Source organism: Hippoglossus hippoglossus, chromosome 12 (genome assembly GCF_009819705.1).
Source record: "Hippoglossus hippoglossus isolate fHipHip1 chromosome 12, fHipHip1.pri, whole genome shotgun sequence".
Taxonomy (NCBI): domain Eukaryota; kingdom Metazoa; phylum Chordata; class Actinopteri; order Pleuronectiformes; family Pleuronectidae; genus Hippoglossus; species Hippoglossus hippoglossus.
In genome coordinates this window covers 11,872,652-12,130,738 of record NC_047162.1, presented here as the reverse complement: position 1 = coordinate 12,130,738, position 258,087 = coordinate 11,872,652, and the positions used below count along the sequence as shown (strand labels likewise).

The window sequence follows — 258,087 nt, the reverse complement described above, 5'->3', positions numbered from 1 at the left end:
TTTCTTCTTGTTTCAATATAAGTGGTCTGATTGGTCCCCCCCCACCCACTCCATCCCCTCAAGCCACAATCAACTGCTTGTGAGCTTTTTCAGGTCTGTGTGCCACGATTGTGTGAATCTGATGAAGTGAAACCTGAGTCAAAGCATTCGTCCTTAACCCATGACCAGACTAACAAGTTGGGGGGGCCCTGAAGGTTTTGTTGACACTGTTGCTAACCCCTCCCCACACAAACCAACAAACACTGCCACACTGGACTTGACCCCGTGAGATGGCTTTACTTTAAATTACCAATATACAATGTATGAGCACAATAGAAATTCCAAAACCAACATTTTGATACAAGATTAAAACAATACAGGGCACTCTGTGGATAATGTACTTGAGTGGTGCAAATTTCTACCTAAATTTTAAATAAATCAATTTACAAATAACCAGTTTAACTGAGTCTCGAGGGGAATCTGGTCCCCAGGGTGAGAAATCCAGTCATCTACAGCCCGAAGTTACTATTCTTCATAAGCCCTGAGAATGTTAGATTATAAGACTATATCCTCTGTCAATGACAAGTAATGAAACAAAGAATATTTAAAATATAAAGTATGTACACACAGGAGATCCATCACTGTCTGTTAGGGGCCCACAGGGTCTCAGTCAGTGTCTGACAACAGCACCAGTTTATTTCCAGGATCTAACCTGGGAACAGTGTTGTGAGTCTGACTAACTTTGCGTCTCATGGTTTGACCACTTCTAATAACATGCTACTGGACCTGGTGAGGTGTGGATGACGGAGGGATGTAGAACCACAGGAATAGTTTCTGATGAACACGCTGTCACCTTGTAAGAACGTTTTCTGTTTGCGTCACGGGTGTTTTTCTGTTAGATTTGATTTCCCTTCTGTCACGAGCTTGTCAAGTCGGAGCCGAGTCTCTGTGACATCCTCAGCTCTGCAGTCGACAGGATGCTCGTCACATGGGGTTTGATGTGATAACCGAGCGAGTATCTTGACAACCTGGTTTGCACTTTATCACCTTTCATTATTGTCATTCCCTCCATGAAGGTCTGAGCCTCCCTCTCTGTCAGTAGTTAGACGATTGGGTGCAACGGTGCTGACCTCACATTTCACAAAACATTCTGACTCGTCAACAACTATAATTTGGCATTTGGGAAATAGGCTCAGTTGTCTGATACCAACAGTTTGGTTGGACAGTTTGTAGCCTGTGATGTGGTCGTCTTTGCTCCAGCTGAATCCTGGACGACTCCACTCATGGGTGTGATGGTGCAGGAGGTTATGACTTGTGATGTTTTTGTCTTTTTCCACATCCTGATTGATTCCTAATCACCACACATGAGATCCAGCAGGTCGCTCTTGACGTGTTGTGTGGATTTGTAGTAACTTGAATATTCTATCGGTGTGAGTGTAGCATCTCTTGAGTGCATTTCTAATTCTCGCTTGTCTCCCAACAGCTTTTCTACCTGTTGCAGAACATACATTCAAGCTTTGCACAGTGTAGTATCGCCCCCTAGTGGAACTCTTTATTAGTGCCTTTATTCTATGCAAGGCACACAAATGCAGTATTTACTCAAAGTTGACACTATTCAATTCCCATTATAATTTTCATTAATGCAATTGTTACTATTACCAACCATTATCATTGCTACTATTATTAGTTGGTTCTATCAATATCAATATCTTTAAAGTTCCATTGTGTAAGCTCTAGATAAATGGGATCTATTGGCAGAAATTGAATATAAAATAATCCTAGTGACGTTTTCACTAGTGTGTTTCAACTAAACTGTACGAATTGTTTTCTTCAACGTAGAATTGGCCCTTTTATATTTAAATACTTTATATTTACATCAGGAGCAGGACCTCTCTACGGAGGCCGCCATGTTTTTTTTACAGTAGCCCAAACTAAACACCTTTTTGAGTTTTTATGACAACTCAAGGCTGCAACAGGTTCTCTTTCATGTTTGGGAGGGTGAGGGGTATTCAGCTGCAACATGCAACTTCACCACTAGATGTCACTCAATTCTACACACTGAACCTTTAAGTATCATTTTTGTTTTCATCACAAGATCCTGTTCATGCTTAAATACGATTGGAGACTCTGGTCCTTTTCTCTCTCCTCTCTCCCCTTTCCACATACTTCTCTCTCGCCCCACATTTTTTTTCCTCTCACACAAAGGGTCAAGGCAGATGTTTGCCCACACGCAGTCGGAGGATTCTCCCAGTTAAGTGCGTTGTTTTTCTTTCTCTCTCTCCACCATCTCAATGTGTTTGCTCGCTGTGGGTTTCTCTGTTATTAGGTCTCAACCTTAAAGCACCTTGAGATGTTTGTTTTGATTTGGCGCTATACAAATGAAATCCCAGATACGATACAGATGTAGGCTACTCCATACAATGATACAGCACTTCTTGCCTTCTTGTGGCCCGGACAAAATGGATGTGAGCCTAAAGTGATCCACTTGTAAAATAGCAAATGTGGCCCAAACATCCTTAAACAAATGTGAGCCTTTTTGTTGGCAAACATGTGGTGCTCTAGACGAGGTGTAATTTGGACGGAACCTAAAGTGGCCCATGGTGAATATGGCCCAAATTGCATAAAACAAATTCGGGCCCCCCCCTTTGGTTGACATGAAGTATTGCTATGGCTTAGTTATGGCCCAGATGAAAAAGGAGCAGGCCGCCCAAGTGCCATCATTTCGTGTGGTGTGGGGGCCGGGTGTGGGATGTACGCCAAATCTGGGCAGAAACAATTTTGTTATGTGGGATGACGTTGAATTAAATCACAAGCATTATTGATAGAGGCATGTATAACAGCATCAGCAGGTCAGAGTTTTTATAAGTTAACAGGTTTTAATGGCGTGGTTACAACACCGTTACTGGCCCCTGGCGTTTCAGAATAAAAGGATTTTTCAGTGGTTGAAAGAGCTCGACCAAATGAGACCATGCTCATTTATTTTCTCTGTGCAGAGGAATTGATGCGTCTGCTCCTACAGAATCAATCTGGTCTGAAAAAACAATACATTTTCTTTTCTTTATCACTCTCTGCCCTTGAGATGCTCTTTCTCATAAAATTGGCTCACTTGCTGCGTGTGTGTGTAAACCATTACCGAGCGCACTACGTCTGATGGCTGGGAATTGATTTGAATAAAGACTCGGCTTCGGAGAGAGAGAAGGGGGGCCAGAGTAAATATAAGGAGGTGCCGGTTATTTACAGACACAAAAAAATAGGGGGCGGAATAAGCGTGGCCAAGGAGAGAGGGCAGCCTGAGCCTGCTTTGCATGCATGGGGGCTTGTGTGGGAGAGGGGAGTTGACAGGGCGACGCAGTGCTGCCTCCAGCTCTCAGACAACAGCTGCTCAGAAAGAGGAGACGTCCTGAGGGTGCTGCGACATGTCTCGCTCTCTCTCTCTCCATCTCACTTCACCTGTCTGCCTCTTCCTTTCACCACACACACACACACACACACACACACACACCTTTCTCAATGATGCACACACACACTGGGGCAAGTGTGTTGTGAGATTCATAAGAAATTGGCAGGCTGCCTGCGCTCAAACAAAACACTCCACAATAAACCATGAGGCTGAATTTCTGATGGAATCTCTTGTTTGTTCTTGTTATTCAGAAAGATGCTTATAAAGAGTAATTACCTGCAGTTTAATGGAAATGAAATCTTCTCCCTCCGCTGCTGTCCAAGCTGCTGATGAGACGTTTGTCTTGACTTCGAAAACAAGACTTTTCAAAATTTGGTTAATTTTCTGTGTTTTGATCTATTTTATTCTGCAAAGAATAGAAAACCAATTTATGCTGAGTAATTTTATTCAGGACCACACACACACACACCACACTAACACTGAAGATTGTTTGATGTGACAGCTCCTGTTTTTATGAAAGTTTTCTTCCCCATTAAAGAGAGAATCGCTTCAAAGTTCTTCGTCTCACATGAAAACTTGAGAGATCATTTAATCACCACCTAATCCAAATGAGTGCATGACAAATTAATGAATAGTCGCCCTGCATCGATAAAGCAGACTGTACATTAATATAAATGGAGCTGAAATGAGACCGAAAAGCCACTTTTTGTTTTGAGTATAGTTTTAATTACTTTCATCAATTTGGAGGTGAAAAACATCCAGAAAGGACGATCGGGGGGGCTGATGATTGAGTGAGAAATAATCCTGTCATGAGGGACACTCGCTGAAAATACCTTCTGTCGATGAGGCTAAAAGACCAAATGTATAGAAAATGTATTTTTGTGTAAATTTAGCATCGAACGGTGAGGAGGAATTTCAACGCTTATTTAAACTTATTAGTCTGTCTCATGCAGTACATCAGGAAAGTCGTTTCATTTCTTTTTTTCCCCAGTTTGCTCATGTATTGATGGCATAAAAAGGGACAAAGAACTGTACCTTTTGCTTGTTGCCCTTGGTTTGTCAATAGAGAAAAGCAGAAGGGATTGCAGAGGCATGGACGGGGCAGGATTTGATCTCCAGACAGAGAGCAATCAATTTTCAGAGTACAAGCGGTTCAGACGCGGACAAAGACGAAGCTAGGTTGCACTACGAGACGGTATGCTTGTCGGAAAAAGGTTTTAAGTGAAGTTGGGAATCATTAGTTATTAAAATCAAGATCAGGAAGACTTATTCAACCTGTTATTTTCAAGTGATGTAGAAATAGTAATATTCTTTCCTGTGTCAACTTCCTCCAGCGTCTCTGTGGGATCCCTCATCTTTCCCAGGGGCCAGATGGACGATGTAATCCCTCCAGTGTGTCCTTGGTCTGTTCTGGGTTGTCGTCCCAGTTGGTCATGCCTCAGGACGTCTCCGAACCGAGGAGTGTGGCCTTTTCAACCACGCCTGTTGGCTCCTCGCACAGCGAAAGGAGCGGTGATTCAGCGTCGAGGTTTTTCAGAATCACTGAAGCTCAGTTTAACAGGCAGACACCAGCCAGCCGGCGGAGAAACCTCATTACAGCCGCTCCTACCTGCGATCTCATTCTCTCTGTCACTATTCAACGAGGACGTGAACCAGGGCCGACGGTTCAATTGAGAGTTTTACTCTTTGGGCTCGGCTCCTGACTTTCCCCACCGCATTGTGATGCAAAGCCTCGCCGGCCAGTGGCCCTAACCGACCATCAATCTCACAGCCCCCTCCGTTGCTCCACAGTACGCCGCCGCTCTGTGTGGCAGCTGCTCCCTCCTCGAGGAGAATGAGAAATCTACGCCCCAAACCTCCCAAATCCCCAACACTCCACTTCACATTTCAGTGAAGCCAACAGGAGAAAATCCTCCTCCAAAAGTAGAAATGCCTCCACAGATGTCAAATGCCCCCCCCCCACCCCCGAGGTACATTTACATGTAATTTGCTCAGTGTATTAAGTTAACTATTAAGACAGATAGAGTTGAACTGACTGTTCAGTGTTCCCCACTTTCCTTTAGTTGAGTTAATTAATCTTGATAACTGATAAACGGTAGCACTGTAAGAAGGGTCAGAGTTTGAATTCCGATTTGCCCGGGGTCTTTCTGTGTGGTCGTTGCAAAGCTCTCGTGACCCTTGACCTCCAATATTGAATCTGTTCATGAGTCCAAATTTCCTCGAGGCATTACTGAATGTCACGGGACCAAAAACGTGTTTTGTGAAGCCACCTTGACCTTTAACCTTCCTCCAGCCCAATCATTTCATTGAAACCATAAGCCTGAGTAAACATTTGGGCTGAATTTGAAGAAATTACCTCAAGGCATTCTTGCAATTTCATGTTCACAAAAATAGGACAGATGATGGACAGACGACCATAAAACGTCGTCAGCTCGACATCCTAAAACTCATGTGATTAACCAAGGTATAATTATCTCTATAGTGACATTGAGCCAGAGTGAGTGTTTTAATTTGACCTAATTAAAACTTTCTATTGCAGTATTCCTACTTGTTCAGACTAAACAAATCAGACGCATCACCTTATGGGACGCTATGTCGTCTGAAACATTGTCTGTCTGAAGGTCGGTGTCGCTGTTAAGCAGACTTCTCGTAACCAGTGTCCTCCAGTCACGCTCGGGGCTTTTTAGTGAAGTCTTATTTATCTAAATACCAAATGCAGAAAATGTTTAATGTAGCTTAAGTGGCTGAAAATGGAGTTTCCAGAGATTTATTGGCCAGGGAATAATGATATTGAAAAGGTCTTATGTGGGGAAACTGATGGTCCATTAGGAACCTTGCCGTTGTAGATGTTATGGATTCAGGGCCACGACTGTGACCTTACATGTAATCAAAGTCTATCACCGAAGAGTTTACGACCTCTAGGCTGTGAATGCCAACACATTAACTTTGCCTCGACGTTAATTTAGGACTTGGATGCTTTAACCTATTTATCCTCATAGACCAACCGGCGATCTCATTAGAAATCCAAATGATCAGCCCAGACTTTGTGCAAGTCTACTGAACTTAAATGTCAAAGCAAGTCATCAACCCAGTGATTGATGCAAAATAAGCCCCACAAAATAACAAGGAAATAAACATAAAATAATGACAACGCATCAAATTTTCCACCCGAAGTGATGGTACAGCTAAAATAAAATGGCATATTGGATTTCACTGAGCAGATACAGTACGTGATATGCATGGATTTTTTTTTTTTAATGAAAAAGGAAGGACAGCCGTCCAAGCCTGAAGATGGAATGTTGAGTAGATGTGGGGCGTCACAGAGGTGGTCGACTGTACACTGCAGATGAATATGTGATTATGTCTCCCTGACTTATTTTAAAAGAGACCACAGCTTTTTGTCCGTCAGGTTGTTTTTAAAAATGCATCAGTCTTCCTCTGGAAAATTGCAAAAACAAAACAGGAAAATATGGTATTTTTAATTTCCCCAAAAAGTGATTAGGAAGAACTGAGGAGAAAATTCCTACAATCTCGGAAAAATCCCCCCCAAATTTCAGAAAATGCTGCCACTTTTATTGTTGGTAAAATCTGAAGGACAATTTAATCATGAGAACATGCATCTATTTATCCTCCGGGACACGAGACCTTGACTTGACAAGACTGGATCATGCAAACGGCTCTGGATCATGGTTCCATGTTTAATAAACATCACCACCACCACTCAGGCCAAACACAGAACTGTTTACTGCAGCGTAAACAAACAGGGACTCTGGGATCCGTGGATCAGGAGTCAGAATTTCTGTTAACTGTGGCACCAAGGTCAGAATCCTGACAGGTGATTGTTGTTGATGAGCTTTAACTTAAACCGTTGTTTCCTCCACCACTTTCTCACACAGATGTAATCAAAGTGTTTTTCATGACGTTTGCTGTCAGTCAGTCCTCAGGAGATGAATCTTAATGATGCTGGTTGAACCCCTGAAGTTTGTTTTCTTTTTACCCAGAGCTGCGTCATGGTCCAAGTGGCAGATTTAATAGTTCAGCAATAAATATTTTTGTTGCAGATTTTTAAAGCCATTTTTATTCGACCGTTACTGTGAAAATACGTTGTCGTACACGTTTGCAAAAGGTGATTCATTTCCCTTAATCCATTTCATTACAATTTGATTTACAAACATAAAAGGCCATCGTAAAAAATAAACATAATTAATTGTATTATCAGTGTAACATCCCATTGCTCTTCTTAAACACACACACCGTGTTGTCTCGGTTTGAGCACCACTGCTCTTTGTATCTGACCACACAAAGTAAACAACACACTCGTGTACGCCGACTTAAAAATGCACCGGCATGAGCCAAGGTCGGCGCCGTGTTAGTAATCACTCCCCAGACATATCTGTCTGTAAATTGTGGTTCTACAGGAATATAGAAGCAAAAAGGATGCTGCGTTTCAGACATGAGGCAAAATATGCCAAGTTGGGGTTATTTTTAAAAACTCTCAAACAAAAGCTACAGCAAAAACATTACTGTACATTATTATTATTATTATTAAGAACAAAGTACTACAAATATCCTAAATCATCGCTGTAATTTATTCAGCGCTGGTTTAAGCGGATGTGACCTGAAGTTAACGTCGTCTTTCTTCATCCTGATCGATTCCAACGCGTGCGTCTCCCCGAGGCCTCGAGAGGAAGCTTCAAACGAGGTTCTACCGTTGAGGGAGTTTTACCCCGACTCGTTCTCGCCTTCCTGTTCCTCCCGGGTTTTTTTTGTTGCACGTCGACGAGGGATCGTTCCGCAGGGATGGCAGCTTTGTAGTTTGAAAGGGTCTGTGAATGATATTCAAATCAAATGAGAAATAATAAGTATATTTTTATCCTTACTTTTCTCAACCTTTCCTGGCTTTAGACGCTGTAAAAGTAAAACCTGTCGAGAAACTCTGTGAAAGAGCTTTGGTTTTTGGTTTAAATAAAAGGATGATAAACAGGTCTTTACTCTGGTTATTTCTTGGGGCCTTGAAAATAGATGTGTGCCCGGTTAATACGCGGTCTGTGGAGAACAGATGCTGCTTTGTATTCTCACCTGGAAGAAATTCTTGGACCGGCTACAGACGGTGAAATTGGTTCAGCTAAAAGATGCTGACTCGCTGAGAAGAGTTGAGAAGAATCTCCTTTTCTCTCCCGGCACAGCGGCGTGGTCCTGCTGCGTCCCAGCATCTTTCTTTGTGACCCAGAGTCTCCTCCATTTTCCTTCCATTTGCTCTCCTGTCCTTTGAAGACGGCTTGACGGTCAGTTCTAAGAAGGACGGGCTCCTCAAGCAGTTATATTATGTGACCTGCAGCTCAGTCTCTTCCCAGGTCTCCGCTTCACACTCTAGCACCTGTTGTGTTGAGATGAGGGCCTGAGTCACGCTGTGCCGGGGCGTGGCACCGATCAGCCGATGCTCACCTGCTGCGTTACAGTCAAGGTCAGAGGATGCGAAGCCTGTGGCCCAATTTGCTGGGATCAGGGTGAGGCTGTGAATTGTTATCGCACCGACACCAGCTTGTATTGGTTATTTCACCCTCCGCTGCGGACTACAGGGATTTAGTGTTGTTTCTCAGTGATTCTCCTGCAGGGTGACCATCAATCAAACTTGACAGAAAGTGTCATATCCGTGGAAACAATTTTACTCCCCAGCAGCAGCAACGAGACGCTCCCTTCATAAATTCTCCTTCGGAATATGGTTTCAGCGTCCTGGCCGTCAGTTGGCTCACATTCCTGCACAGCACGTTCTTGTGAAAGCAGCTCGCCGGGCTCCCAATATTTGCCGAAACTTAATCAGACTTAACTTGATCAAAGTGTATTTGTCCTTGAAACTCAAAGCATGTTTCCAGCTGCAATGATGCTTGAGATTTACCTTTTTCATTACTGTGAACCCATCCCCGTCTTGGAAAGCTTGATACTTTGCATCTACTTTTAATTTCTTGATAGTTGCCATGATGGGCGGTTGTTATACCCAAAGGTCAATCATGGAGTCATCATTTTGAAATGGCAATGAATTATAAAACATGCCATTCCTAATATAATCGATCATCAATTTCCTTTATGGAGGATCAATAAAGGTAAAACTCTTTATGTAGCTTGTTTAAAACCCAGTTGATGGGGCACGTGATCTTTATGGCAGGAGTAATGCTCGGCAATTACACATGACAGCTATGTGTGTTTTTTTTGTTCACCCTGACCGTTAACAGGCTCGAGTGTGACTCAGGCAGCATATTCCAAATGTCAAAGCCCGAGAGAAAACTAACAAGCCCGACCTGAACCCGACAGTGTGATGTTTTCCCAGAAAAAAAAATCAAGTAGATAGCCAAGCAGACATCATTTCAAAGTCTGGCTTGTGTCGGGTATCCAAACTCTGTTTAAGGCATACGACTAGAGCGCACCACCCTGAAGGTCGTTGGTCTGCTATCTTATTTTATTATATTTCCTATTTTATCCACACACCTGAGGTCTCCCACCCAGAGAGCTATTTAAGTCTATTATCTATGTCTGAGATGTGTATAATGTTACACACTTTCAACTTAACAACACTCCTAAAACCATCATCTCTGGTCACCTCAGTGTACATGCAAACTATGGGATGCAGAAAACACGAGGAATCGGGTCGGTGACCTTCGCTGTCATTGCTGTCTGACATCTGTCGGGTTCTTGCCGCAAATACAGATTTTAATTGTTTATCAGGGTCATTATCATTGAGTCACAGACTGTGACGCTGGCAGTAGATCCATAATAAAGTAGCAGTTGGGTAATCAATCACACTGAGTCGGGCAGCAACACTTGACTCGTGACATCTAAACTCCAAAAGCGCGACAGCCCCATAAACACATCTCTGCCGCTTTGAAGCTTTTCCAAATTAGTTTCAAGAAGAAGCTTCAAGGAGAAAATTTGCAGTGATCTTCAAATCACAGCTCTCTTTCATATGGCATCGCATCTGGCTGATCTGATTCAGGCTCCAGGTTTATAGATGCAAATACAAACTTTGGAAAACTGTCACACTCCTCACATCCCCACTCCTCCCAGAAAAGAAAGTTTACAGAATAGTTTTATTCCCAGAAAGTTTTATGCATATAAATATTACCACATTAATCATTCACACAAGAAAACAGAATTATAAAACTTGAATCATTTTTTTTAATTTACATTTATTTATCAAGAAATGCACTAAGTACCTGTTTACAATTCAGGCCACATTTTCACCTGCATGTATCAGAGTCCTGCTCTATAATAAGCAGAATAAGAAATAGAATATTTACTTTTAGATGTTTTATCTGATTATTTACTCCACCACTCTGTTGTCCCAACCATCATTTAATGTGATTCATATTGTGGTGCAACATTGCGCCGATTAAATATATTGATTTTAATTCACAGTTGCACTGAATGTAACAATTCATTAGTTGAGTGCCATTGCACATGTGATGCTCTGTCAGATCACATTGTAGAATGTTACGTCCGAACAGATGGAACATTATCAACATGGGAAGAAGAGTGTCTGTTTGTGTCCGTATAAGCACATCCACAAACTCTGCAATCATTCATTATTCATTCGGCAGTTCACTCCTGCAGGGTGTTGGACAAAGATTGGACAAACTATCCCATAATGCAACGTGTGGTGAGCAGTTGTTTGTCACGTAAAAGATGTTTGTTTCTATCTAAAGAGTCCAAATGGTCTGAGACTTGTGGATTCATCAGAGGTCGTTTGTGCGTCTGTCAACCAATCAAGTTGCTGTTTACAAAAGGTGGTCAGTGTATTATTTTCATAAATAGTGTGTTAATTCTTGAGCTGGGCCAAAAACAAATGGTGTGGTCACTGTGACCTTTGACCTTTTTACCACAAAAATCAAATCGTATCACTCGACTCTTAGTGAACATTTATTTCGAGCTGTTCCTGAGTTTGACCTTTGACCTTTGACCAAGAAAACCGAATAGCACACATGTCTGGAGTCAAGGATGAAGGCAAAGTTTTAAGAAATTCCCCTAAGATATTGCATTTAGGAGAATGGGACAGACGGACAACTCAAAAACATTATACATCCGGCCACAGCTGCCCATCTCTGGCACGGATGAATAACTCGATGGCTGCCAGATATGAAGAATCACCTGAGTAGTGTGACATTGCTTTGATCTTACCAAATGACATAGTATAGTCCTCTATATATAGATTACCCCATACTGTGCAGTGTATGGGCCAAAGCAGGACACAGAACTGTCTGTGATGATAAAGCAAGACCAAGAGTTGTTGTGCGTTAGTCTGCTTACTGTTGTCTGTCATTAGAGAATCTTGTAGCCTACCCATAAAGCCAAGTTGTAATATTTTTTGACAATATGTTTAAGCAACAGCTAGAAAGTTTGACGCCTGTGACGCTGCGTCACATCAAAATGATTTAAAAGGGAAAATCAGCTGGTGGATTATTGAATACGAGTGTTGTGCTGCTGTGCGTTTGCCGCCCAGTCAAACAGGTGGCGGAGGAGGATTTCCTCCACAGTCTGTTATCTCCACACGGTGTCATTTTGCGTCTGTTTTTAGTTTTCCAAGAAAAGCAGAGAGATCGGGCCGTTCCACCGTGCAGCTGCAGCAGATTGTAGGTTGAGACACAGCAGGTCGTTTTATATACGTCAGGTTTCAGTCTGGATTAACACCTGCTGCTGAGTGAGACAGGTCTCTTTGTGGCGTATTTAATGGGACTCATGAATAATTTGTCATTCCTTTCCTCAAGGTGAGGAATTCTTTCAGATAAAAGCAGTCGTGCAGGAGCGTGACTGAAAGAAGAAAATAAGAAAAGTTTCTCTGTCATCAGAATTAGAAATGCTTTGTTGGTCAAACTAATTTGTTTAATGCAAGATGGGATTTCCCTCAAGTATCATGAAATCAGTGAGGAGGATATAATATCTCTTGATAACTCGCACATGGGCTGCACCGCATCAACAGAGGAGCGGCCGTCTAACTGCTCACCTAATGCATTTAAATGTACGCCGTGGTTAGTGTGGAAATATCAGCGCAGGAATTATACATTCACATCCAGCGAGAGAGGCTGGAAGTTTAATTCAACTAATGCAGGTAATTTCTCCCTGTTAACCTTCCTGTGGTTGGTTAATAAGCTACGTGATCAGCAGCAGACGCCAGGATCAAGGTCGAGTCCTGTTTCCCAATTTTGTAAAAAGGACACAATGTCGCCGACAGGATGTGTCAACATGTTTGTCTGAGGCTCGAGTCTGCGTCTGGAAAAATGTAACATTGTTGAAAATACTGATGACATTTGACGTCATAGCTGTGTAAACACCTGAAGCTGAAGGGCAAATGTTAAATCCAGAAAACAGAATACGACACAAATGCAGACGAGGAGAGTTTCTCAACACTTAAATGAGACGCACGGGTTCGAAAAGGCATGGTGATAAAAAACAAAGGGAATAGAAGACTGAGCAAAAGAGAACAGACTAAATACACAAAGTAAACTAGACACGGGATGGGACAAGTAATCAGCATTGAGGGAAAGCCAACAATGACGGGAAGCAAAGACAAAGAGGCAAACGAGGGAAGAAGCTACAAAGTCAACGTGAAATTCAGAACTCAAAGAGCAAACGGATATAAATCCAAAACGCAAACAGACATACATTTGTTTGACGGAGGTCCAACACTGGGGCTGAATCGTGACAGTAGCAAGGTTCAGTATTAAGGTTGTTGGTTTGAATCTTTCATTCAACCTGGGCCTTTCTGTGTGGAGTTTGCATGTTCTGTTCGTGTCTGCGTGGGTTTTCTTCAGGTACTCCGGTTTCTTTACACAGTCCAAAGACATGCAAATTGTCCGTCAGTGTGAGCGTGAATTGTTTGGCGCTGGCGTGTGTCACCCCCCCCCCCCCCCCCCCCCCCCATCCAATGTCCGCTTGGATTGGCTCACCCCCCTTGCAACACTTAAAAGTAAAGAATAGATAAAGGATGGATAAAGGGAATCAATGTGTGCATAATATTATTTAAGAGTACAATCTTAATTTAAGAGTTTATATCTGCACACTTTTGAATTACCATACTGCAAAAATAGGCAATTCTTCTCCATGTCTGTTGTTTGATACTGAAACATGCACACACATTTGAGTCTAAAAGGAACTGCAGCTTGTGCATCCAATCATATCTTTCCAGATCATTGTTTGCACTAACTTTAGCTGATGCTCTACGGTCTCACCTTTACATTTTAAGCCCAGTTAAAGTAGCAGTATCCCGACTGTGAAGAGAACTTGATGGGACGCCATGCAGACGATGCTACATGGTCAAAATCTTGATTTTTGCCATAATGTAATGATTGAAAAGTGTTTTTTTTTTTTATGACAACTGTTGAGATAAATGTGCAAACTTCATAATCGGTTCCATTCTGCAATAAGGCACAAGCGCAGGGACAAAACACAGGGAGGCTCAATACAATGTGCAGGTTGACACATAATCTGCACTGAGTAGAATTTGAATTTCTCTGAATATGTCATTGGAGTTTTAAGTATATTTGACGTAGGTGACTAATGCCCAGTTTGGAACCGTCATCCCCACATGATGAATATAAACCAGCCAGAGGTATTTAATAATATTCAAGCGTGTAAATAGGCTGCGGTGGCAGCGAAGCAACCCGCACCTGTAAACATGACAGATGGACTGAGAGGGGGAGCAGTGACCCCCGCGCTTGTTTGGAGGGGAACCACACTAATGTGGCAGGAAACAGATATTTTGAGAGACAGTTTATGATTAAATTAGTGGGCAGAGCAGAGGCAGGAAGCAGAAAACACAGACTGGATGTTATCGATGCTGGAAGCAAAACCAAACACTGCATCAGACTCTCTGCATTTCATCCCTCTGTGTTTGTAAAGCTCTGTTGTCGCCTCAGAGTTTGTCATTATTGTTTTTCCTATAGAGGATTTTAATTAGTAATTTAATGCTGATGAATGCATCCATTTAGGATGATGAGGTGGTTCTGTCCGAAGGAATAAGTGTTATGTGCTTTATGAGGACAAATGAAACAGCCCCTTCACAGAAAGTGGAAATTAAATAGAGGATTTTTGCATTGTGATTTTCTTTTCATGATTTTTATCTTAGATTGCTTCTGCATCGGTGGTGTCATCTTGCATGAGCCTAAAGCTTCTGATTTCAGGGGAGGAAAATGGAGAATCTGAATTAGCTGCATCACTCTGACTCAGGTTTTTCATCACTTCAAAATAAACAATGCTTTCTTTTTTTTTTTTATCGGTCGACTCTTGAAACTTTAATGTCCTCGTTTCAAGTCACTTTCAGAAATGGCCAAAAAAACATTGACCTCAGGTAACAGTGTTTAAACACAATACAAGATGTGAAATCCAGCTACGCACATGCCATCTACATGACAGCAACACACACATCTGCGAGGATTACATGAGCGGCCGCTCTCGGAAAACTAATCTCCCTATGTGATGTCTGGGATAATGTGCGTCGAGGAGATTAACATGGCAATTGTGTTGAAATACCAGGCTATTCATGAGAAGTGTTTCAATAGCCCTGATGTATCTAAATCGCACGGCCGCTGTCTGCACATAAATCTTGCGATGCCACGCCGTAATTGGCAGCGGTAGTACGAGGGGAATATAATCACCTGCAGGATGCGTGGTTGAAAACTATGGGATGTTCGGACAAGCGAACGTGAGTGTGAGAGCAGTTTAAGGATTTACATCTTAAAGTTGGTGAGATATGATAAAGGTAGAAATAAGGGATGCAGCAGATGGACGGCGACGTTGCAGTAAAGCAAAAAGAAAGGGGGAAATAAAGAGGAAATTATTGACGGAGAGATGTAATGGATTATTCAGGATGGAGTTTCACCATTGTTATTCATAGAATTGCATGCTCGGATTAGGAGAGGTTTCTCACCCACATAACATTCTCAAGGCCTGAAATTACCACAATGATGGTTCAAAGAGATCGGGAATGATTAGAAGAGACGGCACTCACAATGAGCTGGATGGAGCTAAGGAAGAAGATAAGCATATTTTAATTCAATTAAATCTTTCTGTCACATTTAACTTTAGTTTCTGAAATGCAATTTGTATTTCTTTAATATTTGTCTGCTTTTTTTGTAAGTAGAAGTGGGCACAGCCTGGAAACACTAGGGGAGAAGAGATTACCGCAAAGTACCTGGACCACATTCAAACCCATGTCACAGCTTCATGGTTTGTATTTCAGCCCAGTGAGCAGCCAGGACACAATAATCTCTTCCCTCACACACTTCCCCTCGAAATAAAAAAAAAACACTGCCATCATCAGCTGCCGGAGCAAACACACTTCTCCAAATCCACTGACAGTTAAATCGTATTTAATGCATCTTTAATGATTTCTTAATTCTTTAATGATCCTTTTCCTGATGCACGATTGACGTCTCAATATTTGACCCTGTGAAGCGAGCACATTCCAGAGGGAGGATGTGTTATTGTGGACATTTTAAATCCAGTATTTGCATTGAAAAGGTTTTAGTTTGGGTAAGTCTGTCTCTGTTGGCTGCAAAGTATATCAGAGGAAGGGTAACGGCAGCTCTGTTCATTTGAAAAAGGACATTTGAGCTTTTTATCCTCACGTTTCTGCACATCCACCTCAGCCCAGCTCTCAGAAATAAATCTCTGTATCAATCAAACACGGTCTTGCTACTTTTGATGCCACTGATCGGTGTTCGAGTCGATCCAGGGACTTATGAGAGCGAAATCTCAAACGCAGCCAGATAATCTTCACTGACCACGACCACTGGCAAAGCATCGGATCCCCCCCCCCCCCCCTCCCCTCCCGCCACCACCACCACCTCCCCCTTGTGGGTACCGATGGCCGGCGTCCTATCAGGAGCAGTCCTTGTCCGGAGGCATGTTCCAGAGATAAGGGAGCAGGGGACAAAGGCCGATGAAAAGGTCTGGGAGGAGCTGAATATACACTGAACTCAATAATATTGAATTTGCTGAACAAACTCTGCATCTGTGAGAAACCTTATAACACATGCAAGAACTGTGCATGAACAGAAATCATGATTCAAGAGCTGAACAAACTATTTTTTTATTATTGACCAGTATCGTCTGCGTTCAAAATGATCATAACATGTTGGTGACTCTGCAGAAATCTATTATCCTTCCTGGCAAATGCATAAAATTTAATGAACAAAAGGGGGAACTTCCTGTAGCAAAAGGCAAATGGAAAAAAAATACTCTATTTACATAGTTAAACTTAAATCCAGAGAAATGTGTTTTTACTCTACAAAAATACAAAGGACCCAAAAATGTCCTGGGGCAGAATTTAAATCCACAGTTTTTCTCCGAGTCTGCGGCAAATATAAATTTATATGCAAAAACAGCAACTTAAGACTTGGCTCTAAATCGAACACATAAAAAACATTCATGCATAAATGCATAAACGCATGAATAAATGAAACTATAAATTGACTCCAGTCTTCCTCTAAAGTAATCTTCATACAAATAAGTGTTCAACCTGACACCCCAGCTCAATCCCGGCTGATGTATCACCCTCCAGTTCATGGAGTAACTACGTCTCGTCTGCGACGCGCATGCGTCTGCTTCGTCCGTGAGCCTGCTGGCTGCACCGGCGCTGTCGGGATTTCCCATCCTGCCTCGCTGTGGTAATTGAAACTGTGCAGGTGTGAGGCTCGGTGCACTGGGACTTCATTAGTAAAGAGAGAGGTTTTACTTGACCCATTTTCCCGAGACCCGGAGAGCTGCACGGAGCTTTTCTGACATCCCAACTGCCGCTTTGACGGAAAAAGAGGAAAGGCAATTAATGTAGTGCTTTGGCATGTTTGATCCGCAAGAGAAAGTCTCCGGGGTAATTTCTAGATCTGGAGTCCTAGAGGTGTGAAAGGCCAAGGTCTGTCGGACTGGTGATCAATCATGTTAAATTCACGTTACTGCTTCTTATATCGATGACATTTGGTGTTTGTTCTAAAAAAAAAAACCCAGAGACAGATGCAGATCGTTCCGAGATCTCCCTGCTGATGGATTAATGCAGATGAGCGATGGAATCGTCTAGTTTGGAAATCACTTTGCTGCGAGCTGACTGTCCGCTCGCTGGAAGGCATGAGCGGAATATCAAGTGTTGCACAGAGAGACGGGAATCACTGCTTCTCTTGTGCAAATAGCATCTTATGAAATTGAAATCAAGGAAATTATACAGGTATTTTCGGGAATACATAAGAACTCCACTGACGGGATGAAATGAGTTGCTGTTTATCGTCAGAGAGGAATAAATTGACAACTCGAATAACTCCCCCTTCTGCCTTATCTTGCGATGTCAAAGAAAATTGATTAAAAAAATATATATATGACGGATACGTCCCTTTGTCCTTTTATATACGGCCTATGGTCCGGATCTGGGCCAAAATATATGACTGTAAAGCAGCTGAAAAAAACCCAATCAAACCACATTTAAATCTGTGAGATCCAAACTTTTTCAGGCCCCTAAATATGCCGGATTTTTCTCATCATGGTTCCTGCAAAATTGGTGAAAATATGCACATGAGCCCTGATATAACCCTCTGTTGTCCGGATGTGAGTCAACATCTAGTGGCTTCTTTTATTGTCCCATGTCTCATCCTTCCTCCGAGTTTCATGGAAATCCTTTGTGTTTTTTGCGTAAAACCTGCTGACAAAACAACAAACAAACCAAAGCACAGTGGTGACAACATAACCTCCTTGGCAGAGGTTTTCCACCCGGGTGGAGGTAACCTGATAAGATTTCCACTAACTGAATAACTGGAGTTATCATTTAGCTGCAGAGGGGAATAAATCAATTGACAATGACCTTGGGGCTCGATCTTACTCCAGTGCGAAGCGACTGGGGACTCATAAGAGCTCAAGTGCATTCGCTATCTAAATAACATGCACGCTGGGAAGGAACATTACAGAATGCAAAAATAGCAAAGACACCTGTGTGGTGCTCGGCGGTGGCGTGACAAGAAGCCATAACTCATCCCGGAGAGAAGAGACACATCAAAGAAGTCGATTTCATTTGTTTCTTTGGTTAATGTGAAGGAGGACGACGCTCTATGACAGCATGTCGCGGAGATAGAGCTGTGCATATTACAGGTGTGTTTGCAAGCTCCAAAAAAAATATGATTAACTGAAAATCATCCAGTTTCAGACAGTAACTGTCAACGGTGACTAACATCTGAGGCTTGTGACTTGTTTTGTGAGGCGGCGAACACGATGCTGCCTCCTCCTCCTCCTCCTCTCTGTCCTGCAGTGGTGTGTCCAAACCTTAATGAGCCTGGAGTTGACAACACGGCTCTGCAGACATAACGGGTCACGAGGAGATTATTTCACTCTGTGTCGACCAGGGAGGCAGATTTTAATTCATCCCAAATCTCCATACTCCATTTGCATTTCAAAAGGCAGCAATCCTTTAATTTCCATGAAATTGGGTGTCTATTAGAGGATGACTTGGATACATGGAATACAGGAGTCACTCCAATAGGATTGTGACTTGAAGAATATCACGCGTGGGAAATTACCATGGTGATTATTGATGCGCATGAGTTTTTTTTTTTTTTTTAAACCATCAAGCAACTTTATCCTCCAAGTATTCATAACCAATAGATTTTCAGACAAATGAATATTTAAACATACTGATATTGTCTTTTTCGCAACCATCTAATCAAAGCCAGGTGCTCTGTGCTGCAGAGCTGGAAACTATTAGATACAGAGAGAGAAAAAATAATCATCTTATCTGTTGTTTTCGTTACATTCTGGTTTTTGCAGGAGCCTTCAGTGGCTGGATTACGGTTTTAATAGTCGCTGAAATATTTAACACAGCATAATGTTATATTGCCTTTTACTTCTGTTGCCCTGGGATTTGAGTCCATTATGTAACTCCTCATTCTGCTCAGACGGATCATGCTCTCAATTTCCCTGGGCAAGGCGGAAATATTTTGTGACCTAATTCAGAGCTGGTGGATCCGCGTGTGTAGGTAAACTTTCATGTGTCAGTTCTTGGCTGCAGAAAATAGGAGAAAAATATAAATTTTGCATTAATAGGAAACTGACGGCCCCGATCGAGTTTTCAGAAAACAAAAGTATGATAATCAGGATCAATCAACCACATGAACTGTCTGTAATATCACTGACCCAGGAGCTTGTAACCAGATGTCATGTTTTTTGATTTCTTTGTTTCTCACATGACATGACCTCCCACACAAGTTCCTCTTTCTTTCCCTCCGAGACACTGTCACCACAAAACTGCTCTGAGAGGTCACAGATTTAGTTCACCCCTGTGTCCTGTCACATTGCATTTCATTTAGCGCGTGATCTTGTTGAGTCTAAAAGTATTTTGGATCCATCTCTTAACTCCTGTCAGGGACGGTTGTGTCCAATCATCTGTTTTGCTATTTTAAAGACAAATGTCCCTTGTTGAGATTGTTGAGAAGTTGAGAGTTTCCCAACATCAACCGTACGCAGTGCGAGCAAAAGACACACAATGAAGTTGGGCAGCACAAGCAAATCAAGGATATTAAAATGATACTGTCAGAGAATCAAAGACGGACTTTGTCACGTTTCCATAAGGTGCATATTGCACATGCTGGGTTAAGACACGTGGTTTTCAATTTATTGTCAATGTCCAGACCCTCTCAACTCCTATTTCCAAAAACATATCACAAAAGACCTGATTTGGATTCAAAAGAGCGACTTTGCCTAAAAAGGTGACCAGCACCCCTTTTAAAAGCTCAGACAGGTTTTCTAAGATTTGTGAGTGGACTTATGGGCGTTTATTTATGCTGGAGACCATGACGTCACAGTGAAATTAAGAATATGTCCCTTTCACCTCCCACTGTGACTTTGCCTTGTGTCTCCCTCTGTGTCTCCCCTTCAACTAACCCTCACAGTATGTGCTGACCGTCTCCTCCACGTTCCTTCATATTTAGCATACTAACGGGACTGAGGGTGTCATGAATCTGATCTGTCTCCCAAGAGGAAGGTGAATATTTGCCATTTCCTGAAACGTGGAGCCATAAAGAATCTGGGCCACATTTTCGTCTATTGTCTCAACTGGTTGAGCTGAAGAAAAGTTAAGAGAAACAATCGCGTTTGTTGTAGAAGTTTTTCAGGGCCTGATTGGCGGAAAAACACTGATGACGAAAGATAAGAGAGCAGCGCAAACTGGAAACAATCGCTCGAAGGGCAGAGGATGGCGGAGAGAGATTGAAAACAGTGACAGTTCCAGGAGAGGGAGTTTCTGCTTAATAGACAGAAGAGGTTAATTAAACAGAGGAGGTTAATCAAAACACACAATAACATCTTCGTGGAGATTCCCCGTGTGTGAATCTAAACAATGTTTCATTTTTCCAATTAAATCCCTTTGACGAAGACGAGGGACGCTGAGACGGAAACAAAGACTGCTTCGGAGAAGAAGGATAAAAGAAAGCAAAAGTACGCAATTCTACAAGTTTGTTTTAAAAAAAAAAAAGGAAAATTAAAACCCTTAGTTTGAAAGGTCATCCGTAGCTGCAAACCTTTCACTCATGACAGAGCTTTCCATCTATTGCTGTTAGACGTCTTCCTCCTCCTAACGTATTTTGAGACAAACCATCAAAACCGCGCCTGCGGGCAGAGGAGTCGCAGGTGTTTCTGTTCACATCAGTCAGAGATCTGGAGAAAAATATCAGGGGGGAAGAAGTCATCACAGTCCAAAGGCCACATTCGCTATAAAGAATGGGCCTTATAATGGTTTTGGTTGTTTTCCTGTCATTGGGACAAAAATACGAGGGTTTGTTGTTCATGTTGTTGTACAAGAAAATAATATTATCCGCATCCTTGTTGTACAGACACGTCAAATTTTTTAAAACCTGTTTTCCTTGATGGTATCTGATGAGTAAAACTTTTAAGTCAGTGTCCTTCAGAGAGAGTTCTTGTCTCTTGATGAGATCTGCATGAAGAGGACGTGATTACTGATTATGATAAGAGGTCAAATTAAATATGGGGAGCGTCCTTGTCTGGCCAAACAGCCGAGCCAACCTCAGCACTGAGAGACGGCGGGATCCTCTTAACCTCAGAGGGCAGATTCATGTTTTATGACTCATTTACGGACAATCGTTAAAGTGAAATAATTCAAAGTACATTTTTAATCATCATTTAAAAGCGTTTTAATTGAAACGTATCCTTCAGCTTCCTTTGGTTCTTTTAGTTGCTCAAAAACAGGAAATTGAATTATGCTGAGTCAGAAATGATTTCACTCAATGCCCACAAAAGACAACATTTGATGCTGGAAAAAAAAGTTTTTCTATCAGAAGTTGCACTGATGCTTCATAACAGTTTTTTTTTAGGTTGAAGGATTTTTTGCTGCCTATTTGCTTCACTGCTCAAAAATAGATTTATCTGAAGAATCATCCTGCAGGTGAAAATACACTCTTTCAAACACAAGAAGAGTCCACATTTCATATGGCTTCTGCTACTAGTTTTTGCAGTCAGTAAATTCAAACGCTAATGCACATCAAACTTTATTATTCTAATACGACAAAGACTTTTCATTCTGAGGCAGTTTGAAGTTGCAGTTTGATTTGAATAGGAAATACTAGTAAACTTGTGAATTATAAAGATTATACACTGAAAGAAATTACTAAGAGTGATATCTGTACAACTCTCTACAAATCTTCACAGCTCCTCTTACAATAATCTTTGCACCCTCAGCTCTGTCCCCGTGCAGCAGCTTGGTTCCACCTCAGCACACCGTGAGGGTAGAGACGAGCTCGACCATGTCCAGGTAGCTCTGGATGTCCTGCACGTCTCCCCAGTGACGTAAGACCAAAGCCCAGTTTCAGGAACCCTGGGTGCATTGGACCAAACACTGCTGTTCCTCTCCCTGCAGGTCACGAGGCTGCAGCCAGTCAGAGGTGGGTCACCACTCTGGAGACCTGGCGATGAGCTTGAGTGAGCCAGACAACACAGTTCATTATGTCACTGAGGCACACGGCTGTAAGGTGTCCAGTCTGAGAGGACTCCTTGACCCACCTTGAACTGAGATAAACACACAAGCGGAAAGATATAGCTCAGCTACTTTTTGACCTTTTAAATACTCTAAAATTGACGACATCTACACAAGTCTGTGGCGATCCCTTTCCACTGCTATTGTCATATCGACTGTCATATGCTATCGTTATATTGACCTTTTTTATGTCTGTCAGCGGCTACCCTGCCAGTCACCTGATTACCACAACTCCCTGCACACCGGCTCTTCATTCTTAAATGATAAATCCCTTCCCTCTATGGTCCCATCAGTGTGTCAGGTTGTTTATTGCACCTCCAACGCTGTCTTGTCTCTTGCCTGCTTTAGCTTTGACTGCTGCCTCTCTGTTCGCCCCGTTGGACCTGTGTGTTTTATCCCCCCTTGTTTCTGCTTGTTCACTTAGTCATAACATCGACTCAGTACATTTTACTACAAGTGTTCTCCCTATGAGTTGTGCTTTTGGGTCCACACCTTGCCAAGATAGTTACACAGATACTGTCACACACTAAGAAAAGGCTGCTGATACCCAAAGTAACTTTTAAAGTTTTGCTCTGCTGGAAATTGAGGCCAACGCACAACACTCTTTTCCTGTTATCTACCTACAGGGCCAATGTTGTAGCAATATTGTGTGTGTGTGTGTGTGTGTGTGTGTGTGTGTGTGTGTGTGTGTGTGTGTGTGTGTGTGTGTGTGTGTGTGTGTGTGTGTGTGTGTGTGTGTGTGTGTGTGTGTGTGTGTGTGTGTACAGATATATTTGTGAGGACCATTTTGAGCCTACAACCTACAGAGTGAGGACATTTGGGGAAAGTGAGGACATCCCGGCCAGCTCTCACTTTCCGACCTGCTTTAAATTGGTTGATTCAGGGTTAATACTTGGTTTTGTGGCTAGGATTAGAACTAGGTTTAGATTAGGGTGACAAGTCCCTTGATCCGCTCCTGACCTGCGAGAAAAGTTTCTTCATACATTATATTGGAATTCACATTGTTTCGTGTTCACTTTCAGGAAGAAGAACTGCAACTGAGACTCTGAAACCAAATCGCACAGAGGTGACTTCACTCTCAGTTCCAGTTTGGCCATGAGTTGGCATTTCTCGAGAAACAAAACATTAGATCATAAGTCTTGCTCCTTTTAGATGGAAATTTAAAAAAAAGAGGAACAAGGAAAAAGTTGCAAAACTGACAAAAAAAATTACATCACATCATCCTTTTGATGGGAATAAGCAACCGGGAGGAAGTTTCCCAAAGTGCTTAGTTCTCTAAAAATTTCAATTACAGCCTTCAATTTTCTATTTATTGAAAAGTGCAGTCGTGCTCATTTGTATGCAACATTATCAAATACTATTCAAAGTAAGGGAATTGCATTTTACTCCATGGAGTGCGGCTGAAAGAAGGGGATCAAAAGTGTGTGATTAAATGGGAGGTGAGGGAGTTTATAAGAAAACAGCCTTTTGTGTCCTGTCCACATAACATTACCAACTTTAAATCAGCCTCCATCCTTCCTGTGCTCGTCAGGCAGCGTCTCGTCTGAAACGCGCCACACACTTAATTCTGCATTTCACCCCCAGGACCAATCTGTAAGTGCATGAGGGTGGTATTTGGGCAATGGGTTGTTTGTTCTAATAAAAGTCATCAGCCTGGAAAGGCATCGCGATGAAATCCCGTATCCGAACGTCGTCCCTGCAGTTTGCTGTTGTCACTTTGGACATCTTGACGGGAGGAAAGCAGTTTATCGCAGCTTCCTGGGTCGTAGCAACCGATTCAAATTGGATGGGAGCATCTGCTGCTTCATTAAGAAATTCTGCCAGAGGATGTTCATTCTGTGAAATGAAGAAGCACCAGGGCTTATCTTGCAGAAAATTCTTTCTAAACAAAGACTGGTTTGTTTCAGTTCAGTGGTTCCTCAGCAAATATGTTGTGTCCTCGAGGCCATATTCACATATTCATTTCATTTCCAATCTGATAAAACATTTGTTAAGCCTTTGTTTCCCGCAGTGTTTACATCTGCTTGTGTTTTTTTTTTTTTTTTTTCATTTCCTATTGGACGGCTTCAGAGAGATGATAGTAAATCTGCCCCGTGCTTGTGATGTGCATGTACATCTTCGTGCATGCAAACAATACAAAGAACCACCAGTGATCTTTTAACCTCCCACTGCCAAAATCCAATTTGACGCAGCTCGGGGTCACCTTCTTCGTTTTCCAAGGACAACCTCCGGCGTGTCATCTGCGCCCCGTGTTTATGATTGGCCGTCTGCTGACTCCACAAACGAGCTGCGTGACATGAGGGCAAAGAGGACGAACAGGCCGGCGACCGACCCGCTGCAAAAGAAACCATCTGCTCAAACGAAACCTCGCTTTAATAGACACTGCTTACTCGGCAAAATTAAATCAAGAGCTGGTACCTCATCACAAACACACTCCTCAGATTATCTTCTGGAAAAGGGAAAGGGGAAAATAAAGGGAAAATCAGAAACTTGGCAATTACAATTGGATTTAAATTGACATTTCCGCACATACGGTACATTTCCTGAAAGCCGCTGAGATCTGCTTGATCAAGTGCAGACCAGAACGTGTTGACATGCCCACAGGATGATCAAACACGTCGCCTTAATATTTCCACCAGTGGCTGCACAGCGACAACTGGGGGGGGTGTGGAGAAAACAGCTTCATTACACCAGAGGCAACCAAGCCTAAGAACTGTAAAATTGGTCACAGAAATGGTATTGATCTGGTATTTCAAAGCGCTGCTGTGACCAGACTCATAATGCTCCTCTTGTTAATGCTCCCGCTCTGCTCTGTCTTTAAGTGAATCCACGAGATATCATGTTGCAGTGTGTGAGAAAGAAGGATTTTGATTGACACGCAGGGTATTAATTAATTTGCAAAAGTTTAATTCAACCTCAAAAAAAGAGAAGGACAAGTCTTTGGGTTTACACATAGAAACCTTGATAACATCAGCCAATTTAAGAGCTTGTCAGTGAAGGAGAACACGTTTGCCAAGATTAAAAGTTTTCATCATTGATCCTGAGTCATGCATCGGTAAATGTTCCGTACATGGGACTGCCCATTCAGAGCAGGGTGACCTTGTCAGAAGCAGCAATGGTCCTTACCCACAACCACCTGGGTTGCAGGGTAATGAAATGGGAGATGGGGAGGATGAGCCAGTGCGACCAGCCTGTGCAAGACAATGACTGATTGTCTGGGGAATGCTACCCAACATAATGCATTACCCCCACGTAATAGACTTTAGTGCAGGACAAGATCCCCTCAGGACTAACAAGGTCACGGGTTTTTGGGAAGAAAGCGATGCGAGTGTACGAAGGTTTGTGTCATGACCAGGTGGACAAAAGAAGTGGAAAACACATGGGTCCATTATCCTTAACCTTGCTTACAGCAGCTTGAATAGAAAAAAGCACGTTTACCTGCATCTCACGACAACAAGCCTGACCTTCTATTCAAGAGCTTCTCCGAGGCCGTGATATTTAATTTCCAGGGGAATATCAATCTTTACAGGATTGCCAAGAGATTGTTCCGAACATAAAGTAATGCAGAAAGACATAAATAAATTCCTGCCATATGATTAGTCCATCAGGAAATATGGCGGCGGAAGCTGCTCCTGACATTTAATGAGGCCCGCTGACTGAGTCTGGCTTCAGTCTCTGGCCAAACGACAGCATATTTAGTGCCATCACCCATCAAGCATCTGTCAGTCCGCTGTGCCTCTTACCCTGATGGATGGTCACCCCCTGGTGTATAGCCATCCGACCACGGTGTCACCATCGGTGGTTAATGACCCGCTCGGAGGCTTCCATGACGGAAGTGAGAGCGGAAGTTTTGACCAGTAACACGCGTGTCCAGAAGGAACATGTGAAGAAATGGTACAACAACTAAATATGATTATATAAGGTCAGGGGGTATTCACTTGAAATTCAGGTCCAGATAGAGAAGTATCACAATCCCAACACCATAATCTTAGATGTTACATATTAGCATTATCAACACCTGACAGTCTAATCAAAGAAAGTATAACGCAATAATATGTTACAGTTTTCACATTGAACTGCATGGAGGGATTATAATCAAGTATTCTAATAAAAAATTAAAAACCAAATACATAAAGTTTTTTTTACAGTGCTTGATTTTTTGAGAAAATTACATACAAAGTGTAATTTAAGTTAAACTTTTTCTTTGTTCTTGTCTATTCTCTCTCATCCCGTTTAGGGCTCAGCCACACAAACGTTGATTCAACCTTCGCCTGCCGTTTACTTCCAATCTGTGTGAGTGAGGAGACAAACAAAACCCTCACTTCCTGTCAGCAAATCAGCAAGTGTGGCTTCGCCTGTAGTTCAACTTCGGTAAACTTTGACGTTTGCCTGCAGGCGTGATGCGTGACCATTGCACTTATGCGGGTCTGCCCACCGACTCACTGGTCTGATTGGCTGAGCGGCGTCATGTGAGATGATTTTAAAAGCCGTGCAGTTGGTCCTGTTGGCTGTAAAGGCAAGAAAAAGGTGCGCCTGTTATAAAATAGGTCGTCTGTGTGAAACTATCTTCTCCAGCACTGAGGCGTATCCTGGCATTTAATCCTGGGATTAGTCAGTGGCACAATAAATCGAGCAGGAGGTGGATTCCTGTATTTATTTCTGTGAAGTAAAAGCCAGACAGCTCCGTGTGTGGGCTCGTGATGGATGTGCACTTAATGCTCATTCTTGGTGAAGGTTATTAGCTCCTATCAATGTTTCAATGCTTGATGCGGTGGGTTATGAAGATAGACAGCCGCTCACTCGTGTCCAATAACTTGTCTCGCTGGTAAAATGTTTATCAACGGAATAATCTGTGCCGTCCTTTGCTTGTTGGGAGGGACGCAGACATTACGCTTCAGCAGCGACCCATGAGGAAAGAACAGTGGTGATGTTTTAGTCTGATTGTCACACTATAAACGTGGAGGAGGAGGATTAAAGTTTTACTAGAATGTGACGAGAGGAATCGGTCTTAAATCATCTGTAAAACGAGCTCAGATCCTTAATCCCTGTTTGGTGAAACCTGTGACTGTCCCAGGAATGAAGAGCAGGAGCTCTCATTGGATATTGGAGTTAAGTAGGAAAATGATTTTCACTCACATGGAAAGTCAGATATAAGTCATATTGTTTCCATTTAAATGAGATCAATGTCAGAGAAGTGGAGGCGTACCAGCTTAAAGATTATGTTTTATACTGATGAGTTATTCATAAGAGTGAAATACAAGTACGAGATTTAATAACCGAGCTGAGAGGCGGCTCTTCCTTACCCAGGTGTTCTCTCCTTATGTTTCCCCAGACGTGTGTCTCGCGTCAGGGCCTTGCTATTGAACATGAAGGTCCCCTTAGAGCTGTTTTCCACCTGTCAGGCTGTGTTTAGGTCTGCTGGCGGGGCAGCTGCCATGTTCTCCTGATTGCCGGATTAAAGGGACGAGAGTAAGGATGCCAGCCGAGAGAGATAGCATCGACACTCAGCAACAACATGGTGGCAGCTGACGGGTGAGGCGCGGGGACTTCTTCATTTCTTTCCCGCCAGACTGCTCCGATGTATAAACCGTTGATTGGACAGAGGAGACGGGAGGGAGTACACTCAACCCTGTCGGAATCCAATTCAGCAGGGAGGCTAGACGTCTCACACAGTAGAACAACGAATACATCGCTCCCTTGAATGTGTGTGTGATTGTTTAAACTGCTGGTAAAGGATCTTTGACATTATTTACTGAATTGACTCTTAAGGCATTTTATTAATACATACATCAGGTGCAGGAATAAGCATTTAAAGAAGCATAGATCCAGTCTAGTCATTGTATTGAACCATAGACTGTTTATAGACGAGAGAAGATGTGTCTCCACTTTCCTCTTGTGGTGTCATTTTGAGCCGGAGTCTGCTCAGTCGTGGTTGTGATGTGGAGCCACAATATATTCTTATATATTTTTATACAATCAGAAAAAAATCTTATGAATTAAACTTTATAAATAGTAATTGCAGGAAAAATACTTTATTCATCTGTAATAGATACTTATACTGTAGATTATGTTTGGACCAATAATGTAGATTTTCTTACAAATCTCAATGAATAAATTGTATATTTTGATATTTAAGTAAGACCTCAGTGTGTTTCTAGACTGAGGTGAAATTTTGTCGTCGTCATGGCCATCAACCAATCACAACTCTGGATTTTAAAGGTTGCATCAGTGGCCAATCAGGTTTCCCACGCCGCACCTTCGTCAGTCCTCAGACAGGCCTCAGGCGGTCAGAGATATTCAGAAGGGTACAGCATGATGTCCTCGTTATATTTTAATACATCACTTGAATACGTGATGATTTAAAAATTCAATTAGAACTCCTTGGCGCTCTTCTCGCCCCCGTTCGGCTCTCGCAGGGGCGCGAGAAGAAATGAATTACGTCACTAATGGTCACGAAGATTCGCGATTAATATTTCATCGGGATGCCAGGGAGTTGTCGCGACTGCTGGTAATGACAAAGCGGGCCATCTGCCGCAGCAACAGGTAATTCCGGGAATCCATCATAATCTCAGAATGATACAGTAACACGGCAGACCGGCTGCAGACGACGCCCAAATGTCTGGTTTGTCTGTTCTCTGACAACGAGCCAGAAGTTTAATTCCTGCACTTCAGATGTTGTTGCAGTCGGGTCTGAGGTCTTCCAGCAGTGGCGAGTGGAAAAAAAAAAAACGCATGAATAAAACATTCAAGAGCTGAATTTTTTACATCTCATTTTCATTGAACCCTATGTTCTAAAGCATGATGACATCATAACCTTCCTCATTGAATTGGACCCCCGGTTCACGTATGAGTGGGAGCGTGGCACAGCCTGACCCCCGCCAAGGACAAATTAGTATTAGTTAGTTGTCCGAGCCGGAGCAGGGTACTCGTGGTGCATGTGAATTGCGATAAAGGGTTTATTCCATCAAATATTCATGAATCGCCGTGCATTAGAGCCCGTGACGTACGCCGCCGATGTCTAATTGCCAATTACACCTGCAGCTCTCGGAGCACGATGGTGAAAAGTGATAGTGAGCTCGACAACACAAAAGAAACTACTGTCGGGTCGGTTCTTAATGCGTTTCTCATTAAAAAAACGTGAACAATAAAAAATAATAAATATCCTAATAATCGTGTTTTGAAGGACAGTGAAGGATCTGTGTTGTGAGAAGATAAGTGCGGGAAGGTGACCTCAGGAGAAATTAAATAGAGAGTGCCACGTCCAGGACAAACACCAGCCATGGAGATTAGGAGATATAACATCTATACTGACGTTTTAACAGACGACTTTATACTGGTGAAACAAGTAATCACATAACCCTTCTTCGTGTGTGTGTATCCAGGACAATTTTACACCCTATACTTCATGAGTACTCCTCGGCCAGAGGGTACTTAAATCGTGCCCTTAAATTAAGAGGACCTTACATTTATCCTGAACAAATGGTCAGGAAGAGATTTAAAGCACAGGTGACGTCAGAAAACATGCAGGTCATTTAACTGATTGACTGAGCTATGAGAACCATTCATCATCTGGTGTCAGGTTTTCAACATTTACTTATTTACTACTGGTTGTCTTTACATGACCACAATATAATAAAGTATACAACTCATGGACAAACTTGATAGAAAATTGTGTTTTAAGTCAAAAGTCAAGGTCTCACAAATCACATTTTTGCCTTGTGAGCACAATATCTGAAGAACGCTTCAGGGAAAATCTTCAAATATCCTTCAAATGTTCACTTGGACCCACAGATGAACCGATTAGTATTAACTGGTTGAAGGTCAAAGGTCAAGGTCACGATAACGTCACATATTACCAACAGCCACAGAGAGTTTCATTACATCTTGTACAGGACTCAAGGATGATTTGAATTTGGAGGTCAAAGGTCAAAGTCACTGTGATATAACAAAACCCGTCTTGCTTCATGAATGTGTTCTTTTAAGAACGCCGTGTGAATTCTTTCAAATTTGGCAAAAACGTTGGTCATAGATCAAGGTCACGTTGACCTTGCAAAACATTTGTTTAGCCTCTTGGACATGATATCTCAAATCTGACTTTGGGTACTTTCTTCAATTTGATCAGTTGTCACAGAGATGAATTAGAATCAGATTGCAGGGGTTAAAGGTCACTGTGACCAGATATGAATCTAAATAAAATCTTAGGTAGACTGAAACTGAACTGGTTGTCAGAGACACATAATTCCAGTTATTCTGGTTTTCTGTCTGTGTGACATATGTATATGTAGAGGGATTCCTCCTGTGTTCCTCTCCCTGATGTTTCTTCCCTTTTCAAGTTAATGTGCAGCTTTTTTCATCCTGTTTGATTTCAGATTTTGACGGATCGCTCAGTCACAAGTGTATCACAGTGATTACTCAAACCTCTCTTTGAGCCAAGCCTCTTTACGCCCAGATGAAGTAAAAGGGTGCAAGGAAATAAAACAATAAATATCTGAGACATTTCCTTTGTGCACATCGGGGGAGCTGTTTCAATTCTGAGCACATAAAAGCTCTCCGTGGTGTAACCTTGTATCGTCAATTTCAAAATCCCAAATGAATCTTTGACGGTAAGCTGTTTGGATGTGGGGCCATTGATGAGATGTTTGGAACTTCTTTATGTGCCGTTAGTTTAATAGATTGCATTTTCCATGCAGGGAAAACCCTGTAGGTTTAAAAAAAACAACTGACCTGTGTTTCCTTAAGATAAACATGAATCTCATCACAGGAGTGTTTGATAGACTTCACCTCAACACTTACAAAGAAGTGGACTAAATAACATGCAACAGCATCTGAATAGCAAGTAGAGGTGCCTGTGGGGTTTGGTGCAGGTTTTGTAACTAAATGCATGAACCTCGTGAGATAAGACACCAAGTGATATAAATCCAATGAGATGTGTAATCACCTCCAACATATTTCACAGCAGGAGATGCAAAGACTTGGACTGTCGCTTAGATCGAACCAGTTTTCAGACTAAAGGGAAGCGTCTAAATTAATTAACTGCACAAAGCTGTCCTCTTCTTTTACCAAGTGAAACTTGAAGTAACTGGAATTTCAGCTCAGTTCTGAACAGTAGCAGAACCACAGACTGTATATATACTATTATCATTATTCATTCATAAGCCTGTATTTGACCAGTTTAGTCCCATTGAGATCAAACAAACACACAGATAAATAACATTAAAACTTGATCATAGTAAACACTTGCACACGACCTGGGCTCAAGAGATTTTACCAAAGTTTTAAAATGATTCAATGTTACAAGGCGCTAAAGCTGAAAAGCGTTCTGTAAATAATTCCGTGCTTTAGGTGCTAAAAACCTAAAAGTTTTCCTTCAACGAATGAACATCATGTCTTCAATGATTCTAGTTTTAGAGAGAAGATAAATAGGTAAGAATTTGACATATTTTTTTGTATGCGTCACCACGACCTTTGATGTCGTCTGAAGCCAGAGTCAGCGCAGTAGTGGTGCTGGGGTATTGACGTCTTGCTGACTCATACCCTTGACAAACATCACAGTGATAAGAACAACCTAGAGTGAGAGAAATCATCTTTGAGAAATATGTATTTAAAGTGTACTTTGATATTTCTAGATTGGCCCATGTCCCCATCTGCCAACATGGATGTATAACTTATACTGCAGCCAGCCACCAGGAGGCAATCAAGATGATTTGGCTTCACGTTTGGGGATCTGTCGCGTTGTCCGTCTTTATGTACAGTCTGTGGGTGAGACTGACTTCAAACAGAGACAGTGTCCTCACTGCTGTACGTTTCCAACAGATTAATTTGGTCTCTATAAACTCATTTCTCGCTCCACAACTCCACAATACAACAGAAATTATGAGCCATGTTATGCTCTTTTTTTTGTCTCTTTGCTCAACAGGTCGGCTCGTGTCACAAATGTTACCATGGAAACAAGGCTCTCTTTGGCCTGGGGGTAAGGCTGCTAACTCTGAAAGCTTAGAACTAAGTTTCTTTAGTCTTTTTTCTGAGACTTGTAAAAGACGTGTAGGAGCAAATACAAGTATCCTCGTGAAATCAGCTGCAGCCAACAGACACTCTTTATTTTATATCATAGTCTTAAAGTGCAGCTTTACTGATCCTGTGGTAAATGATCCTAACCCAGTCGACCTTGTTTTTCTGAGACTGCGGTCATGACTGGACGTCGGGAGGAATTTACAACAGTTTTCCTCAAGCTCGACCTCCTGGACGTCAGCAGCCGTGGGTTCGATGTCTCTTTCCTCCCTATACTTTCAGGTCTGTTGCCTCTGTAGACGACCCTCCGCCCCCCCTCGATGTTTAATTTGATGATGAGAGGATGGATGTCAGGACCAAGGTCCTCTCCACCGGTAGAAGCCCCCAAGCTGGGACGATCCCCCCCATGAATGACCGTCATGTCTTCTTTTGAACCCTGCGAGGCTTATATAGTGTTAGCTCTATACTTATAGTTGCAACTGCACAGGCTTCCATAGCAATACAGAGGTGACTCACACTTCTCCTATCTCATGAAATAGTCTGGTTTGAGTTTGACAAGTCTGAAAGTGACTCAGACATTTTTTCTGCACAGCATGAAGAGTAAAAGTTTTTTCTGATTCAATTTCAACAATTTTTACAGTTTGTTTTTTTCGTAGATTATTGTGTAATAAAATACTTTAAATTGAGGAAGCTGTGTTGGTTTTAATAATCTTTTAAGTGATGAAATGTTTAATAAAAGCTCTGAGTTGTGTAGTCATTTAAAAAGCAGTGCAAGTGTATTCATAGGCCTGGAGCAACATCCAGACAAAAAGCAATTCAAACAACATCGCCTGGCTACACAATTACTGGATATCTATGCTTCTCCTCGCCGTGTGGTTCCAGAGTTTTGTAGTCTGCGTTAAAATGATTAAAGTCTTAGAATCTGAGTCATCACAATGCCATCATATTGCCGAGGAGAAAGAACAAAGCCTGCTATTCAGGTTTTAAGTAGTGTGTCTGTGTGAGCACGGAGCCAGCGGGAGGCTCAGGTGCAGCAGAAAGAGACAATTCCTTCACATTCCGAGGGGAATAGACCTGTCATTCCCGTAAACCCCTCGAAGAACCAACCAGTGGAACCACATGCAGCGCTCTCAGCACACGTCACACTTATCTGACGTGTACCAGGGTGGAGAGATACCAAAGCGGGGGGGGGAATCATTATGCAAGATGCAAGAATTGTGGGATGTTTGTGTTTTCAGAGGGTTGACTGTGTTAGTGAACACACATCACATTTCAGCCTCAGAGTCGTAGAAACACAAAGCTGAGGGGGTGTGCTGCTGCTTTGTTTTGGGGTTTAAATAAAGTCTGCAGTCTGTAACACTCTCTCTTGGCTCACTCACTTTCCACGATATATGTCATGAGCTAATTCAGATTTCGCCCCTAAACCACAATCATTTTTAAAAGACATTTGTGTGTCATATCTACAATAAATCTGTGGCCTTCACGAGATTCCTAGAAAATAAAAAAACTGCATTGTTCCCATGGGAAATTCTGCCTGCAGGGATGAGTGAGCAACAAGGTAGTTTGCTTTGGGTGGTATGCTGCCTTCCACTTCCTCTGAGTAGTTCAGGTTATTTTTTCATATTAATAAGTCCCGGCATCAATACTGTATAAAAGGAATTGATTGACATTTTTGCGAAATATGCTTATTGACTTTCTCGTAGAGAAATAGATGAAAAGATTGACACTTGTGTCCGCAGGGTAAATATGAAGCTACAGCTGCACCTGTAATATAAAGTAATTATAAAAGACCAAGATGCTGACGCCCAAATGGCTTTAAAAGCACCATATACAATAAATACAGCCCCCAAAAAATGATCAGCTTAGCTTTGATCTTCTCTTTGTTGGTGTGTTGAGTAAACATCTCAAATCCACGGATTCAATTTTATATTTGATTGAATTCTTGTTTGCCCGTGAACCGTTAATTAAATGCCCGAAATACGCTTCACATGCACTAGCCCTAGGCTTAAGTTAATTTTGTTTCAGTCATCCAAATGTGGTAGTCTAGTGTCAATATTGCAGCCAAACTAAAAGCTAAAAACCCGAAATGGTCTGTATCTATTACACTTTTCTAGTCTTGATGACCACTCAAAGTGCTTTACACTACCGTTTTTGCCATCCACCCATTCACACCCATTCACACAGTGCATCTATGTGCAGCACTTTCTCTACCACACATCATTCATGCACTGGCGGCGCTGTCAGGGGCAATTTGGGGTTCAGTATCTTGCCCAAGGACACTTGGGATCAAACTGCCAACCTTTGGTTAGAGGACAACCCGCTCTACCCCCTGAGCCACAGTCGCCAAAACCAATAACTGGCCTCAAGAGCATCACTTGTTGCTGCATTCACACATTTCTGCACCATTAAACGCTGCCAGCCGACTCTCTGTATTATGATCCAACAGGCTTTTGACTTGGAGAAAATCTCATTACAGGTTTTGAGTGTGTGTGTGTGTGTGTGTGTGTGTGTGTGTGTGTGTGTGTGTGTGTGTGTGTGTGTGTGTGTGTGAGTGAGAGAGAGAGAGAGAGAGAGAGAGAGAGAGGGGGTGAGTGAGTGAGAGAGAGAGGTGTGTGTTAGAGCGAGAGAGGGAGAGAGAGAACATCAGTGTCTCCTGCAGCGTGTTGTCTGTATCAGATGAGAAGGGGGGGTCATCTAGGAATCCCTTGAATCTGCTCTCAAGGAAAAATCTCCAGATTTTATTTCCCTCTCTCTCTCTCTTTCTCTCTCTGGATAGAATCAGCTCGTGCGCGCTGCTGCTTTATTTTCTATATCATCGATTCGTTCTTTTCCATTTTTTTTTTTAAGAAGATGCCGAAACGGGAAAGAAAAGTGATGCAGAAAATATCGGGAATCGACCGTTTGACAGCACAAGACTCGCAGTAGGAATCAATCATCGATTTGTTGCAAATATTTTTACTTCATCTACATTTTTTAGATTCTTTTTTATCGTTATTTTCTTTTTACCTCGTGGGATTAAGATTTTTGAATACGAGCTAATCGAGCCGTAACTGGTCAGTGAAGGCATCATCACCGACAGTGTGGAGCTTTGCGCATCGGGCTGCACGAGAGTAAAAAGTTTTTAAGATGTCATTTTTATAAGATCGCCTGTTCGCTTCACGTCCTGCTCCCAGTCGGCTGCTGCAGGCTATGCATTGAAAACCAGAGGCGATTGACAAGCTGCACTACTGATCAAACACGAAGGAGATTTTCTTTTCTTTTTTTGGACGATATCCTAAAACGCGACGAGGGGTTTGAAGTTTGCTGAGGGTTTTGCTGTGTTTTTGCTCGAACTCTTCTTTTAAATTGAGGACAATAGCAAAGGGTCTCTGTTGCAAACTCTGGAGAGCCGGGCTATATGAAGATCGCCACACAGTTGTTGGTTTCCCCTCGCAGAAATGCCAGTGCGTGCTGTGACCACCAGGTTCATGTACAAGGGACTTTGCACTATTCCAGATATCCTCACCTACCGGACTCCTGTAATCCTGCCTGAGGATGAGGTGGAAGGTGAGTCTTTGTTGGTTGGTTGGATGGATGAATGGATGGATGGATGTTAGGTCGGTTGGTTGGTTGGATTCTTGGTCTGTTGGATGGATGGTCGGTCAGTAGGTCGGTTGGTTGGATGGTTGAATTGATGGTCGATCAGTTAGTCGGCTGGTTGGTTGGTTGGATGGATGGATGATTTGTTGGTTGGTTGGATGGTTGGATTATTGGTCTGTTGGACGGATGGTCGGTCAGTAGGTCGGCTGGTTGGATGGTTGGATGGATGGATAATTTGTTGGTTGGTTGGATGGTTGGATGGTCGGTCTATCGCTTGGCCGGTTGGTCGTTTTCTTGGTTGGATAGTTGCAGTGTGATTTCAAGTTGTGAGTGACTTGCTGCATCAGAATCCAAGGTCCGGCTTGTGAACCAGTTCAGGACCCTGGAGAGATCCTGCCAGTGTGCGCTTCTTTTCCTCATCTACACATCTGGGTGCACAGTGGGCTGTAGGTCTGCATGTAATAAAGCTTCAGTACTAACTTACATATGTTCCACATCATGGTGACAGTTCACATATTCCATAATATTCAGCACATTCTGCTTTATATGCTTTATGGTCACTGATTTATCTCTTCACCTGTCTATTTTTTTGATAATTTCTATTTCAGTTCAAAATTTCACATCATTCCCAAAGAATGCAGTAACTAATAACTAACAACACACATTTTATTGGTTCCCCATACATGACACGTTGTCTTAAACTTGTGCTTTCAGACAGTACAAACATAAAGCTATATTATGGCACCTGTGAGACCTGATTTCACCTGGTATCCCAACCTGTAGGTCATTTGTTTTATAAAAGACAAGGCTTCAAATTGGTCCTAAAAAAAGCGCAGCCTCAAATGGAGAAAAATGACTGTGATGAACGTCAGTTTAATAAGAAGCAGATGAACAATACCTCTTCAGGAAAATCTATGCCAAGATAAAAAGCAGTTATTAAGATGGAAGATTGATTCATTTCCAGACTTGAATTGTATCTTGATATTAATTAATAAAAAAGAAAGGACCCATCTAACACACAGCGCCGCACTTAAACCACATAAAAGATTCATGAGAGCATTAAAATCAATCTTGCCGTTATAAATGTGGTGCATAGCTGTTAAGATTGGACATCTCGTTTTGGCAAATGGGCTCCACAGCGAGAGCGCAGCTGGCTGTGATTTGGAACAAAGCCAGGCAGACTAGAATAAAGAGATAACTCCATCAGATTTGATATCAAGAAAATCTTTTATGAGAAGGGAATTCCATTTCCCCTTTATCTGTCCGTAGGTTTACCCGGGCCCACAAGTGGCTGCGTGCCCTTGCTTTGAGCCACTTATTTGACATTGAAAATGCTATGACGGCATAAATTTAATTAAAAAAGGTTGGCAGTGGAAAAGCAGGAATTAGAGCAAGAGCGAAATGACAAGGGTGCTGTTGTGTTGCAGGAGAAGTTGCGTAGTCAATGATGACAGAGCTTTTCGGGTAATGAAGGAGTCAAAGAATGTAGCTGGCTAATTGAGTTGCATTAGATATTCAGGACATAGTGTGACAGAGCATCCAAGCGTGAATGTATTTATCCAGGGACGACTCGCCGAGCGCATAATTCACTGCTTCAATTACACGGCCTCGCACCTCAGCAGGGTAAACACCGCTCTACCTTGTTTTCCACCCAGCAGCTCCACCCACGCAGGTTTACTAAACAAGTTTCATTTACAGATCCGCAACCAGGCTGAGGGTTTGGATCAGCAACCTCCCACGTACTGGTCGTCTCCCCCTTTACAGCACTGCTGCTCCACCTCAACACGCAGTGTGGGAGCTGCAGGGCTGTTTAAACGCACATTGTTTGTCTGTGAAGTCTGCTGCAGTCCACTGTGTCTCCAGAGAGGTCTGAAAATCAACCTATACAAATTGTTTCATCTACAAAATACTTACAGTAATTACCTTGGGGCAGAAGCTCCTTTATATATATTTATTTATATATATATATACACACATATATATATATATATATACCCCTCTGAGAAATAGATTATAAACACATTACTGAACTGCAACACATTAAGCTTTGGAAAATGGCTGTAAAAATGACATTAGGAAAAAAGCACGGTAATGGCGGATGTTGTTTTTGAGAATCCATCACGAAGCGAAGACAAGTGTAGAGAAAGGGGAAAAGACAATAAAACCCCAAACACCAAATTTTGTGTCGGATGAGTTTCATCCCTGCACCATAAGGAAAATAACTGATTCAAAGAGCCAAACATCGTTATCCTCAACAAGCTCATTGATATTACACAAACACAATAATAGGAAATGAATGTTGCTTTTATTAGTAAAGAAAAAGGAAACACAAATTTTGTCAGTGACATTGTTGCAGGGACATGTCGACTTTTATTGTGAAGTCCACACTGACAAACACAGAACATATCTTTTCTCTCTTTGGAATGTATAACAATCACTTGGATTCATTACTTAAATTATTATAACTACACATCTTTGTAAGAATATTCGTAACCCGGTCATCTGACGCCCTTCACTATCTTTAATCTGACGTTTAATAAAGATTATAATTTGATCTATTGACAGTGTCATGAAAACTGGACATCAGCTGCTGCTCTGTCTCGTACAACAAAGTGTGAGATTCAATTTAAATCAAAGAAACTCGGTTCACGATGCTAAAGTCTCCTTTGACAGGAATTGTTTTATTTGCAGTGATAACGGGACGACAGAAGCTTGCAGTGAATGGGAAGACATTGTTTATAGAGGGTGAGGTGTAGGCCGAGTTATTAAGTACCTCAGCTCCTAATGGATCTGCTTCCAGGGGGTGTTTTTTGAACAGATGGTTGCTTATAGCAGGCAGGTCAGTGGCGAGGCTTCTTTGCCCTTGCATCATGCAGTTGTCATAAACCCTCATATGTATTCAAACCAGTACTGCTGTAAAACCAACTCTTCTCCTGCTTCATCTAAAGCTTGTGGATTTAATATACTTCTCATTCAAAGCCTGATTTGTTGTGATTCAGTCTTTCACACTTTTAACTTTGGCTCTATCTCTTATTTCTCCGTGTTTCTGTGGCAGGGACAATCCATCACAAATTACCTCCACACCGACGCTACTTTAGCCATTCAGACTGTTTATGTCAATGACAGCAGTCGCCACATTATTCATGCCAGCACATCCATTAAACGTTTATGTGCGTAGTCAACCTGTGTGAAAGAGTTCGACCCACTGAGTTTGGTGAACGTCTATGTGGACGTTACGCTGTGCCAAGTGTCTCCCTGTGTCATGAGCGCCGTATTAAAACCAAGGTCCACAGCCAAGTTCAGCCCATTTACGCATGAACGACTGGGATTACCGAATACGGCCATGATACCTTGACTTACGAGCACTGACATTTGTCCATCACCTTTATAGAGTCCACTCTGAAATGTAATGCATGATCATGTGATGATATATATCTACGCTTTATATGAAATGAAAGACATCAATCTGTATTTAACACGATGCACTCGTCTCAGCTGTCAATCACGACTTTTCACACCATTCTTAGAACACTTTAAATAATTGATTTAAACCAAACTTACCAGAAAAACCCTTGACGTGTACTTTTACTTTTTGTTTCGGTCAAACATCCCATCTGCTAACATGGAGAAGGCAGGGTTTATGACCTATACTGCAGAATCGATCCCATATGGGGAGCTGTCATGTCGTCCATCTTTATAAACAGTCCATGATGTTAAATTTGAAATAAGTCATTGATCATAATCACTAATCATTCAAATCATAATCATTCAAAATGTCCATAATTAGATCTTTAATGTAATTTAAATTCATTTATCTAATTTTTATGCTGACATCGACCCACGAGTCCGAAATAAAGCCTAACTTATATTTCTAATTACTTCCAGCCATTTCATTTCATTTTCATTCATGTCATCAAAAGTCAATCTCACCTTGTTAACATTACAAATGTACTTACAATAAACTGGCAGTCTCTTTCACCGCACACATGCTGAAACTGATAAGACCCGTGTTTTATGGCTCAACAGTCGCGTCTTCCTGGCAGTTACACTCTTGGCGGTCGCTGCGAGCTCGTATCATATCCTCGGTGCATCCCTGACAGAGGATGTGAGCAGTGTTTGTGGATCATAGCCAGCAGGAGAATCCCCCAGAAACCAGGCATTATAGTGGAGTGTGCACTGGCTTCCACTTTGTAGCTGTCGTCTTTATGGCTTAAAAATGTAGCAGGATTCTGCAGCAGTATTGTAGCAGGTGGGTGTGTGGGGGGGTGTGTGCGTGTGTGTGTCAGGGATCTATAACTGCAAATATATTCTGCACACAAACAGAGGAATATTTGTCAGGCCAGATTTGCAATGGTTGGATGCACTGTTTTATTGAAAGGGCCACACTAGTCCAGTTGAGTTCAGTGAATATAAATGCGGAATATTCGCGTGTTCATCTTTGATTTTGAGCAAACCAACAACAGAAAGAAAAAGAAACTCTTCTCCAGACCCCTCGACACTCTATTATCTTTGTTTGATGCGTCTTCCTCTGTGGCCAAAGACAAATCACTGCTCATCACCGTTGTAGCCGCCGGGAGAGATTCACACTTTCAGATAACATTGTTTAACGTTATGAGAAGACGTTAATTATGAGACTGTGTCTTTTACTGTCCCCTCGTCCGTCCTTCTACATCCGCCATATTTTATTTACATCATCGCGCTGAGTCGGGACACAAAGCAAATGTTAACTGATGAAACTGGTGCAGATGAATATTTATGAATATACAAAATTCATGCAACTTCTACCCTTGAGTCTCCCTTAGAAGTGAGAACCCCTTCAGGTAATGTTCAACAAAGACTCGACTTAATGCGCTTTACTGTCTGAGGGGTCTGAAGTGCATTACTGAAGTCTGAGGGATCTAACTTGTCCTGTTTCATTGGAGAATTGATCGTATTCTCAACAGAACACATCGGTTATGTCATTGCCACATGTTTGTTTTCAAAGTAACCATTAATATATCTTGTAAAACGAAGAAAAAACAGCGTATGAGGGATGAAGTGGATACATTTCATTATAATCAAACAACAAAAGCCAGACAAACTAATTTATCTGATCTGTTTATATGAGCATGAGGTCATATGAATTATTATTCCTGCAAAATAGCAGCAGCAATATAAAGTCCTGCTCTAATTCATAATAGTAATAATTCTTAATAGTTCTTTCCCAAAATAATGGAGTCACGTAATTTAAGGTGTGTGTGTGTGTGTGTGTGTGTGTGTGTGTGTGTGTGTGTGTGTGTGTGTGTGTGTTAGAATATAATAACTGTAAATCTCCTGCAGCAAAGAAAGGTAGAGATGAAGTGTAAATGTGTCGACTGGTTATGGATTGCTTTGTGTGTGTGTGTGTGTGTGTGTGTGTGTGTGTGTGTGTGTGTGTGTGTGTGTGTGTGTGTGTGTGTGTGTGTGTGTGTGTGTGTGTGTGTGTGTGTGATAATAGGATTCTCCACATGGAAAATAAAGTATCATGTTCTGGTTCATCATATTTTAAGTTGGACTAATTCAGTTACATATTGGGGACAGACATTGAAACTATGAACTACTCTGAATACACGTTTGTGGTTATTGTGTGTTTGCAGATCCCAACTGTGTAATTTAAATGGCACATTCAACATGTCGGAGACTTAAGCAACTTATGGAGCATCTGAGCTAAAGTTAAACCAGAAGTAATTAAAACAAAAACAATGTAACTTAAAGATAGCAGGTGACAAACCTACAAATCTCTATTACGCAAGTTCCTGTGTCAGATGTTGTCCTTATGACCTGAATGTTCCCTTCCACCCATGACCACTAGGGTAGGAAAAGACCCCTGTGTGGGCGTCGACTGGAACATGTACACAACTCTCACCGGACACAGAATGTGCAAAGTACCTTTTACGTTCCTGCCAGTGGGTTCTCTTAAGAGACGAGTGCGTGTGAATGTGACTGAGCTGTCTGCTGGATGATGCACTGATCTGAATTCTGTCAGAGCTGTGAAACAAACCCGGTTGTGAAAAGCATCTCAAGTTCTGTTGACTTAGAGAAACTTTGGAGACGGAGGACTGCAGCTTGTTATTATTCGATTCTCTTCACTTCACTTCCCGCAGAGCGAAGCGACCTCTTCATCTGCCTCCCGCTGTGTTGACTCTGTTACAGTTTCCTGTGCAAAGTCATGATCATGACTGGAGGGGGAGAGGGGTTTGGCAGTAAAGCTGGACAGTCACGGTGGGGAGCTCCCAGTGGTGGTAAACATGGTGGATGCCTTTTCTTCAAGGATACGGTTGTTTGGTTCCTGGTTCAGAAGAACAACAGGAGTTTATCCTCTATCTTTTCACAAAGTTTCCTGGAATTGTGGCGGGGATTTTTGCTGAAAAAAGAGCAAAGTCAACTGGTCGTTCTTAAGTTTAATTATTGGATCGAGGAATTTACAGGAAAGTATCTAATCTCCAGTGCATAGAAATCATAGGAACATGGGTTTTCTCAACATGTGATAGTCAGATGGAAATAAACACTGCGGCAACAATGGCGTTGATGTGACTTGTTGGTGATATTACAGTCAGTGGGATTTTACCAGTTGTGGGATGTAATGAGGTACTTTTACTTTTATTATATATTTTTCCTGTATCTGCACTTTTCTTAGGTAGATGTATTTACAGGTACTTGTTACTCAATAACACATATCAGCAAATATCTGTACTTTCTACTCCACTGCATTTTTATAATAGATTGCATTTTCTATTTATTTGTACTTTTACTGAAGTAAAATGTTTGAGTACTTTCTCCTTCACTTTATTTTACAAACAAGTGGTAAATCAATGCAATACCCACTCTGCATTCTTGAAACAAATCCTCTCAGCTGCACTTGGAAAGGAACCAAATGTTGTTTATTACAGGGTTTGTCACAATAATTTAGCAAAAGGTATTTTTCAAAAATACATTTTAACACATGATAAATAAGATTTACTATACTCACACTAAAAAGTACACAGGTAAATGGGAAATTAACAGTTTTAATATAGCGCTTCTCTAGTATTATCGACCACTCAAAAAAAAAACACCTTGACCATTTCACACACACATCCCTACAGTGTTTCTATACACAGCATATACTGCAAGCAGGGGGGTTTGTTCAGTGTATTGCTCAAGGACACTTTGACATGCAGACTGAGGGAGCCAGAGATCGAACTACCAACCTCCTGGGTAGTGGATTATTTATTATATCACAGATGTTGCAGCTTCTTTGAAAATAAATCTTGGTTCCATAGAAAAAGAATAATAACTCCCACATATGTTATAATTAATACCTCCTCTGTTTAGCCAAATCATGAATGTCTGGTTGTATGATTTTTAATCAAAAATGTAATATCATCCTCCTCTTTCACACAATCTTCTCTATCTCTCAGCCTTTATTTGGGATTTCCCTTGTTATTGAGAGGGGAAGGTGGCCTTTCTGCCAGAGGCACTGACACTTTGCCAGGGTGCAGCAGCTTCTTGGCATCAGACTTTCCGTTCATGGCAGTTTTCAGCTCCACCGACGACCAGCGTGATCCATCAGTGGGTCAGAAAAGTCGGGAGGATCTGCTGCACCTCATCCTCTGATCCGGGTCACTTGGAAGGTCAGCGGACTTTTAAGTGCTGGGTTCAGATCTGGAGGTTGGCAAAAAAAAAAAGACAAATCCGTATTACAAAGTGTACACAGGCTCCTGAAAGTACATCTCCTCACAGGGGAGGGATGAGGATGAGGTAATACGTGATTTACTGAGATGTTGACTGAAGGACAAAGGTGATAATCCAACTGTAGGTCAAATAACAAACAGCTCCACATTGAAGAATAAATAAACATCAACTGTCTTCTCAAGGAAACAATCAGCGGCATAATTCTTTTGGCAGCTGTTGGTCTAACCGTGAAATTGTCAGTCAATATTTCATTTTGTTCTTGCGTGGCAAAATCTGATGAAGTGGTGATATCACTTTTGTTTCCGTAAAATGCAACCGCTGCTCCATTTAAGGAAATTTGCTATTCTCCTTCTTGCCTCAAGTGACCCAGTCCTCTGACGTAGAGCGCACCACTTGCATGACAAGCATGGCTGGTAGGAAGAGAGCGACCCAAATAAGAAAAACAACACTAAAAACTAAATATTCTTGTGCCACAAAAAGCAATAAAATGCAAATGTTCTTTCTGTGGTCCCCAGAATCCTGTTTGAGATGCTGCAGCTCCTGTTTTGAGGAAGTGAAGTCTGCACACTGTCAGAAATAGAAAAGATTATTCATTGGCTTGAACACAGGCAGCCACACTCACGACTCAATGCGTTTGGACCATCCATAAACCAGCATTCAATAAACGGCGCTGTCAGCATTAGATTTGTATCTGACAGGGACTGTAGCTGGAGTGAATCACATTTGTTTCGCTATGGGAGTATTCTTTGTGTCCTTATAAGTGAGGACGTATCATCGGTTACACCATGGGTCTGTTTCTTTGAATTTCCCGGAGAGCATTTTTTCACATGAGTAAAAATAAGCGAATCATATTGTAAAATAACAAAAGGGAGAATGGACATTTGTTTGTGTTTGTGTTTTCTTCAATCCAAGCAGATTCTGTACTTTGGAATTGAAAAAAAGTTGGGTTATTTTTTTCTTCTTAAACCAGACGATAAATATAAGATCATAATGAACTCTTTCTTCACGGAGAAGTCGTAGTTGTGTGCTGTGGATGCGTCTGTACACGTTTCTAATATTCACTCTTGTGTGAAATAATCAGTAGTCCGGCCACTTCTCGGCTGGCTCGGTGAAATTCATTATTTGTCACGGGCACCGGAGGTCGCGACACTGACACCGGTGCTTGAGGAAGATTGCGGAGCCGGAGCCTGTTGCACGCCGGCTGTAATTTAGACAAACACGCTGTGTCTGATGTGTCAAGGTACAGTTCAGACAATGTCACATGTCGAGGAGGAGCTCAATTTATGCACCTCAGCGGTTTCTTATTGTCTGTGCATAGACGGCCACTGTTGACAAATCACTTGGAAACTTCGTGCACGCAAGATGGATGACCGGTGCCCGTCAACTTGCAAGGCTGCATGCAAATTTCAGGGGGGGCTCGCCCAATCGTGTTCTCGCATGCAAGGCACTTTTCTCCATTGTAGAAGCACTTAGTATAATGTCATGCTTTCAATGCATGAGGTTCAAATAAGGTTCTTACAAGCTGTTGAGTTTAATGTTAAAATAAAACATAGCTGAAGAAAGAGATGTTGAGAATGAATGACTGAATGTCTGAGCCTGCATAGACTTCAGTACAAGGAGGAGTGAGCGGTTTTGTTAATGTTTATTCTGTTGATTGCCGTTTAATTTAATTTGTTTTTTTTGATTTAATCACTGCTTCAAGTATAACAGGCAAATATTGCTCATGTAATGATTTACATTGTGTGATGAGATGATACCTGCTCGGCGGCTTGTCTCGATTTATCAAACATACATATCAGGCAACACTTGACTACTGAGACAGCATCTTCTTCTTCTTTGTTCGGTTTATTGGCGGGTGGCAACCAAGGTCAAACTGCATTACCGCCAGCCTCCAGATCTGCCTCTTCATCCTGGCTCTTCTTCGATACATATCGTTCCAACTCCCTGAGAAATCATGGAGGGGTTGTGTATATTTGAGGCTCTTCATCAAAAAGAGCCACCAACATTCAGCCTTTGATGTGCAACTGCTCTTTTTCCCCACTTCAAACAGAATCCAGTGATGCATGATGAGGACGGGAGCCAAATGGTGATGTTTATGGATTATTTACCAAAAGTCGGAGTTAATTATAAACACATGAACCTGTGCACCGCTACCAATTGGGTTGTGGTCATGGCTATTAGTTCTGAAGGTGCCTGCTAGTATACAACTATACTGATCAAGGAATTTTCTCTTTTATAATCTTAGCAGAAAAAAACATTTATACGATATTGATATAATAAGTCGGGCCAAGGAAAGATTTGTGGCCAAGCATCCAATTACTTTTGATGCCGAGCATCTTGGGAACTACGGGTTTTTTAGGACTGTCTCTCACACAGTTCTGTAATTATTGATGTAAACCCACTCAAATGATAGTATTAATGTACTATCAATTATTTTATTTGAAACTAAATGTACAACTGATGCGTCTATATTCAACCACCGTATCCCTGTCTCTATCCGTGGTGCTGAAACACTCAACTACAGTATTTCATCTCTCTTTCCATGGAATTCATCATATTCACTATGTCATGCACTATTTTCTTTACACCATTTTATTTGAGTTCAAATTCTGTATCAATATATGCACTGTAATATGTCCTGAAAGTTTTTCTGTGTAAATTGAAAAGAAAATTGTGTCCATGGAAGGAAGGCCGGATTAGAGCAGATTTAAAAACAACTATGGGAAACTTAAGTCTCAGTTTTGTGTATATAAAAGAGAAAACTACAAACTTACTTCAATAAGTACCCATCCTTAAATCCCAACTTTAAAACTGCAAATTTAGATTAACTATTTTGACCTTTAACAAAGTGCTAAAACTGTTATTAGGGAAGAAGAGCAGGAGACCAAAACAAGTGCAATGACGTGGATCACTCTCTGGAGAGATACGGTACATTAATAAACTGGAGTAAATCCTGATTTGGCTGCTCAGATAATGTCAGGATCAAATTATTATCGGTCTGTGTCTTTTTTTAAGGAATTATTGAAAATAGGAAAATGCAAAATATCCCCACACTTTTTAATAGGACCCTCTGTGCCTCTGCGGTATTTTGAAACTTCTCGTAGTCTATCAATTTTCCCTCTTCAAACACAAAAATATATTAAAATATGCTTCTCCTTTCTCAAAAGGAAGAATATCCCGATAATATCTAAGAAACAGCAATAACTATGAGTCAGACTAACTTTCTGAACACATTTATAAACTTTAAACTACTTTTCAGTTTTGCTATAAACACTTCAAACACACATTATAAATCAACACGTTCAACTGAGCCAGCTGTTGCTCTCAGTGGGAAAGTGATAAATCTGTATTCGCCTGTTTGCTGTTCCGTGCATCTCTCCTTTTTCCAAACTTTTCACTCAATCATCGCCCTCCTTCTTCCAACAGAGATTCGCGAGGCTTTCAAGGTATTTGACCGAGATGGGAACGGCTTTATCTCGAAGCAGGAGCTGGGGACGGCCATGCGCTCACTGGGCTACATGCCCAATGAGGTGGAGCTGGAGGTCATCATCCAAAGACTTGACATGGATGGTATGTTTCTTTCTCCTTCGCTCTCTGGTTCAGATCATGAGTGTTCAGGCTGCTGCATAAAATCCTGCAGTGACATGTCCGCGTGCTCTTCTGTCTCATCAGGTGACGGCCAGGTCGGCTTTGAAGAATTTGTCACTTTACTCGGACCTAAACTCTCCTCTGCTGGAATGCCCGATAAGTTCCACGGAGCAGACTTTGATTCAGTGTTTTGGAAGGTAAATCATCAGCAGCAGCATCAGTCAGGTCTAATCAAAGTCTTCACCTTCTCCCTTATCAGCGTAATGCAACTTCTTTCTTCTCTTTAGGACGTTTTACAGAAGGCTTCTCTGGGTTTTTTCAATAAAGAGCCATGTGATTTGATTTCGTGGGGCATGGTGGTGCAGTGGTTAGCTGCTCTCACCTCAAAGCAACTCTCTGCATGTCGGCCCTGTGATGAGCTGGTGATCTGTCCTCTCGCCTAATGTCCAATGGGATTGACTCCTGCCCCCCCACCCCCCACCCCCCAGAACCCTAAAGGATAAGTGATAGGAAAATTGCTGAAGTAGGATCTAATCATTTCAACATCAATAATGTTTTGCAGTATCATATTGACAGACAACACCTTGCTGAGTACTACACCACCTGCTGTATCTCCGTGCCTTGCATCCAGTTGCGTTATGAAATAATTTATTGCGGTGTCTGGTTTCAATGGAAATTATTGTCTGTTTTGATGGAACAGCCCAGTGAATACTTGCACTCTCTAACAAGCACTCATGACCGGGAGCCAACAATATTTATAGCTGATCTGCAGCTTGCGTGCGTCACTTTGGGAAATGGAGACGGAAGTTGTTGTTTTTTTCTCCTGTGTTAATTAACCCTTTTTTTCTCCTCCCAGTGTGACATGCAGAAACTGACTGTGGACGAGCTGAAGAGACTTCTTTACGACACCTTTCGTGACCACCTCACTATGAAGGACATCGAGAACATCATCATCACTGAGGAGAGCCACCTGAACAGCCCAGAGTCCCACGTGGACATTGACAGTACGCTGCATTTGAAAGATTTTATTTCACACATTGTTGATCAGACATTAGGACATTGGCTAATATTTCTTTTTTCTACAATTTTTTTCCACAGCAAGCCCAACGCAACAGGAAAAACACACGTGTGTGCGCAAAAGCCTGATTTGTGCCTTCGCCATTGCTTTCATCATCAGCGTTATGCTCATCGCAGCCAATCAAATGCTCCGCAGAGGGATGAAGTGAACGTGCCGCTGATTTCAATAAGGTCGGACTGAAAAAGCTAATGTTAACCCAAATACGTTTCTGTTATTGGTTTTGTTTCAGTGTTTTCAACGGCCGCAACGATGCTACAACAGCTTCTCTCCATAACGGATTACTTGATGTCATGCAGTGATTCTCTGTGACCACAGCGTAACATGGTAAAACAAAAAAAGAAACTCATTTCAAGGGCTGGTTAGTACCCTAAAGCAGTCAGACTCAAATCTCTGATGTTTGTAATGAATTAGATAGTGAAGCAGACTGTAGAACACGTCCATGTAGAGTATGTGCTGTAGTGATAGCTGTGCTGTGTCTAATATCTCAAAAACAATCAATGTTATGGATTAGAGCTCAATGCAATTTGGAATGCGCCTAATAACGATTATAGTGCTAAAGCAATACAAAGGTAGTGATGGGATCAATATTGATGTTTTAAATCACCTGCTTAAAACACAATGCAGTGTGTCTCTTTTATTTTAGTGTTGCTATATTGTGTGTGTGTGTGTGTGTGTGTGTGTGTGTGTGTGTGTGTGTGTGTGTGTGTGTGTGTGTGTGTGTGTGTGTACTTGTACAGATATCTTTGTGAGGACGAGTTATAACCTACAACCCTACAAATTTTGGCCACCTCCCACACACAAGCATTTAGTTGGGTAGGTGGTTAGGGAATGCATTATGCCAATGAGGGTCCTCACTAAGATAAAAGTACAAACGTGTGTGTGTGTGTGTGTATCTTTTTATATTTTAATTTGTCCAATACTGTGACTAAATACCGGTGCAACCAAAAAAACATTCCCATATCTGTACTTTGTCTTTTGTGCTTGTACAATGCTTATACCTGCTAAACATCAGCATGTTAGCATTGTCAGTGTAAACTGTTATAGCTGAGTACTCACAGAGCCACTAGCTTGTCCAGGACAAAGTGCATGTAGTGTAGTTATATACAGCTTTAGGACTACACATGTGACATCACACAAATCTGTCAGATTGCACTGATTTGTCACTTTAGTAAAAGAACATTTTGTAAAGCATATATTGATGTAAAAAAGCAAAAGCATCAAAAGAAGAAAAGTGCATTGCCCAAGTTACTAAGTACAAAGAACCCAAGAATTTGAAAACTGCTGAAAAGAGACTACGACCCTCAACCACATGCTGTGTTCTCCAGTCAGCCGTTCTGCAGAAAAACGCTGTCACGTAGCTCTAAGGATGTGACAGTCTTCTAAAAAAAGAAAAACCTAATTGGCTTGTTTTTTATGCTCAGAGTGAGACCTCTCAGCGGAGCAGCTGGGGATTCCTCTGTAAGTCACACAGCTGTTTACCGAGCTGAAAGGTGGAGAGCCGTCAGTTTAAGATGGCGGTAAACAATGAACTACAAATTAAAGGAATGACACCGAAGGCAAACATCAGATCCCTGAAATGTCAGACATGAGTGTGTATGTGGGTATTTATGCAAAGATTCCCAAGATTAACGGTAATCCCCTGCAACTGGTGAAACATGTTTCCATCTGCCTGTGATACTTCAAATGTTACATATTTCAAATATCTTTGCATCCAAGGCACCAAAATGAGAAGCTGTGTAACCAGGACAAGCAGCCGTGAGTAAAAACAAATCATAACACGCGTAGAGTCAAATTAAACTGTAATATTTATAGCAGACGAGTTAGTTCACACAACACACCTGCATGAACATTAAACCTGAACTAAATGTGTGTTCTATGTGTGTGAGGTCAAATCTTGAATTCCGATGTACGTATTCAAATAATTATGCAATTTGTATAGTGGTCATTGAAGGAAATAAACTCAGTATATGACATTTTCCAGTAAATGTCGAATTATGTGGACGTGCAAACAAATACTCAACACTCTGCAGTATGCTGTGAACGATAATTTAACATATCATGAGAATGTTGTTTTCCGGCTTTTACATGGAACACCAAAACAACATATTGTTTAAAGTATAACATGGTTATATTTTCTTACTTGGAAAAGTGAAACGTTGAATCTAAGTGATTTTATTATGAATGTAAGCATAATGTTTTGTAAAAAAACAAACTATATCCATATATAATATACAAAAAAATCAGGTTTCTGATGTATCATTTCCAGTTTAACTGGACATTCAAATACAAGTTGATGTGTGTATTAAGCCCATGCTCTTACATTCATTTTTCTGATTTGTTAAGATTCATTTTTCTGAATGTTTTCTTTTACAAATATTTGTCAAATTAGACGAGTTTTACAAAATGCTATATATTTTTCTCACTCTTTTTATCTTAAAGTTTATCGAAGCTCGACCGCAAGATGAGACAGTGGCAATAAAAGTGATATTTGATCTCATAGTAGCTGTTTATGTATGACATATTACATATTCAATCACATTACCTCTCCATGTGGACATATCACATAATGGGTTTGTGCAAATATAAAATATATTTAATGTGTCAAATCTTGTCTAAAGACATATAAGCAGATATTGTGTCCTATTCTGTGTTAGTGTTTTAATGAGTGGATTTCTGTAAACTCTGTTGATGGTTGTCTTAGTTCATTTGATTTAAACCGTTCGATATCTTCGGTTCTGTGCCTTTGTCATCTGGAGAATCAAAACCTGCATTCTCACGCCCTGTCTGATATTAACTTTAGAAGATTTTAGAAAGATGCAAAACACATTTAATAAAAATCCTGAATTCTAATCTAATGTTAAATGTATTTTTGAACTGTAAAATATTATGCAGTGGGATTACTAAACTGAATCGTTGGCTATGTGTATGAAGTATTTGGAGGAAGAGTTGCAAATGTCAAAGAAAAGGATGAAGAATGTGAATTCCAATAAGCTAAATAAGAGTCAGACATATTTTGAGCTTCTGAAATAATGTTCAAAAAAATATTTGTTGTATATCACCTTTTGTGTGCATGTAAAAAAAAAAAAAAGAACTACACTCACGCATCTGAATGTGTGAACAAGAAAAGTTCTCACGAATTCAAGTTTGTGGATGTGTAATAAAGTTTTGCAGCTGTAGAAATATTTTGTGTGTGTGTTGTATATAAATGTACGCAGGAATATTTTCAACAGTGAGGTTTTACAAAGCCCTTATTTGGTTCCATGGACACTCGGCTATTGAGCATAAATGGCCATATAGCTGTTTGACATGACTGCAGACTACATCTAATACTAAAGACTCCTGTGCTTAAGCATTTAATAGATTCTGACTGAGTAAACTAGTGCATGTTTTTTGTTAACTAATGTAAAAACTCATGTAATATTTTCCCACTTCCATTTATAGAGATTATACAAGTAAAAATACTGCTTCATAGTGCAACACGTAGTTAAAAAAACATCACATGGTACCTTTAAGTAGCAGCAGAATGAGACACAGTATTGACAAAATTGTACCTCACACACAAAAACACATTTTAATGAGGATTTTGGTGTCAACACTGTATTGGGTAATGAATGTAGAAACAGTGTTAACATCTCAGCACAACCTCAGATAAGAGGAATACATAAAACTGATGTTTTTGAAAGGCAAATGCCATTTAGAAAAGCATAAATCCAACATATCTGCATGAGGCTTGTTGCAAAAAACGTATTAACAAGAAACTTTACGGGGCTGAATCTTATAATTTCCTGTTGCTGGTTTAAAGAATGAGGTCATGAAATCTGTTATTCCCCCAGTGACACAACACAGGATTAAGTAGAGTTAAAATAAAACAAAAAATAAATTTCCATCTGCTTAGCGATCCTGCATTCCTCTCAGGGCATCAATTGTTACCCCCGGAGAGGAGCCTTGTTTTAAAGATAGCTCTATAGAAACAGCTAGTCTCAGATTCTGTAGAAAGAAAAAAATTAAGTTTTATGCAAATACAAACTTTTAAGCATCAACCCCATTCAGTGTTCACTTTGACTTTCCATCCGCCCAGAGGAGGAGGAATAAGTGATGGTGGAAGGTCAGGAATGGAGAAGAGCTGCGGAGGTACGTCACTTTCTGATTGTTCTTCTTCACTGTCTTCCTTATGTTTCAGATCTCTGCAAAATATAAATAATTGAGCAGATGAATACTTCATCAACAGAAATAACCATTAATCATGTAAAACGGGTATGACCAAGTTCTGAAACCGAAAAGAGGATGATTACCCTTTGCTACCGAGGGCACTTCGCCTCTTCTCCCTCCTAGAGAGCCATTCTTCTACACTTCGCCCCTTCTTCCTTCTGTCCAGAGAATCCTCTCTGTGCTGTCTCTCATCTGAAAGACAGGAAAAATGTCACTCCCCTCAACATGGAGTTATTCACACACTCATTTAGATCAAGTGGACTGATGATGAGGCTTGAATTTAACAGTTTAGCTGTAAACTTTATTATAAATAACTATATATATATAAAGATATTAAAACTTAGCATAATTTCCGTTAATCATAATCTATTTCCAACACTTCTCAAACACGTGGTAGACTTCACTACACTTCGGTCACAGCTTACCTTCCACATGTCTTTTTAGGTTATACAGATCGTCTTCGGACATGTGAGAAAACCTGCAGTTTGGCCCAAAATCACAAATTCCTAGAAAGAAAAGAAACCCAGGAAGTAATGAGGTTTATAAACATGCATTTCATAAAATGTGTTGGTTATAGCATAAATGTTTGGTTCGACTGTTCTTTTACCTTTTTGGAGAAACTTCCTGCACGGTTTCTTTGCTTGCTCATCATTCAGAATGGCTGCTGAATCTGTAAAAACAACAAAAATAGTGTGTCAATGCTTGTTTATCTAACCCTACACTGTGAAGGGAACAGGTGGGAAGCTGAGATGGCATATTAAAATGTAAGCACGCTTCATTCTCCAATCACGGTGTCATTAATTGGTTTAGATAGGAATCCTTTAACAGGGATTCTGTACACAAAACAAACAGAAGAGAACATCGTGTGTAATTTCATCAAAACACAACAAACACAGGTCTCACCTCTGAAATGATCATACCAGGCCTTCTTAGCTCTGTGATGCTGGACTCCATTCAGGTGTTTCTTCCTGTTGTGCATGTTGTCCTGAAAGGACCTGTCGCAGTAGTCACAGTAGTACCTCCTCCCCATGGTGCAGGTTCTGTGTTCCAACCACAATGTCACCTTTTAAACCTCTGAAACACCAAAAGCAGAAACAAAACAGCTTTAGACACAGTAGCTGCTCTGCCAACACATGGTGAGAGAGTAACCTTGCTCGTGTGAATACTTCTCATTATATCCAGTATTACATTTAAATGCTAATGTTGCCATACAAATAAGCTCTCTGATTGGAATCTATGCTTCAATGTTTCAAGAAACGCCTGCAACAAACATATTTGTATCATAATCACTTGATTTATCAATTCTTTTCTCTGAAAGCTTTATTAACTGTTAATAAAATGTCAAAAATCCTCACCACAATTCCCTAAAGCTAAATAATTTGAATGCAGATCTGCCGTAAAAGTAGAAAATACAAAGTGGGAAGCACAAACCTCAACCAATACAGTCTGCACTAACTAGAAGACATCACCAATATAATGTATACATATAAAACCATATATAAAGCTATGTTTATATTGAGTGTATTGGTTTGACTTTCGTTTGCTGCCATCTCCTGGTTTGTACTTGCCTTTTATTTTGAAAACCCCTGTATATGAGACTTCCTGTTTTCAGTGCGTTTCAGCCTTTAATCTGCCAATATGGAGTTTTAATATAAACACACTGATGGTGTAAACAAGGGATCTGATACAATTCACAGATTAACAAAACACTAACATCGCTGAATATCTGTGCGTAGCGATGATAAACAGCTGGACAGTTCAGCTCACGTGGCTACAACCAGTCAAATAAACCCCTACATTTAAACAGCGAAGATCTCGTACCATTAATGAAGCTGTGATGTCCTCCTCTGGGGTTTCATCTTTCTTCTTTAAAGCAAAGAAGACGGAAATCCGCGCTGTGTCCCTGCAGGATCTTTATTTACGTCTCCCGGCCACTTCCTGTGCCCGGAGCGGAAGTAGAGAGCCCGGACTTCCGGTCCTGCGCACTCTCTCGTCCGTCATGGCGCTGGCTAAGAACGTTTACAACCTGCTCTTCAGGAGAACGTCCACTTTCGCTGTAACCATCATGGTTGGAGCGGTTTTCTTCGAGCGACTATTCGACCAAGGCGGCGACGCGATCTTTGAGCAGATGAATAGCGGGGTGAGTGACTCCGGTGTTATCTTAGAGCCTGTTTAATTCTGACCTTGTAAACAGAGGGCGAAGCGGCCGGGGTGTTAGCTAAGTTAGCTCGTTTGTTAGCTTAGCCCTGCGTCCTTCCAGTGTCTGTTAACCAAACCTCGTACGTTGCTAAAACGTGTTGTCTAACCTCATGAGCTAACCTCATCAAATCTGTGTTTTTACTGTAGAAACTATGGAAACACATCAAGCACAACTACGAGGTGAAGGAGGAGGAATAAGGACGTGACTCCGGTGTCATCTGAGGCTGACGTGCAGCTGTTGTCACACTTCCCATCATCCATTCTTCCTGGACTTCACACCTCGCACGCATCAGCAGTCAACATGGACAGTGAGCTCAGGGCTGGCGACCAGGGGAGCTGATCCACTGTCCAGACCATCACGAAGCTGGAGCAATGGTTCCTGACACCTTCGCCCCCTCCATCCCAGTTGTTGTTTGTCATGTCTTTTCATCTTTCATCTTTCAAATTGTAAATGATTAAATTAAACATGTATTACAGTACACAATGTTTTTATTTGTTTTATCAAACATGGCCTGCATGTCTAAGTGCAATCGTTGGTGAAGTATAGTGATAAGATTTAGTCTTTTTCAAATGTAATATGACTAGTATTTTCATAGGTATAGTCACATTAATTCTTTGTGTAACCATCAAAAGATCCATATACACACGTAAAATCAGTTGAGCGCTTACCGCCGCAATTTTACACGTGATGGTCTAGGAAAAAATTGAAGTGGACTGAAAAACTAAACTCGTCAGACATTAAGGTCAAAGAAGTCTGCACCCACATTTCACTGACTTTTCTTTGACCCTCCACCAAGTTTGGTGTAGATCAGTTCACTTGTTTCTGTGTAGGAGGAAATATTTTCAAATATTTTGTTGAAGGGCATTGATATACAATGGATAGATAGTTGTGTCCTTGTCATAGAGCTGATTTGATTTTTTTGACATATGCCTGATATCTGATGCTGAAACAGAGTAGCATTTCAAAGAGGGCAGACAGAAGTTGGTGTTCCGGGGCAAAACTGCTGTGTGGGATCTTTATTAAATAAATAACAGTTTAGTAGACGTCATTGGGCTTTTCAGACAGAAATGAATGCTTCATTTGACACCTTTATTGAGGTGAGGTTTTTTGGAAAGCGGCCAAACTGAATATCTCATACCTGAATTTCAGTTTTTTGCTTTTTGTGTAACCAATAATACTGTAAACAATGATGATATATTAACCACAGCAACAGGGTCAAGCTAGACCACAACTATTCAAATGCAACACAAACGACTCCTAGAAAGTTTCAGGCCTTTACATGGCACACTAACGCTACTACACAGCAAACAGCCAGTGGCTAGGTGGTAGCCGTCACACCCTATTCTCAATGTTGGCTCAACATAAAATTTGCTCCATTAATGCAAAAAAACAAGTATGTTATATGCTATGAAATATATATACTTCAGTCAGAAACATTTACACTTGTAGTGAACAACAAAGGTTAATTTTAAAATAATTCACAATTTCGAAATAGACAAACGAAAGGTGAGAAGCAGTTTAGGGTCAATAGATGATGAGTGGGGGTATCGGAGGTGATAATTAACATTATGGAGGTATCGTTCAGAAGAAAACTTGCAAACTGTACTAGAATAACAGGAAAACATTTGTTACAATAAGAATCATATGTACATGTTGCAGGATTACTGTAGTTTAGTTATAAATGTGTCAGTTCCAGTCAAATGTAAAAACAGCATCTTTTACCCAACCCCATAGTCGAGTGAGCCACAGACTCACACCCAGGTCTGACAGGTACTGGATCTCAGGTGTGAGCATTTTCTCACACAGTGTCCTGAATTTGAGATCGATATCTTTCTTCATGTTGTACCCCAGGATGGAAGACTCTCCGACCGGCTGCCAGGGCAGGAAGCGACTGTCCTGAATCTTCTGGGCTTCGACTGGGTTCCCTCCCTCGATACAAATAGCCTCCATCTCTGCATTTCTTCTCCTCAGCTCATCTACCTCCTGTTTCATTCTCTCCCTCCCAAAGGACTCCACTCGGGTCCAGAAGGTGGCGTTGAAGTGCTGATAGAGTCTCCAGTCAGCCCCGTTCCACTCCAACGCTTTGGCTCTGAACTCAGGGCTCAGTTTAGATACAGATGAACTCCTGCGAGAGTTGAGCTTAAAATATATAATGTCATCTGTGCTCCAACACAGTTTGTGCTTCAACAGGATAAGAGACTCCTCAAAGTATTCTGCTATGAGGACCAAATGTAAATATTTGGATAAGTAATGAATACCCCTCATCACACTAGGATCATTAGCTTCAACGTTGTTATCAAGACCAAAGTCAAAGAAGAGCAGGTTTTTAAGGTAGAATGAGTTGTAGGCCTCCGGGCTGTAGAATGCCTCAGGATTCTTCAGAAACTCCACCAGCTTGTTCTCTCCGGTGATTCTCCATGTGAGAGGAACCGCCCTGTGATAATAGTGGAAGGACGACTTGAAGAGATCCACCGGGTCTCGTAAGATGGTGATGTACGCAGCATCTGGAGGCAGCAGCTTGGATACTTCTCGGGGCTCAAAGCGCATGTGGTTGCAAACAATGTTGAAACAATCTCCAGGCCTGTAGTCCTTCACCTGGGAGCACTGGAAAGGCGATGGGTAGAGGAAGTCATTGCGCCCATTGGGGAAGGCAAACTTGAGCTCGTGCTTTTCTCCAAATCTGAAGAGGATGTTGAGTAAGGTGCTACTGGCAGTTTTATGGGTCTTCATGAACATGATGTTGACTGCAGGGTGGCACTCGTCTGACTTGGGTTTGCTGCGTTGAGAAGGCCTGGTCACATTTTCCTTTAATATTTTGACCATGCTGTTTGGACACGTGTCTTCTTGGGAGCCCCTGTAAATTAAGCACAGGCATAAGTAAAGGGAATAGAGCACGTACCTCCACCAAGGCCAAACAGTCCCCTTATGAAACCACATTTAGTTTTTATACAAGTATAATAATGTACATATTTATAAATATCAGTCCCCTAAACATGTTGTTTTTTTTCATCAAGATCCATGAATTTTCCCCTGAGAAATCAACAAAAATGTTTAAAAAATGTCCTATCTCGCAATGTTAATGAAAAAATGTAAACAATTCCTGGATCCACCCCCCTACTCCAGATCCTAACCTAAATTGAATGGTTATTTTTGGACCCATATCGCATCCTTCCATCAAGTTTTGTGGAAATCTGTTCCGTAGCCGACAAACAGAAAAGCACACAAACAAATTCATACAAAAGCATAACCTCTTTGTCAAAATCTTTGCTTTTGAAATATTTACCTCATCTTCACTTGGGTTGGCTTTGTCAAGCAGTAGAGCAGCAGCATGATGTTGGTCAATAAAACCCACAGAATCACCCTTCGTACTCCATGTGTGCACTTGTGTCCGATGATGCCAAACATGATTAAAACCTGGAAATGAAATCAATATTATGGAGGAAACCTTTACAGGGAAAACACCAGTGTGGCTGTGAAGGTTTGAAATACACCTGTCTACATTTTGTTGTGTTACCGTGGTGCTCTCATATAACCAATGAGCAGCTGAAATGCCCTCCAGCCATTCTCACACACAGGGCCACAAATGACTCCATATAGCCTCCCTCCATAGTAAATATTATGCATTGGCTTTAGATTGAATGTAACCTACAGCACCGCTTAACAGGAGAGGTCAAAATCTATATAATAAACTGTATAAGGGATATATTCAAGCAAACTGCTGACTTTCGATCAAATAAAACACACAACCCCCATGTTTACACTGTAAACATGCTTACGGTTGTAGAACTGCTCCAAACACAGTTAAGGTACAAGCCGAAGTTAAAACAGCACAGTGTTCACACTGGGAAACAACAGAAGACTAAAAGAAAATGGCTCAGTTGTTCTTGAACGTTCTCAGAGAGGCATTGTATAGAGATAATATCATGTTGAAAGATATGCCCCTGAGAATACAAGCTGGGACTTCTTATCGCTGACAGTCATCTCCATTTGTCTCGTACAGTCGTTGCAGTGGATGACTAAGGAAATTCAATTAGTTTAAAGCCGACAACAAATACATTTAGCTTGGAATAACAATTCTGTATAACTCAATATCAAAACATCAAAACAAAACAAAATATAAATGACTTGGTGAGACAATGGCAGAATGAAAGAGCAATACACCTGTGGAAGAAATAGGAGAGGAGCGTTCCTCACCTGCAGAGGACAGCATGAGCAGTCCTGTGGTGTAGGAGAGCCCTTTGTTGTCCAGCAGTCTACAGAGTGTCTGAAGGTCCTGTCTCATTGGCTGTGAAGACTGAGGAAGGATCTGAACTCTCCTCCCACAGGGCCAGGAAACTAGATGGTTGAGTCTGATGGGAGACTGCTGGAAGGCTCAACTCCACAAAACTGTTTTAATAGATTTGAAATTTAATTAATCAGCTATACAAACATCAAAGAGACCTCTAAATCGAAATATAGCCTGCTTAAGTATGTCGTGTCAGGATATAGATTGGGGTTCTGGTTTTGTCAGTTTTGGAGAAAGATAAATATGACTGTATGGTGATATTGGCCAGCACACATGTATTGCATATTGGATGATGTTCCTTGGATTCAATTCAGAGAGATAGATAGATAGATAGATAGATAGATAGATAGATAGATAGATAGATAGAGAGATAGATAGAAACATACATACATACATACATACATACATACATACATACATACATACATACATACATACATACATACATACATACATACATACATACATACATACACATATACATACAGTATATACACACACACATACATAAACATATATACACATATACATATATACATACACGTGTTTATATACTTCATATGCTGTGAAGGATCAGTGGTCTATTGTAAGATCTAACATGCACTGTTCCTCCAAATGAAAACACTTTCGATGTTCTGGCCATCATATCATACACATTACATATATATAGATATATGGATAGATGTTAACATACACACCCAGAGGGGTCTGCCTGCCTCCTCCCAGTTGTGTGCTGTGTTGTGTGGACTGGCGGGATGTCTCTCTTCAGTCTCCAGACACTTGGACGCAGGTGCTGTTGACTTTGCGCAGCTGCTGTTGACTTTGGCTGCGGCTGAATCATTCGTGTATGATTCAGTCGGTCCCATCGATTTGGCATTGGCAGCCCACCAGCTTCCTGTGTGACTGTGTGATTTTGTTTTGTTTTCCACACAGGAAACTGGAACCAGGGAGGATTGTATATCCACTTTGGAGTTTCTATAATCAGGAGGGAAGGTGAAGTTTTGTTAACTCTAAGGCAGCAACAGACTTGTCTTGTAATATCATGTCAGTCATGTTGTGTAACTTGTCATGTGTAACTTGTCATGTGTAACTTGTGTGTGTAAATGCTCCACAAACAAACATAACCTATGTTTAAATGTCAGTTTTGTTTGGGACTTGCAATATTCTCAACAAGAGTTAAATAAAACACATTTTTGTTTACAATAACTGCATTTTATTGTCAAATATTTTACAATCGTACAAAAACAGAATATATTGATAAACTAATCAAGAGGAAACCAAACCAACACAAAAGTAAATTCATCAAACTAAACAACAAATATACTGCTTTTTTTTGTTTATTTGTTTCTCTATTGAAAGAGAGCAAACATTTGTTTCTGTTAAAACTGGAGCTCAAACCACTCAGAGTGGTTATTGTAACTATCAACACTCCAGACCAAATACATGCAGCTTGTCTGTAGTCAGGTTTGTAGACAGGTTCTCAATTACCTGTAGTCAGGTAATTGAGAATTACCTGACTACAGGCTTAATATGTGTGTATCTGTGTTTATGTAGCCTAACAAAATTGATGAAAAACAAAAATACCCACAACTTTGCCGGTGTTCATTATACAGATGAGGGATAGAAAAAACAATTTACCTTAAAATAGCAGCTTCAAAATCATTCTAATGGTAACGACTTGTAACAGGGAGAATGGCGTCTCTTTCACCCCCATGCCGCACCCTATTCGTGCACCATTCCAACCATATGATTCTTATCGTCTGTCACTGCTGGTATCAGGCCCCAAGAGTAACGTCGACCTGTAGATCAGATATAAAGAGCCTGAAGTCTAAGTAAAAATGTCTCTCTGCATTAAAACAGGTTCCCAAACCATTCAGACTGCTTATTTACCCATCAACCCTCCAGGCCCGTAAAGGCAGCTCGTTTATGGACCGTTGTCAGTGACAACATGGCAATGAGGCAGTTGACATACATTTGAATGAGTGACAGTGTCACATGAGGAGTTCATAAACACTGCTGTAAATACAAGCAACAACATTTTTTAATTATCCTCCAGCTGCAGTGAGAACCAACTCCATTCAAGGAGATGAACTTTTTTTAATTTACCCTGTGTATACTATAGTTTTACATGTTATAACTTGTTCGTTCAATTCCCTGGGCGACACCACTCACAGATGACTGAAAGGTCACGGACAGCATCGAAACCCGAGATACTGACACAACCAAATCGAATTCTCTACAATAATAAACTGAAGCGAGGGGCACTTTCTGCTCACATGCATCTTATGCAACAGGGCAGGTGAAATCACAGCATGACTCACGGCTTTGTTTTTGGAACATGTCAGAGCAAAGAAAATAAGTTTCCTGATTTCTGCTTTGGAGATTTGTCGTCAGCGTTCGATGAGGAGAAGATGTTCTTGATTTCAGGGAAAACTGAACAGACAGATTTCTGCTCAGTAGAGAGTAAAAGGAATTTAATCAGAAACAGACTGAATCAAACAAACCCTCCGAAGACACGTCAGGAGAAGGGATGGATGACTTTTATGCAAAAATCCACAGTTTACACATCATCTACTCTTTGCATCAATATACGTCATTAGAGAAGAACTGATTTTCTTGTTATTGCTGCAGTTGTTGTTGATATGCTGTTATGTTTTAAAACAAGACATATGAAGATACATTCAAACCATTCTGGTGGTTTAAAGTAATCGTCAAATGTTAACACATTTACATATAATTCCAGCAATAAACATGCTAAAATAATTTACAACCCTGCTGGAGGAGTGTACAGTGACGACAAGTTGTACAGTAGCTGATTGCTTTCAGTAAATCTCATGACAACCATCATAAGGCACTTTGAGTGACAACTATGACACAAATGAACACAACATCTTTCATCATCAAAGCACTTGAGTTATAAATATATACAAATAAGCCACATCTGGTAAACATACAATATCATTTTCTTAACCTCTACTTAATAATTCCTTGTTATGAGGACCACTTCTTAAAGGATCAGCAGTGTTTTTAACACTTTTGTAATTAGATATCCTAAAATAAATCCCATCACAGACGAAAAACATTCTTCAATACCTCGAACCCTAACAGGCACACGAGGGACACTAATCTTCCTCTACTCAGAGCAGCTATCAGGTGGTGGTTCAGCTCAGCTCAGTTCAGATGCTGGAATGTTTACAGAGATGTACCCCTGTTAGCATGTTGCGGTGCTGTAACTCAGTAGACAGGCGTGTAGAAAATCTGGCCACACAGCAGCCTGCGTTTCAGCTCCTTCCACAGCAGGGTGCGCTCTCGCTGCGATCCCTTCATGAAGCCGCGGTTCTCCTGAGCGCGGCGGGACAGATAGGGAATGACCTCGTTGACTGGGCCATATGGAACATACTTGTAGACTGGGAAACCTGCCTGACCTGTTTTTATCAATGCAGAAAGAAGAGACCATTATTAAAAACAGGGGCCATTATCTCCACCATGAGTGTGTTTGCATGTCATGACTTTGTATGTAAAGTCTGATCACAGCTTTTAAATACGGATGTAGCAGAAATACAGTCAGGAAAAATTACCTGACTGCTTTTAGAGTTATAGTAGATTTATAACTGCAAGTTGGTGGGAAGAAGTGAATAAATATCGCGTTAAGATAACTGATATGTAAAATTTGCCTTTTGAGATTAGATATCAAGTGATATGACAAGGTCAAACTGGCCCTTCTGTTACGCTAGTGGAAATAAGATTAGGTCTGAGTGTCTCACTTTTATCCGTGTGCCATGAATAATCTGGTTTCACCTCAGAGACAAACTATTGTTGTCTGACTATTGTTTCATGCTGTTACATAAAGAAAGTACAGAGCGATCCCAATTATCTCTCAGACAATATTGGTTGGTGATGTGTTTATCTTGATAGCGTGCATCCCGGCTGCAGCAAACACAAGAAAACGCTTAGTAACAGACAGGTAAGAACATTGAGAAACTGGAGTTGTTTGTTGCTAAGATATGTTAAATCATCTCTAAGGTCAGTGGCCACCTGAGTATTGAAAAGCTGACGTCTGAGTGCATACGTCGGGGGCCACGACTTTTGGAACCCGCCGTATGTTTTACTGGAACCTCACCATGTCGTGCGCACAACATACCTAGTGGGAAGCTGATCTGGTCACACATCCCCAGCAGCTGTCCAAAGTATACTTTATTCTCAGCGGGTGAAAGGCCCATCTCATTCATCCTGAAAACAAAAACAGAAAGGCAAGCAGGTTACATAAGGGGAGCTGCCGTGTGGTGTTTGTCCACTCGTGTGGCAAATCCTCGAATTGCTCTGGCAAGTTGACAAAGACGACCTTTTGCTCAGAGAAATATCCAGAGCTTTGGTTTAAACCATTGGGAGTAATCCTTGCTGAATGAGGTGGTTTACAGCTTCCGTGTATGCTTAAACCAAATCTGGACTTAGTACATGTTGAGTGAAATCTTCATGCAGGCCTGAGACTGGACGTACTTTTCGAGGGTGAATTTCACCGTGTCCTCGTTGTGCGTTGCGACCATGACGTTTGCCTTCCTGTTGTGCTCGATCTCCTCCAGCATGTATTCCAAACACCTGCACAAACAGCGAGGCAGATGTTTAGGATTCAGTCATTATCTAACCGATCCACATGTGGCCTTAACAATACAACTCAGCGCTCACTTGTGATACATCCTGTTGGTGGCCTCATAGTCCGGGTTGATTGGGTCCTCGTAGCCAATCTCCTCGGCCCTGGCTCTCTCTTGGTACATGTAGGCTCCACGCACCAGCTTGGCACCGAAGTACCAGCCCTCCCGCCGTGACAGCTCGACATCCACAGTGAAATTGTCATAGGCATCCTAAAAGCATTGAGTTGTTCAAATACACCCACACACACAAGATAATATGAGAGATCATCACACAGTTCCGGATACGTTTTGGTTGAGATAAAATTGCGGCTTTGAATAATCAGTGTTGAAAATTGTCACAATGCGCCGTCATGAGGAAATTGTAGTCTCACCTTGAGGTAACACTGGTAGGTGTTGAAAATGATTGGCTTTTCTTTGTTGAATATCCTCTGCATCTCCAGGGTCAGTCGACTAATGGCCGGCTGGAAGTACGTCTGCTCGGCGTCCACCATCAGCCTCACCCCGTTCTCCACAGCATGCTGGAGCACACAAGGTGTATTTACAGCTTTAACGATGTGACACTCATCACTATGCAGAAGGGAAATCAGCAAATCCTACACGAAACAGGCATTTGATAATAATATGGCTGTTTCTTTCGTCTTGTTTTGGTTTCCTCACCTTGGCCAGAACGTCCACCCTCTGCAGCATTCTCTTCATCTGTCGCTCTTCCTCGTCTGTGAACATCTTCAACAACGGCTCCAGGTGGCCTGTCTGCACAACCACCACACAAAATATTCAATCATTTGGCTTATGCTTTCCTCGAGATCAGAATAAATATATTTATCTATAAGGTGCAAAGGTCTGACATGTAATTCTCATCACTCCTGGAGAAATGTCTCTTTAAAATACAATTTTTTTTGGAGAGCTCTGACTGTAAAAAACATTTCCAGCTACTACAAGTCTGAATTCTTGGAACCAGAAAGTCTCACCTCAATATTTGGCACCATGAGCAGATTGGAGATCTTAGTTGTGTCATTTATTAAACTGTTCCAGTCAAGCAGATCAATCGTTCTGAAAATAACATGTTGGAAAAGAAAATGCTTTAAATCAAATGCCCTCAGAATATTTTTATTGCGGATTAATTGGAGCTAGTTTCTGTGTAAAGACTAAACCACAGGCCTGTGGATACTTGTCTCTGTGTGACTAGAAGTTCAAACACGTTCTGTTTTCCTACTGATTTAACTGTGCGTCAAGAACTTAGGAACTCAGACTCTAGCGTATTTAACGTACATAATAAAAAAGTATGAATGTGTGTTGTTGTTATCATTGTTGCAATAAGCGACTATCTTACCCTGACAAACCCAGCTTCTCTCCAGTAAACCAGTTCTCTATGTCATCCTTGGCTCCAACACCCATCTGAGTCAAATTTTCCTTCAAGAGAAATATTTCACATGAATTGGGTGATAGGGCTCTAAACGTTGTAGAGATTAAAACAGGTAAAGTGCATTCAGGAAACCAGCCTGGCAGCAGTAAGTCATGGGCATGCATGGACCCTCTTTAGACTTTGGCGAAGGTGAAACACACCTTTAGTTGGTCCAGCTCCAGCTTTTGTTCCAAAAGAATCATTTCAGATTTTCCCTGTTGAGTGGCGAGGAAGTTGAAGAAGTGTCTCCATTGAACCAGGACTTCAGAGAACTGGAGCTGCTCAAACACAGAACAAGACATTAACATTTAGCTCCTGCACCTGAACCTGAACCCTATTGTGATGAACACTGAGGCGGGAATCTGACACAATGAATATTGTTTTCCATAAACCAGTTTCCTTCTTTTAATATTAGTCATGTCCCCTAAGGTTTGTACACAGTAAAGTGAATCTATGACCGTGCTTATCTTTTGGCATTGGCTTAAAACCATAAAGGTAAATAGATCATGTTTTATATCCTCATTATGATGACCTGGAGCCAATACGCGGGATTTATTAGTGTAACATCCGGAATCACTGTTGATGCCAAATAAAGGGAGTCGTGACTTTATCTAACATCTGTGGTTAACATGGTAGACACATGAAGATATGACTTACAAGGAACTGTGGACGTCCCAGAGCGGTTAATTTGATGGCAGAAAATCCATCAACAGAGGCTCCACCTTAAATTGATAACAAACTTTATTATGTCAGTCATAATTCTACACACATTTGATGTTGTTTAACTCAACGACAGATCATTTACTTATTTCGTTCGCGATGCTGTTTGTAAAGTGACTATACAACAACAAGCTTCATCTAACTAGTAAAATTTTGTTTCTTAATCGCTTGTACAGGAACCTTCCTACTCACCGGAGGCTTTAATGCATTTGATGAATGTCTCCATCTGGTTGTCACATTTTGCTTCATCTGCGTAGAAATAGGTACGAGCACTGATGACGCCCCCGCGCCTGTCACCGAACTGTTGATGAGCTTTGTATTTCTTCTCACGGTGATCGGCCTCTGGAGTCAGAAGAAAAACAAAACATTAGACATGGAAAAAAGACAAAAAAGATTTTGTTGTTTTGATTTATTAATTGGGAGCTCACTGGAAGTTTCCCTTTTTTTAAAAGAATCATATTCCATCATATTCAGAAATTACCCTTAAAACTGAATTATTTAAATCCCACAAGCTTTTTGTTTTGAGTGCAGTAAATGTATTTAATTCTGCTACTATAAATGTATCACTAGCAAATGAGGTTAATGGGAACTTTCACATTTTCTTGATTATTCATTCAGCTGGCAGCCGTCCTGAAAATAACCTGAGGTAGTTGTCTAAACATGTGACTCCTCATAAATAATATAGTAGCACTGCTGTAATCCCTGTAAGGCACTGATGCAACTGCCAGTAACATTATAAGGTATTAAGGAAATATGTTTATTGTGATATAAGATTTATAAATAAGGCCAGAGACATCCCCTGTGAGTGATAAACCGGAGCGTCACATTTCTACCCTGTCACGCAAAACAAAGTTTCCTCTTACTGTGCCAGCAGGGCAGAACATTTCAGACCCCACGGGATCCAGTTATAACCAGCACTATCCAGGCCTGACCACATGACTGAGACATACCAGTGCTGACACTTGAATAACACGCCCAGGCCACAGAGCAGCGAGTGTACCCCGGTCTTCTTCTTAACACGGCCTTTACTTGCATGTTAGTAATGTGGTGTATTACGTGGGATACAAATACAAGTTCAACACACCTGGACTTTCTTTCTCTGCTTCAGAAACACATGAACTGTAAAAGAAGGAAAGAGTAGAGCAATTATTATGATTTCCTCCACCTTAAGTAACTTTGCTTTTTCAGACAAGACAAATGGAAAATTGATTTTAGTGTCTGTACTTAAGACAAAAATACGCTTTCTATAAACAGGAAAACCGAAAGGTTCTTCTATCATGATCTAAAGAGAATTGAAAAATATTGAAAAAGAAAATTTAAAAGTTTGTTATAAACTTCAAATAATAATACATTTGTCATTTAAACCAGTCTAGCCGAGCCCATTTTAATGCAAATGCGATGACCTAATTCTGGACGTGTTGTGACACGAGTAAAGTATCTGTGAACAAACATGTTTGGTGAGTTGTCTTCTCCATGAAGATAAGAACCTTTAACGTCTGCAGATTCCAGAAAAGTCCTTTGATTTGTTTCAGCAAGCGTATGTTCATGCTTCGTAACATAATCCCCAAAATAAGCTCATTTCCTCTGCAGGACGTTACATAACATGTCCATATGTGTGTGTGTGTGTGTGTGTGTGTGTGTGTGTGAGCGAGAGAGGGATCCACACATTGCTCTAAAAGGCTGGCAGCCTCCCTAAGAAATAACCGGCTCAACCAATCAGAGGAGATGGGTTTGTCCCAGCCGACCAATAGAGGACGAACACTGTTTTGCAATCGCACATTAAATAAACACATTGGATTCTGATATCTGTGTTTGTGTACTACTATGGATCACCTGACTCATGAATTAGATAAGAACCACAACAGAAGTCAGACTTACAGTGATAAGATAAGAATAAGTTGCTATGGATTCACAATATAACTCGATGGAATGTTTTCATTAAACTAAAGGGGTTTGACCTGAGACCAGAGATGTATGTTGTGAAAAGTGAATTACACGTTTACAGCACATTCCATACACCTGTAATGTGGTTGTACTAAGAGGGCCAAGGGCAAAATAATTACAGAGGCCCTATAATATCTATTTATCACAGGCCTGTACTGGCCTTTTGGTTCAGTACAAATCTGCTCACTGCAACGTTTTTTTAAATTCCGGCAATTGTCACTCTCAATTTGCAGGAAATTCTACAAGCAGACACGGGGGGAAGGGGGCTCTATTTTAATGGCCTCTTCCTGGAGATCAGGGGCTGGGTCGGGACCTTGCAGTCTGGTTACGCCTGTTGAAACACGACACTCTTACGCAATGCATTACAGCCCCTCCTGTGCTGCACATTTGGCATACATTAGAGCTGCTCTTGGTGCAGAGCCACACAGAAACATTTTGCAATGTTCCCTGAGCCGCAAAGTGGGGGAGGACAAAGGCCCTGTTGTTGTCACGGTCGGATGTAAACAGTAGACTCACTCCATTTCCTTCTTGACCGCCTCCTCCTGGGTCAGGTCCTCCTCGACACTGTAGTCCAGAACAGCCCCCACCCCGAAGGCCTGGTTCTTCTTGATTAAAGGTTTGATGGACTCGTGGTCCTCCCCTGCCACAAACTGGCCGTAGAAGGTCATCTTCATCATCTTCTCAAACAGCCACTGACCCAGCACCTTCCTACTCAGATCGATCAACTGACAACACAAACAACAACAAGGTCATTAGATGAGAGGCAAGGCGAGAAATTCAAAGTGCTTTACATAAAATATAAAGGGCACCATGACCAATTGTACAAGCAACATAAGACAATACATGGAAGCATTTAAAGAGAAATTAAGTTACATAGAGAAAAAAAAAAGTTGTATATAAAGTGATAATTTGATTTAATAACAGGACCTAACGAACAGGAAAGTCATTGATTTAAAAGAACTAAGATCTTGAGGGCTCTGGATGGTTCCTGACTTGGCCGTGGATCAGAATCTGGGGTGAAAACCTCTTCACCTCTTTGTTCTTCTCCACCAGCAGGTCCACGGTGCAGAGCTTGAACACCAGCAGACTCCGGATCAGTTCGGTGTTGCCTTTACTCTCGTACGCTTCTTTGGTGTTGTCGAAGTCGATGTGGATTTTGCTGAGCGGCGTGTCTGCGGCGCTCCTGGTCTGGGAGATGAGCTCCACGGGCTGCGCCTCCACCACAGCGCAGCCGCTCGGCTCCTTCTCCTCCCGGCTCTTCGTGGACGCCGCCGTCGATCGACATCTTCCGCACGAGATGCGCAGTTTGCCCGAGTTCCCCCTGACGAGCGCAGACATCAACTTAGCGTACGACATGTTCTTTTTAAGACAGTCCACAGACCTCGCTGACCCGCCTCTTGGTCTGTGTTACCTTTGAATGGCTCCGATCACTGAGCCGCTGCTGGGATGATGCACGTGCTGGAAAGTCACCCTACTTAAAACACACCTCGCGCAGGGGGCGTGGCCTCACCCGTTATATCACGCGGGAATATCTTTCTGATTATATATCAAACATTAGGTTAGATAGATCGATAGATCGATAGATAGATAGATATTATTATTATAGTAGGAGTATAGTAAATGTTGGTGGTGAACAAGGAGGGGACATGCGGAAATCATACTCAACATTTTAACATTTCGTCTTTGGATCACAGTCCAGAATGGTACATGGCTGTGATCATTATCTGGCTTTGATCGTAAGAATTTGGATTGTGGACTAATAAGCTCAACATCCTTGTGGGGAAGTCATGGTCATTTACTTCACAGGCCCATTCATGATTTATATGCATTTAGATGTCTGCACACCACCTGGAAATTAACCTTGACAAGACTGAACTACTTTTCCTTCCAGGGAAAGACTCTCCCACCCATGACCTGACTATTAACTTTGACAACTCCGTGTTAACCTCAGACTGCTAGGAACCTGGGTGTGACACTCGACAGCCAACTCTCCCTTACTGCCAACATTACTGTAACAACACGTTCCTGTAGATTCATGCTGTACAACATCAGGAGAATACGTCACCTTCTCACTGAGAAGGCGGTGCAGGTTCTGGTCCAGGCCCTGGTCATCTCATGCCTAGACTATTGTAACTCCCTCCTGGCAGGTCTACCTGCTAGTGCCATCCGACCTCTGCAGCTCATTCAGAATGCAGCAGCTTGACCTTTTTAACCTACCTAAATTCACTCACACTACTCCGCTCCCTTCACTTGTTACCGGTGGCTGCCCGCATCCGTTTCAAAACATTAGTACTTGCGTACTGTGCTGCGAACGGATCGGGTCCAGTCTACATCCAGGACATGGTCAAACGTTACACCCCAGCCCGTTCATTCCGCTCTGCTTCGGCCAATCGGCTTGTTGCTCCCTCACTGCGAGCTAAACACTCATCAAAACCACGACTGTTTGCTGTCCTGGCTCCTAAATGGTGGAATGATCTCCCCATTGACATCCGGACGTCAGAAAGTTTACACATCTTCCGCCGCAAACTAAAAACACACCTCTTCCGACTATACCTTGAATAACATTTTCAAACTAACAATTTAGTAGCACTTAAATGGCACTTACTTACAGCACTTTGTAGTTTTGCTTTTTTTTGAAGAAATTGTACTTTCTCAATTCTTGTTGTTCTGGGTTTGTACCCTCATGGTTGAATGCACTTATTGTAAGTCGCTTTGGATAAAAGCGTCAGCTAAATGAAATGTAATATACTGCTATACCTGATCAAGCTCTGAATGTTAAAGTTGTATAAATATATAAAGGTTATAAACTAGCCCTGATGGTTACATAAATAGATCATTTGTATACAGTCATATATACAGTATTTATGTACAGCACAAATACTTTTTATATACAGTCTATGGTTACTACTGGGTAATACTCCTCTTTAACCCACAGGGGGCAGCAGAGATCTCACCAGCCGGATGATTTCCCTGAAATCGGAAGTAGAAGAAGACACCGGGTCGCTCGTTGCTAAATGACGCTAGCATAGCGCGCTAGTCGGCAGCATTAAATCTACACAAAAAAGCGAATTCACTTGCTCCTGAAAGGTAATAGCACAATTTTTTATTCAAGTGTTAATTTCTGCATGTATTTCACGTCCCTTTCCCAACCCCGCATATCTTCGAGCGCGAGGAATATTCGTGCGTTTCAGCCCGAAACAGACGCTCGACAGCGCGACTGGCCGAACAGACGTTATTAACAAAGACACTGAAGTGAAACCGTCATGGCTGGTGGGCACAGCGGCTTGTTGTCGGTTACATCTCCAGCAGCAGGCGTCGACCTCAATCTCACATTTAACACATTTACTGTTGCGTGGTTTTGAAAGTTGTACAATACATTGTTTAAAAAAAAAAAAAAAAAAAGCGATTCGTTAATTCGAAATAGCCGATGGTGGCTAATGTTAGCCTAGAAATGAATGTTTTGAAATGCTACGATCGTGTGCCGCCGTAAAACAAGTGTTAAAACGAATGTGTTGACCAGGATTTAACTTTAATATGGAAGTGAATCAGTAAACCTGTGGATATGAATGTTTAACTGGCAGAGAGTGATCAGGTTTGGCCGGTTTACACTCTCTCTCTCTTTCTCTCTCTCTCTCATACATGTCAATGATAAGCCACTGAGCGATCACAACGGTTATTTATAAAACTGGTTTCTCCAGCCATCATAGTTTATATGACGGTTACTTCTAATGTAACTGTTACTAATGTTGTGTTTGTGTGGGAAAGATTTAATTGTCAGATATGTATCATTCATCTTTTATTTTTTATTTTTATTACATTGAACACAGTGTAAATCAGGTACATAACATAATTCTTGCCCTTTCTCTTCATATGACTTAACAATATTGTGCTTGGTGCTGCGCTTTACTTTTGTAAATGCTGGTAAATGCATGTTTTTAGTTGACACACACTGGTGACAAATTAAATGATATATCCAAACAAATGAGCAGATTATGCCTATCAGTTGTAAATTAAAGATAGACTGAAACCCAACCAGGTCACATGAAATCGGTGTCAAATGTAGATGCCTCCAAAAAACAAGATAGACTTAAAATGAGAATAGTGTGAATCCATTAAATATGTTGGTTTTCCCCTTAATTTGTCACCCATCTATACATACAACACACACGCATGCAGATGGAAGCAATATGTGTTTCTCCACACGGTAATTTTAAGCAGAATGATACTGTGACTATTTCTTGGTGGATGCTGGACATTCATTACCCTGTGTTTTTAAAGTTTTCAGATTTGGATCCAAGGTCCTGTGCCATTTGTCTTGAGTTCATCATTTACTACTATGATGCAAGCATCTCTGCTTTAGAGTTGTACTTTAATCTAAATTAAGACATTTGATGTGGATGGACTAAGTTTTGGATTGGGACTAGGATTAGGATCAGGACCACCTCCACAGCCCTTTGTGAAAACAAGAAGTGATCTTAAAGTCCGCAGGTGCCTCCATTCTGTGTCAGCAGTGCCACTCAAATCAACCACCATGTCAGATGGCCGGATCTATGTGGGGAACCTTCCCGTGGATGTCCAGGAGAGAGACATCGAGGATCTCTTCTACAAATATGGAAAAATCCGCGACATTGAATTGAAGAACAATAGAGGCACTATCCCTTTTGCCTTTGTTCGATTTGAAGACCCACGGTGAGTTTTTGGGATGGTCTTTGCCAAGTCGAATCACATTCCCCTTGCATCATACCTTAATTTTTGTGATATGATATCATCTCCACTGACTGCCAGCAGGGAATGGATGGAGATGGCAATTCCAGGTCAATGTCCACTAGTGCATACGCCTGTTTCAGTGTAAGGGGTTCTTTGCTCTCTTCTCATAGGGATGCGGATGATGCCGTCTATGGAAGGAATGGATATGGGTATGGAGACTCCAAACTGCGTGTTGAGTATCCTCGCTCTACTGGTGCTAAATTTGGTCCCATGGGAGGAGGAGGAGGTGGTGGTGGTGGAGGAGGTGGTGGAGCAGGAGGAGGAGGTGGTGGAGCAGGAGGAGGAGGAGGAGGTGGAGCAGGAGGAGCAGGAGGAGCACCTAGGGGAAGGTTTGGACCCCCAACTCGAAGATCCGAATTCCGCGTCATAGTGACTGGTAGGTGGACGTCATGAGTCATAGCCAGATATTATTTATCTCTTTCACTGCAACCCGGAAGTCAAAGAGACTGGTAGGAAGGTGGACTTAAGTCATAGGCAGACATGTTTTTCTCTCTCTCTCTCTCTCATGGCGGATTTGAGGACAAAGGGGACTATTAGAGGACATCATGAGTCATAGGCAGATGTTTCTCTCTTTCTGTCTTCTGGCGGATTGGAGGACAAAGGGACTAGTAAAAGGACGTCATGAGTCGTAGGCATAAACATTTCTCTCTCTATGGCGGATTGGAGGACAAGGAAACTAGTAGATGACATCATGAGTCATAGGCAGATATGTTTCTCTCGCTCTATCTCATGGCGGATTGGAGGACAAAGGGACTAGTAGAGGACATCATGAATCATAAGCAGATATGTTTCTCTATCTCATGGCGGATTGGAGGACAAGGGGACTAGTAGAGGACGTCATGAGGCATAGGCAGATATGTTTCTTTCTATCTCTTGTGGCGGATTGGAGGACAAGAGGACTAGTAGAGGACATCAGGAGTCATAGGCAGATATGTTTCTCTATCTCATGGCGGATTGGAGGACAAGGGGACTAGTAGAGGACGTCATGAGGCATAGGCAGATATGTTTCTATCTCTTGTGGCGGATTGGAGGACAAGAGGACTAGTAGAGGACCTCCGGAGTCCTCCTAGGCAGATATAGTTCTCTCTCATGGCGGACTGGAAATCAAAAAGGACTAAGTGGATGAGGTCAAGTCAGCTCCTTAAGTCATGAAAAACAAAACAGTAACTCGAAACCAATCATGTTGGCTGCATAATCCCAAACACCAACTTTAGTGACTGGTAGGTGACATTTTGTCATTCTTTATGATTAATGATTTGTTAATGTACTACATTAATATTATATGTATACAAGCATGTTTATACCAGCTAGAAAAATGGGACTCTTTTGTATAAGACGAACCACACAAATAAAACGATTTTATAGTTAAGAAGTACAACACAGTGAGGGCCTGGTCTAAACACTTTGGGGTTTTCTGAAAATTTAACAGAAAACTTTAATCTGCACTAGTATATCTGCATATATAGTTAAAGTGACTGTCCACTAAGCATTTCCAACTTTTGGTTTGACATTAACTTTGGGTTTAACATTGGATTGGGGAAAAAAATTAACATGTATTTTCCGTAAGCAAAAGAGTTAAGTTAAGAGTTAAGAAAACTACAATTCCCAGAGAATTCACATCTAGCTTTTAAATATCCGTGCCTATGACTTAATAAAAGGTGTAGTTTAGCTCAAAGGGTTTATGCTTTATGCAAAAGATTAAACTTGTCCCTGCAATGATTTTGGTTTTAAAAGGGCAGGTAAATTATAACAAGTTCTTGTCCCCAACTCCCTATCACATGTATCTTTTTCTTATGTCAGGGTTACCACCAAGTGGGAGTTGGCAGGATCTGAAGGATCACATGCGCGAGGCAGGAGATGTTTGTTTTGCTGATGTGCAGCGAGACGGAGAGGGTGTTGTGGAGTTTCTCCGCAGGGAGGACATGGAGTATGCTTTACGCAGACTGGATCGGACCGAGTTCCGTTCACATCAAGTAAGTGCCGGTGATGATGAGATTTATTTGTCCTTTTTACTTATAGAAGGTTAAAGAAACCAATGTATTTAAAAAAATTCCTTTTATAGGGTGAAACTACTTACATCCGTGTCTATGAGGAGAGGGGGGAGAGAGGAGAGAGGGCGGAGAGAGGAGAGAGGGGGGAGAGGGGCACTCCCAACTGGAGTCGCTCCCGTTCCCGCTCCCGCTCCAGATCCAGAGGCCGCTATTCATCCCCCTACAACAACAGAGGATCTCCTCCTCCACGCTACCAGTCGCCTCCACGCCACGCCATGGCACGCCATAGTCCACCCCCCAGGAGGCACCCTCCACAGCACCATAGCCCACCACCACGTCATTATCGGTAGAAAGACCCGTCATTTACCGAGGAATTGGGGAAAGTGTTTTGTAATTCTACTTTTAATTTTAATTTTTTTTTACCCCAGTCCTCCTCATAGGATTCCCCAATGTTACTTCTTGCTACATACATTCCACAGTCAGGATCCCCTGAACACCATGCTCCTTCCCACAGCCTTAAAATACATTTTCCCATTTATTTGAAAAACAATCATATGTTTTGTGGAAGCAGGATTTATTTTTTCCCTCGACTTGGTGAGATAAGAGGTAATTGTATAACATTGGAAGTTTCTGATGGTGAGACTGTCAGGAACCGAAGAAGAAATGTTGTATCATCCAAAACAAATTGCACAGTTCTGCAGCTATCATTCTAAAGTTCGTATTGTTTTCTTAAAACTCTTTGTGTGTGTGACAATTCTGCAGCTTGAATTTTAAAGTTTTTTTTTTTTTTGCCAAACTACAAACCTGTGAAGCTGATCAACATCCTCCTTAGTTCGCCTGTTGGACCAGTGACACATTGACTGTGAGCCTCACTTGTCAGTTTCTTTTTTTAAATGAAGTGTGAAAAGCTGACTGAGGTGGCCTGTAGGTGGACTTAAATTTGTATCCATCTCAGATGGGGTTTTTTTCTTTACCAATAAAATGCAAACTTTTACTGTGATTTTTTTTCGTTCTTTCATTTCTTCCTGATGCAACTTTAATTCACCTGTGGTATTTTAATTTTGTCCACTAAGAAATATTTGTAATGATTATTGCTCCAATAATGGCCAACCCTGGGCAGGTTACCGGTCTATCATAGGGCCAACAGAGATCATTCATACCCACATTCAGAGTCCCCAATTAAGCTGTGCAGCATGTCTGGACTGTGGGAGGAAGCTGCAGAAAAACCAACGCTGACGTAGAGAGAACAATTCTCCCTTTGTGTTTCCCCCGACAATCTTTCAGGGCCGTGGTGAAGAGATAAAATGGGAATTTTCTACACAAAAGATTTGAACCCATTGATTTCCATGTCTTCCATTGCAATCACATCAGAAAGAAAAGGGTCCTGCGTGCTGAAGGGGGGGTAATTAAACCACCACATCTTTCACAGTGTGCAAGTGTGAATGAAAGTGTTTGTAGATAGATTAGAGAAACAGAAATGCTTTTCTAAGTCCGAGATATTTTGTAGGAACAGAGAACTTAAATGTAGTCGACCCTATGCCTAGAGTAACTTGTATTCTTACCTATCCCTTGAAATGAGATAGGAGATAGAAATACACACAAGGCACATGAGATGCAAAATATAATATTTTTAATTCACAATAAATCAATTATACCAGGTGACCATTTGAGAACACAGAAAAAAATAAATAAAAATTTTACTTTTATCTTTTTCATTCTCATCAGATAAAGCCCATATACTGTACAGACATGGTATTGCATTTAATAAATATGTACTAGCTTATTTTTTTTTGTACAATAAATCCATTTCTTTTTAACACACAGTAAATCCTCTGACAACAAACACAGCAATACACAAACAGCAATACTCAGGCATGTTTCTGGAGATCATATGGAGACACGTTAGCGGTGATATCGAAGCACTGGACTCGAAGCCACATGAACCACGGTGTGTTTTGGCTACTTTGCAACTGTGAGCGGCAGCGTTAAAACAAATGTTGTGACTCGTGTCCGTTGGTGTAAACACATGGAGATAGTTGTTTTTCATCTGCTGACACTTTAACAAATCCTTCCATCAGATTCACTTCACGTGGATCTCACAGGGATTGCTCTACCAAAAAAAATCCTGTCACAATATAAAGGCTCGTTGCCATTATATGTAAAAAAAAAACTGTCAACATTTAGAATAAAGTATTAGTTGGGGTGCTGCAGATTTTTATCTTAAATTTACACACACAAAACAAAGATTATATCCATAGCTACATACCACTGATTAGCTTTCACTGAACTGACCCTTGAAATGTAAACACTTCAGGTACTTTACAAGGCTGTGGAGAGCTGAAGAACAAGCAGTTGCGGGCCGCCTGAGTAGAAACTCCTGAGTGCGGCGTTGTTTCGTCCACTCAAGCTAAGAGGGGGGGGGGCAGTAGTCAACCTGGTGACTCCTCCACAGGAATGCACTGCTTCAGATCCAATAGAGCAGCGACAACTTGACTGCCTTCTCAAATGAATAATCGAAAGGCGTCCTCTGCAGGACAAGAAATGTAACTGAGGGAGTGTGAGAAATGGCGCAGCGGCTGTCAGCCTCAGAGGAAGGAGTTTATTTTTTAATCGGTTTGAAGAAGGAGATCTTGAGGTAATAGTGAAGAGAAAATGCACAATTACTCCAGAACAGCTATCCTAAAACTTTTTGCCAGTTCGAGCAAGAAACTAGATAGAGGAGGCAAAGTAGATCTGCAGGGCAAGACAGAGGCTATGAAACTCTTTAGGGGAAGTGAAAAGGAAGCACGCTGCCTTCACTGCACGCCACCAGCTCTAAAATGAACCACTCTCATGAAGCTGCAAGGAAGCACAACCTGTCTGCACTGATCCGTCTTGGCGTTAAAGCTGAATTCTCCAGCCCGAGTGAAATGCTGTTAGTCCAGCAGAAGAAAGGTACTGAACATCTGCATTAACCACTTGTGTTGATTCTGGAGAAACATTGGTCTGCACGGAAATAAAAGCTAGGATAGGTATCAAAGGATGAAGGATCATTATAGAAGCAGCACACAGTATAAGGAACAGAGGAAATGGTGCAACTCCATATGCAAAATATGTGAAATCAGTGTGCACAGAGTTTTCAGTTTCAATCTTGATATCCTGCCAGCTTGTGTGCGTCGAAGGCAAATCAGAGAAAAAGCCTCAGAAAGGCCAGCGAGTGGTGCTCAGAGACAAACCAGTGACCACACATTGCACTTGAACACAACCTAGTAGCTTCGTCTGTAGCACCTCTACTGTCCACACAACCAAACCATCGTACAATGTCAGATAATATCACTGGAAACATATTCAAGTGTATCACAAATTGTAAACGTATATGGCAGGTAGAACTTAACGGGAGAAGGGCAATGCAGTGGAGAATTTGGTCGCTGTATCCCTGCAAAAATAGTTTAAGGCAAAATAAAGAACATCCTGAAGCAGTTTCAACAAGGGTCAATCCACTAGGTGAACAACAACACTTCCAAAATAAATGTACAGGCAACACTTGCATTTCCTGAATGTGGAGAGGAGCAAGTGCAGATGAGTTGTTTTACAACTATCTTGCAACAAAGAGCAGTTTTAACGACCGATTCAAATTTTTTCAGCACTTGCAAATCATTTACACTGATTCCTTTCCTCTTGATTACAGAACTATGTGGTTGTGTCAGTATCTTGAATCGATTTAGCACAAAGAATTGTGGGAGTCGCGCATCACTTGTTTTCTATGAGAGTCTGCACCTTCTGGACCAGGTCTCGAGCCATCGTCAGGACCTGGGAGACGTCGTGTCGCTCGGCCATTTCTGAGGAGAGAGTTTGAAAATCATTTTGTCTCATAAGAGGTTAAAAACCAAAAAATATTTGTGGACCAAACCTTATTGAAAACACACACACTGTCTTACTTGCAGTGATACTTTTATTTGCAACGTTTCGGTTCCCTACCTGTTGCCGGATGAAGGTCTAGCACCAAATCGTCTCAAATAAATATATCACTGCAAGTACGATGGTGAAAGGCCACTTACTTAAAGAGGTAAGTAATGGAACTCCTCTCTTTATACTTAATAATGAGATAATTTAAGCATGCAATGAGAAAATGTCATGCAAAATTCACATTTGTAAAAATCTTAGTCTATTTGGAAATACTTCTACATTGCATATTCGACATTTCATACATTCTACATTAAGCTGAAATAAAACCTTAACCAATTGATTTTGTTAGCTTAAACAGATTTTTGGAATTGTATATTAATCTTGTAGGATTCCATCTAAACTCTGGTAATTGTTTTTCAGCACTAATTCTACTATATTATAGCCCTTGTATTTCTTACCATTGAAGAACTTGATGATGTCCGTGAAGTCCATGTTATTCTCCAGGATGATGTCTCGATACATCTCCACAAGCGCCAGAGCGATGAAGAGCACAAAGTGCTCGGAGGACGTGTGTTTGGCCACCCAGATGGTTTCCCACACAGAGAACACATCATCGTACACCATTTCTATTTGCAAAAAAAACAGAAATAAATCAGATTTCATTCAGCATCATGTTGTGGCAAATGAGTAACGATTCATTCAGGCAGATATCATGATGCCTGCGTTTCCCATCACCTCTTTTAAAGTCCAGTAGAAACCAGCGATAGCAGAAGTAGAAGTGGGTGTAGTCTCCATTCTGCTGCATCAGTTCAAACAGCTCAGAGTCCAGGATCTGGACGTATAAAAAACAAAATGCCATCACTTTCACCCTACAGCTTGTTTGACAATGCATCTGTGCACATACATGTAAATTATACCTGGATGAGAGAACGCATGTTGGCGAAGTGAGAGTCCATGGCACCTCCGTGAGGAAAATTATGGTTCATCCTCTTCATCAGTTCAGTGAAGCAGCTGAATGCCATGACCTCTGGGAAAGGCACACACACACACACACACCGTTAACAAGTCGTTCATTTGGCCTTTAATGTGCACTTGCAAAGCTGATATTGACTGAATAAAGATTCACTGACCATTGTCCAGAATCACCAGCAGGGGCGCCAGCAGATCACACATGCCCTGGACGTAACCTATGTCCAGATGCTGCCACACGTAACTATGAAGACAGTCACAGTGTTTATTTCAGTTGGGACAAACCTTAGACGTATTTAGTCTGGCTCAGCATTTACCTGCACATGATGTTACGCAGCTTCTCCAGGTTCTCAGGGGTGAAGTAACAATATGTTCTGTCACAACGTCTGACATCTTTGTCAATGCGATGTAAGTTGATCAAGTACATATCCAGAATTTCTTGCTGCAAAAATAAAAGTTAATTCATTTATTGTTAATCTTCTAATAGAAGACGTACAGGTATGTCTAGTTGTCATATTTAATACTTACAGAATAGGTTTGTTCTTCTGAGGATTCATCGTGTTTGGCGTCTTCTACCACCTCCGCAGCCTCCGCCTCAGTGAGCACATTGTCCATCTCAGGCTCCTCCTCCGAAAGGCCCGGGTCGGTGCCCTCAGGACTGGTGTTACAAGCCGTGTCCAGATGGTGATCTAGGACGAGCCCCATCCTTTCTCGTTGTGCCGGAGACATCGGCGGTGCGGAGAGGCCTGCGAAAGGCCTGCACTTAATATGTTCAGAGGTCACATATGTTATCCCTGCAGGGATGTCCTCCATTTCCAGCGCAGAGGGAGAGTCGTCTGAATCTGCCGTGTCTGGGGACCTCCGGGAGTGGGACGTTAACGTAAGGCTCCCCCTCGACGCCGTCTGAAGAGCATTCAGCACTTGCCTGACAGGTGAATTTGAATCGGGTTTCTCAAATGGAATTTCTGCTGGTTTGTCCTTTTTGGTTTCAGCCAGGTCACAAAGTGTTGCTTCTGCTTCCTTTCTCTCCGACTCCGTGGTCTTGATTGTTTGTGATGATATTTCAGGAGGAGTTTCAGAGGACTCTGGCTTTATTTCTGCTGCAGGTGGACATAAAGGCACCACTTCCACGTCTTTGCTCTTGTGTGCTTGAAAAGTCAAGGTCTGCCCAAGTGGAGGAGCTTGGAAATATTCGTTGTGAATCTCCGTTTCTAACTTTAGAACATTGGTGTTCTCTGGTGCAGATCTTATATTCATATTTGTGTCTACTGCTTTGAAATCTTTAGATGGCTCATTTGTTGCTAAATCTTTTTCTTCTACTTCAGGTTTTTTCTCAGCCTCAGACGTCTCTTTAGACTCACTGACCTCTTTGTCTTCAACAACCTCCTTTTGTGAAACTGTCTCCATCTTTTCCATCTCTGACACCTTGTCCTTGGCAACTGGCTCCACAACATCTGTCCCTCCTGGCTGGGATCCAGCTTTGATATTCTCATTTAAGACATCAGATGCTGCAGCTGTGGAATGTGCTGTTTTAGATCCATCAGCTGACTCTGTGACAAGAGGCCTGTTTTCCAAACCTGGATTTGACAAACCTGGGGAGGAGGCGTTGAAGGAGGGAATTTGTGGAGAGGCGGCAGTGGTGCTCGTGTCGTCCTTCACTGGACTGCAGTGCTGCACGGCTCCTTCCTCAGGCCTGGGCTCAGACGCAATCTGATCCACTGCCTCAACCGATTCGAAGACCTGGCAACCCAAGAACAGCAAAGCACATGCAATGCATTTAGGATCAAACAGCACTGAGAAAGTTAAATGGATTACGCCAGCCATTTTGAATGTGTTAGTCCATTAGTAACAAATCACATACTTTTCATTAGTACATTTCAAAAGTACAGTACGTTCCAACCCTCCAGGCAGCCTATGGTCTCATTTGTTTCATTACCTCATACAAATAAATTTGAGGTTTGAAACATGCATAAGCTGTAATGTGTATTTTATCACAATGAACATTTGGTCAAAGTTCCATTAATACAATTGCAAAATATTGCTTTTAATCCCTGCCTCCTTTAACTGAGTCCACTGAAAACAATTTAGCACAATCACTGGATTGATTCTCATAATATTTGGCTTGTTTCCCAAGGATGGCAACTAGAGACTTCCCTGACCTTTCCTCTAGCACCACCTGCAGGCCAAAGGTATTTATTTTCCTGTGATATGATATTCATGGTTAAAGAAAAACACATTCATTTGATGGATCCCTGACTTCATATATTATTTGATGGATTACCATTGGATTATATTCACACATTCCTGTCACCCTATGGTTGATTCAATTTGGTGGCTCTGACTTTTCATCTAGTTTAAAACTGACTATATGTCTGTTGCAAGGAAGTTAACTCGATTTTAATCATGCTTTTGGAAATAACGGGAGGCCCATGTCTACCATCCTAAATGTCATAGATGCTCTGGAACCTGTTATCTCCAAATAAGATTTAATAATTGGACTAAAACACACAAAACACTGGGTTGCTCTATTATTAGAGCTACAGTAACTGTTATGATGTTGATGTCTACCTGTGCACTACTGCTGGAATCATTCTGTGAGCTGGCATTCTGTTGATCTGAGCTGCTGCTTAGAGACGACTGCAGTGACACACAGGAGACAAACAGCAGAAGCGTAAGACATTTAGAAATGTAATCAGAACACTATAAAATGTTTACTATCGTGTTGGGACTGTTCTGATTTTGGTTTTCCACAACGATGCACATTTATATAAGAAATCGTCCAACTTGCATCCGTGCTTATGGTGGAGTCTCGCTGCACTGGTGCCCTTTCCACACTGGCCCCGGACGAACACCTGGCGATGGCCTCGGCGTGTTTCTCGCTCTCCCTCTGAAGGACGATGGCCTCGCAGCCCTGCCACTCCTTCATAGTCTGCTCGTACATGACCCGCATCTGTTCATCGATCTGGAAGAGAAAACTTAGAATAAATATTGAATCATACACACTACAAAACTTTGACGGACCAACAGGAATAGAAATACCTCCAGCCTGGATTTCTCAGTCATGGTGAACTGGTAGTGTCCCAACAGGAAGGGCCAGACCTCTTTGCGTAGTGAAGGGGCCACGCCACCAAAATACACAAGCCTGTGTATCTCCTTCTCCTCGTAGGCCTGACCAGGATGAGATGGTTATTTATTAACTCACACTAGAATAGGACAATTTAATATAACAATGAGTACTTTTTATGGCCTGTTGCTCAATTCTTATTCTTACAGAGCTTTCTTTGAGGAACCTGTTCCAGACCTCCACAGAGAGGCCTGCCCGGGCCCCACAGGGCTCATCATGGTCAACTATGGTGGTGTTCACCAGAGCAGAAAGGTGGGTGCGGACTGTTGACAGGTGACGGCAGTATGCAAGCCCTGTAGAGGAAAGATAAACATTTCATATTGAATATTAAGAGCGATTGTTTCACTGAGAACAATCATTTTGAATGAAACCCTGAGTGGTTGGTACTCACATCCATAGAAAGCGCGGGAGATTATCTGGTACTTCATGGTGTCACAGAGGAGCCTTAAGGGAGCCCTGGAAGAAACGTGGAAAATGGCAAAGTTAGTCGAGTGGAATAATCTGAATCTGGATTTGAGGCCGTCCCTGTGGAAACAATTACCTTTCTTGATTGCAGCCATTAGGCAGAGAGCCATCAGAGGAGCCATTTTGTGAGCAAGAGGAGCACGAGGACTTTCTGGGGGTTGGCTGCCACATGTTCACGCCCTGGTCCATCAGCTCTAGAGCCACTAAACAGCATAATACCCCCAATCATTACAGTTATTGCGACAATCAGCATAATAAGCAAATAAAAAACAATAAATGGGCAAAAAAAATACAAATAACTGAATCTATACCTATAGCTAATCGTATTGATCTAAACTGAAGTTGTTAAGAGTGTAAAGTATAGATGTAATCAGATGTAATCTCTCATGATAATTCAATGGCTTATCTGAGGGAGGCAGAACAGGAAGATTGAAGACACTTACTGAACTCCATCTGAATCCCAGGAAAGAGGATTCGAAACACATAATCGGTTGCTTCATCATCCTCCTTATCCGAGACAGAATCACATGAGCTGTGCGGACTCCTGTTTCGCAACTTGGGGAAAACCTTTCCCTGTGAGTGGAGAGACCACTGCATCTTAGCAAAGCACGGACTCATACAATACCACTAAAACACAGTATCACTGCATTGATTATTGAGAATGTAAGGCGCAGAAAGTATTTCACCGCGCCCACCTTTCCCCTCTGATTCCAGAGCGGCGGGTCCAGCTGTCCGTGAGGTAGCAGGCCGGTCTCCAGGCAAGTGAGAAACTGGAGGAGGTGGCCACCTTTGGGGAAATGTAGAGGGGGTCTCTGGATCCCATCCTGGCTCACCAAAACTACTGTCCCACCACTGTTCACTGGAGAGATAAACACAGACGAGCAGGATAAATAACTCTTCAAGCTCCTCCGTTGGGTGAGGTAATAAAATGGGGTGTTAGTGTACCTTGCTGGTGACAGTGGAGATACACGATCTCTTCCAAACGAATTGTCATGGCATAGTCCCAATAAACACTGAAGGAAAGATATGAAACCATTGAGTAAACTGTGTAAAAGCGAGACCTTCCTCTTATGAGACTGGGTTCTAATAGTCTTACAGACCTTTTCTCTGAGTCTAACTCCCCCACGTTTCCATTCATCAGCTGATTGGGCGTCCATTTCAGTGTCATGACATCTGCAGTTTGATGCAGAGACAGATAGCCTGGGATGGCCTCCATGTCATCTCTCTGCAGACACATATAACAGCTTGTCTGATTGCAACGCTCTTTATATAACCAGAGTTTAAATCAGCTAACAGAGGCAGCAAGTTCCCTATTATGTGAATAATGCTTTATTAATAGTCACTCTCTTAGAGCAGACACTAGATTTGTATGATTTTTCTTTTTAAATAGGAAATAAAATACACGCACCGGCTGCACCAGCACATTGTTCTTCCCAAACAGCAGCGTGGCTCTGGAGTTTTGGTGGAGCGACTCAACGTACTCCCTCACCCACATGAGAGGGCGGTCGTCCATGCTGCCGCTGGACTGTCTCTTCTGGATCTGATACAGATGAACATGTGGTCACAAGCGTTACACGTCTGATATCACACACACACAGTGGTTTATAGCTTATTGTTTTCGGGGAAATCAATGAAGTTCTCCACTGTCTAACCAGGGCAGGTCGTCTGGAGGGAGAATCCTGCCGACAGTGGCCGCTGTGGATGCGGTGTCGCTGCACCAGCTCGTCAGCGGAGGGGTCCGTCCAGAAGTGGTCGGCGGTCTTGACTTTGGTGTACTCCAGCGCACAGGGGCCAACTGTAAGACAAGTTGAACTGGTTTAAAGTAATACAGATGTTGTCAAATAGGGCAGAGTAAAGGGTTGTAGTCACACCGTGTGCAGATTAGTGAGGTTTATAAATACCCAATAGAGATGCAAGAATTGGTCCGTCCACTGGGTCCATCAGCATGGCTTCTCTCTCATAGAAGGCACTGCAGAATTCAAATTGAGAGACTTTAGAGCATTTTAGGATTTCAAAAGGATAACTGATTTTGTGTTTGCATATCAATACTGTCCAGGAGATCTGTAAAATAACTGCATATTATGGGATGAAAATTTTTATGTTAGAACAATTTAAATCATCTGCGATATCCGTAAAAGGAATTGTTTCTTTCAGAGAACTGTTCAAGGTAGAATGACGGTACCGAAATAGGATTATCTGAGGAGTTAATGTACTGAGGCCACAGATTTAATGATGTGTACAAATACCTGCTGTTCTCTACCAAGTACAAGATAATCTTGTCCAGCAGCTTCTCCATCAGTGCAGTTCGGATCCACAGGTGTTTCAGCGCCTGAGGAGGGAGGCTGCCAAACTTCGACTGCCGATTGCGGTCGTTACTCAGTGAGGAATTGTTCTGTTTGCTGGAAAACAGAAAATAAGCCTGACAGATGAGATGTCTGTGTAGAAGCTCATTAGTATGCAATGTGGCACACACAGTAGAAAGCAAAGGGAAAAGATAAACAAGACTAAAAGAGAAAGAATGCGTAGTCACTGGCCTCTTATTTGCAAAATGTAGATTTCACCTGTTTTCTATGATCTGTTCCAGCTCCTGGACCTTGTGACAGAGATCTTCAGCAGGTGAAAAGCTTTTTGCCACCTTCATAAAAAGTGCTGCAACCTTGTTACTGCACAGCAGGCCTGCAATACGGCGTTTCAGCCCATGAAGCATGCAGGACTCCACCACAGCTGCACACAAACACACAGAGTATTAGTATATTCATTTGGCACCCATTTTGGGGTTTAGATTTTTTTTAACATTTCAGTTCATGCATTTGAGGTGAGATATGTATTTTATTTGGCATGAGCACACTATCATTTGCTCTCTGTGAAAACCTCACGCCTTTATAGTTTCTACAAAAAAAAAACAGGTGACAGGGAAGCACAGGTGGCACAAGTAGAAATAGACTCGAATCTGTCCGACACTGACTACTGTTGCTAGGATATGAGGGATGTGAATCACACATGCATCACTCCTGGTTAGTATCAACACCTTTGAAGGGTGTTCTACTTTAATGCAGTGCATCTTATCCACTCTATTAAATATAAACACACATGGCTTATAACATTATGAACATTAGAAAAACATTAGAATAAAATGTTAGGATTTACATGGCTTGAATTGAACAGAATGTAAAGGAGCATTTTGCACAGTGGGGATGAACACGTGGGAGTTGACAGTCGTGTCAACCATCAGTCTGTACTGTGCATGTGTGACCAATACTGTGACCTCCGCTATCAGATACAGTATGTTCTGTGCAATAATCTCAGAAATTAGCACTAATAGACTGAACTATTTTAGGGGGGAAGACTATTTTCTCTACGATGCACAAAACAAAATTATTCCACAAAATTCTCAATATCTCTAATATTTATATATATAATAAATGACTTAGTGTGCAGTGAAATCACGATAGATTTAATAGAGAAACTCATTTACCACAGAAAGATATGATGTGGCTGCTGTCCATATGCACAAACTTCCTTGTTACTGCCTCCTCCATGATTTGTTTCACCTACGAGAGAAGGGTACATGGTGAGACAAGACTTAGTCTGTCTGACATGAGAGTAAATATGATGCAAGAGGCAATGATGAAGTAGCAAGACAACATCCTCCCTTCAGTATCTTCCTGCGCAACCATCAGCAAACACAGTTTTCTGGAGGGAGGAGGGTAAATCCAGCAGTTTACGTCAATAAGGTCGGAAAACCCTCAAGAATCGTCACTATTGAAGCCTCAGATGTCTATATGCAGATCTTTAGACTTCCTCCAATGGATCTTGTTTACGTCGCAGTAGGAGATCCCCCCCTTCCATGTTAATATACACATCTTAATAGCATGTTTATAAGGCAGGTACCTCAAAGACAATATAACCCTGATGACGCTTGTTTTCTCAGACCTGATAAAACTCCCACAGAGCCACAGAAGACAATATATATGCTGCTTTTACAGGCTGAGGAAATGCTCCCTTATATGACTTTGATGTGTAAAATCAGCGGAGTGCCCCTGTAAGTTAACTCAGCGTAACCATATTGAGTAGTCAATTATTCACCTTCATAATATATTAACTTTAAAAAATAATTTCTGTCATTATATTCGGTCAAAACATTCATTGGGAGTGCAGCAAGTATGAATATGCTATATTATGAAGGGCTGACATAATAACTAGGCTTTTCTGTGTTCTGAAAAGGAACCCACTCTATTATTTATGTTTCCTACAAGCAGTTATTATTATAATAATTATTATTATTTGTAAAGCTGACTGAATCTGACATGATATGCAGTGCTGTGTACCCACAGAACGAGGGAATAATGTACTGAAACTGTCCAGTCATGGAACAAGATGGGATTTTACTGCCTTATTTAAAAATGTATGTATTGTATGTAAAGCTATACTGCAGACGAGAGGCACACAGAAGGAGCACAGGATTATGTATGTGTCTGTCTGCAACATCTGCTTTGTAAAACACCTATAACACGATGATCTGGACATTTCAAAACAAAACCCATCGTTCCAATTCAACGCATGGATTTCAAACCCACAGCTCGCAGCCTTGCCCCTCCTTGCTGCAGGATCTGGTACCAGAGACATGGATGTTTGAGAGGCAATGAGTCACAGGTGAGGGGGAGCACGGGCACGATGAGCCCTGAAGTGCCGGGGCTTTTCTCAGCAATGAATAAAACATCCTGTTTTTCTCTCCCCGGGGAGTCGTGGAGTCACCGAGCAGTTTGGAAGCGTCTGCAGTGTGCTCCCTTCCAATTCCTGTGCAGATTCATAATCCAAATGGTTCCTCGCTGAGCAACACATCACCCGGCTTTGGTTGGAGTGTTTTGCATTTAATGGTTGATGGAGCACAGACATAATAGAGATGTGCCAAGGTCACACCTTTAAGTTGTGAAGAATAAGATGGTGTGTTACAGAAAGGCCAGTTTAACCCCAGAGAGAGAGAGAGAGAGAGAGAGAGAGAGAGAGAGAGAGAGAGAGAGAGAGAGAGAGAGAGAGAGAGAGACTACTGCAGGATATGAAAAATAATCTGGTTTTGCATGGATGGGAGCAAATTAACCTGCAGGTGCATTGGTGGTCCCCCCACCACTCCTGATATAACATCATCAACACCACCACCACCATCATCATCACTATTATCGTCATCATCACCCCCAGCATCATCGTCATCATCATCTTACACCAGCAATCCCCAGGATACAAAACCACAGCCATCTTACATGCATCCACCGTCATTATGGTGTCAAATAAATGATCATTTCTTTATGATAAACAGGCCCGTGTGGCGTAGTCGTGGCTCACAGCCCATGGACACACACACACACACACACACACACACACACACACACACACACACACACACAAATCTACACATGCACACACACGCACACACACGCACACATGCACACATGCAACGAGGAAATCAGAGGAAAAAAAGATAAATGAATGCATCGAACCTCTTTCTTCACATTGCGCAGCAGTTTCTGGCGCGTCTCGGCCTCTGTCACGGGAGAAAACATCATGATTAAACCGATCAGATGCTGAGGCTGTGTCGGAAATGAACGATGACAGGCTCACGACGACAGGGGAAAAATAATAACAGCGGTACCTCCCATCGCTTCCCCGGGGCAGGATGCGGCGGCTGACACGCACGGCTTCTCGGGTGGATGTCCAGAAAACGAGCAGGAGGACGCACAGCCGCGGGTCTGTGAGGTGGAGAGGAGCCGAGATGTGCGATGTGTTCTCATTAAACCTATCTGCTACCTCTCAGTGAACCAACACCCCTTTAAAGTCACAGTAGCCTGTACAATAACCCTGACAACACATATACACTCACTCAAGATATCAGAAATGTCCCTGAGACTGTAAATACCGTTAGTTTTTGGTTTCTTGTCATTTGTTCCTGAACATTTTCTGAGCCTGGTTAGTATTTCCTCTCATGTGCAGAACACATGGATGAAGATAAAGAGCCTCTGGTCAATTTAATCAAAATCTCATTAGATTAATCATCACAATTAGACTCCTGACAGAAGTAATGCATTAACATACAAACAGTCCTATTCATCTTCAATCATAATAAACAGACTATAAAGTGGTGTTCATCCCTAATTTGCTTCATTTTTGAAATTTAATTGACTGCAGATCTCGCACAACCTGCTTTGGCGATACAACATATTATTGTAATTATGCTCTAGGCTCGTTTTTTATGTCTTCTTGAGAATACTGTGGAGTTTTGGATGACGTGTTGGTTCAAGTCTTTGAGGCCTCAGCTTGTGGTCTCATATACATTTAACGACAGCAAGTTTCGCCCATGGCATACACTTTATATGCTTTAAATGACATATGGCATAATATTTATGCTATAAATGGCATATATTCTCTAGATGGATTATATATGCCACACTGTAGATGCTCTAAATGGCATGTGCCACAATTTATTTGCTCTGTTAGCATATGCTATACTGTATAAGCTAAATGTTAATGCCATACTGTAGACATGCCATATAAAATACATCAATGTAAACAAAATACACTGCAATGCTTTAAGTGGAACAGATTTTGTACTATTTCATATGTTGTTGAATAGTTTAATCTTATGCAACATTTTTTCTAAGATTATCATATGCAGCTAAATGTCATAGAGTAAAACATCTATGTGATAAGAACTACCTCCAATCTTTGAGAAAAAACTATTTAATTAGTACTTTTACTTTTTAGCTTGGACCAGGTCCCATCTGTTAACGTGGAGGAAGTGGGATAGATGACCTGTACTGTAGCCAGCCACCAGGTGGTGATAGAGACGCTTTGGGTTCACTCTATGATAGATAGATAGATAGATCGATAGATAGATAGATAGAGAGAGAGAGAGAGAGAGAGAGAGAGAGAGAGAGAGAGAGAGAGAGAGAGAGAGATAGATAGATACTTTATTGATCCCAAGGAACATTTGTTATAATAAAGTAGCACAAAATTGTAATACTCAAGGTAAGTACATCAACTGCACTTAAGTAGGCTACATCACTCAAAGACTTAAAAGTAAAGTTTAATGTACAACTTCTTATTGTTATGAGAGACATCATTAACACATGTGATCTCTCATCAGGTCCTTGGTGGTGTTGAGTTTGAACGATGTGGGCTTGTGTAATATGAAGGGGGGTGGGGGCAAGGAAGCAGGGAAGGAAGCAGACGAGGAGGCGGTGTGAGTGTTGGGACGGGACACCGCTTTGTTCGGCAGTAGGGGAGGGGAGACCGACACTGTGGCTCTGCTAGGAGCGTTAGATCCGATCTGCTGGGGCGGACGACCCTGTCTCATCTCTGCCCGGCTGTGGTTTGAACGCGCGGCTCAGACATTCGCCTTCCTCGCCCGGACTCTGAGGATCTCCGTCCAGGGATGTCAAAGCGGGTCCGAAGCAGGGAGGTCTGCGCTGATTGCAGCGCTCCGGGTAGGGATGGCACACACAGCTAGCTTCTAACGTTAGCTGCCTGGCTAACCACAGCTAGCCCCGACTACAACTCAACGTCCAGTTAGCTAATAGCCTGGTTAACGTTACCGAAACGCACTGCAGTCAATTAGCGGTTTGCTAGCTACGTGGCTAATTGTGGCTAGGTGTGTATGGCTTCTCGTGGGAACGTTTGTTGTCGCGTTTGTGTTGTCACAACAAGTTGAAACTCTTAACCTGTAATATCTGCTATGTTGTCTAATTAACGTTGGGTTAGCTCAATTAGCTAGTTTGCTAACTCACCCACATCTGTTTTGCATCTGTGACTGATCATATCTTGGATATGGGGAAGCGAAGCTGGTGGGTGTTTATCTGTGGCTGTCAGTTAGCATACATCATCGTCTGGGTGGAGTTCAGGAAATATCAAGATGCTTTAGTTTATTGTTGTGTTTATCATCAGTATTTACACTGAGGCGTTAAAGGTTCAGTTTGTAGAATTTAGTGACATCTAGTGGTGAAGTTGCATGTTGCAGCTGAATACCCTCACCCTCCCTTTCCAAACATGAAAGAGAACCTGTGGTAGCCTTTAGTTGTCATAGAAACTCAAAAGGTGTTAAGTTTGTCCAGTCTGGGCTACTTTAAAAAACGTGGCTACCTCCGTAGAGAGGACCCGCTCCCGGTGTAAAGATAAAGTATTTAAATATAAAGGGCCCATTCTAGGGTAAAAGAAAATTATTTTATATTCAATTTCACCTAATTCTTACACAGTGAACCTTTTAACTAAAACATCTCGCATCTTCATCCAGAGCCACGCTGGGCCTCCGTTAACAGGGGTGTGTTGATCTGCGATGAGTGCTGCAGCATCCATCGAGGTCTGGGGCGACACAGCTCCCAAGTCCGACACCTCACCCACTCTCCGTGGCCACCGTCCCAGTTACAGGTGAGGAGACACGGACTCAACTCACACACACACTCAACATCACGATGCAAATGGGTAGAAACATTTATCATTTATCATATCCAATAATATCCAAGTGCTAAAAACAGGTCAACTGGACTTGGTTGAGTATCTGGAAGACGTTTCATGTCTCATCCAAAGGGGTTGTTCAGTTCTTCAGTATTTTATAATAATAGTGACGTGCAATGTAGATGTTACGCAACCAGTGAGGCACTGGGGCTAATGTAATAATAACTCATGTGATCTGTTTTGTGGTTTCCATGTTTTAGATGGTGCAGACGCTGTACGGCAATGGAGCTAATTCCATATGGGAGCATAGCCTTCTGGACCCTTCCTCCTCAGTGAGTGGGAAGCGTAAAGCAAATCCCCAGGACAGAGTTCAGTAAGTGCTTTTAAGGATTTTGAAGTGTCAGTCCTGATTTGGGCATGCTTGTTTGCACTTTGAGATGAATAATTGGCCCTCTGTGCCATGAACATGACTCATGGCCAGTCCGTCAGTCCACAGTGACTTGAAGAAGTTAAGGAGGTTTGATCTGTTGACGTTCAGATCGGGAAATACACAACAAAATGAACCAGAATGGCAGTCAGTAGAGTGCCATGCCTGTGGCAAGGCCCCAGCACTTATGAAACCACTTGAAATTCACTACATCCAGATTTTTATTTGGATTTGGAGCAAATTACACACACTCATGAATATCTGTCCCTTATACATGCCTGTTCTTTTTTTAATGGTTCAATGAAAGTGTTGAAAAATGCCCTATATCAGTGTTAAAGAAAGAAACCCCATCCTTCCACGTAGTTTGGTGTAAATCTGTTAAGTGTTTTTTGTGTAATCCTGCTAACAAACCGCAAATGAAAACATAACCTACTTGATAGAGGGAATGATCAGTTTTGATGCAATAGGGGTAATATCCTAATCGTGTCAACCAAATGGAATCAATTTGGTAATTTGGTTGATTGACTGAATGACGATGCAAACAAGTACTTTTAAAGCGTTTATGCAGCTTTTAACTCTCAGAATGTACTGTAGCCTTAGAAGACAATAAAAAATCCATAAGGCTGAGTTGTTATGAAGTCATCCACTGCCAAGTATAAACACTGTGTCGGTACTGTGTCTGGCTGATGGAGTAAAGATAAATAGTCGGCCACATATAAACACAACCATGCCAGAGCAAATGCATTCAGTCACCAGACAGATGCAGACAGAGAGTTTGCAGGGCAGCAAGCAGGAGGCGGCTATCCTCTATCTCAAATACAATGTTCAAGATAAATGCTATTTTATCTACTGCATTGATAAAAGAAACTTTCCCAGGGTACAAAGAGTCTTTAGAGGAACTAAACCTGTGTTTCAACTGGAGGCAACAGGACCAAAATGAGTTCCTTTAGGAAAGCTCCAGTCTATTTATTCTGAGGGTTCAGGAACTGTTAGTGTGGAGTTTGCTAATTGGACAACACCGACTCTGCAGCTGCTTCAACTTCTGTACTGATTCAGTCACAAAACAAGGAAGTATTCTGCAATTGATGAAATTTACTTAGGTTTTTTTACTTTAAAAAGAAAGTTACATTTTGTTGTTAGCTTCCCCATCCGTTTGCTGTAGTATACTGTACTTTACTCTATTTGTACACGGCTATAGTTGCTCACATGACAGTGAGAATAGAGTTTTAGATGTGAATTTGCAACTCTAATCTTAAAAGCTGTCTTCCTTTTAGAATCCTGTGTTGTGGTATGTCAGAATATGGAATTGAGGACATCCTTTTTTGAAAAAAATGTGTTCTATGTTGTTTATCTTAGATAAATATGTGTGATTGCTTCTGTGATATGGTCGTCAATCATGGACCATATTTTCAATGTTCTTGGTTTTGATATATGAGCATCTGTTGTTGTTTTCAGTCCCAACAAGACAGAGTTCATCAAGGCCAAATATCAAATGCTGGCGTATGTCCATAAAATGCCTTGTCGGGAGGATGATAGTGTTACCGCAAAAGACCTCAGCAAGGTGAGAAATAAATCTGTTGTTTCTTCTTTATTCAACAACATTTAAGTGATGTGAGACTAACCCAACATGCAAATAAGCTTTTAGGGAACAGTAAACCCAATGGTGATGTGTTAAAAGGCTGCATATTACTCCAATGATTGACCACAGCAGAGGAAGTGCCTTTTTCGTTTTTAGTCTTTGATACCGGAGCACTCTTGTAATTTCATAAGTGACGTGGTCTTTTTACATATCGATTCTTAAAATTTAGTGCTGCTCTGTCATGGTGCTACTCACATTTTTTGGAACTTGTCATGCTTTTGCTGTAACTAGACAGCCTGTCTGACCTCAACTCTTGGAGCAGCTGCCACTATTTCACACTTCATTGGATTTGCGTACTGAATTCATAATTTCCACTCAATACAAATAATTTATGAAAAGGTTTTTGTATATGAATATTATTCATATACAAAAACTGTTTTAACGAGTAAAGTTTATGAACATATCAAATAAATGTTTATGGCTGTTTTTGAATTTAAACGTATACATTTTTATAATATTTTGTATATCTTATATGTCTCTTTTATAGATATATAAGATAATATATATATAGATGGTGAATACTGTAATATAGATAGTGAATACTTGTTTTATATATTTCCAGCAGCATTATGTGTATTTATTGCATATATTTCCAGCTGGATCATATCAATCAGTTCTTTGCAGATGTCTTGAGTGTAGCCAACCCTGTTTGTGTTCACCATCAAATCAAAGCAAACCTCCTGTCGACCTCTTTTCAGCAACTACACTCCAGTGTTCGGACTGGAAACCTGGAGACCTGCCTTAGGCTCTTATCTCTGGGAGCACAGGCCAACTTCTTCCATCCAGTAAGTCTAGAAGAATATAAACGGGAGGAAAAAGGTTTTTGTAAGTTGACATCATATTAATCCTTCATCATTACATTGTTTTTGGAATCACAGGAGAAGGGAAACACCCCACTACACATAGCAGCAAAAGCAGGTCAGGTGTTGCAAGCAGAGCTGTTGGCAGTTTATGGAGCTGATCCCGGAGCTCTGGACTCCAGCGGAAAGACCCCCATTGATTATGCAAGGTAAAAAATTGGTCTACATTTTCCGTTTAACATTTTATTAATGGTATAAGCATTGTAAAGTCTAAACAACACTATATAATGCTTTTAACATATAAAAGTTTATAAGACGTCACAATATGGAACTAATTATTTCCAGGCCTTGAATTGTATTGTAATTCATAGTTAAGTACATGGGCTACTTCTGTCTCCTATTTGTTTCTAGCTCTGTAATCAGAGCTCAGTGCTGGTTCCACAGAAAAGATCTAGTTCAAATGAACTAGAACTATGTTTCTGTGTATGTTAACATTAGCTGTGGTTAACATGATTTAGATGGTAGTGTAGCTTGAAGCTCCACTGAATCAGATGTGGCCCAACTCACTGGTGACTGTGCTACAGGAAATGACACACATCCTTTGGAGATTTAAACAAGTGAAAAAAAACGATGTGTTTATAATGTGTACTATGTATAAACTGACGTGTCAATGAGGATATAGCACATTTTCAATAAAGGAAAAATTAACCGTTAGAAACAGGAAATAACACAGTTGCCGGCTGAAATGGCTACAATATTTAGCAAGCTTTGCACTACAATGAACACTAGACAGGCCCAGTGGGATTTTGTCAGTGTCTAATTCAATAAGGGTATGACTAATGGAGACGGGAGAGGAAGGAACGATTCTTTAGTAAAGTATGCTAGCTGAGTCAGCTCAGAAGTTAAAAACAAAGACTTGGAAATAAAATAGGAAGACGGAAAATAAAAGATACTTCAGCTGATGGTAATGTGTCACGTCACATTGTACAAATAATTTAAAGTCAGAGTCAAAATTGTATACTTTATTGGCATAGCAGAGACTTAGTGGTGTGTTCTCCCTCTGTCATCATGGCCAGCCGACACTGGTAGACGTTCTGTAATCATATGCTCGATATTACTATGTATTACTTGGAGCTACCAAACCACCTTTGTACCCTAATTGAGAAACATACTGTATTTTTCTGTGACCTTCATAGACAGATATAATAGTTTAAAAGTATATCTCCTGAGGTATTCTTCAGCCTCAGTATTTCTGAAATATGACCTTTTTGTTATTCCTAATCTGTGCAGACAAGCTGGGCACCAGGAGCTGGCAGAGCGGCTCGTGGAGATCCAGTATGAACTCACTGACCGGTTAACATTTTACCTTTGTGGTAGAAGACCGGGTAAGTACAGTATGTACATTATGCATGACTGTATGGCATTCGAGAGCAAACATCTGTGCTAATGACTCTGTCATCCCCTTGTTTTGTCGTAGATCACAGAAATGGGCAACACTTCATCATTCCTCAGATGGCAGACAGGTAAGAGCTATGATCCAATTTGAAACATCTATTATTTATAAAAGTTGGGATGTTGTAAAGCACAGAAATCAATACCAAGTGATATTATCATCTCCAACAGCCCCCTAGCGGCTAGTTAATACAATATAGTTTACTTTTAATTGTATATTATAGACAGCATGATAGTCATTCACAATATAATTACAATCCTATTTCTCCTGTGCTGCATTGGATGGATAAGAAATAAGTAAGTATGTCTGTTACTTTTGCCTTTTGTTTCTTTTTCTTTGTTTGCAGGAAAATAATTATTTATGTTTTTTTTTTTGTTCAAAGCAGTCTGGATTTGTCGGAGTTTGCAAAAGCTGCAAAGAAGAAGCTGCAGTCGGTGAGACAATCTTACTTTGATTAGTTTCCTGGCGGTTCCAAAGTGTAATCTCTCTTTTTCACTGACTCTTCAGTTGCTCTAAAACTGAAGCAGGAATTCTGCTTTATTTTGTTATAGCTAAGTAACCATCAGTTTGAAGAACTTGCCATGGATGTTTATGATGAAGTCGACAGGAGGGAAACAGATGCCGGTAAGATTGTAAGAATTGGAAATCGTGTATGTAACACTTTGTATGCATGTGTTTTTAATTGCTAGTATAATGTTTCTTTTTCAGTGTGGTTGGTCACTCAGAACCACAGCACACTTGTAACCGACACCACGGTTGTACCTTTTCTGCCGGTCAACCCAGAGTACTCATCTACCAGAAACCAGGTAAGCACGTGTTGCCTCTTAGTCAAACTTTAATTTGAAGTCTGCCCTGTGTTCTCTTTTTTATGTTTTGAAACACTTGTTTGTTTTTTCAGGGTCGCCAAAAATTGGCAAGGTTCAGTGCTCATGAATTTGCCACCCTGGTGATCGATATCCTAACTGATGCTAAACGGCGGCAGTGGGGTAATTCCTGTGACAGTCCCAAAGGTAGAATATTTCCCTACTCTATACTTTTGTTTGGATTTTGCTATTGTTTGTAGCAAGTGTACTTGTTGTTTGGTAAGTACTTATTTGCAGAAAGTCAGTAAATGTGAACCATCTTAGCTGTTTTAATGGGCTACAATTGTGGACCATGTGTGCGGATGTAAATGTGGAAAAGCTGCATTAAAAAAACGTTTGCATTCTGCAAATTATCGAGAACCACATCACAGCCTGTTTTCTTTCGGGTGTTTACTCAAAGACAAAAGATTGTTGGTATATTAAAGACGAGCGAGTCCTGATTTCTGGATTCAGTTAAAATAAAATTAGTTCCTTTGCCGTTTAAATTAGACAGCTGCCTTTAGCTAGCAGGGTTTGTTTTAATCATCAATCTTTTGATCTGGTGGTCTTTCTTCAGAGAATGTGGAGCTGATCCTTCAGGGAATAGACAGTCGCCACAACAGTGATAGCCAGGACAATGATCAGCCAGATTACGACAGTGTTGCATCAGACGAGGATCCAGTACACGAGGCCACTTGTGGGGACAGCTGCAACGATGGAAGGACCAAGGTTAATGTTTGTGGGACCCGGCTTCAATTTCAGATATTTAAACACATCATGTTGCTTTACTGTTAAATTCATGCGGTCCAATGTCACATGATGTCCTGCAGAGCTCGGAGTCGTCGGACCTCTCTGATGGACCAATCACAGTGCAGGAATTCATGGAGGTGAAGAGCGCCCTCACTGCGTCAGAAGCCAAAATACAGCAGCTTCTCAAAGTCAACTGTCACCTCAGTGAAGAGCTGCGGTCGATGCAGAGCAAGGTTGGTGAATCCACATCTAATTAATAATCAAAGTTTACAGGGGATTTCCAATTTTTAATCAGATGGAAGTAGATAATAATTTTCTTTTTTAAAGTCTATAATAACAGGTCGGTTGTATAGTATTTATGATATTTACATCCTTTCTGATTCTCAATGCTCACTTCCAGTTGCATTAGGATTATCACTGATATGCCTTTTGTGACTCTATTACAAAGGCTTATTATTGATCACATCGCTGTATTCATTTCACCCGCATCTGCTTTGTGACTCTCAAACAGTCTTGTGTTGCGTGTGCAGAATCCTCCTTTGTGTTACCAGAGACATTAAGTTATTTGATATCCTATGTAGGAATCACAATGTGTGTGTGTGTGTGTGTGTGTGTGTGTGTGTGTGTGTGTGTGTGTGTGTGTGTGTGTGTGTGTGTGTGTGTGTGTGTGTGTGTGTGTGTGTGTGTGTGTGTGTGTGTGTGTGTGTGTGTGTGTGTGTGTGTGTGTGTGTGTGTTGCCAGGAAGACTAGAATTCTACATGAAATATAAAATTCAATAGGGATTCTACACCACGAGAGAAAATGGATGCTGTGTTTCAGAAGGAGTGGAATTCCTGTGGCGATAATTAACTATCACCACAGGAATCTGCTATGCTGCGCAGTTTAACAGCCAAACAGGATTTAGTGTAATAGTTCTTTGTGATCTGAAACGGAGGATTCATACAGAGCCTCAAGTCAGATGACAGAAGTATTTATTCACAAAACACAGCTTTACAGAGAATATTATGATCTTCTATCGCAAATCTGCAGAAGCATCAAATAGCCACAAGTCACAAACCACTTACATGTGATCATTAGTCTTGACGTGTGGGTGAATCACTAGATCTATCAGCTTGGCACTCACCAAAATGTAAATGATCTGGGTCCACAACTGTTATAATTTTTAAGTATCAAGTATTTTGTATTCTACTAGCTTCCTTATTGCTTAATATGGCTCACCAGTAGATTTCCATATCAGCCACAGTGTTATAAATTCAGATCTGCACATAGTTTCAGTTTTTTTTTGGCAAGGTTTTGAGGAGCCTCCCCATTCTTTGCAAAATTTTCCACCCACCACCACTTAAAGACATTGTTGAAACTATCCTGGTTATTCAGCAAAAACATAACCAGGGTGTGGGCAGTTTTTTTCATTTTTTTTTTTTTCAATCATTCTCATTTCATTTACTTGGACCCAATCAAAATGAGGCTTTGTCACTTACGCACTCATTTCTCAATATGGCAGCATTTCATTCTGTTTTCCTCAATGGCTCAATGTTTCACACTTTATCTCCACACTTGACTGAGAGACAGTGTACTGACAATGACAGTGTGCTGCCTCCTGCTGGTTTATTTTGTCCTTAACGTCTCTGCTCTTCTCTGGTGACACAGATTGATCTTATTTCATTTCCAAACATAACAGCTTTTTTTTTTTAAATCTCCCTTATAAATATTGCATATTCTAAGACAAATGAAAAAGACAAAAGCTCTGTTAAGAACTACAGGTAACAGTATTCATTATTTTATGTTAGACTGGGAATATTCAGCTCTTTACCTTATCGGATATAATATAAACTGATATCCGAAATATATATTCTGTACCTTTTTTATATGATGATAATCATTACTAGAATACCACTCAGTAGATAGAATACCTCAGACAAGGCCCAACAATCCACTTCAATCAGGCCACACCAAATTGTGTATACTCATCAGTCCCCTGAATGTGCCTGATTTCTTTTCATCAAGATCCTTGAATTATTCCTTGGTAAATTGGTGAAAATATCAAAATACACAATGTTATAAACAGGATAAAATAAATTGTGTGGATCTCCCCATTTTTGGGATCTGTGCCTCAAACGTAATGACTTCTTTCTTGGCCCATGTCCCATCATCCTTCCACTGAGCTTTGTAGAAATCCATCTAGTAGCTTTTGAGTAATCCTGCTGACAAACAAACAAACCAACCAACAATCAAACAAATGGACAGGAGCCAAAACATAACCCCCTTGTTAGAGGTAATAATATTGACAGGAAGCTGAGCAAGTCATGTTTCTTATCTACCGTTTTGAAAGGAGCTCTGAAATGCTGTTGATGTAAATAAGGGCGACCACTGGTGCAGCAGTTTCTCGGTGGGGTCAAACTTCAGTTGTAGCTGTCAACACACAGTGTCAGCATTTCATTTGTCAAAGAAACAAACCTTCTGTTGTGAGGAAAACTTTCAAGGGAAACTAAAAACAAAACAGAGGTGAAGATGAACCCCCCCATTGAATTATTTCTTTTCTCCTGGAGGCTTTGCTGCATTCTACTCTATTATTGATGTCTGGCCGAGCTTTTGTAAGGAGATCGGCCCCCCCAGCTAAAGTTGCATTGAAAGGTATTTTGTTCTCTACAGTTGAGCACCCTGCAGACTGAAAACACAACCCTGCGATGGCAGACCCCCAGCGGACAGCAAAACACCCAGGGGCCCCTTGGTCGACACCCACCCCGCGGGGGTCGCGCCATGTCGATGTATGAGACAGGATCTAATCCGAAGCACTTCTCCCACCGAGCCGAAACAGCCAAGCACGAGGATGGAGTCGTTTTACAACCTTTCCCAACCAATGTAAGCACAGAGGCACCAATGATCCTGCTGGATTTGTCCTCACAAGACAAAATAATGATGCCTGGCTTGGGGCTGGTGTTGGTTATTCATTCGTTCATTCAATCATTCAATCATTCATTACATCTCAATAGAGTATGCTCAACTTGGTTTGACCCCTTTCCAGATTGGGAGGGGTCCTTTGGGGACGGCTGCGTCCTCCCTCCCTACCTTCCCCTCCTCCCTGTCCTGGTCGAGGGACGAGAGATCTCGAAGGGTTAAGTACCAGAGTTCCCCTCGGTTTAGAGGCAGCCCCAGGGGACAGTGAAAACCGTCCCCCTGCTTGACCCCACAGTCTTCTCTCTCCTGACCTGTGTCTTTTTGAACTGCTTTTTATCAGCATCGCGTGCCTGCATGCACCACAGTGCCTCTGCTGCCGTTCAGTTACCAGCTTTCTCTCTACGCTGAACCTCCACCTGAGCCGCTGTTTGAATGATCCGACAGGAGCGTTCAATATCCAAGAAAGACAAATGAAATGGCTCATCACAACGCGCTTATTAGCCATAACCACTGATAAGAGAACACACGGTTTACATTGGGATTTCATTGCATCTACTAATTGCATCCCCTGCCGTATGCACTGTTATATCACAATGACATTGTTGTGTGTTTCCTCTTTTTTCTCTTTATCTGCTTAAAAACAAAATGTCTGAAGGTGTGATTATGGCTTTGTTTTCAGAAATGCATGATTCTGACTTGTGCTCACAGTAGCTCCTGTGATAACTCTCTGCCAATCATATACACTACATACTATGTATATATTATGATGCTAATCCCCCGATTTCTCTGCAGGGCTGTAGTTTAGAGGGACGGAGCACCATGCTGGAGAGTGACAACGACACTACACCCAACCACTCTGAAATGGAGGAGATTGGGTAAAGGCCTTTTTAAGTACATTCTTTACCTTCCAGTCTAAAGTGACAATGACTTCAGGACTCATGCAGGATTAACTGAATTAACGTGCTGTTCAGAGAAGACAAAGAGATGGAATTAGAAATGTCCGCAATTAAGTCTAAAATTAAATAAGTGGGGAAAATGTTTCTTGCTTCTGGTGCTACAGATTAAATTATCATTGTAGCAAAAGCTTCCATATTTTAAAGTCACATGGGTAGTCATTTTAGTTTGGGTAGATTTTTTAAAAGATACCTTTATTGGTACGAGTTAACAAATTGAATCAGTTGGTTTTGGCTCTGAATTGTGACAGCCAGCCTCAAATTGAATTGAATTTAAATAAAATCACACTTGTTATAGACTGGATTATCATCTGCAATTTACATCTTTCCCCCCCAAAGCTGGATAAACCAATGCATTGCAGTGCTTGGTGCAGAGAGCAGTGATAAATGCATTTTCTTCTTTTGCATTTCTAGAAGTCCTCCTTCAGCCTCTGATACGATGGAGTCGGAGGCGGAGGGTGAGGAAGACGCCACCCTGCCGTGCACAGAGGACGTCATCTGTAAGACAGAGCAGATCACCAAGAACATACAGGAGCTTCTCAGGGCTGCTCAGGAGACTAAACATGAAAGGTACTTTGTGATTATGTATAATTAATAAACATAAAACGTTTTAGTCTAAAACATCAAGTATATTCCAAGTTAAGATCAACAGAGCCCGGTGTTTTTGTAAATGCTGTAATCTCTGATTCAGCTTCTTCTAGGTCAGTGGTTCTCAATAGTTCTCCTCTGAGCCCAGGGCCCTGCTGGTTTTTGTTCAGTCTAGCTGGCTAACTGGTAACTGATTATCATGGTGAATGAACTCAGTCGCTTAATATATAAAACCAGCAACGCTCTGGTTCCAGAGACTTTGATTCACTGGTTCTGAGCCTTGTAGACCGGCCTCTGTCCCGGTGTCCTAGAAACTCTCCATCTGCTGGGGCAGCAGGCCGTGTCATTTAATGCAGCTGACAGGAAACAAACATCACATGAGCGTGTTCCCCTGTGACCTGCAAAATCCCCCACGACTTACTTTGGTTACTGTGGTTTCCTGTATTCGTTCATGTGTTAATATTGTGCATCTTTACTGTTAGACACTACTGCTCTTCATTTTCCTCTGAGAATTTTAACCATTTTTGTCATGTACATTTTTTAATATATGGAGATGAACAGTGTATCATCGGGTTAAAGCTCTCGGTGTTAATATGATGTTGTGAAGAGTATTTCTTTCTAGTATGTCGCTGGTCTAATGAAGGCTTTCACTGCTTCATTATTTCCTTGTGTGCATTCGTTGGCATAACAACCAGTCAAATCCCATTACCTAGGACTACTGTAAGAGGTGTAAACAACTGTAAATAACATGTGAATGAAATGTGCGGCGTTAAAAAGTTATTCATTGTTGCTTCAAGGAATTTGACCTCAGACTGTTTTGTTTGAGTGCTCTTGACAGGGGAATGTTTGCGGTGGCACACGAGCGGTTGATCAACCTTTTTGTCTCCCACCCACACCAGCTTTCTGCCCTGCTCTGAGAAGATCTGCGTGGCCGTGAAGGAGATGGCCGCCCTGTTTCCCAAGGTAAGATGACTCCCACCAACAGCCTGGTGTCCCCTCCCCCAAGTAATTAAAGGATTTGTTGTTTGTTTGAAAACGGCCAAAGGTAATCTAAACTGACTCGTCTACATGATGGGCCTCGTTCATTGCATTACTTAGTTTTATGTTTGCAATTCATTGGATTACTTGGTTTGTTGTTCACACACACACACACAGAGTGCCCGTGGGGCTACTGACCACAACGAGAGTGAATTTATAGCCATTGTCAAATTTTTTTTTTTTAATCAAGTCTTCATCATCCCTCTTCCCCCCCAACAGAGGCCGTCCTCTGACACCGTGCGAGGGTCTCTGTGTCTGCTCACTTCGAGTGCCAGCCGGCTGCACGGAGAGTGCCACAAGGCCGCCGATCACAGCCCGTGCCCGTCGGACATCCAGCTGGTCACTCAGCAGGTCATCCAGTGCGCCTATGACATTGCCAAAGCCGCCAAGCAACTTGTCACTGTGACAACCAAAGAAAATAACAACTAACTAAAAAACCCAAAGACCTTTCTAACCCGCCTAAAATACAGTTGATCAATGATTTTGCTCATTTCAGCTTAATCGGTTGACACCATTTTTCTGTTTTCCAATATGAATTAATCAGTGGGATCATTTCAATACATTCCTTGAGATGAGGAAAATCTGTACAAAACATATACAATGCAAAATCATGGATCATTCAACAGCTTTATTTACTTGATTGTTGTTGTACCGTGACACTATGGAGAAAACAAATATTACAAAACCGGTTATATTCTTAACCTCACCTCATTAGTGTAATCCACACAATTTCCAAAAGTGCAATGTGTGGTTAAGTGTATATAAAACAATCAGCAAAACAAGTAGTTGAGCTTTCTACATTGTACTAAAGTAAACACCAGAGGTCATCAGTTGTGCTCCTTGAGTCATGTTTCTGGCATCAAGTAACAGAACAGATTTACTTTACAATTTACTTTCACCATTTCAGTTTTTTTTTTATTTCTTAAGATGCAACAACAGTGTTTAAATCTTGAATATCGATGCCACTTGCTTAGATGTGAGTTTGTGTATTAAGCAGACTGGTTAGGAAACCTAGTGTCGGTGCATTGAGCAGCATGTGAGTACGGAGTGTGTGAACTTCAATTCCATCCAGTCCCTTCGCTGTGGTTGAAGGTGTGTAAGTAAAGTTTCAGTCCTTTTTTTTTTAGTTCTAATGTTACAGCTATATTTCTGGTGTTTGTGTGAGTGCGTGTGTGTGTGTGTATGCGTGTGTGTGTCACAGAGACGGCCCGTGTGAAATCCATTTTGAATCAATTTTAATAGCATTATGCAAATATATAAGATGTATGTATCCATGTAATTCTCTATCAAAATAACCCAAATGCTATTATATTTATAAAAGTGTATGTCATACCTCTAAGAAAATATCAATGTTTATTTTCATAAGCTTTTGTTTAACATGATGCTCCTCGCAGGCTAACGTGTGTTCTGAGGTCTGGGACGTCTCAGCCAGCAGTTGGTTACAAGACGACTTGTGATCTCTTTGTTTTCTTCGGTGTGGTGCTGTAACTCTGGTGTGTCAGACGCCGCCTGTGGTCAAACGCGTACCGCCATGTCTTACAATCAGTGATAACGTAAATGTGCCCTCTGAGTTAGAGAACCCGTCGTGGAACTCGGGTTCCAATGTGTCACTCATTGTTGTGTAGCCAGGTGCGTTTGAGCGAGGGGTGGAAAGACGACTAGAATACCGTGCACGAGAGGAGCTACCTGTGTCTGAATGTATCTGTAAAATATCTCTTTCAAAAAGATGTACACATCGGTTACTAATGTGGTCAAAGAGCCAGTGGTGCATCCTGACTATAACCCCTGAAATATAAAAATGTATTCAGCCCCTTCACTTAAGCAAATTCTCTCAAATTCAGTGAACAACTTTTCAGAACTCATAAGGCTGCATGGAGAAGAAAAAAGAGGTTCAAAGTACAGAATATATCATTAAAGGAGCGTTTTGTTTGTACGTTTTGTTATTGCGAAAGCCAACCCACTGTTTACTGTTCAGCAGGTTTAACCACGAGCTTTGGCTAACATACACAATACATGAGGTTTTAATCCGTACAGAGACAATAAGAGTTAATATTTGCTTTAGGCTTCACACGAGTAAAAGATTAAATGGTGATGCTGTATTTGCGGCGTTTCTTTCAAATGGCTCCTTTTAATAATGTCTGTTAATTACAAAAGTATTAAGTGATCCTTCTCTTTCTGTACTCGAGGTCCTCGAGGTACGAGCTTTTCATGAGCTTTCAGCAGCAGCTCACAGTTTTTAGTAATTATTTTTCCAAATATCTCCAGTATTTGTTCGCGTGTACATCTGCATGTACAACTCCTGACGATACCGTGCCACGATGACTGAGAATCCTAACAGATGTATTTTTTTGTACGTTTTGAAAAAGATATTTATTTTCTTCCTGTTCTTTTTTTTTTTTCTTGTATGTCCTGTGATGAGAGATGTGTTTTATCATTAAGCACAAGTCATTTTCGCTTTCCTTTTCTTTTTTTAAAGTGATGCAACCAGTGTTATTTTCATTTTAATAAACTTTAAAACGTCATAGGAGAATTTAAAAGCAAGACCGTGTGACGTTTGATGAACTGTGGCCATAACTAACAGGATGAAATGTGAAGCTGATGTAAATGTGGATCAAGAATAGTGTAACATCTTACTGCCAGTGAAGCTAGTGGCCATTTAAAGCCAATGGAGGTAATTAAATGATGATTATTTCATTGCTCTATATTCAAAATGTCATTTGTAAGAGGAGGAATGTTTTACTTTCAGTTTGCAAAGTCAGCTGTTTTTTTTACTTTGAATCATTAATCAGAACAAACACAAACTAACTGGGTCTTGACAACATTAACTCTAATAACTTAACAACGTAGTTTTTTAGACGGTAGATGAATTGTGAAGTGTTCAGTATTCAGTTGCTCTCCACTCCTGGTTCCAGCCCTGACATTGAATTCCCTGTAGTCTGCCACTGTCCCTGTGGTTGAAAACACTCCCTGCCTTAGCTATAATAAAGTATAACTCGTACCTCAGCTCGTTGTGGTGTTTTTGTGTTGTGTGTAGTGTGTGTTCCCTTCACACCGACGTGTTGAATTCTCCACCTGTTGGAGGATGGTCTGGGGCTGGTGTTGCTCCCCCACCCATCTGACAAGAGCTCAGTTCCGGGTTCTTTCCAGCCCGAGAGCTACCGCCTCACCACCACCACCACCGCCGCTGCCGCTGCCGCTGCCTCGCACCCGGGATCATGTCGCTTTTACTGGACAACCAGTTCAAGGAGCTGCCCCCTGACAAGTCCGTGGACACCAAGTTGTTCCTGGAGGCCGTTTCCCACCTCCCGCATTTCTTCGGTGAGTAGAAAACCTTTTAGCTGAAGTCGATCAAAGCAACATAAAGTCACTTCCACTGACGCTGTCACGGTTCATACTCTGTTCCTCATGACATGTCCACGCTCACACATGATTCTTCTGAGGCAAAGAGCGGAGCGGGACGTGGCTATTTGCTGGAGAACCGCACCGTGGGGTCTCGGTTTCAGCAGATAGAGAAACTCTTTGTGGACTCGTTGAACACTGAAACATTCATTTTCTCCTCCTTCCTATTTGTATGCATCCTCCCCACGTGAGAGCCGCGGACGAGTCATTCACATTTCACTGATCTCTCTCTCTCTCTCTTTCAGACTGTTTGGGATCAACAGTGTTTTCAGTCATCAAATCTGACATTAATGGAAATATAACGGTGAGATACACATCTGCCTGGAAGCCCTTTCAGTTTCTGGCCTCTGCTGCTGCACTGGTGTGTTTTCATAGTGGGGAACTTAAATGGGAGCTGGGGTTCAAATGCTGGAGCTCCTATTAGGTGATAAATCCAAACTATGAGTTAGTAATTCGTTATTTTGAGCTAGTGAGTCATTTCCCTGAAAAACTAACTCATGTTTTTCATGTTTTTAAAAGTCTTAATTTTGATTAAAAGTCATTGTTTTGAGATCTTGTCATTATTTTTGAGTCAGTAAGACACATTATTCTGAGTTACTAACTTATCACATTTAGGTACTAATTCATTATTATGAGCTAGTGAGTCATTTTCCTGACATACTAGCTCATTATTTTGAGAAACTTAGTCTCAATTTTGATTAAAAGTCATTATTTTGAGATCTTGGCATTATTTTTGAGTTGGTAAGAGATCATTTTCAGTAAAAGTCATTATTTTTGAGTTAGTAGAACATTATTCTGAGTAACTAACTTAGTACATGTAGGTACTAAGTTATTATTTGGAGCTAGTGAGTCATTTTCCTGAAATACTAGCTCATGATTTTGATTTGGGGAAACTAAGTCATTATAACAAGTCATTATTTTTGAATTCTTGTCATTATTTTGAGATACTAAGTTGTTATTTGGAGTAAAAGTCATTATTTTGTGATATATGTGCACTTTCAGAAAATTCGAGCCGTCTACCTCAAGGATCCTGCGAAGTACGTCACCCTGCAGGACATCCTGGAGGTAGAGCGTGAAGCCCATGGAGCAGAATGGCCCAAAGTTGGAGCAACGTTAGCTCTGATGTGGCTGAAAAGGTGAGCGCTCCCTAAACTCAACGTTATGACACACTGTGAGTTGAACCTTCTGCTATCGCGGGCTCATTTTCTAAGAAATACCAGGTCTCTCCTGCAGGGGTCTCCGTTTCATTCAGATCCTGCTGCAGAGTTTGGTGGACGGAGAGAGAGATGAGAACAACCCCAACCTGATACGGATCAATATCACCAAAGCCTACGAGCAGGCACTGAAGAGATACCACGGCTGGATCGTGCAAAAGATTTTCAGTGTGAGGAAAATGTTCTTTTTAAGTGTTAACTGTTTTTTAACCAGTTATAGTAATATAATGAAAATTTTTATTTTTTATCTCTTTTCTCCTCATTTTAGTATATTTTTATTGTTTTTCTTTCACACAGTGTATTGTGAGATTATTTATTTACGTGTATTTACTGGCAGCCGGTGCTTTTCTGACTTAGAAGTGAATGCCTACAACCGAGCTTCAGTACAGCAGGAGACCTCGGAGTGAGAACTAAGTAATAAATCTGGCCAAGACGACAAAGTGCAAGGACATCTGGCAAAGTTACATAATAACGCTGCTAGGGGAAGAGGGGCCCCTGGACGATATGAGCCTTTCAGAGATAATTCAAGATAAAGAGAGACGGCCCTGCTCTTATAGCGTTTGCTCACCATCAAGGAAGCACCAAGTGAGAACAGTCTGGACTGTGAGTTCCTCGTGTGCAGGGACGGCGACGCCAGACGGCGTTCATTGGAGGGACGCAGTGGCCAAGAAGGAGCATAAGCCTGTGTGATTGAGTTCAAGTAGATGGGTTCAGACCCAGAGGTCGCTCTGCAGGCGAGCATTAGAGACTTGAATTTGATTCGGGCGGCCACCGTTTAGCCAGTGGAGGTCGATGTGCAGCGGAGTGACATGTGCCCTTTAAGGTTGATGGAAAAGCAGAGCCGTCATCTGTGAGGGTTCTGCCGCGCGTGAAAGGAGAACTGTTGGAGGGGCATTGAATTAGAGGAGGCGGGAGAAGATAGGGGCCTGTATCAAGAGCTGGGTGGTATTCTGAGGCAGGAGAGGCTGGGTTTCTCTCATGTTGTTATCGTGCAAAGAACTGGATGATCGACACAAGATGGTCAGAGGAGGATGGTTGGTGATTGAACATGACACCCAGGTTAGGGCGAGAGATGAAGAACTCAGTCTTGAGCATATTTATTCAAACCCATTTCTAATTTTGTTGTTTTTTTGTCCATTATAGACGGCGTTATACGCAGCTCCCTACAAATCCAACTTCCTCAAGGCGCTGTCAAAGGGAGAGGAAGTGAAAGAGGAGGACTGTCTGGCAAACGTGCATCACTTCCTGGTTAATTACACCGCCACTGTAGACGCCATCTACGAGATGTTCACAAATCTAAACGCAGAGCTGGACTACACCGTTTGACGTGACTGGGACCTGGAGGAGCGTCCTGAATCACCGTCTCGTCTGTCAGCCCTCTCCCAGCTGTCAGACGAGGTGACTTTATTTGTGTTGTTGTAATTTTTTCATTCAGTTTGGTATTTATTACATTAATTATAGCTTAAAACATATTAATACTGCAAAATCCTTGGATTCAAGCTGAAGGTTATGTATTTTTTTGCTTGTATATGATTTCAAGTAATAGCAAGATTGTTATCGCAGCGGTGCAGCTCTCACACTTTATGAAGGATCGTGTTGTTGTGTGGGCGGTTGCTTTGTGTGTGTGTTGAGTGTTGGCCTTCACCTGTTCCATTGAGAGAAGACTATTTCACTGTAAACACTGTTATCTCTGCAAAAACCTTTCTGTTTGTTTGTGGTGTTCACTGTGTCCTGAGCCCTGGGGGGGGGAAGTCACCTCCGCTATTAACCTGGGAGCAGTTCACTCATGGTGTCACTGAACAAATACAAGTGTTTTCAGAAGAAGCCCCGAATTAATTAATTAATTTGCCAGTAATTCAGTTTTAAAGAGGGAATTAGTTTATTCTTTTGAACTTTTGCTTCTTTCAAGTTTGTGTTGGTGTTCATGCTGTGTGTTGTTTTGTTTCCTATTTATGTATAAATTAAACTTAATTCTTTTTACGTCAACATTTTACATCTAAATATCTTTTTTCTCATTTTAGGAAAAAACATGGCATGTACGCATTTATTAAGAATTTATACCTATTTAGGATTATACAAATTTGATGTAGGAATACTCAAAAATAAGTATCAAGTAAATGTTAAATTGAACCAGTGAACTCACACCTACATTCAGTTCAATACATGTACTCTAGGTGGCGATGTTTGCTTGTCTTAGTTTTCTCTTTTAATCACATTAGTGGTGCAGCTGCTGCATCAAAGATTTGAAGCTGTTACGGATAAAACCCCAAATCAAACAATCTGCAACACAAATCTAGTTTCAGTCTCAGTCAAATTGGATTTTAAATGGCTCTTTAAAAAACAGTTTTTGTTGATGTTTGTTCATCTGTAAGAGCCGGTTTGTGAAAATCTCTTTTTAGTCCTCAACATGAACATGTTTCCAAGGCCGACTGCTGACAGAAATGTTTTTCCCTCCCCACACAAACATCAGCAGTGGGGAAAATCCCTTCTCTTTTTCATGTCTCCTAATCCCTCAAATCGACCAACCTCTTCCTCTGCCCAGTCTTACTTATCTGAAGAGTGTCCCAGAGGCCACAGTGGCTCTGGTTCCTCTCCCAGAGGAGCCCGGGCCTGAGCTAATCGTCTCTGAGCGAGAGCGAGGCGAGCATGTCTGTAATCCTGTAGGTTTATCAGAAGAGTGGCCTGGCCTGTCCTGACTGATAGATAGGGCGGAAAAGCTCCGAGCGAAGCCGGGGACACAATGGGCTAAAGGCAGGAAATCATTTACAGCCCAGCCTCAATGACAAAGCCACTGACCTTTTCCCTCTGAAATATGTATCTGCAATGTAGTCATCAATTGAATATTGCAGCATTATTCACAACACTGCATCTGATGCCGCTATCGACGCCACCAAGGTTATTTGTTTGGTAATAGGCTACTTAAAGTGGGCGTGCATTTTTATGTCCGTGGTGATCTAAACTGCATTACAGCTATAGCATCCAATTTGGCGGGACAAATGAAGCAACATAAAAGGTGCATGCAGGCGCACCAGTTTAAGATTAGCAATTCAGTAGATGGGGAGTTGCAAGGCCACTTCTAAATAATGCGACCAGCAGTTTCCTCATGGATTTATCAGGAATAAATGTAATTTTAATGCACAAGCGTAATATCTTAAGGAGGGCTGCTACGTTTTATTTGTATTTTTAAGTATTCCGTGTCTTCAGCCTCAAGCGGTGGCCATCCGTCTCCCCCGACGTAATTCACTGTAACAAAATTAGTGCTTTCAACTTGCATCATTTATCGAGGAACCAGTCCAATGTGTTTTAGCTCAGGACGGACTCACATCTTATTATAAAGCCGAGATCGACCGGTGGAAAAAAGATAGATCTTAATAAAATGAGATCTATGGCTTGCCAAAAAACAGAGAGACATGCCCGGTGGTTAAGCTATAAATCCCTTTGCAATAAAACCAGAAAAATGTCTCCTTTCCTTTCCACAACTATTTTATCATTCATGAATATAATCAAACCGTCTCCTCAGCTCCACGTTGGACGGATAATAAATAATCGTATTTAATAACACAAACTCTGGGCTGGGTTTAGAAAATTTCATTTACTTGACAATCCTTATTAAGAAGAGGCCAAAAAGGGGGGGGGGGGGGGGGGGGGGGGATTGGGGTCATACATTGCAAAATGTAGTTATTTCAACATCATACTTCATGGAGAGCGTTCACATGTCCATATAGAATAATTGCACTTTATAATTATAGAGACAGTTTGCTATGTAACTCAACAGGCCGACATAAATAAATAGTTTTACAGAACCAGTGCCGACACACAGAGATCTACTCAGTCACACGTCTCACGCCATCAGAGATCATATAGCCCTAAAAAGAAGAGGAGTGTAAATGATTCAGGCGGCCGGCTCTCCACAACATGGCACTCCATCATTCCCAGGTGTCGTGTTACGCTGCCACAACAACTGTCACATCCAAACACACCCCTCTTTTAGAAATTTAAAATCTTAACAAAAACACAACCAAACTGCACATCTTGCTTGGCCTGATTCGCCACAGTGTTGATTTGGATATGCAACAGTCCATAATATGCTGAGCTGAGCGTGACTACATCAAAACAAGTCCGATGCTAAGTTACATCACTTTTGTCTATAACTGCATGACAAAACACATTTTTTTTAAATTCATACGCAAATGATCAAAAAAGATGTTCACCGGCCCGGAGGATCGGCATCATACTGCTGAAGCACATGTCTGTTAGCACTGAAAAACTAAATTCACATTAAAGTAACAGACGAACATAATTTGAGTTAATAATCAAGAAGCGTTCCCTCTCAAATATGGAAAAAAACCCATAATATATTCACATAAACTGTCAGATTCAAGTGTTTTTAGACGAGTACCAATGATTATTTCAGTTTCGCAGGTTTCCCATGTTTGTAAAGGCCGACAGAGAAAAGCAGACAGTGTTTACATGTTAAAATAAGATCATGATTGGGTGCTCAGCATCAGTATTAAACGGAGAACAGCCATTTAAGATATAAAAATAAAAACAGAAAAAAGTCCATAAGATAAACCTATATCTTAAGTCATGATTATCATTTACCTTCGGGCTTCTAACACCAAGCCGTCTTCAGATACAGTACATGCACGAACGTAAAAAGGCATGTCTCATTCCCGCAGACGTCTGAACCGACACGCTTCCGCTGTCAGGCTTGTCACCTCTGCGCCCCGCTGTGCGCTAGCGCCTCGTCTTATCTGTAGACGGGGAGTTGGATGTGGGCTGTCTGGTGGTGCTCCAGCAGCTGAGGCATTCCCATGGCTTGGTACCCACGGCCCAGCATGCGCTCTTTGATGCAGGGAGGGTGGATGTCACTGATGAGGCACTCCAGAGACTGCAGGCTGCTGCTGAGCACTGCAGCGTGGCACAGGCTGGAAGTAGGCAGCCCACAACAGAGGTTTTGGTCTGTGCTGTAGGCCTGCATGTGAGGGGGGAGAGGAGGGTGCAGCTGAGGCTGATGATGCTGAGGGAGGTGGTGGCGTTGATGGCAGTTTGGGTGGAGGTGGGGGTGGGAGAACCCCATGTCTCTAGGCCTGGCCGTACATGTACCCGTTGCCAGCACCTGAGAGGTATAACAGTCGCTGTTGGGGGTGGCCAGGACGCCGTCCCAGAGAGGAGCGAAGTACTGTCCGACGGCGCGCTCGCCCTGCATGGCAGCACAGCTCAGAGACGAGCTGCTGACTCGCTCCTGCCCAGCACCCACGCTGGGAGGAGGCGGCCTGTAGGCCAGCTGAGAGGAGCACGCCAAAGGGAGGCAGGTTTCAGGAGACTGGCCAACCCCGGCCTGTGCTGCTCGATGCCCCTGAGCACCGTTACTCACACTGTACATCCTCACTGCTACCTGCTGATATGACGGATGCTGCTGCTGAATTGGATGCTTGTGCTGCCACACCGTGTAGTCTCCTTTCTCCAGGTAGCCAGCTTTGGCGATGTCTGCACTCTGCGTGGGCAGCATCGCTCCTGTGAATGCCAGGCTGCTCTGGGGCGGCACTCCCAGGACAAAGTCGGAGTCTGAGTGTGCCACCGCGGCCACGGCCTGCACGGAGGGGCTGGCTCGCGCCTCCCCCCCCAGCTGCAGGGCCTGGCTGTGGGGAACTCGGCTCATCTGCCTCATCAGGCTTTGAACCTCCGCCAGCTCCGACCGGGGGAGCACGCTCTGATCTCCGGAGGTCATCCCCGCACCGGAACAGAGTGTCTCAATGGGTACATCAGAGAGCTTACATGCGCTTATATGATAGGCCTTGTGCCCATGTCTGACAGCGTAGCCATTATTCAGAGGATTATTATACGGTGCCACAGAGGCCGGCTGGTTGTTTGCATGTTTAGTCCTCCTGCCCTCAGAGTTCTTCACCCCACTTCTGACCACCTCGGAGGTTTTGATGGCCAGCAAGCCCTGGGGGCCTCCTGAGCCTGGGTACGGGCTGTAGCGGTGGGTGCCTGTGGTGTCTAAGCCGTTGACGGTTTTGTTAAGCTGCTTGTGCTGCGGCACCCGTACTTCAGAGGGGAAGATTTTGATGGACAGCGGACTGTTGGCGTTCCGCTGGGCAAAAGCATCCAACTCTGCAGGAGAGGGGTACCGGGAAATCACGGTGGCCAGCTCGCCTGAGGAGAAAGAAGATGAAAATAAGTGATTTGTCTCAAAGAAGCTCTGCTGTTTTTTTACCCTTCAAGCTCAGAACTATTAATGGAATGATGGAAGACATCAACATAATTTCAATGCTTTCTAAAACTTAGATTTTGTTCAATGTTACGCAGGGAAATTAGAGGAAGAGCAAGAGGAGAGGAGCTAAATCAGATGCAGTGGCTCCAATGAGATTCATTTGAAGGTATTAAGGTGTTGGAGGATCGAATGAAAAAAAGCTTTAAAGTCATTTTTGTTGCTGACTACACAACTGATATTTCAGCAGTTCGCCTAAATACTAAATTATTTTTAGTTGATCCACATTTCATTTTTGGCCGTTCCTCAATAACTCTGAAATCACTCAAGCATCGCTGCTTCCCGTCAATGAAGGTTTGTTCCACTTAATGCTTTTATGAACCTGAACCGATCCCACTGTAAAAACCCTGGAGTCCACGTTGAGAAGGAGAAGTTGTTGCAGATGGGGACAAAAAGAGCAATCACACAAAGAGCACTTCTGATTGAATTGTGTGTGTGGGAAAGCTAACGGGACAAACTAAGATTGGATTTAAACACTATTATTCAGGCAATTTCATGGCTGCTTAACTCCTTGCAACAAAGGTGAGGTGGAAAACGGTGGGAGCCATTTAAAAACAATAAATCACCTGTTTGAAATTACAGCCACCTTTCAGGCCGACACTTTTATGGAGTTTCTGACATAAAACAGAAAAGGCGCTGAAATTAACCTACATAAGTCGGTGGAAATCATCACGGGCGAAATAACAACCCTGTAATCTGCCACAAAAAGCTTCTAAAAATAAGGATAAAAAAACAAAACACTTCATTTCATTTTCAATAACAAAACCAATTCCAGCGATGCGGGGGAGAGGCTCACTTGTTGTTCCCATTTGAAATTGATTTGGGAGTTCATTTCATTTCAGGCCTACAGTGAGCCTCCCGACTGTGAAAATGATTCAATCTACAAGATCCATCTCATGAAAGAAATAAATTGGGTGTTTAAAATGGAGGAAGGAGGTAAGGTGGAGCGTTCAATCCATCCAGAAATCTCCTGGCGAGGCAGAAGGAGCGGCGGCACCGTGGTGCCGGCAGCGTGAATGAATTCTACAGAGAAATACAACAAAGCAAAACACTGCTTATTATGTATCGCGGCGTAGTGCTGCTATAGAAAACAATGACATCTGGGATGTTGGAGAGGTGTTTATACTGTATACAGCATCAAGATGTGAGCTCTCGCTTCTCTGGTTTCACATAATCCTGCTCACGGAGTCGGAGGTAACAGGAAAAACCAGCTGCAATAACAATTTCTGGCCTTTGGCTAAAAAAAAAAGCTTTTATTTATGACCATAAATGATAAGTAGAGGAGGATCATAACCACCCTGGAAGAAGCTTAGGTAATGGGGAGTGATAGAAAAGATTAAATGAATCTTTGCGATACCACAGAACTAAACGTGTCTCTTGTTTCTGCCTTCAAATTGCTCAGTTACCTGAGAGAGATCATTTAGTGAGGCGCTTCAGTCGTCTCTCGCTTGGTTAAATGTCAGCGTTAAGCCCTGCATGCTGCGATTGGCCCGCTGTTCCACAAACATTTCAAACACTTTGAATGCTAACACGTCTTCGCAGGGTGTCTGATATTGTTAGTCCAGAGATTACAGCCCTGTCAGAGCCATGGAGACACAACACAGCTGCACTTCCCCACTGTGGCTGCCTTAATGTGCCGCTATGGAAACCTCATTAGCAAATAGGCCTTTTCCCCCCACTCTGCATTCACATATTTGTCATCCGAGGACCACTCCTGCGTGGCATATGCATGAGAAAAAGGGGGATCATTTTCGGCTGATCCCCCGACAGGAGCGCGACTACTGGATAATGGGAAAGTCAAAGTGAGGACAGTAACAGCACGACCAGCATTAACGCTAAGCTCTAAATTACAACCAGAGGTAATTGTTTCAATCTTGAGGACTTTATTACCAATCACGGGTGTTAAACTGCAGCCCAGCACGTCATGTTTACCAGTCAGCTGCATCGTTTTTTGCTCATCTCACAAGGCTTTTCCTCCGAAACACACCCAATTTAAAAAAAATAAATAAAAAAGGACCAACAATGTGTGCTTCATTAATTACAATCTGGCTCCACGACAGCTCAAGTCTCCCTCTGAAGGTGCCAAGAAAGCATGAGCCTCCTTTGTGGAGGCTGCTGTCTCGTCCTCACTCTCAACACCGGGGCCATATATATATATATACACATGAAAGTGATAATTGATGGTGTGCATAAAGTATCGCTTATCGCTCTGCAGGCGTCGTTTGCACTTTCCAGAATCGGATCAAGGTTCAATTTGAAAGCTTTTTTTTAAAGCTTTGCTGGTCCATTTCAAAGTCTGATGCTTCCAGATCATTGATCCTGAAAACAAGCAAAAGTAGGCAACGCTCGTTCTATTCAGAGGATTGTTTAGCTCTTTTAAAACCGAGGTGTTTCAACTGCAGCTCAAAAATGTGTGAGGGAGAAACCTACCAGGTGAAACGTCTGAGCAGCAGAGCAGCTTTTTAGCCTCATCCCGGCTATGTTGCCTTTTAGGAGATGAGATTCTTCATGTTCTTCCATTAATGCATGTTTAATGTTTAGTGGTTCGGCAATGTACCTAATGTACCAAAGACCAACTGAAAGTGGTTCAAAGTAATGTACATTTTCTTTATTTCTCTCTAACTGTACTTCTCTCTACTTCCATCTCTGCTCCAACCACTGGCTTTACTGTTTAATTCAATGGAAAATATATTTTTTAAAGGTTAAAGCACATTATCTGTAGTAATCTTTTGTAAGTTAATCTCAAAAGTCTCCTTCATGGGTGTCAACCATGCATTTCACCCTGACAGGTTTTCCTGGGTTTCTCCCCCTGTAGCCACGGTGAAAGGGGAGAAAAAATTAAGACGAGAAATGAAAAACAAATACGAGGTCGTTCGCATGACAACCGGGGAAATGGCAGCTACGTGTTGTCAGGTGAGGAATGGCGGGGAGATAATTAGCAGTCTGACCTTAAGCACTTAATCACCGTTAACCTGCAGGCTGCACGCGGCTCCTCAGCCCTGACACAGAGCAGAGGCACCGAGAGAGAGAGAGAGAGAGAGACGAGAAACAGCCCAGAAAAACATCAGCCTCTTTTCACGAGCAGGCCCCGGCCGCAGCATCACGCAGTGTTTACACGTTTAAATTCTTTGACCTTTTAACCCCCCCCCCTACTTGTCCTCAGACACAGCTGATTAAAGTGGGCCGTGCTGGATTTAAAAAAAAGCTTTGTTTGTCATTTTCCGTGCCTCAAAAAGAATCTGCATAATGACACTGATGTACGATGCATCCGAGGCTCTCGATTGATCCCTCTAATGGTCCCACTAGTCATGCTAGAAGGTGTTGTTGGTTAGGAGGGCACGCCGCGCGTTAAACGTGCCGTGTGCAAGTGTTGTGGCGCCACGCTGAGAGAAGCTGGCACACTTTCATAGGAAACACCTAATCCTGATTTTCTCTTTACATGCAGGAGACTCGCTTGGAAAGAAACAGTCGGGGGTTGAGAGAGAGAGAAAGGAGATTGGTGTAATGTGTGTGTTTGTGATTTGAAAGAAGACGGAAAATGTTTGCACAGGAATAATCTGCAAATATACAAAACCTTGCGTTTTTTATAATCACGCCACGGTGCAATTCGTGGTCTTTCACAACCTTGATTCCAACCCCCATACAATTCTGCCACTTTAAAAAAAACAAAAAACGGGCTAATCTTTTTCCCGTGGTCACACTTGAAGCCCCCCCCCCCCCCAAGATTAGAGCGCAGTCCTCATTGTTTTGGAGCAGTTAAAGTTAATCACTAATTTATGGGCAAAACAAGCCCCAGAGGCAGGGATGAAATAAAGAGGCGGGCGAGCACTTTGCATTTCCAGAAACCACTCCTCCTGACTGTTACATCCCCGGAGGCCCGACATGAGGAATGGGAATGACCGCTAGGTAATTATTCCTTATTAATATCCAAACAGGTTGGCTTGAAATGTCAGATCTTATGGTGGGGACTCCTCCTGAACACATTAGTGAGATAGCATCAGAGACCTGACAGTTGATGACAGGGCTCCTCAGCAGGCATAAAAATTTGTTTAGCGCCACACCGATTATTTCTGGTATTCAAAATACTCCTCGACCCACCTTCGCAAACCAGGGCCTGACCACATTCACGACAAATGTAAAACCTATGTCTCTGTTCCCATGACAACCCCCCCCCCCCTTTTTTTTTAGCCCAATTGGCCCAATAAGCCTATAGTCATTAGAACCATGTAATTAATTGGCCCTGCCTCCATTCATCAGAAGTTAGACAGAGCGATAACACCAAAAATTATAGCTGCTCTGCTCTCCCTCCATATTCAAGCCCAAAAATATAATTATACAGTTTTTCCGTTTTGGATAATGATTCTATCTACAACTTATATTTATTGGTGATGGATAACTTCAGTCTGTAGATTTTCAACTTCAGTCTGGGGCCTAACGTGTCAAAACAAACACAGAGATGCACAGCGACCACAAGATGGATGATTTATGAAGTGGTCATAGAGTTTCCATTGGTGTCAGAGCAGATTGTGGGTGCTTCACATTCACAGTGTCCGTGGCTGATGGACACACAACTCTCCCGGTTGAATTGGTGCTAAATGTGAACTGTGGTGGAAAATAACTTGGGTTAAAAAGTAAAAGAAGGTGTAAATAAAAACCTAAGATGAGAATTGAACCTTTACTCCCAAGGTGCTTTTCAGTAAGAAACATCCAGTCATTCTCATACATGTGGCTTACGACGCTAGGCTGAGAAAAATTGCTAATAGATACAGCTAATACAATCTTACTGCTACTTGCTGCTAATGCTAATGCCACTCTGCTTAGCAGCCCGGATCAGTAGCCTCCCTCTGGCTCATGGGTAATGTAGTGTTTAGAGCCATCTGTCATGTCAAACTGACAAAACGGACACAAAGTTTAAATTATTTAAACCAGTGACCAAGACATGCATGTAAAGGGTTTTTAGTTTATCCAGAGGACTGTCATGATTGTTGAGTGACGTTGTATATTATTAAAACATAAAACGGGAAAAATGGGAATAATGAATGTAGAACAAGAGTCCGTACAAATATAATGATCAATTATTTTACTTTTTTATCTGGTTCATACAACAACTCTTTAGCCTGCTAAATTTCTTACATTTTTAAAAGGCAAATGATGTTTGTTATTTAAAACGAAGTGCTGAGAAAAGACAAACACAGCTGAAAGTTAATTCTCCCATTTGTCACTGAATGACCCCTTTCATATTAGTCATATGATTGAAAAATAATGAAAATATTGATTAATAGAGGCTTAAAGAGTACGGTGCATTGTCAGCAGTTTTCACCATGTACCACGAGTACTAAATTGAAAAGACATTAATATTTAGAGGTTGACAGAGGGATGCCAGTTAAGGCCTCTGTGTAGTTGAACCAACCTAGCAACCATCTGCTCTTACATCTAACGTCTCTATTCTCAACCTTCATCCATAAACACACTAAAATAATTTCCCATGCATCCCTCATTCCTCGTCAGCAGGTTGTACGTGAAGGGTGCCGGAGTAACCTCGGGGTTGAACACTTAGTTATGTGTGCTGGAGGAGGCTCTGGCGAATACTCCTTTGCGCCAGTGTCACTCCTCATTTGTTTCTGTGCCGCTTGGCCCAGCTTGGGCAAAGTTTCCCCTCTAAAAGCCGACCCGAGCACAGGCCAGCAGCGTGGGAAAAAAAAGAAGCACTTCCAGGCCCCTGCTTTCAAGCTGAGATAGCAGAGAGGAGAGAGAAGAGCGCGGCTCGCATTCACTCTCGTCACATAATTCCTCACACTGGTTTTCTCAGAAATCTTTCGCATGGGTTTGTGGGGCTGAGAGCTTTTATGTCCTGTGCCTTCCATTTATTGATAGCTAAAAATGGAAATGGCTTTTCAAAAGCGCAGCAGCGACCGGCGTCTGTCCCCATTTAACATGATCCAACAGCGACTCATTTAATGAAGGAGCCCGGACCCACACAGACTGAGCTCCCATCAGCAGTCTATTCCCTGTGGTTGTGCTTGAAATGTCAGGCTTCAGCTGAAGGGTGCTGCACCACGCCACGCACAGTCGCAGTACATAAAACTAATGGGGAGGGGGAGGGGGAGGGAGAGGGGGGGGGGGGGGGGGTCGAAAAACAGGATGAGGAACGCACCCCTGGTTCTGCCTGAGGCAAACTAGGCCCTTCTGTTCCAATGTTTAGCAGACAAGTGCTCCACTGATTCCTAATTAATATTTAATAACAAAATAGACAAAGAGGTATTTCACCCGGGGAGAGAGATGAGGAGATGAGGAGATGAGGAGACAGAGCTTAAAAGGGGGGAAGGAAACACAGCATTTGGTTTTGAGTATGTAATTCTAAAAATAAGTCTGTTGCAGAACCACACAGGTCTTTCCTCTTCATTTGGCTGATTTGACCTCTTCATATATATAGTACATGAAGTGTATATGAAGTATATGAAGTGTGTATGAAGTATATGGAGTTTGGTGAGCTGAGAAAAACCCCTGGCGTGGCTCCACCCAGCTTCAACCCGAGAAGAGGTCAAATTATTTAGAATACGTGAAAACCCCCCCCCCCGTGTGTGCATGTGCAGGTGTCGGGTTTACACCGTCATTGAAATCTGATAATTACAAACACAATTAGGGTGAAATTAGACTGTGTAATGGTGCGGTGCGTGATGCGTGAGCAGAGATAGCCTTTGTGAGGAAGCACAGGCCCATGCAAATGAACAGAAACATTTACTGGCAACAGGACCAGTCAGATAAGATCATCCTGACCACCGCCCTGCTCTCCAGGCATAAAAAAGGTGCGCATGTGACTTATCAGCTCACCAAACACTGATAGTCAAATGATTGCGATTCACTCGGAGGAAGATCTGAACGTACACGCTGTTACTGGTCACAATTTGCATACTCGTGCTTTCTCGGACACTTCCTGTTTTGCAGCACAGTAGCAGTTCATGCATGGGTCTAAATAAAACACATTAAATATATATGTGACAGCTCAGGCTCACTATAATGATGCCGCAACAGCTACAGGAAAAAACTAAACATCTCCAAAGGACCTAATAAGTCAACGTGTTTCATGGCTAAGTGTATTAATAAAACTGCAATACACCCAGCTGAACCATTAAACTGTGAGCAATTATAGATCTTCAATATAACTCCAAACCAGACCCAGCACAGAAATATAAGGCATCAGCAGTTTTTAAAATCGAAATGAAAAAAAAAAAAAAAAATAGGAAACCACAGCAGAATAACTTCATTTGCAGTTCTGTGATCTCATTATCTGAATCTAGACTATCGAGAAAGAAGAAGAAGAAGAAGAAAATGTATTCAGAGCACTGCACAAATCCCACAGATGTAGAGTAACATACAAAACACAGAGGAATCCGACAAGGACTAATTCTGCAGACATGTCACATCTAACCAATTAACTGGAAGGAATCTAATTACAAATGTCAATCCAGGTTAGTCCCGGAGATACCGGCTCAACCTTTCAGTGAACGCGGCATAATCAGTCAAGATGAAGGTCACTGACATTGGGGGCGCTCTCTGAAATGTGAACGTTATTAGTAACCCTGTGTGGGAGAGTTGATTAACTCCGTAATTTCAGACTCCACTTTGACCATTGGCACCGCAGGAGCACAGTGATTAGCAACCCAATTAAAAGGCATCATCATCATCATCAGGATTGGCCATTATTTTAATTCTAAGAGCTTAACGGCAGCTGACGGCTTAACGCGCTGTTGTAAGGTTAACTAGGTAAGTAACATATTGAACTTGATTAATGTTGGTGTTCAACTTTTTCCGTTTGCACAATGGGAGGAAATAAGTATCTCGCTTACATATACTTGGACATTTTGGACATCTCTAATTTCCACTCTAGTCTGTCTTGGCCTGGTTCAGACCACTGCCAAACTAAACCAGTTCCCTGTCCATGTGGGCTCCTTTTTCTGGTCGACTTGCTGAGGGAATGTGCCGCGTGTGGTATCGATGGAGGGAGGGTTACGACGTGTTTGGCAGAAAATGCTGCTTTTGTGCAGTAGTGACAACATTTACTCTTCCACTGTGTTTTACTACTATAAACGAATAATGTGTATCTGTTGTGTAGCAGATAGATTGCTCCTAGAAGTCAATGAATTTACTAGTGATTTCCTGGAGTAGGACAAGCTGCAGTTTTTAAAGACATCCAGGAGTTCAGAGCATGCAGGCACGAGCAGACCACAGCTGCTTCCACTGGATTTAACTTAAAGGGCCATAGCCCTGGTGCAGAGGTGCTGTCTTGTTTTCATGATTTTCTTAATTTCTCTCATTCTTGTTGTTCCTTTTCAGTTTTCTGTGCACAGTACATATGCTGCACCTTTCCACTGCTTAAAAATACTTTGAATACTTTATTATACTATATATTATTTTTGCTTTGCCAATAAGATATATGGTCTTTAAGTGTACTTGAAGGTGACATGGTCAAGCTGAACATGATTGATTAAAAAGTCACTCAGGAACAAGAACCCTCCCAGTTACTATTAACTTCCAAAACTGGTCTATGCCATTGATAAATGTGCAGAGTGCCTGTTGTCTGCCCTCTGTGTTACCTGTGTGCCATCATGACTCACCTTTGCGGGTGCAGGGCTGCAGCGGCGGCACCGGCAGCAGTAATGGCGGCGGAGCAACATCGAGGCTTTTGGGAGTGCAGGCCAGACGCTGCGACGGGAGGTTCTGTCGTCTCTGGATACAGGCCAGCATGATCGTTTCACGACGGCTGCTCACAGCCTGGGTTAACCTGCTGGAATAAAGATAAAACAACAGATTTTTAAACTTTATCGCAATACCAGTTAACACCAAATAAAATGTCAAACTGAGAAATAGACATTTTAAAACGACAATGGTAACCTAGTGCTGGTAATAAAGATAAAGTCAGAGGATCAACAAAGTCAGCAGGTTTCATTCTCTTGAGAACCATGGATGGCTACGAGAAGTTTTCAAGGCAATTCACCCGGTGGCTGTTGAGATATTTCAGGCAGGACCAAGATGAATGAATCCCCGACCAGTTCTGTTGTCATAACTTTTGATTTTAAATGTTTTTCTCATTTCATGGTTTGGTCACATAATCATCATTGGAAAGAAAGCAGATGCCAACTTAACGTTTGGAGAGTAAAAAAAATATAACGATGGGCATTACATTCAATCATCACTTTGATGTCGGAGTAAAAAACTGCCGGCGCGCACGCTACAAACTCTCCTCTTTCAAAAACATCTCCACTTCACTCCGGCAGCTGACATGTCTTAAAACTCTTCAACGTCTCGGGTCCTTTTTACCACATTAAAATTCAGGAGCCCGGCTTTGAACTGCGGAGGCTGCACATTTAAGGAAGTAATCTCATTTAATAACGACACCATCTCCTCCCGCTGCTTAGTTGTTATGATGGTTCTTCGCTGTTATCAACCTTGGTCTGTCAGCTGCAATCACACAGATCATTTACAAGGACTCCTGCAGCCTCGGGGTGCGTTTCAGTTTGCTACTATCCCCGAGACCTGGGTTTCTTGTTCTATGAATTTATGGCTGTATTGATCAGCGGTGAAAGCGAAAAGCGGCTCACTCCCCGGAATAGGCCGCGCTGTTTGCAGGGTTAAGTATTGTCAGAGGAAATGAGCGGCGCGGTCGGAAGAAGAAGGCGCCTCTCCACGACTGTGCTGATTGAAGCAATCATTCTGAAAAGAAAGCCAGGCATTGAGGGAATATTTCAGTGATAACGGTGTTTGACTTTCACTTTGATTATCTGAGGGAGTCAGCAAATCTGTATGCTAGCTCTGCAAAACTAAAAAAACCCGGGGCTACTGCACAAACTTCTTACTGATTTAGGTATCTCGTATACCCGCAACAAACTATCTGAGACGTACAGTATATACCGTTAATCCAGCAACTGCAATAGTCCCCAAACAAAAGGCAGCCAGCAGCATCCAGCTGTCACATTGCCTCTTTTTCTTTCTCGGGTTTTTCGGTTCCTTTGGATTTTGCCTTGATTTCTCCCTCAGGGTCCGCGGAGCAGCTAAAGAGAGTCAACCACAGAACAGAATGTTCAGTGATGAGCTGCGGAAGCGTGATTACCTTCGCCTCAAAAGGAAGAAGAGACAGAGAGTGGCTTTCATTTTACTCAGGTGCCAGCCCTCACTCTTCCCTTCCTCCCCCTCCTCCGCTCAACATCTGTCCCTCGGTGACAAGCCCACTTCAAACTGCTCAGAGCAACCTGTCTCATCTGAGCACACACTCACACACACATACACACGTACATCTGAAGCGCTAAAAGCCCGAGTATGGTCAGATTCCATTTTGAAAATAATAGCAGTTTCACAACAACCCCTCCATTACCACACATTTGTCAAGAGGGAGGTGCCGAAAAACGCAGAAGGAACACAAGAGAGGGAAAGTATCTCAGGGGAAATCCCTTCACTAGCAGAAAATGAGACATGAATTGGAATACCTTCCATTACCCCCATAATTTGCAGATGGAAAAAAATACATCAAGGAGGTCATTATGATTCAAAGAGGCCAGCAGTGGCTTAAAGAAAAAGAAAGTTTCGCTGAGAGCAGAGAAGGGAGCCAGATATGATCCATAAAGTGCGAGTAATGACGGTTTCTTTCATCCTGCCATCTAAATTTTAAATTTAAAGAGATTTTGTGAAAATTTGACTTCCTTCCTGGATCTCGAGAAGAATTACCTGAAAGCCGAGGACACGTAAGAGATAAAAGCGACCCCAGAATTTGTGATGTTATCTCGGCTCAATTCTCGAGCAATATGGTTTCTCCAGCCCCTTCATTTCATGTTCTGCTCAACAAAAAGTTTTGCCTGTGGCTTTGTTGATGTCATGTCGAGATATCTCACGACTGACAACTGCAAAGTAACTGTCAGCAATCTTAGAAATGCCAGACGTTATCGTAGTTCAACTCAGCTTCCACAAACAAGGTCAAAGATCGTTGTCATTACTAAGATGTTCAGTGTTTCTTCAATCAGCAGACACATATTGTGGTTATTGTTATCAACCAGACGTCTCACTTCTCATATTTACTCTTCTACTTCGAGTTCATTTCTTCAAATGACCTCTGTAACATGCTTATTAGGGAACAGGACAAAGTTTAAGCTGCAAGGACGTCTAATCCTCGCCACTCTCCTGCAACATCCGTGTAGCTGATAAGCAGCACGACGTGGTCCGCTGAGGGGCGTGCCAGCGAGATAAAGGCCTTGTGCTTTGCAGTCCATCTAACTGTCCCCCGTGGTTTTCTGATAAGGGCATTTTGGCGGACGAGTTTATTTTTCAAGCCTCTTCCTTCATCGCAGACGGGACATGAAAGGCCCCGTTTTTCTGATGTCATCTCTCCCGGGACGGGGACGGGGCTTTTTTTCCCCGAGAAGATATGGTCAGCTGAGGGGCCAAGGGGGAAGCGAGGGAGGGACTTAATGATGGCTGCTGCAGGCACAGAGATGATTTGTTATCTTAAACGTACAAAACATAAGTTTGGCCGCTAACGGTCTCTAATTTAAAACAATGACAAAAGACCTACTTTGATGATGTTGTGAAGCAATGTGGGATCATGGAAGTTTATGTATTTAGTTTCTTTATTATTGTATATTAGTTTTATTCACATCATGCAGCAAACAGCAAGGGAATAATCGTTATCCTTTACGAGTGACAAAGAGTGGAAGGACAAAACAGGGTAACTGGCTAGCAGTGTTTATTTTCCTCATAAGTCAGTGGCCACAGAAGTTATAGCAGAAACGGACAGGTAAAGTGGATATGACCCAATTTAAAGGCGACCAAAAGAAATCATCCCATTGCCTTTTATAAAATTGGGAATTTCTCAGGGTTTCGATATTGTCGGAAACATTTTGGATAATGTCAATGAAATATAGAAGTCTAGTTTTTTTTAGACGTGTAAAAAAACTATTCTAACAGCATCTGTTCAACAAAAATATTCCCTCTGGCTAATTTTCTCGAGACAACTACGCATTGTCATCAAATTAGCACCAATGAGGAAGAAATGAGGACAGATGTACGCATATTCCTTAAGATTGTTAAGTAGGGTATGCATGATTACCCAGAAAATACACTGGGCCATGCCTAACGTTTTACCTGTCAGGCTGCACAACAACAGCTGCAGCACAGGAACAACCATCAAAGCGGGAAAAAAGCCCTTCATTATACACGAGCATGTGTCTGACCTTCTGGAGTCTTTTATGAGTCTGTGCAGCATCAAGGGTCAGAGAGAAGATAGAAGCAAATTGCGAAGAGAGCCGCCCTCTCAGCAAACATGAAATGCACAGGGATACACACTGGCTCTACACAAACACACACACTCAAACTGTCACTTACACACACACACACACACACACTCAAACTGCCACTTACACACACACACACACACTCACCCCTCCCTACCCAAACCATCTCAGCTCCTGTTAGCGGTTCTCAGAATCTGCTGTTAATAATTAGATGATAATGAAAAAGGTTTAGGACGAGCACCCTTTTCACTCTCTGGCTGGATTAGCATGTGAGTGCTATGCTAATGTTCCCCCCCCTTCCTTCCACACAGAAACTGCAGGACAAAAATAGAGAAAAGGAAAGAACACAAAAGCTAAAAAAAAAACGAGGTGAACGTATAGAAAGAAATAGATGATTAACAAAGAGGAAATGGTTATTACAGAAGAGGAAGAGCAGCGTCTCCCTCGTTGAATGAACAAGACGTGGCCCATGAATAACAATCCACTTGCTGTATAATTAATAGTATATTATGCATGGCTTTCATACTGTCTTTAAGGTAGGCACTGCAGGAACCTGTTTAAGTAATGGAGACCAGACAAGTAGTCTGACATACAGGGCTGCTGCAGCTGCTGGATTCATCTCTATAAAGCCCTCCTTACACACACACACACACACACACACACACACACACACACACACACACACACACACACATCCCAACCCCCTCATACATTTTTAATAGAATCTATTACTTCTGGATTAGCCGATAAGAGCTGCCCTGGTTAAATTCTATAATAGTTTGCATAATTGGTATCAGAGCCGCATATAAGAAAGACCCAGATTTCTCTCTTCTCCTTCTCTGTGGAGAAAGAAGAAAAAAGGACACAAAGGTTCAAATGCAGGAAAACCAAACAACCCGGAGTCACTCTGCGCCACGCTAAAAGAACACTCGAGGCCCGAGGCCGATAACAATGAGGCTCATTTCCATTGAGATTAGCTCCTGTAAAAGGTATTACAACGGTTTTACGAAACAGAAAAGAAGCATTTCCTATACAACTTGCGTGCAAGCACAAAATTTATGTAAATGCAAACGCCGGGCAATGCTCAGACAGATGTCCACGGCTTTCAGATGGATGTAAATCATGCAGCGTTAATGGCTGGTTGCCTGGGATGAACATAAACGTCACAATTTCTCCCGTGCACAGCGTCATGTGGCCGCCGCTAAGCAGTTGTGTTACAATGAAAGCTGAGGATGAAGAAGTCTGATGGATCTGTAACAACAGCCAATCATCCACTGACAAGGAACAGTCTGTCCACCACACAATCTTCCACATATTGCTTCACTATTGCAAAGACGTAAATATGAGTGAAACGTCTGCTGCATGTTTAAATCAAATATAAACCTGCACATTTTTGTTGGACTACCTAAATTTTATTCATGTTTTTCCGCAGTTTAACCCAACAAACCCTGAGCTTTTATATTCCTGTTTTTACTTCTCCTAGGTAACCTCTTTGTGGGAGGCTGTGGCTCAGGAGGTAGAGCGAGTTGTCTGGGAACCAGATGGTCGGTGGGTGTGATCCCCAGTTCATCCATTCTGCATGCCCAAGTGTCCCGGTGCAAGACGTTGAATGCCAAATTGTTCCTGATGGCTGTGCCGGCAGTGTGTGAGTGATGTGTGATAGAGAAAGTTGCAACTTTACTTTTGGTGTCTTACAAACCCGCGAGGGATCAGCGCTTCTGTGTGTATGAAGAACAAATCTAATAAAATCATAGATGTATTTTATGGTTTGTTCATCAAGACCAGGAAAGCTCTATATTAATACAATCCCACTATAGGTCGACTGTGCAAAGCAACATTGTCAATTCACCTTCTAACTGGAGGGATTTGAAAATGCAAATAAACTAAATATTAAAATGAAAAGTCTTAATGAGACTGATCTCAATTAAAAAGTCAGAGCATGTACCTGCGGAGAAACCCTACAGTCCCACATTTCACCCTCTGTCTGTTTTCCTCCCCACTACCTGAAAGTGAAAAAAAAATACATCAGTTCGCAGTCTGCAAATCTCAAACAGTATTTTACAGGATTTTAATATTTAAACATCTAAACTGCGGCAAACAAATGGTTTAAATGAATGACAGTCCAGCTCCGTGGGATCAGAGCCTGCACCATTAACTCCGGCAGCAGCCGCAGCTACTGCCAGCGTGATGTATTTGTCTTTGAGGTTTACAGTTCTGACAAACAATTACTCGTTTACTTTGGAGTTAATGCAGGCCATTTCTGTGAGTCAGTCTTTCAAAACAGCCTTGGTATGACGATTAATGTGTCATATATAAACAATATAATCACTATTTTTGTAGTTTGTTGAATAAATGGCATCTTCTTTGCTTATTTGTTCAAATGTATCCATGGCACTCAAGTTTGGTTGAGAAACACAAGTGAACTTTATCACTGGATTTGGTGTTTGGAAAAGTACTACCTCGGACATTTTTCATTTAAAACAGATTGCCCGGCACAAATTTGTCGATTAATCCAAAACTGCACAATTAAATCTTATCTCCGAGAACAGCTTTGGTCGGCAGTAGAAAGCTCGGACTGACCCAAATCTGCCCTTGCGCGCGTCTACAGTGCCAAGGTAAAAGAAACTCACCGCATGGGGTAAAGTCTGGCCAATGCCAAGGTAGCATTAGAGGGTAAACAGAGCCTTATCTTATCCTTATCCCAGTGTGCACGCCGAGACACGCTGTCAAAGAGCTATGGGTATGCTGTCCAGCCTTTAGAAAACGTTGACTAAAGATAACAGATGGTGGAAGAGTACGCTGAAAAGTTTTTGCAGGGAAAAGAAGGGGAACTATGGTTTCAGTTTTGACGTTGACATTTTGTTGGGCCGACTCCTTTGTAGAGTTTTATGAAGGAGAAAACTAAAAAAAACGATACACAAGCATGAACTCAATCCCTCCAAACCCCCCCCTTCCTGAGCCCTGTCATCTTTTTGTTTGGCGTACTGTTACACTGTTAAGGGTCACCGATTCCTTCTAGTCATTAAAATCTTGAAGCAAACAAAAAACTCATTAAATACCGTGGAGAGAAACGCTGCCTGCATGGCTCTTACTTGAGCTATAACCTAATGATAAGCTCCCTACCCGGCATCGTGGAAATATTCAGGAAAAAAAAAAAAAAAGAAGAAGCCTTTTGATCTCTGGACCAAACAAAGATGTCATCATCTCAGCTTCCATCTCTTAAATGATAAAGCATCAGTTGCAATTTGGCGGTCTTGATCATTAATTCGAAGTAATGACCGAGCACCGTCCTGTAGACAAAATAAAGATTACTGGAGCTCCACATAACCCCCCTCAGTCCCTCCCCCCTCCCCGTTGACCCCAGAGGCCCAGTCCTTAACCTCCCACCCTTAACCCCAGTTTCACTACTCCATCATCCTATTAGAGTGAAAAGACCAATTAGACAGATTTCAAAAGACGGCCGGCTGCCTGTAATTACACATGACATCTCTTAGCAGATAAAAAGGTGACTACAAAGGGTGCACGGGAGAAAAGGGCGAAGCGACTGTGCCAGCTACATTATCCATGTATGATGGGAAGAGCGGCTGGGCGCATATGTAGATACGATCAAAGTCATTTTGCATCATCTCATCGTTCAGTCTCCCAACGAGAGACTGATGCACAACGGAAATCTCCCCGTGCACATAACAAGTCTTAAATGTGAATCAACGGATGACACGGCAGAAAAAGACGTGACCTTAATCAGTCCTTGTTCTGGTCTGCGTAATAATCGTCCAAGAAAAGGTCACTGTCGTGGAGAGCCGTTTCCTCCATTCAGTAACTCAGTGGGCCCGGAGATTGAGCGAGCCTGGGGAAACTTCACAATAGATCAGAGCTCAGCTTCGCTCCTGAGATAGCAAAGGGAAGCAGGCAGCCAAATGACAAATCCCCCTCTCTCTTCACGGAGTTGGAATTACTGCCGGGGTGTGATGTGAGATCAGAGGGAAACCCCCACGGGATACCTGCACACCGACTGCTCATGATACCGCGCAATTTACAATCCGCTCAGGAGAGCTCCAGGGCCGGGCAGAGCAAGTTTCAAGCAAACAACCGCAACATGAATATTTGTCATTGTGTAATTAGTGACATGTAACCGTCTAAAACTGAAGAACGCAGCTGCTAAAGCCCAAGCAAAATGACAGCGTGTGATGTGTAAGCCCGCAGCACTGAGTGCTCACTGGGGGAAAGGGTTTTAGTGTGAGAAGCAGATTTATGGATCGAATGCCAAACCAATATACTTTATGATGAAAAGGGGACAAGCTACTAAAATTTTTATTACAGCTGTGCGGTACATCAAAGGCAACAGTGGCATGGTTTTGAATATGCTTATAGGAAATCATAAGAAAGACAGATACGCCTGTTCCTGATCACCACATGCCTCAAAAGGAAAGAATTAACCCAGGGGAGTTGACATACTTTTCTCTTTTTGGTCAGAAAATAGCTTGAACAACAACACACTCAAAAGAAGAGGAAGAAGAAGAAGAAGAAGAGGACAATGATTGACACCAAATTGCAGCTTTTTCTTCTTCTCTGCCTCTGGTGAGAAGCTGTGACATTTACGTCTCTCTGGGTAATAAAGGATCTGGCAACAAGCAGGAAGAGCATGCAGGCTAGAATTTCACACCTGGCCAATAATCTATAGGCCCCCTCTGCTGCAGCTATAACCTTCAACCCCGGCTGCCACCGGTGCAGTGAGGTGCGATGATCCCACCTCCGGCTTCCAGACAATAGAAATGGAAACCTTCAGAGGCAGGCAGCCCTCAATGACCGATAATATACTTCAAAGCACTTCCCGTTTCCACTGAGACGCTGACATTATAAAAGCGCCTTCTCGGTGCGCGCATGCACAGAACAGCATCCAACTCACACATGCACCGCACACAGCTGATGAGAGTGGAAAAACGCCCCTGGCGCACGAAACAACAGTTTTTATAGAAGAGAAAAAAAACTCCAGAAACTTACACATCATCATTACGCAAACGTTTCTCATCCATATTATCACCAAATTACGCACATTTCCCATATTTATAAAAATAACCAGGGACTATTTTTTACGATTAAATGAATCATTTTCTATGGTGGATATAATTTACCGTGCTTATAGCTGCATATAAATACACATTAAGCAACAGCAGGACACTGATGTACAGTGAGGGCGAGACACTCCTATCCATGAGTGCGCACCGGGCATCTTTCACCACTTTAGCGCTGTCGACCTGGAATCAATGCGGGGCAGGATCCCGGAGCATCTTTACAACCAGACATGTTTTATTCTCACTCTGTCATCGTGCGGGCAACACACACACACACACACACACACACACACACACACACACACACACACACACACACACACACACACACACACACACACACACACACACACACACACACACACACACACACATACAGCGACCATTCACACCTATGGAGCTGCAGAGGGAAAAAAAACCAGAGAAACATTTGCCACACACACATACTTTGAGCGTTATAGTGTAAATAAAAGAAGTCTTACAGAGTTTGGTCTTATCATAAGGCTTGTTTATCTTTGGTGGGCCACGGCTGATTGGTCGCTCCCCTGCTCGGAAGGCGTATTTCCTCCGCAAAAAGCAATCTCGCCTCGGATTCCGCGGTGCGCACTGGAGACCTCCGGGGATACATCCATGGATGACGCCGGCTCCATTAGCTGAACTTCCACAGCATCTTCAGCGCGAGTGTAACAAGGAGGAAATGTCACCGGTTGTTTTGTTTCTTCCGTTGCAGCAGCTTGTCGCTCATCCCGGGAGCTGACAAAAGCAGAGAGTGTGTGTGTGTGAGTGTGTGTGTGTGTGTGTGTGTGCCACAGAGAGAGAGCGAGCGAGAGAGTGATGTCGGAATGGCAATGAGTCCTCTGCACTGTTGAAACCGGCTCCGGGCCAATCAATCAAGGGTACATTTGAATATTCCCACGGCTCGGCCAATCGTGTGCGAGGGAAGGCGGCCGCTGCCGTGACGCCGGAGCCGTCAAAGTGAGCACGTTGCTGTGTTTTAAAGGAGAAGAGCCTCTGATGTGACGGTGCCGGAACAGATGCAAGTTTTTTGGGGGGTCGATGTTGATCCCTGCACGTCTGATCGATTATGATATCTGCATCTCAGCCAATCAGAGGAGCCCCATTAAACAGAAAATGACCATGAAAAACCTGCATCACCTCAGGGACTGGGAGCAACGATGGAATAAAAGTATAGAAGGTATAGAAATAAAAAAAACCCCACCACATTGTAAAGAAAAACCCAATTACAAATGTTCTGCATGTATGTCAAAAATCTGTCTGTCTGTCTGTCTATCTATCTATCTATCTATCTATCGATCTATCTATCTATCTATCGATCTATCTGTCTGTCTGTCTGTCTGTCTGTCTGTCTGTCTGTCTGTCTGTCTATCTATCTATCTATCTATCTATCTATCTATCTATCTATCTATCTTGTATGATTGTTATTTGTGATGTATTAAAGATGCACTTGTTTTAAAAGTTGTTTATGTTTTGCAATTGAAATCTGAATCTGTTCAGCTATACTCTCTAAACTAATATGGTACTCAGTAGAGCGCATACCTCCGCCAAGGTCTCCTTCAATTCAATAAAGCTTCACCAAATTTCATACACTCATTAATAACAGTTTCCTAAATGATTTAAGATCCATTAATTATTTCTTGGGGAAATGGCGGAAAACGCTCTATCTTGCAAAGTTAATGAAAGTTGGGAAAAAGAAAATCCTCGATTAGCATCCAATATTTACCAAGTTTCGTGGTAATCCGTCCAGTAGTTTTTGTGTATTCTTGCTTGCAAACAAACAAACAAACCAAGGTACAGACAAAAGGACACAGGTGAAAACATGGGTGTAGGTAGAAGAGGGAGTATAAGTTATGATCATGTTGTGAAAGCAGAGTAAAATGAAAAGTAGAGCAGTGCACATACCTGAAAACTGTACTTAAGCACAGTGTTTACAGATACAGCTCCTAGTTGGGAGAGCAGGATGTCATTACAGAGACTAGACCTCAGTGGTGTTGAATCAGCACCTGTTTGATACAGTGAATACACTCATTATGAATCTGTCTTTTCAGCAGAGGCATGTTGATCCTAAAGAAACATCTGTGAATAAGAACAGGTTGAACGCAGAGAGCATCACAAACAGAAAGTGAGGATCTAAAAAGTGCGTGAAAACCTTTTTCCAATGCAAGCGACTCTTGTCTGACACAAAATCGAGAACCAACCTGACTATAAATGATGTCTCTCGGGTTAAACGTCTCAGGATGAGAGCTTGTCACGATCTGCTGCTGGAAATAATTTAGTGTGCCATTTCCCCGGCAGACAGCCTGACTTGTCATAGGATGGAAGCCACGGGCGCAATTAATCTCCGTGCCAGCAGCGTCTTCCAGTTTGAGTATCCTGGTATTGTGCTGGTTGGCTCGCTGTGACTCTCACATGGAATGGAGCCATCATTAATGTGCTATGTCCAAGTCAAAAGGAAAAAGGTGTGTTGTGTGTTTAACCAACACCAACAGAATCATAATTTAATTAAACAAGTTCATCCTGTCCTCAAAATGTATTATAGTTTTTTTAATGATGCGGTGACAGTGTGTGTTTCTGTGGTGAAATCGTGAATTATACATGTTCTGCTCCCTGAGTTGGTTTACACCCAAATGTTGAGCACTTATCAATATAATTGTCGACTGTCCTTTGAGGGCATGAGGTGTTTGACACATTCAGATAGTAATGACAGTGTATGCTTGACTACTCACCCATCTTAAATCTAATAATAGTTCCCCGTGGCTGTCAAAATGTACATGTTGTAAGTCTAATGGCATCACAGCATGAGGTGACTGCATAATGCATATTTGGGGGTGACTGTGAATCTTTGTCTGTGCATGTGTTTGTGTGTGTGTGTGTGGGGGGGGGGGGGGGGGCTCATTTCCTGAGCCAGTGGGCTTCCTCTGCAGGTCTTTTCTCTGTTGACACTTTGACATGTCCCAGGATGAAAAGTACAAGTGTTAATAGTGAAATGAATGATGGCTGAATTCTCTTTGGTCACATTATCTTGACTCACAGGGACAGTTGAATGGAACGGAGCCATCATTGATGTTGTTAGGAACACCAGTGCTAAAACCTTAGAATTCCAATACCATTCACAATATGTATGATGCAGGGGCGCTGCAACAGGGCAGGCACAAAGCTGGGGCCTCACGCTGAGAGGGGGCTCCTTAGAGCTGCCACAGAAATGTCAATTTTGCAAGAGCGCCCTACATTTTCGGATCAGCCTTGTGGTGACAACAACAACATACCAAAAAAGCTTTGTTATTTTAGAAGTTTGGTTGAAGACTAGAATGGTTCCATGTAGGTCCCCCCTGGTCCCTTTTGCCTGGGGCCCCCGAAGTCCGGTGCAAAGCCCTTGGTATTATGAGCTAACAGCTGCACTCACCTCTGCTCTTTGAGGAATAGACATTTTGGGAACTTGTTGCAGCTGCAGGAGAGAAGGCCGATCCCAACAACACGTCCAGGTGTTTAAACCACTTGCATGTCCGCCGGTCAGAGCTGCCGTTCTGGTTGTGCTCCTCTATTTTTCATAGTCTTGTTTGAGTTTATAGCATACACCGTATTGTTATGGTTCGCTGTTTCCATTTCACACTGGACGTTGTCCCCAGCACAAATGCTAAGCAAGGTCTGGACTTCCTTGTTGGTCAATCATTCATACCTTTTCTTCAAGTTCATCATGACCTGAGGCTCAAAAGTGTTAACAGTTGGTTTGCAGCTTCGGGTTTCTAAAAATGGTGGGTGAAATAAAATGCAGAGAGTGTTCCGACTAATCAGAAAGGTTCAGCTTTGCAAGACCCATCCCCTTTCACATTTTCAAGGTGAAAAGATTTACCTGGAACTTTATGTAGTCCCTGGTCCTTATGGCTCCTAGTTCTGGTGGAAAGTTCCTGCGGTCGAAATTCTGCTTGATTTGCGTATATGTCCTTGTGAGGTGGTTAGCTTAGCTTAGCTTAGCATAAATAGTGGAAAAACCTGCATCCTTGTAGTTATGGGACAGATATCTCATTCATAACAAGACACACTGATAAATATTCCCAATAATGTTGTAAATGTGACGATGGAAACCAACCACACTTGCCGCAAACCCCTGCAAACACAGGTGTTATTATGTTGTTTTCTGTGAAAGCTAATCGGCCGCACGCCAAGCAGCGAGACCTGAAGGAGACAGACTGAGAAAGAATATTGAATTGTTTCTTGACAGCTCCCTGCGTGTCATTTTTCAACTTGAATGAGGCCTGCAGATGGCAAATGAGGTTGCTATGCACCAATGTCCCTCTATTGAACACGGAGGATATGGATGGAAAATACTTCTCTAGTTAATCACATGTTGTTGGAATAATGGCTCTACAGAAAGTGAAAGGGGTCCACTGTTGGCACAGGAGCTTAATGCAAACACAACACTGATCCTCTGTTGTTGAAATCTCAAAAAAATCCACAAGTAGTAATTATTCAGTTTGCATGAGGAGCCTTTAGAAAAGTCTAACCCTACAGTAAAGACCTATTTCATATTTTAACAGTTTTTAATAATATGATGTAAAATGGTGCCGAGTGATTCACAGACATCCCTCGGTCGTAACCTGATTATGTGTTATGATCTGTGTACAGTGTGTTTCCATGCCGTGATGCTGTTATCTAGTCACATTTATGCAAAGTCAATCATTTTCTGTCTGCGTTGCCTTTTTATTAGAAATGTATTTTCAATACATCAGAATTATCCATGAAAAGATTTATAAATTGCTGTTATTTCACCTGTGAGATGCCGTGTGCATTTGGTTATTTAGAATCTCATGTTTTTTTAACACACACAAGCATTTTGAAATTTTATGCGTAAGCTTTTGCATTGTGTGTTCCTGCCTCCGTATCCTCCTTCATTATGCCACGTTTGCCCGTATAAATCATACAATGAATGATAATCAAATTCATGACCATGGCTATATTTATGTAAATAAACATGCACGGGGACTAAAACGTCCCAGCAATAGGATCATGCTATGCACATATAGAGCACATATTTTTTGTATGCACATATGGAAGCATTTGTAAACATGTATGCATAGACACACAAACAAAACTACAAAGAACATGTATACAAAAAAAATCCTTATTTAGAAAGATTCCAAGGGATGCAAATAAAACGTATAGGCTCATAAGCATGACTATAACATTGTGGTTGTCTCGGCAATAATGAAACAACAGAGCAAATCCTTGACGAAAGAATAAGCTCATATTATGAATGCACACTCTGTCTAGGGCTGTAGTGACTCTCATCCTGATAATCATTCTGTTTTGGCCACGTCCTCGTGTGCTGTTGAGCTCGCCCTCTTAAGACAGCCTTCATCAGACCAAAATGAACCTGGCACTGACAGTAATAAAGTGCTCCATCTGCGCCTGGCAAGCCGAGGCAAATGAACCAATTAAGGCCCGGTGAAGTCTCCTCCTTCACCTACTGGTGATGGCGGCCGTCATCTCCATCATGATGAAAAGGAGAGAGTGCAAGGGTAATTAAATACCAGCAGGGGCCAGGGGGGCAAACCTAATAACTCTCTGTAACAAGCCAATAAAATGCCTTATTGCTCGAGGGTTCACACAACCCAGAGCGTGGTAATGGTGAAGGGGACCACTTACTGCACACAGCCATTCATATATGTTCACAACATTCAGAGAAGAATGACCTTGTGGGGAGATTTCAGCATTAGCTCGCAGACAAAGTGCAAAAACCTCTCATGGCACCTTGTGTCTGCCACAGGGATATTTCCTGCTTGAGTCAGAAGTGTCTTTCATGTGAAGTCAAAAATACTTGGCTGTCCTGGGTGCAGACTATAAACGGTGCAGTAATCCCTGTTGTAGCATGTTGCCATCTGCTGGCAAAAAAGTACTTGTACAACTGTATTCAGCAGCATCTGTGTATGAGTCATAAGAGTCTTTACAGGATTTTATGTTTGAATTGTTACTATGTATCTTTGAATGAGACACTTTGAATGTGAATATTCCAGTGGCTGGTTTGATTTTAGGCCGACACAACTTTTAACTGTCTTTGTTGTGTTTGTGTATCCCGCCCTCGTGATTGCCCTGACACATTTGCCACTGATTGTGTGTGTGTGTGTGTGTGTGTGTGTGTGTGTGTGTGTGTGTGTGTGTGTGTGTGTGTGTGTGTGTGTGTGTGTGTGTGTGTGTGTGTGTGTGTGTGTGTCTGCGTCACCGGCTCCTATTTAAAATCAATTCATGAATAAAAAAGCAACAAAACATCTTTCAACAGCGTTCCTGTAGCAAATTATCAATTTAAATAGAAACTATGCTTTTGTTTCACTGGCATGAGGCGGAAAATCTTCCCATCTGTGAGACAAAGGTTTTTTGGCACTCCCTGATTTAATGTGTTTTTATTTCCTGCTTGGTTTCAGACAATGAGATGCCACTGACTAATGTGGATGGTATTGACAGTTATTAGGGGGAGTTGTTTTTTTGTCAAACGTTAAATAGTTAGTAGTTTTTTCCAGAAATGTATTTAAGAAAGTTGTTGTAGGTTTAATGTATGTGAACTTTAACACAGGAACAAAGGAAGAGAGAGATAACTTACCAATTCCTTCAACGCATACTTTATTTCACACCACTTATCTCATTTACACCAGATATTCAAGAGAATTCCATTGCAGAAGTTGTAATTATATTTCCCCAGATTTGTCCAACACACAAGATAAATCTCTAGGTGGCAAGGGGAAATGTCTTTTTTTGCAGGTCTTACACTTTTATTAATTCCTACTGATCCATTGACTGCAACCATGTCCAATTTTGTTAGAAGTGGCCTCAAGACATTATTGATGAAGTCTTATCAAAACTGTGAATTTTCGTCAAACACCATGTTAGTGGCATGGCGTCAAATTTCAACATTATGCATTATTCCCATCTATTAGCTATGTCTGCATGACTGTTCTTCTTCCTTACATGTATGATAATATATATATGTCAAAAGCTATTACACAACCAAGATCTTAGGCATCAATCTTATTTTGGCGTTGATCTTGCCTTTGATCATTATTTTGCTAGTAAATCACATGCAATATTCCATTAAAACACGCCAAAAAAAGTGTAACAATTTAAAAAAGAGGTTGTGCAATTGAAAAGGGAAGTAGGGCTGTTGAGGGAAGGAAATGAGGAGTTAATAGAGGAGGTACGCCTACTCAGAGAAAGTAATGAAGTGATAAAGGAAAAAATTGATAGATTTTTTGTGAAATTAACTTAAGATCTGTATTGAGCAATTAGCTTGCTTTTCATTTGTGAAAAGGACGTTTTTTTATTAAACTCCACTGTGCATTGTTCAGTCAGCACCAAAATACTCACCTATGATCAGAGTCCCAGCCTGAACAGCTCCATATGTTAATATCAACTCAGGGTCATAGCGCCACCTAGTTTTTATGTGGATTTATAATTCTTAATCTAACACTGGACTGGGTTAAACTTGTCGGAGTGAGGGCTGCGGTCACATATCCTGGATTATACCGCAGTAAATCCATCATAAAGACGATAAATAAATAAATAAACATCCCGTTAGTTTCCACGGGGCGTCCCTCGCCCTGCAGCTGCGTTCCTACGGCAACGCGTGGAAGCTTCCTCCAGGAGGATCATGGGAAGGAATTTCGGCTACAGAAGCGGAGGGAGTTTCGAATTATTTCACGATTAGCTTCGGTTTAACATGCGATTCCACGCTCGTGTTACGTTTTCTCCACCACCCGACGTGAACACAACACGTGAGTAGAGTCCGAGCATCTCAAATATTCACGTTAGTGTTTTCTGGAGCAGTTTTCCTCGCTGCAAGCAGAGTTAGCTCGGTGGCTAACGACGGTTAACGCTTTGAAAACAAAGGGAAAGAACGGTCAATAATCTTTTTATACACAGTCTGTGTTAATAACACGGCGCCATAACATTGTAGACACCTCTTATTATCGTGGATATGTACTTTAATCGCGTATTTACTGGTACCAGCTATGGAGCTAACCAGAATGTGTACTGGCGACACATAAACGTGATGCTTTCCCACTAACCCATAGATTTCTATCGTCCTGCTTGTCCAGAGGGATTCTGTCTTTTCTAATAACCCTCCCTGGAGACACAATCCCCACGAAGAACTGATGCTGGCACTCAAACATGGAGCTGAAGCTGGAGGTTGTTCTGTCGACCAGCATCAAACGGAAGAAACCATGGCCCAGATTCTGCTGGCTCGGTCAGGTGAGGAGAGAGAAGTGAAAACACACTTAACCTGATGTGCATGAGGGACAAATGACTGTGAGCCCTCTGCTGTGTCATCCCTCCAGGAGAAGGAGTCTGTGTTCCTGTTAGATGACAAACGGATCAGTGAGATCAACATGGTCTCCGGTCGCACGAAGAAGAGGACCCCGAAACTCCATCCTTTGCTCAACAGTGTGGTGACAATGGCCTCATCCCGCAGCGGTGAGTTTACTGTATAAACTCAAAGTAAAACACTTCCCTGTCAAGTCTGTGAATACATTAATACACTGGTTGATTGGTTGTTGTTTTTTGTAGGTGTGTGGCTTTGTGGGATTTTGGTCTCGGGAGAACTCTTTCTGTGGAACAGGGATAAGGACTTGTTGAAGACTGCTGCAGCTGCCCCAGAAGTAGTTCAAGTCATTACTTCTGGTCAAGGTATATGCACAATAAGTGGCAAATACATCAGCATTTTTCTTTAACTACTCAAAAAGCAGCAGGTGATATTTCAGAAGATATCTGCAATATCATCCAAGTACTGCTGTGAGGATTAGATCTGTACAAGTAGTTATTTGCAGACATATCTGATCCTAGTTATTAAAGTAGCTGTACACTGTTAATTGGTGTTTATAAGGAGATGTTCAATGATTCTTTGTTCGGCACATCCTCTGTCCCAAATCCCACCATTTATTTTATATTTTGACAAGTTGTTAAATCCTAAATGATGGTTCTCTGTGTGTTTTCACAGGAAATACCCCACGGTTTTCTCTTCAGGTTTCAAGGGATGGAATGCGTGTGCTTCTGGTAGCCATAACCGGACACGTCTTCCTGTGGGAGTGTGTGGATGTCAGGGATTTGACAGGAGTTCGAGATGGCACAGTCAAGGGACGTTGGGCCCATATCAAGCCCCTTGAGGATACGGTTCTGCCTTCTCTACTTGACAAAGAAGCATGCCAACACTCAATATTTGTAAAGACAGAGGTATGTACTTGCAATAAGAGTATATGTTTAATGTAATGTTTCACTATTTTACAGACCTGCCCTCCAATTCCAATTTTATTCAGGCTTTAAATCTTATTTTATCTCTCTCAAAACTCTCTCAGGCTGTGGGTGATGCCTGCTTATCAGCCCTTGTTTTCACATCCGGGAAGAAGCTTATAATCACCTGTTTGAAAATTCAGTGGGAGGAAGGCAACATGAGAGTGGGGTGAGTGAGAGGGTCGATGTAACAGTCAGGGCTTTCACTGGATATTACAATAGCGAAACAAAATCACAGTTTTACTTGCAGATCTGTGGGATATAGCATACAGTGGGCCACCAAGACATACCCCATGTCTCATCTCACCCCAACCTGCCAACCAGTCAAGTCTAGAGGGGCCATGGTGCCAGCCTTCTCCCCAGATGGCCAACTGTTAGCCATCGTCCTGAACCAGAGACATCCAAAGGTGAGCATCTGGCCCCTCCTATCTCTATTCTTCACATCTCCGTGTGTTTCCTTTCGCAGGTTCATCTGTAGAAATGTGAATCAAGTTTTGTATTTCCTGTTTTTCAAACCAGGCTACACAGGTCCTGTATGTGAGCACACAGAATTTTGTCTCAGTATCAAGCAGCCTTGGAGGATGTGGAATGAAGACGTTAGAGATTCCCTCCAAATACATAAGGTACAGCATTCATACATACGTGCACGAGTTCAGCATCATTTCCAGAACGTCTTGATAGAAAATGTACCAGAAAGGGAGGGACCACTTCCCACCTTATCAGCAAAATGTCTACCTTACAATCTGTGATGAACAGTGTGTATTTATTTAGAAATAAAGTGAACATATCTTCTCTTTTAGGTCGTACTGGGTGGGCAGTGTGAGCTGGTCCCCCAGCAGCCTTTTCCTGGCATGTGTCCTCAAGAGGGGCTCCCTTCTTGTGTTGGCTCGGCTCGGGGGCCTTCTCAGTCTAACAAGCTCCGGTTGTAATGTGGACTTTGGGCCGGCGCACTTCCTACCCCTGCATCCCCTCGTCACTTACCGGTATACATTTGAGTCATTTTGCTTTTTATTTATGAGCCCTTTGTTTCAAGTTATTGATTTGTTTGAGCTGATCTTAATTATCGTTTCATCTCTCTCAAATCTGGTCACCTGTTCTACCGATTTCTTCACTTTTTATCTAAGAGTCATGCATCTCTCTTATTATTTTATCTTAAGCATGAATAAGGTAGAAACTCTGTGTCAAATGGGATGATTTATCATATATAATGTTTGTCTTATTTGTTTCTCTGCAGGCCACCAGTGTCTGCAGGGTCAGTGGAGGCCAATATGTCCAGTTCTAGCCTGTCGGTGCGGGACATTCTGAGGCAGCGATATTCCGTGACCTGGCATCCTCGGCTGTTGTATCTCATTGTGTCTGATGGCTACATGGCCACCGTAATGAGGGTACTCGACAGGCCTTCTCCTGCCATGTTGCTGAAATCACTTTTAAAGGACACCAGCAGGGATCTGGAGAAGACCAGTCTGAAGCTGGAACAATCAAAGGTGGTAAACCAGGGACTTCTAGAAGTGGGAAAAGTGATCCTACTCAGTCTTAGCTTTTGCTTATACTTTATGCATTGCTATTCTTGACAATATGCCTTTCCTCACACTCATTATTTTCAGATTCACGTGAGGGCATGGTTGGAGTCAGTATCTTGCCTAAATCTTGACAGCAGCCTTGAGGCACTCAGTCCCATTGTTACACGTGGTCCCAACGCTGCAGACTCTGTCTTCTCGGGACCCACAGGTGGATCCACTTTGCCACTTTTCCTGCAGGACCAAGGGACGTTGAGTGGAACCAAGGGGCTTTTTGAAAAAGTGCAGGTCAGTCACATGCATGTAATCGCACTGTGTTAGAATGTGGCATGACTGTAATATACATTCCTTGATCCACTGAGCTGTCTTTGAGTTGCTGTTTGACTGTGTTTTTCTAGACTTTCCTTGATGACGACTCTGATTTCGACGGACCTCCTGCTGGTTCTCACATGGAGAATGTCGGTCGTTTGGAGTTTGCCTCAATGTTTGACACTCTACATGCCCATGACACACAAACTGACACTCTACTTACTACTGGTCCAGATTATGAAAAGGACTTTGCTGAACCAGAGAGGAAGACTCCTCTTCTTCACCGTGAACTCGGGAAAATTCGGACTAAGCTGCTAACAGCCTGGGCGTTTGGCCTGTCTCTAGGAAATGAGGTGGAACATAGAGCGTGTCTGCTGAAGCATACCCTCCTTTGTGTGGTGCGATTTGCTGCTCTGGTCCATTTGATCTCCAGCTCCACGGACCACACAGGAAAAAAGAATACCTCAGTCTCTACCCGGCTCCTCCATCTTATCAAAACCCTGTTATCTTTTCTTCCCTGGGATAGCGCTCACTCAAATGGGCCATGCTGCCAGGGCCTGGTGGTAGAGCTCAGTAAACGACTGATACGCCTCCTGCTGACTCCTCACCCTGAGTCCTACCAGACCGGACACTGTCAGCTATCATCTCAACTTCTGTCCACCGTCCTGCACATTTTGCAGCTGGTCTCGGATTCTCTTGACCACACATACAGCCTGCAGCAAAAAACTGTGTGGTCCTCTGCAAAGAAGGAATCTGTTGCCCAGTCACAACAGCTGTGGCCTTCAGATGTTTACCATGTACCTCTGCTACAGGATGAGAAGAAAAAGAAACTCGCCTCGCTGGATCAGGGATGTCCTGTTCCCCAGCGACCATCTAGCAGGTAGAGATAGTCTCTTTTGGATTTTTATGTGCCACTGTTTATTAACTAATTTGTTGGTGTGGATGCCAGTATTAGTAATTGCACATCATGCTCTACAGTTCAGAGGATTTCAAAGTCAAAAGACACTGGAGATATTCTTTTTTCCCCCAGATTGTTCGGAGTGTGGCAGTGGGTGTACAAGGTCACCCAGAAGTATCTGGAAGAACTGAACAACTATGAAGGCTGCGACGGCTGGGAGGAGGAGCAGCAGCAGTTGACTTTCCTCATGTCCCAGATTCAAACAGCTCTGCAGGCCACAGGAGCAAAGCTCGAGCAGGGTCCTGCACTGATGAGTTACCCAGGTCTGAAATACGTCTGATATTTATTATTTATATCTATGGTTATTGTACCAACTACAGGAAGTAAAGACAATGTTGATTTTCGACATAGTTCAGTTGTGTTTAAATGGACAAAAGTAACTTTGCATTTCAACCCCTCCCTTATTACCAAAACCTTGCATCATATTGAGCAACTAGTTCATCTTAATCAAATTAAGTTATTTATCTGTGGCTCAGATCAATTAGAATAATAGTTATTTGTGAATAATTACTGTTGTTGTTTAGCATTCGACTCGTCTCCCCCCAGGTGAACATCTTTTCCTGTGTGGCTTGTATCCAAAGAGTGCCGAGGCCTGGCGGTCACAAATTTGTGACGAGAGTAACAAAAGTAAGCCTCATTGCTTCAGTTTTTCAAAAATAAGTACACCTCATATTCAAGTTCACTCTGAAATGGTAATTCCATATATTTTTTATTAGTTTGCGATCGCAGGGTCTTCCAGGAGGAACGGCTCTGTCTGGCACTCCTCTACAGTCTTCTGTCCCAGTACCGTCTAAGGGAAGCCCAAGAGTTGGGCGACCACATGGCACGTCTCATCCTGCACAGGGCTGGACATCAGAAGGACAACAGAAAATCCAAAACAGGTCAGAAAGAGTTTTCATATCTAAGTCAGTTTATGTCATCAAGTTGTATATAGCCAACATCCCAGCCTTTCCAGTATGATTCATTTAAATGCATTATTAAGATATGACACCCTGTCTAAAAGGTCAAGCTATAGAGCAGCAGAGGAAATCTGACTTTGAAAGTAAGAAGTGTTAGTTATCAGCCTTGCCTTTTGTTTCTTGCAGCAGATTCTTTTCCTTGCACGTGGCTCCCAGTCGATCTTCACAGTGATGCAGCCTTTGCAGTGGTTCAGAGTCTGGGGAGAGTCATGGCCTCTTACTTCGCCAACCAACCCCTCCACATCCTGCCCCCTCACAATGTGGCCGTCTTGCCTCCTCTGCATTTACCTCATGGTGCGTTTCCAAAAATTAGTCATCAGTTCAAAATGGTAATTTCGTAATAATACTAATCATTATGTCTTTTCTCAGGCCCAAGTGTTGGGCGCTTGGTGCCTCTATGCCAAGAGGAGGTGGCAACAGCAGTTCGACGACAGCATCTCTCAGAGGTGTGGACAGTGGACTACGCCCAGGACCTGCTCCTTCTCGGGGGTCTGCTGCCTGAGGCTGTGTGGTTGGCTTCCCACCTCGGGGACTGGAAGACAGCGGTTTCTCTGAGTCTGGCTTACACAAGCTACTGCACTGACCACTGCGACTTTGCTCGGTCAGTGTAAAAGAAAGTGGACAGTATAATCAGGGAGAAGTTTTCTGTTACTGTTGGCATTTTATTTGATCATATATTTGATTCATGATCATGCCAATAACATCTTTCATGACAGGCTGAGAAGGAGAGAGCTCCACCTCCCAACAGATATGGAAGCAGAAAGCATTTTTCAGGCTGAGTTGGAGAGTCTTCTTGGGAATAAGCCGGACTCCCAGGGGCACAGAGACAAGGAATATGACAAGAGCTTGACAGGTATGTGAGACCTGACAACTGTAAGATAACCCGGACAAACATAAAACCTTTTAATCAATGCCTTGTGTCACCTCCTTTTACTAGACCCTTTGGAAGGAGAGGACTGGGATTTATTACTAGTTTCCATGCAGGAGATTCTGAGAGCATCAGTCATGGCTGGAGTGAATGTTATGTCCTCACCCTTGTCTTCCTTGCTGGACACAGCCAAAGACTTGTGTTCCTGTTTACCTCTGTTGGTGCCCAGTGGACTGTATCTCCCCTCCCCACCTCTTTATTGCCCTCAGCCTTCCCCGAACACACAGGTACATGAGAAGAGAAGATCAACTTGAAAAACAGTGTTCACACATACATGTAATTAAATGTTGTTGTTCTGTGTGTCTGATTCTCAGGACCCGATAGGAACAGTAGGGCAGTTTGCAGAGGTTGCATCACGTCACAAGGTGTCTGCGGTTCTCCAAAGATTGCTTTTACTTCTGAGATCTGCCCGTTGTTGCCAACCTGCTGCCCAGTGGTACATCACCCATCTGCGCCGGGCCAGACACCTACTACACAAGGTACTTCACACAAGGACCGGAGGGTTTTTGTCTGGTTTAATAAGAGGATTAAATGTCTCTATGTTTTAAGAAGTTTTAAGTCTTAATGAATGAAAAAGGTACGTTTTTAAAGGTAATTTTGTCTTGGAACAAAAAGAGAAAAAACCAAGACTTTCCAATTACTACACCTTCATTGGTTCATCAACACAGTGTTCAAGAGTTGGTGATTATACTTAGTTATGAAATGCCATGCCATCTGAGATAGTGTAAATATCTGATGTTGTTTTCAGATCAAAAAGAAGTACTCATATCCAGCAGCTACTGAAGAAGAGAAAGCTTTCCCAGAAGGGCTGATGAAGTTTGTCACGCGCAGTGGATTCTTCAGACTGGGCCCTAACAAAGACGGTCATTTGGACTCTGACACGATCCAAACTATTAGTAAGATGCCACTCAAAGTGCAATGTGGATGTTAAAATCAATAATCAGTTTTCATATGGAACTTACCAATCGTATTTCTGCTACAAGTCTGTTTCAGGGAGCTGTGTGGTTTATGCTGGATGTTGCATGTCAGGGACCAACTCTCCATTTCCTGCAGGAAGTATCAGGCTGCCAGGCAGCATTGCAGAGATAAACAGGTATTATTTTTGTGTTTGAGAGGATGACATATTTCTGTAAATATTCCCAGCTATTGCTGCCCCATGAGAATGCCTTTGTATTGTTGTCCCATAGATCCCTGGTGATTCAGATGTGAGATCTAGCTGCGCTGAAGCTCTCCGCTGGGCCCGTCGCTTTCTGCCTTTCTCTCGCTACCTCAATGCTGAAGAAATTCTCCAGGACGTACTGCTCAGCCTCGTGTCTGAACTGCCTCCGGTCTCTTTGGTGAAATTGCTTTTTCTTGCCTTTTATTACATAAGCAGGGTTTGTTAAAGTAGAACAGAGTGAGTAAATGTCTCATCCTTGCCGGCTCCTTCTTAGGTTGCAGACACGCTGGTACAAGCCTTCCCGGGGGAGGAAGAGTCTGTCAGAGTCCCGCTGAGAGAAAAGTATAACTCACTGCTACAGAGACTGAGGCAATGCAATGTCCTTGGTATGAACCCTTCTTTTTCATTAACAAGTTCCTTTGAAATGCTACACAACACTGAAATGGTTTATATATTTAACTTTACATTTAAATATATTTTGTTTAACTTACCTGATGGCCTACATTTTATTCTTGATTCTTTTTTTTTTTGTTTACTATTAGAATATATATAGAATGTAGGACATGAATGGGTACACCCTGAACAGATCGCTAGTCCGTAGCAGGACAAACAACCAGCTCAGAGTCTTACATTAAGGACAATTTAGAGTCTCCAATTAACCTTTGTATTGTGGGAGGAAGTCCATGTTCCCTGAGGAAACCCAAGCAGGAACAGAAAGAACATAGACATTCCTCAGAGAATTGCCCCAGCCGGTCTGTGTGTTCAAACCCAGAACCTTCTTGCTGTGAGGCAAAAGGGCTATTATCTCTCTTGGTTAGCCTTTCGATAATTTTAATGTTTATTTGTTTTATATGCTGCCCCTTTTACGATCTAACCTGCACCTTTTAACAAAACAAATTACTAGTATTCATTATTTATCACTTCTTAAAATTATGCGATGTATTTTTAAACCTTCATTTCTGTCTCTTCTCTGTCTCTAGAAGGTGAAAGGGATGAGGCAAATGAGTTGATGATGGTTCTGATTCAGGACAAACACAGGCAGAGGAGAAAACATCTTGGGCGTTTGCGGAGGCACCTGGCTCCCCCTGAGCTCCACCTGTGGGAGAAGGAGGAGGAAGAGGAGGACAGGGGAAACAAACATGGGATGGCAATGATGAGGCAACTCTCACTGGGTACAAGTCTGAGCACCAGCACTTTAACCGACTGCGGGTTTCCCCCAGTGTGCAGTGATGGAGACACAGCAGAGAACACATCTGAGGCCATCTCCCCTGAACAGCATTGCCGAGCCATGTCCAGGTAGCCAGTGAAACAGTAGCACTGCTATTTCTCTGAATTATCATCTATGTTGTGGCTTATTTTGTGCTGTTTCTTTTCTTTTCAGGGACAAAAAAGTACATAAAGTAAGAGACAGAGAAAATGCTGTTAAGATTGAAAGCGCCATTCAGGAGGAGACTCACCCAGACGGTACCAAGGGGAATGAGAAGTCCCCCTTACCAGTGGTTGGCACCTGGGAGTTTGAGTTGGAAGACGAAGAATATTTGAACTTCCTGGAGCTCTTCATCAGCTACGAGCTAGAGAAGGATGGTGCTGATGGAGGGGACCCGGGCAGTGAACTTCCTTTGCTGAAGAGCTTCTCCTCCAAGCTGAGGGAGAGAGAGTTGCACTCGCTCACTTTTGATGTGCTCACAACGATACATCGGCGTCAAAGAGACGGGCACCATCCAGGGAGGAAACCTTGGAGCAGCGACCCTCCAGTGTTCAGAGCTGGATGCTGCTACAAGCCCATTAAGCAAGGCCCGACACCTGAACCTCAATCGTCCGCCGTCTGGAATGAAGCCTCCATATCCAGAGCCAGTCTTTCAGTCAGTTCTCTTCCTGGGCCGAGAACTGGCAAGATGAAAGGTTTGTTTGGCCTCCGAAAGCAAAGCAGTGTGCATTTAGCCCAAAGGAAGAATAGGGGTCACTGTGGTTCTGAATCTAGCCCTATTAAAAGTACCTTTCCCATTGGGCAGCCATCAGAGAGCTTGATGTTTGCCTCCCCAACTTCAGTGGAAGCTGTGACTGAACTGCAGCAGGGCCTGGTCCCTAAATTAGAGGCTCAGTTTCCAGAGCTGGGCCGGCTGCTGGAGTGGATGGTGCGCTGGGCTGATAGGAGGGTGCTTCTTCATCATAGAAGAAAGAAGAAAGAGAGGGGAGGAGGGGTCGGAGGACCAGCTGACGAAGGAGTAGTGATTCGTGTCAAAGCCTCAGCGCCTGCTGTCCTCACCTCCCTCAGCTTACTAGAGTGGAGGTACACGGCTCTATTTGGGACGGAGCGCTACAGCACCCACATCCAAGTTCCAGAAACACAGTGGACTGTGGCCCCTGTGGTGCAACCTGCGGTGGACGGGAACCCGGAGAGAGAGAGCAGTATTGATACAGGCTACCCCGGATCTGCCAACACTCCCATCACTGGTCCGGATCACAATCTACAGCAAGGGGAACTCTCCATGTGAGTGCCCGATGTTTTTATTTACACATTCTTGTAACTGGGCAAGCTGGACCTACATTCTGTTGCTTTTAAAGCCAGTTTGTGCCATAAACTTCAGAGTGTAGTTGACCAGTAGTTTGGGAATTTGGTCTTTGAGAAATGTTTTGTAAAAAAACTGGGTTGTGGTCAATATGTGTGATGTTTATTGAAGGATTTGAGATATAATAACGATTCAAGAACAACAAACTAAAATAAAAATGTACACATATATTGATTTTGTATTTTATATGTATTATTCTTTTATTTTTACTGTTTATATGAATACTATACTGTTTTTGATATACTATTTGCTTCCCTGCAGCAGCTCTTGCACAGATGAACCAGAGGAACTGACACGTCACAGGAAGCCTCTTTCTAATGACCAGGACCAACAGACCTTTCATGCTCAGCGGGCACAGTCCAGTTCACAACAACCATATCTCGATGACTTAGATTTTGCATCTGAAAAAGAAGGTATGGTGCTAAGTTATATTGGATCATACATTTTTTTTGTAATATACACCTTTATAACTGAGAGTATGAATGTGTTTGTATTTGTAGGTAAAAGTAGTGGCAGTGAGCGGTTGGAGATGTCATCCCTTGAAATCTGTGAAAACATCTGCACACTTGAAACGGTGAGTATTACCATTCAGGATTCCTTTTCCTCATATGTATCATCAGTGTTCTCAAAACAGATATAATTAACGTTCTTGTCATTTCCAGAGTTTGAAGCTTGCAGACTTGGACTCAGAAAACACTGAAGATACGTTCACTTCCACCTCTCTGTGAGTTTTGAATTATTAATAATTTTATTTAAATAATTTATTTTGAAAGGACAACTGAATGGTTACAAATATGTATAAGCATTACTGTAATAAGTTGGTGCCACGATTATATGAGATTTAGACTTTTAAGTCTCTAATGTTATGTTTTCTTTAGTTATGTTGACAGTAATTCATCAACATTGCATCTACTACTATAAATGTATAATGTAAGATTGTTATTGTTGAGTTATTTTTGTATGTTTATGTTTATTTGGTGATAGAACCAAAATTTAAAGGCTGACATCGTCTCTTTAGTGTCTCAAACTACTATTTGTTTTCTTCCATCCTAGAAGTGTACAAGCTCCCCTACACCCAGAGCCCCAAGCTCTTCCTCCTGTGCAGCCCAAGGCCTCGGTTCACACAGATGTCACGGATACAGTTGGTGGGCTGTTCCCCGATACACCTGTAGATCCTCCCAACCTTCAGCCACAAAGCTCCATGGCTGGTGCACCCACTCCTGTTTCTGCAGCACCCGATCAGCCATTATCCAATCAGCCCCCACAGATGAGACAGCGACTGGGTGAAGACTTATTTAGATTAGTTCAGGTAAGAAAGAATTGCCTGAAAGGAAAGGTTTGCATTCTGTTGTCTCTTATGATTGACTCTCACCTAAAGAATTGTTGGCCTTTGTTGCAGAATATCAACTACATGAGCATGATGGAGGTTTTGGGAGCTTCCTTTTCCAGCCTGGAACTTGCCCAGCAGAACTCTTCTTTGGCTCAGTCTAGCATGAACTCCTCACACCCTAATGTGCCATCATCCCATGTAACCAACTTCATCCCTCAACCAAATGTCTTACCTGTTCAAACCTCAGTTTCTGTGGCACCCCAGACACAGGCAAGTGTGCCACCTTCAGGATCCAACTATCCTCACCCCAGTCAGACCACCGCATGTATGTTTGCAGACCAGGCTGCTGTACCAAGCTCAGGGAAAACCTCTCGACCAGATCGCCAGCATCAAATCCCCAGGAATCTATCCTCCACTACTGGTGGAGCAGGTGTAAATGATCAGGTATTGGTCAAATGTATTGTAAAGATGTGAAATATTGTCTACTATCTATATTTACACCACAGTGGAATTAAGCTAAATACAGTTTCTCTTTTCTTCAGGAAATGCATCCGCTCTCTGTCCTCGTGGGGTCCCCAGAAATCCAGTTTAAACAGAGTAGGAGTTTGATCCTGTCCTCCAAGGGGCTTCTGGTCACTGCTGACATTAGACAGGCTGTTCCCAGTACTCCTGTGGCACTGCCTTCTAATGTTAGCCTACAAAACGACCCTGCTCCCCAGGTCTTGAAGTTACTACAGGCTCGGTGTCCGCCATTGCATCAGGAGAGAGCCCCACACTATCCTCCAGCCCAAGAGTCCCAGACGCGACACACTGAAAACCCTGCATTTCTCGAATCCCATCAGCCCCAGCGCAAACACAGTTACCAAGCCGCCTCAGAGAGGGCAGAAGAAAAAAGAACCGGATCTTCAGTTCTAAGAAGACAACTCAGTTTTAATAATTCACAGGATCCACCTCCCTGCAGCTCTGAACCCCGGATCCAGATGTCAGAGGGTTCCAGGGGGCAGGAGTTCCCATTACTTCCTCCTGCTTTTCCAGCTCAGACACCTGCTCGAATGCAGGACCCTCGCCTGCTGCATCTTCAGCCTAGTGCACCCAGCAACATCACGTTCCCTAAACTACCCATGCCAGTTTTATCCAGGCCCTCTACTGTCATGTCAGCTCCAATGGGAGGAATACCTGTGACCAAGCTTTTACATATACAGCCTGGACCAAAAATGGCAAGCGATACTTCTATTACTTCCAGATGTTGAAGTTAGGCCTCATGAAACCTTGAAGTGTAATTTATGTACGGATATTTGTCTCTGTCACAGATGTCGCCCATGGCAGCTCCTTCCACACAAATGACCTCCCTCATCTCCAGGGAGGATTTGACAAGTTCAGTGATCAGGAGGCAGAATGTGGAAGAGGTTCAACAGCGGTTGCTCAGAGTAGACCCACCTAATGAGAGCACCAGAGCAGCTCCGACTTCTCCCAGCTCAAACTCCAGCAAAAGGCAATCATGAGCTTCATTAATGCTGTTACTGATTTTAATTTGCATTATGCTGACTATTTAATTCACTGTGCTTGTTCTGTGTTGTTTATAGGCAGAGGAGGAGAGAGGAAAAGACGTGCGGGGAAAGAAAAACGGCGGTCACATTTAAACCAAATGAGTCCATCATCCCTATGCAGACGGTTAGACAATATTTATTTTATAAGAAGTACCTTCTATTATTAACAATGTTAAATTGTTATTCCACTATGATTTATTTGTTTCTATATGTCTACAGCCAGCAGATGAGCCTGTAAAGCCTGTAATTGAAGAGCCTGCAGTATCAGAGATCACTCCTGGACACAGCTTTGCGATTCCTCTCGGTAAGTCTCAGATGCATTTCCTGATTGATACAAAAAGGATTTTTATTCAAAAAGTAACAAAGGAAAAATTTAAATAAGGATTTGTGATGATCAAAAACATGTTAATTAGGGAACAGCTGAAATACTGAATGATGAAATTCATTCAATGCAAAGATATAGGAAAAAAAGGGTTAACCAGATATGTGGGTATATTATGATGCCGTGTTTACAATTCTGTTGATCTGTTTAATTAACTTCAACTCCCAGGTTCCTTTGACTCTCTGCTGACTGGTCAGACATTGTTGGACAAGGCTGAGTCCACTTCAGCTGAGCTACACGCTTTTGCTTCCACGTGTAAAAAACCTCCAGAGTGTCATGATGCGTTCACCAACACAGAGCCAGGTGAGTGAGGATTTATAATGTTAACATTGTAATATTGCACAGTTGTTATGTTATCACCCAGTTGTTGTATTTGAATTTGAATGAAAATATTGTGTTAATACCTTCTGGCTTGTTTTTTAAGTAACATGTTGACATGTCTTCTTTCAGCTTGTCCTCCCACGCTTGTGGATAAATCTGTGTCTGCCTCTGTCACCACTAGTAGCCCTGAATGTAAGTTGATCTGAATTCGAACCTACAAGGACAACACCCTGATATTTATTTTTTGTGGATACAATGACGAGTCAAAAATTGTGTGTATGTGTGTTTTCTCAATGCAGCACAAGGTTCACAGAATCTTCATCTTGTTCAAAACATAGAGGAGAACCGAAAGAAACCAGAGAGGGTACAGGTGAGATACCAGATGTGGAGGTTGACTCAGCCCTGTACAGTAAATGGAGCAGTACAACTTTTAGGGCCTGAGAATGGTTCTTTCAGACTTAAAATATATGTCTAAATAGATCATTCCATTGTATGATGACCACAGTACAAAACACTAGTTCCCATTATTCATTATGTTGGATGCAATGTCCTGTCTGCCCTCTAATTTCTAGAAAATACCCCAACAAGATAAAGACTTGTGTCATGTTTTTTAATGTACTGACCCTGGTCTATACCCTATATACTTCATGTTTTCACACATATATGCACATTCATTCCTTTGTATATCAAATATGATGCAAGAGGTTATTTTAATTAATGTTTATTATAATATAAGATATAATATATATATGATACACTTCTCTGTGTTTCTCTGTCTTTTTCTCAGGACGTGCACCGCCACCAGTTCATAAGTGTCTTGGATCTGGAAGACAATGCCCTGCACCATGATTTGCCGTGGTGTCTCAGCCCAGGAACACAGGATGTTCCTTCCGTACGCCCTTCATCACCAACTTCTGCTCAGCTTCATGTTCTTGCAACTTCTGTTATTAGGAGTCATGCTGCTGCTGCTGCTGCTTCTGATCCTCAACCATCAATCACAATCACAGACAATCTGCTCAAACCCAACACTCATCCAGGTCCTTATTTTGACCGTCTAATACATTTATGTCTTTACATTTAAAATGATTAGGCCTGAGGTGAAGTATTCAAAATGCTTTAAACATCTCTTTAACTGTGTATTCCAGATACCCCTGAGGATTCTCAGTTACACAGTCATGAGTCCAGTCCAGAGAGAGTGACTCTACAAGACATGGCAGATCCCTCTGACTCTCAGATCTGTCAGGCCATTAAGACGCTGAGTGTCGGACCTCACAGAGCTTCCTTCTCACCTCCTACAGTCCTGTTCTCCTCTCGCCTGTCAGAGCTGGATGCTCAGGTGGCTTCACTGCAGAGAATTGCAGACAATCTGGAGATGGACTTCTCCAACTCCAGGATGGTAATATTTCTATTACATAAGCAGGATGTTTTTTGTATTCATTCCATCTATATTTTAATGACCCTTAGATTTAAAAATTGGCTTCTAAGCCTCACACATTTATGTTTGTAATAAATATTTCCTTGCTTGTCCTACATTGTCTTTGTGTAGCTTGTGAGCACCATCGAAAATCTCACCCCTGGCTTTGGTCCTAATATGAAGAGTCCCGGGGCAGTGAAGAAAAACGTCAGACTGTCCGTCCCAAAGGAAGGTGTGTCCCCAAACACTAAGATTGCTTAGCATTTAAGCCAACTTGCAAGTTTTTGAAACCCATAAGCAAAAGTTGTAGCTTTAACAAAGTAACTTATAACATAGTGACATTGTTTATAAAAAAACCATAAGCCTCTGTTAATGTCAGCTTTGTGTTCTCCTTCTGTGACAGCATGGACGCCACGATTAGAGGTTTTAACTGAACCAAACGCCTACGAAGAGGAAGAGGAACGTCAGGACGACCAATATGTGCATCACAGTGACTCCTTCCGTCATTTCACTCCTTCTCACAGTCAAAGAGCCGGTCCTTCCTACGCTCACACCCCTCGAAGTAAAGATGCAATTTATTCAAACCTATTCTGAAAAAAACCACTTGAAATAACTCACTGAATTAATAGTTAATAGCGTGATCTTTAAAAATGTATCTTAAATTTAACGGCAATGTCGGCTTTACACATCTTCCAGGTATGTTACAGTTATACTCCTAAATGACAACTGCAAACTAAAAGAAAGATAAACATTTTTAATTGTCACCTAATGATGCAAATGGTATTATAGTAGCTTTTGTATTTGGTTTTTAATAATATTAGAAAATCAAAAAAATTGTGACTTTATGTCGGAAGTTGGACTGTTTAAGTTGATTTAAATGTTCAAAGTGCAGTCAAAATGTTTTAAGTTACTATTTCATCTGTTCAATGTTTGTGTTTCTTCCACAGAAGTAAAAGATCCCTCTCCTGAAGCATCTGGAATATCCCATGTGTAAGTTTAAGTTTAAGTTTAATCTGAAGACATGCATTTTCAATGATCGATCTCCTATTTCACACCAATCTGCCCTCTACCTATCAACCTCTAGATGGGAAGAGGAGAATCTGGGTCAGACTGGGCTATCGGATACAGCGGAAATGTTAGAGGAGCTGGTTAGGGAAGGGTATTTATCCCGAACTGACCTGGATTTGTCCACTTCACAGCCTGCACACCACAGCAGGTATTGCACCAAAAACGACTGCAAAACAAACGGCTCCTTTTACAAATATGAGTATTCCTGAGCTGAGAAGTAATGTGACCCACAGCAGGCCGGAGCGGCGGGACAACAGCTGGGTGTCGCCGAGTAGCGTCTTCCCAGATGACGAGAGGAGAGAGCTGAGGATCTGGATGAAAGGGAAACAGAGGGAAAGGCTTGCTGTTTATCAAAAACACAGAGAAAGTCTGAGGGAGAGGGAGCTAGACCCTTTTCCTGTCCCTGGAAAAGTGGTGAGATCTGTTTGCCTTTTTATTGGAATTGATATAAATGTTGTCCTTTATAAAATTACATCCACATCATCGTTCAGGTGCTGTACCCCTTCCTTCCACAGAAATCCACAAACAGAAATCAAGTGACCGTTTGGAGAACTAGACAGGAAAAAGAAAAGTATGTACCTTCTTGCTTTGTGCGTGTAAAGGAGATGTTAATGTGCAGGACCGTAACTCTTATTTTAATTTGGTTTAATAGGTTCATGCTGATGGAGCAATACAACCAGAGGACCCTTGAAGCTTGTTCTTTGGCCAGGGGCTTCCCCGCCTCCCCTCCAGTCCTACGCAGTTCTTCCCAGCCTGAAGGTCCTCCGCTGCCCGCCCCCTCACAGTCCACATCCGCTCCTCTTTTCGGAAGCACTCACAGGTATTGTCTGCCACTGTAATCTGACCAGGCTCTCGTCCCATTAAATAGTAATTTTACTCTTCTCCCATTCAAACTAATCAGTAGTTATTCCACAGGGATCAGAATCTGTAAAGACCCAATTATTGTTTTCATGTTCATTTGAAACACCTGGAATTTTCTACCTTTGGTAATGGAGGTAATTTTCCTTTTTTCAGGGTTTACAGGACATCTTCCAATGACAAAAGAAATCTTAAATCCCCGTCAGGACCATCTCAGCCCCTCGCTCGTCCATGGACTGCTGAGGGGCAGGGACGACCTACGGGGGATCACAGCAGGAGACTGGGTCTACATAGACCAGGTATTATAATGATATTCAACTAAATTGCCTGTGAAAAATAAGTACCATGCTAATCATGGTATATTATTTTTGTCATGAAGGATGATATTAAATTAGTTAAAACATTTTTATGTTGTGTGATTTCTTTTGGTATTAGTTACCTCTTTGCCAAGGGACCGTCTGTCTCAGGTGACCAGACGTGGCATGGTCACCGACACAAAGAGCCACATGAAAAGACACACGGCCAACCAGATTGAGGATCATCAAGTTGGATATGAGAGAAAGATGCAGTTCAACAAAAGGCCCTCAGGAGGGACTGCTTTTGGAAGAGGAATCCAGAGGGAGCAGATGAAGACAGAAGACGAAGAAATGAAGAGGCGAGAGGAGTCCAACACAGTAAGAATCCCATATTTCATAACATATTTCCCCTTTATCTTTCTGTGTCATTTACAGTGATGTTACTTCCGTGTCAGGTACTTCTTTGTTGATAGATTTCACATCTAGTTTCATACGTCGCTGTATATTTATCAGGTTTTGACCAGGCTGTCGGATGAGCAGGATGATGGAGCCGCAGCTGGTGCGTCAGAGATGGACTGGCTGGACAACCTGTCTGACAGCGCCGGCAGCTGCCTCAGCAAAATCGACTGGGCTGCTATCGAGAGGATGGTGGCTGCAGACGGAGACTGAGCTCAAGTGTCTCAAGGAAAAGAAAACGTGCCTTTTAAATCCTTTTGTAAACTGTGATAATAGATGTTATTCAGATAATATTTAATAAAAAAAGATATAATCATCAATGATATAAAATATATTATATCACAATAAAACAGGTTTAGTATTTTCTTTGAAAAGCAGGCCTACAATAAATCACATGTGATGTAATCACTTTCATAAATAATTTTGTATCTCACTGACTGATTCTTTAAGATGGAGGTTTGTGCCATTTGAGTCTTCTAGATATATATTTTATTTTTGTACAGAGTTGACTCCCCTACTAATAAATATCTGAAGTTTATAAGCTGTTTGCTCTCATTTTGTTGTCTTGAGTTTTCCACCAGATGCACAAAAGCATCTTAACATTTAGTGTTTGATTTTTGTTTCAGCTCAGATTGACATGTTCTCACAATATTTAGTGTTCATAGGAAACACGTACTGTTCTGCTTAACGGCAAAGGTTGTTAAACCCACAGAGGTCCAGAGTTTCTCTCCTGAAAATATTATCATGCAGCAGTGAGTTATTACTGTGAATATGTGCCTATCAAGTAACTATACACACAGATTCTCTATCTTTCCTATTCCAGTCTATTAAAGAGAATGTCATTCACCACGACCTACAATTCTCATACTAGTTCTTCTTCAGTGTTGAACATCGGTCATTAAAATAAACTCATATTGTCGACTACTTAAAAACAAAATCAAATGATGTGTGTTCATGTGTGTCAAAAATAAAATAAAATAAAAGATTAAATAAAATTATTTTCTATTTTAAACAAAGAATCGTCATGTGTGTTTTTAAACATTTTATTAATATTCACAAATATTTATATCAACAAAAAAAAAAAAATCCTGTACCGAGCAGCTGCGGCGCTGCGAGCACCAGAAGAAGAAGAAGAAGAAGAACTTCCGGGGGTCAGAGGTAAGCGTCGCAGTTTGAAAACATGGATCCCAGCAGAGTGGAAGAAGGTAGCTGCTGTTTGCTCTCACACGTCTATAAGTTTAGTGTTTTAACTTTAAACAAGTTAAATGTGTGAGCCGGTGTAATATGCGGCATTTCCTGTTTGTGTAACATGAACTAGCTGTAAACCGTTAGCTAGAAAATGATATAAAACAGACAGAAGCTAGCTGTTAGTGCTAGCTCCTATGTTAGCAAAAAGTTTTTACCAACATAGACTCTTTAACTGTATTTAACTTTAGCTCTAATCGTCTTAAAGGTGTTTTATGCTTGTACCGTCCATATTTAATTGATATCTGCGTGGCTAGCTGACAGGTACAGGTTAATATTCCATCGTTTTATGACATGCTTCTAGTTTTAAAGCTACTTGGACGGATGTGAAGCATTTTGGGGGATGTGTTGTTTTATAACCTATAAAGTGTGTCGGTGCTTTGTGTTATGAAGTTATCTGTATTTAAAACACTGTTTTCTCTCTGTACTTGTAACTGTAGCACACTTAGCTACATGAAGCTAATGACCATGTGTACCCTGTTGTTATATTGTTATCTATGGCTGTCGTTGTTTAAAATGTCATTTATGAGTTTGTATCCTCTTCATACTCAGTACTTTTACAAGCTGTAGAGTTCACATGACTCAGGAAGCCAATGAATGACAAACAACACAATCAAACTGCATTCTGTATTTTGAGTGTTCATCTTGTTTACAAACAAACAGGGGGCACTTAACCTTCTTGGTTATAGTAATATATAATGATATAAACCAGGTTGTGATAACTACTGTTCTTCGATTTCTTTTTGCAGCATCAGACAAGATGAGCGATGATGGAGAGATTGCATCGGTCATGGGATTCTCTGGGTTTGGTATGTGCAGCTGATCACATATAGTCAAATATTTCATGTGCTTGTTTTATTACTCGTGTTTGTATTCATTGACAATATGAGTCATCGTAGTCATTGTTCCCTTCCAGGTAAGAAAGCCCGCACATTTGACCTGGATGCCATTTTTGAGCAGACCCGACGAACTGCCGTTGAAAGGAGTCAGCGTGTGTTAGGTGGGTTTATCGACAAGTATGATAATGACAAGCTGTGTAGTGATATCAGTGAGTGTGTAATCGTGATTTGGTGCATCCCTTAGAGGAGAGAGAGAAGGAGACTGACATGGAGGAGGAAGGGGAGAGCTCCAAGTCGGTCAAGCCACCAGTCAAAGCTGCAGCTACTGCTTCCAGGTAACCAGTTATTTCTAACCTGTTTGAATGAACACTGAATTACAGTTTAGTCAGGCTGCCACTGTCATTCAAGTGTAAGACAGGTTTTTGCTCTTTTTGATTGATTACTTTTTCAGTAAACAGGAGAGTGACAGCAGCAGTGACAGTGGTTCAGACTCTGACTCAGACTCTGAGGTTATTGGGCCGCCAGTGCCTCGTCAACATGAGGATGATGATGAGCTTGTGGGACCGCCTCTTCCTCCAGGTTACACAGGCAGCACGGCTCACAGTGATGATGATGATGATGATGATGATCAGGAGGCAGATGATGACGATGAGGACGTAAGTCGGAAATGACCCATTTAACAGAATGCATTTCATGAAAAATCACAATCGTCGAGTCCTCGGCTTGAATCTCTTTTAGATTTAATATGTTATGACTAAAACCATCTTTCCTCCTGCTCCTTCACACAGGCCTTTTACATTGTAAAGCGCAAGTGTTAGAAACAACATTAATAATGCTCTATTACATTGAAGTGTCCAGTACATTGACAGTGAGCCAGCACGTACAATGCCACAACCCTTAAAATGAAGCTTCTTAACAGAATTCAGCCATGATTGATTTTCTTAATTACACTTGTGATTTTCCTTCTGTGACATTTAAAAATGTCTCCTGTCGAATAGACTTGTAAAGGCACCAGTTTGTCTGGTATTGTGCTGTGATTTTAGGAGTCCACCACTAGATGGCAGCACAAGAAAATATATTTGCAATACTCAAAGACTGCATATAAAAGTTTCTCTATAAATGAAGACACAACTACCATGTGCTGCTTAAAAGTAATTCTAATGTGTATTTGTTATTTTATTTCAAATGTAAATATTTTCCTACCAGCTAATATGTATCGGCATGTAAAATATAGCATTACTCAGAAGTGTGGCGATTCGTTGGTATAGGTTGCAGGCTGCAAGCGTGAATCTTTCTAGTCAGTAATTGTCAGCTTTTTTGTCACAGAACCAACTAAAGTTAAATTGTTGTGTGTAATTGAATCGCTGAGTGAAAAGCTGAACTGTAACCACGCACCTAATCTGTACTTTCTGCCACAGAATCCGGTGAAGAAAATTCCAGACACTCATGAGATCACTCTGCAGCACGGCACCAGGACAGTAAGAACTTCTTTCTTTCAGCACTCAAGTCATTATAATTGTGTCTTGCTGATCTGAATCAGTTACTGGAATTTTACCCAAGGTGACCGAACTTTGCACAGGATTTCAGTAACAAGATTAGCATCAGTCTGTTTTTCTTCCTTGTGTCAGTGAGTTGTCTTTGTCCTCATTAAAGAGACAATGTGGTTCCCAGATCCAGTGCTGAGTGGAGTTTAGATATTTAACGTAATCACTCATTACAAAAAACAACTTTCAATATTTGCTTTTATTTGTGCAATATCTATTCGGCTGCCTTTCCAGGAATTGTTATTATTACACTGTGAAAAAACGTGTTGCAGCTTAACCAACCCTCTGCAGCTGGTTGGGTTCTTTCAAATGATAATTTACAAATGAAAGTAGCAGGTTTATTAGTTGTCGTTAAGTTGTAAATAACACAACTGACTCCTCAGGTATCGGCTCTTGCCTTGGACCCGTCTGGAGCTCGTTTGGTGACGGGCGGATATGATTATGATGTTCGTTTCTGGGATTTTGCTGGGATGGACCAGGCTCTGCAGGCCTTCAGGTCCCTGCAGCCCTGTGAGTGGTGAGTCAGTTTCTGAGAACGCAACATGCAACATCAACACAGTTGCTTAACATGTGGCTAATTACTTTCATGCAAACATCCAGTACACTCAGCGTGCCAAAGTGTACACACATACACAAACACACATTTGGTGAGCTTCATTGAGCCTCATGTTAACTCTGTGACATCCTCTCTTTTCATTCAAAATGAGCCTTTCAGAAGCAGATGGTTCAGATATGTGGGTGTTTGTGTGATTCACTGAAGCCATCATCAAAGATTAGATTCTTATTTGATTTTGGGAACTGGAGGGCTGAGCTGGAGCAGGCTTCCCCTTATTAACAAAAATACACGCTAAATTTAATGTGATTACAATGAGATCCAGTAGCCTGTTTGGTTTACTAACAAGCTGGGATTCGCATAGAAACCTGCGCTGTTGAGGTCACTCTTCCTTTCCGGACTCAAAAAGGCAACGATTGAACTCAGTTTGACTAAAATAATAAAGAATCTGAGAATTTGGGCTATGTGATGAGTATCCAAAGAAGCCATAATCTCACAGTTAAAAACAGCATAGCCTTACTTTCATTTCAGCGATGGAACTTTTTGCTCTCTGCATGGAAATCCTCGTGCCTCATCTACCCCCTGCTGTGTTAATGCTATTTGATATTGACCTGAATTGCTAATCTCACTCTGGTTAAGTGGTCCAGATAGTTATCTGTCTCTTCACTTGCATGCACTGCTGTGCAATGTAGAATGACAAGAGTGTTATTCAGTGTATAAATTGAAAACATTGAACTCGCATTCATCATGAAAAGCACGAAATACACCTTAAATGTGCATGCCATATGTTTTTTAGCGTGATACATATCTGTAACAGATTTTTATTTTGTTTATATTATCTAAATGTAACTTGTTTCGTAGAGTGTGTTGTTGTTATTCGTTCCCTTTCTTAGTTTAAAATGCCTGGATCCTCCGTTCTGCGTTAGTGTGTTTATGTATTGCTTGTCGTAGATCAAAAAGACCAATCATCAGATGAACATCAGATGTTGTGCTGTTTTGTTCCTATAGCTACTTGTATCTAGTGTTTGTCCTTGACTCTTGTATAACAACGTTTTTTTTCTCATGCAGAAGTCTTGTACAATTACAGCTCACAGATGGTTCGCAAACAAAACCCAAAACACTTATCAGAATTTATCAGCACCACAGAAAACCAATCTAAAATAATTATCTGTGTCTTGGATGTCCTTTACATATGTATCCTGTCTGTGTGTCCACTCAGCCATCAGATCAAGTCTCTGCAGTACAGTGTGACCGGTGATGTCATCCTGGTGATATCTGGTAACGCGCAGGCCAAGGTGTTGGACCGTGACGGCTTTAATGTGATAGAGTGTGTGAAGGGAGACCAGTACATTGTGGATATGGCTAACACCAAGGTATGCCAATACATGTTTAATATAATACGTTTGTCAATAGTGCTCACATATAATTGGGATTCATTATACCTTGGGTCTGATTTCATAGTTTTGTCAATTGTTTGCATTGATTACAAACCACAGCGTCATCACTACAACCACAGGGCCAATAAACATGAGTAAAATCAAGATGTTAGTCTTTAAACTGAGATGAATGTTTACAACAGACAGCTTGGGTAATAATTTCACTGTTTCTCATTCTGCTTCTCTTGTAAATATGTTAAACTAAACTGGGGTTTGTTTAGTTTAAAACTTGTTTGATATTTCTTAAATTGTCCGACTTTCGCTGGATGTCGGTGTATACCCAGACTTCAGGAGTGTTGCCTATCGAAATTATGTCCTCAACTATAAAAAATATGGCCAAGGTTTGTAATAACCTGGAAGTAATCTTAAAGATGTGAGATGTATATCATTTTTATTGCAACAGCAGCCTGCCCAAGAGCAACTGCTAAATCTAAATGCAGGCTGGATCTCCGCTCTCCTGCTCTGTGGGTTAAACCTGCCAACAAATAATGGTAGCAAGGTGTAGCTGTGAGCTGCTCTGTTGTATGTGATGATAATGGTCTGTGCTATGTGACCAGCCAGAGGCAGCTTCAGGGGGAGAGGACCACCACGTGCTTTCAGGCCTGTTGCGGTTCATCTCTTGCTTGTACCTGCATCTACAAAGGAGAATCTTAATTAAGTGTCCATGTTTGGGTTTTCGTAGAGTTTAAGAAAGCTATATTGGTGGTCACTAACCATCTGTGTCAGCTGCAGCGCATTTAGACATGGTTTATACCACCCATATGAATCACTGAAAGTGAAGGCCCATTGATTGCAAGTAGTGTTTTCCTGGTTGTCCCAAATTCTTGTACTGCTCAGTTCCAGCTGGTGCAGAAGGCCGAGTTTGGTTCAATGAAAATGCGTTTTGGCAGGCTGACAGCGTCCCAGGTGATCATTTGTGTCTCGTGTGATAATTAAGTCCGTGCCCTTACTCAGTCTCTGTTGACAGACAATTACTTGCCTCCCACTCATCACACTGTGCGGAGTGATTTGCCACACATATGCACGCAGTGAGGTATTTCTTGGTAAACAGTCAAAAATCAAGACAGAGGGAAAATCCTTGAAAAGCAGCAAAAGCACAAAAAAATTCCAAGGCAACTAGTTTGACTCGGCCAAATTGAGATGAGGATCTCAACTCAGAACTTCACCACGAAGCAACAGAAAGATACCACCCAGCGTTCTGTTGACAGGGTCTGACTATGAAGGGATTAAGTTGTTATCGCTGGCACTAAATTATAGGATTACTCCATAATCAACACCTGCTCCACACTAAATGAACACTATATAGAAGTGATCCTATTTGCAATGTGATTTTTATATTTTCAGTACATTTCCCTGTTATATTCTCACTCTTCTATATCTTCACGAGAGTCTTAAGAAGTTTCCAGCATCTGTTATTGCAAGTTTTCTTTAGAATGAACAGAAGCAGCTTTTGGATTTGATTGGTTTCTCTCTGCACTGTGGGAAATATTATGATTTCAGCTAACTGAAGAAGAATGGTAGCAAGTGATCTGCTCTTTCAAGTTGGAATTCATTCCTTGATGACTCATTTGATTCATTGACTGTGCAGCTCCAAATTGTATTTGATCAGCTGATCCTTTCAGTGCTCCTGAACTAAAACTTGACAATTACAGAAACCTTTGTAGCCTTATACTCAATGCAGTTTCCATGAACACAAACAGAGCATGCCAGTATTAGCCTCACTTAGTCTGTTTTTGTTATCAGGAAGGACTCTATTCTTGGCTTTGTTTGTCATTAATATGCTCCTTATGTGTTTACTGTTGGTATGAGTGTCAGTCTGCTTCTCTTTAGTCATTGGCAATTTGTTGCCCTAAACTGTTGAGGAAAAGGAATCGGATTTGTTCAGGAATGCTGCAGCTCCTTTAACTTAATCATGGTGCTCCTGTTTTTATACTGATGTTACTGCTAAGAGCGGAGACACAGCAGAGCCATTCTCAGCCCATATAGATAGTGTTTTACCATAAAATTTAACTACTAGCAATTTATTATGAATCCATTTTAGTCATTAAAAGGCAACTTAGGTAGTTCCTATTTATTGATCATTGAAGTGGTGTGTTTAAAGTATTTGACATTGAACAGGCAGGCCACTCTTCCCGATGCACACATACCAATGGCATTCGGTTTGACTTCTGCTCATGCAAGGCTGTGCTTTCTTAAGCATCCTGTCAAATAGCAGTATGTCATGTCTGAAGGCTCTTCCTCTCTGACCTGGCAGTCAGTGGGGGAGGCCTCTCTCTGGGTTGTTCCACTCTGAAGTCATTTGTTATGAGTAATTCTCCACAGGACTTCTCTAGAAGAGGTCCAAATGTCCAAAAGTCACTCGTTTTCTGTTTGAAGCTGTGATGCAGCACTGCTCCAGGGTTCAGTCGCTCAGTTGAAAGGTGACCTATGTCAATGAAAGCCAAAAGTCAAGGTCACAAAATGATCAAATTAAATGTCATTTCCTGACGGAAGAGTCCTTTAGGGTCAATTCAAATGAATAAAAATAATTGTTTCTCCCTGGGAACTATTTAATCTGACTCTGAATACAGGCCTCACAGTTGCCTTGTATTCCACACAACAGAATCATTTAAATGTATTGTCACAAAAATGTTTTAATGCATCAGTCTTGGTTAAAAATTTAACAATGAAGAACAGTTTCCTTTTTTGCCCATTAATCTTTATTAATTCGCCTTCATTGGATCCTCCTGGTGGCCAATTCTTAGTAATTTCGTCTAAAGTTGGAAAAACATTTTAGGTCAAATGGCAACTCTGAATGGGAGCAGATTTCTAATGTCCACTCTGCTCTTTTCAGGGCCATACAGCTATGCTGAACTGTGGCTGCTGGCATCCAAAGATGAAAGAGGAGTTCATGACCTGCTCCAATGACGGGTGAGTTTGATATAAGCGTAATCACCAGACTGTAACAATTTACCTCTGTCTTCCTACTAACTACTAACCTAGATAATCATGGTTTAATCCTATAAACCTTCTGAAGGGGAAACAGTCATGACAACGGCCTCAAGAGGCACAGGCACATCTGTGTGTTTGCTGGTCGTCAACCATTAAAATGTGTTGACGACCAATAATAATTATTTAGGAAATCTGTAAGGTACGGAAACAGTATCTACCTCATGAAAGAGGAGATGCTGTGTTTACAAGTTACTATCAGAAAAATCTATATGCTGCCCCGTGCTATCTACATATGTACATCTGTTTCTGTAAATAATTGATTTAGTTGCATTACCCCATACGAATTAGCATGATGTGTTACAATGACACTTTAAATATTCCGCTGTAGTGAATCTATTTATCTCAGCAGGTGAAAGGTGTTTTATTTTTGTTTTGCTCTGTGGCATATTTAACAATTACATTCATAGACACACCTCCTGAATATTAAGATTTACTTGTCAAACATTTATTTGGAATTGGACTATAACTCGTGTGTGCCTTGTCCGAGGTAATATACTGACTGAACAGACTTTACTTTGCCCTCCTCTCTGTCACCAGCCTCTCATCCAGACTCTGGAGACAGTAGCTTGGCTTCACAGCCTCGATACAGGTCACATTTTATTACGGACATCGTCCAAGTACTGCCATTCAGTTTAGTTCGGAGCAGCACTGCAGGATGTCGCTCACACACACGCGCGCTCTTTTCTGTTCCCCTTAGCAAAGTTTTCTGTCTCACTAAAAACAGCACTCAACCAGTTTGGCTGCGGAAGCTATAACCCTTTGCTGTGTGTACAGGTGTGTGTGAATATTTGTGAGTGAGAGCGCAGTGATGAGTGTAAGTGAGTGTGACAGGCAGCAGTGCAGAAATCCAGGGCTATCATCATTAAGTGGAAACAAGGGCCCGACTTTGCGGGCAGGCCTCAGCCCAGTGTTTACCAGTGTTCCCGCTCTCCCAGATGTGTAGGCTGGTTTATTTAGCTCTTACTGAGGCTCTGGAAATCCTCCCCTGGCACATTAGCTCTGGGTGTTGCCCCTGGCCAGCTCACAGGAGGGGAGCGCACAGGGAGCCATTCACAGGCAGAGCAGCTGCATGTGAGGAAGGTTCACAGCAGCCGAGCAGGTCAGCAGGAACCTCAGCGATAGAACGAGGGAGTGATGAAGAGAGGGAATGCCTGTAGTGATTAACAGGTGGAAGAGGTTTGTCTTTTATCTAACCATTATTTAATCTACCAAATAGCACATGTACTGATGCGTAATAATGTGCACTTCAGTACAGGGGTTACCCCAATAAAGTGATTTACTTTGCTTTGTTGGTGGTCCCACTGCCCCACAAACTTCTCACGTCTTCAGTCCCCCTTATTCCCCCAATGCCGACAAAATGTAGCTTCCAGGGTTTGAACAGGTGCCAAACTTACAGATCATGTTACTAAAATCCTTGTTTCTGTCATGTGGTGAGGGCCTGGCCACAGCAATGTTGATTATAATGTTCAGAATTTTAGCATGCATAGGTTTTTGTTTAGTTGCATCAAGGACAGACCCTGCGTCTGTATGTGAAGCCAGACAAAATGCAATAGGCTGTGGGCCGATTCCATCCAACATATGTGGGGTTTCTGGATTTTACTCAGCAGAAATATTCTGCGTCTTGAAACAGGGCCCAGGACTTGAAGTGATTCAAAAAATCTTAAATTAAAAGAATTATATGGTCCAATTTCTCATTTCAGTTTTAGTAAAGTGGGGCTTTGTTGAGTGTCAGTCTATCACATTCAGAAGTGACAGTTGCTCACTCCTCCTCAACAATAACAGCTTCCCCCTTGTTTTCCCACAGAAATGTGGCTTCTGGCTTCAGTAACTAGCTAGAATGTCAGCAGTGGTATCCAAGTCCAAATACTCCATTTAGAAAGTCATGAGTAGCATAATTTTTTGTGAAGCACAACTTTTTAGTGCATTTAAATTGTGTTGGTGCAGCTGAAAAAATATGGTGCAGCAGCGAGTGCAACTAATGTAAAAAGTTAATCTACAGCCCGGAACTACTGTCTATTGGGAACAAAATGGCCTCGTCACCACTTTGTGTGCTGGTCCATCCACTTCGGGGCCATCGTTTGAATAGGTATGTTGTCTGCTGAGGCCTCTTGAGAACAGACCAGCAGTCGGCCAATAGCACCAGCGGGTGCCTGCTACTGGCTGCGTCAGCTTAAACATCAGCCCAACACCTCTGCCTTTCTTCTGTGTCAGCCTAGTTAGAGATTCTTTGTTGTGTTTATGTGAATGGGTTATTAAGCATGATCACTGGACCGCCCAGCTCCTTAATTAAAGATCCCCCCAGTTGTGTGGAATCTCATTCAGAAGAACTGCCTCCCAGCTTGTTGAAGGATTTCATTAACCCTGACATTTTTCTCTGAGAGGACTTGGATGAGCGGGAAGTACTGATGAAGCAGTTTGAAAATGCAGCAGCAGGGTGGTGGTGATTGTCTGTGCACACTAAAGGGTTGAAAGGGGCTGGAGCAGAATTGGACTTGAGTCTGTGAAAAGCATTTACTGCTCAGGGCGGTGTGAATGTGTCAACATTTCACATTCTTCTGAAATTCTGTTCCTAGAGTTTGTGCGATTGTAAAACAGCACAGTGTTTTCCAACAATATTCATCCAGGGCTGCCAAGTGTGTAATAAGCATAGAGCCACTATAACCGGGTCTTTGCTGAAAGACTGGACACCTGTTTGAAAAGCGCAGCTTTATTTCTCAGAAAGTGAAGGCATTCTGTGCCGAGTCTAGTCCCTGTGGAACTATTTCTTTGGCAGGATTAAACTTGAAGTAAACTGAAATATGACTGAGACTTTGTGTCAATGGTGTATTTTGGGACCTGCAGCCTTTTCTAATGAACGGAATTTTAAACACCAGGCTCTCAAAAATCCTTTAAAATTTGGTTAAGAAACACACTGGCAATGTAATAACAAATCAAACTATCTTTGAGGAAAACTTTGCAATACTGACTTTAAGTACATGACATCGCTGATCCTTGGTTTGTCATGATGCCTCAGGAGAACATCCAAAAATTCACGTTCTGTTCTTTTTGTGGCTGAAATTTCTGCCACTGCAGCAAAGGAGCGGACAAACGGCGACTTTCTAATTGGGCACACATGTTACTTCTGTTGAGGCTTGGGACACACTTGCGCATGTGCACACACAAAAACACACTATTAGAAGAATGTATCCAGGAGGTTTGAATGCCAGGGATTCCCTCCATGTTGGCCTGCTGTCAGCGCTGCAGCTGGACTTGGATGTGTTGCTGTATGCAAGGAGACCCAGAGAACAACATGGCAGGTCCTCTTTACTGATGAGGAAAAAACTGTTTGTCATTGTCATGTGCTCCAACCAAACACATGATGTGACACATGTGGTACATTCCGGAATTGTCTTTGGAGAGTATCCACAGCAATAGGAAAAGACAAACAGAGAAGAGTGTGAATAAATCCCAGTATTCAATGATTCTCTTTTGCACAGGGGTAGTTCGCTTCTGCGTTTTAAGTGTTGTTAAACTTTATATATATCAGAATTTTATACAGTTCTCATCTTATGTATCCTGTGTGTCCTAATTCGTTATTTCTGACATACTGTGATATCAAGTTAGTAGATTATCTGTTTCTTTAGTTAAAATTTTTTTGAAGAGAAAGGGCGTCACTGCCGTGAGCTGCATGACAGAGCAAGGATGAAGAGTGAGGACAGACACTACAAGCTGTGTGCGAGCATGTTGGGGCGATTCACATTATTTTGAAACATCAGGTTCATCCACAGTCCAGCGCATCTCTGTTGCCGGCCTTACAATGCAACCGTTGCATATCCTGCCCAAGAATGCACATACCATACCTTTTAAGGAGTGCATTTACTCTTCTTCAACTTACAGTCATGACTGAATTTTTGACTGACACTAACGTCTGGCTCTTAGGTGTGTGTGCGGGTTTCTTATCTAATTGGACTGAAAATCAGGCCACCTCCTTGTGGAGCCATTGCTTGATTAAATCTGAAGAGCTGTCTTGACTTCTTGTCCTCAAGCATTTTCTTTAACCTGTACTGTACTGTGTGGTCTCACCTGTGCTGCTACTTGGAGCCACAGTAATAATGTTGTGAATTTGCTTGAATCAGCATCTCTGTGTATCCACAGTGCATGACCCCAGTGTTTCTTGCTTGAATGCCACCGTTCAGCCTCCTCCCAAATCCCCTTGTTATTTCCCCACTTTGTCCTCTTCAGCTGCGAAGGAAGATGGAGCATCTTTTCTCCTAATCCGCTTTTCCCATAACAGAGCCCCAGTTAGTCAGTCAACCGGCCATTGGGCAACACAAACTATAGCTCCATTCCTGGAATTTGACCAATAAACAACCTTGTTCAAAACTTGTACCCCTTTCTTTTCCCTCTTTCTTCCTTATCTCGTCATCTGGGAAAATGAGCCTAAAGCAACCATCACCCCCACTAGGCCTATAACCTGAGAGACAGATAAAATCTGGGGCCTGGGAAGTTGTCACTCCTCAGTTGATGTGTGAACGACAGTGCTACCTCGTAAAGTGCACATGCATGACTGAGGCTGTATGGGTCTCATTTTTATTACATTCACCCCACAGTCTGAAGTGTATGTGCAGGGAAAAGGGGGGCTGCTGATTGAAGGGAAAACAGGGTTGCAAGGAAGAAAGGAGGAAGGTGTTGCCCTTGAATGTTTTTGGATGGTTTCTTTATGCTGCATATGAATATTTTGACATCTCATGCGTTCTCATAATTACCTTCCCAAAACACCCACCTCCTGTGAGGGAGTAAGTTGTGAGACTGCCCCAGATGTTTCCCTCTGGAAGAAAAGGTCAAACCTTTATTGGGTGAAGCTGCACTTAATTTTTTTATTATTGAGTTTTGTTACTCTAATGGGAGATGTAACGTTTTACACAACCAAATTAGAGGATCACATATTGGTGCTGACAGTTTCTCCCTCCCCACCCTCGTCCCTCTGTTCTGACAGGTTGAGAGTGTGCAGCCTTCATCCCGGTGGGCTTCGTCCTTTCGGCTTTATTCCACTGACAGCCCGCAATGCCATGTTTTGGAAAGAGCCCTTACGATAAATAGCATTCCACGTTTTGTTGAAAGGTTATGTTGTCTTCATTGTCTTGACAGGTGCCCACAGTCTTCAGTAAACAAAATGGAGATGTCTGTGTGAGGCAGCAGGTGGACCAGTTTGTCATCCAGTCTGTGGCTACCACAGAGTATTATTCACACTCACATATCTGCTTATTTAAACATTTAACTGTACAACATAGAGGCCCTTATGTTGTTCTGGGGAACTTTCTTTATATACGTGGCCTTCGCAGTGTTTCCCAGAGAGAGGTTTTTTGATTTATGAACAGCTTTGGTTTGTGTGGATTTATACACAACTAGGCATCAAACAGAGTTTTATTTGACCCTTGCCAGTTCTCGCTCAAACCATATGTCTTCAGCTGGCATTTGTATCACATTGTTAGACTTATCCAAACACAGTTGAGTGTGTGTCTGTGACTTTGTATGCAGCCGTGTAGGAATCCTTGCCTGGCTGTTAGTAGCAGCCCTGCCTGTGTGTTTATACCCCTCTGCTGACCTCGTGACCTGAAGGTCATGATGGTCACGAAAGCAAGCAGCGGGTCACAGACTCATTTGGACACACTCTGTCTGGCATGAGTGTTGGTTGTAGGTATGTGAGAGGTTGGCTAAACATTTTTGTGTCTAGCCATGCATTTACAATAAATTAATGTGGAGCTTTCCATATTTTAAAAGTGATGTCTGGTACCACTATGCACCTAAATTTGTTTTTACATTTATTTTTATTTTTGATTACCACTGAATCAAATTTTTGGTTTTCTGGTGATTTCACAAAGGTTTAAAATGACAACTGCTTGTAATAGTCGAAATCATCTTCTTCCTCCAATGTTTTTATTGTCCTTCACCTCCTTATTTTAACAGTTCGCGCAAAAATGTTGTTGTGCTTTACTCTGCGTAAGATAGAAGACTTGGCCATACTACATGCCCTAATTGTGCAAGTGTAAATTGCACAATTATTGTTTACACACAAATTTTCAGTGTTTGAAATAAAAATCGTTGTGGGTACATTTGCTGACGGTTTGGAATTTTTTATTTGCACATATATGAAAAGTCTACACTTAAAGTCCTTGCTCTCAGTCGCCCAGCTTGTGTAATGTGTTCAACAGATGTATGAGAGAAAATCAGAATTTCATGGAAGCTTCAGACATGCCTGTCAGACTGATCTACTGTTCTGCTGTTTGCTAACCCCTCACCCTGCAACACATAGCTGCCTAACCTCATGTTCAGATGAGGTGAACATGACTGGGTCTCACTGTATCTCTATATGATTCTGATTTATTACAGTGACTGATAGTGTTAATGACCAAATATGTTTTGAGGGACTGATATTTCATGACTGATTCATGGCAGTTGGTTAAGGATAAATTCTCTGCCTGTCCACAGCACTGTGCGCACATGGGACGTGAACTCTGAGAAGAAGCACAAGGCCGTGTTCAAACCGCGCACCTTCCAGGGAAAGAAGGTCACACCCACATGTTGCACCTACAGCCGTGATGGGAAGCTGATAGCAGCCGGCTGCCAAGATGGCAGCATCCAGATCTGGGACAGAAACCTCAGCGTGAGTCTGAAAACACACACACACACACACACACACACACACACACACACACACACACACACACACACACACACACACACACACACACACACACACACACACCAACCACAATGTGTAAACAGCGTGGTTGTAAACGTAGGATGTTGCTGTGGCCTTGGCTACAGAGTCATGGGATGCAGGTCATCTGGTCACAGGCCAGAGAGGTCAGAGGTCAACAAGTCACTAACACTGACCAGAATTCAAATACCTGGCTTATATTGTCCCTGTTACCACACTGTCCAGGTACATGGCACTGAGGTTTGTTCAGAGTCTCTCTTGTGGTTTTGTAACTCTTAAGAAACAGAATACAACCACGTCAGAGGCTCTGTGAGGCCGGCCTTGGTGTTTCAAAGCTAAATGTGAACATTTGGATGTTTACAGTACTATTTAGTGTTTTCACAATCTAAGTTACGTGTGATAGGAGGCCAGTATTCACTAACTGGCACCTATCAAAAAGTACTGCTCAGGCTGATGGTATTGTCATTAGTGTTGTTGGTATAGATCTTAACTACAATACAAATAAGGATTTTTATCTGATGATGACACTAGAGAAGAAGATCAGGGAACAAATGTTGCAAATTTAACGGAAATCATTCAGCATTTACTGAGACGTCTTACTTAAAATCAGGGGGTCACTGAAGTGGTGGACAAACCGACAGAATCACTGTCCCTAGAGCTACATCACTAGCATGACACAGCCGATTATGTAACCGAATTAACTGACGTGTGATGATTGAGTTCAGTTGCACAAAAGTTGGTGGGAGGCCCGATAACAATTTCCCTCTGCAGATTTTCCACTATTAGTTAATGAGGCATTTGAGTGATCAAAGTGTTTAGTCCATTTTTCAAGGTTCATTGTTGAGGTAATAGTTGATCTTGGCTCATCGGAAGCATTTTTCTCTCTCATTTGGCTGTTTTCACTTGAGTTACTTGACAAATCTTCATTGTGGAAATAAATGACTTCCATTGCCCTCAGGAGAACGCATTTTGTCATGGCGATTTTCTGAAGAACTAAACGTTACATCACTGACGGTTGGTCCTTAACCAACGCTTGCCTGTCTACCCATGAGTCTGTCTTCTTGATGGCTGTCACAGTGACAGGGTAATGGCAATAGAGGGATATCACTTGCATTTGTTTCCTGATGATCATCTTTTACAGACGAGGTTTGATAGTTTATTGCTCACCTGCTTTTTAACTCACAAGACACACCTCTACAACAGATGGAAAGAGGAGGACAAACAGCTGGATGAATGTGTTTCTGTTAAAGAGCGTGTTTTGGGGATTTGCAGCAGTCAAAGAAGATATATTGCAGGTGCCATTCCAGTGAGGTATTGTCTTACATTATGGCTCGCTCTTTTGTAAATATGGTTTCAAACTTACTCACCTGGGAGAAAACACTATGGACCAACATTTGAATATGAAAAATAAAATTACAAACGCATATCACATAATACTGTCCGAGACAATCAGGAATATATTGACAATTAGGTGTGAGTGTAGCTTAATGAAGTTCTTCTGGCCTCAGTGCTTTGGCACATTTCTACCCTCATTCATTTGTTCCACTTCATATCTTTTCATCTGTCCAGCACCATATGTGGACAAGGTTGAATGCTTCTGTTATTCCAGATGAGAATAGAGACAGTGACAATAAAGCTGCCGTTAGTGAGTTGGAACCGACAGAAAGAGGGGCTTATCCAGATTAGTCAAATGAGAAGTAGGTTACACGATAATTACTCCCAACAGTCAACTTTCAAATCACAGAACTCGAAATGCAGTTAGATTCGGGGGTGGTTGTTTTTTCCGCTGCAACTGTGTATACGCTTGAATAGACTCCCATCTCCACTCACCCATCTTTCTACCCCAGGGCTGCTCGTAGCGGCAGACTCCAAGTGATTGGGTTGAAGCTTTCAAAATATATTTCCCCTCCTTCTCCAAGCTAAATATTTACCCTGCGTCCCATAGCAGCTTACAATAGTCATGTCTCTTGCCTGACCACTGGAGCCTGTCTTGTCTGAATGGCTCAAGAATTTAGTCAGTGCCCGCTGCCCTAATCAGCAACCTGTGCCGCTGACTCAAATTCAGCCACAACCCTAAAAAGGAGTTGACCTCTCTGTGGTTTCACTGCAAGCTCCCTCCCCGACTCAAACGAAGCCTATCTCCTGTTGTATCGCCGCTATTACTCACGGCCAGAATATGCAGGCGGATCAATCACGATCAATCACGTACATGACCTTGATCTCGAGCTCAGCCTGAAGAGAAGCTATTGAGGACGACACATCGTGCTCTTGAACCCTGACACCGGTTGATTGATCCTGCGATGGGAGTCAAGTACGGCTCTTTTAGTGGACTGCCACAGAGAGTGATTGCATGCTCATTCTCTGACCAGAGGGGTCGGTGCCAGAATTACAAGACTGCATTTAAATGGATGCCAGGTAATGTGCACTCCGCATTGTGCATTGAGGGTGCAGGTCTCCGTTCCAAAACATTACCACAGAGACCTGAGGAATGCTATGATGTCATTGGTGGACTTAGATGTTTCCAGACTTCAAAGTGGGAACCCAGAAGCAGTGGTTTTGATAAACTACACAGTGGGAGAGTGTTATCACGAGAGGACATGTCAATCTCTTTCTTGTTTTCTCTATATGCTCTGTAATCGATACTTAATCATGAGCAGAAACACAGATCCCCATGAAGTTTTATGTGTTTTCTGAAAACTTTATCTTGATCTTTTTTGATATTCTATGATTCTTCCTTTGAGTCCATTTTAATGAATTAATCAATAATGCAGAATACTTTTTTCTCCACTCTAGCACTGCTTCTTGTTCCAGTCAAACATAAATTATTGTCGCCTGCATAAACTGATCACCAGCACATCAGTTAGTCACCGGCCTAAAAGGATCCTCTAATGCGACTCTGCTCAGTATCACCGTCAACTCTGCGGGTCATAAAAGATGGGGCTGTGGGAGATTAAAACACACACAGAAGAAAAGTCCAATGAAAATGTTTAGGATTTGATAACCAGCTAGAGTACATGCACACCATGAATCTGTCTTTGTGGAAGCATTCAAAGAGCAATTAAACTGGTCCACCATGCTATCTGAAGGCAGCTTGATCATAAACATTTACAACAGACCTCAGTCCAGCAGAAGATTATTCCTGCCATCATTCCTTTCTACATGTGGAGTCACTGAAGGACAATGAAAAGATGCTTTTCATCAAGGTGTTCTTCAGCTTTTAGCTCGTACTCATTCCTTTCCTGAACAAAGACCCGGAAACAACAAGACTAGAGAATCGCATTTTCTACACAGTGCGTAACTTAGACATAGAGATATACAGTTCCTTTAATATAGCCCACTATTGAATTATCCGGACACTTAATCCAATGTGATCCTCTAACACACGGCTTTACATCCCATCGCCACTTGTTGATTTCCATGAAAGATCAGAGCAGCTGCTGTGGACTGCGGTTTGGCCACTTGATTCTCAGAACGAAACAAAGGTCAGAGTGAGATGTTACGACTGACTTTACTGTGGGCATCACAAAGTCTTTCAGGTGTGCGGCTGTAAAAATATAGAAGTAGGAGACATGCAGAGCCGTGCAGTATTTATATTGCGATACTCGGTGTGGTCAGGAACAGTTGGCCCTGCGGTAGATTGCTGTCATAGTCTGCTGAGGATGAAACCCAATGCTGTGTTCTTTCAGCTATTTATCAACTCCTGCTGCTGAATGTGTGTAGATCAGGTGCAAGTGTGTGTCAGTTTGCATATGCATGTATGTGTGTGTATATACAATTTTACATAAAGTGCTATACATGCACACCTGTTTAAAACATTCTAACACAATTATGACGATTTATCCGGAGACTTTTTGGCCGGAGTGAAGGGCACAGCTCACAGAGGATGTCACAAGGCGTGAGAGAAGTTTCAAACAGTGTACGAGAGTCTGGTTTCACAAACCGGCTGTGTAGATTATCACAGGAAGCAAACACCATGGCATCTGCCAATGCCAGCCAACATCAGGATAGTAAGTAAACACTCAGGCTTTCCCAACTGCAGTATATGATCTAGAAATAGCTGAAGTCGGTGTATGTTTGCAATACGCAGCTAGAATTACCACAAGCTACTGAGTAAAGGCACTACTTTCGATGTGTATCGGCCCTCCCATTTATTTGGTATTTCTATATTCTATATATTTCTATACTCCCTTGCATCATCAGTTTTTTTCTTTTCAATCATTTCTTCTGGGCCAGGGTAATGTCTACTCCTCACTCAGTTTGTCTGTGAGCAGGATATGTTCTTAAATATGTACTGTAAAAGCACACTACATTCATCTTCAGTGCAAAAGAGCCAGATTGAACACAGTGTAGTGCAGCATAACAATAAAACAGGGGTTAAAACGTGGCATGTGTTATAAGCAGATGGTCTCAATCTTACAAATAAAGACACCAGATGAAAAGAGAAACAATTAAGTAGAATGATTCATCAGGAGACGAACTAGAGCTCATAACTTTTCTTACTAGATGACCTGAGGAAACTTGTGACTATGATTATAAAGAAGTTGTTTTAGAGAAACAAAGGCACTCTGGCCCTGCAGAGAGTTCCTCTCAGAAACTCGCATTTTCTTACAAACTAGAAACTGGACTGTCCTCTCCGCTACACCCATTCTTTGATTTGCTTCTGAGCTCCATGCAAAGCACATAAGAAAAGACAATTACAAGATAATTGTTCATTAGCTTAACCTTTTGGTCATAGTTCGTTGACCCAATCTACTTGTGCCTACCATATATGGATTCGTCCACTGTTCTTTGAATGGTAATGTTATGTTTGCATAAGCTATAATTAAACGGCAGTGGCAGTAGTCACTGTGACTGCATGATTGGTGTCTTTGTTTTAGCCCAGTCATAGAAAGCCAGACTGTTCTCTAAGCTCAGCCTTTCACATTATACTTTAGCAGCTACTCATTTGGCCTGAGATAGCCTATGGCCCAACTATTCCACATGATTAGAAAATGTTCGAAAAAATTAGATAATGTACTTTTTTACTTTAAATTGACCTTTTGACTTTCTTAACCAACTCAATTTTAGCGCAGCAAATAAAAGAACAGGTAGATAATCAGAGATAACAAATGAGGAAAGTGGAATTGAGTCAAAGGTAGTATACGATTAAAATGCTGATGAAACGAAGCAGAAAATTATCCCCGCTGAGACTGTAGAGGCTTAGTGGCTAAGGCCTGAAAACCTCGAATCCACGTTATCAAGGTAACGGTGTTATCTGTCTCGTCCAAGTTATTAACTCCCCTGCATTTACTTTGGAAGTGAGGTATGGCCTCGTTTCCTTCTTGTATCATGACGACACATCAGTCATTCACCTTATGCGCCACTCTCCCCTTCTCCTTTTCTGCCAGCGTTTCTCTATTTTGCTCTATCTTATCTGTCTTCTGCATTCATGTGCTCACTTAAGATACCTTATCCTCCTTTCTTGGTCAAGTGTTGCTGCAATTCCCCTTTTCAGTGATTTATTTGCATTCCGTTGAGAATTAATGAAAGTGTAGCTGTATAAGCCAAGGTTATGTTTGTTTGAGTGTTAGCCAGCCTACTTTTCAGGCTCTTGCTTCACCAGCGTCTAGTAATGGTCGATCTCTGGCTCTACTCTGCTCAGGTAAAACTGCATGAGGCACTGGGGTGTTAATGTGGAAGAGAAGACATTGACAACAAGCCATTCAAATTGTGCTGAAACAATTAGCTGATTAATGCATTTTTGACAGTTGATTAAACATTAAGTTAATTTATCAAGCAAAACTACAGAAAATATATTTCCAGTTTGAACTGTTTGCGGGACGAATCAAGCAATTTAAAAACAGCATCATTGGCTCTTGAAGATGTGATGCATTTTATCAAATGTATGAGATGAATCAGCAATGAAAATAAGTAGTTGCTTCCCTGAAATCCAGAGTAAAACACTAAAATAAAATATCAAATTCTATCATTCCTTTTGACTTGTATATACATTATTTTTGTATATAAACCTAGCTGGAGTAACATGAACTTAAACATCATTTATTTGCTTGTTATCTTCTCCTTCACTGCTGTTTATTGTTCACAAATTGCTTGTACTTTTACACAGCTTCTTTTTTTGACCATTTCTTTGTGTCTGTGTAAGAAAATGATTGATGATCAGGAGCTGGATTATTACCTGCAGACTTGGCTCTCGCAAATCTGTGCCACAGGAGAACTCCTCTTACATTTAATGGCAGTGTGTATCAAAAACAGCTGTTTGGATGAGTAATGGAAATGCTGGTTTCTGCAGAGGATACCCGGCTGCAGTAAACTTTTATGCCATAGAAACTGAGGAATTTAGCATTGTCATTTTCATTGATCTCTTGAGAACAATTCAGGAATTTTGATGAAGAAAGTCAGACATGTTTAGGGGACATTTGTCACAGATTTAAATAAAAATCTGGATCTAGTGAATTTAAATATATTCTCATAAGTGGACTTTTGGGGGAAGAAATGCAACTATGTGACATTCTCGTTAAAAATATAGCATCTTGTAGATAAAGAGAATGGAAACTCTGTTGTTATGAAGACGGAACGAAAAGGTCATTCAGTTACTGCAGTGACAGACTGAAATGTCTGCTACTGAAGCAAAACATTGGCAGTTTCATAGTATAATTCATCAGGAGATTGTAAACTATTTTTTAATATTAATTATGTGTAGTAAGCACAGCAGCGTGTTTATGGAAACTGCAGTAGAAGCCAGGACTGCACTAGTTAATCACTTTCATGTGTTATTAATGATCAATTTCATCAGGTTATTTTTTTCTGTCCCTGTAATGCCCTTTCAGAGTTGCTTGTTATGAATATCAACAGCATATAAATAAACTTGAAACTGTATTTGCTCAAGCATGTCTATTTTTGTCACTTGCACAACTCTATAATTAGACATAAACAGGAGTGACCCCTGTACTAGACTTTCACTTTCATGCACATTAGGCAGGACCTGGATCTGAGACTGCAGCTGTGTTACACATAACTCCTGAACCATCAAGCACCAACCTACACCAGACCCTGATATACAAATATCACTACAAATCAAAGTGTGTAATCCATTATTTTCTCTTTTTCCCCCCTAGGTCCATACAAAGTTCCACTGTCGGCAAGCACACACTCCAGGATCAGACCCCTCCTGCCTCGCTTTTTCCTATGATGGCGTGACTCTGGCTTCACGTGGGGGTAAGACAATGCCTCACAGCAGCTCTTCTGCTCAGGTCTAATGGTTTATCTAATGGCTGATCAGCGAAGCGATGAATTTTAAGCAGAGAATGAGCTCATCTCCTTCCTGATTGTTCAAATAAACAAGAACAAACGCCATCAGATCATTTCTGAAGACATGCATATAAACAAAAACACCAGAATTTCTCACATAATCTAGTCCAGAGGTTTCTAACACAAAGATAAACAGGAATAACTCAGTACTGCCTGTGTAGTAAGGAAAAGTAGGCACACATATTTTAAAGAAATTAATCTTTAATAAAGTTACACACTCTTTAAACTAAATCTCGCTGATCACATTTCATCTGTTTATATCTTTTCTAGGTGATGACACTCTGAAGACGTGGGATATACGCAACTTCAGGAAGCCAGTGAATGTAGCTACTGGATTACCCAACAACTTTACAATGTAAGACTCATGTCATTTTATTCACAATCTGCCTGTCTGTTGTTATAAGGGTGTGGATTATGAACTGATGTTGTATGTGGGTAAATGTCTCTATTAGGACCGACTGCTGTTTCAGCCCAGACGACAAGCTTATTCTAACCGGGACGTCGGTGAAGAAAGATCAGGGCAGCGGGAAGCTGGTCTTCTTTGACCGAACCTCCTTCCTGAAAGTCTATGAAATAGAAGTCACCAACGCAGTAAGTTTTTCCTCGATCCCCACAACCACAAATACTCTCATTACTAGATATTTTTCAGATGTTTGATTTGTTGTTTATACAGCAAAACAACCAAAAAGTCATACACAATGGAAAAGACACATAATGAATCCACATGTGCAAGTTATTTATTCCCAATGCAACTAGTTTGGTCTCAAACACAAACGCCTTGAGATATTTTATATGATTATATCTTTACGATACAACAGTAGTCTAACGTCTTATTTTGACAGCCGTTAACATTAGACTATTCTGATTCAACCTCCTATTTGACCCAAAACAGACCTATTCACTGGATTATTTACTTCAGCTGATATTCAAACATGTGGAAGTAAAAACATACAGTAAAGATGTAGAGTTTTGTACACCAGAGGAAAATGGAGAGACATATCCAGAACTATGCAATTAGCAGCCTTTGTCATTTATATTTATATAATAATGTCTATAAAATTGATATCAGGTCAGTCAGAAAGATAAATTAGTTTTTCTTGTCTCTACAATTGAAATCAAATATCAAACTTTACTCTGGCACATACTAGACTTATTTTCCTTTTAAATCACTATGTCTCTGAGGAAACTTCTGGCAACACAGCAAAATACGAATTTTCTCAATATTAATCCAGGATGATAAATTAACAGCAGCACGATTTGCGGGAAAATGCAGAAGACGTTGACGGAGTTATTGACGGGAAGTGAAGGTAAAAGAGGAAACTTACAAAATGGTTTGAGGCAAATTCGGAGAAAGTGGAATAATGTGACCTTTCCTTACAGAAAGTAAGTCCCACAAACCTTTGGCAGGACGGTGTTTGCCGCTTTTACGTGTTTGGCCTTTAAGTTATATTTGAAATTAAATTATCTACTGACACAATAAGCATGTTCCATTCACTTCACATGTACAGACAGCGCTGCCACACACTTTAGCATAATATGTAATTTAGACTATCCCTGCTTTCCCAGAAATCCATTTGGTAAGGGCAACCAGCCATAGGTGCTGAAAAGAAGGGCAGAGGTGCTCTCCTCAGACAGAGGAGGAGCTCCCTGCTCCTCCTCCCACTCCGTCTTCAAGTTGGTTTCATCAGATTTAGCCTCTGTGTATCTGTAGTCATAACAGTGAGGTCCGACAGAGGCTAATGGCTTCTTACGTGGTCCCTCTACCTCAGGCAGGACACTTTCACATAGGCCATGTGAGTGAACATGTTTGAGAGAGGGGAAAGAGACAAATGTTGGGATTGTGTGGGTGTGTATGTATCCTCCTGCTATGCCAGCCAGCTGCTGTTCGCTTGCAAACCTTGGCACAGCATCCACACAAAGTTCACACACCACTGCACAGTTGCACTAGCTGAGAGGAGGGGAGGGCGGGCTGTGTTTTGGTCGACCCAATTTATTCGAGTGAAAATGTAATTAAAAAATAATTTGCTTTTAGTTATTGTCACTTTTTTAATCCAAATATGACCTGAATTCCCCTTCAGAGATCTTGGATTAAAACATTAGCTACTGGATTACACTAACTTTAATATATTAATGTGTTTAAAATTAAATAAAAGGATTACTGTTAGATTCAAGCCTGAGTGTAAACTTTCAATTTTGTGCACAATTTCTAACTAGGAGAGCTTCATTCCCTTGTCAGTGCTGACACTTGAAGAAAAATGACACTACGCTGAAACTGAATTGACTGATTTCTCTATTTCTGTTGTTACTCTGACTGAAGGTAGCATTTCAACATCACTGTCATCCATCACTGCCAAATGTTTGAAAATACTTTAGTGTGCTTTGCTGAGACAGCAACCCCTGTGTCGCACTAAGGTCTTAATCTACTGTTTGTGCAAGTGAAACCACATAAAAACATGCCAGAGCTAAACTGTGTTTTCCAGGTAAAGCACACTTGAATTTAAAGTGTTCAGTTCAACTTGTGTCACTCAATGACAGTGAGTTAACGTTTGCTCTCACTTTTACTGTGGTGAGGATATTGCTACAGGGACCATCAAAGAGAGACCCCAGACACTTTGGGTCAGAGAGTCTATTTAGAACTTAACAACCCACCTCCTCTCATGCATCAATCCGTGGACGTTTGTCTTCTCTTTCACTTTAATGAAGAGGGTAAACATTCGGGAAGGGATTTTTCCATTGGCCTTTCACTCGTTCCACCATCTGCCATTGTGAGAAATTGTGAGAAAGCTTCAGCTCGGTGTAGCTGGAAGGAGGGAAAAACCTCCTCCTGTCTGCTCAGCCGTTGTGCTTAAGAGAAATCCAGCCGATTTTCCACAAATTCCAAGCCAGTGTTACAAAGATCTGTGCATTCTAGAAACTAGTAAAAGCTGCCAGTCGTCTTGGCAACAGCTTATTTGGGTTAATTGTACTTGCCTATTAAAATGTATATGGTAATGATTTAAAGTACCTAAGTTACGCTTTTGGTCTTCTAAACTTCAACCGATTTAGTTTATGAAAATTACCCTTAAAGACATTTAATTATCCATGAAGTTTCCTGCAAGAATATAACAACATTTACATAAATTCCTTTTGTATCTATTAAAGCTATAGTTATAGCGTCAACATTTTCGTGTTGAGTGGCCACATGAACAGAGAAGGGGAATAGAAAATATGTTATGTTGGAGCTTAATACTATTTGTGCTAGAACTTCTAAGTGGCAGTTTTCATCAGTTGTTGAAAGCTGAAATAAATTACTGCAATACCATAAAATTGCATAGAAATATTTGTTTATTTTTCTGTATTTTGACATTAATGGAACATAGAGAATCAGAGAGTGGTTTAGAGAAGCATGGAACAAAGAAAGGGTGGGACCACATCCTGCAGACTGGACTGTTTTCATTTCCTAGACTTTTGGATTGATGCATTTAAGGATTTTGGCTGTTTACTTTTTCCATAAAATTCATCCTCGATATGCCGTCTTTGATCCAAACTTTCTATTACTCTAACAATCTGAGTGAAATGACCCATGTCACAGTATATCGATACCTTTACTCCATTTTCAAAACTAATTTTGATAGAGAATTTTTTGTTTTTGCCGCAGATCAGTTGATATGGTTGACGTGCACTCAGTGAACCTGATGAATGTGCTATTTACTATGTTTACATCAACCACCTGCCTCTCAGATGGCCCAAGAATTTAAGTGCAGTCTTTATAAAGTGTCGTACCAGGCAGTAGAGTGAGAGGAAGGGCCACCAATCATTTCTAACTAAACAGTCTACATAACCCCGGACCTGGATGCTGGGCTGTGCATGGGAGCGCAGGCTGTTTTAGGCCCATTCAGTAAATACTTCAGACACTCTCAAGCTTATCTTAGTCCATCAAAAAGGGCATGAACCAGGTGAGACCCTGCTGACTATCAAAGCACTGAGCTTTCGGCTGGATTTCAAATGGAGACCCAGTGAAACCTGCAGCCCCCCCTGCATTTTCTGTGTATGCATTCGCATTTCAGATAACACATCAGGTAATTACAGCATCACTGATGTGATATACTTAAGCTTGGTATTGATATTCTGTTTTACTCACAGGTGAAAAAATCTATAAAATTAAAAGGGCTTTTTAAATACACAAAAAAAACTGAATAACTCTTTTATACTAAAAAATTACAAAATGTCAAGATTGCAACTCAAATATGATTTTATGCTGCATAGACAGTGATTTTTGTTGGTGAAAAACTACTTTGCAACCTTCAACCATCGCTTCTATTTGCCCTTTCTACACCTGCTATCATGCTTGATCAACTTTTACTTACCAAGTGAATCTCTGAAGATTGTAAACACCAGTTGTTCCAGTAAGGTATTCATAGTAATTACAGACTTCCTGGACATGTTCCCACTCAGTGTGTCGCTGAAGTGCTAACGGTGGCATTTTCCTACCCTACTGCATTCACTTGGCCTGTGTAACTGTGCCAGTCTGTCAGAAGCAGTGTACATTTGGATCCACTCACCAGAGACTAAACAAGGCACACAGCTGTTGTGTCCCATTAGTGCTGCATAACTTTATTTCATAATCAGCATACATACTGGGTGAGTGGCTGTTGTCTTATTTATTCCCAATCAGCCTTTGGTATTTTTATCCGATGGCGTATAGGAGGCTGCTACTGAAGAACTGACTGATTAAAGTTTCCTTCTTCACAATGTGATGTAATTTTGTGGACGTGAAGCATAAACAGGGCTTCCTAGAGTATAAACATGCTGCTCTGAATATCTGGAAAGCAGTCTTACTATTGGACTGGACTGGGCTGTACTTGGATGTGGATATCTCAGTGGATCCAGCTGGGGGTGGGCCCCACTTAACTGGCCTGTTTGAGGCTGCTCTGCTCTCTCTGGTTTGCTTGTTCCACCGTTGACAGAATGATTTGTTTGGTCTGAACAGGCAGTTTTCTGAACTTAACTGGGCTGCAGTTGCCTGGCTGTGTTGTCACTTTTATTTTGGTTTTGCTGCCTGATTTGGGGCCGTTCTGTGCCGTGTTGCTGAGCACCGGATGAATTCCTCCAGCTTTGACAGTACCTGCGGAGTGTAACAGAATTCCTTACTGTCGTCTCTGCTTCACTTGCATGTGGGGCTGTCCAGGTTGCTAAAGCAACCATGACAGGCATATTCATAACCCATTACACTTTTACCCTGAAGCACATCCACAAACCGAAGACTCCAATTGGTCATGATACAAACATGTTAATGCATTTTTTTAGCTTCCTATGGGACAGAAAATCGGCAGGTTTCACAGTTCAGGGTAATTTATTAAAGGAGACGCATTATGTTCATATTCAGGTTCATACCTATTAATTTTAAGTCATTATTTTAAGAGGTTTAAATTTTGTAATGTTCAGAAAACACATCACTTGGCTCATACTGTAAATTGCTGCAGCTCCTCTTTTCAGTCTCTGTTTGAAACGTTTGGTTTTAACTCCTGTCTCTTTAAGATCTAAGCCCAATCTGCTCTGATTGACCAGCTAGTCCACTCTGTTGTGATTGGTCAACCGCTTCCAGCCTATGCTCTTGCTTTACCTGACTTTGTGAGGGGCCTTGCCAGACAAACCGCTAGACGTGCATTATGTAAGGCATCATGATGTCATGTGACATCCAGATTCCCCTGAAATATTGACCAGACAACTGACAAAATGTTTCTGGAGGAATGTTTTCTGTGGAGGAGAGGAGCTCCTTTCCTGCAGGCTTTTAACTTTGCAGAACTTTGAAAAAAATGCATAAGAAAGAGCATCATCATTCTCCTTTAATCAACTGGAGGTTATATAACGCTGCGATGATACAGTGCAACATCCACAGTGCAAATTTATTTAAATTTGTGGTCATTAAGTACTTTATTTGAATCATTTATATGTTATCGTCTATCTGCTTATATATAAATTCCATATATGAGGCGGATGTTAAGCACTTCCTGATCTTTCTATCAATTACAGCTGGCTCATGATCTGGTTGAGCAGATTAACCCTGTTCTGTCCCACGAGCCACACACGACCACTGAGCTGCTGCTGGCCTTATAGTGGAGAAATATACTGGTAATGTTACTGGAGCCAATTGTGCTGATAGTGAATTCAAGTAATTCACAGACAAAGTTATTTAATTGATTTGCATCCTTGCGTGAAAATATAGAACAAAATTATGTAAAGTCATTTTATTTATGTTATGCTTTTCTTGGATCTAATATTTTATATGATCACTTCTAGTTTTAAAACACAAACTAGCCATACTTTGATTTTCTCTCTGTGTGTGTGTGTGTGTGTGTGTGTGTGTGTGTGTGTGTGTGTGTGTGTGTGTGTGTGTGTGTGTGTGTGTGTGTGTGTGTGTGTGTGTGTGTGTGTGTGTGTGTGTGTGTGTGTGTGTGTGTGTGTGTGTGTGTGTGTGTGTGAGAGATTGAGACTCCTTCCTCTGGTATCATGGTGGGAAGCTGAACAGCTGGGCGCTAAGCAGCTTTCACCATCACAGAATCTGGATGTCCCAGTCATCGTCCTACCCCCACCCTCGATCCTGCGCTCCTGTCCTAGACCCCCACCCCCCAGATAGCCCTCTCTGTTTCGCATAAAGTCGCAGAAAACCCTCAATCACTCAATTCTCTCCAACTGCAGAACATATACCCACACCACATATTCAGTGGGGGTCCAAAGTAAGACCATGTTCTCATTCTCATAAAAGAGAGCAGGAAAAGGGTCTCAGACTTTTGAGCCGACTGAATATAGATGTGTGTTAATGATGACACCCTTTAAGATGAGTAGTGACAGAAGGTTGTGATACTTCAGTAATGTGTGTAAAGAAAGACGGGACGACAGCAGGCAGACAAGCTCTTTACTATAAACTTCTAAATCACAGACTGAGCAGAGACTTTATCTCTGTCCAACAACTGTGGTTGTATTTCTCTCTCTGCCCCTCTCTCTCTCACACACACACACACACACACACACACACACACACACACACACACACACACACACACACACACACCTCTGGATAAATGTGGTCACATTTGCCTGTTGGCACTGGGCCATCTGTCACACACAGACTGAGGGATCCAGCCCTCATCCCAACAACCAAATATAGTCAACTAGAGCAGCAGAGCACGCTCGGACTGATCCCCGCTGTACCACAGCCAACCCAGGTCACACACTCACAATACTTATAGGACAATAAAACACGATGGCTACCTTTTGTTGGCGAGAAGCAGAAATACCCTCGTTAATCCGACCCACAGTAGAGAAAGTTGCTCTCTACCTGATCTGAGCTGCTATTCCAAAGCATGACGTTCTTCAGTTATTGTGCAGTAACTGTATTTTGACGTTTCTGTCTTTCTCTGTGTGTGTTCCAGAGTGCCGTCCGCTGCCTGTGGCATCCAAAACTGAACCAGATAATGGTGGGAACTGCGAATGGACTGGCCAAGGTCTACTACGATCCTTTCAAAAGCCACAGGTATGTGCTATTTAGACCTTCAGGGGAATGTTTAGTGTAATGTTCTTTATACTGATCACCAAAACCACCAACTGTCACTTGGAATCTCTTCTAACCACCAAAACAATGGATGTATTCTACTGAGCAGTACTGTCTCTGTAGCCTTAGCTGTGCCATAGAACTCTATAGAGGAATTATCTACACAGGAAGTGTTGCAGAGACAGGACATCTGCCCAACTGCACCACTAACTCACATTAAAAATGCTGTTGTGAAGTTGGCAGAGAAAAAAATATTTGACCCAAATGTTTCAAGATATTTCTCAAGTTCAACATCTGCTTCTGTTTGTCAAACTAAATACCAGGACTGGATCCTTCATTGCTCTTCCCAATCACTAACATGTCACTCAGTGCATCCCTATGCATCACTCTATTACTTATTTTTCATGCTTTTTGGACAACAATTGAGTTAATCTGCATGATTGTACAAATAATATTAGGCTGAGTTTGCCTATACCTGTTAGTGTGATGAATTTAAATTAGTATTATTATTATTTTTTGTTTTAGTCCTGTGTCACATATCCTTGTTAGTTTGTATACTATTTAGTAAAGCTCATCCTTTTTAATGTATACTATAGTATACTTAATAGAATTAATTTCAAATTCTGGGAAGAATTCAGGTTATATTGAAAATCTATCTATCCAGTCAAGGTTAGTTGTATTCTTACCAGTAGTTTAATGCCTCTTTTCTTTCTTCTTGTTTCTTCCTCCAAAGCACTGATATTATCAGTGTTAACTTCTATTAAATTACTCCAAGTCCTCACAAGTTTTTATATTTTATTTAATATTTTATCTTGTCTTTATATATCTCATGTTGAGATATTTAGTGTGTAATGACGTTGAGTCTGTATCGTCTTTGTCATGGAAGAAAGGTTGTTGAAGAACATAATTAGTTGTAGTTTTCCTTAACAAAATCAACTCTAGTTTTAGTCTCTTCAGGTGAATATAAAAAGGGCTTATCCCTAATGTCTTGTTTTCTATGTGACACCTTCAAACAGCATCTTTTGTAACCAACTGGTTCTTTTCTAGAGGGGCGAAGCTGTGTGTGGTGAAGAGCCAGCGGAAAGAGAAGCACACCGAGATCCTAACACAAGATTACATCATCACACGTAAGTTGTTGGTTGTCTGCACTTGCACGCACGCACACACACACACACACACACAATTTTATACTTACAGTACCTTCCCAGGATAACAGTTTGCCACTTAATGAACTTTGATCCTAATTCTTTGCTCTCGTCTTTTCGTGCATGGCATGGCACATCACCTTTTAATCAGTAAACAATCAGTGAAGTGTCTTCTTCAAAGCCCTGCAGCAGCTAAGTTCACCTTGAGCCACTAACCCACAGTGCTCTCCACATGCCAGCCGCCTTCCAAGTCCATGACATGACCAGCAGAGCATATTCTAGCGTGTTTCTCCAAACACGCTACCTCTTTGTGTCTTCACTCTCTTTTTCACACACAAACATGCAAACACACTACCTCACACTGGCTTTGTGAGGAGAGTGTTCAGAGCTTTCACGGGCACATTAGCTGATGGAGTGGAGTGTGGATGAGCGGATCGACAGCCGCAGGGCGACGTGCCACGCAACGGCCATGAGGTCCATGTGTTCTGCAGTCACGGCAGATCACGCTAAGGGCAGCCACCTCTCCCACCTCTGCTGCGTGATCTCCTGCTAGTCCACACACACATACACACACACTACACCCCAATCTGTCATCCTGTCATATTACCAACACACGAGGCCGCCATCTCTTCTGTGCGTGCCTCATAGTGCTTTGTCCCCACGCTGAAGTCATGAACCTACAGGAACCGGACAGCTGCCAACATGTCGTCCCTGATTGGCTGCTCAGACCCAATTCAGACACCATTTATTGTTTGGTCTGCTGCAGCCGTTTCAAACGCATCATGTGATTTCATCGCCATGCCAACAGGGTGTGAAGAAGGCAGACATTTTGACTGACACAAGCAGTGAGTGACGCACTTGATGCCCTGGCACTGGAAAATTAGAGGGGACAGGAAACAAGTGATGGCCCATTGAGAAAAGCGAGGGAATCTGTTAACAGTAACCTTTTTGCTTAATGTAGCGTGGAGGAGAAGAATTAACACTGAACAGCGACAGGGCTCCTGAATGGAAAATCACTTTATCTAGCCCTTTTTTTAAAAAAAAGTGTCTCTTTGTAACCCCCGAGGATAAGAGCTGAGCGCACACTCGCTTTACACAAACGGCCGTGCACACACACACACTCACTCTCACACACCTTTTGAGGGCAGTCATTCACACTTACTCATGCACGCGTTCACTCGCACACTCGTGGGTTTAAGTGCTGCGGGCCTTTATTGCGATAGTGTTCACAAAAGTGTGAGGAGTAATTGTCTGAATCTAAACATGCGGGACATAATGAATATGTTGGTGTGCACTATGGCAGAAAGAGTACACAAATGGAGAGACACTGCCAGAGATCAGCAGGTGTGTGTGTGTATTTTGGTGCAAACCCAAGCACCTCTTTCGTGAGGTGTAGTAGTAGGTGAGATTGGGCCGGTGAGTCTTGGCGCCTTCTGAAAACACACGCAGCTTTGCATTACTGTCATCGTCCGGGGTTGCTTACATGGGCTGCAAACACCGAACATATTTTCAGACGCCCTGCCCGCTTATTTGCGCGGCTGTGTGATTTGATCTTGCAGTTTAGTAACCTAAGCAACTTGATTATCCGTGTTTACTTTGTGCTTCTCCAGCTCATGCGTTACCCATGTTCCGAGAGGCCCGACAGCGGAGTACACGGAAACAGCTGGAGAAGGACAGACTTGACCCCAAGAAGTCGCACAAGCCCGAGCCTCCAGTGTCGGGACCAGGTAACCTATTTTTTTATTTGTTTGTTTTTACTTTGCTTTTATTGGTGCATAACATTTAAAACAATATACCATAAAAAGGAAAATATAAAGGATATCGTATCTATATCCCTAGTCGACAAGGCATGTAATGTGCAAAAACTAAATACGGTCATTTTAACATGAATAAACTAAATGGTTTCGGTTCTGTAACTGTTCTTTAAAACATATTCTAAGTCATGTTCATTGGCAGATGTAGGCATGATTCTGTTTGAGGCAAATGTACAAATCCACACTTGTTGATGTGTTCAGCATGATGCAACCCAGCTGAAGTGGAGAGCTTTCACAGCACTGCTCCCACTTGGCCCCTCTAAGATTCATTGTGGCCTGCTGTTGCCTCATATTTCTTAACTGCTGGGACATAATGATGCATTGTCGACTTTCTCTGGAACCCGTTTTCAGTGTGTATGTATTTTTACACCAATACACAAGTCCACAAATACCACCCCCATGCATATTCATGATAACAAATCAAGCTTCATTCCAATAGGCAAAAGTGCCAGACAGCGTTCCTTGATTTATTGTGTTCCAGCTGGCTTATATCTTTTCACTTTCGCTGTTTCTTTTCCCACTTAGTCCCTCAGTACTATGTACTTACAACAGTCCCATGGTTCCACAGTGCAATAAAGTGCAAGTTTTTGTTTCTCCGATTGAACAACGCTGTTTAAACTGTCTCCTTGGGCAAATAAAATGTTAAGCAGGTCCCTGTCATGAAAATAAGTTTGACCGCTTGATAGCATGCCAATGGTCTTTAGATGACAGGCTGTATTTATATTGTTTATCCTCGGTGTGAATTAACTCGCATAAGTGCAAGGTAATGCTCGGTGGTTGGCAGAATGCTTACAAGCATTGGAGAGAGGTGCCTCTTGATCCCCAAACAACCCCACGGCCCCAGTACAGCAGGAAATCCCTGCGTGTTAGAGTCTGTGAATGTACAGTATTGATATGTACATGTGTGCGTGTCCCTGTCCCAGCCTTGACCTTTTTAAGACGACCATAATAATGTCCTCTCTGGAAAGCAGGACATTTTTTACCCCCTGAGGCTCCATTAACTGTAGTAAAGTTCAGCCAGCAGCATAGACGCGCTCCAGCTACAGCAGAGCTCACTGCAGCTCTTTGTGAAACAAGAATGGAGCAAATGCACAAAATCGACCCAAAGTCATAAAAAGCTCAAAATGTGATAAACTGCTCATAATTACAAAACGGTTTATAACCGTTTTTGTGCACATCTTATTCTGGTATGAATTATTTGTATCTTTTTATATGAAAAATATAATCCAGTGTTTAATGACCTGAAATATAATATACCAGCATGCTTCAGTTTTGTATTTACAAACACTATTAATGCATTTATTGTTATCTGTCCATGTGATTACACAGTTGAATGAATCTGATGCTAAGTGATACATAGAGATTATGGTAGATTAACACGTGATGACGTCATCTGGTAGCAACGACCGGCCAATAGCAGGCTGCCATGTCAGTCCTCACTTCATTAGTAAATGTCAGGCCTTTGGGTAAATTCAATTTTTACTTTATTACATCATGTGGGTTTTAAGAGGTACAGCAGTGTGAATTTCTGACTGTCAATGTGGTCGTAACTGTAGGGGGCGCCAAAGTTGGGAATTTTAAATTGTGTTTTTCAAAATATAAAATGATTGATGTATGTAACAAGCAAGCAAACCAACTAATTCTGTAATCCAACATTCAAAAGTTGTGTTCCTATTCCATATATGTGTCTAACTCGGTGATCCTGTGTGGTGACAGGTCGTGGAGGCAGAGTCGCAGCTCACGGTGGCACGCTGTCGTCGTTCATCGTGAAGAACATCGCTTTAGACAAAACGGATGACAGTGACCCACGAGCAGCCATCCTACGTCACGCCAAGGAAGCTTCAGAGAACCCTTACTGGGTCGCCCCGGCGTACACACAGTGAGAATAACTGCTATTTTCATTTGTAAACCTTCACACCCCAAACATCAACCTCATTGTGTCTCAGTCACTCATCTTCTCTTGTTTCTTCATTAGCAGTCAGTGTAAGCTGAATACTCTGAGTTCCTCTCAGGGTATTGTGATAGTTCTTGGGTTTCTTCCTACTGGTGTGACACATGAATGTTTAAAGAGCTGAACAGTTTTACAGTAATGGGCAGCTTCAGATCACTATCGCACTCAGACAGCGACAGTATGGAAGTGTGGAACAAAGCTGCGAGCCAAATCAAACAGATTCACGTACAGTGCTGCAGGGAAACAGTCTTTTGCTAAATACTAGTGATGTAGACATCAGGTGACGTACTCCACTAGCAACTCGTTCTTTCACAGGCATTAAGGTGAATAGTCTCAAGTTGATTCTTCCGAAGAGCAGCACAGTGAAAAGCAGGTCTCTACTGGCTCTGAGTTACCGTCCAGTCCACTGCTTCATGTCACATCTGAAGCCCAAACTTTCTTCAGCCTCAATTGGCCTGAATAGTAGAAATAATTTGTCTGAGGCACTACAATTTAATTAATCGTGGTTGTTTTCTTTAATCTTCACTTCACTGCTTTGCCCTTGTGTTTGTGAATCCCTTCAGGACCCAGCCCGAGCCTTTGTTTGCAGAGGAATCGGAGGAGGATGAGGAAGCTGAGAACGAGCCAGAGTGGAAGAAACGCAAGATCTGAGAGGTTTCGACTGCACTTCATTTTATATCGGATAGTTAACAGGGTGAGCTTGTGGTTTGGTTTACTGCACCACAGCCGCAAGGTTTCAGGATCAATCCTATAAAATTTAGTTACTGTCAGAAACTGTGCATATGAGCATCAGTTAAATGACTAAATTGTACAGCGTCTGTCCTCCCTCCTGTTTTTTGATTTTAACAGTGTATGTTTGCTTCTGTTTTGAGCGTCAGCACATAAATGTGCAGGCATCTGAACTTGGCAAGCGTCATATAATCTTAAACAGGTTTATTTTCCTTTCATTTAAATTCATCAGCTTTTGGAAGAAATTGGATTTTTGTGTCTGTTTTGATTGTACGGACTTTATTTTCTATCGTTTCTATTGTCCTCACACGTCTCCAGAGTTGGCTAATGCCTCTTGAACCAGCTCCAGATTTTGTGATCTGGTTCTGTTCATGAACTATGAAGAACAGTCTCCCACAAAAGTTTGCAAAATACAAATAAATCAGTTTTACTTTGGAGTATTTTTTTAAAGGTTTACTGTTTTGTTGAACGTGATACACAGAGGTTCATCCAGGTATCTGATAGTTTGGGGTTTTCTACATACTGTATTCCACCTCGATATAAGGAAAGAAGTATTCTCTTGTTTAACAGTGATACATTTTATCCAGAGTGAAATCTGAAATGGAGTCTAGTTGCTTTCATGCCTAAGTTTTTAACATTAAAAGTAGGTGTGGCCACAACTATACATTATGTGTTTGTTGCATTATTGTTGCAAAAACATAATGATGTGGAATTTCTCTTTCTGTTCAAATGCCTCGAATGACTTGCACAGTGTCAATATGTGTCTTAACTGAGGGAGAATACCGCCCGCAACATGCAGACCTAATGAAACCAATGTTTGAGTTCTTTACACATCTCTCTGGAATGAAACCTCTACCCATAACGTGCCAGTGTTTAAAACACAGCATGAGTCACATTGTTCATGTGACTCATTGAATTTTGACTTGCGTGACGACAGGAGCTCCCTGTGACATCTGATGTTACCTTTCAATGTTAAGACGTGGAGGGTCTCAACACTCTGTCATCGAGCTGGTGTTTGTACTCTGCGACTAACAATAGGAGAAACTGTAGAATGATCCCGTGTCATTCCCCGGCCCACCAAAATTACAAGCAGACAACCGAATGTCTGTGTCCTGGCAGACGTCCGCTGGCCATAAAATCTCGATGAGGCAAAGAAATACCAGGACAAGAAATATGGGAGTGAGTGCAGTGAAAGTAGAAAGAGGGAGACTGGTCTTAATGAGGGAGAAGATCCTCTCCACCATTTAATCGCCCAGTTGGCATCAGGAGAGCTTGACCTCCACTGACACTTTAAAGATGCAGCTCAGACTTATTAAAGGCAGGGATGCAAGGAACAGAATCTCTGTTGCAAAGCCGTATTATGTGTGCTTTTACTTTTTGCAGATTTAAAAAAAAAAAACTTCACTTCAGTATATTTCTAACTTAAATATTTAACTTAATTTTATTTAAATTCTGTTTCGTTAGAGTAAAAACAAGCAACACACGATGACGTTATGATTAAACGTTGGAGAACACAACCTATGAAAATGAAATCAGCAGCTGCGTCAGAGAACAAGCTCCTGATTTGATGATGCACCGCGCGGTGACCACGCCCCAAATCAAACACACCTGCCGTGTTGCGTAACACACAGGTGCATGCTGGGACTGACAAAACGCTGAGACCCTCACGCTGTGTCCTTCAGCAGGACGTAGTGGAGACTTGAGGACATATTGACGTTCAGACGGGTGTGAGCAGCTAATGACTTCAACTCACTGTACAGAGGAGAGCGTCATTAACTTCTGCGTTGCTTAGCGATGTAGTGTTCTGCCTTATACATAAAGGTATGTGGACACACTGTGCTGTCCATGGACTCTCACTTAAATATATTATATGCACAGGCTACAAAGTGCATGACTTGAATTTATTGGTTGCTTTTGGTGCAGTTCTAACCTGGAACTACTTATCTGCATTGTAACAGTAATGTACATCCACCTGGTAGCCTTATATCACTATTATCACTATATAACAAGTTTAAACCCCCCCACTATAAAGATGTAAACAATTAATTTGACTTCTGCTTAAGTAAAGATTTCATTTCAGTAACAGTATTTTAACTTGTGCAGTTTTCCAGTTCTACCTCCCAGTTTAACCGAATTACTACACAAGATTTTCTCACATCCTAAAACAAATGGGCTCCGTGGTTTTCAGCACTTAACACCTTTTCTTTAAGTCGTTAAAATGAGGATGAAAACAAGTCTTCAGAATTGAAACAACTTGTTCTCAGTGATGCAAGAAAACGTTAAGACATGTTGAAATACTGCATTATTCTAATTGTCAGTACTTTGAGGCCTAAAGATTTGCAAATGGACATATGGACTTTTTTTCTATGACAAGAATAGAAATGGACTTTCCCCTATATAGCTCTTGTAGAGCCTCATCTATACATCGCATACACACCTTGAGCCCCTGCTCACTGACTCACTGTCTGCACCTCTGCTGCCGTTTTCTCATCAGCATTTACATATCTTTCTCGCACAGTGGAAACATTCGCGAGCGCTTTGATTTACAGCTCAGTGGCGCTTTCCCGCTCGCTTTTGTTTACTGTACGACCCTGGGCTGGCGTTCAGGAATGCAGAACAGGAGGGGACGGCCGCAGCGTACAGGCCATCGCTCAAACCATCCTCCATTTAACCCACATTTTCACCCCCAATTTTGCACAATGCTCGTGTAAACACGTCCCGGGCAAAATTAGCCCCATCTGGCACCGGAGCCAGTGTTGTGCATGGCAGGATACCAGGAGACACAGTCATTTAATAGAAACAAGTTTAATTCTGTAAAAAGTTATAAAATGAATATTGTACAAAAATAAAGTTTGCCGAGAGCTTTGGTTCTGTAACACAAAACAAGTGAGACGACATGACAGGTTTCTTTCTTTTCTTTTCCCCACAGAGGTGTTAAAACACATTAAGGAGCGAACACAGAGGAAATCCCTTCTTCTTATATTAACACTGAGGATTCCTTCGCATCTTCATCTTTTTTTGCTTGTTAACCCTTGCGTGAAAACGAAAAGGACTAATCGCAGAGGAGCAGTTGAGCGAAAACAAAGTGGTGACGATGAGAGGACGGCTGGTCACAGTTTACACACTTTAACGTATGGTACGTCGAGGAGTGGCGAGGTGCTCCGAGGCTTCTGGGAAATCTCCTAACTGCACATTCTCATCTGGAAAGGCTTACGCACAAATCAGTTGTTAAAGGGGAAGATGATCCAATTGATGAGGTATGCTGCGATAAAAGCTGGAGTGTTTTTTTTCTCCCTCTATGTAGTATTTGGCCTAAATTCAGCCTGATGCAGTGGATTTGTTCTGTTTGCAGGGGGATTACACAGTAAAGCTGGCTTGCTTGCTGCTGGGTGGGCACAGATACCTTGGTCCCTAATCCGTGCTAACATCAAGACCTACCCGAGGGCTCTCTTTGTTCCACTTAAAACCACGGGTCTCGATGGGCACAGCAACATGCTTTTAAAGAGCCTCCTGTTTTCCTGGATGTGTATTTCTGCTCGAGTTTGGGCATAAACTCGACTCGAGTTCTGTGGAAAGAAACTGAGCCGACCCATTGTCTTCATATTCTCCTGTGGAAACGTCTGCTCTTCAGATATTTACATCAGTTTACAGTAGCTAGATCGTCCTTAAACTGCTGTCACCAAAAATGCCTCTGCCGACGGGGATATTTGGTTAAGACTCAAATGAGAGGATCGCTTTCAAATCCCCTTTTCAGGGAGTAAGACCTGTCTGTCAGAGCCGAGACAGAAACACAGGCCGCCCCGTGAACTTTAAAGCCTATCGGGACGGCAACCGCTGCAAAGCCTTTGCTGAGACTTGGTGCGAGGCCAGAGTGAGGTTTCGGGTAACGGACACTGATGGGCAGCTATTCTAGCAGCTTCTGTACTCCGTGACTCAAAGGATAGTTCCTGAAAGGCACCTGCAGATCCTCAGAGAGACGACTGGTGTGACATTGGATCTATCCTGGATTATTTCATTCGGATGACTTTGCAAATAAACAGCAGCCTCCTTGTAAACATACAGTAAAACGATGTGGATGATGAGAGAGTCCCCCGACTACACGTGTGGGTGAAAATGAGGTGAATTGTCTCTAAATAAAATTAAAAAAACTACCCTGCCGTCCCTAAGAACACTCCACAACAACAGATCACTTCAATCTACATCTTCTATTGGTCCCTTCCTCCGTCTCTTTCTACACTCCTTTAACTTTTCCTATTTTAGACTAATTCTATTTTCTGGACTCACGAATTGAGAAACCCTGGAATCTAAGTGAAGCCAAGAAGCCTTTTTAGGATTGTGTGTGTTTAGCAGTTATGGAGTAAGATAGTTGTCATGAGAAATTGCTCCACTTTGGCACCGTCCAGGACAAACAAAGCGTTTAAATAAATAGGAAAACTGACATTTTCTTTCATAAAATGGTTTGAAATAAATAACAATAAGTTAATTCCATCTTAATAAATATACCTCTTACACACACGTGTATATATATATATTTATATATATATGACTGGATTTTATCTGAATGCGTTGCACCAAAAAGTCTTTGCTGAAACCCGGTGCGGTATTTCTCTTATCACTTGGCTGTGAATGTAAATGTCGATAGCCAGACTGAGCAGTGGAGGTAAATCTGACTGCAGCTGACCAGCAAATATTTGACTCCTCAAATCTCTGCGTCCGTCCGCAGTCTTTGGAGGAGGTGAAGGAAAACTTTCACTGTAAAATGAATTCTTCAGGAAAACGAGCCAAAGAAAGTCATTCGATTTTCTCCCGTCTTTAGTGTAACAGTACTGATTCTTCTGCGTTCTTCTGGTGAACAGCTGATTCATGTCTGCTTGTGTCTGAACAGTCACACACTGCTCAGGGCATCTGGACGACTGAGTGTGAAGAGACGATTCCCTTCCTCTTCCATCCCTCTCTTTGTAAAGGTGATCCTTGGTTCACTGACGCTAAGTGTCTGTCATTGTCGGTGAGGCCTCCTCAGACACAGCCACACTTCCTTGCAGAGTGCTTCTTCAGTGTGTGATACACAACGTTGTCGTCCAGGAAAGACAAGTCGTCATCGAACGAGATCGGTCGACAGCAGGTGCGGGAGGGCGTGTCCTTGTCCAGCTTCTTGTTGTGCGTGAGGTTGTTCAGGATCTTGTCGTAGTTGGTCTCGGCCTCGACGCAGGGGCCGCTGCAGTAGCGGAAGATCAGCTCCTCCTTAGTCTGGTAGCCCAGCCCCAAGTCCGTCACATTGAGATGGACCTCCTTCAGCAAGCAGCCTCGGGTCTGCACCGATATCCTCTCCCGTCCCCTCTCGCCTCGGCCCCCTTTGCCACCTCGGCTGCCCCCTCGCCCCCGGCCCCGCCTCCTGTCGCCGTGTCCTCTCCCCTCGCCCCTCGTGCCGCCCGTGTTTGCTGCTCCCCTCTGTCTCTGCTCCTTCCGGCCCCTGGAGCCGCCACTGGGATCCGACGATCTCCGGAGTCGGCCGATGGTAGCCTCGATAAAATCCATTACGTCGTCAAACTTCTCTGGATAGAGACCCGCGATGTCATCTGGAAGATACAGAAGATACAATAATTTTGTATTACATTTTAGTAAAGTTGGACATATACACAATATACAAAAACATTTTTTTTCTCTAGTGTCTTTGTTTTGTCTTTTGTATTATTGCAGAATGGCATCATGTACTCAGTCATTCATTCAAAATTTAAATATCAGTTTAAATATATGAAATAATAGAAGTATTCACTTAATGGAATAGCTTTTTTTAAAGGAAATTTGATTATTTGCTTCATGGCAGAGAATTCGCTGAGAAGGTTTACACCATTCATCTGTGCCAACAGCCCATTAGCTTAGCTTAGCACAAAGACTGTAATCAAAGGTAAATGACTAGCCTGGCTCAAAGTACAGTTGAAAAACCATCTGCCTACCAACAACTCTAAAGATAACTGATTATGTCTCATTTGTTTAATCCGTACAAAAACCCAAGTGAAAAAAATCACAGCTGCTCATTCTTATGTTGAATGGAAACATAAGACACAACTATTGATCTTTGCATAATAATTCTTTGCCAGAAAGTGAATTTGCGCATTTCCCAAAAAGTACAAAGGCAGATGTGTGCATTGCATGTAGAACTACAAAAACGCAGTAAAGAATACTGTACGTTGTTGTTGACTCAACATACTCGTGGTCAGCCAGCATGTGGACGGTAAAGTGTCCAAACACATGCATGGACACATATACAGATAATGTCTATAAATACTCAGAAATGTGCAGATCAGCAACCGTGCACGATGATTTATAGATAAGTCTCGAGCGGAGGAATGCACAAAGAGTCCAGGGTAGTTCTAGTAAAGGTGCACGTGCCCTGATTTAACTCCTCTCTCTCCTCTGAGACAACTCTGGGGAGGATGATAAGGAGGGTGAAGGTCAGAGGGTGTTGTCAGTTCAATTTTCAGATTTGCCATAAGCCAGAAAGAAAGGAAATATATGCGTGTGAAATAACTACTTCATCAGGTTTCTGTTTCAGTCTATTAAAGCAGTTTCACACATAGCGGTTGCCTGTATTGATAAAGTACACACAGGCCAATTAAACCACCAAGAGAGATGCAGTGTGACATCGTACTTCAAGTCATTTCAATCTATGACGGATGCACATTTAGAAAGCGGAGACTTCAAAGTCTGAATAAAAAAAGGAATCACGTGCTTTGAGTCGTTTAGACGGAGCAGATTGTAGCCTGCCTGAAACTCAAAACATGCAGCGGCACAGCTCTGCACCATCTGCTCCGAGCAGGACTGACAGAAAGCCTTGGACCCTCCTTTGTTACATGTTGATTCCATTAAGGAGATACGTCGCTCCGACTCCGACGCCCGCAGGTCTGGCAACGATAAACTATGTATGAAGCTCATGAAGACGTATTGTTCTGAGATTAAGTCAATTACCCGGAGTCTAATTACATTAGCGTTGTGCGTGCACGTGTGTGTGAGTGAGTCAGTATACGGTTGTGCGTCGTCGTGCCGTATGTGTGTCAGTAGGGTGTGATGTCTGGCAGGTGGCGTTGTGGTCGACGCCGGCCCCTTTGTTGCAGTGTCACCTATCTCTTCTCTCTTACCTGTTCTGTTCTGGCCGAGCGCCGGCCTATTGTGTGTCACCTGACAGGCCGGGTGGCTACAGTGTACACCTGCTGACAGGCCGGACTGGTGGCAGCAGACAGAGGGAACTCGTGATGCAACTTGTGCATAGTAAATACTTGTTTTTTAAATTACAAAACATGTTCCTTGGCTATTTGTGCAACTGTTGTCGTAGATTTTGTGTGAAGTCGTAACCGCTTTCTGACTTTACACGCAAAAACTAAAGACCCCGTCCCCACTTGGAGCCACAGTGTTGTTTACACTATTAGTGCATAGTTAATGGTCTTGGGTTACACAGCAGATCAGTGATGTCACCGCGGCTCCAAACAGAAGATGAGGTGGCGGGACAAACATTCGTCTAAATGTTCCATTCCTTATCTAGTTCTTGGCAGCATTTACATCTGCGTGAAGATGATACAACGCCGCGCTGATCCAAACAAAATAAATTCCTGCCCACTGTCGCTGTTGAAATGAACATAAACACAGAACTCTCTCTCGATGTGTGAAACTCCCCCGGTGTTGTCCAGCCACTGCCCTGAAAGTCCCTGCGACCTGCTTCGCTTCCAAACACGCCATGATTCCTGACTTTCTGACAGACGGGTAAACATCGGGGGGGGGGGGGTCTCTCCAGTCGCAGAGGTGAGCGTAAACACAGGGAGAAGGGAAAACACTTGGAGCTGGTCCTACTTTAATTCATTGTCGCTGGCTTGTTTTGACACCACTCTATGTAAACCACAGCAGCAATAAAACACAAATTAAGATCTTCCTACTGATAACCTGCCCGACTGAGAGCGTTATCAATGAGGGACTCTCCACTGGTGGCTAACCCCAGGTGCATATCACTTTACACGCTGTTTCTCAAGTGTAATTAGTCCAGGAAGGGCCAAATTACTTGTCCCGCAAAGCAACTGTGTTACAGTCGGAGCTGCCCTGGTTTAAAATATACGTGGTGTCAAGAATCAACACATAGCTGTGAATGACAATAAGACAAAACAAATGTGAGATTTCCCTTCTCCCCTGACGTTTGAATGGTTCGGTGCATGTTTTTCGCACAAGCCAATTACCAACCATTCAAGTGCCTCTCACAGGGACATCACACCACAAAAGATAGCTGTCAAAACACAACCGTGGAGCCTTACATTGATTCTCCATGGAGATCTCCTGCAGGTTGTGGTCTTCACGCTGGAACGCTGGCTCTTCGTCCTCCACAGACAGGGACGTGGAATCACTGTAGCTGCTGGGGAAGTAAGTCCTCTTGGCGGGCTGAGTGTTTTGGTAGAGAGGCCGTGTAGCAGCAGAGCTCAGGAGCAACAAACACGTGGCCAAAACATCCCATAACTTCATCTTAGACTCAGTTCCTGTGAAGAAAGCTGTGAAAAATAAATCAGAGGGGATGTTTTATTGGAAACAAAGTGATAAAACTAACTGGTTAGAAACAAACTAAACATTAGAACCAAAAAAATTCCTAGCGTGCTCTGGGTGCAGGCCAACTTTTGTTTGTAATGAAGTCATCAAAGTGATGTGGCCAGAGCGCCACTGACTCATTCTATATTAATAACTATGTGCCATCATGTCAAGAGACTTTGATCCACACTTTGTTCTGTAGTGTTGCTGTAAACATGAATATCAGTGTGAACCTACTATAAAGAATGAATCAAAAAATTACTTTAATGTGCATTGTGAAGTCAAGATATCCTCAAAATATAGAAGCAGAAAATGGAGAGAATGATAAAACTAATGCGTAAAACTGCGTAAAAGTGCCGCATTTTCCTGAAAAATTACAAAGATTTATGATTAATCAGCAGCTCGCTATGTACTTGATTGTTTATTTATTTATTTGTCAGACTGTGGGATTATAAGATGATACATTCCTGCTGCTGTGATATCAGGAGGGTGCGCCTCTAACACACACACATACATACACACACACACGAAATGCGTTGGTTAAAGCACGCACCAAAAAGATTGGCACCGATAGCCTAAATAATGGTGCGAGTTGGCCAGATGGCGATCCCCAAAGCTTACGTGACTCCGTCTAATGGCATGTTGAGTCTGCAGTAAACCTAAACAGCCATGCATGGATAAATACTGGGCTTTAACATGCAACGCAAAAAGTCCCAGCAACTGACATACACAAGCACAAGTTGCATTTTCCGTGTCGGTTTGTTATTTCAGCGAGAACCACTGGAAGTGAAGCGCCTTTTTTTTTTTTTGTACTTTACGCACAAGATAATCGAAGGATATGAAAAATGTGAAATTGTGCAAACATTAAGGCTTCGCTTACTTTAAATACGGCCCATGCAGCCCTGGAACTCGCTCGGCTGTTGGCGTTAAAATCCAAACAGTAAACGCGACTCATTGAGTGTCCCGAGCTGATTCAGCTGCAATGAATCGTTTCAGCGGCCGCAATCCAAAACTAAAAGTTCCTCGAAACGTGTTGAAATTCAGTCTGTGTCCGGGAATAGGGAAAGGGAAATAAAGCTGAGACGGTGCGCCAGGTGTGGGTTGCGTGTACTCCGATCCAGCGCACCGACCGAACCATGCGTCTGTCCACACGTTCGGAGTCCAAAGGTAGGTGTTGAAGAGCGCCCACCGAGTGCCACTGCGCCTCGCTGGCTCCAGTTGCAGTCGCTGATTAATTGGATGCTACGTTTCCACGTTGGAAATCCGAGAGAGATCCACCATCTCCCAGTGAAAGGAGTCCAATGAAGACATCAGCGTCTCCAGGCGCATGAGCGAGGCGCAAAAAGGTGTCCGCTTTCCCAGAGGGAAACAAACTCTTCTCTGCAAGCAGCAGCAGCAGCAGCGTGGATATATCCAGGAGTGCGTTAGAAACTCATAATCGCCAACAGTTTGCGGTATCTCGACAGGGTTCACAGCACAGATGGGGGTGTTTATTCTCCATTTTTCTCTCCAGGTCAGGTAGTGTCTATGCAGCTCGAAGGGTTTCCACACGCGTCCTCCTCCTCATGCTGGACTGAAGCGGGACAGATGTCTGCGCATAACAACGCACCGCGCGCAGAGGGCGGTTTGGAGAGATTTATAGTTGTGCGCTCTGACGTTCGGGGGCAGTTGGTGTCCGCCCCTCTTTTATAGATTCCCCCTGCAAGAGCAAACAGTGAATAACAAGAGGTCCGCATGTCTGTCCCGAACCACCCCTGGAGCCCCCGTTTGGAGGAGCGCGGTTTTCAGATGTCTTGGGGATTATGTCACACATCCTGATGTCCTCGGGTTAGATTTCAGTATGCGGAATGCGATTTGGAGATGTTCTGTTGCGATGCGTGTTTCCAACCCGATCCGCGCGCTCTGTGCACACCGGTGTCAGGTTCCGTCTGATGGCTGCACACATCTCAGATACGAGAGTCCCACTTCACCTGCTATTTACCACAACGTGTTCAAACCCCGGGCGAGGAGGCTCCCGGAGGACACCGTGGTTTGTTGTAATAACCCCGTTTGCAATGCGCTCCACTCCAAACGCATTAAAAGCTCACGCGCAACTTGGATCGAGAGCTCGTTCAATGCGCAGGTTCTTGTCAAGGTGGGCCCGAGGCGACACCTGCACGCGCGAGCACACACACACACACACACACACACACACACACACACACACACACACACGCACGCACGCACGCAGCAGCTAAAGCCTCTCCATCACCCCTCATGATTCACAAAGCTTTCATCTTCCGCACAACTGAATTCCACACGTCACCCAGTCCTTTAACTATTAAAGTCATTTTTTGTGCTCGGTGCCAGAAGAGAGCTCGGGCTCCTTCCAACAAACTTTTCCAAGAAAGAGCTCTGGTTTTAATTTAACACGAGAAAATGCTGCTAGATGGCTGTTGGATAAAAGGATGGAAATCCCAGCACTGACACTTTAAATCCACGCGGACTTATCTGTTATCCTCTGCTATTAAGGCTCCTTAGTTGTTTTCTTTTGGGCCTAAACGTCTTGTCAATACACGTCTTTTCTTTCATGCATTTTCTACACGCCCTGCCCCATTCTTAAAGAATGTGCACGGTCCTGAGCCAAGTCCTTATTGTATGGATTCCTCTTTGTCATGTCCTCACATGCGTTTTCATTGTATCGACTGACAATCATCAATGTTTCATTTTGTCGTGATGCAACCACCTGAATCCGTCTCCTGTCTGTTGGAAACTTGATGGAAACTTAGTCCTGACTCACACTGTCTCTTCATTACTTCCACAGGGTGACACAGATTTGACCTTGAGTGTTTGACAGTACAGTCTCAGTAAAGCTGAAACTGCCTCCTGCCATTATCCCAGTGTTAAAGGAGCATATACTCCCTGTATAATGGGACCAAATAACCAATGTGTTGAGCCAGAAATGCTCTAATGATTACAATCTTGGAGACCATTGGCTAAGATCTGATGACAAATTAATCTCTGGTTGCAATGGCTGTTATTTTGGGGCATGTTGACAGCGCATATCTGGGACAAGACCCCGTCCTCAGTTCCCCGTTTGCACTCTAATTTCTTGGAGTGCAAATTTCTTTTATCACACAGGTCAAACGTTTCTCCACACAAAACAAAAGCGATACTTTTTGTAGGTGTTTTAGGTCCAGGCAACATTTTCGCTAATCTGTATTTATAGCTATCTGCATATGAATGCATTTTAAAGCCGATAGCCGATGCATTTCGGTCAATATGGTCCGCCTCTTTTCCTCTCGCTAACCGAAGCCTGCTCAGACGTGATTGGTCAAACTAGAAACATCAACCAGAAGACATCCGGCCCCAAAAATCTTGTCCCTCTGCAACAGATTCTGCATTTTCACATTTAGAGTCTGTTTCCACCTTATATGTTTATCTCTTCTTCCTCCCTTGATAATTTCCACATGAAAAGCTCTTAACATAATATGAAGAAAGCATTGACGACAAGCTTTTACTTGTGATATTAAGATATGACTTAAATGATCTTTCTCTTTCGCTGTACCTCCTTAATCTCTTACTCCGAAAAATTAATTCTGTCTCTCTGTGATGTTTCGCCCACCAGCGCATGCTGGGATAGCCTCCAGTGTCCCATTAGCTCGGGCAAGAATAAACTGGTCAAGAGAATTAGCGGAAAGGAAATCGCTGCTTATGTAAACAGGCTCAAAGCATGAATGTAATGTGAACGGGCATATGGCCGATTATATTCAAAGACTGCTGTTTTAAAGGCAGCAGCCCTGTGGTTCTTCAAGGTTGTTCTAAGTTCACTGGGAGATGAGGAGGTTATATTCTGTGGATTTTGTGTGTTCAATATTGTATGACTAGTGTCAAATGTACTTTCATTTACAATCACGTATTATCTACCTACACGAAATGAATTGGTAAAGAACACAATGCCAGGTCATGTTCTTTCCTTTGTAAGTGTTTCATATTTCAAACCATTAAGAAATAAGTACTATACTGTATATTTATCAAACATGTGAAAAGCTGTAATCTCTCTAATAAGGTGATGATAATACAGCAATTATTGACAGATTAAAATTGCAAATGTTTGAAAATCACACTATATGTAAATATTTATACGTATGTATTTTAATATTGGCTTTGGCCCCCTCCCGCCACCCTCAAAGGAAGAGCATGATGTGGAGGATATATTGTAATTATGCTGCATTTGCTGTGTTAATTTGACTGATCTCTTGTTTTTGTAAAGGAAAATCACAGAGTTAGTATTTTCAGTCTTTGCCCCAATTTGTTTGTTTTTCTGCAGGATTACGCAAAACCTCCTGCAAGGATTTCAAAATAAATTGGTGTAAGACAAGAAATAAACCATCAGTTGTTGGAGCTGATCTGCACAAAGACAGATCCAGGAATTTTTTTTTCTCACTTTCTTTAACACTTCCAGGGTGTTTTTTTTGGGGGGGGGATATTCACCAATTTCTTAGAGAATAATTCATGGATCTTGATGAAAACAATCAGGCAATTTTAGGGAACTAATACCTATCAGTGAGTGGAATTTAATGGGACATTTTAATTAAAATACAAATTTCAATTTTAGTTTTAAAAATGCTTGAAATGAATTGGCTTTTACTCGTCTTCTACTGTAACAGACTGAACATTTTGAGCTGTGTCATCACCTGTAGCTCAGGGGAATATTACACTATCTCACTTATAGACCTATAGACATAATGGGCAGAACATCTCATAATTAAAACAATCCTTACTTACCGGCAGCCATAAGTAATACCTCGGCCACATCTCTGTAATAGTAGATGCATCTCCTCATTCCCCATAGCGGTTTCTTACTTATGACAATTTACTTGGCACCATAAAATGTATTAGATGTCTGGTTAACTGTGGGACGTTTCACATAGGAGATATTTTTATGTCAGTGCATATGACACGGCACGTCAGGCTAGTTTAGGACACAGCCTGCTCAGAGCCATGTCAGACAGAGGCCATATTGTTTATGGATATCTCCAGCAGACTCACCACAGGATTCCTCTGTGACCCTCCTCTGTCTCATGCAGCCGGAGTTGTGAAGATAATGGTCACTGAAAATAGAACAATCTCAGAGAGCTCCTTTATGTGCGAGCGCTGCTCAGGCCGCAGGGTGTCACAGGTCCCTGCGGGCCTGAATACTTCAGCGACTATAATAAATATTAATTTGTTTGCAGGAGTAACGTGAGTAAGCCGAGTGAATCACCACCACATGGGGTGTGAGGAAGACACTCGTCACCCGCGCGAGAAGAGCGTTCTTTCATTATTTGTGCGGCTTGACGGGGCCGGAGTCTCCATTTTTGATGTCAGGACTCTGCAGAGCGCTGACAGGGCACTCAGAGGAAAATAACAATGACTCCCCTCAGAGTTTATATGAACATATAACAACACTCGCACAAACAATCCAGATCACTGCAGCTGCTTTCGCTTTAATAGAGAATTGTAAAAGATTAATAGGAAACAAATGTCACGCACGGCTAATCTCTTTTTCTCCCTAGACGTCTTCGGCGAATCCCGTCCCCCTGTGTGTGTTACATCCCTTGATAATGACTTGTGTTTAAATTATCGTATTTAAGATCCCAGTGATATGTTAACACTTGGCAACCTGTTCGTGGTTTGGTTCATGTGCTTTCTGCCTCCTCAGTCTGAGTCACTGTTGCGTGTGAAATGCAGTAAGAGCCAGACATCTGTAGGCTTGTTTCAAATGTTTCATTCCAACTTAACAATGTGTTTTTTAATGAAGTGCAACGCACAATGTCCACAAAGATGATGCAACACTCAGTGAGCAAATCGATGGAAAACAAACAGCAACTGAAATATGACAATACTACCTTCGCCAAGGAGGTTATGTTTTCACCCGTGTCCATTTGTTTGTTGGTTTGTTGGTTTGTTTGTCAGCAGGATTACGCAAGAACTACTCAACGGATTTCCATGAAACTTGGTGGAAAGATGAACATGGGCCAAGAAAGTACCCGTTCAATTTTGGCGGGGATCCCCGACAAAGGCTTTTTTGTTTTCTCTTTCTGTAACATTGTGAGATGGAACATTTTCTATACATTTACACCGACTTCTCAGAAAACAATTCATGCTTCTTGATGGAAAATAATAATACATTTTGGTGCACATTGATTGATTTTAGTTGATTGAGTGTTTGGCCCTTGGCCAGTGTATTGAGAGCCATTCCATTTTTCTGGTTTGACTGATTAGTGTTTTTAAACTTGTGTCTGACCCACAAACACGACTTGAATCAGGGATACGATTGATACAATGTCGTCGGTAGTTAGCTTGACAGTTTATTTAGAAAATCTAATTTCACAACAAAGGCCCAGTTGCAGAAATAGAATAATGGATGGCTGACAGCAGCAGAGCATGCTGGGTAGTCTCCTCTCAGCCTGATGTTTCTGTTGTGACACGCTGATGACAGGCTAAGATTAAAACAGCGTGCACTGTGCCGGGTGGTGGTGTCGGTGTGTTTGCCTGTGTATGTTTGGGCCGATTAGAACAGAGTGGGCCTCGTTTTAAACACAATACATACAAAATGTAGATGTTGTCATGAGCACACCTCGTGTCAAAACAACTCAGGGAAAAGGACAGTGACTTTGTTTTAGTGTGTAGCCCTCTGCACAGTTCAGTTTGAAAAAGCAGCAGGAACTCAGCTTTTTGTGGTTATTATCGTAAAATATTGACCATGATCCACATTAGACATTTCCAGTATTTTGCTGAACTCTTGCTCAAAAAGAAACAAAAAACAAACCACTTATACTGAACAGGTTCTGTTTATTACCTCGGCCAAGTACCTTTGTTTGTTTGATGGTTTTCAGGATTACTCAAAAACTACCAGACTGATCAAGGGGCGGAAAAAGGATCTTTCTTTTATTTTAATTAACGTTGTGAGATAGAGTAATTTTTTCAACATTTTGGTTGATTTCTCAAAGAATAATTGATGGATGGAAATAATCAGGCATGTTTGGGGAACTGATATCTGTGCCTGTGTGCAATTTGGTGCAGCTTGATTGAATTTAAGGGGACTGGGCTTTGGCGGAGGTATGCGCTCTAATGAGTGCCATTCTAGTTGGTTGGTTAGATTTTTTTTGTTTGTTTGTTGTACGGATTTCCACAAAACTTTAGGGGGCCGGACGGGCCAAGAAAGAACCCATTAGATTCTGGGATGGATCTGGAAAAAGAAGTGGATAAAGGAATTTGTATCACATTCTTTAACATTGCGAGAAAAGGATTTTTCCCATTTGGTTCTTGATAAAAAACAAAAAGAAATCTGGCATACTTTTGCTATATTGTTATTTAAATGTTCATTAATGTATGTTGTCCTTATAAATAAATCAATGAAATGAAGGGACTGTTGGGCCCTGGTGGAGATATGTGCTCTGGTATATGTGGCGGGAAAAAAAATCAATCCCAGCAAAGCAGGAGCTCACCCCGTGTTGCTTGTTGTTGATTTTGTTTCGGACTCTAGTATTTGACAGTGTGGGGATGTAATTAAGTACATTTACTCAGTCAGAAGTGCCGGTTGTTTGCCAGAGTGAGCTCGGCTGTCAGCGGGCACTGAGCCCCGGATCAGCCCTGGCACAGAGCTGCAGAGGCAGAGAGCAGGTAGTCGGGGCCGATACTGAAGGATTCACATAGCTTTCAGCTGATCCATTAGGACATGCTACAATTCAGCCGTGGCCCGCTGCCAAAATGCTCGGCTATTGTGGCGCCCGGTGCGGTTATTTCCATCTGTTTCACTCATTGCACAAACATTTTATGAGTATTTGTTGGCATCATTCGCACATAGATTGTATGTGTGCAAAATATGTGGTCGCGACAGCGTGTGTGTGTGTGTGTGTGTAACTGTGCCTGTGGGTGAGTGTGTGCAATGTGTGTGTGTAAATGAGATCACTTGGTACTATCAAAGTGCAGCAGGACTATGACACTCTTATAAATAGAAGGGAGGAAGTGAGGAAGGTTAAACACAGATACTAAAAGTGTACAAGGAGCCATTTAAAAACCACATGTCCTTTCAGACCCATGATGGCACTATATATAATTACATTATGCCCATTTTATGGTGTGCTCTCCTCCAGAGTGGACGGTGGACTGATGTAACCATAATAACTCAACTTCATGGTCTGATTTGAACCGTTATGAAATTAAAATGATTCTTAAAGACTGTAAAAGCTAAATGCACGCCTGTTCATACATAGCTATAGCTTCATGCTGTAGACAACTTATTAATAGTCAAGGTTGAATTATCACCACATGAGTAAATGAGAATCCAATAAGGCTACAGATCACTGACGATAGAAATGACTAATTTAAGGTCCTTCGACTGGACGTGGCTGCTGTTAAAGTTATTGATGTGCTGAGCATTTACAACAGTGCTGTTCAGAAATAATGATGTAGGATTTGGGGAATATTTTTCCCCAAGTGTGAAGGGCTGGACAGGTGGGAAACATGCATGAACTCCCTGAGATGCACTTGGGACGGCTTGGCCTCTGCCCAAACCCTGAAAACCTCCAGGAGAGCCTGTGCTCAGCTGTCCGCGCCACAAAAGACGAATTGAAACAAGGAATTTCTGCAGAAATGCATGTGTGTATTGTACATTGTGTGGTTGGCCATATGTCCAAACACACACACAGCCCTGCGGCTGCAGACGCAGCATGAGCGTCTGCGGTTGGACTGATAGAGTTGCTCGAATCCCTTGCTTCAGCCCCTCTTTCGTCAGCTGTCAGTGGCGCCGCTTATCGAAGAGGAGACATGTGAGTTACCAGCGCTCCTCCCCAAGGTGGCACAATGTCAGACTCTATGCTGGCTTTACGCTTTTTAACATTCAAAGAGTGTCCGCCAGGGGCCCCCTGCTACTGTGTTACAAAACAAACAGGGCTGGATAAGTGCTGATCACGACCACTGGGCAAAGATGAAAAGCCCCCTGGGGAAGGGGCACGGTTACGTCGCTTGTTGTCTGTTTTTTTTTATGTGTCCGTATCAGCTTACAGATTCAAACTGAGCTATTTTGATGATAACCTCTAGCCTTCAAGGCTGCGAGCACGCCAGCCCGGCTACAAGCGCGGTGCACGAAGCCGGCTCTGGACTCCCACAAAGCTTTCCTCGTCTCCGATGAAACAAGGTCACTCTAATTGGAGGAGGAAGTGTTGAGGATGTCTGTGGGAAGGAGCGGCAGGGTTAGGGAGTGACAGCAGAGAGGGTCGGATCCTGTTTCTGCTCTGGTTCCCCGTTCTAATCCAGCCTGGTATGTGTCGAGATCAGAGCAGGTCCCTTTCACTGCAGCCATCCGGTGGCCTCGCGGTGGGTCTTGCTAAGTTCGCTGCCCGATCACTGAGGAGAGAAGCAGAGGAAAAACCTGCAGGGTACAGGTTCACCCAAGATAAATCAGAATGAAGCGACTGAACAGGAAGAGTCCCACGGTTTATCTCAGGTCTTACACCCTGAGAAACACGGCACTAGACAGCTGTGTGTTCCCCTTGATGTATTTCTGTTAGCCGCTTGCATAAATATGCCTTGACACACATTCACACTCATACATTAGACCTGTGAGTGAGGGGGCACACTCACACAGGCACTGTGACACACACAAGTGTACAGTAACACACACACACACCCACACACATATCATGCTCCCTGTCAGTAATACCCACAGGATATTGTATCTCTCTCTCAGAAGACTGGACGGTTGATCACAGGAGAATGAGCACGTGGTCCCTTTGATGTAAATCACATCGAGCAGTCACCTTGAAAACTGCTCTAATTGTAAATATGAGACAGGAGCCAGTTGAATAACAGACTCAAACCTGATTCATCTGCAGGACAAGATCTAATTTAGGATTCTACACATTAATAGGACGATGTAAATATGTAGCCGACTGGTTTAAAGAGCACTTATTATTAGAACGCGACTGATTTATAATATCATTTTCAACGATATATTGTGTCTCTGTTTACATTTGCTGATATGAACAATGAAAAAACGTTTATTTTACGGAATAAACGATACAGAAAAGATGTGCTTTTATGATTGAATTTCACATTTTAAAGTTAATTTTCTTAATTCAACTTCTATGTATCTGGTTGCATTTGTGTTTTCTTTATACTTCTAGTTATTTATCATAAAGTTTATGGTTAAACTATAAAATAATAATCGTCATAATTACTTAATAATGACATCTTAGGAATCATTACCTAAATTAATATATTTATATCTATGTACTGATTTATCAGTAATCAGGAATGTTTTACTCCCTATATTGGCCCCAAACATCCACATCGGTCGGGTTCTAGTGATGATCTTATTATCATAAGATGATATAATTACAACAGTGGATACAGTTGTTACATTTTTAAATTATATTCCCTCAAAGTAATTGAATGTGACTTTCACATATCCAGGTTAGGAAGGATATAGTTAAACAATACACAGTAAAAGCTAAACATGGATTATGAATTCTGCACGAGAAGTCATAGCAATGTGGTTCTAGTTGACTCGGCCCTGCTTTAACACAACAGTTAGTATTGGATGACCGTGTTATAATTCTGTAATGTACCTTAAAGTTTACAAACACACAGAGTTAGTCACAGTCATGCTCCAGCGCCCGTGAGCTGACTCCAGATAAACGCACACCTCCGTGAGCAGAACGCAGGCCTCACACCGCCAGGGTTGGAAGTTCAGGTTTTAACTGGGGCCACCCATGATAAAATGTATAAACTCCTGGTGCGGCCTCGGCGGTCTGAGTCCATTAAGGACAGATGTGGATCGAAAAAGGGAGGCGAACTTTTCCAGCCCTGAGAAATATGACTCATGATTATGCTGAACGGGATGTGGCGTTTCCCCCCCCCATGTTTGATTAAATTACATTACCACTTCGACACGCTAAAGACCCGCGGAGCATTAGCACTCATTGTTGCCGTCACACCACAGACAAATACTCGCTCCCGCAATGAAAAGAGAGGTGAAGGGAGCGCGGCGGCAACCTTGAACTTTGTTTCATGCCGAGCACATAACAAGTGGCTTCTAATAACAAACAGGCCCGGAGCGTACATGGAGACAATTGGATGTAATGCCACGATAATCTAATCAGTTCACTTCGGGAGTAGAGGTTATGGGAAAGTAGACGTGCAGTGTCAATTTACTTCCAAGGTCAAATAAATTAGTAGCAGCTCCTGGTTGGATACAATAGGTGGATCCTCGGATGCCGAGTTAAATCAGATGTAATGCAAAATCAGATGTGAACTAATGTAACAGCACAGTTTAATCCTGGTGGATATAAAAAAAGAGAGTAAACAGCAGTGAACCTGTGTGTGCGTGCGTGTGTGTGTGTGTGTGTGTGTGCGTGTGCGTGTGCGTGTGCGTGTGCATGTGAGTGTGTGATCTAACAGGGATTAGTGACTACACTGTCGAGTGTGAACTGCTGATTAAAGAGCAGACGATTAGGAAAAGAGATGCTGGGATAATCATGTTTGTTATCGTCTTTATCAGAGAATGGAGGTCAGGTTCATTCAATAATCACCGAGGCGTTTACCTCCAAGGCCAAGAAACAAGAAAGTGAGTCATTCGGGGCCAGAGAGACTCTTTTTTCACGAGCTGTTTTTGAGTCTGACTGATAGCTGAAGTATCTGGAGACAAACACGCGGGTTCACAGATCAAGGGTCAGGTGTCAGATGTTGAATTGCTCCGGGGCGAAACTTTTTGTCTGGCGTCAAAGCGCAAAATAAAAAGTGGAGTTTCGTAGAATGCAAACTGACACATTTTTGAAAGATGAGTGAAGAAATGTAGTCGTCAAACCTAAAGGAAGGAAGTTGACGAGCGATCAGTCGTCTCAGGCGACAACAGATGAACTTTATCAGGACTGGAACAAGATAATCAGGCCTGGTATCGCGCATCGCTCCCATTCCAAGACACTTTATCAGTTTGAGCCCAGAGTCTGAAACCACTCCAGCTGTCTTTTTGACCTGTGACAGGCGAGCCGGCTGCAGGTTAGGATGCTGAGTCGGTTCAGGTTACCAACAATTGGCATTGGCGAGTTTGTGTGCAGAATCACCGGCAGCAGCGTTGACGCGCCCCGGCAGCTGAGAACACTGCGGCAGGACTGCTCGATACATAGTATTTCTCCTCAGACACTTGACCATTAATGACATTAATCCACCAATTCACTGACCTTCAGTTATACTTCAAAATGTTTACCCTAATCAATGCTGCTAAAACCTTTATCTTGATGTTCTCCTTTACACTTGACATCTATTGCACTACTGTCCGTCCTGGGAGAGGGATCCCTCACATGTGGCTCTCTCTGAGGTTTCTACGTTCTTTTTTCCCTGTTAAAAGGGTTTTTAAGTAGTTTTTCCTTACTCTTGTTGAGGGTTAAGGGCAGAGGATGTCACACCATGTTAAAGCCCTATGAGACAAATTGTGATTTGTGAATATGGGCTATACAAATAAAATTTGATTGATTGATTGATTGATTGAATGGCAGGATGTGACAGATAGATGGAGATGGATGTGTGTGTGGGCAGACAGGTGATGGATGGAGAGCCAGACGGTGACAAGTGAATATAAAGATAATGGTTGAATATTTCAGACTGTAAGAGTTCTGTCTGTAAATGTGCGAAAAAAGGCTCAGTTTCACAAACGTTCAGCGTCAAACCCTTTTGTGGTAAATTAAAGGTCAGCTGAGGGGTCAATTATCTGACTCTTAGTGAGGATCAACACACTCATGCATTCCTTTAGAACAGTTTTTTTTCTCCTCTTTAAAACAAAATACTGTTTTCACCAGGGGGACAAGGGCGCAGGGGCCACGATCGTATTTCCAGCGCGTTTCTTCTGAGAACAGAGGAACTTTGGTACCTGTCGCAAATGTAAAACACAGAGGTGTCAGGAGTGAAACGCGATCGGGCACGTCTGACAAAAGGGGGAGAGCGCTGTGAGGGATCAGTTCAGAGAGACACAGACCAGGGACCCCACAGCAGATGGGAGCTTCATCGTTACAGCCGCGGGGGGGGGGGGGGGGGGGGGGGAGCGGGCCACAGGAGAGCGACGCGAGACCACAATAAAGGTTTGGCGACGCGGCTGGACTGTGACACATGTCCCACTGCGGAGGGGGATTTTGCTCACCTGGCCTTTGGTGTGTCATCATGTTACCAGTCCTGTCATGGGCCTCCACCCTCGTCCGCCTGCGCCGCATTGTTCTGCACTGCATGCGGACAAGGGAATAAAAGAGGATGGATAGGGAAGAAGAGAAGGAGTTAGGCAGTGGGAGTGAGCCAGGGTGTGAATGCCACACCTGGGCCCCGTTTTTGTACCTTCGAGTGTCTGTCAACATGCGTCTCATTCACAGTAGCTGCACACTAAATCTCCCACTTGTGTGTGGGACATCGGGACGTTTCAGAGCTCCCATGACAACTTTTGTTTTGCGCTTTCACATAACGCAGGAGAAAGAGAGAGAGAGAAAGGGAGAAGGAGAGAGAGAAAGGGAGAAGGAGAGAGAGAAAGGGAGAAGGAGAGAGAGAAAAGGAGAAAGAGAGAGTGTTTAGTGATCTGTGATGTAATAGTGTCTTGGTCATAACACACCCCATGTGTGCAAAATGAGCAACAGCTCCGCCCTTATTTACTGTACTGTTACTGAGTCCTTTTTATACTGATGTAAAGACGAGTATTTACCTGCACTGTGCAGAAAGATGTGCATCCTCAGAATGAAAGCGGGGGGGGGACACAGAAGAACTGACAAGGTGCACTTTTCAACATTTTTATTAATGTAAACCATGGTAGTTTATTACAATTTCAAGGATATATTGATTGGAATTAGTCTTATCACTTTTTTTAACTCTTCCAGATTCTCGGCTTAATGGGATAGTTCACCCAAAAATGAAAATCCCCTCATTATCTACTCACCAACAGCGTTCCAGCCAAATACGATTGAACTAAATAGTGACACTGAAACTCAAGTGTTTTGTCGACTCAAACACTTCACCCACTTCTCCATCGGCCTGGTGGTGAGTAGATAATGGATGAATTTTCATTTTTGGGTGAACTTTCCCTTTAAGACTAAAGGGGAGTCAGTAGCTTCCTTTAAATCGAATCTTAAACATACTTTTATCATATTAAATTCCCTGATTGGAGTCTTTATTATTGTAATGGGTGGTCAGGCTTCAATTTCTGTCACAAGTTTAGTGTTTTCATTCTTTCTTGACTGCGTTTTTTATTTGTTTTTGTGTATTTTTTTTATTTGCGAAGCACGTTGTAACTTGAGAAGTGCTACATGAATAAATATATTACTATTATATCGTTATAAGAAATGCAATACAAAAGCACAACAGCTGAAACATATCAAAAAGTACCAACGTCCGCATATAAAACACTCTAATATAATCTAGCTGCATGTATGTCAACTTCGAATATGACCATGACGTTCTGACTGAGGTATTTATAACGTAAACAAACTCTGTAACATAGAAGTACATAAAAGTAACACTTGCATTGATGAGACACTTTGTTCTCAGAAATGAGTAACACACAGTCCCAAAGACCTCCACCTCCAATACCTTTGTAATTGGAGCTGTTTTTCTAAAAATGACCACGTACACACACACACACACACACACACACACAGACACAGAAATACACAAATGTATTTCTGTGTGTGTGCATGATAAAGTGGACCTTGAGGTTCTTTACGGGGAGAGTGAGGGAGAGAGCTGGGTGGCTGGAGGTGCTGCGAGATCAAGAACAGTCCACCCCCAGGTGGTAAAGCTAGGCTTTCAGGGGTCAGGGGTCGCAGACACCAGAGTGGTCACACACGTGTCAGAACACTATTTACAACTGGAGAGGCCCACCTCAGACCACCTACAGCTGCTCCTCCAGTACAGTACTGTACCTCTGCAGGAGGTGCCGTGCCTCAGAATCCACTAGGTGGTGATAAAGCTCCACGTTTACTCCATATCTCTTGATCATGACATCCAGACGTGAAGGACTCTTATCATCAGTGAAGTGATAGTATATCTGTAATATGTCTGAACCCTGAACCTCTAATATACAATCAGAGAAGCATGAAGGGACCAGAGGACACACACACATTTCTTTGCTGCTGAAATGAAACCATAAGTGTGGTCGGATACAAACGCATTATTGGGCATGTGAGTGCATAACTATGTCCTTAATTTGAAACGGGTCCATAACCTTTGGGCTCTTGTTCAAGGTCAGGTCAGAGTCGGAGCACCGGGTAACGATATTGGAATGCAACGCCGGTTGTCCCCGGCAATGAGGCAGACTTACTAAATTTATTATTCAAATATTTAAAATAGAACAAAACTCTATATGCAACACGAGAGCATAATCTGTCATTGCAGCGCCACGAATATCTGTGAGCCCTGATCTGTATCCAGTGATCAGACCCAATTACACTCTGCACCACAACTTCCACGTCGTGAAGTCACAGCCACAAGCCAACACTCAAATTATGAATTAAAAAATGTTTATCATTCATATTTTATTATAACAAATCAAAGTGACAGAGGTTAAGCTGAAATTTAACACAGCCTTTCAGCAGACATTCACTGGACTGATGAACATCAATTCAATCCTGTTCCCATTTGTAAATAATCATCATTATTTCTGATAACTAATAACATTTTGAATTTATAGATTTGCATTATGGTGGGGGTGTAATGAAAAAAGCTGAACAGTGTGTGAGACAGATTACAAAAAGCAATTTGTTGATTCATAGCTTCAGCCCTAATTCCCGTTAATTAGTCTGTTGTCCATTCATCCTTAAATATCAATCAGATAGACACTTATATGAAGTTGTTCCGAATTAAAAAACAATTTGTCCTGCTGCAACTCCAAAACTGAAAGTACAAGAAAGTACAAAATAGTTTGCAAACCAGTTGCATGTGTGAATTATTAAATTGTTATTATCAATTTGGGACCAGAGGAATTTTTGCAAACACATCAGAAATTGAAGTGTTCCTCTGCTGCTGGGTGTGTATGTGTGGAGGATGAGAATTCAACATGTCGCCCTCTGGTGGTTACATATGTCAGAGGAAAATACTAATATTGCTATAGCCTCTCTCTCTCTCTCTCTCTCTCTCTCTCTCTCTCTCTCTCTCTCTCTCTCTCTCTCTCTCTCTCTCTCTCAGATACACACACACACACACACACACACACACACACACACACACACACACACAGTCAAAAATATTACATTGACTGGATTTCCTGGGGACCCTAACCCTAAACCATCTAAATATGGAGATTCATACAAGTGCAAAAGAGTTGATCAGTCATAGTACTTCATTTGTGATGAAGACAAGAAGCACTGGTGCTGCTGGTGATCACCAAGAGGGACACGTGAGATACACTAGATGTTATTATTATTAGTATAGATTACAGTACAGCAGGGTTGTGGAATTCTTGGCATAAACAAGTGTGCCTGAAACAATACCACGGCGATAGAGAACAGGAAGAGGAAGAGGAAGAGGACGTGGAGCAAATGCATCATTAAGTGTCAAAACACTTTTAAACTAATGAGGAACAATGCATGCACTGTGAACGTGTGAGGTGGTGGGAGCTTAGCGTTTAGCCGTCGGGACTCATTACTGGAGCCACCTCTGATGAGCCGTCATCACCTCGGCCTCGCCACACACGTCCCCCGGCTACGACGACCACAAGTCTTCACCATATTGAGTCGGACTGAAGATTTGGTCGTGTTAACGGTTAAAACGAGCTGGTTTTACCACGTTATGATTGTGATTTTCATGCCAGATTGAAATGAGACTGAAGTGTTTTTTAAAGCTGCACTGTTAAAACATACATGAGGCAATTTGAGTTATTTCACGAGCTGTATGATCTTCAGTGTAAAAGTAAATGTTCGATTAACGTTTCCCTAAAGCTCTGACATGGCATGTGTCACTCAGGTAAGCTTTACTGGTCATTTCTCATTCCTGTGAGTGCCACTATCTGTAACTTACTCTGGAGTAATCCTCACACACACAGGTCTGCAGGAGCATTTAATATAAGTGAGTAGGTGATCCTCTTGTGTCACCAGATAGAACCTCTGACCATCCTCGGCCTCACATGCAGCCGCTGCTGAGACGCTTATGTAACGGGGGAAAAAACAATCAATATAGAGGACATTGAAAAATGAAGAGGAGCACACTGTGGAGGTGACTGGTCATTCGTTTACCCTTTGTCACTCGGTGGAGACACTAGAAGAATGAATCCATCTCAACGTACCGCCTGTGCTGCTGAGAGGGTCAGCGGAGGTGAAGAGGTCTTCACCGACGGCAAAATAAGAGAAATTCTTTGTAAATACATTAACCTTCATCAACCCGAAAAGGCGATGAGAGACTTAAACTTTGAAGAGGTCAGAGGTTTATATTATAAGACCAAGTGTTTTAGTCATAGCACTAGAATCGAGGAAGACTCTTGAAATACTGTGGTCATTGATAGAAGGGTTTTGAATGTCAGGTCCAGAAGAGTCATGTTTGACCGGAGATATCGCTGCCTTTTTAATGAACGACATTTACAAGCCACATATTTACATTTGTCTAAAAATGTACAAACCATCTGTGTATGTATCTGGTTGAGATAAACAATTTACTGTGCAAGCTTGATAAGCAACTTTACATGCAATTTATATATTATATGTTTTATGCAATCTGGATGTATTTCTCACCTATTGTGATAAACAAAGCAATTTACCACAAAATTACTCGTAATGTCTTCTCTTCATGCAGTAACATGGGACTGGGCAATAAAACAATATCAATTATTATAATACATTATACATATACATTAAAAAATATTATTTTCATCAATGGCAATATAACAAAAGGCTAATATATATATCGATACAATACTTATGCATTGGGATGAGGAGCGAGGAGACACATTGCTGATCTTTAATGTTTTGTCGTTATTCTGCTCATGTTTTGTCGAGTTGAAAACCTCAACCTTCACTCAGAAGCAAAAATCTGCCTTTAAATTTAGAATAAAATTTGATTTATTATGATAATTGATATCAACTGACATGAACATGACCTTTTTGGCCAGGGTCCAGTTTTATTATATCATCAGCCTAATGTCTAGTCATGTTAACCCTAACCCCCTGGGACATTTTGTCAAATCCAAAAATATTTTTCAACTTAAAATTGTGCATGGATTGATGTTGCTAATTTAAACATTGGCACCTTTCTTATTGCTGCGATTTAATATTTACAATTATTACAATTTACAGTTGTGGAGGGAAGGGAATGTGTGTATTCACTACTCACTTAGGATGACACATTTTCTCTTGTCATGTTGTGTCATGAAAATTGTTTAGGATGAAGACAAATTTATGTTTATTTCCTTTTTTGTTGGATTTTCAGATACTCCTGCACAATGTGATCCACAGCTCCTCTAAAAATGTTGTTCTCTCTAGACCGCGCTTGTCTCTTGAACCCCAGATTAACTCTCCAGAGGGTTTTGCAGAATGGATTTTGTCCTCTTCACACCTCACAAGGGGTTGCAGAGGTGACAGACCATTTTGACAGTAATTGGACAGTTGATTGCTGTGGTGGTGGTGGTGGTGGTGGGGGGGCACTTCAGGCAAAAAGAAGCAGACGTACTCCCTCGTCCACTCTTCTGGCCTGACTACAACAGGTGACATTAGTAGGCGGCCTTGCTGTCGTGGAGCCGCCAATGTTTTTAACATCCTGCGTAACTGTGATGCACCATTTGGCACAACTGACCTCTCTCTGGTCCAACAAGGGAAAACTCCTTGTTTGGACCTGACCAAAAATGTCCAAAGAGTCAAGTTGACACCTCTGAGATTACAAAGATCTATGAGCACCGTTGCATTAAATTACGCGTTTATCAAATTGAGTTCATCGTCTGTAGATTCCTCCCTTGAAGGCGTCCCCAGGTTTTTCTTTTATGATGAAACATACAGACGTGGTGAAAGCTCTCTTTGTCTTGAGCTACATACAGAACACAGATAAGCCTTGTACCCATGATGCTAAACGCTCGCCCACTGAATCAGGTGCTAATCACAATGTTGTTGTATGACCCAGTAAACGACAGAAGAAGATAAAAAAAAAAAAAACTATGCATGACCTAGAGCACAAGAAAAAAAGCAACAAACAACTGACATCCCATATGTCAGATGTATTAAAGCAAGTACAGCTGGTTGGAAACAAATGTATGTTGATAGGCCTGTTTCCTTTGGAAGTGCAGTGACCCATAAGTGCAAAGGCTTATCTGGCAAGGATGGGAGCCTTGTTTCATAAGTATCTGCATCTTTCTGACATGTGTTGAATCCGCACAACCCGGCCAGGTGATATCAGTCAAACAAAGAAGTCCAGTTTGGGGCATAAAGGGAAATACTAATCCCTGTAGATGAGGCGCTGCGGCTGCTGCTGCCTGCTCGGTTGTGCATGAGATGATAAACATCGCGAGGCTTTTACCTGAGTGCTTTTCTCAACATTCTCCTCACACACGGATGAGCAGGGACAAGTCTGATACTATGTAAAAAGGCTTTTGGTGCATTTGAAAAACCACAAGACTTCCCGGTGGAATGCAGAAACCAGGGTGTCGCTCTCTCACCTCGCATGAAACCTGCAAGCGACATCTGGTCGGCTGCAGTTGTGCCACTGGCAATGGGTATGAGATACACAGAAATCAATGCTTGATGAGAATTACTTTGCAGGATTTGATTCAGTAAGGGAAGCCGCCTGCAATTTGTTTCTCCGAAGCAAGGCATTTTACAAGTTATTACCATAAACACATATTTATTGTATTCAAACCAGCTTCCCACACAAACAAACCAGCAGTACCACAGCCTCATGCACACACACACACACACACACACACACACACACACACACACACACACACACACACACACACACCACACACTGGTTTGATCGATGTGTTGAGCCATATGAGAGCTGTGTGTGATGGGTGGCCAGCAGGGGGATGGGTCAATGTGCTGCTGCTGTTTGCCTCTCTATCTGTCTTCATGTGTTTTCTCATAGTCTCCCAAGCGCTGATAGCGGGAGCTTACCGCTGCTGCCGTGCGTGAGAGAATCTCCTCCTGACTTGGTGGATTAGAGAATCAAGCGTCAATCCGTTCAAAACCGTGGGCGTGTTGGATTTTTCACACCGGTTTCACATGCTGCGCTGCCTCAGTGTCTCTGAACCTCTTCCCCACTTAGGCTTTGCAAACACAGACGTGCCCTGGAGAGGAAAAGGGGGCTTCACTCTCTGGATAAGGTAAAGTAACTCTTTATTAATAGAACAGCAACACACTAGAGGTCAGCTTGACTTGATGGGAACCTCTTTCTGTATCTTTTGCTTTTGAACATTCATAAACAATAACATGTTTTAGCCTAAATCAATTTAAAAATGACAGTGTGGTGTAGTGTGTCAGAGTTTTCAAGAATGTGTTTCATCTCATAATTGTATTTTGTGTGATTTAAACTAAGAATCTGGAGAAACATGAGGTTTCTGTTCAGTTTCTTGTTTGTCGTACCACTTTCATGTTTGTATCTTAATCAGGGGACTTTCCTTCTTAGATTTAAAACAAGACAATGTATCCCTTTAAAAAGGAAGCCACAAACCACAACGCACTTGTTGATTCAAACCGTGCTTTGTGTGATGCATCCCAGTGCCTTTGTCAAGTTAATGTCTTTAAAATATCGTCCAAAAGATCTGCAGCTTCTTAAATCTGAAATCTTTTAATTGCAACATTATAAATTAAAATAATTCCCATAGAGCAGACAGGGCAGGCTCTCCTCTATCAAAGCTCACTCATCTTCTTCGATCCTCTTGTTTTTCCACGAACATCAACTTCACATTAGCAATTTCTCAATGAACACGCACACATTCCGTGCACCTGCAGGCCACTGTTACAAGATGTTCACGAAAAAGACAGTGCAGGGTGCACGTCACCTCCGTGCATCAGACATGCATTTGATTTGTTTGACTTTATGAGACAGTGCTTTGACACCCAATGAAGGGGGAGCAGGAGGTGATTGAGAGTTCCTCTGACTCACAAGGCTTCACTGAGCACAGCAAGAGCTCCCTGTGTGGACCTGGCACACTGCATGTCCATGTGCGCTTCACCCACTGAGCTGTGCTGTACATGTGCCTTCACTTTTTCACACCATCGCCGACAAATGCTGGGCTATCAATGATGCAAGTAAACGACATAAAGAAAAGACTCCACACGTGAGGCAGGACAACGTGCTCCTGCACGTGCACGTATTATGAGTCAGATCCACTAGTGCTCTGCTGGATTATGCACAGTATAATCACTCAGCCTAATTTTAGACCAGGGTATTCAGAGTCATGATTTATGACATGTTTCTGTTCGAGTACAGACAAATTATTAATGCGATACGCGACAGATGTTTTCCGGGCGTCTTGTGAAATTGATGTGACACGGCATTGTGGCGCCTGCAACTCCGCTCTGCAGAGGCGGACAGGAAGCGGGTTTACAAAGGATAAACACGCTTAATAATTTGTGACTTAATGCGCCTTCCTGATTCCATCACATTAACACAAGAGAGAAATCCTCTTCAATCAATCCTGTTCACCGCCGCTGCTGAGCAGAGGCCACATGCACCAGCAAAGTCCAGACAGCCATTTTCATTATCAAAAATAAATCGACTTAATCACCTCTTTATTACACAAGTATTCCCCCTGCACCTTTAGCCATCTTACCTGTCCTCCAGTTTACCTTGTTTGAGTTGTTATGTCATTTTTTTCCGGCTCTCCTTAGATTGACCTCGTAAAAAACTCTCACAGCGCTTCAGCTCAATAATACAGAGTGAGGCTCTTCTCTCTTATTGGGATTATTGCTGTGGTCAAAACATTTTCACCATTTGCAAGGGTTAATGATTGGTATTAAAGGGCTGAGTGTCATAATCCCTCTGATTCTGTAGAGGTGGAACACATGTCATTCATTAAAACCGCAGGGAAAAGTAAAATCGCTCTTACTCCATCATGTCGGTGTGCAAGAGGAAGACTTCTGGGAGCAGTGTGGAGAAAGTTTAAAGTTCCCTGAAAAAAGAATAAGATGTTTCCAGTTGTCAGACTTTGGGAAAGCAAATACTTGTCTCGTATAAATCCATATAATCCAAACCTTACCTTACATAATAGACTCTACTTGTTCCCCTCGGTGCAAAAGTAGAAGACTTGAAGAACCGAAAAGCTTAAACAGGCTAAAACGCCTCAAGGTGCCATGCAGCCGACTAAAGAAAAAGCAAACGGCAGATGAGAACAACACAGGTTCTGATCACACAGTAACATGCATGTGCAGTTTTTTGGGGACTTCAATCACGGCTGAGATATGTCACGAGTCTCGTTTTCCCTGTGTCCACATCGAGACTGGAATCCATTCCTGTCCCATTCTTTCAACCACTCAATGAAAAAGATCCTCCAGTTGTACAGATTTGACTGCATCACGAGGTTCTCTCCGAAAAAACAGCCGTGACCGTCACTAATTCATTAGCTGTGAAATCATTATTAGACAGGACTTTAAACAGGAAATTAAATTATTTAGTTGAATGCGCTCACAGTGAAACATATTTTAAAAACTGCTAAACTGCTTTGAAATTAAGGATAAAACATAAAACAGCAAGAAAATAGTGACACCATCGATGCAAATAATGATAAAATTGATCACAGAAAAGTAAAAATTGATTGGTTGAATGCATTAATTGCATTCTTTATTAGTGTTTTACAATCCACATTGTTGACTGCAGACCTCTGTGTGTATTTATCTATGTTTATACAGGCTATACCCTGGTCGTGGTTTATTATATCTACCATCATAGTTTAAAGTCTTAGCATGATAACATTTGCTCATATGAACTAAATAAAGTACAAATGACATTGATGAAAATGTCATCATTCATTTTTCAGATATTATTATTATTTTTCCGATAGTGGAAAAGAAAAGGGGTCGTCTACTTTATAATAACTGATCTAGAGGAGAAAAAAAAAACTTCATCCACCAGCTGTCGAGCCATTTCACTGAAAACCACATTTGTGGAACTCACGGTGGAGCTGGTTGAAAAGTCAGAGGAGAACCGGAGTCATAAGATTCATCCTTTAAAACGACCATAACTGTTTGTGCAGAAATGACAAAGGGTATCATTCAATAGCTGAAAGTGCTGAAGTGTACAGTTGTTAGCCATTTCAGTCATTTCTATACACACCTATAGCTCAACAGATGATGAAACCAGTCCAACCAACTGTGCACACATGCAGTGGTGTAGGTTAGAATAACAACACTGACTTTACCTCAAAACCTACAGATTCGCTTCCCCGATTTGTTACGGTTCCCAACATCGGCTCCCAAAACCCCAAAATTTCCTGTTTGGAATCTCCACAAATTCTCAAAGCATCTGAGTCTCACAACATTGACTGAGAGCTGAGAGGAAATGTGTGGATTTCCTCAGATTTCCAAAAGGGGAATACGGATGTGTTCAAAATGCCAAGCAATGAACGGGTACATTTCCAAATTATGAAAAAAATCAAAAACATCAACAAATGGATTTGATTAAAAAAAAACTGATAGAAAATGTAAAAATCGAATGTAATGTAAAAACTTGAGCTTGACTCTCCACAAGGAAATCACAACTGAAGCAAATTAATTCACAAGATATGAAGTAATGGTAACTGAAGGGTGCAGCCTTTCTATATGCAGACCTGAGGCTACTTTCCACCCTCTTATGCTGACAAATTTCCCCTTAAGGATCAATAAAGTATTCTATCGTCTCTCTATTTTCACAGAAATGGATGTGGATCGTGGATTCTATCGGCAGGTGGATGTCAAGGAACACGCTCACTACATCGTGGCCTTCTTTGTCTTCGTGATTGGGACAGTAGGGGTCACCGGGAATGCCTTGGTCATGTACGCCTTCTTCTGGTAAGGGGCTGATGGTGAAGAACGTCTGTATTTGTCAAGTTTAGAGCTGCGATATTCAGTGGTCAAATTACTCGCCTTTCCTATTTTTCTGGTTAAGACAAAAAACGTTGTTGGAATGCACCTATATTTGACAATGCACCCGGCCCAGCTTTGCCCATCACGTTTCTGCATGTGAACTGATCTTAAGAGCAGCTTCTGGGAAGTCACACATGCGGGCACAGTTAAGACCGAGGGAGCACAGTGCTCCACTGTTCAAATTCTGCTGGAAATCCAAAGCGAGCGAGTACACAAAAGCCTTTTGCCTTTATCGCTCTACAACACACATTAAAAACAGCAAATTACAATATCAAATACATATATGTCGGCATGAAGGGAAGGAATCCCTTCAATCTAACTGAATATATGGATTATAGTATCAGAGCATATCTTTATAGAATAGTAGAACAATAAGACTTAAATCAGTGGTATACTGTACTTTCAGCTCTGTACAGTACACACTACAGTGGTTGGGGGTTGCACAGATTCCATGCGCTGAACAGGGAAACTGTTTGCTCTTGCATTACTAAGTACAGATGTCACAAGCGCAGGCAGAGCGGGCTTCACAGCAGCCTGCAGCCATTCAATACCGCGCAGCAGCTGCTTAGCGATTTTCTAACTGTGCAGGATAAATCAATGACTGGATTCAATTATTCCGTCAGCTACTTGCTTATCTACAGAGAGTCAACACTGGGCTACTATCTAAGACCACATGAAGAGGGCGAGCTTAAATAAAAAAGCAAAGCGGCTCAGCGTCGACAATACAATACCGCGTGTCCCACCGGGTACAGTACTGACGTCACACGATTCCACTGCATTATAACTGAAGACCAGAGGAAAAATGAAGCTACTACTTAATGTATCTCAGCCTTTCGTACTTAATATGCAGGCCTGGTGCTTGTGTGATGACTCAGGCTTTGACACTGCCGGGAGCAACGGTTAGGTCTCCTGTCCGCTGAAGATACGAATGATTCAGCTGAAAAACTATTTCGTTTTTTGAATATTGATTCGTTCATTTCGAGTGTGTTCCTTCCAGCTAAATATTTCAGATTTCATCAATTTCAAAGAAACCTCCATCCGAGGCCCAGCAGTCCCCATATGAAGCCACATTTAAATTCACTAGATCTGGAGTTTTCTCTCGATCTGCACATAATTGCACACACTCATAAATATCAGTCTCCTAAACACGCCTGATTTCTTTCTTCAACAGCCATTAACTCAGCTAATGTAGATTGCTATTTGGATCTAGATCGGTCCCCCAGATAAAAAAAAATTTAACTGTGCATTGTTCTCTGGGAAATAAAAAAAAACTATCTTAAATGTTAAAGAAAGTGATACAAAAATTATTGAATTGGCCTCTTTATCTGAACCTATGTTAAAATGTAATGGGTTCTGACTTTGCTCATGTCTCATGATCTTCCACCAAATTTCATGGAAATCCGTTGTTTAGTTTTTGTGTAATCCTGCAAACAAACAAACAACAATCTTTCTTCATACTTTTTAAATTTGAAACAATATGAAAACCATACAATTCAAATGACAGACTCAGAAGCCAACACACGCACACACACCTGTGTGTGTGCAGCACACAGTTAAAACACTATGGCCACTCCTGGGTATATACTATGCCACTAAATGCAGCAGAGAACCAAGTGTTAGATACAATCCTGGCTCGGACATGATTTCTGCATTAAGGTCACCTCCAGTGACACAGAGCTACGGATCTCAGATCGATCTCTCCTCCAGTCACACCATCATCTCGCCTGCATGTCAACACACTATACACTCAACTAATCTGTCTGTGCAGTGTTTACTCTTTTTGCCCCTTTTACTGTCGGTGGACAAAACGGCAAAGACAATGCCCGACGGCTGTCAGGGCTAAAATGGAGCTGATGTAAGGGTTAAAGTAAATATTTATGTAAATAGTCCACAATCAAGTGGAGCATATCATCGTATTCAGTTCAGTTTGACTACTTTTTCGTCTGACATCTGTGTCCCTTGAACTCCATGTACCTTTAGCGCTGCAGTAAGTGAGTATTGGATAATAAATGAGAGGGTAAAATGCTCACTGACACAGATCACGCCGACACTTCACATATGAGAGACATGAAAGGTTGCGATAAAGTCCGACGCCTGCGTTTAGACAAGCTGGAGCTCATCGGATTTCATTTAAGGAAACGGAGACAATCACGTGCACTGGTAGTTCTGTGCAAAGTCCACAGAGACTTGATTCAGTGGCTCTAGATATGATTTGTGTGTGCACTGAGCTGTGGCATGTTCAGGAAAGGTTATCAAGTGCACACCGACACCGTGCGTTACAACACGACCATCTGTGCCCACCGGCAGCCTCAGAGAAACCAAACATCTGCTGAGGCCCCCACATGGGCCACTGTAGTTCCAGACTCATTATTGTTACGTATGTGTTGTGTTCAGTAAGTGAGAACATGTAAATAGCAACATGTTCAGGTTGTCCCACACAGTTAGCTACTTGTTAGCTGGTAGCTGAAGCAGATTTCACAGAATGGATCTTATTTGCTTTCTCTTCTCGGGGAACGGTTTCCACCTCAGATTTTTAGCAAGAATTGATTTGGGACAAAAGCGGAAAAGATTTGATGTCATGATGACGTGAAATTCTTTCTCCCCAAACCTATTCACCCTCTCAGAGTCAATAAGTGAATATACTTCCGACTCGATAATTGGAAATCCTCTGAGTGTTTCCCTGATGTTGTTCTTCTGTTGTCCCCCTAACAATGCATCTCAGTGTAAAGGGCATTTATAATTGGATTCTTGACCTTTGGTGATGAAGTTTTCTCTTTGACGGACTTTTCTTCAATATAGCCGCTAGCTTCAGCTTCACAGACTGTGTGTGGAGCTACTGAAAGGTTTTTTTCATCCAATCCATTTGTGTTGTATTTGCATTCCTTCGTTTTAATGTGAAGAGGACGGCACTTATGTGTTTATTTATAATCTTGTGATTCTTTTTTGATCCAAACCCTCTTAAACAGAGAGACAGTGTTGGAATGACAAGAGTATGAATGAAAGCCACTGTTAAGGAGTTCCATTACTATTGATTTCCATGAAACAAGAAGTGGACTTGCACTCAGAAGGATATAGATTTGAGAGTTATTGATTGGATTTTGATTTGGCTGCATCGGGAACACTCTGAAAAAAAAACTTTACAAATTAAATTTAAGGGACAATAATTCTATGAAACCTCCCTTTGGATTTTAATTGACACACAAAACCATTTAAATACAATCTTTACAGTTATTAACTTAACATACCGTGGATAATGATGTACTGAGTATTAATCAGCTGATGGAATTTTTACAGGTTCCTGTTAGCAATTAAAAGCAGTACACTTAAATGTTTTGTAGGCCCATATGGTTCCCATGTGCTGTCACAAATTATAGAAACAAGCTGCTACAACTAGTGAACATACATCAGGCAACATCCAGTGATGTCGGCAAAAGTAAAGAATATGTTAAGGTGCAGGTTTTCATAAAGGCAGTGGGAGTATTATGCACAAACACTTTAAACCGTAGCAACTAAATCCTAAGGAGGAACAGCTGAAGCTCTGCAGCACAAACAGTCGTTTGTCATCTTCATTGAATCAATTCTGCAAACTTTCTGTGTGTAAGAATGTGAATGTCATCAACAACAAATTGCTCCGTGAGGTCCCGACCACTGTTGACCTGAGACGTCTCAATTATCATGTGTTTCAGCAACAAGAATCTGCGGACGCCACCCAACTTTTTCATCATGAATCTGGCCGTCAGTGACTTCCTCATGGCGATCACACAGTCGCCCATCTTCTTCGTTAACTCCCTGTACAAAGGCTGGATTTTTGGTGAAACAGGTAATTTTGTCTTATCTTTAATAATACTGCAATACTGCATTCACTTTATTTAATTTTTTTTACGTTTATATCTGTATTATATTCAATATAGGAACATCTGTTTTTACCATGCAATATAAAAACAATCAAATGTTTATTCATGATGCAGGAAATATCATTATAATATTTAATGGATTCATATTAAATAAAATTGCCAACAATGACGACTTCTTCATGGACAGCAATATTCGGACCTTATTCTGAATAAGCCATTATTTCAATTACGATTTTTACTTGAGTTGCTAATAGAATATTCCCTTTAAATAAAAATACGTCTTTCTTTATTTTCCTCCACAGGGTGTAAAATGTATGCCTTCTGTGGAGCTTTATTTGGAATCACCTCCATGATAAACCTCCTGGCAATCTCCATCGACCGCTACATCGTCATCACCAAGCCTCTGCAGGCGCTTCGATGGACCTCGAAGAGACGCACCTGCATCTTTATTGCCCTGGTGTGGCTCTACTCATTAGCTTGGAGCCTTGCACCACTTTTGGGTTGGAGTAAGTAACCTATCTTTCTTACACTTTCAATGCAAGTGCACTCTTGTTATACTTTTACTCATTTGACTGTCGCGTATTTTTCCCAAGGTTCGTACATTCCCGAGGGCCTGATGACCTCGTGCACGTGGGACTATGTGACATCGACTCCAGCCAATAAAAGTTACACTTTGATGTTATGCTGCTTTGTATTCTTCATCCCTCTGGGAATCATATCCTACTGTTATCTGTGCATGTTCCTGGCCATCCGCCGTGCAAGCAGGTGAGGGAATTAGCATAGGTGACGATACAGTATGCATTAAAAACAAGTTGTACTTTAGTGGTATTTGTTTTCACAAGTTTAGCCTCTGTACAGGCTCATGTAGATATTGACTTCCATCCGTTTGTTGCTTCTCTGTGTCCTGACAGAGATGTGGAGAAGTGGGGGTCCCAGGTGAGGAAGTCCACCCTGATCCAGCAGCAGTCCATCAAGACTGAATGGAAGCTGGCCAAGATTGCCTTTGTGGTCATCATAGTGTTTGTGCTTTCCTGGTCGCCCTATGCATGCGTCACCCTCATCGCCTGGGCTGGGTAAATATATGCAGTACCACAGGGGCCCTGTATGGTCCCTTCAGGTTTTTCAGTAGCATTAGCTGTAGCCTGGCATAAGGCGTAGAACATAAAGGATGCTTGCTTGCACACTGCAATTCATTTTTGCTATTAATCATGACTCATGTTCCATAGTCTTGTAAGAATATAAACAGCATGATGAAAAATGCTATGCGGGTCGACCGGTAGTAGCCCCTTTCAACTATAATTTGAGATGGATCACATTGCTCTGATCACAATGACTGTAGTTATGCACATAAGGCAGAAAAACAGACTTGAAGCCATGCAACTAAAAGAAGAATATTTTAGTCAAGAGTAGGGAAACCCCTGCTTTGACTGCAAAACGGTAGAAGCAAAATGTAGCCTGTGTCCCTCATAGCATCCCTATTAGAGCCAAGCTCAGCTGGTACTGACATTCCTATTAGTGCCGATCAATAGAACAAACCAGGAATCGGTCGACCCCTATTACATTACAATCCCAGTATCACCATTGATTATGTGAACAGTTCTACTCTTTACAACTTTCAGATATGGACATGTCCTCAATCCGTACTCCAAAGCTGTCCCTGCTGTTATAGCCAAGGCATCAGCCATCTACAACCCGTTTATCTACGCCATCATCCACGCCAAATACCGGTGAGTGAGCAGTGATCCAACTCTTTGCTAAGCTGAACCTGAACGTGAAAATTACATAGAAATGTATTCAGATTTTATTTTTCCCCCAACAGGGACACACTTGCAGAAAAGGTTCCCTGTCTATACTTCTTAAACCGGGCCTCCAGGAGGGACTGCATATCGGTGTCACACAGCGAGTCCTCCTTCAGGGACTCCATGCTGAGCAGACAGTCCTCAGTGTCCAGGACCAAGTTTCACAGAGTCTCCTCCATGTCCACGACAGACACAGTGAGTTTCATGGGCTTTTAAAGAGGGGAGTCAAACACAGGTCAAGCAGTAGCATCAGCAGTGGGCTTAAAGAAACTGTTTGTTTTGAACCCATAATGGCAGAGCTCATATCTTTTGGCTTATAAAGTCTAAAGCGTTATAGGATTTTAATTAGTCTCTTTGCATAGGGACTCTATAAATGCACAACTTGATACTAAACTTGATATTCATGTGCGTCTCCCATGTAGCAGGTTTGGAGTGACGTGGAGATGGACCCTATGGACAAGAGCCATTGTTTGAAGTCAAGCTATTCCCTCGGAGCCCTGAGGGACAAAGAGTACAAATCATTGGCTGAACTGACCAATGAAAAGGGAAGTCAAAGCCAGGAACAGGTCAGGTGGGCGCTCATCATTGTATCAGTTGATTTTTATAAACCAACCATCTTGAAATCAAAGGTTTTAAAGATGTTAACACAGTCAAGCTTTTCTAAATGTGCCTTTTTATTTGAATTCAGTTCCAGACTTCAATCCCACAGTGAGGCCCACTGAGCGGATTTGACCACAACCTATCGCCTGAGTCCGTCAACATGGGGAAGCCCTCGGCCCCGGGGGAGGAAAAAGGGAGGAGAGCCCTGAGAGCTGGATTAAAGGGAGGGAACAGGGAGATGAGCGAGAGAGAGAGATAACTTGAACAGAGAGAGAGAGACACACACACAAGTACAGATGGAGGAAGATGAAAAGGAGTTGTGTGTCTTACTCCAGTCAGACTCTCTGGATGTTAATGTACGTACATCTCTCCCAGGCCATCATCAGACCTGATTCAGAGAAAAGGCCCCTCAGCGCTTTGGCTGTTGTGAGGAAAAAGAAAAACCTCAAACCACAGAGACTAACAACCGCTGGACTGTTGAGCTCAACTATCAAAGTTTCTCTCCCCGACACCAGGAAGATAAATGTTGAATAGTTTATTTATCTACGTGGCTTTGGGTTACTGTAACACAGCAAAGTAAACAAGTAGTTTTTTTTGTCTAAGAACGTTAAAGGTTATGTTTGAATGCAATTCAACCAAATACATTTGTTTTCTATGTTTTGTTGGTGCAACTGTGACTACAGAACTCAATATATTGTATTTATGACGCAGTATAACAGTGTTTATCATGTTGAGTAAGTTGTAAATTATATGTTGTCTCATGACAAAGCACAATTCAGAAATTATGCATAACACAATCTAAGATTTCCCATCACTGCATCTACTTTGGGAACTGTGTTATCCATTTCTTTTATAAAGAATTTTGCAAACCAATGTGTGTGAACATTTTGTGTGTGAACACCAGAGAAGGTAATTGACACAGCAAGGTAACAGTAATCAGAGTTTACTGGTTTTACTTTTTTTTTTTTATATCCCGTTTGTGTTTCGGGGAAATAAACTTTTCACAAGGTTGTCAACAAATAAAAACCTCAGCAAGAACCTGCAGAATGAAAACAATATGTTGCTGAGACTATTTGCAAATCGGTGCTGTCAAGAAGCAGATAGAGGTGGATTTATTTTCCCATAATTCTACTTTAATCACCCAAATCCCTCTTATTTACTAATTTGTTGTCAGCATTTTTGCACACATTGGAACAGCAGGGAAAATGGAGATGAAGAGAGGGGAGGATGAGGAGGGGATGGGATCCAGTAGATGTCCTTCATTAGATTAAAAACCAGGACACTTTAATGCATGTCTCCATCTGAGCCACCATCATAATCAACGCCCATGTTAATAATGTATCTGAACATGAGCAGCGGTTCACTGCATTACAATGTACATTCTCTTCTCTTTTTTACTATCTGTTCATCACATGGTACAGCTCCCTCAAGTGTTCAGGGCATTTATCTAGAGAAACTTTAAACGTGTTCTTCATTCAGATTCAAACACCCAGAAAGGACCTTTTTGAACTGTCTTTGAACATTAACTCCAGGATTTCCTGAGCGCTTTGCTCATCCAGTTATGTAAAGAGGATCTAAAGGCACATACCTTACATAAAGGACTAACACACTTCAGTGGTTCAATGGAGCAGCACTGGGGGATGTTGCTCCTGGGCTTCCCTTCCGTTCGCAACCATATATTGACATGACACACGTGTAGCTGAACGAAAGCCCAGCTGACCGCTGAGGCACAGAACGAACATCTAACAGCATCTGGCTGCGGAACAGTTAATGGTAATCTGTAGAATGGGCCAGGCCTTTTTCATATGTAACATGCAGTAGATCAATGTGTGTTTATTTAAAATAACACAGTGGGGAAAAAAGGATGCACTACACATATGAGAGCTGAAATAGACAGTAATGTTGTTTTCTTAGACATGAACTCTAGAATATGTTTAGAAAATCTGGTCTGGAGTTTGCTTTTCTCAAATGAAGAGCGCAGGAGGAGATTGTCCGGGTCAGACGTTTTTTACAACAACAGGAAAATGTCAAGAACATTTATGTGAGAGGGCGGTGCCTGGGGAGAACATGCAGGAGGCAGAACATGATGTATAAATTATGCTGCAAAAAGCACAATGTTCTTTTTTACAACTGCATCGCCACCAGCAACAAGCTCTCGAGTCCTAATGGTTTTTCCAAGTTGACATTGTCGTCTGCATTTTCTTCTTGATCGACTCCGTCCTTTTATCCTGAGATAATTGTATTCTCCCAGTCTTCTGTCCGTTGTGTGTTTTATCAACACGCGCGCTGTGAATTTTCCAGAAATGTTCTTGCTGTATTCTGAGATGGGCTCACTCAGAAATGTTGCTTTGGAAGTTCAATTAATTAACCAAAGCAACTGACTCAGACATTTGCGTTCTGACATACACGCACATACGGAACATTTCCAGACTTCAGTGCATGTCTGAAAACAGCTTTATACTGTAATAATAATAATAATAATAATATTAATAATGAGTCATTATTAAATAAGATATTGGTAGTAGGACACATTGACATGCTGTAATAAAACACTTTTTTAAAATCAAAATACAATGTTGACTCTCATTCCTGTTTGAAACTGGATTATAGTCATATTTTAATTATACTAATACATTTATGGCCAAATACATATGCAGTGCACAGGTAAATGTGATAAATACTGTTGAACAATGACTTTCACTTACTATCAGCACTGTTGTCTATATGTTTGTGCAACTCATTGTTTTATATTGTTCTCTATTCGTATTGCCTTGAGTTGCTTGACGAAAACCTGAGCCTCAGGCTAGATGCTCTGTACACAAGACGAGATGAGTGACACATGTTGAGCTGTGGATCTGCCCACGTGCAGAAGAAAACAGGATTAACAATAACCCCCGAGGCCATTCATTGTATAGAGGCCTCCAAAGTGTTGAGCATGCACTTTCTTTGCTGACCACTAGAGAGCGTACCAGCCCCATACCACTAGGATCAGAGTAAACCCTGAAACCTGCTGCTCTGTCACTGCCAATGTCCCAGTAACCGTACAATTTATATCAGCTGAAATAATGAATGATAAAAAAGTGATAATGTCAAACAAAACTATGCTTTATAATAAATAAGAAAACCTTTGTGAATGTGTCAAACTGTGTGTAATTAAACACCTTTAGGATATAATATGTCAAAGCAGAAATAACCACACAGTAATTGTACTTCACATTCTACCTATTTGTTCAGTGTTTAAAAATTGCTGTGCTGGTGGATAAAAGACTGGTACATTTAACATGTCTGACCTGCAGCCTACACATGAGGCGTTCAGAATGCATGCAGTGGAAAGAATGGCCCATTGATGCGACAGGGCAAGCTGCTGCCCTGTCACATGTTCAAATATTTCTTTGCTAACATCATGCAAATATGTCCTTAATATAGGGCTGTTCACCACCACAGACTAACAGCTCCCTTTCTTGATTTACATCACTTTATGTGACCCAGAAATACCAACGAGAGAGGGTTTAACAAAGTTAAGAGCTTATCCAGATGGTGGTAGTTACAGGTTTCTAGTATTTGTTACCATACAGTGGCTGAAAAAAAGCTTCCACTACTATGAAAACACAATCAAATCCAAAGGATAGTGATATTTTTCATCGGGAAAAATGCCCAATTCACAAAATATTTGATTAAAATTCCTGGAAAAATTCCTGGATGTATGACACAATTTAATGGGATATTTCTTGGCTCATGTTCCATCCTTCCTCTAAGTTTCATATAAAACCATTCAGTAGTTTTTGTGTTATTCAACCAACCAACCAACCAACCAACCAACCAACAGACTGACCAGCCAACCAACTAAACAACAAATCAACCAACCTACCAAACAACCAACCGACTGACCAACCAAACAAACAAACAACCAACCAACCAACCAACCAACCAACCAACCAACCAACCAACAGACTGACCAACCAAACAAACAACCAACCAAACAAACAACCAACCAACCAACCAACCAACAGACTGACCAGCCAACCAACTAAACAAGTAATCAACCATCCAACCAACCAACCAAACAACCAACTGACTGAACAGCAAACCAACTAAACAACAAATCAACCAACCTACCAAACAACCAAACAACCAACTGACTGAACAGCCAACCAACCAAACAACCAACCAACCAACAGACTGACCAGCAAACCAACTAAACAACAAATCAACCAACCTACCAAACAACCAACCAACCAAACAACCAACCAGCCGACTGAAAAGACAACAAAATGTAACATCCTTAACTTTGGTAATAAAGTGATAGAATACCTTGTGTTTATTTCCTCTAGTAAATGCAAACAGTTGAACAGAAGAATAAACCTACAAACCATGAGCCAATAGAAGTGAGCTACACCTGCACATCACACACCAGTCACTGTGGGTGAGGAGGTGGGAGGTTTTACTGGGTTTGTCATTTCTGGTTTTATATGTCATGAGTTTTACCATCAGTCTCCCTGGGAACAGCTCAGCTCCACTTTGTACTTTTAAAAACGGTTTTACTGAAACTCACCTGTGCTGTCGCAAGTTTATCAAGTCTGCACCTGCAACTGCTGCAGTGTTGCCTCCAGTCAAAGGCGCGAACCCTCCCACCAGCGCGCACACACGTGCACACCCCCCCACACACTCTCTCTCTCTCTATCACACACACACACACACACACTCTCTCTCTCTCTCTCTCTCTCTCTCTCTCTCTCTCTCTCTCTCTCTCTCTCTCTCTCTTTCTGTGTCTCTCTCTCTTTCACACACACACACACACGCACACACACACACACACACACACACACACACACGCACACACACACACACGCACACACACACACCCTCGTGGGGCTGGCTTATATGCGGAAGCCTCAGTTCCGCTCTCTCCACTCCTCTTGGAAACTGACAAGCCACGGACCAAAGTCTCGCTCCTCACCCAGAGCCCGAGCACCGGACCCGGCTTCACGAGCGAGGTGAGTCCCGACAGCTGAACACTGACTGGAACTCATCGTCTCTGGTCGCTTTACTGCTTCAGGTTTACGACCCTGTCACAGACTTTCATTTTCGAACTCATCATAAAAAACTTCCTTGTGTACCTTTCCTCTAATAAACTCTTTATTATAGCACCACCACCACCACAGATGTCCACACTTTAACTTGACTTCTAACCAGTAGCAACCAGGCTGAGAGTGTGTTAGAATAAAGTCAGGCATGTGGTTTAATGTCACACCCACTGGAACACAGAGTAAAGACAAGTTAATGCTCAGTTTCCGTGAGAAGAAATGAGCAGTGCAGGGAGGGACAGGTTCTGCAAACAGGAAAATGAATGACGAAAACCTGGGTAATTATTGATCTGCCCCATGACTTCAACTGTTATTTTTGTGAGAATAAATTATCGTTGTATTTCAGTCATATTATTAAAGGTAAGACATGTGAAAGTAGGAATTTCATCATATTCTACTGAAGGTATAGTTTTTTTCATTTGTGACAAGGACACTTGCTTTAAACAATCATGTAACCAGCATGTGGACAAAGTGTCCCATAAAGTCAGGCTGGAACAAGTCCACCTGATTTTAAGTTGGTAAAGTGCATTGGTGCAGCTAATGACCTCACACTGAGAATCAACCTCAACATGTCCTGTCGATGATGATGATGATGTCACCAGCACCATTGTCTCCTGAAGCATTGAGACATGAGTATGACGAACATGTAGTCATGATAAACCCTGTTGACCCGTGTGTGATTTCCAATTTTGAAAGCTTTTTTACAATGATTATTATTATTATACAGTAATTGTGCAAACTTTTAACCCCAATGTCACATTTAATCCTGTTTACTTCCACCTGGCAGGTCCCATTCACTGTAAACCGGTTCCATTTAAATTCAGCATCAGACTATTTAGATATTGCACGTACTAAGCGAGTTAAAATAACATCTACTACAGGAACGTGTGCATGTCTGAGCCAGTAGATAACTTGGTCAGCAGTTCTCCTGTGTCCTGTGCTGAAAGGATTGTGTTTTAATCTGGCTTCTGGTGTGAAAGTGTTGAAACATTTGACAGAATAAAGCGCCGTTATGACAGGAACTGGAACGATAAGGCCCCAAGTGACAAATGACCAGAATTAAGCTCTAAATAGCCCAGAAAAAAAAAGAGGTTAATGTGGTTGCTGCTGATAAAATGTTTCGTACACAGCCCGACTGTTTGCCTTTGTTTGGGAACACTGAGAAGGTGTGTCTGCTCATGTCTATGCATGATATCATAAGGGACTGGAAAACAGGCAGTGACACGAGATGAGACCAGCCTTATGTTTGTTTTCTCCATATTAGGAAGAGAAATGCAGTTGATATGTGGGTCCAGCATAACTTTGAGACAGCATGAGCCAAAATTCCAGCTATTTGCCTTCCACCAAACATGTCACGCACCTTTTAACTGAGACGTCGGCTGGGAAATCCAATACGGAAGGAATCTGATGTACTTGTGACACAGCAATTCAATGCGGTGCATTCCTCGAGGGTTTGGTGGTTTAACAATGGCAGCGTGTCCTCTAGCTGGGACTTTTGGATCAAAGAGTGTTGAATAAAATCTACAGTGTTGATGTCCATTGTGTTTTGTGTCACTTGAGAAAATTGATGTTTGCAACCGTTTCCTGGAACAGTGAAAGTTGTGGTTGTGGCATCAGCAGCTTTCGTGACGTTAGAGTTCAGCTGCATTGTGCTGTAGTAAATCTCAAAAAACTTTATTATTTATACATAAAAGTATGTATTCATATGTTCTATAGCAGTTTTTTTTATACAGTGTTGTTACTCAGACAATGCCAGTGTATGCATGGGTTGAATTTCATGGTGACAATGTATGGAACAACATTCCATAGTGTATCCCGCCTCTTGCCCAATGTCAGCTGGGATTGGCCCATCCATGACCCTCAAAGGATAAGTGTTATCCTTTGAGGGGTAATAGATGGAACATCTTATTGTTTAGGCCTTTTCATTTCCCCAGCTCAACTCCAAGTCACCTTGAAGAGGCAGGCTGCTGTCTTCAATTGCTTTCTGTCTCATTATAGACTTGCATATTCTGCGTATGTGTGTTTGAGAATATCCACTTGATTGTGAAAGTGCATAGCATAAATACTGGAGCTATTCATGCCCTGCTGCGTTCCAGGTGTTCAGCTCCTCCCTGTCACTTTCACATGCGATTTTTTACTTCTTCTCCTCCACCTCCCCGCACACTTTTATGTCTGCTCGGCTTTAAAGAGGCCTGTTCCCCTCCGGGCGTGCCGGCGATGAGACAGCGTGCAGGCATGAGCCTCCGATTTGATTTGTGTCTCGTACGACTGACCAGGTGACGGGCTGCAGCAGGTGGTGCTGTGGCCCTGAGGGGATTTGTGATGGAAGCATGACTTGCAATGTCGAAATGACATGCCTCTGGGATTACAAGGTGTTATTACACATGAAATACTCACTGGGAAAGTATGTTGACTCTGCAATGCCCAGCACACATGAACATATACAGTGCATGTCTTTTGATGGTTAATTTCAAGGCAGGGGTTGAAATGTGTAGTTTCTTAGTTTTAAGAAGTTACATACACATCCATCACTGCCCTTTAAGGGTTGTGGAGGGGGGGGACTGGATCCAATCCCAGCTGACAGTGGGTGAGAGGCGGGGTTCACCCTCGACAGGTTGCCAGTTACAATTAGAATATGTATTTGGCAAAGTTCTCCAAAGCCCAAAAACTTTAAAATTAAACATTAACTTTAAACCTTTAATTTCATTACAAATGGATAGAAGTTATTTATCTATCCACCTCCAGTTTCCTTCACCAGCTTTTCCAACATGAAGTCTTGGCCTCCTCTGGGTCTCGGTTGCTTTACGAGTAAATTCTGATAACTATTATCAATGCTTCCATCTGTTCAAAGTCAGACTCAGCTTTACCTCTGTACTTCCCCCTCTTTCTTGTAATTGCAGTGCACGGTACATGGCGTGTAATGCTCATGAGCGAGTCTTTTGATGTCGTGTTTTCATGTCAACATCCTCTCTTTGCATTGGGCAGCTCAAAGGGGACGTCATGTATTTCCACGTGATCTGGGGTTTTTGCTGAAACTGTGCACAGCAGCAGCTTCCTCTCTTTCTTATTGGACAGTAAAGTGTATTCTGCAAATATGGTATAACCAATATCCCCAGTCATCAACCTAATGAATTAGATAATGCTCTAAATCTCCACATGTGACTGCACTTAACTTGGGTCTCGCTTCCAATAAATAGCTTGCAGCTTCAGTTTTTCAGGGGAAAAGGAATGCATGACAGGCAGGGCTTCAACCAGTGAAAATCAACTGTGCATGAACTATTTTATGGCCTCAAATCCTCTTTTCGGTGTCTCATTTTCTGGAACTGTCTATTTAATTTGCATGCACGTTACTATAATCAGGATATGATCCACCCATGAGGAAATGTATGTAATGTAGGCTGCAATTGCCATTTGTGGCAACAATTAAACTCTGAGCCGGCAGAAGTGAAGCTGAGCTCCAGCAAGTCTCCAGACATCCAGGGTGTTGCCTTTGTCGCTAATTTGTCAGTGTTCGGGCTGAGCAGCACGACAGTTGTCTTAGGAAAGAGCTCCATATTCTTATATTCATATTATAAGAATATTGATGATCTCAGATTGGTTTAGTTTTGTTCGAGCGTTATTCAGCAGCCGGTTCAGTGAGAGGACACTGAGATGATAGAAACTCTGATCTGAGATTCTTTGTAGCTAAACAAACGATTATCTGTGTTTATGTGTCACATATTTCCGACTGTTCCCTCGTTCTTTTTTGCAAACATCACTTCCAATGCGCTGGAAGAAGAAGAAGAATGCCATATCGCACTCTAAAGGGTTTTCTGACAGTCCTACATGAAAAAAGTTGAACCTTGCTTCATGGTAAAGATATAAAAGCTCTTTCATGGTGGTTCTTTGACTTCCAGCTCCTCGTTAAACCCTCCAGTTCTCACCCCTTTCCAGATCTGTCCTGCTCTCGAGAGGATTCACTGTAAACGATATATTACAGGCTCGCTCCTTTACCCAGACATGCTCCAAAGCTGCAGAGCTGGCATCTTAAATACTGAGAACTCATATTAGAAAGTTGCACTTGAATTTAACTTCTGTATGATAAAAGTCAAGCAAAGTCTTAAGACGTTGACTGTACATCATATCTGTAAAACATGTGTGAAGAGATATTGTGACGGACAGGAAAGAGGGAACATTCTTTAGTGTTTCAGATGTAAGATAATTATTATCGCTAGGAAAAGGATGGAAAAACAAGCAGCGGCATACACAACCTTTAATTTCTTTTCAAGGAATGCTGCTGTTTGGGTTTTAGCAGAATGGGCAGATTACAGTGCTCTACATTGATAACAGTAATCTTTACCAAATGTCAGTGTAGGCTGCACAGCGCACGTATACAACCTAATGCATGAATACACATTTTCTTTATTCCTGTTATTATCTTCTGTTTTTATTGTCTGTCGTATCTGAATATTTGTTCCATCTCTGTGGAGAATCGACATCTTGTTATATTATATCTCTTTTTAATATGGATTCGTGCACAGTGAGTATAAAACGATGTGTTGTTCTGTCTCCAGGTGAATCATGAGCAGCAGCTACAGCGTCTCCCTGGCTGGCCCCGCCCCCTGGGGCTTCAGACTGCAAGGAGGGAAGGACTTCTGTCTGCCCCTCACCATCTCACGGGTCAGTGACACACACACACACACACACACACACACACACACACACACACACACACACACACACACACACACAAACACCACTTGCGTAGCCTTTACTTCATGACACCTCTGAGGAATGCTACTCACGCTCACTATGCCATTTGCCTAGTCAGTGATAAAGTTCATGTCCCATTCATCTCCTGTGTGACACTCATTTCTGGATTTAGACACCTTCTCTAACAGTTCGTGGCCCCTGTTATTCCGCACCCCCCCCCTCGGTCTTGACCTATCCCCCGTCAAGACTGTGACTATTGTCATAATAATGTTACATAACTGAGCCGTGACCACAACATCCGTCAATTTAAGAATAAAAAAAAAAAGAAAAGCCACCCTCCCTTGAATTTCCTCCGACGGCCTTTCAGGATATATTTGGAGGATTAAGCCGGTGGCTGTTAACGCCTGCTGTCATTTGGAGGCGGGATAGTGCGAAGTGCCCTGGCCTTTCTCCCTGGCATTAGTTCTGATGTGAAACACAGGGGAGACGATGTGTGCTGGGTTCTGCAGTGGAAGCATCGGGACCTGTCCTTAAACAGCCCATTAGAATGAAACTCTAGAAAGCCACAGTGGTTCTGTAATAACTATCTGTGTGCCACATAAATTCCAGAGTGGGCTGACGAGGTTCTGTCGAGGCCTGAGCCCGGGGGGGAGGTTTCTGCTGGAAGAGCCGTGCACTGTTTGACAATCAGGCCTGTTTATCTGACAGGTCCATCCTCGGCATAAACATAGTTATAGTTACAGCGTTTATCTTCATATTGTTGCATTCATTTTAAGAAGTGCAGAGGAGTTTAATGTTGGTCTTTGGTGGATTCGAACCCAGGGCCGTCTGAAGTGTCTCAATTATACTAACATGCCTCTTGTCAAACAGGATTAGAAGTAGTCAGCTTGTCTTCTACCAGTGTGGCCCGTGCTGTGAAAATAACTGTCTGCTGCAGACTGAGCCGTGTTATTCACCTCTAACTGCTTCCTGTTATGTAATCGCGATCTCAGTGTCAGGTCCAAGGTCAGTTACAGTGTTTATTTGCTGGCGGGATCGGTTACAACATTTTGAAAGTTATGTGCCGAGAAGTGAAGTGACTTTGTATCAGGACATAATTACTCCAAAGGGTACGAAAAGGCCAGCATAGCTGCTCCGACTATTTTTATGCCTTGCCACTGTGATAATAATGGTACCTGGCACGTGTCGTACACGTGCACGTAGCTGTCGGCACACATCCTGTCATCATATCTCAAAAACAATACGTGACTGAAGGAGCTCCACACTCGTCACCTGATTAGATATTGGATTACATTCAAGTATTAAAATGTATAAAAATAGAAGAAAAATCTCAATCTTTCCAGAGGTGAAGTTGAAAATGAATATATTGAATATTTTCAACAGCTTAATGCAGTTTCACTTCAATTCTTAAGGGTCAAGAGGACATGTATCCTACTTTCATATAGATTTTTGGTATTATATCAAAAATGGTATTGGTATTATTACATATGGTATTTGCCGTGTCAGGTTTTCATGGTATAAAGAGGATTAAAACAAAATGAGACAGGTGACCCGACAGGAACTTTGCATCTATTCAAATCTGGAGTGCATGTGAAGTGGTAGGTCTGACGAGTCATTTTTTTGTGGGTCATGGTTGCGGTTTAGCTCTGGACCATAAAAGTGTGTCCACCAGCCGCCCTGTGCTGACTCATCAGCGGTCAGGAGCTGCAGAGCGACGCTCCCTTTATTCGATTTTCAGAGTGAACGGCTTAGATTTCCTGTTATTGTGCCAGGGATCATTTTTCCATTTGTCTATTAATACCAGAATCCTATTGTCACATCAGGCCAACACGATGCAGGCTGTAGTAGTATAGCTAAGGGTTCATACATCCATTTATTTACATACTTTTTTACTAAATATTGCAGATGTCAGTTTTATCCATCTACTGTATCTGTATCAACCAACTGTATTTACCAAGGGAAGAGTTAGTCAGCAGAAGGTACGTATATGTATGGAAACATCTGCCAACAGTTTAACCATTACTTCAGCTCGGCCATTAGATGAATTAGTAGAAAATTGAGCCGACCACAGGCCTATTTTCAGGTTCATTAGACATCGACAATGTTAAATAGACTTTTCTGTAAAGAATAACCATCTGTTGGTATCACATTAGATCTCGTATTGTTTTGCTTTGATGGATACGATAACTGGAATAATGATGTAATGACTCGACATATGCGTCCCATATGTAACTGATCCTCAGATTATGTACATAATTTAAGGCCGGTTCCTCACGACGAGACGACCGCAGCCTGTTTTCCTTGTTCCTTTTAAGGAGTATCTGGCCGTTGTAAAAGCACTAAATAAAAATGTGAGTGGGTGGACAGTATATGCTGTGCCATAAATATTCATTGTGCAATATTCAGTTGGGTGTCTGAATACTAACAAAAAATTCCCAAAATGCACAAAAGACGCCCATTACAACAGTAACTATATTTGGGGGAGAAGGATGTACGCACATCGATACCTGTGACCTGCACCCATTGGACGATACTAACTGTCAGTCACACAGTATCCATGACCCAAATGCATACCAAGCTTTAACATCTATTTTACTCTAAATGGGACGATAGTTTACTAAATGAACATCATGCTGTGTTGAAGAAGACTCGAAACTAATGATTGAGACCATGAACTCCTTAGGTAAATGTTTACTAATGTTATACATTTCTCATTGACTTCTATACAAAGACTTCTTATAGCAACAGGTGGAGTCGTCCTCTGCTGGTCATTCGAGAGAATGCAGGCTTCAGGCACAAGTCCATTTTGTACATATGGTGAAATTCCCTCCGTGAATATTTTAGTGCAGTGACGTTGAATTGGAGAGCGTAACTGTGAGCTCTGAAATGGTTTTGTGTTCGAAAGGTTAGCATGAACCCTTTCATCAAAAAAACTAGCATGTTGTACGAATGTATATACAAGTTGTGTTTTGTTATGTTAATTCTGTGTTGTTGACTCAACTTTTAACAAAGCAACTAACCGTCAGAAGTGAGACCACCCAGTATTGTATAGACGTGTAATGGAGGAAGGACTTAGTTCTGTACATTTTGTGTGCGGATGCCTGTTCCTCCAGACTCTTTCCATCCTTGTTGTCTGTGGTTAGTCCAGCTCCTTTTTCAGGAATTTCTTGACAGGCCTCCACATGGAAAGACTTCCACTGGCAACTTCTATTGATTTGAGTGGACGCGCTATTATAGCACTACTTATGATTACTTATATGGTTATAAAATCTGTAAAAAAACCTTCACCCCATCATGCATGCCTGTGTTCATCATTGTCTGGTTCCCGTGGGTCAGGACGAGGGCAGCACAGTGAAATTGTTCCCTTCTTTTTCCATTGACCCCTCACTTCCCCTACTTGCCCTTCGTATCCTTTTGTTTGCTGTTTTAGTGGCCTGCGATACTTGGAGGGAACATTCGCACAAGCTAATTTTAGCTCTTTGTTTGCATTAGAGCTCTGTCCCTCCAGATGTATCCTTTTAATGCAACTACCTTTATTTTTTTCATATGATGAAGCTACTTCAAGATAATCAATTTAAATTTGATGTGACGATAACCATCAGTCATATTTAATGACCTATAGATATAGAATTGGAACTTTCATACTTAAAATGTCAGAATATGTCCTTTTTTATGGTTTAATATTTAAAGGATCACCTAGATAACATATAACGCATAAAAAAGACATATTGCAGTGATTAGCATTGTAGCGTAACAAAGTTTTCATATCGTAAAGGCTCAGATCCAGAAAAAATCTAATCAGGTGGAGAGAGACTCTGGCTGAAATCGGCGAGGCAGCAAGCGTGTGGTCTGCAACCGTGGAGCTGCCAAAGTGTTTGTTTCTGTCTCTTCTATTAAATCTCCCGAACATTTTAACATGGAAAGCGACATTTAGTAGAGACCGTTTTGAATCTTTTCAGTTTTTTATCATCTTCACGGACAATAATCTAATAAACTGTGATTTTACGCAGGCTCCTAAAGACGTGTTCAGGTTACATGTGTGTTTTAGTAGAAAAATGTCATCTGCAGTATGTGTTTGATCCCCGGCTGAGCTCTCTGGTGTCTGTCTCGAGCTGTATCGCGGCATCTGCTTTCAATCTCCCCAATGCAATATGGCAGAGTTATAAAGAATAACTTGATTTTGATTTAGATCGCTCACTCTATTATTTTTTGATGGAATCCTCTTTGTCTCCGCTTGCTGCTTAGAAGAGAATGAGCCCATGTGGTATAAATTCAAAGACGTGCAAAAAAGCCCTGCAGACTTTGTGGTTTGCAGCTTGAACTACAACCCACAATTACTGCAGTGGGACAGTGATAACAGTGATAGTGACTCGCTCTTGATAACAGACATCTCCTGATATAAAGCACTGTCAAGCGTTTGCACAGCTCTCAAGTTGCAAGTCCATTTATACGTTTACCACAGTCGCTGAAAGTGAAACTCATTTCCCCACACCAAGTATCCATTAGTGTTCAAGTGCCTTCTTGAGTTATGTTGTTGTACCTTTGAATGAACCCACGTTTTTTAACGTCTTAGCTGCTGTAAAGCGCAGAAACCGTATATTCTTAAGATTTAACCTGTGATAAAGTATTTCCATACCCATATGCAGCCAGAACACGTTGCCATCCAGAAAGTAGGTGAAACTTAACAATGATCTTGGGCATTTTGGTTGGTAGAAAGCCAAAAGAGTTGGAGTGAGTTGGAATTGAGTTACAAACTCAATCTGGTGCATGAATTAGGCTCCATCATGTCTAAATACCCGTTTAAAGCAACACTACGTGGATTTTACTGAGCAACAGCGCCCTCTGCAGCCACACATGGTCTCTAATTCTGTTTGGCTCAGTGTCCATCAATGCATTGAGCTCTCACATGTGTAGTCTCACTCACTGAACTGAAACTTAACTGTACACTGGATATTACCCATGATCCTCGACTTATTAACCAGAAGAGCTGCTGCTGCAACAAATACACCAAACTTTCTGTAGAATTCTTAATATTTAAAATTTTCAGCTCTGAATATTGGAGATATATTGATTTTTAATGACTTCTAATTATTTTTGAGTGATCCAAAGTTTGGTTTGATTCTGGTAGTACAACAATTCTCTCAGGAGATCGTACATTAACATGTGTTCAGGGTGAGGATTGGAAATGAAAGCGGCACCATTCTCTCTATTCCAAATCCAACTGAAGTTGAAGTTGCTATTTTAAGGTAAAAAACGTTGCTCTGCCATGATCTGCTTGAGCAGCGCTTGTCAGCCGGCCTTGTTTCTGACCTGACTAAAGCGCATTCACTATTCATCGAGGGCTTGGTGCCGCTTTGTGCTGTTTTGTTTGTGTTGTCATGGCGATTTGACTGAGAGCACCCGTGTAGGTCCGCCTGGCATCTCGTGTTTTCCAGCCGCCTGATTGATGTAGCAAGAGACGGGGGTCAAACCATGACAACCACCACCGTACCGCTGCTCGAGTGCGCTTAATTGGGATGTTTGGCTTGGAGGAAAAGGGTACTTTGCCATTTTGTACCCCTCCCCGACTGCTGTCTTCTCCATTAACATGCACTCTTCTCCCTGTTGAAACAGTTTGTGCCAAGTGTAGCAGGTGTGTAACCGTACAGCGCTTAGTGGAGGGTTACTTATTTTAATTAGACAGTCGGAGTGAGTCAATCCGCTGCAGCCTGGAGGACATAACGTTGGTACCGAGCCTTTTTCCATATAAGGTCCTCTGTCTTACGTCTTCCCTACACAGACATGACATGCGTCTCACAGGCCTTCAGCTCCCACCACAAGACTCTTCCTGTAACATGACTTCTGAAACGTAAAAATGACCACAACCCTTTTCCTTCCACCATAATTTCGACATTAAAGACAGGAAATTACAAACCTACCAGGAGGGAACACGATTAGTATCCTAATAATAACGTATGCGTGATCTTAAACATACTACCTCTCCCCAAGTGTATCTGTTTTTTAAAGCATGTACTGTAAATGTTTTGCCCATACTGAGTGTTGTGTGAAATTTTAAATGTTTGGCGTTGTCACTGTGGTGTAAATCAGTGGTTTGAATGGTATTTGGAGTTTTGGCAGCAGCTTTACTCCACTGAGCAGAGACTTTATTTGCACCATATCAACTTTTTAACAAAGCTGTTTTCTCTTTCAACACAATCTCTGACTCCTGTTCCCATCAAGAACAAATCAAAGTTTTAAAGTAAAACATTTAAAACAGTTTTGAGAATGAACCAGATTTTTTTTAAATTTGCTTTAATGACTTTATTTGATTGTATCTAAATAAACGATTGATTAAACACACAGGGAAGAAAAGGACTGTTCATTTTCAAAGCTTCTGTTGAACTTTGTATGGTTTTATAGTCTGTACACCCTCTTTTTACATATAACATATACATATACATACAGTGTACATATACTATTTCTTATTTCTGTACAGGAATTACAAGACACCCCTTATTTAAAAAAATGACATCTTCTTTCTGTATTAGATATACAGAACATGTGGAAAAAAGAGAAACATTTAAATCTAAAATGAAGTATTGAATATCAGAACTATTGCATATCAAGTTGACTCAATAAAGATAATTTTCTCTTCCCCCAGGTTTTCTCCAGATAAATGTGCTCATCTTTTTACAGTCGGACAAAGATGAGAGTTCTTCCATAAAAAACATTTGCTGCAGAGATAAATCATGGAGCCTTTTAGTGAGGAATAATCATACCCTCCAGTGTAGGACACTAAGTATTGTGCATTATGTTGCTTTCAAGGTATATTTTAGAGGCACTTACATGAGCAGCGCGGACCCACCAGTAACTGCACAGCAGTAAAATCAGCCGTGTGGAGAGGACCACAGCAGCGTAGCAGCCGCACCATTGTGAGGCTGGAATCCCATTCATGTAAACGCAGTTGGAAAGACATTCGAAAAACGTCTTTCTCATCTGCCAAACAAACACAAAGACTCCCGGCACCTTTTTTTTACTCTTTACACTAAGTTGTAAAACTCCCTCCTCCTTTTTTTTATTTAACCTAGAAAAGTTTGAAATAGGAACTTGTTCTTTGATCGAGTGCACACATTACATACTACAAAGCGGTCGGGAGTATTCGTTAAAATCACATTGCAAAAACATCCTGCTCTCTTGCTGGAGCTGGAGTAGCACAGCCAAGGTTCCTGTTCATTACTTATCTGCTCTCTGCCATGAGTGCGTCAGACCTTGATTTATATTTATAGATGGTGGATTCCAGGGATTCCTACTGTAACATCTATTTATTTTTTTCTCCTTGTGAGTGAGGCAGCGTGTGAGTCGGGGTTATAAAGTGCTCTCTGTCTGCTGCAGACGAGAGCGTCAAACATTAAAACACATCTTTCTGGGAATGTTACAAGAGTCCGCTTCTCTCTTCACCTCTAGAAATAGGACATGTTTGAGGAATTGCCATAGAGCTATGTACAGTCCTCTCTCACATCCCTACAAGGAGAGAGCTTGTCCTTTCCATTCTCTCTCTTTCTCTCCGACACACACACACACACACACACACACACACATTAACACACACACAGACGTCCAGAGAGAGGGAGACATTGAGGGATGGAGAGACATGTCCCAGGGACATGTTCATTCAACAATCCCCCCCCTACTTCCCCCTGCTGTTGACCTCTGGAGCTGTAGTGTCGACAATATCGGCAAAAATTTGTCTTTCATATACAGATCAGCATCTGCATTTATGTTTAACATGTGCCAATATATTTTTCGTTTGTAGATAATGTTTGGATGAAAACTGCATTTTCTTTTTTTTTCTTATTTCATGTTCTATAAATTTGATTATAATTGTGTTTTATTTTTAAACTCAGAAGGCGCCTACCTCTGCCAAGGCCAATGTCCTATCTCACCAAGTTTCAATCACTTCTGTGGTTTTTTGCATAATCCTGCTTAGTAACTAACAAACACAGATGAAAACATAACCTCCATGTTGGAAGTAAATATCAGGCCTTGATTAAATTTCTTTGTCATAAGGGGTTAACAACACCATTGACATTATTTTATTCAACGTATATATTGGCAGACTCTTTAGTATCAAAAACGTCTAACTTGCAAATATCCGTATTATTGTCTGCACACCGGTTGGGCTCTGTAGAGTAAGACGGGGCCAGTGGATACCAGTGATCTGTGCTCACTCTCTCTTTATTGGCCTCCACACTGAACACTAATGATTTGTTTTACTGACAGTGACTGAGTCAGGTCAGACGCAGTAAACGCTGACAGGTGCGAGTCTGTGTCAGACGTCCAGAGGGCAAGTGAGTCAGCTGAAGCTTTACGTGCCCGTACAGCGAGCGCCCCCTGCTCTTTGTGAGTCACACTGAGCATGCTGCTGCACTGCAGGTCTCCTCGATGCCGGCGTGCATACATCCGTCGCAGCTACACATTCTACATTCTTCTGATCCTCTCGATAAGGAGGCAGGGAAAGGAGCCCAGCTCCGGAGAAATGTGTGGGTCACTGCCGCCACCGCTTTGTCACTTCCTCATTCTTTCTCGTCCTCCCTCCCACTCCTTTCCCTAGTTTGTCAGTATGAGGGTCAACACAATGGGACATTGTTTATGTCTCAGCTTAAAACCGGGAAAAGGTTCTTTGAGGTTATCGAACCTGAGCACATTCTTTATGAGTGGGTAATGGGAATATCTTGTTCTGCGTTTATCTGTCTAATCAGGGCGGGTTTATGTAAATAACAAAGATGATTGGAAAGCGACGAGGCTTTTCTTTGGCATGCAGAGATTTGATTTTGATTTTTAGACAGCAGAGGTGAAGGTGTTATTTGACATTTACTCTGAGTCCCAATTTTATGTTCCACACATCGATGGAGTCAACTGACAAAATCACTTTCCTTCCCGACTAAGAGAACACAGAGTGCATGCAAACACAAGTGGGCAGTGAGTGAGTGATAAGGTGTGCAGAGCCTTGTGCAATCACTGGTCGATCACCGCTCCTCCTGGTTGAGAGTCATCCCATCGCCATGGTTTTATTATGTTGATTCCTGTTTGTTAAATGCGTGTCTCAGCATGAAAGCAACAGAAGAGCTGACTAACCTTCACCCTGCTTCTCACTGATAGACAGATGGTTGAAGAGCTTGAAGCTATTAAGCCTGAGTCAACGTTACCAAGTATTAAATGAATCTCTCTCTGAGAACTTTTACAAGCTTTTACCCACTTTGTGTTGCTTTGGAAAATATACAAACCCCTGTATTTGTTAAAATAGGTTTCATTCACTATATATAAAAAAATGCGCAACGAAAAATATGGGTCAGACCACACATCCTGTTCACCAGCACCTGTAAGCACCACAGTAACAGACAAATCCTTAAATAGACGCATGTAGCAAAACCTATGGATGTGGCCCATGAAAATCTCAGGGTACAACTGTAGATTTAAATTTCCCAAATGCAGTTGTGCTCAGCTGAAAGAGACGCAAAACAACTGCAGCTGAAGCCGTCGTCATTGGCAGTCATCCACCTTTATGTGTGTAAATTAGAAATCTGCATTTGTAATTTTTTGTATTGCAAAGTACAGAGTTTATCATTTTTTTATATTTACTTACCAGCATCAATACTATATTTGTAATTGAAACACACATCACACACTTGTGACTATAATTTAAACATTGGGAAATCATGTGGTCTGGATTTGTGGTCAGTGGTTATTTGGTTGCTGAGTCATCCCAGTGGGAATGCTTTGGATTTTTTTTATGGGCAGATCTTTTTTTTTTTTAGGTGCATGTAGAATCCTGTCCCGTGTTGTCAGGAGAATAAGAAGTTTATCTTATCTGACTAAAGTTTCATAAGACGGGAAACTGGAAGGAGAGCACATTGCTTGGTGATTCCAAACAACAAAATCAACACTAAAGTACTTACACAGAATTTTATCTTTATTCTTCTTTCTGAGAATGCATGATGTAAAACCCTAAAGTTTCAAATGTACACACAGAAAAAAAAATAGTAACGGGTGTTAATGAACATTTCACTTCTGACAGAATGAATCTTTCTCTTCAATAAGAGGCAGAGTTGGTGTAACTCTTCTGCAATATGTGCATTATTGAGCGTGTTTTCTTGTTTGCATGTTTATATTGCAGCTCACTGATGGAGGCAAGGCGATCCGAGCCAAGATGAGCGTCGGAGACATCATTCTCTCCATCAACGGCATTGCCACAAATGGCATGAATCACCTCGAGGCCCAGAACAAGATCAAGGCCTGCACAGGCAATCTCAGCCTCTCTCTACAGAGGTAACACATGCACACACGAGCGCACCTTCTGATATATAATCTATGAACTTTATAGTTCAACAATGAAATGCATACTTTGTCCATTTGCCTGCACCACCTGTGTGTATCCCAGCCTACGAGTGGAACTTTTGCAATGTGCTTTTAAAGCATCTTTCACATTCTGACAAACATGTTTATGCAGCAACAGGAAGCTTGATTGCTATATTTGGTTTATTCGACCTGCATTCAATTTGCCTTTTCATCATTTGAAACAGAGGAGCTCCCGTTGTGCTAATTTGAAACAGCTCTGCCTCTGCAGGTCCTGCAGCCACTTTGCAAGCATTAGACCAGATTAAGCTTAGTGTTGGTTTATGCAGCGAATCAGTTCATCTGCATCGTAATTAGAGTTGACAATCGTGGTATTGGATTCATAGCGGGCCTGAAAAGTTAATTTAAAGAGAAATCTGCACTTTAGCATCAAGATTTAGACTTAATTCAACACATTTAATGCAGATTAGTTGACTTGACATAAACTGAGGGCCCAGGGTCGGAAATCCTGTGCTAAAGTATTAACTAAAATACCTCATTAGAAAGGTACCAGTACTGTTTTACATATTAATGCTGCACAGCCCACACAGAAGAAATTTAGAACCACCTGAATTCTGTGTTATTACTGTGATGCTCTTAGCAATCTACACATGTTCCTCCTGGCTGTGTGGTGTATGGCACGGTGTCTGCAGAAGTCATCAGATCAGGCTTCGGCCTTGGTTTTTTATCTGATCATGCTGAGTTCATCAGCTGCTCCTCTGCTCTTGTCATTAGCAAGGAGAATACCTAGTATTCTGGGGCCCTTGAGTGTATTAAGGCCATTGGAGAGCTTCAAAATGAAAGCTCTTAATCCCCCTTTTCCCCTTAATATATGCTTTAAAGAAAGGAGAGCCGGGATCCAGCAGAGGCTGTCATTATATTTGTCCAGAGAGAGGAGGTTTCAGTAAGCAGATGCACCAAACAACTTTTCTAGTTCAAGAAGTTTCATTTATACTGACACTCTGCCAAACTATGCTGGAATATTAGGGCAATTTAAAGGGGAAAAGTCATAAATTTACTGGAATAAAGTCATACTATTATGACAAGGAAGATAATTTAAAGCTAAGTGTCATGTTAGAGGGGAAATATCAGAAGATCAGCTTGTCGCCTGCGTTCAGATGTGGAGCATCTTGTTAAATTAAACTTTCGTGTGTGTTTCGCACAGAAACATTTAATCTTTTGACACATCAGCACCACATTATCCTAAGTATCAGGACTTTGAAAAGATTGAGAAAGAAACTGTGTCTTTTCTGAAGAAAGATCCACACAGACTTCGCGGAAATTGCCTCTTTTGCGTAAGAGGAAATGTTTGGTAGCGGTCAACTGCAATCTGCATAACGATGAGATTGGAAATCAAGACTTTCGAACCAGAGGGAGGAGAACTCCTGCGAGCACGGGATCTACTCGCTGTTTATTAACTAAAAAAGTTGCTTTTTTTCCCTTTATCCTCATAATATAAGAATGTATTTTATGACATTATGGCTTTTTCTTGTTGAATTATGACTTTATTCTAAAAATATGACAACAATATCCTCAACAAATTTGTTTCTTCAATATGTCTCCATCAAACTGAACACAAGCTAACGAGTGGCTCAAATGTTTTCACAGGCAATGCAAACAGTTTAAGATCAGTTTACCAGCTCTGCAGTTGTTGTGCGGATCGTCCGTTTTATTTCATTTTAAAGACCATGCATCCAAAAAACTAAAGTTACAAAGAACGATCCCTTCACATGAATCGGAGCCGAGCACTTTACCAAACACAGACCAGCTTTTTGCAGCCAAGTGTGAAGAAGAGCAGCTTTAGTGTCACAAACAAGCGGCGAAGCACGCACACTTTCCGAGCTGTAAAACATGTTGACAGAATAACTCGGGGCCTGGTTTGCGTGTCCTGTCATTCTGTCGCCACATCAAAGCAGGAGAGCGCCTCTGTGCTTTTAATCGTGGGAATATCGGCCTAAAATAGCCCCGTGTCCAACAGCTGTATGTAATCTACTGAGATTAATGGATGCACCAGGGAACATCAAACAATCTGGTCTCATCGTACATGTAAACTACAGCAGAAATCGCCCACTGAACAACTAGAATGATAAATGGTTGTAGTTTGCTTCACGTCTACTGTTATTCTTCAAAGCCGGCTGCTGTTAAAATGCATCCAGCGACACATAAATACGAGTTTAAACTGTATAACTGACGTACACCGTGGTGGGGTGTTAGAAAGCGTATTTACCTTGTTACTGTGCTTAAGAAAAATGTTCATGTCTGTGCTTTACTCAAGTAGATTTAGTTTCGGTACTTCTCGCTTTTACTCCACTGCATATGTCAGCATATTCGACTTCACTACATTTGTACAATGTGTTGCATTACAAGTACACATTCGTTTTTTATACCTTTAAAAGTAATCAATAACGAGAGGGGAATTGATCCACCGATCCAATCAGAGCAGGCAGGTAACATTAGACCCCGCCTCCTGCAGCCGCAGCATCACTGGTGAGGAAGAAACACATGAAATGGATTCAGCCATTAATTAATCTGGCAATGTGCGTTTTTTCAGTATCTGCAACATTCTTTAGTAATACAACAGAGACTGTGTTATTCTTGTTTTAGACATAATATACAGCGACAGTTAATGATGTAGTTGACCATAGGGAAAAGGCTACACTCTGCAAGTACTTTTATACTGTAAGTGTATTTAAAGCAATTATTACTTTCTTCAACTCAAAGAGAAAAGTTGATGTGGTACTTTTACTTGAGTTCACATTTCTCTGTTTATTTGTACTCGAAGTGAAGTAAAACGTTTGAGTACTTTCTCCACCACTGGGAGTCTGTCCATTGTTTATTCAAACTGGAATCACACAGTAACACGCCATGTAAACACTGCAGTCCATCTACAGTTCAGTTGCACAAGTGGGAATAAAATGGAAATGGTTATAAAGTTAGTCACATGCCGTCACACGCAATTTCTTCGAGTTAAGAAATATGAGATAAACATCCAATGAAAACCATTTAGGTTTTATACCGTGCATCATTTCAGTGCATCGTCCTGCCAACACACGACTATTGGTGCCAATATGTTTAGGTTATGTCCCTGTTGCTAGGAGAGGGGGAGCATGTTTTCATGAGCGAGGTAATGAGCTCCCTCCTCGGCCTGTTGTTCCATTAAACAGTAAATCAAAACAAATCGGACTGGATGCGTCCAAATGAGCAAAGAGTTGTTATGTGTTTTTGTGACTGGGAGAAAAAAAAAAGTTTTTCTTTCCAAGACTGCGGTTTTAGGACAAGATGTCAAAACAGAGTTTGTTTGCCTGTTGAGGGAAATATCACTGCCAGAGTAAAACATGTTTACTATTCGTGTTAGTGTAGTTGTTTGTGCCGAGGATCCAGGCTTTTATTTTGACAAGGCAAAGCTATCAACTCTTGAGTTTGTATCGTCAGCAGTTATCAGTGGATTTTATGGGTCTGCACTTTCTGTGCTGCCATCATGTGTAGTTGCAGAGCAACTAACAGTCACCAGGGAGCTGTGGGAAGTAGCCTGAGGAAAGTATGATAATTGATGTTTATTTATTGTCATTGAAATATGCAGCACAGCCCAATGAAACACTGCTCCCCAGAGGCTGTGGCTGGCTGCACCTGGTTCCAAAACCTCAAACATATTACAGATCAACACAGCAAGCATTTCCTCTGTGCTTCCACTATTTTCCACTTGTGTATATGTTTTTGTTGTGCTTTTCTTTGTGTGTGTGTGTGTGTGTGTGTGTGTGTGTGTGTGTGTGTATGTGTCTGTGTGTGCGCGCCTGGAACATGTGCAGTTTTAGAAGGAACAGGAAAGCAAGAAGTTACACACCTGTACACCCACATATTACACATTTTATGCATCTGCACCGGCAACAGCCATTGGCCAGAGGCGTTTGGTTTTCAGGTTGTCCGTCCGTCCCATTCTTGTGAACACAATATCTTAAAAACGCCTGGAGGGAATTTCTCAAATTCTGGTACAAACGTTCACTTGGACTCATGAGTGAACCGATTAGAATTTGTTGGTCAAAGGTCAAAAGTCACTGTGACCTCAGAAACACATTTTTTGGCCACTTACTGTAGCTAAATACAGATCAGCTGGAGAGCGGTGGGTTAAATCTGCATGGGCCAAATCATACATGGCCAACCCATCAAATCTTATGCTATGATTATACCAGGGTGAAGCAGAGGACGGGCCGATGTAGTGTTGAGCCCCCTGACTGACTCTTGGCTGCCTCAGTCAGTTGCGGTGCGGTGGTCGGAAGAGACATAAGAAGGCATGAGGGACCAGTTCATACAAAAAATAAATAAATAAGAAATATAATTGCAGTTTATTCTGTTGTAGATGCACTGTCCAGAAATCTGACCTCAAGAAGAAATCCCTCATTCCGCTACTTACTTTATTCATTAAGCTTGTCTTGATAAAATGTCCATATCTTGGTGCAATTAAATGCAAATCTGCATATCTTTTGTCTGGTCCTGCACATTGTATTCTATAATTTACTTGAGCAGGGGGTAGTAGCGCATGGAGTTGAAGGGTATGAACGTACACCTTCACTTCAATGTAAGTGGCTGGTGATGTGGGAAAGTGCACGGGGGTTCTCACTCGACACAGATGCACCACACATGCAGACATGAGGATTAACCATGATAGTGAAGTGTTCGTGCAGCTGACAGCAGCAACTGTCCCGTTACGCGTTTCCCGGCTTTAACTCACGTTAGCGCTCACATTTCTGTCGCTCTGACTCTTCCCACTAAAATGTGTAAAAGGAATCCCTCCTCCGAGATGCTCGTTCCTGGTTAATGGGAGCGAGCCGTGTGATGAGGAGGGTTGTGGACGGATCAGAGAGGCCAGACTCAAGCTGTGAGTTTTGCCACTGAACGGAAAAGCCTGGCTGCATAGAAAAACAGGAACACAGAGAAAAAACAAGATTATTTTCCCGCACCCGCTCGTACCACCTCCCTCCGCTGGCGTTTTTGTTTTGCTTTCCTTTGCTTTTTCCCCCCTCTTTGTTTTCTTACTTCTTCATGGTTTTTCTTCAGGTTTTCATGCATGTGGTCGAGCTGAAAAAACATCGCTCGCCAGGTCTCACGCAGAGTTTTAACATTCATCACACAAGTTTTGGCGTAGCTTGACTTGAGCCTGACATCAATAGGTTGTATGAAATATATTCTATACCGTGCCCTATACTCCCTCATATATCATGTCATATTATATCTGTACCCAGTTATGATTCCCAGTCCTGCTTTGAGATCAGAGTAAACAAAACTGAACCGCGAATAGAGGAAAAGTCAGATACTTTGAGTTTCACTTATTCAAATAATGTGCCCTCTCTGTTAATGTAAGGTGGTAAGGGTTGTGTGTGTGTGTGTGTGTGTGTGTGTGTGTGTGGTGAGAAAGCTGTGTATATTAGCTGCTCCATCACTCAGTCAAATGCCAGATTGTTTCTGTTGGCCCTCAAAGAGACACAGGGCAGGATGGAAATGCTTCATTCCGCTGTGCCCTCACACTTATTTCTCTGGTTAACCTCCTCATTCTCATGTTCTGGACCTGTGTGTGTGTGTGTGATATAGAGAGAGAGAGAGAACTTTTTTTTCTTTTCCAATTAAACTGAACTGTTTTCGTAGCTTATATATATTAAAGAGGTTTTATTTTGTTATAAAGTCTAAATTTAGCCCAAAGTGATTTGTAGATATCAGCAGCGGTGATCTAATGAAACAAGGCACCCTGATCAGATTAGGAGGAACCAACTGAAGCACGTCTGAGGCTGAGCGAAGCCATGACCCAGGTCGTTAACAGGAGCGATATTTAATAATACACAAACAACCCAAACTGTGGTGATATGACCCATGAAAATCAGTCTGATACATTACAGGGTCAACATTGCCTCTGATTAAGATCTTTTGTATTTATGGGCAAGTTTAGTAAAGACAAAACCATAAAATGTCACATTTCCACAGCTTTACAGAGTTTAACACAGTTACATTTATACTTATTTACCTCATGTTCTTTAGGAGAAATGATGACATCTCTGAAAAGACGACCCGCTGCACCTTCTTAGCCACAACCGCTTTTATGTTCTTTACGTTATGCCCACATAACTTTTCCTTAACGACATCACACGTTATATTCACAAGTGTGTCTATGTGGTATCATTGCTTTTCTCATGGAGCAGCTTGAAATATAACAAACTATAAATGATTTCACAGTTGTTTTAGTTTGAGTATTTAAACAGGGAGTGTTTCGCAGCATTAAAAATCTTAAATTGAGGTCCCACACCACCAAGAAGACAACGGGCATTTGAGCCGTAGTCTGACCCACACGTGTGCCCACACACTCACACTGGGTTTGTCTCTTGGTAACGGCAGAACAAAGTAGATCCAGCCAGGCCGGCAGCAGGACGGCAGCGAGGGGCCGGGCAGAGCAGATGTTTGCGGGACCACCTCAGCCGGTGTTTTTTCAGTTTGCACTTGGGAAAAAGACAGATAGCGAATCCACCCAGCTGTCCCACTCTGATACACACGGCTTCATCGTGGGCTGGGTCCTGCCTCTCTGATCTTTAGACCTTTTCCTGCTGTCCTTGGCACAACATGGATTTTTGTTCCATAAGCAAATCCACTAATAATGTACATTGGAAAACAAGCATACTTTATATTAACAGCTAAATGGAAATTTTACATTCCAGTCTGGGCACAGATGACATCAACATCTGGCCGGAGGGTGGGGCCCTGTCGTAACCCGGTGCCAGGCTCGGCTGGTGCGTGTCTGCTCAGTCAGGGAGGAAATGCGTGAGAGTTTGTTGACCGTTCTCCTAATATGGCAGAGGAAAGAAAAGCGGAAATACCGTAGCTCATGGTGCGGAACCAGCCTTGCTGACTCACTGTCTGTTTTTGTGTTTTGTTTTTTTATGAGGAATACAGGACGTGGTGT

The 258,087-nt window shown here is 42.0% G+C and overlaps 15 protein-coding genes across 42 annotated transcripts in view; 9 read left to right on the top strand and 6 right to left on the bottom strand.

Annotated features, from left to right (window-relative positions):
• The first annotated feature begins 35,063 nt into the window (after positions 1-35,063).
• On the top strand, positions 35,064-51,512 carry cabp7b (calcium binding protein 7b). The gene is made up of 5 exons (XM_034602137.1): positions 35,064-35,939; positions 47,091-47,234; positions 47,337-47,449; positions 48,109-48,256; positions 48,351-51,512. The coding sequence occupies exons 1-5, from the start codon at positions 35,831-35,833 to the stop codon at positions 48,476-48,478; spliced, it is 642 nt and encodes a 213-aa protein (XP_034458028.1). The 5' UTR covers positions 35,064-35,830; the 3' UTR covers positions 48,479-51,512.
• Positions 51,513-51,875: 363 nt separating this feature from the next.
• zmat5 (zinc finger, matrin-type 5) lies at positions 51,876-54,520 on the bottom strand. Its single transcript, XM_034602138.1, has 6 exons — positions 54,361-54,520; positions 53,443-53,613; positions 53,147-53,209; positions 52,965-53,045; positions 52,623-52,731; positions 51,876-52,514 (listed from the first exon to the last, which is right to left on the bottom strand). Exons 2-6 carry the CDS (start codon positions 53,567-53,569, stop codon positions 52,367-52,369), a joined length of 528 nt encoding a protein of 175 aa, XP_034458029.1. The 5' UTR covers positions 53,570-53,613; positions 54,361-54,520; the 3' UTR covers positions 51,876-52,366.
• LOC117771593 (cytochrome b-c1 complex subunit 9) lies at positions 54,517-55,217 on the top strand. Its single transcript, XM_034602139.1, has 2 exons — positions 54,517-54,679; positions 54,886-55,217. Exons 1-2 carry the CDS (start codon positions 54,539-54,541, stop codon positions 54,934-54,936), a joined length of 192 nt encoding a protein of 63 aa, XP_034458030.1. The 5' UTR covers positions 54,517-54,538; the 3' UTR covers positions 54,937-55,217.
• Positions 55,218-55,746: 529 nt separating this feature from the next.
• Positions 55,747-59,164, bottom strand: gal3st1b (galactose-3-O-sulfotransferase 1b). Of its 2 annotated transcripts, none has more exons than XM_034602136.1 (3): positions 58,901-59,164; positions 58,023-58,153; positions 55,747-57,593 (listed from the first exon to the last, which is right to left on the bottom strand). In XM_034602136.1, the coding sequence occupies exons 2-3, from the start codon at positions 58,142-58,144 to the stop codon at positions 56,426-56,428; spliced, it is 1,290 nt and encodes a 429-aa protein (XP_034458027.1). In that variant the 5' UTR covers positions 58,145-58,153; positions 58,901-59,164; the 3' UTR covers positions 55,747-56,425. The 2 variants fall into 2 exon arrangements, with proteins under 2 accessions (XP_034458027.1, XP_034458026.1); XM_034602135.1 differs by having other exon boundaries at positions 58,934-59,164.
• Positions 59,165-61,517: 2,353 nt separating this feature from the next.
• Positions 61,518-69,186, bottom strand: prodha (proline dehydrogenase (oxidase) 1a). Its single transcript, XM_034602134.1, has 14 exons — positions 68,772-69,186; positions 68,256-68,464; positions 66,880-66,914; positions 65,988-66,137; positions 65,733-65,797; positions 65,237-65,353; positions 65,004-65,083; positions 64,642-64,723; positions 64,331-64,423; positions 64,045-64,191; positions 63,708-63,883; positions 63,522-63,620; positions 63,166-63,254; positions 61,518-62,449 (listed from the first exon to the last, which is right to left on the bottom strand). The coding sequence occupies exons 1-14, from the start codon at positions 69,093-69,095 to the stop codon at positions 62,259-62,261; spliced, it is 1,857 nt and encodes a 618-aa protein (XP_034458025.1). The 5' UTR covers positions 69,096-69,186; the 3' UTR covers positions 61,518-62,258.
• A 1,484-nt stretch (positions 69,187-70,670) lies between these two features.
• Positions 70,671-75,565, top strand: srsf9 (serine and arginine rich splicing factor 9). Of its 8 annotated transcripts, none has more exons than XM_034602679.1 (5): positions 70,671-70,826; positions 72,251-72,428; positions 72,617-72,882; positions 74,307-74,479; positions 74,569-75,565. In XM_034602679.1, the coding sequence occupies exons 2-5, from the start codon at positions 72,271-72,273 to the stop codon at positions 74,845-74,847; spliced, it is 876 nt and encodes a 291-aa protein (XP_034458570.1). In that variant the 5' UTR covers positions 70,671-70,826; positions 72,251-72,270; the 3' UTR covers positions 74,848-75,565. The 8 variants fall into 8 exon arrangements, with proteins under 8 accessions (XP_034458570.1, XP_034458568.1, XP_034458571.1 ...); XM_034602677.1 differs by having other exon boundaries at positions 70,680-70,826; positions 72,018-72,428; XM_034602680.1 differs by having other exon boundaries at positions 70,683-70,826; positions 72,248-72,428.
• Positions 75,566-76,107: 542 nt separating this feature from the next.
• sgsm1b (small G protein signaling modulator 1b) lies at positions 76,108-88,766 on the bottom strand. Of its 2 annotated transcripts, XM_034602891.1 has the most exons (25): positions 88,588-88,766; positions 88,436-88,479; positions 86,416-86,491; positions 85,502-85,664; positions 85,187-85,339; positions 84,842-84,909; positions 84,593-84,735; positions 84,349-84,480; positions 84,041-84,165; positions 83,886-83,953; positions 83,636-83,799; positions 83,384-83,513; positions 83,017-83,143; positions 82,867-82,931; positions 82,623-82,768; positions 82,391-82,519; positions 82,140-82,313; positions 81,920-81,988; positions 79,880-81,091; positions 79,669-79,793; positions 79,513-79,595; positions 79,300-79,409; positions 79,118-79,214; positions 78,841-79,008; positions 76,111-78,315 (listed from the first exon to the last, which is right to left on the bottom strand). In XM_034602891.1, exons 1-25 carry the CDS (start codon positions 88,724-88,726, stop codon positions 78,227-78,229), a joined length of 3,999 nt encoding a protein of 1,332 aa, XP_034458782.1. In that variant the 5' UTR covers positions 88,727-88,766; the 3' UTR covers positions 76,111-78,226. The 2 variants fall into 2 exon arrangements, with proteins under 2 accessions (XP_034458783.1, XP_034458782.1); XM_034602892.1 differs by lacking the exon at positions 81,920-81,988 and having other exon boundaries at positions 76,108-78,315.
• Positions 88,767-90,148: 1,382 nt separating this feature from the next.
• On the top strand, positions 90,149-103,354 carry git2b (G protein-coupled receptor kinase interacting ArfGAP 2b). 8 transcript variants are annotated; one of them, XM_034602451.1, is made up of 21 exons: positions 90,166-90,418; positions 91,222-91,355; positions 91,643-91,755; positions 93,265-93,370; positions 94,147-94,233; positions 94,327-94,457; positions 95,539-95,633; positions 95,726-95,771; positions 95,992-95,997; positions 96,087-96,135; positions 96,253-96,325; positions 96,410-96,507; positions 96,600-96,711; positions 97,121-97,278; positions 97,374-97,526; positions 99,943-100,152; positions 100,316-100,405; positions 100,981-101,063; positions 101,556-101,711; positions 102,629-102,692; positions 102,987-103,354. In XM_034602451.1, the coding sequence occupies exons 1-21, from the start codon at positions 90,367-90,369 to the stop codon at positions 103,194-103,196; spliced, it is 2,226 nt and encodes a 741-aa protein (XP_034458342.1). In that variant the 5' UTR covers positions 90,166-90,366; the 3' UTR covers positions 103,197-103,354. The 8 variants fall into 8 exon arrangements, with proteins under 8 accessions (XP_034458346.1, XP_034458348.1, XP_034458342.1 ...); XM_034602450.1 differs by having other exon boundaries at positions 96,084-96,135; XM_034602452.1 differs by having other exon boundaries at positions 90,168-90,418; positions 96,084-96,135; positions 97,121-97,272; positions 102,987-103,202.
• A 2,436-nt stretch (positions 103,355-105,790) lies between these two features.
• LOC117771738 (glycolipid transfer protein-like) lies at positions 105,791-109,366 on the top strand. The gene is made up of 5 exons (XM_034602458.1): positions 105,791-106,085; positions 106,412-106,470; positions 107,169-107,302; positions 107,400-107,550; positions 108,524-109,366. The coding sequence occupies exons 1-5, from the start codon at positions 105,983-105,985 to the stop codon at positions 108,704-108,706; spliced, it is 630 nt and encodes a 209-aa protein (XP_034458349.1). The 5' UTR covers positions 105,791-105,982; the 3' UTR covers positions 108,707-109,366.
• A 1,479-nt stretch (positions 109,367-110,845) lies between these two features.
• On the bottom strand, positions 110,846-133,021 carry LOC117772039 (protein FAM222A). 6 transcript variants are annotated; one of them, XM_034602971.1, is made up of 3 exons: positions 132,925-133,021; positions 122,270-122,439; positions 110,846-113,539 (listed from the first exon to the last, which is right to left on the bottom strand). In XM_034602971.1, exons 2-3 carry the CDS (start codon positions 122,397-122,399, stop codon positions 112,131-112,133), a joined length of 1,539 nt encoding a protein of 512 aa, XP_034458862.1. In that variant the 5' UTR covers positions 122,400-122,439; positions 132,925-133,021; the 3' UTR covers positions 110,846-112,130. The 6 variants fall into 6 exon arrangements, with proteins under 6 accessions (XP_034458862.1, XP_034458860.1, XP_034458861.1 ...); XM_034602969.1 differs by lacking the exon at positions 132,925-133,021 and adding an exon at positions 131,487-131,865; XM_034602970.1 differs by lacking the exon at positions 132,925-133,021 and adding an exon at positions 131,487-131,865 and having other exon boundaries at positions 122,270-122,436.
• Positions 133,022-138,645: 5,624 nt separating this feature from the next.
• Positions 138,646-156,648, top strand: cplane1 (ciliogenesis and planar polarity effector 1). The gene is made up of 51 exons (XM_034603175.1): positions 138,646-138,782; positions 139,107-139,260; positions 139,347-139,482; positions 139,576-139,695; positions 140,006-140,238; positions 140,361-140,464; positions 140,546-140,702; positions 140,815-140,918; positions 141,096-141,278; positions 141,530-141,779; positions 141,900-142,100; positions 142,211-143,001; positions 143,152-143,342; positions 143,626-143,706; positions 143,796-143,960; positions 144,168-144,332; positions 144,408-144,639; positions 144,755-144,891; positions 144,976-145,193; positions 145,281-145,445; positions 145,715-145,862; positions 145,950-146,059; positions 146,154-146,303; positions 146,400-146,511; positions 147,106-147,421; positions 147,507-148,616; positions 148,957-149,108; positions 149,196-149,269; positions 149,358-149,419; positions 149,749-150,004; positions 150,095-150,299; positions 150,447-150,469; positions 150,568-151,242; positions 151,336-151,517; positions 151,609-151,696; positions 151,792-151,876; positions 152,123-152,257; positions 152,405-152,467; positions 152,575-152,684; positions 153,063-153,312; positions 153,421-153,671; positions 153,822-153,921; positions 154,093-154,251; positions 154,637-154,679; positions 154,774-154,905; positions 154,991-155,171; positions 155,273-155,328; positions 155,410-155,577; positions 155,772-155,914; positions 156,051-156,289; positions 156,425-156,648. The coding sequence occupies exons 2-51, from the start codon at positions 139,180-139,182 to the stop codon at positions 156,578-156,580; spliced, it is 9,648 nt and encodes a 3,215-aa protein (XP_034459066.1). The 5' UTR covers positions 138,646-138,782; positions 139,107-139,179; the 3' UTR covers positions 156,581-156,648.
• An 819-nt stretch (positions 156,649-157,467) lies between these two features.
• LOC117772010 (WD repeat-containing protein 70) lies at positions 157,468-192,822 on the top strand. Of its 3 annotated transcripts, none has more exons than XM_034602924.1 (18): positions 157,468-157,525; positions 158,362-158,421; positions 158,529-158,612; positions 158,696-158,786; positions 158,903-159,107; positions 159,870-159,929; positions 160,379-160,512; positions 161,768-161,921; positions 164,818-164,894; positions 171,444-171,618; positions 178,791-178,890; positions 179,254-179,338; positions 179,436-179,574; positions 186,396-186,496; positions 187,562-187,641; positions 189,270-189,386; positions 191,190-191,352; positions 191,988-192,822. In XM_034602924.1, exons 2-18 carry the CDS (start codon positions 158,373-158,375, stop codon positions 192,073-192,075), a joined length of 1,902 nt encoding a protein of 633 aa, XP_034458815.1. In that variant the 5' UTR covers positions 157,468-157,525; positions 158,362-158,372; the 3' UTR covers positions 192,076-192,822. The 3 variants fall into 3 exon arrangements, with proteins under 3 accessions (XP_034458815.1, XP_034458814.1, XP_034458813.1); XM_034602923.1 differs by having other exon boundaries at positions 157,471-157,572; positions 158,903-159,101; XM_034602922.1 differs by having other exon boundaries at positions 157,471-157,572.
• A 2,120-nt stretch (positions 192,823-194,942) lies between these two features.
• gdnfa (glial cell derived neurotrophic factor a) lies at positions 194,943-202,090 on the bottom strand. Its single transcript, XM_034603041.1, has 3 exons — positions 201,593-202,090; positions 200,448-200,678; positions 194,943-197,729 (listed from the first exon to the last, which is right to left on the bottom strand). The coding sequence occupies exons 2-3, from the start codon at positions 200,650-200,652 to the stop codon at positions 197,170-197,172; spliced, it is 765 nt and encodes a 254-aa protein (XP_034458932.1). The 5' UTR covers positions 200,653-200,678; positions 201,593-202,090; the 3' UTR covers positions 194,943-197,169.
• A 17,058-nt stretch (positions 202,091-219,148) lies between these two features.
• opn4xa (opsin 4xa) lies at positions 219,149-231,875 on the top strand. Of its 3 annotated transcripts, XM_034602525.1 has the most exons (11): positions 219,149-219,268; positions 220,780-221,008; positions 224,537-224,672; positions 228,434-228,567; positions 228,904-229,107; positions 229,195-229,366; positions 229,513-229,674; positions 230,221-230,328; positions 230,421-230,595; positions 230,823-230,966; positions 231,089-231,875. In XM_034602525.1, exons 3-11 carry the CDS (start codon positions 224,539-224,541, stop codon positions 231,110-231,112), a joined length of 1,257 nt encoding a protein of 418 aa, XP_034458416.1. In that variant the 5' UTR covers positions 219,149-219,268; positions 220,780-221,008; positions 224,537-224,538; the 3' UTR covers positions 231,113-231,875. The 3 variants fall into 3 exon arrangements, with proteins under 3 accessions (XP_034458416.1, XP_034458415.1, XP_034458414.1); XM_034602524.1 differs by lacking the exons at positions 219,149-219,268; positions 220,780-221,008 and having other exon boundaries at positions 224,476-224,672; positions 231,110-231,875; XM_034602523.1 differs by lacking the exons at positions 219,149-219,268; positions 220,780-221,008 and having other exon boundaries at positions 224,476-224,672.
• Positions 231,876-235,842: 3,967 nt separating this feature from the next.
• The window catches only part of pdlim5b (PDZ and LIM domain 5b), a 36,587-nt gene continuing 14,342 nt past the window's right edge, over positions 235,843-258,087 (top strand). For all 3 annotated transcript variants that reach the window (XM_034602522.1, XM_034602521.1, XM_034602520.1), the window contains exons 1-3: positions 235,843-235,994; positions 240,638-240,743; positions 250,930-251,081. In XM_034602522.1, coding sequence (XP_034458413.1) covers positions 240,645-240,743; positions 250,930-251,081 — 251 coding nt within the window. In that variant the 5' untranslated portion in view covers positions 235,843-235,994; positions 240,638-240,644. The remainder of the gene's footprint in view (positions 235,995-240,637; positions 240,744-250,929; positions 251,082-258,087) is intronic.

Coding starts and splice junctions, on each gene's coding strand:
- cabp7b (XM_034602137.1), top strand. CDS start 35,831: ATGCCAGTGCGTGCTGTGACCACCAGGTTCATGTACAAGGGACTTTGC. Junction 47,235..47,336: donor CCAAAGACTTGACATGGATG/GTATGTTTCTTT, acceptor CTGTCTCATCAG/GTGACGGCCAGGTCGGCTTT. Junction 48,257..48,350: donor GTCCCACGTGGACATTGACA/GTACGCTGCATT, acceptor TTTTTTCCACAG/CAAGCCCAACGCAACAGGAA.
- zmat5 (XM_034602138.1), bottom strand. CDS start 53,569: ATGGGGAGGAGGTACTACTGTGACTACTGCGACAGGTCCTTTCAGGAC. Junction 52,732..52,964: donor CCTAAAAAGACATGTGGAAG/GTAAGCTGTGAC, acceptor CCTGTCTTTCAG/ATGAGAGACAGCACAGAGAG. Junction 52,515..52,622: donor AGTGCCCTCGGTAGCAAAGG/GTAATCATCCTC, acceptor TATATTTTGCAG/AGATCTGAAACATAAGGAAG.
- LOC117771593 (XM_034602139.1), top strand. CDS start 54,539: ATGGCGCTGGCTAAGAACGTTTACAACCTGCTCTTCAGGAGAACGTCC. Junction 54,680..54,885: donor TTGAGCAGATGAATAGCGGG/GTGAGTGACTCC, acceptor TTTTTACTGTAG/AAACTATGGAAACACATCAA.
- gal3st1b (XM_034602136.1), bottom strand. CDS start 58,144: ATGTTTGGCATCATCGGACACAAGTGCACACATGGAGTACGAAGGGTG. Junction 57,594..58,022: donor CCAACCCAAGTGAAGATGAG/GTAAATATTTCA, acceptor CTTAATTTACAG/GGGCTCCCAAGAAGACACGT.
- prodha (XM_034602134.1), bottom strand. CDS start 69,095: ATGTCGTACGCTAAGTTGATGTCTGCGCTCGTCAGGGGGAACTCGGGC. Junction 65,084..65,236: donor TGGAGCTGGACCAACTAAAG/GTGTGTTTCACC, acceptor TTTCTCTTGAAG/GAAAATTTGACTCAGATGGG. Junction 63,255..63,521: donor GTGAAATTCACCCTCGAAAA/GTACGTCCAGTC, acceptor TTTTGTTTTCAG/GATGAATGAGATGGGCCTTT.
- srsf9 (XM_034602679.1), top strand. CDS start 72,271: ATGTCAGATGGCCGGATCTATGTGGGGAACCTTCCCGTGGATGTCCAG. Junction 72,429..72,616: donor GTTCGATTTGAAGACCCACG/GTGAGTTTTTGG, acceptor CTCTTCTCATAG/GGATGCGGATGATGCCGTCT. Junction 72,883..74,306: donor ATTCCGCGTCATAGTGACTG/GTAGGTGGACGT, acceptor TTCTTATGTCAG/GGTTACCACCAAGTGGGAGT.
- sgsm1b (XM_034602891.1), bottom strand. CDS start 88,726: ATGAGAACACATCGCACATCTCGGCTCCTCTCCACCTCACAGACCCGC. Junction 83,514..83,635: donor TCTGGAATCAGAGGGGAAAG/GTGGGCGCGGTG, acceptor CTCCACTCACAG/GGAAAGGTTTTCCCCAAGTT. Junction 82,932..83,016: donor AATGGCTGCAATCAAGAAAG/GTAATTGTTTCC, acceptor CGTTTCTTCCAG/GGCTCCCTTAAGGCTCCTCT.
- git2b (XM_034602450.1), top strand. CDS start 90,367: ATGTCAAAGCGGGTCCGAAGCAGGGAGGTCTGCGCTGATTGCAGCGCT. Junction 90,419..91,221: donor CGCTGATTGCAGCGCTCCGG/GTAGGGATGGCA, acceptor ATCTTCATCCAG/AGCCACGCTGGGCCTCCGTT. Junction 97,279..97,373: donor ATGGAAGGACCAAGGTTAAT/GTTTGTGGGACC, acceptor GATGTCCTGCAG/AGCTCGGAGTCGTCGGACCT.
- LOC117771738 (XM_034602458.1), top strand. CDS start 105,983: ATGTCGCTTTTACTGGACAACCAGTTCAAGGAGCTGCCCCCTGACAAG. Junction 106,086..106,411: donor CCACCTCCCGCATTTCTTCG/GTGAGTAGAAAA, acceptor TCTCTCTTTCAG/ACTGTTTGGGATCAACAGTG. Junction 107,303..107,399: donor GCTCTGATGTGGCTGAAAAG/GTGAGCGCTCCC, acceptor TCTCTCCTGCAG/GGGTCTCCGTTTCATTCAGA.
- LOC117772039 (XM_034602966.1), bottom strand. CDS start 125,863: ATGCTCGTGTATAATGAAGGGCTTTTTTCCCGCTTTGATGGTTGTTCC. Junction 122,440..125,783: donor GTTGTTGTGCAGCCTGACAG/GTAAAACGTTAG, acceptor TCTTTATTCCAG/CAGGTTAACCCAGGCTGTGA. Junction 113,540..122,269: donor GCAGCCCTGCACCCGCAAAG/GTGAGTCATGAT, acceptor CTTTCTCCTCAG/GCGAGCTGGCCACCGTGATT.
- cplane1 (XM_034603175.1), top strand. CDS start 139,180: ATGGAGCTGAAGCTGGAGGTTGTTCTGTCGACCAGCATCAAACGGAAG. Junction 140,239..140,360: donor CAATATTTGTAAAGACAGAG/GTATGTACTTGC, acceptor AAACTCTCTCAG/GCTGTGGGTGATGCCTGCTT. Junction 151,243..151,335: donor TACAGCCTGGACCAAAAATG/GCAAGCGATACT, acceptor TCTCTGTCACAG/ATGTCGCCCATGGCAGCTCC.
- LOC117772010 (XM_034602922.1), top strand. CDS start 157,548: ATGGATCCCAGCAGAGTGGAAGAAG. Junction 159,930..160,378: donor TGCAGCACGGCACCAGGACA/GTAAGAACTTCT, acceptor CTGACTCCTCAG/GTATCGGCTCTTGCCTTGGA. Junction 189,387..191,189: donor GCCTCCAGTGTCGGGACCAG/GTAACCTATTTT, acceptor GTGTGGTGACAG/GTCGTGGAGGCAGAGTCGCA.
- gdnfa (XM_034603041.1), bottom strand. CDS start 200,652: ATGAAGTTATGGGATGTTTTGGCCACGTGTTTGTTGCTCCTGAGCTCT. Junction 197,730..200,447: donor GATCTCCATGGAGAATCAAT/GTAAGGCTCCAC, acceptor TGTATCTTCCAG/ATGACATCGCGGGTCTCTAT.
- opn4xa (XM_034602523.1), top strand. CDS start 224,476: ATGCTGACAAATTTCCCCTTAAGGATCAATAAAGTATTCTATCGTCTC. Junction 229,367..229,512: donor GCCATCCGCCGTGCAAGCAG/GTGAGGGAATTA, acceptor GTGTCCTGACAG/AGATGTGGAGAAGTGGGGGT. Junction 230,967..231,088: donor GAAGTCAAAGCCAGGAACAG/GTCAGGTGGGCG, acceptor ATTTGAATTCAG/TTCCAGACTTCAATCCCACA.